General features: G+C 40.0%; 1 protein-coding gene and 1 long non-coding RNA gene across 3 annotated transcripts; both read left to right on the forward strand.

The window, feature by feature from the left end:
* Positions 1-57,656: 57,656 nt before the first annotated feature.
* Positions 57,657-157,364, forward strand: cdh8 (cadherin 8). Of its 2 annotated transcripts, none has more exons than XM_071489246.1 (12): positions 57,657-58,104; positions 60,128-60,641; positions 95,567-95,861; positions 124,461-124,580; positions 131,788-131,955; positions 132,223-132,410; positions 138,612-138,859; positions 146,788-146,924; positions 149,837-149,958; positions 150,695-150,812; positions 154,758-155,009; positions 155,190-157,364. In XM_071489246.1, exons 2-12 carry the CDS (start codon positions 60,384-60,386, stop codon positions 155,681-155,683), a joined length of 2,400 nt encoding a protein of 799 aa, XP_071345347.1. In that variant the 5' UTR covers positions 57,657-58,104; positions 60,128-60,383; the 3' UTR covers positions 155,684-157,364. The 2 variants fall into 2 exon arrangements, with proteins under 2 accessions (XP_071345347.1, XP_071345348.1); XM_071489247.1 differs by having other exon boundaries at positions 155,196-157,364.
* A 73,856-nt stretch (positions 157,365-231,220) lies between these two features.
* LOC139628457 (uncharacterized) lies at positions 231,221-239,836 on the forward strand. Its single transcript, XR_011692783.1, has 3 exons — positions 231,221-236,315; positions 236,528-236,697; positions 238,645-239,836. It is a non-coding gene; the product is annotated as an uncharacterized lncRNA (long non-coding RNA).
* The last annotated feature ends 48,522 nt before the right edge of the window (positions 239,837-288,358 follow it).

Here is a 288,358-nt window from a genome sequence, read left to right on the forward strand (position 1 = left end):
GAGACATCATGCAGTGACTGTACATTTATGGCTGAATATTGCAAAAGTTTACTGACTTATAACAAGTTCCTTAATTTTTTTAAATGTCCATAAAAAACTAGCATCCCATTGTGGCACTGAATTTAATATCATCCTCCTGTGCGTGGTTATCCTTAGTTGTTTGTAAATGCTCATATGTTTTGTGTCATATTAAGAACAGAATATAAATCGAACTTATAAACTGCTCATGTTACTGGATCAGTGAACTCTAAATATGCCCCTTTATTTTATTCTTTATATTAATTTTTCTTCTTCAGACTTTTATAGACTTCGTACTTTCCATAATTTAATGCACAGTCTATATATGTTTATTTTTATCTTGGAAAAAACAAACTGACAAGATAATATTTATGCTCAACAGTTACCTTCAATGAAAAAATAACTAATATTAGGATGAACTTAAAGAAAAGACACCAGGAAAGTCATTATTTTATACAATGTGGCTTCATACTTCATTGTTGTGTAGATTAATTGTAAATGGGTAAAACTGCCCTTTTTACCCATCAATCTGCACTCAGTAACTCATAATGACAAAAACCAGAACTGAAATCTCATTTACAAACAGGACTTTGTTGAAGCCCCTTTGGCACCAGTTACATCTTGAAGTCTTGATGGTTCAGTTTACTTTGCACATCTGAATTTGAGCAGTTTATCCCATTCTTCCTGGCAGACGATCTATGGGGCTTAAGTCTAGCCACTCAAGGACGATCAGAGACAGTGTTCTCTTGGCTCAATGCTTCAGGTCATTGTCGTGCTGAAAGGTGAACCATCGACCCAGACTCTGGAGCAGGTTTTCTGCAAGGGCCTCTCTGTGTTTGGCTTCAATCACACTTCCTTCATGTAAAAGAAAAAAAAAAAACACATGAAAACACAGAAAGCTCAACGTGCGCCACAGCACACCTGATCAACCCATTATAAAAAATATTGATACTATCTCTGGTAACACTTTGAGGTTTGAGCAAAACTCAGAAGCCATATAATGAAAGCCCACCGATGTCAATATTTTCTCATTCTACAAGTATTTCACAGTTCTTTCACTGAGAATATTCTAGGTTTGTCCTTCAAAAAAACATCTTCAAAACATGGTGAACACCTGTCCCCTCATTCTATTAGCAACAGGTTAGGACAAAGGTCCATGACATCATGGAGGACAGTACCCATGTCCTTTCCCCCCAGCTGCAGATGCTCCCTCCTGGGCACCTCGTATGACTCCCCAGCCTCTCAACCAATTGGCGCAGGGCATTGTTCATTACAGAAGCCTTCCACTTGGTGAACAAGGAACTGTTGGACAAACCTGTGCTCTACCTGGAGCTTTGCACATGAAATATTTACATGCCTATTATTAATAGCTCTTTTTGTTTTACTGGTACTTTTCCAGCTTCTTTCATGTTCAAATACTGTGACTGTATTTTCTGTGCATAATCTCTTCAGAAGGTGGATGCAGTCATTGTATATCCAGCTCTACACACTCTTTCACTTCCCATTGCTGATTAGTTAAATCTATTCCAAACTCTTCTTCTTATCTTTTCTATTAATTTTCTATTCATGTTTTACTTTGATTTTAAATGCCTACAAATACCATTTGCAAATGAAAGTGAAATAATTCAATGTATTAGAACATTTTCTACTGCATTATTGAATACTGTATACATAAAAAATATATTTACCCTTTGGTGTTTAGATTAACAGTGAATCACACAATATGATCTTTGTATTCTCATGGCTGTTACAAGAAACGATGGTTAGTTTGGTTTATTATCCCTCCAGAAATTCTCTTTGTGTCCGCGGTGACTGTCACATAAATACAATGACAACAGAGAAGAATTAAAGAGAAGATTCAATGTTGTTACTTGTAATGGAGCTTCAAGAGTTCTCATGTCGTGCAATATTAATTTACAACTTGAGCTGCACAAACATGCAGCACCTGAAAACACCAATGACAGTCGCTTCACTGAAGTTGATTTATAGTGCTACCTGCTCTGCTTGGTCACATACCATTCCCTGATAGCAGTACTGTGGGTCCCGTGGCAGGTAAATGGCACAGCTGAGATAATGTATGGATCAACACATACAGTGTATACTGTATGTTTCTACACATTTTTACAGTCTCTACTATTGCTTAAGGAAATGGCCCAGATATGAACAAGCAGCTGAGCAGCGTGTGTGTTTACATTTTGGGTGAAACTTAGTTAGCAGTCTGTACCTCAGCCTGCTCAGTCTTGCTACTGGATGTTTTGTTTGACATCTACATCTTTCTTTCTTTCAGTCCTTCTTTGTTTCTTTCTTTATTTTGGCGTTATGCTGGCAGACGATATTTCAAAATTATTGTGTATGTGTCTATTTAGGAGAATAACATATAAACATATAACATTGGATCTTTTTTTTCTCTGTTAAAGCTGACAGACTGATTTCATTTCAGGCTACAGTCTTTATCCTGGGTCTTGACTTGTGAAGCTGATTTTGTTCTCTCTTCTTTTTGGTTATTTGTGCAAATCTTTGCTGCTTTATGAATCTCTGTCTATTTCTTATTTAATTGAGATTTTTTTAAATTGCTAAATTGTGGAATTGAAAAAAAAAAGAAAAGAAAGAAAGACTTAAGGTTATGTTTTTTGTCATTATCTTGGTGGATCTGCTGCTTCCGACCTTGTTTATATTCCATGACCTGGTTTGATTATGGTTTCAGACATGCATCCTTTGTGGATTTGACTTTTTACTGACTAAAACTTTCATCTTACATTACAGAGGAGACGCCTCACTGGCACACCACGACTTCAAACTTAAAATCCGCTCAACCATTATGAATCTCTCCTGAGCCTGGGGCAATGAGATGACTTTGTATACTGAGACAAGGTAATTTGGCATTAACACAGTATGTAAATATGCTTTTAAAAAAAGAAAGAAATCTCAGGAAATATTACGTTAGAGTTGATTTAGCTGTGCATAATAACAGGGAGTAAAACTGAGCACATTAAAAGAGCAAACACACATTTCATCCCCTTTGATCCTGGAATCCACACAGAGAGGCGCTGATAGAATATGAGTAAGAGACACTAAGGCATTATCATGGAGATTATTACAGTCATCATGTTTATGCTAATGCACTTGTATATACTGTGTCGAGCCATGGTCTGCTACACACCCTGGGCAGGACAGGAGCCATTCATAATTGATACCCAGCGTTTACTGCAAGCCCAGGTGTGTTGCAGGAAATAACCACTGACCCAATTACAGTTTGCATCCAGCATGCTTTGGTTAATTTGAGTAAAAGCCATAATTGCTCTTGGTTTTATAATTCATGAACAAGGGCGTGCAGCACTGGCAGAGCACCAGCATCTATTACTCAACCACCCATGAGTGCATCTACACAGACAAATAGTAAACGTCCGTGTGTGTGTGTGTGTGTGTTTGCATGCACTCACACACATGCATACACACACATAAAGACTGGATGCACTTGGGCTAAATGGTTGCAGATGTTAATATTATGTGTGAGAAAGATTATGAACTTGAACTCTGTTGAGTTGCCACTGGGAGACTCTAATGTGTTTTGACTGTTGTTGTTTTTTTTCCTACAGGTGCTGCTACCATCAGAAAAGATTAGCAGCTGGTGAGGAGTCAACATGCCGATTGTTAACAGCATTGCCCATAAAGAGGAACTGCACTACTTGCTCGAGGCTGTCTGTGTTCCTAGGATGACACAGATCAAACTCACAATATTTACTGGGAAGTATTTGCTCCTCCTTCTCCGCACTTTTCTTATTCGTTCACTAATGTCGCCTACTTCACATTTCTGGGTCAATTTTGTGGTTTGATGTTTCTCTTATTGTAATATTGACAATTTTACTTCCCATTCAAATATTTTTTAAAGTGATAGTTTGGGTTATCTGACATGGGCTTGTGTGAGGTACTTATCTGTAGTCAGTGCAGTAGATCCGGATAGGTGAGCTTCCAGTTTGGAGAAGTAGCCGGGAGCACCGGCACAGGAGCTGAGTGATGAGCTGCTGTGGATGGGGCCAGCTGCACAAACATGTTTCAGCCACTTTTTAAAAATGCCCAACCAAAAAAGGCCAGTATCTGGTGAAATGTACACTATATTTTCAATATTTTCACTGCTGTTAAACAGCCCTTTCCTTTGGCACTACTTTTTCTCAACTGTTGAAGTACTGTATTCCTACGCACAATAAGTATTAATGCCACAGATCCGCTGTTTGCTAATCTTCACTTTTGTGAAGATTTCAAAGATGGTGCATGTTTGAATTCAGTATTCATTCAGCATTCAGTAAGGCAGGGGACTCTATATGGTTGGTGATGCAGACTGAATGTGAAGCGCTGTCATTTTCTGATTCAGAAAGATCCTAAAGCTGTGTTGTAGCCAATTCCCCTCATGGTGGTAAGTAGCTGTCCACGTCCGTGTGGATGGGCTTACAGTTCATACATCTGCACAACTGGGCAGCGCGGGTTCTTTCTTGGACACCAGCCTGGCCTCTGGCTTCCACAGAAGTTTCCCATCTCTCTGTTTCATCCTCTTGTCTCCACACTGAACGGTGTTTTGTCATCACTGTGACAATCAGTTATATTTATTTATCATCTCTTCCACAAACCACTCAAACAGCTGATCTTTGGCACAATACAGTGCGTGCTAATAAGATACAGTAGATCAGCGGTTCATAAACTGTGGTTCCAAAAGAAAGGGCTGCTTAAAAGCGAAATGAAGCGCTGGAAATATTCAAAATATAGCATGGACCTCAACTGATAGTGGCCTTTTTCACTGGGCATTTTTTAAAAGTGGCTAAAACCCATTTTTGCAGATGGCCCTGCCCACAGCAGCACATTGCTCAGCTCCTCAGCTGGTACTCCCTGCTGCCTCTTCAAACTGGGATGGCACCAATCTGAATCTACTGCAGGTAATACATCAACTATAGATAAGTACATCACACGTCAAATAACCCAAACTATCATTTTAAGTAAAGCTTCAATTGCCTTTAAAAGCAGAACATGTAGTGATAATCTCTATAGTAGTTCTCAACCTGGAGTAAATCTGAGGGTTCACAAAAAGAGATCAAAAGGATAAGTAAGAATCCAAAGATTTGTTGCATAATTAAGCTTATTTTTCATTTTTTTGTGAAATACTGGGAGCTTCCCCTCCTTCTGGGCCTCAACAGTTCTTGAAATTGAATAACCCAACCCAGAAAAAGGCTAAACTGATCACCAGTCATGTCTACACTGAGGTCATGACCCGTGATAAGGGGTCACAAGTAGACATTGCATCCTCTTAGAGGGTCAAAATCCCCAAAAAAATTGACAAGCACTGCTTTAGAATATTAATGCAAAGGTCAGCTTTAAGTGTCAAGAACCAACAAGCATAAATGTCTTTCAAAAGCCACCAATGTTCAACAGTTATGCAAAAACAGAAAAATAGTCGTTTTTCCAGCAGTCTCAGAAAACAGAATAAAAAAAAAAAGACTACAACCCACAGCTGGAAACAAATGGTAAATGGACTGCACTTATATAGCACTTTTCTACTCTTACCGAACACTCAAAGCGCTTTAGAACAGAAGCCATATTCACCCATTCACACAGCACGTTTTCTTTACACGTGTAGTGGCTGTGTACCGTACACACACACACACACACAGATGACACATTGGGAGCAATTCAGGGTTCAGTATCTTGCCAAGGACCCTTCGAAAAGTGGACTGTAAGAGCTGGGAATTGAACCGCTGACTTTCAGATTAGTGGCAACACGCTCTACAGCCTGAGCCACAGTACACAATACAATAGTATAACGTGTAGATGCTCTGGTGCAAAGGAGAAACTGACTGCACTAAAATCGCTAGCTTATAATTTTATTTTCAAGATCATGTTCCAAATTAATTTTAGAATAATTGTGATATATTGGTATAAACACACACACTCATTCATTATTATAACTACAAATTCAGAGCGAGCAGAATTTCGACACAGTCATTTTCATTTATTGTTGAAATCCATTTATTCTCTGTGAAAGATCCCGAAAGTAACTTTTTTTTGTCAGACTAACCTGATGTGTTGAATGGTTTGTTCCAAAGAACCATCTGGGCAGGTGATTGGATGAATCACTGTCTATCACAGCTCTGATATAACTGACGCTATAGCAGCATCTTCACTGACCTCTTTAGGAGCCACCGGTCTGAACCACTGTGGGTCATCCACAGACCAATAGCTTAGAGCGTGGGTAGAAGGTGATAAGTCCAGCTGCCTTGCAAGGTTAGTTGGAGACAGTCTTCACAAGAAAGCATCAATTAGAGCAACACTTAGCCATTGATGTTAATGTACTGGTATGCTTCTTTGTGTGTTACTGTCAGCAGTGTTCTCATGCACATGTACAATACAAAACCTATGCCCCCTTTACCATCGCCCCACTAGTGTTCAAACACTCAACACTGTATCTTTAACGGTGTAATTAAAATAACTTTTGAACAGTTGCAAGGCAGTGAGAAATTACATAGTCCTGACTCCATGTGTTGCTGAAGAGGGCAACTACAAAAATATTTTATTTTTTTTATTTTAAGGAATCTTTATTTTAAAATTGTATCTTTCTTGAATCTGTTGGTACCACAGCTGTGCAGTGTGATGATCCAGGTTTGGACCTGAAATCAGGTGCTGTACATCAAAAATGGAGTGTGACCTTGTTTTTCACTGAATGTGTATCAAATTGTTAGAAATTAGCAAAAAATAAAATAAAATAAAATAAAATAAAAGCAAAAAAGGCATTAGATTTGAATTAACAGCCCAAAACAGAAGTTGGGTGAAATGTATTCATAATCCTTCCTTGGGATCTAAGCTTGCTATTTAAGTGTATTTTAAATAATACACCCAACTCATGGGGCTTAAATAATGTAAAACTATATTTTTGTCTTTTCCCAATGGCCAAAGGAATCCCGCAATTAACTGAACATATCAGTAGCTGAATATTTGGTTTGTAGTATTTCCCTTTGTCTTCTGTCTGACCTGTAAGTTTGCAGTTCTCTGTAACCTACAGGTTTGTATGGTTCATATCAGACAGTATCTGCAGCCCTTGCAAACTGTGACTTTGCAGGGCTATTTGGACAGAATGGGCAATCACTGCTCACATGGTCTGAGCTTGGCCGGGGGCTGATTATATACTGTGTATCACAGTAAAAGACCATGCAGACGAAAATGATGAGGACAATAGTGAAGGGGGGGGGGGGGGGGGGGGGGGGGGGGGGTGATGTAGAGGAAATGTATAAAGGATTTTAAAGACTCATTTGTCTGGCTCCTTAATGAGAGGAAGCGGAACAAAGACCCTGCCTAATATTCCGAGGGGTCTAATTAAAATTAGGTGTGATCCGATGGAGGAAGGAGCCACAGAGGTGATTTTAGTCACAGCCCAAAAGAGACCAGCTAATTAGGGAGAGTGATGGCCTTTACTTGGAAACCACTGGAGAGTCGCAGGGCACACACATTGTCCACGTCCCTCTGGCCTGGCATGTAGATTGCTGCCATACTCTTTGCTACAACCAGGGCAGAGAAAAGAGGACACTACAGGGGAATGAGACAAGAACACTGGGCAACAACAGGGTCGGTGGGGAGCTGTGGACTGTGATTGGACAACAGAGCAAAGATGACTTCCATCCCTGCCATTTCTCATTTTCACACACAACCAGCTGCTCTATTTCTGTTCTCCTTGCTCATGTTTTTCCAAGTCTTCTTTTCAAACAGCAGGATGGAGGCAGACTTCAACTCGAGCTCGAAAATGCTGTATGAAGAAGTCCAAGATTTCACCCTCCCACCCGTCGTATCAAGAGAAAATAACACTGGTGCCTGAAATAAATGAATTAGATTCATCCTCGCCAAATTTTGCCATAATTTCATTTCAGTGCCTGATCGGGATCCCTTCCAAGCTGTTTGAGCCATGTCACTCTCATTGATGAAGAAACATCAATAGCTATTTGTCAATGTGAGCATTATGTATATGAGCCATCGGCTTCTCTTTGATTTTTCCCAACAGCTTGTACATGTTCATCTTACCTTTGACATTGAGGGAATGCCGTCTTGTTGTTCTTTATGACACTGTGATAGCACTCGCCCTAATCTTAATTGATGGCACCATGGCTCATCTGCTAAAAGCAGCCTATATTTATCTGCTCGGACTATATATGCGCACTAATAGCAATTGCTTTCTGCCGCCTGTCCTTGGGAAGCTGCCAGGAAGACTGTGAGAGGGCAAGAAGTATCATCCTAATGTCTCACCGCCATAGCACACTAAATCATTCTGTTCATAATAAAGACACATAAAAAGATCATGCAGGTACGAGCTCACATTCACACACACACACACACACACACACACACAGTCAACCTTGTAATTGTGTGTGGCAGCATGTTTAATTTGAAACAGAGGAGGTTTAAACATGTATCATTCCGTCAGGAATCAGAGTGAGATGCTGTGAATGACAGAGAGACCTTGGCTTGATCCGAACCCAAAGCATCTGTCTGCTTGCAGAGACACTTCCACCTAATATGATCAATTACTTTTCACACCACAGGCATGGAATTGTCAAATGAAATGGTTGAAACATTCATGTGTCTGGAAATAGACTCCAGATATATTTACAGGAGGTGTGTGTTGGCAAGCTAATTAATAAAAGGACAAAGTCCAACCTGGTTTGTGTCCATCACCAAGGATATAAAAGAACAAATACATTTCCAAACACAGATACAAGTTTAAAATGCCAGAAGTGTAACGCTATGAATAACTGTAAAACACTCACATATTTTGATGATCAATATGAGTTGATTCACATTAGAGCGACTTCCTTAGTTTGTAAGTGAAATGGCTGTAAATTATCACACTGAAGAAGAACTTTCAGGTGATGCAGAAAGACAGTTGTCTCAAAAGGAGGCAACACCAGTGATCTGTTGATTCACCATCAACCATATAGGATGTTTTTTTCAACCCTCTGATATGAACCATAAGAGTGTCTCTTGAAATAGTGTCCCCTTGGCAGCAAGCGTATTGGACATTGGTTGTCATGGTTACAATAATAAACACATAGTCTGTGCCGAGAAGCAGCTTACCTGCCTATGTCGCAATGGTTACTACAATAAAGGTCAGGATTTGGTTAGGTTTGGGAAAAGATGGTGATTTGGGTTGAACTAAGTACTTCCTCAACATTAGATGATCTTTGTTGTCATGGTTACAATAATAACAAAGTGGTTAACTTTGTCCAACGGTCATGGATAATAGAAACAACATAAACTGCTACATGGGAATCGAACACTGCTCTGCTGTGTCATATTCCTGTGTTCTGTTGACCCATCCATCCAACACAACCTCCTCCTGACGTGGAGTTTGTCGCTCTATAAACTACGTCACCACACACAGCAACAAAACATAACTATGGGCCATAATAACCTGTTGCACAAACAACCTATGGCTAGTACAGTCTTTTCACCGAAGACAGAAGTAGCTACCTAAGCACCAGCTGTACATCTGTAGTAAAGTCCAACTAGGTCCTGGGCTTTGCTTAAACCAGCACGTGAGTCATCACACATTGTATGTGTAATGCCAACAAAGAAAGAAATATTTTTATGAAAGTATTGGATCGGAACCTTAAAAACATGATCTTATTCATGTTGAATTCTTGCAGATTGATCAATATCAGAGTTGTAGTTGCCTAATCTAAACCACTCCAGAGTCCAAAGGGCTGAAAACACTTTTTCAGACTTTGAGAGATATATAGATTAAAACAAAACTATATGAACTGCCAGATCAATGTTTTTAATTATTATTATTCCTGTAGTTGCAAAATTGTGGTTGTAAGAATTTCCATTCCATGTCCATTATGGACCTGATTCTTATGGAGAATTCTCCACAAGACTTTGTTGACAGGCTTTTACCATCACCGTGAATTTCCCTGAGAATATTTCATGTCATTTGTAAATTGTCACTTCAAACCTACAGGAGTCCAGTCTTTGTTTAACGGCTCACTGTACTGTGTTACACTCTAAACCCACTCATGTGGGACCTGATGTGCCCAGTGGCTGGGATCTGACAGGCTGCGGATGCCACAGCAGGTTTACAGAGACCTCCAATGAGAAATTGATCTGACAACTATTCAAGGGTAAATCATTTCCCCAAGTTAATTACATTGGAAGGAAAAAAAAAATTACCATGGCGGAAACACTGAGGTATCAGTGCAGAGTGAGTGAACAGTACAACAGATCTATTTACTGTCTTACAGTTGTATTTGTCTGGCAGCATTGTCTGTGTCAGGACACACTTGAAAAACAGAGTTTAATCTCAGTAATGTTTTTACCTAGTTAAATAAGGATATAATAATACTAAAATTATTAAAACTCAAAAAATATGATTGTGGTGTTTGATTTCATTTGTGTTTTTGTATTTACGAAGGCACTGCTTCTGACTGATAGCCAAAACTAAACAACATAAACATCCTTTTTTTCCCCCTCCATGCTTTACACCATGTAACATCTTTGCCTTTTAGCCAGCCAATTTACACATCGTCTCTGATTAGATTTGTGCATTTTAATAAAACCATGGGTGAACTCCAATCTCCTCTAAGTGACTTTAATCTGCTCAGATTAGTCGATTTGTGCCACGCGTGAGTATAATGCAGTGAGAAGGGATGCATTTTTATGGATAAGTAGTCAATAAAATCAGCATGTTACTGCCATAGTGCTCCTTGGCTGGGATCCAACCTGTTAATACCATTACAACAATACTGGTAACAGGCCTGTTGGCTTTGCAAATTGAGCCACCATAGGCTCGCTGGGATCTGATTGGATTTCCCCCAGTCCTGCGGCTGGGAACATGTGTTTCTGTGATCCCCAGAGCAGCTGTCAGTTTTCTGACGGCGATGTTTCTCTCCACCGGGGGAAGGAAAGAACTGAGAGCGAGAGAGAGAGAGAGAGGAAGAAGGAGAGGGGAGGGGGAGAAAGACAGAGACGGGGAGAAGCACCCGTGGCTATTTACAAAACATTCATTGTTTTATCTGCGCGAGGCAGTCAGAGGCCTTCCCAGTCCTCTCCTCCTCTCATTAATCAGTGACAAAGCCTTATTTAAGTGCTTGTTGTCCTGACCTATTCATGACTGACGCTGGCATTTAAGAAATACCAGCGAAGAAGCGGCACGGTATCAGCGTCATGGGTGCGACAGGAGGGTCCACGCGTAGCATTTTAGTTGGAAGTGGAGCCGTTAATATGTTTCTCCTCAGAAGAAGCTGTCAGTGTGGCAGCAGACCCCATCTCGCACTCATCTGTCAACGGGTGAAGGGAGTTCACTCTGGGTTGATGAGCTCGATGGGTGATCACCTTTTGTAATGAGAACGACTGAGAGATAGCAAGGAGAGCAAAGCAGAGACAGAGAGACAGGGCGAATCACCTGTTTGGAGAGATAAAAGAAGGAACAGATGAGCTTAAAGAGAGGCTGAATGAGAGATGCAGAGAGGAGAATGAGACATCTGTTCACCAAAGCAAGCAGGACGGGGAATCGGTGAGGAAGAGGAGTGAAGGAGCAGAGGCTGCTGCTACAGAGAGGATGACATATGATGGTGATGATGACGATAATAATTATTTTGGTGATGATGTCGATGAGGTCGATACTCCTCCAGGCCAGCGGAGACCCGTGATGCATTTTAGTTGACAAAAGTCAACCTCTCACAACTTCCCCTCCTGACTCCTGTACGGCTGCACATCAGTCAGTGTGGCCTCATCATTAACACATTCTCTGTCAAGGCTTTATCACAGGTCAAGTTCAATGGTGCTCCTGGCAAATAAAAGCTCTTCATAACTCAGCAGCTTTATAAGCATGACTGGGTGACTGACAGTGGCATAAGCGATGAAGCGACAGCACAGATGGATGGGAAGAAGAGCAGCGACGAGTGCAGAGGAAGACTAATAGGCAGGTAGAGCACATGAGAGATCACAGAAATTCAAAAGAAAAAAAAAATCCAACCTGAAAAATATATATTTTATGTGATTACAATTGCTGGACATGGATGCATTTCATCGGTTGTCTACAAGTCCACAGCACAGGGGCCCTTCACTGAGAGCTTGTCAAAAACACATGTCTGTGGAAAGTATTGGAGGATGAGGAAAACGAATAACAAATAAATCACCTGCAACTTTTTACATCAATACTGACTTATTTTCTTGTGCTACACATTTAGCTATTTTTGTTTACAAGTTGGACAAACTTCTCCTTTATTAAAAAAAAAAAAAAAAGAGATGAACTCAAATAAATTAGATGTCAGTATAAAAGCCAACAGTGGAGTCAACAAATTTAAAAAAAAAAAAAAAAAAAACTTGGGTTGAAGGATATAGGTACAGTGCATGCATTATTATTTTTCTATGAACTGAATTTGTATGTCACCTTACAGTGTACACAAGGAAATGTAAAATGTAAATCAAGTGTAATTAAAATTTCCATCCCACTGTCATTAAATAATAATTACATCAGTCTCTAATTCTAGTGAAGTTTCCCTCTTTTGCCTGTTTTGTTCTGGTTGTTGGAGAAGAAAAAAGACAGAACTGTATGGAATAGAGATTTGGCTTTTATTTAAAGGGTCTATGACTACATGTATGTGACGGGGGTTGATTGTAATTATAAATCCACAGAGTGATCGCCCGACTCTGCAGTTCCTTTTTTTTTTAGGAACTTTGAGCTCATTGTTTTGGTTTTCAGGCCCACAATGACAGTGTATTGGTCCATTCTCACTGCTCTCACAGTGTCATTTTCATCACAGCAGGTGGCTGTAGCTCAATGATAAATCTCTAAATAACCCACTGTACACCAGCTGCTCATGCAGCTCCAAAGAGCAGACAAAGTTAGTGAACATAGTGGAGCATTTAGTAGCTAAAGATCCACTTATTTTCCTGATGAGTTGGTGGAGACCAAAACGGAGCTAAAAGGAGAGTGATTATTGGATTTACAGTAAGCATGTTTGCCATATTATATGTTGTTGTTTTTCATTGTTTTTCAATCTATGTGGTAAAATAAATAAATAAATAAATTCATAAATCAGTTAAATCAGTTACTGGTCGTAAAAAAGAAAATGTTACAAAAAATTGTTAGACCCTGAAGATGTGGAGTTTTCTACTGAGCAGAAAAGACAAAATGTTTTGACAATACCAATGTTCTCATTTCAATACAAATTTACTTAGCCTACAGTCTAATCATTAGATAAAATATTAAATGTATTCATGAAATATTCTGGAGTGTAGATCTACACAAATACTCTTTTGGGTTGGATTTGCTTTAAGTTTGGGTATCCGCTACAACACTTCAGCTTAACATTTAAACCCTTCATGGTTTTACTTTAACAACAATTCATTTGTTAGTATCAAGTCAGTCAGTGAAGTTTCAGTGAAGATTTTACCAATGTGACAGTGTGTGTACTATATCAGAGTGGTGACATAGTGTTGAACTGTTGGTTTCTTCCTCACAACATTCATTCATTCAATTAAATTAACAATTACATTACAATCACCGTCCCTATTCAGAGAAACAGAATAACTGCATTAGATACTATGAACAAGGTTTTGATCCAATCATAGACTTTTGTTAATTTTCCCTTTTAAAAATGACATTGAGATTTTCTATGAGCTAAGTCTTGGATAATTATACAATTTCATATATTGCTTACATTGGAAAATTCATTTTCTTTTTTCAGTATTTGTAATGAACATATTTATCAGCTTATGTAAATTTTAATCATTAGATATGGAATATATAATTGAAAAAGTGCTGTGTATCATCCAAAAATCTATTTATTACAAAGCACTGAAACAAGCAGATGTTGTTGAGTTCTGATAAAGACTACTTTTAAATTAACTATATTGTAGAGGTGTAGATGAAGTCCAATAATTTTCATTTTCTATTAAATATATTTCCAGTGAGTGTAGTGTTAAAATTTTCACAATGCTATAAAACTATTTAGAGCCACAATTATTTGTTAACTTACTAGTAGAGATGATGTTTGAAGTTAAAGTTCTTGTGACTGAATCACAGGGCTTCAAGTGGTTTGATGTTTTCCTGCTTTAGGTCCCAGTTCATCAAACTTAACAAAGCCTTCTGCGTTTTTAGGCTTCTCTGGCAAGTCAAACTTCAGAGATCACACAAAATATCAGGCAGTTTTCTAGTGAAGTCCTCAGAACAGTTCAGGGTCATACATTATAATGACTGAATGGAGCTCCAATGAATGGGATTCATACTAATAGCTACAGCGTCTCTTATAGCACAACCATGGAACGTTTCATTGTGTTTGTGCGCTTTAAATGTGTTTTTCATCGGTTTTATAAATTCCTTTTTAGTCAAATTACACTCAAATTCCACAGACTTTCACTATTCACAGTTGAACTTTTGACGGGTTCTCTAACTCTGCTATAGATGAAAATGATGAAAGTGGTCAGAAAGAAAGAAAAAAAATTACCATATAACCACTGTATCCTCAACTAGAACATTACTGGTGTAATGAACCTTAGCTGCCCCCCCTCTGACCAACCCCACCCCACCCATCCTACCCTAAACCCCCACTATTTCTCTCCTGAACCAATAATCCTGCCCCCTCCCTGTTGGGTCCACTCCCTCACTTTTTTCCCACGGATCGCTACATCCCATATGTTGGTATTTGGAAACTCTGCTTGTCATCTAAGACCTATCAGAGCAAGGCAAGTCTTCCTGCCAGAAGTGAATATTAAAAGGTGTAGGGGAGACGGGGGGTGGTGGGGTTGGAGCAGTGAGTGAGAGGGGAGAGCAGAAACAGTGCAATCAGAATGACAGGGGTTGGAAAGAGAGAGAGATAGAAAAAAAGAGAGGGAGAGAGCAAGGGCCTGGTAATGTCAAGCAGGGCCGACTCTCCCCATTCAAAGGGGGATTTTCACATTATGATTCTGCCACAGAGTATTGCATACTTCAAAGACCTTATTACAGCGGCCTATTAGCATTCATGCTGCCATTCACATCGCAAGTCCAACACCTGCATGGGAAACAGGGGCAGGATTTGCGGCGAAGAAGACTAGCTGGGGATCACAACGCTAGGGCAGATGACTTGGGGAAGAGGATACTTTCAGAGTGAGGAGTCATAGGACGTGAATTCTAATTAAAAGCAGGGTCTGAATACTACAGAGATGATGCAGGAGGAGGTTACAAATTCATAAGCACCTCTCTCATTTATGTTTGCTTTAGCTTGACGGCTGTTTATCTGTCCTTCCTGAAACTGTGCATTTTTTTTAATGTCAACAACCGTCCAGTTCCCCCCCCCCCCCCAAAAAAAAAAAAAAAAAAAAGAAAGACATAAAGAAAAACAGCAAGTATTCTAGTCTGTCTCAAGTACAAATTACCTCCTGTCCTCTTTTCAAAATATGGGGTCGTCTGTAACAGCAGCTAATTACAAGCCATAGTTACATTTTATTTGGATGAGATCAAAGGAAGCAGTCCGGTGATGCAGCATAAAGTCTGCATTAGGAGGAGGAGGTTGGAGGGGATAGATGGGTTCACAAGACAAAAGCACCATGACATGAGACTGCTGTCCCATTTCCCATTTGAAATAGTGCCCACATTCATTGTGATGTCAGCCAGTGCAATAGAATAGCTAATTCATGTTTTCAATATGGATGCACCAAGCCAATGGACCGCTATGGGCCCTGATACTGACCTTACTGAACAAACTGTGCATCAGCCAGACATGATTGATTATATTACTAATAGTGTTTTCTAATCTGTTCACTGACTGCTAGGTGCTAATTTTGAGATGCTAAGCCATTTCTCTTATGGATTACTTCTTGCATGTGTTTCAAAGTAAAAGCATTTCGATCATCATGGTCACAATGATTAAAAAAAAGGCTGTGAGTGTACAGTGTAGCTGACTGTCATCAACATGGTAACAATATTAACCACAAGGTTAGGTTCATGGAACATGGTTAGGTTTAGGCACAAAAGCTGCTTGTTTAGGTTTAAATTTAATTTGAATAAGTACTTCCTTAAGTTTGTTGTCATGGTTACAATAATAAACACATGGTTAAGGTTGTGGAAAAGTCCTGGGCTTTACATGTGTCTCCCAAATCAAAATCCTGCTTTGTTGACCCATCCTCATTCTCAATGCAGACTTTGTTGCCCTTTATACATCTAACTTCCGTCTTTGCTCCCATCATGATTACTTTGGGCACAAGAAAATAAATAAATAAACACTATAGAGGAGTGATGTAGATGCTTGTAGTTTAGCACATTTGTTGAAGAAATACAACCAAAATGACGGCTTCACACAGGTGCACAGGTTCGATGAAGAGCTGCAGGAGAGTATGGACCTGAAGGACCTCAGCTCAACACAGAAGACAGAAAGTTCAGCATCAGCTCTGATCACCATTAACCAACATCTCAGTGCTGTTAGCAGTTATCAGGAACAGTGTTAACTTATGAAAATGATCTCAATGATTGTTCAGCAGCGAGTGCTGTACAGATTTTAAAGGCTAGGATACCAATACTGGACTGTTATTGGGTGTTGGCATATAGCCTGATATTAGGTATCAGAATTGAAATTGGTAGTGGTATTGATATTGTTATTAACATTGGCTACTTGTTATGTGTTATTTTATCACTTTTTTGTTGGATTTGATCTTTTCATGGGATTTTTTGACAATATTATCAATGCAGAATAATACCAAGTGTACAGCTAATGTATGGGAAGTGATATAATTTCATTTTTCGTCCATGAAATGCTTTAATGGAGGATACACCTCTGCAAAAAGGTTGTAGAATGACACTGAAACTGGCTGGCAGGGTGGATGGGGTGTTGGTTTCTTGACTTGATAATAATAAATTAATTATTATTATTATTATTATTAAGTACTGCTATCATTTTGTTGTTATTATTAATAGCATTACTACAACTATACATATCACTTTTATTATTATCATTATAACCGACAGTGCTTTAAAACAAACAAACCCCCAAACATGCCTAATGTAAAGCAAGGTCACCTTATAAGTCAATATGAATAATTTCCACAGTCACTTGAGTGGAGTCTTTGTTATGCTTCTTAGTGCAACACTGTCTGCTACTTCTCTCACATTGAGTTGTATACATACAATTGTATTATGTCTGTTTTCCTCCAGCCCTAGGATCTAGTTTATTCACTTAAGCGTGCTCAAGCTGCCGATGAAGGGCTTTTGATGCAACTGCTCTCTCTTGCTACACCCCACAAGCTGTTTGCTATGGTTCATTAGCTTTCTGTTGAGTTGACTGCTAACACTTGATATTGTTGCAGGCTGTTCATTCCACACACTTCCAAGTGCTGCCCACTAGCATGAGCACAATTGCTGGAAAGAAAGTGCCTGTCATTGTAATGGGACAAGTGTTGTGTTCACAAAGTGCCAACGGCGCCAACAGTTCATCATGCGGACTGCGAAAAAGTGGTATGCCATTAAGAATGTTTTTTTTATTTGGCTGATTGACAATTGTGGTTTAAGGTGCTCAAAAAGTGTAAGCCAGATGCTTTTCAGGAAGAGCTCCTGAAACAGTATAAAAAAACAAGTACTTCATTTGATAGCTGCAGGAAACATGTTTGTAGGACCCAATATGTGTGAAAGAACGAACTGACTGTATAATAACACATATAAAGCAATCCCATGCAACACTTGCTGAGCAGCAGCCACCATACCATACCATACCACGTGGTATTTAAAGTTATTATAATTCTATATTTTCTTGAAAGAATCAATTTGTGAAGATGCTCTTAGGCAGAAGTTTAATTCCACCTTGGGGGGGAACTCTATGCCACAAGAGGAGTAACCTGGCTGCTTTCTCTGTGCCAGTCAGCAAGGGATTCTGCTCCTCTCTCGTTATAATCACAGGTAGAGCCTCCCTCTGCCGGGAGGGGCCTCTTGGTCTCGGTCTCCTTGTAGACACTGTTCCAGCCAACTTTAACGCCTGTGTATAAAATGTTTATAGAGGAAACCCTTATTACTTTACAAAACCACGAATAAACAAAAGCTCTCCCTGCCCACCTCTGTTCTCTCTCTCTCTCTCTCTACTTTTCCTAATGACACCATTATGTTAACATTTCCATAAGCACTTCATTCCTTTCCTAATAAAAACGATTTCCTCAAATTGGCTTTGACATCATTGGAGGTTCACTGGAGTTTTGGTGCGCTGGATAAGGTCGTATGCTAACGACACAATGCTCCACAGCACGCAGATTATTTACAGTATTGGGAGAGAAGCAACACCATTAGCTTATCTAAAGCTAATAAAGCTAAAACTTAATTAGAGCTACAAAATCTTCCACTTTGAGAGAAGAACTAAAGATATGTCAACAACCTCGTGGCAGAATGGCTGCAAAACTACTGTGGCTAGCCTAACAAAATAAAATCCAATTGATTCAGCTAACCAAAAAAGGACACATCATTTTTTTAAATTTTCTTTTTTGCAACCACTTTCACTTTACTGAGCTGCTATACGAATGTGATGCAAATGGAGAAAGTCTTGAAATAATGAATGAATAATGAACCCTGCCAAGATAGGATAACATGAGGTTTTCTCTTCTTCCTATCCTTTCAACGTTGGGTGAATGCAGCAGTGTGTAACTCTCAAAAACTAAAAAGGAAAACAAATGTGGTTTTTAATAAGATTAGATGGTGTTTTTACTTCTTTGCCTATTCTAATGTGTTAGCATGTCAATGGTATATATGGTAACACAGAGACCAAAGACTGCTAATTTAAATTATTTACACAGCTTTGGTTAGCAACTATAAGCAACTATTACACACTGGCTGTGTGTGACTGAGTTAGACTGTAGCATGAAAATCCTTGGTAATAAATGTATTAGTAATAATAATAATAATAATAGTAATACTATCAGAAGCATTTTCTTGCTTAAATGAGAAAGTAAAATAGTCATAAAAGGGTAAGTTCATCCAAATCACAAATACAAACAAAAAAAGACAACATATATTTTCTTTTACTACTGGTGCTTTCTAACTGTGCAGATAGTTCTGATTCATGTAATAAGGTTTTAATATATCCATTTTGGAAAGTCATGGGATTGCTGCAGTATAATGGGCGGAATTTTGTCTGTGCTGCTCAAAACAGTGAAAAAATTCATTTTCTATCCAAAAACGATGTCCTGGATTTATGTCCAAGCACATGAAACCAGAACTATACACAGAATAATCCACACATCTCGCTGGGACTATAGTGACTATTTCTTTAGTTAAAAAGTATTTCAAGTGAAAACTGTCGAGTGCCAGGTCTTTATACTGAGTGACCATGGACATTATCTTTGGAGGGACACATGACTGTTGAGTTTTTCAAATGGCATCTTTCAAAGATTTGAGCGTCACAAATAAAACTGCTTTCACTTCTGTTCTATTAGGGAAACAGCAGAAATTTCACAAGTGGATAAATATGTTAAAACTTGCTGCATTAAAGCAAAACTATCAAACCAAAGCTCCATTGCTACACACCATAGAGGCTGGGGGCTTCTGGTGGAACAGCTTTTACGGTTAAACAACCACACTACAACACATCACCTTGTGAACTGTGATCAGGCAGCAGCAGCACATGGACGTCAGCAGGCACCAGGAACAGATATCTGACCTGGCACCAGACGTGCACACACACAGGGAGGACAGCTGGACGGATCAATATGGCTGCCGGGAATGAGAAGAACTGGGCTTTTAATACAGATTGTGCTTCTAAATGGATGTGAACGTCTGCTCAAATACCGCCCAGTTTTAGCTCCATCTTAGCTGGAGTCAGAGCCAAGACTTTTCCATAATTATAATATTAAATCCTTAACACTGTGCTGCCCCTCGGGTGCATGAATATTTGAGGTAAAACTGACAAAATTAGCTCTATTTACTAATATAATTCGAAATTTAATGAACAAACTTGCCTAAAGGCAAAATTAAGATCACTTGGTCACCCTTTGAAACATATTAAACACCTACAATCTAATTTAGGTGGGCTATCTGTCTCTACATTTAACAAGAGTTGAGTATCACTGTATCCTCATTATTCTCTGTGATCAGTCTCTGTGTAGACGTATGAGCACACGCCTCAACATGAGAAATGACAAACCACGATCAAAGTAGAATGAAAGGAGAGAGAGAAGAATAAAACAACCTGCAAAGTTAAGACAGGATGTATTGCAAACGTTTTAATGAGTCTACTCTTAATTAGTGCCACAGGAAATCGATGGTTACCCCAAATGCTTGTCATTAACAAACGAGCAGACAGCTAACCCGTGGGACCTGTGCTGAATAACTGTTTCTCTGTCATGTGCTGCATCTGAGGACCAGGAGGAATGTGAAATTGTGTGTAAGAGTGTGCCTACATTTGTGTGTTCAGCATCCTGCTGAGCAGAGCAGAGCATTGACATTTGTAATGGCTGTAGGTAAGAAGAGAGTAGATAATGTACCCGAGACTAAGAAGGCAAAGATCTAAAATACGGTGTATTTTACCTCAACTGATCAGTTCTGTTTCAAATGCCAAATTTATTTTTGTCTCCATACAAAAACCCTTCCTATTATAATTTATCCCGAAATGAAGAAACAAGGGATCCTTTTTTTTCAGGCTATGTCAAATTAAAGCTCACCTAAAAGTCCAGTGAAGTTTCCTGTTGAAGTAGGGAAAAAATATATTAAAAAGTATTCTTGTCTTATTGGAGTAGACTTACTCTGAAGAAGGGACAGATGGAGCCTTTATTGTTGCAGTTTGAAGTAGTCACTTTTCAACATTAGGAGCAGGTGGAGCTGTATTTCTATCTTACTGTCTGTAGTTGAATATCTTCTTCATAACGTCTCCACTTCTGTTTTAGGTGTCCAGTCGGATTATAACATTACCTAGATCCTTGAAATCATTATGTGATGTTTAAAGAGCTATTTGTAAGTTTTGCTAGGGCTACATAGCTAGCATTAGCATTAGCAGCTGTTTACTTACCATTATACAAGAAACTTTGCAAGTCAAGCATCACACTTCATTCCTTTACTCACCAGCAGCTGTCTCCTTGGTGGAAAGCAACACCAGTGTTGACTCTTGTCTCTATCATGTATTTTCTTCTACTGAAGTTAGCATGCTAACCGGCTAGCCCCAGCCTGTCTCATCACTTCCAGAGACTCGCTGCAGCCTCCAGTCTACCCTGAAGACGTACCACTGCTCAGAGGCCGCATCATAACCTCTTGTCTTGTAAATGCAACGATGTCCGAAGCTCTTGTCGGGCATCAATCACCACCAACCTGCTCATGGCAAGAGGCCATGTTGGTGGCAGAGGAAACTTAAAAATAGCTTATTTTAATATTCATACACGGCACGGTTAGGTCTTCTCCTATGTTTACTTCAGCTGTGTCTAAGCAGGTTTTCAATATGTAAAATATTTACACTAGAAAAGTGACGAAGTGAAGTGTAGTCAAACCAGACAGAGTGCATACGAAGTACGACTGTGTGCTTATGACATCATCAGCCTAATTAACGCATCTCAGCAATCAGATTAATTATCTGTTCTTGATGCTGGTTTCAAAGTAAAACTAAAATAAGCTGAAGACTGCAACAGTGCTCCTGTCCTTGCTTTGACACTACCTATGAGTGGTTCTCCTGGTTTATTGTATTCCCTCATTGCAGTCACCTCCTAGAATTTGGGATACATGACTAAATACTTACACAACCTGTGATGTACAACAGTTACAAGAGAGTGTCATGGAGTCTTGAGAATGTGAAAAGCATCTTAACTTTTTTTTATTTTTTATTTTCAGGATATTAAAAGCAGCAAAAAAAAAAAAAAAAAAAAAAAAAGCATCATGTTATAGGAGCGCTTTGAAGATTAAAGTCGTCTCATTCGACATTACAGTAGGTACTTCCATGCTCAGAGACAGCATAATTTATTTTCATCGGGATCTGTCAGTGTCAGTTGCAGGCGGAATATGGCCTCTGTTTGTGATGGCTTTGACTCGCCGAGCGCTTGATTGGAACGCACAAGTTTTAAAAGAGGGACAAGCCCTCTGACTTTGATGGATTTCTGGGCAATATTAGTCAGCGAGCATGTATCCCCCTAAGCTGTGGTGGAACTGATCGAGGTTGACCAAATAATCTGCCAATTCCCTCGCAAGAAATGCAGAGACGACAAAAAAAGGTCTAAGTCTCTCAAGCCCTCATCCCTGAGAGCTGGATCAGCAGTTGTGTCAAAAACTCCCGTTAAGAGCACAAGATTTCAACTTTAGAGGAGGTGGTGAGAGGACTTGCAATTTCATGGTTTCACTTTTAATTCATGTTTAATCACACAATTGTTTACAGGATCAAAGAGTGAGTGCTGATGGAGTGTGACAATATTGTTAGAAAAAAAAAAATCTTGAGCAAATGTCTCAGCGTTGGTTTTGTTATGCAGCCTGAAATTAACTGTCACATCATTTGCTTAAATTTCTCATTTATTACTCAGGTAATGAGCCAATACCTGGGAACATTTTAATGTTTGTTTGTTAGTAAGTCGTGTCAATGGCTGGCCTTGAAACTCCCAGAGCTCTGTCATTCATCTCACTTCATAAAGCTTCAGGCTTCCGAGCACCATAAGAGCTGGAATAGATTGTGTTTTTTTTTTTTTCTTTCCAAGCGATATAGTCAATATGGTTTATGAAGTTGAGGTCTCCCTAGGTCACATAAGAGCAGGACATGAAAGCTGAGCACTCGGCCTCCACTTCACAAACAAGCTGTCCCTACTTCAAACGGGTGGCAAAGCTGCCCCAAATTTCTTCTCTTTTCATTTCCAATAGCCAACACTGCTAATGGCCGGCGGCGCTCTCCATCTCCCCTCTCCACCTGGCAATAGGAGTGAGCTCACAGCCACGGCCAAAGGTAGTCTGAACCGTGACAGCACATGGCACAGCATCAAGCTTTTTCATCATTCACATAGAGATTAGCTTCATCATTCTGATTTTTAGACAATTTTGACTGAAATACTGTAAGTCTTTTTATAGAGTCTGATTAGTTTATAATTATTTTCCTTTTTTTCTAGCCATTTAAAAATTGGTTTCCTCCAGTGCCATGCTGCTGGCCAACATTTACAGTAAACAAGGTCCATTTGCAACAAACGTGGTTCACAAATTGTCTTCAGTAGCAGAGGGTCAAGACAAAAATAGGGAGAAAAAATAAACTGCTAATTATGCCTTGAAATAATTATTGCAATTCAAAATTGATCAACTAGAGTGTTTTCACTGTAAATGGTATTTTTAAACTCTGGATTTTTGCACTATAATTTACTTCTATGATATGAATTTTTATTTTTAAGGGTGTAAAAACATGAGGAAAAATATGATTTCTCTAGAACAATTATTTCATAAAAACAAGCAATGCATGTGTTACAAAAGACATAATTGAACAGACAGTGTACATATGGACCCTTGTTTATGATGCCAGCAGGATTATATTTCATAGTTCACACAAGAACTGCTTGTAGGCTACCTTTAGGTTTCTCACTAGGGTTGCCACTTGTCCTGTATAACACAGGATTGTCCCATATTTAAGATAAAATGCTGCATTCCAAAAGTTTTCTGTGTGATGTACCAATGGCTCTCCTGGTAGAGTGCAAGCCTTAAAGTCCTGTATTCTCTGACCGAAGGCCCTTTGCTGCATAACATCTGCTTTCCTCTCTAATACTAATAGTAAAACAATAGTACAATGCTTTTTATGTTACCATTGATATTTTTGGGTCATAAGCACATTAAAGAGAGTGTATCGACAGTTTGTAATCATAAAACAAATGTTAGCAAAAGTTGGCATTAAGCAGCTGCAGAGTCCCTCATTTAGCTAAATAAACAAACAAAATGTACGCACAGTGCATACAGGAAGACGGGTGCCCGTTCCACTGTTTATCATTATATATTTCATGAGCCTCAGTCTTTATTACCTGGTTTCTCATCCTGTGCGGTGTCTCAGGAAGCTGTTGCATAAAGTCATGACAAAAGATGGGCATCACATTTCCTACAAGCTGCAATTATGCTTCTGTGGAGATGAACAAAGTTGGTGCAAACTTATGCAGAGTGGTGTGTTATGGGTAAATGGCAAAATCTTGCAGAGGTGCAAAAAAACCCAAAAACACAACTGTCAAAATTGACAAAACATGTAGTGCAAACACACTAACCAGCAAACTGCTTGGTTGATCCAATGTCCTGTTGGGAAGTTTTCTTTTCTGCCAGGGTCACGGTGGATGTTCCAGCACAGTACACTGACACAACTGATCCTCGAGCAGAGCGCTGTAAACTAAATCCCCCTCCAAGACACTTTATATTGTTGCCCCTTTTGTCAGTGTCTCTGTTGTTTACACTGTCACTGTTGCTGTCACAATTGATTTCCGTTTTATGATTTATTCTACATTATCTTTACAACATGATGCTGCTTTCAAGTGGATACATATCTTATAGCTCTAATACATGCACATATAAAACACACACGCACACAAGATTATGTCTGAAGGACATCTTAAAATATTTATAAATAGGATGGTGTGAGATTCGAAAAGGATGATGCTCAACTATACATTACCGTGTGTATTTTATATATTTTCCACCATAGCTCTACAGCTTCCTGCCTCACTCCTCTGCACCGTGCTGGTGTCCATATGTATGTGCATGCATGTACAGTATATACGTATGCAAACACAGTGTACGCATCGCTCTCTGCTCATTTGCTAGAGGAGTACACAGACACGTATAGGCATACTTGTCTGTCTGCCACCCCAATCATCTCCACTGGCCCACACCAGCCTACTTCCCCACTTCAGCCAGTGTGTCAGGCCCCCTCCCTCCACCCTCATTGTGCCGCCAATTTGACTGGAACAGCAAGTGCAGGCCGGGCAGCCTTCCAGGAGCCTTTTGAAAGCGGCTAAATATTCATCTTCATTAGGGGTATCACCACCCCCGCTTTGTCCAGAGCTGGGTCCTTTTAACAAGGAGCAAGTGATTCAAATTGGGTGTGTGTGTGTGTGTGTGTGTGGGGGGGGGGGGGTTTGGTGGGATGTGAAGACCAGTTTTTTCCTTCTTATTCTTATTCTATTTTTTTGGTCCTGAGGCAGCGTGGGCACTCTGCCCTTGTCAACATATTTTTAGTACTTCCCTGGTCCTGTTGTTGTTTTGACACTGTAGGAAGACCCGGGCTGCAAATAGGTTTGGAGCTGGTGCCATTGATTTGTCACTGCCTGTTGAACACCAACAACAGGGCAGAACACTCAAATGTAAAGAGCTGACAAATCCATTTCACAATAGATATAAATTGTAATTCCATGTTATTGTTACTAAATTGAAATTCCACACATTTAAAGTCTGCTTCAGATGAATTGTAGATGGGTATCATTGTTGTTTGGAATATACCAGAAAAAAAAAAAAATGTCTTGATTTGTCAGTTTGCTGTTGTTGGTTTGCTTCATAGCTTGGAGGGGGTTCTCACTTCAGACAGACATGGAAATCTGTGTCAAAAGGCCAAAACACTATTTGAATAGTTTTGCAGCTGATGCAATCAGATGATATTCCATTCTGTTATATCTGGTGGATGATAACATACTGAATACCTGAACTGACAGATACAAAAAAGCTCTATATTTTTCAGTTCCTACAGTGACAAATACCTCAGGTAACCCTGTTGTAAAATATAGCTGCAAACAGACAGTATGTTGGTTTGCCTCAGGATATAGATATTTTTTTCTGCCTTAATGGAATGAAGTATCTATAGGATGTGAAAACTTGAGAACATGTTGCATTGCTGGTCACACCACAAGCAGGTATGGGCACTTTCACAAAGGCTGTTTTGCTATTGACAGTGGATGGGAAACACCTGTTGTGACATCACCGATTGGGTTGAAATGAAGCATTAGCACATTAGTTGATATTGTAACTTGACAGTTTGCTAAATTGCATAGGCTTAGAAACCACGACTAGGCACAGCAGGCCTGTCAAGTATTGGATGTTGCAGCATGGTGAGGTAGACCTGATAGTCAACTGAGTCCAGGCCGGATCCAACTTGGAGATCTCATATGCTCCTGAGTTTTTCAGAGATGGACAGATTTGAAACAGATAACAATAATGGATCCAGACCAAATCTGGCCCAGACCCTACCTGCATCTGCTCACGAAGCAGCTAATCCGAACCGGTTCCGATTTGCACCCATTCCCATTCATGAAGCAGTTCATCTAGCCTGGATCTGATTTGGACCTGTTCATGAAGTGTCTCATTTGCCTCATTGCACTGAAGCTTTAGGGTTGTCCCTCACTTGTAAGTCACTCTGGATAAAAATGTCTGCCAAGTGAATAAATGTACTTCGGGTGGGGGCAGCATTCACGTAGCGGCATCTCACAAAAGAGACACAAGAAGAAGGTACTCCATATGTATGTGTAAAGAGAAAGAGGCACCAAAACATTATTACAAGATATTCAGCAACACACACAAACACACACACACTCTCTCTGTCTCTCATTAACAACCCCCTCCCCAAAAGTCTGAGTGAGGATTTTGCCCTTGTGTATTACTGGAAAAATGAAATATGACCATAAATTGTATCAGAAATGTTTTTTCTTTTTAATTTATGGAAAATCTTAGGGATTCTAACTTGAAGAACACGGTCAAAGAGATGCAGATACCCTGCATACATAAGTACTTTTTCCTAACGTGAAATAACAGTAAGCCGATCTTCTTGGGTAGGGATGCTGACAGTGGCACGCCTCCTGGAGCTTACCCTATGAGCTGCCAGGTTGAACCACCGTAGGCTTTAGGATGTCATCATCACGACTTGACTTGACATGACTCTTTCCCTTAGCAATGTCATGAACCCCATTACAACTACCAGTTTTTATGTTTTAAAAGGATACACATAACCACTAGCCTATAAACTGAAAGTCTTCTTTCTGCCATTTAAAGGAGAAAGAAGTTCAACATTTTGGGAAATATGCTTATTTTGGATTGGATTAGTGGAGGTTTAATATTTTAAAGAAACACCTAAGATGTGAAACCAAGATTTCAGAGGTTTTAAAAGTGAACATAATAATAAATAATTTAATGTAAAATAAAATTGTAATGAGATGAAAACAAAACAAACCATAAAAACGCACCACACTCTGCTCCAGTTGACAGTTGGTGAGATCTTCAAGCCAGTCCTCAAAATCCTCAACTTCCTCCACTGATCCCAATGGGAACTGTGCAAGTTCAGGCATTTCCATGTGCTGGACAGTTGGGTTCAGGACAGGCTGTAGACATGTAGACCTGGCTTGTATGAGGGGTTTCCTCTCCTGCTGGGAGACCCTAACCCTCCCGCTCATATGTTTCATTTGGACACAGTGAGGTGGCGGAGGAGGGGCAACAGCGCTGCCACTTGGCACATGACAATAGCATGGTGGGATAATAGGAGCTGGTGGTTGCAGTTATGGTTTGGCTGGACCCTCAAAAAGGACTATGGAGGTGGGTTGGAAAAATAACCACACTCAACTGTCAACGTGATGTCATTTGGTTTGCAGACAACATTACTGATAATACCAGAAATGTTTTCACTGGAAAAGAAGTCAAGTTGTAAACTAGTGTAATCTTTTGAGAACACTGTGGCAATCCTGTGGTAATTGTGTTAAGAATATTCTGCATTTCCATCGTCTGGAGACTGTGTCTGTAACTTTATGTTGGTTTATGCCATAGACTGAATGTAAAAATTGATGTAGACTCCGGTTCTGAAAAGTGAAGCCAATGCTGAAGTGCCTCAAACCTTCATTCTATCTAATGACCATCAGGGGCGACTCCACTGGTTGTACAAAGAAGTCAGATTGTATTGAAGTCTAAGGGAAATTGTCTCTACTTCTCACTTGATTTATTACCTCAGTGAACGGTTTCCTAATGAGTTTATGGTCTCAGTCTCTAGTTTCAAGTCTTCTTCATTACAACATGAAGTTCATTCTTTAAATTGTGGTCCCATTTAGAGGAAAATAGACAATAAAGCAGGGTATGAATTAGGGTGGGGCTACCATGTGATTGACAGACTCCACCACACACTGCAAAACTACTAAGTAACTGCAAAAGAATGTATGTTACTATGCATTACAAGAAATAATCATAACCTAGTTAGATTTTTTTTTGTCCGAGGAGTATAATAAACTCAAATTCTGCAAACCTAAGTAAACAATAGGTCAAGTGTTCCTTATTTTATTTTGTCAACAAATCCGAGAAAGACCACAATAACGTGTTAGGCTGGCTGTTAATGCTTTCTGACTCCTCAACTACCTTTTCACTAAATTGCAGCTGTGTCTGCCTGTGTGTTTGTTCACAGGTTTATCGCACCAATAAGACTTGATGACACTGTTGTGACACTTAAGGTCAAAATGTTAATGTAGAAATAAAGAAAAATATACATATATGCTAATTTCAGTATCGGCTTTCTCTTTGGATGATTTCTGTCCTCGTCAGACTGTACATCTGATTTGACTTCAACTGTGTTGTGTCTGGAAATACTGATCTAAAAATAAAATATGTGTCAAATGTCACTTCAATTAAAAAAAAAAAAAAAACAGTACAAAAAAAGAACGGAAGTGTAGTCAATAGAACAGAACAAGGTTGATGTTTTTTTTCAAATATAACAATGCAAATATACTTTAATATTTGCTTATAATAGTCATTTCTTGTTAAAGATTTTTTTGACAGTTAGTATACCAACATCATACGTTTTCCAGTCTGTCCAGACTCCATTTTTTTCTGCCCCGTCTACTCTTTCGTCATGTCTGTAATTTGGCCCATAAGCAACACCTTAAACAGTTTTGCTAATTAATTGGAACATCCTTAATCAAGAGGGAAAGAAACAAACACCATCAATCTCAGAAAAATAACTTTCTGTTCTAAAACAATTAAGTGATTAGTGAAATATCTTCTGCAGCCAACATTATTAATCAATAACTGTCGTGAAAGAAAATGTGGTCCAATTAATCTGATTAGTCTCAGGCATACTGTGATGATCAAGCTCCACTTATATAAAACTATTATACTCATTTCTACTCTCTGACAAAAGCGGCGTTTTAAATTTCTTTCCTGACATATCAACATGCTGACGAGGTTTGTTCGGCACTTGAATCAACGCTTGATAAATTGATAAATAAGAGCCAATTTCTTACATTAGGTAAACTGCATAACATTCAATGACTGAACAGCAATCACAAGCAACTTACACAAAGTACTTACAGCATATTTTTATCCAGTTCCACACAGATTACAGTGTTTGAGGTGATGCAGTCAGTGGCAGTTTTTTTCATAGTCTCTGACTTTCATGAGGCACAAAATGGAACCATTTCAATTTGAACTGCTAATGTTAAAACGCTAGAGCTACAACTAATACTGCCATCAACACTGCCACCATCACGCTCACATTTCTGAATGAGCTCTGAAACTTTAACACACTCTACTACAAGTGATGTTTGTGAAATTAGTCCGAGTTATAGTCAGAATTGAATGAGTGAGTAAAGGACAAAGACTCGTGGTCTCCGTCATTCCCTTCTACAACGTTATTTATGCAATAAATGTGATTTCCACTGACAAACACTTTATCCTCGGTTGAACTTCAACAGTCCAATTGTCACAGGCCATCTCATCAGACTGTGCTCTCCCTGAGTGTCCACCTACAACTGATACTGAAGTGTTGCTTCTTAAAAGAGGTACCATTTACAAAAGGGTCAATAATTCTCATCTCTAACAATCGAGGGATAATTTGGGTGGGGGGAGTCTGTCTCTGACAAGCCCTCTCAGTTCGTGCAGAAAATACGTCAAAGCAACCATGTCATTATCCTTAATCTGCCAGATGGACCAAAGAGTGCCGGCTACACAATACACTATTTGTTCATGGCCATTTTTTTTTCACCGAGGTGACTAACAGAAGACCTAAGTAAGGTGTGAGCATACTCTGGCTAAACTCTCGTCCAGTGTCTGAAATCACCCACTACTACCTATGTAATCCACTACATAGGGAGTTCACCATTTTCTAGTGCTTTCTGAATGTATAGTTAGAATTATTATAACCTATATAGTGGACTCATAGCATCCCACAATGCATCATGAAAAGTAGTGCACAACCAATGGCCACTAACCAAGCTATATATACCATCATGCATTGTGCTTGTGCTAGAAAAAAAGAAAAACACAGGCAAGGACAGAGAAAAAGACCTGAGCAGTGTCTGAAAGTGTTTTTTGATTTTGCTCATGAGCTCACTATATGTACTCCTCTATAAACAACCCCAGTGGGCAGGAAGTCGTAAATTAGCAAGTGATTATGGAAATGATATCAGGAAAGAGTAGCCTGAAATTGCTGAACATATTTCTGTGAAGAAAGGTTCCGGGCATGAACAGGTCCTGTGTACAGCAGAGACTGATTAATTCAGTGGCCCTCTCTGACCTGGGCTTTCAGACAAACTCCACAGGAATATAGCAACCTATTTCTAACAGTTTCGCTGAGATTATTACAGCTGTGTCTGCAGGTACTCGGGAATTCATCAGAATCCTGAGCCAGATGTGTAGCATTCGCCTAACAAACCAAAAGCATATGATCTAGAGGGAATTGTGAAACTGTGTCAATCAACATGAAATGGATGTGGCCCCTCATGGTGATGATTCTCATCAACCATGTTTTCAAATGATTCATCTGTTCTTACAGCATCGTGTCTACATGGGTATATCATGCATCTGTTAATGTGTCTTTAATGTAAAACTTGGCATTCGTTTCAGCTGTGACAATCCAATCTTGCTTTCCTTCATCACACTCTGTCGGCGAAGCATCAAACTCTTTCACCGTTTCTCGCATTCCAAATCAGACGAAAGGCCCTCCTCTGCTTTCATGCAGTTTGACGCGAAGAGAAAATAATGACAGTAACCTAGCGTGCTTTTCCACTGGGAGCGCATCAAGACTTGGATTATCTTCAGCTGTGAGAAAAACCAAGCGCTTCCTCAAAACCGGCCAGAAGCAGGTCAACGTGAGGCGCCTGTGGTGAAACACCAGCACGCTGTGCCGCAGACTCATTAAGAAGTATTACAGGAAAAGGGTGCACCTTTGCTGCCCGAAACGTCTCCTGTGTGTTCGTCAAACCCTTTAAAATGTAGCATTTACAATACACCTGAGCCGTTGAATTATTTAAGCAGTCAAACAATGTGTGTTGTTACTGAGCTATAAGGGAAAAAGAGTTGTATGTGTAGGAGCAGAGTGGGTGTCTTCAGAGTATGGTAGATCTCAGGGCATGTCACGGACTCGACGGCAAAGCAAACAGCTTCATGAACTGAGCTGAGCTTCATGCAACCTTCCCAGAGTCTGGGGCTATTTCTTGGTTGTTGCAGAGTGTGTATAAATTTTATTCCTCTGTCAGAACGAATGGAGAACTTCTCTAAAACACAAGGCTTCAGACTGAGACATTTTCTGCCAATTACATCATTTATTTCTCTCAGTTCTGAGTCTGAAAGGGATTTGCCATTTTTTATTTTTTTTGGTGCTATTCCCTGATGCCTGTCAGATTGTGCCTTGTGTCTCTGTCTAAGCCCTTCCAACAGAGCACTGAAATATACATTATAGCTTTGTTTAGGATTTGTTTTACCTCCCTCGCAATTAGGCACATGATGTGTCTCATCACGGTGTTTTATTGATACATCAGCCAGGCTTGATTCTGCACAACCGCGGCTGAATCTGCGTCACAATAAGAGGTGGAAAAAAAAAAAAAAAAGATTTAAACAGACTTGCAGCTAATGATGTAGGTTATATATACATAGCTTTGTTTATATAATATAGGAAACTTTTTTCTTGCAAGCCTTATGGGAGTAACTGCTTGCAAATGCATAAATCATGAGATGCAAAGGAATATAAAGCAGGTTAGAATGGCTTCAGGTTGTCAAACCATACTTCTCTGTTGTCTTAACACTTGAAATAATTTCCTTGAAGTCAAAGTATTTACCTGAAAGATTCTGGGACCTTTGGCAATAGTGGAATATTTATGCCTTTTGCAATTACTTGGCAAAATAGATCAGCATTTGTTGTGCCCAATTTTCTTCCAACTAAGACTTTGCCTCCTCAAAGGGAATTTTCTACTCCTCGGTGCACAGCCTTTTTCTATAAAAGTATGATAGAAATTGTCTGTGACAACCGCCACTCAAACTGAGCGGCCCATAACGACAAGAGAGCCAAGAACAGGCTTAATACTATTTATAAATCTCTGAAATGGCAGGGTTTGCAGGAAAGTGCGGAGGAATAAGGGATGGAGGGTAGGAGGTGGTATGTGGTTTTTTTTCCCACCCCAAAGCTTCTTATGACCTTCGTGTTTCTCCAGTCTAAACATAGCTCCACTCCAAATACAATGGAGCCTTCCAAGCCAGTGCATCCCCTAAACAAGCATGCATTTTAATCGCTCTCACCCTGCACTGCTGCTCTTTGTGTTTAATGGGAATAATCTTGTGTTTTGTGATTAAAGCGTCTATTTCAGCCCTCCATCGTTCATAATTTTGATATTGTGTTCACATTTTTACGCAAGCATGAAAGTTTTCTCCGTTTCTGCAGAGTATGTTCATTAATTTTACAAATGATATATTTCCTAATCCCAAAAATAGTTTTATCCTGCTCACCATAATTTCAACTCTTGACTCTAAGACTCCTTACTTTTCCAAGAGCACAGCAAGTGTTCAGTCCTACAACATCCAGTTCTAAGAAGTCCCAACGGATTAGCCAGATTATTGAATCACGGCTTTAGATAATACCATCAGTTACAGTTTACTTCTGAGAACAGATGCAAAAAGGGGGCAATATGGCAATGTTGTGAATGTGCTAATGATAGCAGCAGACTTTTCCTCCAAATAAGCAGATGCGGTGAAGTTTGAACAGCTGTCAAACGTGATGAGCGTGACACAAGCGCCTGCAGTGGAAACTGTGGGACTTTTTGTATGATATAGCGGCCTACACACCAGCTCAACATGCCAGATGACAAATCACGCTATCTGGGAAACACCTGGCACTTCTCTTTGAGAGGAGATTCAGGGTGCAGAGGAATTATTATTTCATCAAATGCACCACACACAGGTGAAGAAAGTAGAATAATTCAAAGATTATTAAACATGATGATGACAAAGAAATCAAACATGCAGCTTTGTGTCAGTATATATGTTGTGTAGACTAGAAAATGCTGTAACATTTACGATCACAAGACTATTTTGTATGATGCATTGGTTGTTTCCGACACCCTCAAATGCGACTAATTTGATCCTCATGTCATTGGCTGTAATCTTTCCAGATGTGTCATGACAGCACCGTCTCATGTAAGGGTCAATTCCCTCAAATCAAAAACAACATAATTTATCACCTACCATTTGTGGTGTCTACCCATGCAAATAATTTTGGTTTTGTGTGCTGATGTTTTGTCTCTGAGATTTATGCCCCTGCTGAAAAACAATGGAGGTGACTGGAGTTTTGTTTGTGGTGCTCAAAGCATCAGAAAATTACATTTGAAAGACTCAGGTGTGTCCCTCCCAAAACTGTGTTGCAGTTACTCAGGGTGATCCACAAAGGACGCAGTTGACAGTTTGAGTTGGAACTACTTTTTCCTGAGCTTTTCAGACTATTTTCATATGCAACCATTTTCCAGTAGAGCTTTATCTTTACTGGCAACATGGAGTACATACAATATATGAAGGACATTTTACATACTCTTTATGGATAATGTATACCAAATACTAGTTTTTATAGTGTTCTGTTTTTGCAGTTGGCTGATAAGAGAATGAACAAACTAGAAAGAATTTTATACTAACAGGAAATGATACAATATGAGTAAAATGTCAAACTCTGACTTTGGAAAAGCTACTGCCAATTAAACTTCAAAAAGAAAGATAAAATGTCTTTTATAAAACATTTATACTGTTTTTGGTTTGTTTTCCAAGACCTTTCTGAAGTTACAATCCAAACTTCTGAGAAGTTTGTGTAGCGCACTAACAATAGGGAAATGTCAACAGCACATCTATCAGCTACATCAGTTTTGCTTTATAAGGACTTTTTCCAATTCTGGATTTGGGCTCTTTTCCAGTATGAACTACATAACTACAGAATATACTCAAAACCTGGTCAGAACTAGAAGAACACCCAGAGAGCACAGACCTCCGCCAAGGCCAATGTCAAACAACATAGACCAGACTTCATAGAAAGAAAATATAATTCATAGTAAATGTTCTGGATCTGCCCCGACATTCGATGAGTTCTTCCCTGGCCTATTTCCTATCGCTTTACCAAGTTCGATGCAAATTGGCTGAGTATTTTTTCTGCAATCCTGCTGACAGAAAACAGACAACGGTGAAAACATAACCTCCCTGGTGGAGATAATCAGTGTGGAACTGGGACACAGTCAGCTGATTAATCATATAGTTGACTCAAAATAACAATCAACTATTTTAAAAATCCCGAAATCGGTAATGCTTAATTTTACCCCAATATTTAGCATTTATAAGCTGTGTTAAAACACTCAATAACAGATTCATAATACACAGAAACTATAAAGACATTTGTTAGATGTTTACTCAAGTATTTGTTAAATTGTGCTCTTAAGCATTTGTAGGCTATCTGATACATGAGCTGTTAATGTGTGGTTGATAATATAACACAGCTGTAATAATATAAAATATGTCTTTTATTTATGAATATATGGAGTATTTCTATATGTACAATAGTTTAAGTAGTTTAAGATCAAGAAATAACCTTCAAGCTCAAAATATCTCCAGGAGAAACCTGCCTGTGAATCATTTGTACATGCACATGAGCAGTAAACCACTGAAGTGATGTACTGCTTATTAATCATAAATAGGTGGGATAAAGTGCTATAATTATTCATTTCAACTGTTACAACATTTTCAACGGTGCAGCCAGAAAAAGTAACTGGCGGTTGATGCCTTGGACTCATTGTATAGCATTTTACAGAGAAAACAACAACAATAAAGTAAACATGGATTATGAAAATGTTATTATAATATTATTGTTGGCAGCCCTACACAGTATTTGTGTAATGGATGTGGTATAAATAAGAGCTCATGTATGCTGTCCATACGATATATTTGATTTCATATTCAGCTCCATTATATTTATATACACAACTGATGGAACTAAAGCATGTTTAGGAACCCGTGTGTTAAAGCTTTCACAGTCGATCTGTGGGACGACGGCATCTCCCTCACCTCACATTCCCCGCTTGACAAGCTGCCACCGCTGCCTCCACTGCTGTGCTGTGTTACAATTACAAGATTAATGGACAGGGTGGATTTTGGTTCACAGGAATTAATTGTGTCTCATTTTACTCCCATGCCCCGACAGATGAAACAATCAGGGCAGTAAACCTGGTGGTGATTCTTGTCAACAGGAGTGCAGATGTAAATTAATAGATGCTCAACAGGCCATAACTTCCCAGAACAGCCAGGGCCGGTTCAGGATATAGTGTATGTGCACAAAGCCAAGTGGACATTAGAGCACTAAAACATTGTTTTGTTGGTTTTCTCCTTCACTTGGTAAGATCATGTGTACAGCACATCCATCAGCTAAATGTCTGCACACATACTGCTACCTCTGCTCAACAACTCCTTCATTTCAGTGACAGCATTCATTGGTGAAGCTTAAAGGGGCTATTTGTTTTCTCTGCCACCAAAGGTGGTCTCTTGCTGGGAGCGGGTGTTGGTGATTTTTGCTTGACAAGAGCTTTGGCCATTGTTGCGTTTACAAGACAAGAGGATATAATACGCCCTCTGAGCAGCATTATGTCCACAGGGTGGATTGGAGGCTATGGTAAGTTGCTATCAGAAAGTGACAAGATGGTTTGAAGCTAGCTGGTAAGTGTGCTACATTCAGTAGAAGTAAAGACGTGATGGAGACGAGTGTCTCTTGTTAGCGTTGTTTTTCACCGCTGGACACAGCTCTTGGTGAGTAAAGGCATGAAGTTTGATTCTGAACTCACTCCAGACAATGTCGCAATAGCAGAACTTACAAATAGCTCCAATAAAACTTAATTCAAAATTATAGTGTAGTAACTGGGACTTGATGTCTTGCATCAACCTGTTTCAGTCCACAGAAGAGTAGCAGACTAGAGCATCATAACATAGTTACACTGTAAATAATACCATAGACAGATAATGGAAAATTTGATATGCTATTGATAACATTCTTTCCTTGACAACGTACTGATAACCAATCGCATCACAGATAAAAAGCTATTTCTAACCAATACCAAAACAACAGCCCTGTCAGAACAGACAGCTCACTTCCTGACACAGACACAGGGTTGGTTTCACAAGCCGAGAACACTGCATGATATTGTTTCGCCCAAAGTGTAAAGAGCTCTTGTGGATAAATGAGGTAATAAGACAATCCCAAACAGACAAGGCTACTTAAAACTGCTATAGGGTAATCAGTATTTTCTTATAGTAATTACTGGATTAAATGAAATGTGTAAATAAAATGACTGTAGTGAGAAAGTCAGTGATTTGCTGGTGGACATAGCAGAGCATTTAGCAGCAAAAGCTGTATTATTTTCCCCAGGAGTCGGTGGGGACAGAACTAAAAGGGCAGGGGTGCCAGTCAGAGTCACATCTGACATGTAATAGTAAAATCATACAAAACAATAAAGCAAACGGCAAATAGCAATCAAATACTCAACACAAATAAAGCAGCACTGCAAAAGTAAGCGTGTGTTTGTGTGGTCCAACGTTTCTAAAGTTCACTTCACTCAGTAAAAAGTCTGTTTCGGTTTTCCCCACACCCCAAGATCAGTTCAGTTACATCCAGTTTCCCTATTGGAAATCGAGTCAACTCATGAATCCGCTCCGGGTCTTACCACCGATCCCCACGACACCAATTAACCGGGAAACTCAAATGAAGATGACGTCGCCTGTACTCGCACTTGAAGAAAGTCATTATTAACGATATATTCACCGGGTACGTTACCGTGGCTCAGGCTGTAGGCTCGGCTGTAGCTCCGCCACGACCGGGAACTCACCCACTGGTCTCCTGAAGCACACTCCTCAGAAACGTGTCTCATCCACAGGGCTGCAGTGAGGCGGGCTTTGCAACGCGGTCGGACGCGAAGGTAAAGCGGGAGAGCCTCTGTTCGGTGACCGAGACAGACGTATGGATCTCCTGCAGGAGGGAATCGCAGTGCGCGGGGGGGATTGTGATTGGATTGTTGCAAAACTGGGTGTTAACTAAACATGAATGAACTCTGGACAGGTGGGAGGTGACGTCATTAAGGTCGCTACAAAGTGAATGTTGGACTTCCATCCATCAGGTGGATACCAGGGGTGGAGAGAGTCCTGGAAAATTGTAGCCAAGTACAAGTAACTTTATGTTACTTGAAAGAAGTTTTACTAAAGTACAAGTACAATTACTTGTGTAAAAATGTACTCAGATACAAGTGCAAACTGCATCAGTTCAAATGTTCTCTGAGTAAACATTACTGCATTACATTTTTAATAGGGGGAAGAGGAGGGTGGTGATAAGAATAACAGGATAAAACTCTGAGGACCATCTTTGGGTGACCAGTCTTGTACGCACTGGTATTTCATTGCATATACAGAAGTCATTCACAGGTGAAAACCGCACTGAAAACAATCAGTAAATTCCAGCCAGGCACTTTGCAGCCTTTGCATACCACTGATAATTACACATGTACACTCAGTAGGCAGTTTATCAGGAACACCTATAGCTAAAACCAAAGTAGTGTCATGCACTTTTAATGTTATTAATTGTTGATTCAACTGTGATGATTTTAGAGAATGCAGTTTGTGGTGCTGTTGAGCTGCATTACATAATACTGAAAAGTGTTTCTGTTATTTAGCCTAAATAGTAGAAACATCGAGACATAAATCAAACAGCTGCAGCTTCTTTTAGAATTAACAGCAGAATAAAGCAGAAGAAGAAGCGGAGATGTTTGAACAACATCAACTCCACATCGGCTGCAGCTGACAAACGCAGCTGAAACACTATGTTGCAAGGCATTGCAGTAGTTGTTGATGCTGTACAGTGTTTCACAAAATCCTCTATAATCTGCTCCAAATCCACCTTTTCTGCCAGTTTTCATTGCAAAATATAATAATATTGAAACACTGAGCTGATGATCTGCAGTCACAACAGGGATCATCAGAAACAGCAGGAAGGTGGAGCACATCTCACTGACGGTGGAAGTGAACGTAGAAGTCACCGCTGAAGGGTCCACCGTCAGTATTTTATCATATAGCATTAGCCAGACCCAGTATGCAACTGTTGGTCATGCAGCATGGCAAGTGTGTTTGATTTGAGACTCTAGCTGTGGTCGCTGGGTGGTGCATCACATCAGCAGCTTCTCTGCTGCAGCTGCTGATTTGACTCTTTTCATTTGTTGCGCTCTCACACAGTAAATCAGAACTTCATCGTGTGACCTTTGTTTTTACTCAGTAACCATTTTGACTTTAAATGTAGCAAAGTAAAACACTTGGCTTGAGAAATACTTCAGTACAAGTAAAGTTCCAGATTTTCAAAAATACTCCAAAAAGTACAGAGAAAACTGTTACAGTAACAAGAGTAAACATAATTTGTATCTTCTCCCCTGGTGGGTACAAACATGGCTCCAAGTGAATGTGAATGTTGCTCTATGCCTGCTGGATGTGTAAATAAGTAACTAAGTAAGTATAGTTTATCTGTATAGCATCTTTCACAGATACAAAATCATAAAGTGCTTTTCATTAATGAAAAATACACAATTAAAAACAACAGCAGCTCTGAACACAGAACAGGAAATAAGCCAATAAAAGGCAATAAATAAAATGAAACAGCTATTCAGGCAAGCTAACCAAAAGCCTGACAGAATAAAAACGTTTTCAGTTGCTTCATAAAAATGTCACAGGAGTCTTGGGCTCACAACGACAAGGGCAGAGCATTCCATAAATTAGGCACAACAACTTGAAAAGCACGGTCACCTCAGGTTTTATTGTGGGTTTGAGGGACAGCCAGTAATTTTTGCTCAGCAGACCTAAGAGCCTGATTGGCTGTATATGTGAGGAGGTCAGCAATATCCTGTGGTGTTTGACCATGCAAGGCTCTAAAGGTTAGCACCAGTATTTTAAAATGGATGCGGAATTTAATTGGAAGCCAGCGCAGCGAGGATAAAATTGGCATGATACGTGATCTCTTGTTATTTCTAGTTAAAAGACAAGCAGCTGCATTTCCATTGGAACAAAAAACAAAAAAAACAAAAACATGAGAGCATAAGCTGGTCATATAATTATCAAGAGACAGATGGGTCAAAGACAACACCTAAATTTCAAAGGTTATGTTGAACACAAACACTTAACAACCACATATCCTGCTTGATGTTTGGAATTAAATTTGTTGGCTGTTGTTTGCCAACGAGTCAGCCATATCATTTTAAAAGGTGTTGGTATGTCAGTGCTGTGTTGTTTCCACTGCTCCCAAGTGACCAAATATATTAGTTTAATGCAGGTTTAAGACTCTGACATGAAACAGATTGGGGGTGAAACATTGTCTTAACTCTACTTAAAATGTGTGCCAACAGAGTTTATCTACTGAAGAGTTTCCATCCAATGAAGCACACAGTGCTAGTGCACCACCAGCAAAGACCCATCCTCTGGAGCAACATCTGTTATGTGTGTTGTTGCTTTTTTTTAATGGCAAAAGACAAGATGGATTCACATTGTCAAAAATGTAAGCTAATTATGATACTAATTCCCTGGCCACAAGCATGTAACACGTTTACAACTCACTAATATGATGACTTACCACTCATATAGTTCTTGGTCATTTTACAGGTCCTGAATCAACTACTGCAGGATTTTAACAGAAATACTGAGATTGTCACGTGTATTATCAGCTGTTTACTTACCAATGTAGAAGACAGGTTGCAAGTGGAGCATCAAACTTCATTCCTTTACTCGCAAAGAGCTGTCACTAATGGAGGAAAGCCACCTTCTTGTTTTTCTTCTATTTGTATCACTTCTTTTCTTCTGCTGAAGTCTGCATGCTAACCAGCCCTCTAGGACCATCTCGTCACTTTCCGATACCGAGTCAGTGAGGCATCCAATCTAACCTCTTGTGTTGTGACCACAACAGTGGCCTCAAGCTGCTAAGTAAACATGTGTTAATGCTAACACTGGCTTACAAATAGTTCCTCTAACAATCATACAATGTAAGTAATGACCACATATAATTTTTCTTTTTTCAATATAGCACACACTATTTTTGCCTGGACCATAACAAGAGGGACAACCTTATAATCTGGAATGTTCCTGACTGACTGACTGATCACATTTCCATGATTGGTCAGCTCAATGCCACATTAGAGTTGGAGTTTCTGGTGCAAACAGGTTCTATTAGGGGGGTGTTTACAACCTGCAGTGTTGCCTACTTAGCACATTGTCTACAGATTTAGAGACTATTTTCAAACAAGACTAGATATAAACCTGGTACATGATTGGACCATGTATGGATGCCAATTTAGTCTCCTCACCTCTTGTTACGGGCAGTCCACGACCTGCTTGGGAAATGTGGTGAAACGGAGGAACACTTTGAATACACTAAGTCTCGCCTCCATTATGGCAAATAAACTACCGTATTTTCCGCACTATAGGGCGCACTGGAGTATAAGGCGCACTGTCAATGAATGGTCTATTTTCGAACTTTTTTCATATATAGAGCGCACCGGACTATAAGGCGCATTAAGCGAAACAAAACTGTCAGATAAGTCAGTCGAACTTTATTAAACGCGTTCACAATAACTCTCAACATTGTTCAAACGTTAATGAGCGTATTCACAATAACTCCCAACCTTGTTCAGTTGTAACACGTAAAAAAAACACAGTCTGATACCGCTAAATCAAACGTTAGCGTATTCACAATAACTCTCGAAATTGTTCAGTTATAACACGTAAAATACAACACAATACACTCACTTTTTCAGCTCATTCCTCATATGTATTACTCCGCGACGCTCCTGACTACGATAGCCGTAATGCTGCAAGCGGTGAGGCTTTGTAGTTTACCAAAGTCGTACTAAAACATTTTGACAGAGCGCCGTGAGCACCGTGTACCACACAAAATCGCTTCGAGGTCAGTAAACTCAACCAGAATTTATCCATATATAAGGCGCTCCGGATTATAAGGCGCACTGTCGTTTTTTGAGAAAATTATAGGCTTTTAAGTGCGCCTTATAGTCCGGAAAATACGGTACTTTCAATACATTTATCATTATTACTGAAGGAATAACTAAACTAAGTATTTGGTGCTACTCTAACTACGCTGACTGTAGAGCTGTGAATCAGATACAACAGTGGATGGAATAGGAGGCAGCTGCTGGAACTTCATAACAACCACAACCGAAAGAGAGGCCCTGCAGCCGGGGTGGCTCGCTTCGCTGCACCCACCGGTGCTTAGCGGTGACTGGTGTTTTCTGTGTGTGGCGGATGCACACTCATGGTGACAGAATTGAAGTCATCATACTTAGGGCTGCCACCCATCTCGTATAATCCGGGGTCATCCCGTATTTGAAAATAAAATGCTGCATCCCGCATTGAATCAATATTGGACACAATTTGTCCCGTACTTTTTACATGTCATTTCATTTATAAACAATATCCTCAAAGTGCTGTGAATATTGTAATGTCTAGTAAAACCAAACTAGCCGGAGCCTACAAGTGAATTGGAGTTTATAAATGAGCAGTAGACTGACAAGCTCTGTGTGCTGTGAGAAAATCCACATCACAGGATGTTGGTGTCAGTGGTTGCCTTCTACAGGAACAGAGACAGCGTTTGGTGGCTCACCTGGTAGAGCGCATGTAAGACAGGCTTAGTCTGTACCCCAGTGGCCTGGTGTTCGAGTGCAATTTGTGGCCTTTTGCTGCATGTCATCCCCTCTCTCCCTGACTTTCCTGTGTCTCTCTCACTGTGGCTATCAGAATAAAGAAAAAAGCTGTCAGATCCAGGGCTGAATGGGAGACAGAATATCGGTGAGTCAGCTCTGTCCCTGGCGACACGTACAGCTTTTTCAGTTGTCTGTGCAGGGATGTCTGATCTTAAACAGCAGCTGCAGGTGCTACCCATGTCCGTGCAGCTAAAGAGCAGACTACGCAGTGTGTCTTCACACCCCAGACTCCCTCCTGAGGTGGTCATAGTATAGCCTATTGTTTAACTGATTGTATATTGCCAACTGTAGCCTATGTTAAGATGTATTTAACCCTATATCATACAATAACCTGTATAGGTAACAAGGCAATACTCAGTTAATTAATCCTGCTAATATTCCATCCATTCAATTAGATTTGGGGCTGAAGGTTAAGACATTTATTTATTTTATAATTCATAAAAATGATTGATAAACTACCCTATCAATATGACAATGCACAATTTAAAACAGCTACATAAATACTTGTATCAGTCTGTCCTGTATAATTCATGAAGCCTACACTAACAGCTGCAGAGTTCACCCATGTATGTCAAACACACTGTTAAGCACAGCCTAAGATATAACAGGGCTGGTTGTGCACAGAAACTTAACCAACATCCTATATTTCTTTGCATAGAAGGTGGCATCAATCATACTGTAGTAAACTTCACTGTGCTCAATTTTATTTACTTGTTTCTGGGATGAAGTTGCTGATTCCCCTGAGATGAAGAGATACCACACAAAATTTGAGCCTCTATGGACAGCAAAGCTGACACTAAAATAAATAAAAATACCAATGTATTTGGAGGAAAAGCTTCCTGGTTTAATGTTTGAATCAGATATTCAGTGCTGCTGTGGAATTTGACCCAACAGTGTACGGAGAAGGAAGCAGCGCCAGCTTCATGACAGCTGCAGCCGAGAGACAGACCCTGCAGCTGGGGTGGCCCGCTCCGTAGCAACCAGTCATATCAGCTGGATGTCAGTGTGGCAGATACTCACCAATGGAAACACAACTGAAGTTGCCACACGGCAACAAACTTTACTGTGCTCACTTTCTTTACTACACCTCCTTGTCACCGACAGCCAGAGCCAGAGGCGTATTGTTTTTGGGTTGACCGTCCGTCTGTACATACGTCCCATTGTCATGGATGTGATCTCAGTAACACCTTGACAGAATTTCTTCATATTTGGCACAAACATTCACTAGGACTCAAAGATGAACTGACTAGATTTTGGTGGTCAAAGGTCAAAGGTTGCTGTAACCTCACAACACATTTTTAGCCATAACTCAAGACTTAACACAGCAAGTATGACAACATTTTGCACACATGGTTAATATTTTATATGACTCTGGATAAACAGGGATGTAATCAGAAACTGGTCTGAGTGGCGGAGGCATACAACCGCGAGGTGGTATGTCCTGTTATTTATTTACTTTTAGGATGAAGTTGATGAATGGGCACAACAGTGAGTTTTGGGCCTCGTGTAGACAGATGAAAATGTTTTTCTACATCTCTAAAACAAACAGAAAAAAATTAAATAAATAAAACAGCAGGACTAACTGGACAGATCAACAACCTTATTTGTAAAATAACTGAATATAGTCACAGATATGACATTACTCTTGAAAATGTATGTGTAATGTTTCCAAGATATTTTGAGTTTACAGGTTACATATTTTGAGTTTTATGTGTTCGTGGAAAGTGGTTTATAATTACAGATTACACCTTTACTCATGGATTGTCCATCTGTTCACACAAACAATATTGAGACAAATCTACCCCCTTAAATAACATAACTTCTCCTTACAAAAATTACATGGTCTTAGGAGAAATACAATGTATTGTAGAGCTTGGTAATGTTCAGTTACACAGTAACTTCAATTAAAACCTAAAAAGCTGAAAATTCTGAATATCAAAGGGACTTTGTAATATTTATTTTCATTTTCCATTGCTTGCATGTCCCCGTCACAAACACGCTGTAGTTCAGTCTATTGTGCTCTTACTGTTGTACATTTAAATGCTAATGAGTTCGTACTTACTCTTTTCAGACAATATGGACTGACTCAAACTGGACCAAAGTTTTTCTTCTCTATTCAAAACATGAACTTTAAAAGCAGTCCTTTCATTTCCAGACTCCAGTTTGTACTGTGTCGGAACCAGCAAGATAATAAAAACCTGACTTGTTTTTGAAGTTATGTACAAGTTTGTACTTAAATCTTCGTCCAAGGAAATTCTGTCAGTTTTCTTAGCTCTAAAAACACAACTTACCTGATTGTATTTATTTTAGTTTTATTTTTGTAAATATAATGCTTTGGCTACAATTATATTCATATGTGATAAGTTGTCAGTTCTTGTATCTTCCTGGCAGGTTTTTAATTGGTGCATCTGCTTCTGATTTAGAGTAATATGCAGAGTTGATGTCACAGTTTGGTGCTTGTGCCATCAACAATTAGAAGAGGTACAGTGGTGTGCTACAGTTCAACTGTATATTTGTATCTGTCACTAAAGGAAAGTATTACAAATGATTTAATTGGACTAACAGTCACAGATATCAGTAAAAAAAACAAACATAAATATATCCTGCACAGTCTACTCCAAGTCTTTGTGCTTCAGAAACATCACTGACTGAGAATAGTTGTGGTACAGGTGCACCAGTCTTCCTCATAATTCTCTATTTATGACCAAATCAGCTGCAGCAGGTAACCCTAACCAGATTTTTGCCAGGTGACTGTGGACATTAGGTTGTCTATTAAAAACACAACACAAGATTATTGAGTCAAGATGATGAGTCTCCATGATTCATTCCCACATTTTCTGCATAAATACTAGAGAAATGCTTGACTTGCAAATGACCTTGAAAATAGAGGATAGCATTATAATGCTACAAAGAAGATTGCACAACATAACTAAAAAAGTGTATAATCTTTAAAAAATGTGTATGAGAACAAAGAAAAGGAATATTAACTGTAGTATAAAGCAACATTCACTTGGCTGTTTAAAGCTCTTACTGTACCTACCTCGGGGTCTGGGTGAAAAGGACACCAGTACTTTGTTATTCACCGTCCTCCTGTGCAGGTGCCAGGAGCCAACCCTGCCTCCTAATATGATTTTTCTATTAAACTATACACACGCTTCTGTGTGTCCTTAACATTGTATTTTCTCTGTCCTTTATTTTGTAGCTCTTGTCACCCCCTGCCCTCTGTTAGGCTATGCTTTCTTGCTTTCGGTCTGGACCGCTCGGCTGAGGAAGGATGAGCCGCTGAAGTGGCGTTTGGTATAACTTTATTCCATTCCTTCCAGCGAAGACAGTTGCAGGACTTTCAACACTTTTATGCAGCTATCCTTGAGCTTATCTTTTTACTGGCTACCTGCGGCATGTAGTTTTATTGTGGCTGTAATAGCATGTAGTACTGTCTTACTTACAGACGCAATAGGGAGATCTACTTCCCATATTCACTCAATGACTGCATCACACACACACACACAGGTTACCCACAAGGCCCAGCCCTTTAAGGGAAAAGCTGGACGGGTAACATTTTCCTCTCCTTTTCTCTCCCTGTCCTCATTCTGCAGGTAGTTCCTTGTATTTGCTGGCTGGATTATGTTCAGAGGCAACAATTTCTGAATTACATGAAGCACTATATTCATTAATGGCAGCTGCATCACCCGGAGGTGGCTGCAGTGGATAGTGGATGTATCAAGCGTACAACTGTCACAGCAGAGACTAGGGGTCCCCACCCAGAGCCCTGTCTGTTGTTAGGTTTAGATGACAAAAGCACCTTGGTTAAGGTTGGGGAAAGATCATGGTTCGGTTGCGTCTGAAGTCACACTGAACTTTTTCTGTATTAACCCAGACCACAGTCTCTCCTTAACCAAGTGCTGTGAGAGCCTAAACACAACCATAAAAAAGTTTAATAATGCTGTAGCAACTATAAGTGGATGTTGTACTGCAACGTATTTTGCTACTTGCCAGAGACATAAATTAATGACTTGTCCTCATTATGTTAATGGAAAATGTAATCAGGTAATTATGTTTCATGCAAAACCCATTTGCTGTTGCAGTGTAGTTTTTCAGAGACGGGGTTGCAGCAGTGGGGTGGTGGAAGGTGTTTTGGTTGGAGCTGCAGCTATGGTGCAGCTGTTTGGTCTCAAATTAGGGTCAAAAAGATTGTAAAGTGATGTTTGCAAATAATTTTTTGACAGTGCAGACTCCTCTGGGATCCAGATAGGTTTGATTAGATTTGATGATGCTGTAGAAAATACTGGTTTTCTGGTACTGCTTTTCTGTGCTGTGTATGTAAGCACAGGACATTGCTTTGTGATTGGACTGTCTGAGTTTTACACAGTTTCCTGCTTTGCTTCTATGCATAGATGTCCACCTCTTTTTTCACATTGTCTTTGTGTGGAAAAAAAATCTCTGAACAAATTACAGCAGTGATGAGGCTACAGTCTCTATGGTTTCCTTTAACAAATACAAATGTTTTCCGCACATGCACATTTTTTTTTTTTTACAAATACAAATCTCTACAAATGTACAAACTTGAATTTATCATGCTGATTTTCTTTACAGGTTTATGAAGGCTTGGTTACAACTACAAACTACAAGCTCAAAATCTTTTTGACCCTAGTTTGAGGCTGGCGTTGGTGGATGCAATTGATAATAACATTGATTAACTTTGGTAAACTTGACTTAGTTTCCTTAATAATTAGTTTTCTCTACTAATGTCATATTATACTTTGGCAGCTCTAAATACAAATACATTTTTAACCCTAATGAACACAGTTGTCTCCGGAATCAAGCTGAAATGGTTGGTGCAGACTCATAGGTTTCTGACTGCCCGCTGTGGTGTCCTCGTGGTTTTCAGGCTTACAGCAGCAATGCAGCTCTTGGTAAATTTGCAGTGATCTGCATAACTCACTCCAGTGATCTGTACACACTGGTACAATACAACTGGACATCACAATGAGTGACAAAAACTTGTTGTAAATGAACAAAAGCCAGGGCAAAGAGATATAATGCCGGTCAATGGCAACTTGTCTGGTTAAATGGTCACTAGCATTGGAAATAAAATCACTGCTTGTCTTCCATCAACACATCATCGCCAGCGGAAGCTCCCATCGAAAGTATACTTAAAAAGAGTGGCCTAAGACAACCTGGCAGGCACTGCATGTGATGCATTCTGGTTGTTGTAGGATTTTCTGTTTCACAGTAATACAGAAATACATAACCTTTTTTTTTTCATTTTTCTCTGGCTAGAAGACACTAATTATAAAAATATTATAAAGGTCAGCTGGATTTAAGAAATGACCCATTTTCCAGCAATGAAATCCTCCTTTAATTTATATCAGAATATTAATTGATACCAACTGAAATAAAACGTCATTGTGATGAAGATGGTAGTCCTATCCCTCAGCCGGAGTAGAAAAGAAGAAGGAGAAGAAAAGAGGATATGTAGGTAGATAGGTATGGACCTTGATATATATCAAATATTAAAATGTATTTCCAGGCAAGAAAATAATGAATTTAAATCTGAAGAGACATTTACACTGGCCTTGATTTTACCTCCATGAAGGATGTTGTACACCCTTTCAGTCAGCATGGAGTCTTAACACAATCCCTCCTCAAACAGAGAATCTCCTAACCTGGTCAGCTACTGGGCTCTGCAGTGTTGGGGAATGTCAAGGATCCTTTGAGCCATTTTGAGTTTCCAGTGATGGATATTGGCAAACAGCTTGCCTCTGTGAGTAAGGATAACCTTCCATTTGATCAATCTTGCACCCGTCTCTAAGACTATACCCTCCAATAAATCAATAGCCTAGATGTGTTTGTCCTGGTGCTTTCCATTCTCCTCAAGCCCTTTCCATACGCTCCCGTCCTGAAGTACCTTTCTTTCCTTTTGCTACTCTCAACACGTCGCCTTTGATATCCATGTCCCTTTGTTCTTCTTTTACATCTTATTTTTTCAGCTTATTTGTTAGACATGATCTAAAAGCTGTTGCAAATTGCATCGTCTGCTAATTTGTCATGATATGGTATTTCACAGTATTTCCCAGTGTTTGTCATCAAACAGTACTTCACACTTGGCTGTCTGTTTTGGTTAATTTTATAGAGAACAAAGGAAACACTCTGTATGCTGCAGCAAGGGAGAAGCCTTTTTGGATTGTGAAAGCTACAAGATATGGAAAACCAAACACAGAGGGAATTTGATTGAGAGTCAGGACAAGTGGCAATTTATCATCAAACAATGAAGTAAGGCACTGAGAATATCAGGACTTAGGGCGTTGGCGTTAATATTTTTTCCATCAGGATTATTCCAGCCTGGAGAAGAAAACATTTTTATTTTTAATTTCATGTTAGAACAGCCAGAGTCATTATTTTGTATTACTCATAGGAACAAGTCTGTAGATGCCACAATTAAATTTCCTGAACAAAACACTTTTGGTATAGCTGTGCAATCCCAGCAGGATTTCTGGTCGCCTTCTTTCTCTCCTAAGATTTAGTGGAAGGGGGTATTTTCTAATGACTTCAAATAATCTCAAAGAGCGTCAGCCCCATATACCAATTATTAATTAGAAACTGAAAAGCCCTCTGAGATCTTGTCTTAGTACAAGAAAAGAAGAATTAGGTAGTCCTGTAGTTGCAAAGCTGCAAGCCATTTCTAGTCCATCTTCAAATGTAGGGTATACCGCCAAGTATACACAAGAGATGTATAGATACATGAATCAAAACATCATAACTCAGATCATATAGTGTATTAATACACACAGTGGCACTAATCTGCTGTTCAACTGCCTGCCTCTGCATCAATGTGCACTTCAAAGTCTTACATGTCTGTTTAAAAATGGAAGGTGGAGGCACTCGATGTTGAGTATTAATGAATAAAAAAATGTAGCTCAACAAGAGGGACCCAATTTGAAACAGCAATAAATAATTATCATAATAAATCATTTATTACTTAAGAGTAAGAATGTAAAGCAATTTACTTCTATTAATCTTTTTTTTTTTTTTTTTTTATTGTTTTGATGTTTTAAAGGATTATAATCACTGTTGCTGATCAATTGCACCAATCACCAGAAAAAATTCCTTGTATGTGAAAACATACTTGGCAATAAAACTGATTCTGATTCTGATTCTGATTCTGATTCTAATGTAACTTTAAAAAATCAGCCTTCCCCATCTTCCTTGGTTTCCTAAAACACCCTGTGGACAGATTTCTTAGTAAAAGATCTGGAAGCTGAAATTCACTGTAAAGCACCATAAAGTGCTTCTCTGTACATTAATCTCCATGAGCGACCTCTTTGATTCATCTAATTTGATACAGTGGTATTATACAAAATATGAATTATAGATGCTTTGCGTTTACAGTTTATTCGTGTTGTTGATGCACAGACTCTGAGTTCCTAATTACACTTAAATCTTTCAGAATAACACAGCAGCCATCCTCATGAGGTCCTCCTGTGGTCCATCAGAGCTATCAAAACATTTTAAATTTAAACTCTTAACACAATTACATCTGGTTAATCAATAAAGAGGAATGATAATGGAAATGTTTGGTTTAACTGCTTATGTATACATACGCATAATCGTTGTACAGGATTATTATTATGATCACAGAGGCATTTTCATACTGTATGACTAAATTAATGCAACTGTTCTAATTACTTAAAGGACCTATTTGTAAGTTTGGCTAATGCTACATAGTGAACATTAGCATTAACAGCTGTTTACTTACCAGTCTCAAAGAAACGCTCAGTATCAAACTTCATTCCTTTACTCACCAAGAGCTGTCTCCAGGGCTGGGAAGCAATATATAACTACACATGTTCAACTGAAATATATGCTAATGTTGTTGGTGTCTCATTACACAGGTATCTGTCCTAATGCACAAACAACAGTGGTTCAGTAATTCCTAGTTGTTTATCGGTAATAACTTGGTTCAGAATATATACAGTTGATATCTCTAACACCGAATAAACAATTTAAGTATCAATAATTTTGTTTTTTATTACCTAGAAGCAAGGTTTTAAATTTGTGTAACATTTTTTTTTACATGTCTTCCAAATGTGCCCCTCTTCTTTGAGTGGGACTCCCCTTCTGACCCCGCTTTAAAAAATACATACAATTATAATTTCTTTTACCTCTTATCAGCAAGAAAATTCATGAGACCCTTCCCTCTGTCTGACGACAATTGGCAGACCTCATCTCTCATCCTCGTTAACCAAGTGGCTAGTCTTCTTAATGAGCACTATTAAAGGTAAAGTGTCATTACTGTAGCACTCTGTCTATTCATTACAAACATCAATGTCCATTGAGGTCTGTCTTCATCTAATCATAGAACTCTTCTGTGAGCACTTGTCCTCATCAATAACCTCCCTCTCACATTACACTGGATTAATGTCAAATTTCTTCCTTTTTGCCACATTCATTTTTGCTATTGTATCCCTCTGCTCATAAAGCATCACAACTGTCACTGACATAGATGGACAGAAAGCCTTCACTTAAAGTTCTCATGTAACTTTCTTTTGAGTGTGAGTTTTGAAAAAAGGACTGCTTTAAAAACTCACTGCACTTCACTAAAATCCACTCACCTGTAATCAAATCAATGTATACTAATGGGTTGATCAATTTCAACCTACTGTCTTGATATCTACTTCAGAACTTGAAATCTTGAGTTGGTTACTTGTGGCTTGTAATTCTGAGTTGAATGAACATACATAACCAAACATTCACTGTCAGATGTCTGGGAATCTGAGAGCACAAATGGGGAAATTATACGTAGGGGTAACCATATCAGAAGATTGTTGTCCAGTGAAGATAAAAAGTAATTATCAAAGTAATAATTACTGTATTTAACTTTCTTGGTGTCCTGAGTGTCCTCTGTGGGTTTGGTCACTTTGCATCACCTTTTAAAGTTCTCCCATCCGACCTGTCTCAAACAAGCACACAATAATTTTCAAACAAAGGCAGTTGCAACCAGAATAACACATCCCATCCATTAGCCTCTCTTACATTAGGTCAGTTTCTTGCTATGCTAGAGGCTCTAATGATGGGACTCTCAGGCACTCTGCTGGACTTTGCTCCAGACTGAAACATCTCAACTATTGGGTGGGTTTTGTACAGACTTTCATGTCAGGTATTCCCCTGATTTTTACTTCACCTCCACCATCAGGTCAACATTTTACTTTTTACTGTCCAATACTGTCAAAGCTAATGACGTTCCCGTCAATCTCATCGTTACTTTGTGTTCAGTAGTTAATATTAGCGCTAAACTAAGATGGTGAAAATGGCAAAGATTATACCATTAAACATTAGCAGAGTTCCACTGGCACCGACACATCCGTGACTGTCACTGCAATGTGCTACGGGGTCTAGCACATTACATTACATCTCTCTTGGTCCTCGTCCCACACAATATCCTTTTTGTAAAAATAATCTTGAGCAGCACAAGATTTCCTGTTGTTTTCCTGTGATATTTCATATGGTATAGTTCAGATACAGTATTTGTCTGTGCTGATTTGTCATGGTATGGTATGGTTTGGGCAGGGTTCAGCAGCCATACATAGACTGAAGTATTAGCTGTCAAGATGTGATTTACAGGCACCACCCAAGAAGAAATACATTGTTCTGCCTGTGTTTACAGCTGAGTAAACTCTAGCTATTATTTTTTTAGCTGAATATTTTACAATGTTAGAGTTGGAGTTGCAAAGACATCTTGAGTAAATTGTTTATTTGATAGAAATAAAGATGTTTTTCGTGCTCAAAGTAAAATTCCAAATCTAAGTCCTGACCCGCCAACACTACAGACAAATTTAAGAAGATCTTTAGTTTCCAACAGCTGTTTTCTGTTCTCAGCTAAGAAACAAATATTATTTGAATATTGTTCATTAATTAATGCTTCAGATATCCTAATTCAACATCTGCTCATCCACTGCGTCATATTAAGTTCACTACTGGTTGAGTCAATTGGCATTTTTAACACAGCAGATGTATTTTTAATATTTCTGGTTGGACGGGGTAATTTAATTCATTTGTGTCAGTCACTAGAGATGTACATTAAACCTTCCCTTAAACCTTCATTAAACCTTCCCACCTTATATATATATATATATATATATATATATATATATATATATATATATATAATGTGTGTGTGTGTGTGTGTGTGTGTAATAATCATTTCTGTTGCTCTAGATCCTTGTCGCTGCAGCTCTTCAACCTTGGATACTTATTTGTCCCTCCATTCCCTCAGCATCTTATTACATGCATCCCCTAATGAAGCAGGAATGGAATTACTGTTTGTTATATCAGCAGGGGTCTGAGGACTGTCCTGCATAATTGGGAAGTAAGTGGAATAGATATGTGAATGTGAATAAATAAGCCAAATGTAATTAATGAGGACCAATGATTCGACCGGTGATAATTAAATCTGCTGTGTTTTTCAATTTGCATGATTAAGATGTTAGTTAACGTTATGTTGTACCCACACGTTACAGGTTGTTCATTCTCAAAATGTCAACATATCAGAATTCTCAACACTGCACTTAATTATCTTCAGGAGCTTTAAAACTATCAGCTAAATCAATTAACTTTAATCTGCAACCAATTAAAGTGTGACTTTTAGGAATGCTAATGCACCACATGCTGTACTTATATCTTGGCCTGCTCAAACACAGACGTCAACCCAAAATTTCTCAGCGACTTCAAGTGGGGGATTGCTTGTGCACTTTGCATAATGTCTGAACAGGAAGTGTTTAAGCAGGAGGGATGTTTTTTTTAAATGTTTTCCTCATACTCAACTCGAATTAAGTTTGATTTTATGCTGCGTTTTATGATTCAAAAGAGGTCAGGAGTGATTTGCATATTTTGACATTTTAAACAATTCACAGCAGCTCAAAAAAAAAAAAGGATTTTAAAAACCTGCCTGAAATCACGGCGGTTTTGAAGGCCGAATGGAAGGAACCAGTCTGGGTGCTCAATTGTGCTGTTAATATTATACTGTCAAATGGAGAGGACAGCACTTGACAATGAAGAACAATGAGTATTTCCAAGCCTTTCATGTCCACCAGCCACAGGCATATTGAGTAGAGCACTTTTACCGATATGCTATTTTAGTGTTTTATTGACCAAGACAGGGGGATGAGGTGAAGAGAGGGAAGAATAGGAAGAGGAGGAGTACAATCATTTTGGACACAGAGCTCTTCCCACCTCCCACGCCCCCTTAACACCTAAATGCATTGTAACTCACTGATATGGTGACTGTAACCTCACTTTGCCCTAATGATGGTGGTCGTAGCCCAAACATTAGTGAGACACGTTTGATACTGGAGGCAAACTACACTAGTTTCAATCTCTGGATCACCTGGGAAATCCGGGGAGCAGTGGTCCCAACAGTCTCACTTCCTTTTAAAGCTGCAGTGTGAGATTTTTTTTTCTCTCAGCAATGAAATGGCACCAGATGGGTTAGATAAATTACACAGTTTCATTCTGGGTGTAAACACTGACAACACCTCCACTGTTTGGAAGTTGTTTGGCTTCAAAAACAACCCATGACTGTTACAAAAGACTCCTTTTCTCATTTCTATGGCTTAAGGACTGATTAAGTTAAGGCAATTTAAAAATACTTTGGTAGACAAAAAAAACCAAAAAAGAAAACAGTGTAGACATTTGGTAGGCGATGGCTATGGACACACCCATATTTGGCCTTGTGGCACTAAAACAATGTCATGAAACTTCCATCTTTGCTTCTGAGAGAATGATTAAGTAAAACTGTATATGTTTGAGATGTAACAATTAGTTGATTAATAGTCTATCCAATAATTAATAGAAGATGAATCAGCAACAAATATGATAACCAATAATCTTTTCATGCATTTCTCTAGAAAAAATGCCTTGACTTCTTTACCTTAGCTTTTCAAATGTGATGATTTGCTGCCTTTGCCTGTATTATACAGTATGATTTTCTTTGGTTACTCTTTCATGACAATCTGGACAATCCAATTAACTAAGAACTAACTGGCAAATGAATTGACAATGAACATAATTGTTAGTTACAGCCATGATTTATATGGCACTTTTCTAAACAATTGTTATAAAGGGTTAACAAGGGTTAAAGGGCTTCAGAGTTACAAGAACAATGAAAGTGTTTGAATACATATTTTAGTGGAGCTGTGTGGGATCATGAGCACACTGATATACAGTGGATCCAAATGTGCTTCTAAATAATGAGAAGGATTATGAATTCTAATCTAAATTTGAAGCCAGTGTAACAAAGGCAGCACTCAGGTGATAAGGGATGGTAAGATGCTATATGACACAGCGGTAAAGACAGGAAAAGTTAGTAGGAGTAGTTGTTAGTCATTACTTTGAATTAACTGTAGATGTGCTACGACTCTCTTTGCCTAAACACAAATATAGTGCATTACAATAGTCAAGACATAAAGACCTGAGACTAGATTGGGATGAGCTGGTGGATAGATAAGAAGGGGCCTTACTTGGCAATGTTTCTCAGCTGAAAATAATATCTGACTTATGTTTCTCAGCTGGGTGTGGGGTTGCTGAAAACATTCATTAGTTGCACAACCACAAGAGGTCGGTTGTCAGGAAAATGTAAACATGCTGTCATTTTTCACATTGGGGGCATCTTTTCAGACAGTTAAATATCTCGCAGCGTATATTCTGGATGAGCTTGGCCAGTCATGAGCCAATTGTAACTGTCAAGATGAGGCTAGTAGTTGCACAGCAGGGGGGGCTCAAAAGCAATGACAGCAATGAAGGACAAGCAAAGCACACTAAAGGAGGAGCATCAAGCTAAAAACATGGTTTATGGTTGCTGCTTATCAGAGCCTCAAGCTGGATGCTGTTTCAAGGTAGACTGCTCATCAAGATGAGTGATGCGTGTTGACTCAGAAACTTGGCTGAATTAGGCTGCAGGGGCGGCGGTGGTGGTGGTGGGGTTATTTGTGTCTTTGAGGGTGGTTACACCTGATTTAACAGGCTCGTCTCCTTGCTCCTGAGAATATCCTGGTGTGAATATCCGTGAGTGTGGGCAAGCTTGTGCCTTCAATGATTGGTCAGCCAACAAATGACATACAAGCAAGGGCGTAGATTTGCATATGGACGGCGGGGACATGTCCCTACCTACCCCCTAATATTTTGATCGTCTCCAAGATGACCAATTTAGTCCTGCTAGCATTTGATTGGCGTTATGTACCAATATCGCACTTACTGCCAGACATGGAGGAGGTGAGAGCAGATGAGTGTGCTGACAAACGTAAGTTATCAGTGTGTCAGTCCAGACCTCAAGCATGGGCGAAAAATATAGTATTTCAGATGACTCCCTGTCCTCTGTTGCCTGAAATACACACCACATGTAACTGAATGTAGTCCATGCCAACACATTTTGTACTTTTTGTCTGTTTATTAACGATGTCATGCCACTGAAAAAGGAACATCAGGAGCTTTTTCACCACCAACAGGTAGTAAACTAACTATCCAACAGCCACATGGATTCAGAATGAAAACCTGCTACCTACCTATCTTCACCAGCCTCACATCATAAGATTGTTAATACCGATGCAGCACAGTTTTCAATGTGAAATCAAGGGAAATAGGGGAACTACAGCACTGATAGGCCTACTGAATATAACAGTCTTGATGTTGGATGCAAAAATATTGGATGCATCTTTTGCATTAATAAGTAATTTCCTATAGTTTACTTTCTTTTAGTTATTGATCTGATACTGTGTGTAGTTTTTATTTAAAGGTAAGTACAGATCTTATGTTAATAAACCATTCGGCTGACAGCATTAAAAAGTCCTCTTTATTTTGGAGGGGTGGCACCCTTGCATACAAGAAAATTCAAATCAAGCAACAAAATCTCCACATAGTAACAGTCCCTGTGGTGGTGACTTGTTGTGTGGAACCTCAGATGTGGAAGTCTGCGGCACACACCGCAACAGCACTGTGATTAATACCACTGACAAAGCAGTAACTAATGATCGATTGAGGATGCTTGGGTTCTAAAGACCATTTCCCCTTCACTTACTTTGCCTTTTTCAAAGCCATCTGATATTTTGATCACCGGCGGGGGCCATGTCAGTGGAATTAATCACTAATTTAAAGCTGGAACCTTCTCATTTGCACAAAACTCTACACACAGGTGGAGATTTTGAAAGATTTGATAGTTTCAGATTCTCCTGATGTCAATGAAGCTTTCATCCTACCTTTTAAAGAGAGCGCCATGAATAACAGTGATGATGACATTTTTTTAATAACAATATATATTGTTGAATTAAGCATGAATTAGGGCTTGTGCTTTGAAGTTTGACACTTTCAATGTGTTGTGTGTCAGACAGAGCGAGAGGAAGATTAGACTGCATCTAAAAAAATAATTACACCATGCCAACCCCTTCAGTTACTGTCATGTGCTCTGTGGCTGTTTATTTACTATAACGTAAAGTGATTTTAAATGAACGCTCCCCCCCAGCGGTTCTTTTTTTATACGTTTAACTGTATCCACACACATCCCGTACACTCAGAATGTCCATCAATGAAATCTTCATTCATATCGAGCAAGAGAAACACAGCTCAACATTTACAGGCTGATGTATTATGCAGCAGAAGCTTTTAAAAAAGATGATTGGAGAATTCCCATCTGAAACGCAGCTGCAACATCAAAGCGTGAGTGGGAGGAAAATTAAATGGTACAGAAATAAATAATGGTGGACTTGATGTCTTTGCTAATTGGGATCTCTGGCACTCGGGTCAAAGGCCTCCACCAGGCAAAGCCTAAGAGGAGCAGGTCTGTTGTGTTAAGGTGGTAAGGTGCAATAACATGTTGTGCTCTCAGACAAATTCTTTCACTCTTCCACTGAGACTTATTATCACTGAATATGCACGCTGTGTGCACTTCAGCACAAGGTTGAGCCGGTGGGAGTGTGACGTCATCGTTGGGGGCAGCAGAGAAACGCTGAGGCAGTGCTTAATGCTCAAATGAGTTTCGTGAAGAGATTCTCACAGCCGAGGAAGAGCCGTGTGTGTCAGACGGTACACTGACCATCCTCTCCCGATGCACTCATAAAGGCTGCACCCCCCCAAAGGCCTGCCTGGCTGCTGCCAAGTAGCCTCACAAACACTAGAGGGCTCTCTCCATGGACAGCAGCATGGGCTCCCTCTCTGCTGTCACTCACACACTCTACTGCACTCACACAAACACTCACATTCAGCCCTGCTATGATGAGCATGACCTTTTCACTGCCTGTCTTAATAAGACCTGTATAACACTTTCCCTGCTTCTTGTATTTTAATAGTCTGTGCTTTAGAGTTGTTTTTTTTATGAACATAACCCCCCCCCCCCCCGTAAATTCATGTGTCAAGAATACAAATCAACTAAAGAACTCTGAACAGGCAGTGGAAGAGCTAGGACCCAAAGGAAGCCTGACCGGATAGAATAGTTCTTTACTTTCCATTGTGCCAGAGGGGCCACAGTGTGTGCGTCCATCTGTTCGTCGCTTAACCCTATCAAATGACAGTGTAAACGAGCAGCCCCGGCTCCGTTGCGCGGCCTCTCATCCCGCTAATAACCGAGAGAAGTGAGGGCGAACTCACGCGTCGCCGCCTCAGCAAAGAGAAGAGAAGAGTTAGGACGCGGGGGAAAACGTACACATGGTGAGAGGACTTCACTTGAACGCACCTATGTGATATCCACGGCCACGGCAATGTGACACGATAACCTCTGCGCGTCCGTGCCGGTGCGGAGCGACGCGCGTTCATTTGCGCGCCTGTTGACCCGTCTCCTCATCAACCCAATGAGCGCCGTGGAGGGGAGGCTCTCTCCGCCGCCGTGCATCGCTCCTCCATCTCCTCCTCACTTTTCCAGTCGGCCAGCAAGCCTGTCGGAGCTCCTAACTAACAACCCCAACACTGTCACTCCGCCTTGACAAACTGCAGGAAGGATTTCTCGCCTCTCGCCTCTCCGCATTTCTGCCCATTTTCCCGCCGCCTCGAACGAAACGCGTTGGACTTTTTTTTTTTTTTTTTTTTTTTTTGCGTATTTTGAAGGGGGGAAAAAAACATACAAACGATGAAATGATGCAGCAACGGAGAGGGATGCAAGTCTCACTAGTAAGTATAGCCCGCCACCATCATATATAAACCTAACAGGTATTACTGTTGTACATTGGTGTTTTGTGGAGGGGTTTAACAGGACTTCCCTTTAATCCATCGCGGGGCTAAAGTACATTTTTTCCCCCCGGCACATTTGCATGAGCGAGATGACGGGGAGGGACACAGCAAGTCTACAGAAAGATCTGCAACTTAGGCTACCTTCTTTATTCCCATTTCACTTGCCTCAGTCGCGCACAAATACTGCCTACCTATGATTTATTTCCCCTGAATTGGACTGCTTGCGCGCTCCACATCCACATTTGACGCACCAAGATGGACTGATGGGGAACATTAGTCTCCTCAACGGGTAAAAACTTCAGAGAGAGAGAGGGAGAATTTGGGTAGTCGGGGTATGTGCTGCAGACTATTGCAGAGGTGTAAAATGTAAGTAGCATGCCTCAAACTTCATTGATTCATCCGCGGTTATGTTTTTTTCTCATCGGGTGACTGGAAACTGAGAAACGAATCGCCCCCAGTCTGTGGACTCCTACCTTGGACAGCTCCTCCGCTGCCGGCGCTCGGTTTTCTGCAGAGCCGTCTGGACCGGCTGCTTCTCTGGCGGGGAGCTGTCCAAACCCCGTGGTGCTGAAACCGCTTGCTTCGTCACGCACCCCAGTGACTTGATAATGGACTAGAAAAGGGGGGGAATATAATATTTTCTTGTAAGTCATTTCTAGGAAAATTCTATATGGGGTGTAAATTTATATTTTCACAGGTTTATATTCTCTTTTCTTTTTTTTTTTTTAATTAACCTGGTCCTTTTAGGTCGGTGCCTGTAGTTGGAGAATGTCACAGTAACTCGGATCTCTCCACACTTTATGGTGTTGCAGTTGCCTTCAGGTGGAATACATTACAGCTTATTGTCCTTGGAATTGCACTGCCGGAACCATGTATTACTCCACACCGCCTATGACCACAGTGACATACTGCGTGTAGTAAAAGTTATCACAACTAACACTGACACTGTGCTGAAAGCAAGCCACTCGGTGCTGTGATAGCATGTCCACCTGCATCAGTTTTAGCTGAGGACAACTCAAAGCCAACCCTTTGTGTCTGTGCTTTTTTTGTTTTTTTTGTTTTTTTGCCTGTGGTTTTGCATTCTGGTGAACAATGCAACATCAGTTTTACACTGAAACGACCGAGCTGGTGAGATGGATGTTAAAGCTTAAACTGCTTTTGATTAAAGGGCAACATTTACATTTGGCTGCATCCTTTCGATCTTATGTCACAGGAGTGTTACTCTGTTGTATCTCATGTGGTTATTATTGTTTGACCAGTGTTGAAAAAAAAGTTTATGCCCATGCTTATCAGTAATATTACACACGTGATTTAATGATTTAAACATGCCTCTAAATACCCTCACAATGATCTCATCAGGACCACTATGATGACAGTGAGCTGCAGCGCTGTTGACATTGTGGAGCTCACCTGCAACCAGCCTCTTTTTAATACTGACCCTACTGCACGCATGTATGCACAGATGTCTAAGGAATTTGATTGCAGCAAAAAAAGAATATTTCATTAATCATAAGGAACATGTAATTTGCTGACAATCTTTCCAGGATAATCCCGAAACAACAGATTAGAGCATTTCAATCTGATGTGGTGGGCTCAATAACCTCAGAATACAGACGTAACTGTTTTGTTGTGCAATTGTAGCAGGGTAATACAAAAACAAGATTGGTATAAAGGCTCATGGCTGCCACAGACAGATCATTTGTGATGATGAAGCGACATCTTGATTTCATGTCCTAAAATGAGAATTTCCTTCCTGTTTTTTTTTCTTTCTTTCTTTTTTTTTCTTTAAATCCCCCTTTTACATTTTTTCCCTCCCCCTGTCATTCTGGCTGTCTTATCTGATTTGTTCAAATGTTTATTTGACTCTCCTTTCTTATTCCTACCTCCCTCTATCTCCCCAACCTCCTGACAACTCCTCACAAGACAAAAAGACATCTAACAAACTGTGATTGCTCTCTTACAGGTCTTCCCCTCGGAATAACACCAAATGGATGCTGTGCTGAGCGCCTCAGCCCCTCACCAACTGCTATGGAGGCATACCATGCAAGTGACCTTTATCACACCATGAATGCAAGCTCTGCCGTTCAAAGAGGACACAAGTAACCTTTTCTTGTTATCTGAGGAGCTGCTGTTCTAAAGAAAGTAGGGGGAGACGAGACACGGCGAGAGAAGAGTCTCGTAAAACAAGCAAACAAACAAACAAAACACACAAGGACAGGATGCCAAAGCGGTCCGAGGAGATGCTCATGGATCTGTGGATGTCCTTGCTGCTGGTGTGGATTACTTGTGTTCCCTGCGTGTCTATGTCTCCTATCATAGGCCAGTCCAAAAGTACACAAACTGGTGGGTCCGCAGCAGTGGCAAGCGGTCTTGGCGAAGGACAAAGATTACTGAGCCGCGCCAAGAGAGGATGGGTTTGGAATCAAATGTTTGTGCTGGAGGAATTTTCTGGACCCGATCCAATTCTAGTTGGCAGGGTGAGTGTGCTGTGATTGTCAGCATTATATTAAGCTCGCTTATCGTGTGGAAACATTAATTCGGCCATTTGAATGCTCCCTCCATTTTTTTTTCATCCCATGGGCAGTGGGAGGGTTTTGGTTGTCAAGGGGAAGCAGAGATATGGGGACAAGAGAGAGGGAGGAGGGGAGGGTGGGGTGTGTGTGTGTGTTTGTGTGTGTGTGTGTGTGTGTGTGTGTGTGGTGTTGGGGGTGTCTGAAAATGCTTTTGGAAATAATTAAACTCTCATCAAATAATGGTGGCAACATTTTTTAGCTGCTTCGGATGTCCTTGAAAACTAAGACACTGTGTAGCAGTCACACAGATTATTATGGTAGTTTTTACTAGTTACTCTCTCCACAAAAAACACAGATGAATGTTTTCCATTTTTTTTCTTCTTCTATTGTTCTGCACACCCATCACCCGCAAAGGCATGATTTACAAATTGTGGGCTATTTTAGTTATGGGTAGTTTTATCCATCGCAGCTCTGTAATGAACAGAACTGTGGGCTAATCCTGCGGCTAAGGGCCACCTGCTCCCTGGCCTGTGTGGAAGTGTCAGGCAGGTTTCAGGGAAGGGGAAGGCTGCTGGCCAGCCTGGCCAAAGCAGCTTGTTCACAGCTCATTGCTGGGAACTCACCTGGGGAGAGTCAGGCTGGCAATCATGTCCACCTCCCTCCCCCAGAATATCACCCAGCCACTCTGGCATGGGCGGGAGTGCCAACCATCAAGCATAATATTTGATCTTGTTCAGTAATAGCTTTTGCAAACAGTGTTTTGCTGTCTAATATTTGATAATTGGTGGGTATGCCTTTCTTGTTTATGACATTTTGCCACTGTGATACACTGAAATATTTTTCCAACCCTTCAGACATGGTATCTGACAGCAGTAAAGCAATAAAAAGCTGGTCACACAAGAAAAATAAGTAACTTGTGATCCAAGTAAATACTTTTAATTTCACTTCCTCTTTGTCCTCTCTGTTTTTTTTTTCACTCTGTCTTTCTCGAGCATTGTCATATGGCTGCATCAATTAAACATTTGCCACCATGTGGGATTTCCACCTGTGTTTTCTGAATACCATACGAACACAAAAATGCTGTTAAGTGATGCATTAATTTTTCAGGCGAGTCAATTAGGCAGCCTCCGCTGGATTTGACAATGGCTGCTCATCAGGATGCTGAAACAAACAAATGCTCACCGGGGCCACAGTGACCATCGGTGAGCTTGGAATTTGAAGGTTAGATTGCAGCTGTGAGATACTGAGCATCAAATATTTGACAGATCACTTGGCAAACTGTCATATATTTATAGATAATTCACCTGAAAATGTTTCTTAATAAAAAGACCAAAATGGAAACAGACGGAACATGCTGATAACAGAGTTTCGGTTCGTAATTCCAAGCTCACATTCACTATGCTATGTGCCTCCAGCCTGAGTGTAAAATGTTCTGCAGATTCAAGCAGTTCCCAGTCATGAAGGATGCTTTCTCTCAAGGTCTCAGCTAATGTTTTGCAACAAACTTGACTCTAGGATAGGTTACTCATAGGTGTAAGCGTCTTCCTGTTGAAGGACAGCGCAGGGATTGGGCGCGAGGTAGGGGGGGCAGCTCTGGGGCGAAGAAGAACGTGGCTTGCCTTTTTGCGAGGCGATGATGATGGGTTGCGTTCACTGCAAGGTTAAGTGCTCATGAGTATGCCTGGCAGAGCTAAGATAAGTCCTATGTTAAACCAAGATGGCACTGTATTGGTTTAAGAGTATAAATCTCTCCACCCTCTCAGTACCTCTGTCTCCTTTTCTTCCCCTTTCTCTGTGTTTCTCACACTTAATTAAAGAATGAATCAAATGGGTGGGAGGTGTGATTCAAATGGGTCATACAGCTCTGTGTGTATTTTGTACAATTTCATCCACTGTGTGTGGGGCTGCCTGTGTCTGTGGTTGTGGGCTGATTGTCAAGGAAGTCCAGGCCAGGATTGGACTCTTTCCATCCCATAGTGTTTTTTTTTATTGCTGATGCACTCTGAGGTTTAATTATACACGCATCCCCAATCTTCGTCAGTCAGCGGGCTCCCCTCAACTATCCCAACACTGGGACTGAGAGTGAGAGATCGTGTTTGTGAGAGGGATGGGGAGGGATTGTGCCATCGATTTTTAACAGTGTGTCATTCTCTGTGTTCTTTCTCAACAGCGACTATTAGCATAAATGCAGGGTGGAGGAGGGTGAGGGTAGACAGAGGACTGGAAGAGTGAGAAGGACGGCCACACGGTGTGACAGCACCCTTCCCTTTTTTGCTGCTCTTCTTCAGCGCATCGTTTCGTGACATTGTGATTCACCGAGCACCGCGTTCGTCAGCCCCCATCAGTCCCATTGGCGTCAGGGAGGCAGACATGCAGTACCTGTTAAAGTGAAGCAGGGGAGACAGCTGTGAAAGCTTGTTGCTCGGCTGTAGCTTAAAACGAACAGTGTTGGAAGGGATTTCAGGATTACTCATCATGAGCCGGGGATGGTTTAGAAATAACCCGTCATTAAGAATAGAAATAGGCAAATGGAGTGTGAAGGTAGATAGGCTCGAACATATCGCTCACATGGACCGATCCAGGGGACACACGTTTGCTCATTGTTGACGGCGAGTGGGAGATAGCACTTGAGCGAGTAAAGACTCTCATGTAGACCACTGGAAGGCAAGGGGAGGGTAATTTTAGGTAAAGCCGCTCTTGATTTACCACTGCACAACCATAATGGAAAAGTGTAGCCAGGGTTTTAAAATAAAATGAGAGGTAGTATACAACATGGATGTAATCTTGTTGAAGATCTTTCCTCGTTTTGGCATGAGGCCTGTCTGAACCTTCTGCAATGTCAGGCATGTTTCTCCAAAAGTTTGCCCCTTCAATTAAAGCGATTTCAATTATTCACACATAAAAAACAGGCAACTCATTTGCATCAGGCCATTAAAGGCAAAACAACAAACAGCAAACAGTGGACAAATTGCTGTGTTTGCACCAAAGCAAAAGCAGAATGTGTTTTCTTTGTAGTGTGAGGCAGATTGATGGCAGTTAGTGCCGGAATATCTCACAGCCTCGGATGTAACTTTTCAAGAATTCTTTACTTTCCTGGCCATCATTTAGCATGTGGTGTGTGATGATTAATAATGATGGATTCAAGTCCGGGAATTGTAGTGCAGATGAGGCAAATTGACTGATCCGTCATCCCATTGTCCAACACTTTTATCCACCACGGCATTGTATGTGTGTTTCCACAAAGAGAATTGATAATCAATCATTAATATTCATCCATTCAGGCTGAACTGCAAGATTGCAAGGACTGACAGCGATGCAGAAAGAAAAAAAGGCTTTGATTATTGATTCAGCAAAGACAATGGATATGTCCGTAGGAACAAAAAAAAAAACTGCTTTGTCTTTCTTCATGTATGTGTTGGGGGAAGGAAGCACAAGCTTCCTCCCTCCAAACAAGTTGTTTGACAGGATTCCCAACAAGAAAGGCCATAGTAGTATCAGATTGGTGGTGAAATCTATGTCTGCAGGGTGTTTTTCTACAAGCAGAAGTGATTTTCTGTAATATAAGTGATGTTCCCCCCCAAAAAAACTGAAGACCCTTTTCGAGTACTGACTTGTCTGAAATGGTTCAGTCCTTCTTTCCTGCTTTCCCCTATAGAGGTACATTCAAGTGAAACTAGTAAGACGTCACAACTTAGATTCGGAAAAAGCAGTTGCCCCAAGTATGTATGTATTTATTTACTGAATGGTGTATCTGTTTTTTCTTCTTCGTGTGTGTATGTGTATGTGTGTGTGTGTGTGTATGCGTGTGTGTGTGTGTGTGTGTGTGTGTGTGTGTGTGTGTTTACAACCGCGATCTGGACCTGAATAAACCATCTGTATCTGGGATAGTTTTCCGAATTCAATCCAGACCTTTTTGTTGCTTTTGTTGCTTCCTGCACTTTGGACTGCTAGTACAAGATGTGGGACATCAGTCTATAAATACTGATGCAAGCCTCTTCTGCTCGGCTGGATTGCCTTTCTCTGTCTCTGTCCCCCACCTCCACCTCCACCTCTCCCCCTCTCTCTCTCTCCCTCTCTCTCTGTGATGGGGTGATTATGGAGAGAGTGACTCTTGAGCCCAAGTAAGCTTGCCTCCAGGGCTGATAGGGTGTGGTACAATGACATTGTTAAAATTTCTCCAAGTGTTTAGCTTTGGCGATGTGAGGCAGCGAGGCACAGCTAAGGCGAGATTTAGTCCTGAATGCATCTGCCAGAGCAGCCTGAGACACCCTGGTCCTGCCAGGGGCCCTACTGTTGCTGGTTTACAATAGATCAAAGGTTGATCCCCCTTCTTGACTGAGTCGTGCCAACGTAGCCTCTGATTAGCGAGGATCCCCCAACTTAATCTGCATACACTCAGATTGGCTCCAGTAATTGAGCGGATGTAAGACTCAGCCTTTGACTGATGGATGAGGAGTGGGAGTTAATGAGAATATTAGCCGAATTATTGCCAGTGATTGATAGCCATTATGACACAAAAATTATAAGCATTGGCTCGGATATAATAAATTCCCCAATATAGCCCAAATTAGGCACAGGTTCCAGAGCTGTAGCGAGAGGGTTGAATCAAGAAGCTGTCATTAAATCCAGGGGAGGAAAACCCATCAATGTTTGCTGGACTTAATTTTATTCCATTTGGTTTCTCACACCCACAGCAGCTCCTGGAATGCAGCGCTGTGATCTCTCTTCAAGCAGCACCACAAAGATCCATATTGAGCTGCAGACTAGCAGCAGCTCCTCTGTCTCTCAGCCCTTAGATCTCCATTTCTTCCTCTTGTGTAATTTAGAAAAAAAGAAAAAGAAAAGAAAACATGCTAACATCCTTCTGTCCTCAGCTTCTTCCTACCGTCCCTGTCCTGTTACTGCACTCCTCTCTTTCCCCAAGGCTCACCTGTACAGTATATCACTAATGCGTGGAGGGCCATTATATCAATGGGCCATGGTCACAGTCTTCCTCTTCCTTTCCAATCTCTTCCTCTGTCTCTCCCTCCTGGTCTGTAATAAAACACTGGGCCCAGCAGTGGCTCTGATAGAGCTGTGGGATCGCATTAGTGTTGCCCTCGAAGAGCTTGACAGGTTGTCTATGGCTTTGTGTTGTCGTCCTGGTTCCCATTAACAAGCTGCGTATGTCTATGTCCGTGTGTGTGTGTCATGCACTGGTCCATTCAGGAGTGTTATAGACAAGAATGAGATGAGCAGACACAGCCTTGGATGGAGCATATTTAGACATGAGGGTTGTGTGTGTAACAGTAAATACAGTGTGTCCAGGAAGCTTTATAGCTGCTGTATCTTTGCAAACATTTGCAGGGGTGTCAGCATGGTCATATTTGTGAAATATTTCTCACTAAAGTGCTTGATATGTGTTTTAAGCTGAAATTGCTGCCTGAAATCTGTGGTATTTCAAATTTACAGGTGACCTCATCTTCACTGGCATTATTACTTCTCTAGCAAACGTATTGGCACTGCTTTTTATCTTAAATGTTATTGCCAAGGAATTTTGTTTTTACCAGCCTGTCAGTGATTATTTAATAGAGGTACTGTTGTGTATAGTGACAGTTTGCAATTGGCAGATGTGTCATTTTTTTTTTTAAAAGCACTCATTCTGTTTCCCTCTTTATTTTTTTCTAAACACACCCACGTGTATATCAATGGAGCATAGACAACTCACAACGTCCTGTCTTTCCCTCTCACATGTACCTCGAGAAACCGCTGTGCATTAAATCACATGCTGTATTTTCATAAGGGAGATGAAATCATGTTTCAGTTCAGTGTTCAGTATATCATGAGGAGGCACATGACGCTTCTTGTCCGTGATCTCACAGAAGCTCTCTTGTGTACATGCATCAGCTGCAATAATAATTTAACAGGAAGGCACATCCATTCACACGACTTCGGAGACCCCCAGCAAAATAACAAGCTTGCCGTTATCGCTCGCATCTGTGGCTCAGAATCATTAAATCCATGCTGTACAGTGAGCAGCTCATGTGGGGGCCACTTCCCTGAGCTTCTGCATCAGTGCTAATTCATGGCAAATGGCCCTTTTGTGGTTTCACCTTGAACCACGTCACCACGATTAGGTCTCTCCCATGTCAGTGTTTGTCAGTCAATGGTGTCAAACTCTTGAAGTGGAAATCCTAAAAGCCCCCGCCTCTCATTAAGTCGAACTCCCCTCCAACACCAGCCCACCGCTTTTTAACTGCTCTCCCTCTCCTCTCATCTCCTCTGCCTCCCTCACTCTCCCTGGCTCACCGGGCTTGGCCTGGGCTGGCTGTGCGGAGGTGGAGCGCTTAGCAGGCTAAATCATCTGGCACTCTGCCTTGAACTTTGCTCTAACTAATTTATAGGAATTAAAGCGATTCACCTCAAATGCTTGGCTTGGGCGCAGCTTTGGCTAAATTAGTCTAGTTCCTTTTTCAAAATGAGGGAATTTTCTTTGTTTGGATTATATCTTTTTCAGGGCGTCAAGAGATGCATTTGCAATTTAACAAACTTAAACCTCTTGGCTTCTCTGTTGTGCTGACATTTAAGTGATGTTTATTTCTCTGACAAAACATCGGCTCGTGTATAATCATATTTTAAACAGACAGCGATAGACAACTAAATGAAGTCAACATTAAAGAGCCTGATGTTGGACATTCTGCTTACTTGTGAATCTGGACTGTGTTTTCCAGCCAGAACACTGGCCAAGCATCAGTAGCAGTAAATGAGGTTACAATTATTCAAATCTGATTATTCAAATCAAAAGATTATGATTATCTGAAACCTGCTAATTGGCCCTTGCCTCTGACATAGTGGTTGTGGGCACAAGCCACGGCAGCAGCAGTGGTAGCAGCTAAAGATTCCTGCTCCCTGTGCCAGTGTGCTCTTGTGGGCTTGATGTTTGGCTCAACTCCCCAGGCAGCTCCTCTCCTATGGATAGAGCCCAGCGTATGTGAAATGCTGCAGGCGGCTGCAGGCGGCTTATCCCTGCGCCTCTGCTCCCATACACGTCCCATCAGCCAAACTGGGACTGCCGGAGTAATCTTGTTAAGAATGGATGTTGTTATTGTGCGGCTGGATGTGCATTTGGCTTCATGGTTAGCTGAGAGCACACGTGGGCTGGAGCGGGAGAGACAATGGGGAGGGAGTTTTGGATCCGGGGCGGGGGGGCGTTGGGGAGGTGGAGGGAGTGAGTGCCTATTTCTGGCACTTAAAAGATGACAGTCCTCAATCCTCTTTCTCTGCCTCCTTACTTTGCCTTCTCACTCCTTCCCTCCATCCTCCCCACCTTTTGTCGCCCATCTCATACAACATAATAACAACAAAGCGGCCTCAGTAAGCAATGGATGTGACATTTACTTGAAGATCGTGTCTTCACCTATAACTGGTATTAAAGATAATGATTATCATCACTGCCGGGTGGAAGGCAGAGGGTTGCTCACCTCAATCACTGAGTTGACAATAATAAAAAAAACAAAACACACACACACACACACACACACACACACACACACACGAGAAGAATCAATGGCTCCATCCAATGCTGCCTCTGCTCTCTCAATGCTACCACTCCTAACTCTGGTATCTGGGTGCCAACAGACTGTGGCTTTGACCTTTCTCACAAATGAATTATTTCGGTTTAATGATCCCTTCTGCAGGAAGAACAAAAAGATAGCTGAAATAATAGCCAAGGGAGGAGAGGGATGTAAAAAGGGCAGCACCCACAATCACCCCATTCCTTTTTCTCCAGCCTTACTTGCACTCAACCTGTACTCAAACACACCTGTATGCCTCTAATAATGCTAATAAACCTTGTGTTGGCGTCTCCAAGGTGCATGTGATACATCTAGCCTGAGCTTTATAAATGATCTGACTTCAAGCAAAAGAATTCCCTGGATGTAACAAGCAGGTGGCGATGATGGAAACACGCACACCTCTTTGTGTATGTGAAAGTGACACTTACTTCTTTACTCCACCAATGTTTGATTAATTCTTCTTTTTTTTTCTCCCTGTCGGATCAGAAAAGAGGGTGGGATGTGGAGGGGAAGGATGGGTAGATGCATGAAAAATTCAAAACGTTATAATATAAAATCCAGATGAATCATGAATGCTTAATGGGAATCAGGGCAGAGCATGCAGGATGTTGAAATTGTTCTCAAAGAATCCTGGTGTATGCGCGTTGTCTGCCAGTGCCGCGTGCACAATGAGGGACATGGCATGTTACGTCGCCGCTCTCAGCTGCTCTCTCTTCTCTCGATGGCAACGAAATGAGGTGCTCAGGGAGACTGAATGGAGGACGCCAGAAACATGTGAAAAGCTTTTAGGGGCTAGAGGCCGTCTGTTATCGAAGTCTGGCTAATTGCCTTTATCCTAGCCCCAACTGCTTGTTGTTCTGCTTGTGGATTGGACATGCACCAGTGGTCTATCTGATGAAATATTAACAAATCTTTGCTAACACCCAGTCTTCTTTATTGTGTTTTAATGAAATGCAGAGTTTCAAGGAAAACTTCTGCTATTATGAATAATAGAAGATCCAATTAGTGGAACATCATCACAGATGAGTTTGATGAAAGGCTGGACTGGTGTAATGTCGGAGGAGTGTGAACATTTAGTTATCAAAGTGTTTGAATGTAGCAGCGTTGTGTAGGTTGATTGCTTTTAAGACTTGGTGATGATGTTCAGAAGATTAAACCCTGTGCAGTACTTTTATTAAAAATTACAAAGATCTGCGCTTGAGTAGAACCGGAATTCAAAATTAACTTTTTACTTTTATTGTAAGGATATACATACTACGATGATACTCAAGCCGTTTTTTGCATTTTCTTTTCTTTGTCTTTCATTTCAGGATAAAACTTTATACGCAAATAGCACCTAAGCACTAAGGCAGCAGTTGACTGATATTTGAGAGCCAGCATTGCTAAGAGACTTGACTCTACTTAGCGGAGAACATCTTACAAGATATGTTCTCCCCTTCATCAAATGAACACACAGCATTTGTTATGTGCTATTAAGAATTTATAAAGCTGTCTGCACCTTTACAACATTAAACACTTGAAAAGACCCTTGGTATGCTGAGGTGTGTAGTCCACTCAGACAGTGGAAGTCTGCTTTGCTAATGTTAACATGGATTCCCTCCAGATGTGCTGAGTCACTGGTACAAATGAAATTAAATCATTAACACTCACAGTCAGATCCAGCACTAACGTAAAGGGCACCGTCACTGCAGAAGAATAAAACTATTTGCTATTTGCAAGTTTTGCTATTGCTGCGTAGCTAACGTTAGCGTTAATAGCTGTTTACTCAACAGTCTAACATCAAACATTGTGAGTTCAGCATCAAACTTAGTTCTTTTACTCACCAAGAGCTGTCTCCAGGGGTGGAAAACAACACCAGTGTTTACTCTTGTCTCTACCATGTCTTTTCTTCTACTGAAGTTAGCATGCTAACCAGCTAGGCACGACCCGTCACATCACTTTCAGTTAGTGGCTCACTGTAGCTTCCAGTCTGCCCCAGCGACGTAGCACTGCTCGGAGGGTGTATTATGACCTCTTATCTTGTAAACACTTCGATGGCCGAAGCTCTTGTCAGCGACAATCACCGCCACCTGCTCCTAGCAAGAAACCATGTTCAAAAACGTAGAAATAGCCCCTTCAAGCCTTAAAGTTTTCTTTTTGTTTATAACTTTTGCTCAATGTCTAAAACAAACATTGAAAATAAGCTTATTTCTTGACAAAAATAAATTTAAATATTATAAAGGTTTTAAATAATTATATATAGGAATGCATGTGACCATCCATTTCATCTATGCTATCCTGCTCAGGGTCACAGGGGGCTTGGAGTCTGTCCCAGTATGCATTGGACAAGAGGCAGGGTACACCCTCACAGGCTGCCAATCTATCACAGGGCTAACACACGCACAGACCGACACATTCACACTCACATTCACACCTACAGGCAATTTAGAGTTTCCAGTTCACCTAACTTGCATGTCTGTGGGCAGAAACTGGAGCCGACTCAGTGAGATCATGCAAAACCCCCCACAGCACCATTAGAAATGCTATTTTTGGTTATTTCTTTGACAATATTACAAAAGCTGCTAAATATGAGTTCAAATAGCATTAAAATCTGGATTTGTTAGTCAGTTTTAAGGGGACACAATTAAGAAAATCCAAAAATAAAACATTTTCAACAATATTATCCTTGAGGAAATTCTCTTTAAATACTCAGTGAAAACAAGAGCGCAAAGATACTTTCAAAAAAAACAAAAACACAAAAACAAGGAGCTGGGTCTTGGAGGGAAACCCCCATGGAGTCTCATGAGATGACTCTCCACGCCTCTAAGAAGAGGAACTCTGCCAAATGGCACAGTGCCCCTTTATGTTAGTTTCTGTGCTTTATCTGCATCATGACGCCTGCGTTGCTGCTGTTAGCTCATGAAGACGAGGAGCAGCTGTGGTGAGGCAGCAATATTTTAATGGCTCCACAGATCTTTGAATGGTTTGTCGTCGAGGGGAAACGACCTGGGCCAACCCCAAAACCATTGTAGCCTCCATCTGGATAGAAGCAGTCACACAGGTCCTCATTTTCCTCCATCTCAATCTGTGCAGCACTCCCAGTGTTTACAGAAGCCGGCGCCCGCTTGAATCACCACTTGCCAAGATGAGGCATGTTTATCAGCGTCTCTCTCCACACACAGTAACACGCCGGCACATAAACACAGATGCACACGCAAACACAAACACACGTCGTCTATGTGTCTCATTGAGTGGCCAGATAAGAAAACATGACATTATCTGTTTAGTGTGTCTGTGTACCTGTGCATGCACATACACATGTGTGTTTCTTCTAGTGCATGCGTGTGCACATTGTGTGTGTGTGTGTGTGTGTGTGTGCAGTCAAAATGCTAATGTCATATCTGTCTTGATGACCTTTTCGTCTTTGTTGATGCCCGGTGTTCTTATAAATACCATGCTGATATCCTGGGATGTGTAATTACCGCACCAAAGCAACACGCTACCTCTTTATTAGTTTTCTGACAATGGCTTTCCTCGTCACTGCTGAGTGCTGTGTGTGTGTGTGTGTGTGTGTGTGTGTGTGTGCAAGTGTGTGTGTGCAAGTGTGTGTGACGCTCTTCTGTTGTCCTGTTTACACAGCTGAATTCTAGTCCTCATGCTGCTGCTCACACACACACATCTGATAAAGACAATGGACTGAGTGTGTGATGTTGCTTCTATTTATATATGAGTGTAGCTCAACAGTAAGTTATAATAACCATAATATCCCATTTCTCATCCACATATTCATCCACAGGAGCTTCTTAGAAATGATCTGCAGGGATTTATAAATGGATCATATCGAGTCCAACACATTGATGAAATTAGGATGGAGGGACTTAACTGAGCTGATACCTGAGAGCGCCGTATTACTTCAACAAATACCACATCAGATCGAGGCAGAATTCAGATCAGATGTCTTGAGCAGGATTTCTGCACACAATATGTGTGTGCTAACATTTACAATGCAAAAATAGGAGCGGGATTCCTGCCTTTGTTGCATCACTGGTGCAGAGGGAGAATGCATGTCAAAAAGGTCTCTGTGCATACGTAATTGGATTGTGCTCTGCACAGGCTCGGCGTTTGTCGATAAGGATCACACTCCCCAGGTTCGACTCTGGGGATTAGGGCAGAGGCCGTTTGATCTCGATGGTTTTGCATAAAAATCACAAGTCTCCTGAATCCTGCAGCAAAGGAGTTAGCTGAGTTAGCTAATTGGGAGGTGCTGCTAAACGCATGGACTTACACTGTAGCTTCATGTAGTGTCCTCAAGATGCCTTTGACAATGCCACAATTACAGTAAAGTCAGAGTGCTTTGTTAATGATGCTTTCAGAGTGGAGGAGAATTGAGGGGTGGGGGGGTTGTTGAGTCATGGAGCAATTGATGCTCTGTAACCACACTTTCAATACAGCAAAAACACACACACATGCAATATACAGTGTGCATGTGAGCGCAAATAGCAACTTATCCCAATCATGGCAGACAATCAGACAAGAAACTAAATGTATCCATCATCAAATAGGAGCCGTGGTTGGACTCAGCATATGAAAGTGTATCCTGAAACACTCTGGAGCTGCATTCAGGGTCCCCTGCGTCCACATCGGATCCACATGCGCCTAAGCAGCCAACACAGCAAAAGCAGAAAGGGGTGTGCCAGTTACGGAACATAATTGCCACTAATGACCATTAGGAGTTTGGTTTTCATCCTCCAGGGGCTGAGAAAAGGCCTTTCGTCTTATCAGTTGATTAGAGGCAAATAGACGGGGCCGGATCCTGCATATTAAGTAAACAGGGGGCTAAAATGGTGTTACTCTATCAGGGGAAAGCCTAATGGAGTGGCGGGCAGCTCATCCTCTGCTAATGCCCAAACTGCAACAAATGGACAACTGCTCACAAACCTCCACTCCACTTGTCAAATATTGGTAGCATATTTTTTTTTCTTCCACCAGCTGGAAAACAAAAACAACAAAAAGATTGTTGCATCAGTCCGGGCCTTCAGTCTATTTTCAGGAGCAGGACAATAATAAGTGTCTTTGCTACAGAGCAGCACAAAGGTCTACAGAATTTCGCTGTAGACCTTTGTGCTGCTCTGTGGTAAAGACTCTTGTTCTCTTCCAGCAGCAGCGCTGGTATCCAACTGTCAACGATGGCAGCAAAGTTGTTTTTTTCCTCTCCGTGGATTCATTTGCATTATGCAAATGAACAATTGATATGGATCTTCTCCCCTCCGATGAACATTTTGCACAGCAATTTGCCAAGCAAGTAATTACTTATTGACAGAATGATATTACACAGGAAATGGCTGCATAAAATGGCAAACTCATCTCATTGAAATGGTGGCAAAAAAATAATATGAATAACAATAATAAAATTAGAAATCATCTGTTAAATGGACATGAGTTATGGGGGCTCGCAGTCATCACGGCTGTTCTCACTGCACTCTCTTTACCACCACCTGTGGTTGCACTCTGGGCTCGTGGCTTTGCATTTTAATTAATTCCAAACATTATTAAGGATCCAAATTCACTGTCTCACTCCACTGCACTATGCAATGTAGTTGAGCTGCAGGAATATCAGCAATTATCCATATTGTGATGGAATATTTATGCTGTGTTTCTGTAACCTGCATGTCACATTGTGTCCTGACTAGTGATAAAAGTTTTTTTTTTTCTCTTACTCTTTTTTCCTTTAATGTGGTGAAACTGAAGAGTTGGAAAATGTTGAAAGCAAATGAATTTCTCAAATAGTTTCTTTAAATTTACATAAACTGGCAAATGATGCTCTTACATTATACTTGAAACTGACTTTTCAACATATTTTCAGCTGGACACCGTGTTTTAGTTACAGTACACCAGTTTGTTTTAACACAAGATTCACTCTGTTGAATTATGAATCAGAGGCTGGATTGAAAAACTGTAAATGCTTTTTTTTTCCTCTTTTTGGCCAGTTTTCAGCACAGTACTGTTTAAACTCCAAGGTAACATCAAAGCAACCAAAAACAAGCAGCACTTCAACACTTTGACCTCTAGTAACCTTGAGAAAGAAGGAAAAAAAAGTCAATGAACCAATTAATATCACTCAAGCAGGATATGTGGACAGTGGCAGGAAGATTGGACTTCTTTTTAAATAACTGGTTTGTGATGATTTATCTCATGGTTATATGTCCTTTTGTCTGTTTCCACCTTAATTGCAGAAAGAAATTATTTCCCAGCTCGTTGATGCTGGTGTGTTTGCGTCAGCGCCATTCCAGTTCTAATATCAAGCGTCCCGAGAGATTGGCACCTGGAGGAAAGCAGAGAAGGGAAAAGACGAAAAAAAAAGAGCCAGTGTGCAGCTGCATTTTCTTTCCCAGTAATCGAATCCCTCAAAAGGGGTCCATTTTTCTTCATCTCCCCAGGTCCACAGGACCTTTAAACAGAGCAAGGCACCAAAAGAAGGCGCCATAGAACACAATTATAATTCCAATATAGTCTTGTAAAGAAAATGTAAACAGATAGCCAGGCTGCAAAGCTGCCCCCATTTTCCCAGAAGACTGGTAATAAAGTAGAAAAGATGTAATACTGGAAGAGGCTTTTTACCCCCTGTCCTTTTCTCACTCCAGAAATTGAAAAGTGTGGCTGTCTGCAGTGACACTGGCAGAAGGAGGGAGGCTCTGAGATTTATGAGAGATTTAAAGAGGGAGACAGAGGAGGGGTAGATTTTTTTTTTTTTTTTTTTTTAACCAGAGGCATTAATGCTGTTTTCCAAATGAACTCTAATACATGAGTATTGATAAGAATAAATGGTGCTGGCAGAGCCGCTCTTTCCAGTACAGTAACTGTGTATGTTTTGCCACAGGCTTAATTTCAGAGCCCTCCACAGTCTGAAGGGGGTGGGGGTGGGGGTAGGGGTAGCGGTGGCGGGGTGGCACAAACATGCCACCGTCCCCTCTGGAAATCTAAAGAAGAGCAAATTGGTGGCAAATTTTGATCTCTGAAACAGTGCTGCTCTCATGTGTTGGCAAATCTTGAATTGTTTTAGCGAGACGTTTTCATCCCTATCCATAGTTTTCTGGTCTCTTGAATATTCCATTTGTTGTGTGCTGTCATGGGGGTAGCTTTTTTTTATGCTCAATTTTGTTTCTTCTCCTGTTTATTCTGCAATCATTGGAATGCATGAGAAAACAGCAGTGGGCTGCTTATGATAATTTCCTGCCAGTTGTTGCAACTGTCCCAATAATTACTGGTGGTGGAAGCTCAAGGGTGTTGGACTGGATGTCTTTTTTGTTGCATTCATTTACAGCCATCACCGTTCTTCAAATCATCTTTCGTTTATATTTCATAAACTATTGTAACAGCCATGTGGGGTCAACAAAGGTGAGTTTGTAAAACAAGCTGCAAGTTTAGACAGTGTTTTATGAAAATAACTGTAGACAAAAAAGGCTTGCAGTAAAGACCTTGACTGAGTCAAGCCTGCAACTTTTGGCTCTGACATTGTGATTCAGAGTTTCCAGTCATGAATTAAAACATGACTATAAAAAAAAAAAAAAAAAAAAAAAGTAGTGCAAGATGTGATGGAAACGCATTGTGTAACCCACAAATCAGACATCTGTATTCTGTTGGCATATTGGCTTTTTTTGCTGCCATTAAAAGCACTGAAACAACCTCCAACTGCCCTCTTGACCGAGGTGGAGCACAGTGACGAGTTAAAGGTCCCATATTCTGTAATGGTAGATGTTCATGTCTTTCTGAATATAAAGCAGGTCTAGGTTCTATATTAATACTGTGAAAGTATCAAAGCCTCAGTCCACAGAGAAATGCACACAGCCTGTATTCAGAAACTAAGCCTTAAAACCAGCCGTCAGGACTTCTTGAACTTTGTGATGTCACAACAAGGCAGTCACTGCTCTCAGCCATGCCCCAAGCCCCGCCCACCTGGACCTGCCAAGACCCACCTCGCAAGATTTGGCTTCTCTGAGAGTTTACCTGAAATCTGCTATATTTTTTATTAGATCACTCAGCCAATCAGAAGAGAGGCTCAGAGTCTCTCTTCTGATTGGCTGACTGACCTGTTGTTATTAGAACTCCAGAGAGAAGCCTGAAACTACATTGAGGTTTGGTAATTAAAACCACAAATATGGATATCTTTTTATGGATATCAAAATTTCAAATGAAACACAGGGAAAGTGTCAAATATTGGATTTTTAAGCACAAAAGCTTATAATGCAATGGTGACAAGTGGTGTCTGCTGTTAAGCCACATGGGCCCCGACGTAAGATCTAGTGCCTTTACTATTACAGTGTGAATCCAGTCTGGTGGAATTACTCACTCAGCCCGGGATAGAGGCTCCTGGATGATTCTGAGTTGCTGCACAGTGTCCCGCCAAGTGTAAATCACAGAAAGAAAGAGAAACTCATGGAGGTTTGTACTCGTGAGTGAGTGCCTGTATGAATATGAGCGTGTGTGTGTGTGCACGCGCGTGTGTATGTGTGTGTGTGTGTGTGTGTGTGTGTGAGAATCTCAGGCCAAGAAGCAGTAAGGCCCAGCAGGCCAGGAAGGCGTGGAGGAGGGAGGGAGGGGTGTGACAGTTTAGTGTGAGAAGGGGAAATGGCATGGTGCTGCTGAAGCTAGTCATCCGTCTGCTGTGACACCCAGCGTGCATGGAAGATGTCCCCGGGACTCGGCAAGGCAGAGAGGAAGTGTGGTCGTGCAGAGGAGTGGGCGGCGGAGTGAGAGTGCCATCCTCTCTCTAAGTGTGACTCTGTCTATGGTCCCTCGTCTGTCTTTCTGTCACACACAGACTTTGTGTCTTTGCTTCGCACTCGCTGTTACTCTCTAAATGTCCGGTAGCATAAAACATTTTTTTTAACGTGTTGTAACACCTTAACTTTTGTGATAGTTGTCCGAACCTACTAAAAAGAGACTAAAGACTGAAAACTCCACACAATGATTGTGTCTTGTGTGTATTTACATGCACAGGTACAAATCTGCCACCACCACTGTTTGGATACTGCGACAAACCCAGTTTGCAGAACACATACATTTTTGTCTCGTCTAGTCCAAAACTGCAAGTGTGATTTCTGCCTACCAAGGACTCACAACACTGTCGACCGTTACACTGCATTACATTAAGAGAGGTACAAGGTTTGGAGCATAAACCAGCACAGGTCTGCATAAATGTAAACAAACACAACAGCACTTCTAATGTCATAGATGTTGAAGACAGTGTGTTACTGCTGTGTGAGTCCTAGGGAAGCAGAAAACTGAAAAAAAAAAACTGTTCTGTGAAGGCCGACCCATCTATTGACAAGGTTGGGTGAAAGACTTTTTTTCAGATGATACTGTTCAACTTGTTTTGACAGAAGGAAAAAAAAAGAGAGAGAGAAAGAGAGAGATGATATATAACACAATTATAACACAATGCCCATACGTTCACCGGCTGTAAGCGCGCAGCAAATATGTACAGTGTATATACAGTGTGGACAGGGCAGAGTGCACTTGTGTCAGGGATATACGATCATGTTACTATGACATTTGAGCCATAGTACTGCCAAATAATATTCTCACAGTGTAAAACAAAGCAAGCAAATTGATTTGTCTTTTCTTATTTATTTATTTATTTTTTAATACTGTTGAAATTTTGCAACCAGCTCCAGCATCATGCTTTAGTTGGTGCTGGCACATCCTGGTCACAGTGTGGATGCAATCCTAACCCTAATGTCTGCCTGAATTTACAAGAAGCTTCCTTTTTTCATTTGATTTCCAGAGGTAAAAAGAAAATGACTGACATCCTTTTACTTTAACAACAGTAGCAGTGGTGTAAAAATACTCACTTCCATATTCAAAATGAGCCTCATGCAGACTAATAAGTGATTGTATAGAAGTACTGGCAGCGTTATGAACTCATACTAATAATATGAACTTAATTTCTCAAGTCAAGTTTAATAAATGCGGTGGAATAAAAAGTGTGTAAATATAAAGAGGCATAATTTGAAAATTCTCAAGTAGAACAAACACTTCATATGCTTAAATAATTCTTGAGTGAATGTGGGCAGACATGTGTGCAAGTTCAGTGAGTGATGCTGTTTCTGTCAGTGTGTGTATGAATGATCACCTGGCTTCTCTCTTACAGTATTTGATTACCCCCCCACTCCCCCCCCCCTCCCAGTTGCTGGGATCTTAATGGCTCTTGGTTGCCAAGTGTGGTCGTGAGCCTCCAGTGCAGAGACGAGGCCTAGACCTGCACCGTGTGAGTGACAGCATCAAAGCACGTCTGCATACTGAGGGGAATTCTCCCGGCTTTCTGATTTCAACACAACCAAAATGGAAGCACACGCTGTGATGATATCCTCCTCCTTGTCTCTCTCTCTCCTTTTCTTCTTTCTTCCCATAAACAACACGAGCACGTCTTCCCGTTCACCTGTTATGTATGTGTACATTATTTCCCAACCCTTAGGTGGCCCGCAGGAGGAGGGGAGGGAGAATTAAAAAGAGAGAGAAAGACCTGAGGGATGAAGATGTAGAAAAGACACCAGGGGAGACGCTGCTGAGAGGAAGACAGAGAGAGTGGGGAGAGACTGAGAGAGCTGTATTTTCACACTATTACTGTTTTTAGAGCATTTTAGCACCTTCAGTATATGTAAAAAAAAAAAAATAAATAAATGATGCTGCTGCATCAAAACATCTTTCTGGAATATGACAGCGTGACCCGCGGCAATAGCAGCTGACCCTCCCAATTATAAACACAACTCTATGATGATTTCCTATGCTTACAGACATTATGGCAGCTTGTCTTCACTCAGTGGCAATAAACTGTTTCACTGCTATAAATATTTAAAAATCATCAAAAACGTTTTTTTTTTTTTTCTTGGAAGGGTAGGAAGCAAAAAACCTATCCAACAGGATAAAATGTATTTGTCAGGTTTAGACTTTCTATCTTCATTCGTCTCCCTCCCATTAGCGGATTGGCTACTCAAGTGCTGTTTCCTGTCAAGGGAACTGCAAAAACTCTGCAAGAGCCAGAATGATGGAAATTACTTTTCTGGCTTCTCTGTGTGGCTCTTGTACGAGACCAGGAGTGTATTTCAAATGTAATTGAGTTTGGTGCGTTCACAAAGGCAAAATGATGTGTTTGTGAGCAAAACTGATGCACGTTATTTTGCTTTTACTTTTAACCTTCCAGTATTTACCTGGAACCAGTCGGCAATAACGTGAGTGTTTTTTTGTTGTTTTTTTTTTTGTATACACTTTGTTTTATATCAGTGACTCCAAAGCTGCTCTGTTTGCCTTTGATGTTATTAAAGGAAAAGACCTCAGGTTGCAGGACATATACTGGCACTTGCTCACAGCATCATACATAACAACCACCTCTGGGAATTCAATTTCTTTTACTGCCAGCCTAACGACGACGACGACCTCACAGAGTTAAACTTTTGTTCGTCACAGGCTCTTAGACATTATTCCCGAGGCTGTGACGTCCTTTGTTTTTTCTTCCATCCGTGCCGACGGTGCAGGTCAATAGGTTTGGCCACCCGGTTTCTGTGTATGTAAGCATTTTTGCCAGCATCTGGAGCGACTAAATGGATATTGGAAGCTGTTGCTGGAGCCGAAAGAATGTTGGACAATGGTTGAGATTGATGAGTATTTGGGCGCTTTCCCTGTGACCCCGCCGCATCTGGCAGGAACAAAGTCAGGCAGGTGTGACAGCCAGCATCCATCTACTACTCAGCTGTAATAGGGAGGGGGCATTTGTAGGGGGACACGTGCACGAACACACACACACACACACACACACACACACAATACACACACACACACAAGCACGTAGCACGAAAACATACACACACTACAGCCTGTTTTTTTCCAGACATTTTAGCAAGCAAGGGTGCACACACAGATCTGTCACACACACACACAAACAAGCCAGCAAACGAGGCAAGTGTGCACACATTCATTCAGGCACACACACACACACACACACAGAGTAGCTGCCTTCCTGGCAAGCTTGACTGTGTGTCTTTCCAGGAAGGAGTCGTTTTGCGATGCTGACTTCCTTCAGATGTCTGCGAGCTCTCATGTCTCATTATGGGAGACAAATGGCATGTCGTACCAACGCCGTGTCCTGACTTGTTAGCTCTGGACATGACAACCATCGCAACACAGTTTCACTTAACTGCGTCCTCCTCTGTTGGTTGGAGATGTGGAAGACCCAGAGAGCCCACACTGCGAGTTTACATGTGATCATGAAAATATGAGGCTGATCCTTGATCCTGGGATTCAGTTAGATAGAGGCCTCTGAGCATAAGCTAAGTTTCTTTTTTTTTGTTTTTTCTACAGAAAACTGTTTACTAATTAATATTTTAAATGTTTGCTGACAATCAAGGTGAATCGATTTCATTTGCACAGAGAAGTTGCATTAAAACAAACACAGCAGCATCTCCAGACAGAAAAAGTGCCCTTCTTACTATTTAATCCACAGAACAACCTTTCAGCAGTTTGGTAGAACGTTATTATTATTATTATTATTATTATTATTATCATGATTATTTTGTCAAATGTAATTGCGTTCATTACAGTGTTCATCACAAACAACATTTCATTCATATCATTCATAGAAAAGCAAATCAAAGCAGCAGCGTGTCCATGGAGGAATGTAGATATGAGGAAACATCTCATTTATCTATCTCATGTTTTTATTAAGGTTTGGAGATTTAACAATCAATACATATCCATCCAGAGCTGTGCTGCTCGTCTTAATCAGCTCAACAGACAAACACACACAGCAGCTATAACACAGCTAAACACACTTAACCCTGGTCAGGAGGGTTCACAGTGCCTCTGAGTGTTTAGTTTTCTCAACACATCCTCATACCAGTCGTTCCAAGTTGCATCTTTAGATCCAACATTGCAGGGATGCATGTATAATAATAATTCCTATTAGTTTTGCATTACATTACAAGCTAAGCTGTTAATAGAGACAGAAGGGGCAGTGACTCTGGATCATATCCAGCCATAGTAACTGCTACATCTTTCACTTTTCTCCAACATGTCTGGATCCAGAACATACGCTCACGTCAAAATTACTGAATCATGTTCAACATATTCAACTACATTTTAGCCCACTGATCACAAGGTTGGTGGTTTGATCCTTGACTCCTCCAGATGACACTCCAAAGTGTCCTTGGGCAAGATACTGAACCCTAAACTGCCCCTGATGTGTCATTGATGTATGAATGTGTGTGTGAAAGAGTGAATGTGACTTCCACTGTTAAGTCGATAGGACTAGAAAAGTGTTATATAAGTGCACTCCATGTACCTTTAATCACAACACACGTGCACTATTCCATTCAACACCTCGTTTTAGGGGGCTGATGCTGCTTCGTGGTTTGGGGGCATCCCAGAGGTTCTTTGGGTTCAAGTGGACAGAATTACTAGATTTTATCTCAAGAAGGAAAGTAGCTTCTGTTGAAGTGGACAGACACAAAATGGGACTAGGATCAATAAATAATGCAATAAAGTGACTACATGTAATTTCCAAACTCAGAAAGCCTCTGTATATATATATATATATATATATATATATATATATATATATATATATATATATATATATACACACACACACACACACACACATATATATATATATATATATATATATATATATATATATATATATATATATATACATACATATATATATACATATATATATATATGTATAGGCCTCTGGACACACACACAGGGAGGGGTGAGAGGGAGATAAAAAAAATTTTTATATTACTTGTAATATTTGGATGAACAAACACTTTGCGTCAGTGCTGGTGATCATAAGATCATTTTATGGTGTAGTTGGTGTTTCTGAAGGTTTTTAACAAGATATGAATGAAAAACTACTGACACTGGTTTTTCTGTGTGTGTGTGTGTGTGTGTGTGTGTGTGTGGTCAAAATATAAGCTTAAAATAGCAAATTCAAGGCTGCATAAAAATCAACGCATTTCAGCTTTGACTCATGTTATACACACATGTAAACATGCCAGCTGGCCTGCACAAATGCATGCACTCCAGTTCCAAACCATGCTGGAAATAGCTCAGTCAGACCTATGTGCTGCTGTGTAAGCAGGATGGTGACATTTAAGGAGCAGGGTCTGAGCGCAGTCATGCAGGTTCTCTTTGCAGTAAAAGCATCTCTCAGCCGGGTGGTCTACGCCACCATTGTTAGAGTGCCTTACTGTGTCAAGCCCCGGGCTACTGGCTCCATCCTTCCCCCACCCCACCCCTACATACTCATCATCACCTCCACCATCACCACCACCACTATCACTGCCACCGCTCCAACCCCTGGAAAATGGAAAATCCCCCATGAGCCTCTTCTCTGATGTAAATCACAGGTAGGGGATATGTGAGCCCAGCTGATGCACCGGCACTGTGCCGTGAAATCTCTGTTGACATTACCGATGGGCGATTCCAGAAAAAGACACAGAGTGGGAGAAGAGGAAGAGAGTGATAAAGAGGGGACAGCAGCAAAAGAGAGAGAGATGTGAGGAGACGTGAGCATTTCAGGGAGTCACTTTTGACTTTTTTTTTTACTTTTTGACTCACTGTCTTATCTTTGTCTCCAGGTTGATGGACTGAACTCAGTGGGTTGCATGCTTTCATGCCCAGTCTCTCATTGAGATTCGGCATTTTTAATGATTTTTTTTCTCCCCCTGCTTTTATAGGCTGACACAGAGAAACTACCTGTTTTTATAGCTCTTAAAAAAAAGCCCCTTTAATTCAGCCGCTGGATCTTACAGCTCTAATACCCCCTAGGCCTAACCTGTTTTCTTACTTTTCTTTAGGTAACCTTTTAACAGACAAGGATTGATTTTTTTCCCAGCTCTGGTAGCTTTGTTATGTGATAGCAAGAAGTAGAGAGATGAGGATATAACTTGAGAATGAAGTGACGGTAACAAGGGAATGAGGGAAATGGGTGAGAGGCAATTTCCATGCCCAAAGCACTAAAGGGAAGAGTAAATGACTTTTACTTTATTGTATGAAAATGTTTAGTTGTACTTCATCTGAAGTGTGGTGTTCCATTAGGGCTTTGGTATCATTTATCTTCCTGCTCCTTGGTATTGTGCGATTGGAGTGGTGCAACGGGCGGTAAAGGTTGGCCACCTTTTAGCCAAAGGGTATGATTATGTAAGTGAGAGCGGCCTCAGATATTTGTCCAATGTGGCAGAGGCGGGCTGGGGGATTTTGTCTCTGAGCGACGTGGTAATGCACTAGATGGTTGTCAGCGTGGGGCAAGGGAAGGGATAAAAGGAACATGTCATCGCCTAAGACAACAGAGATGACTCTCTGTCCTCTCCCTGGTCTACTTTTTCTCTGCTCCTTGTTCCTTTGTTCCCCCTCCCTCCCTCACCTCTCCCACCCTCACCCTCCATCTCCAGGTCTGTGTTCCAGACAGTGTGAAACACGTATAGTGGCATCATGACACACAGAGGGAGTGCTTGTGCTTGTAGCAGCCATCCACTCCAAGGTGATCTGACATCTTAAAGCGATGCTTTGCGCAATTGCACATTCACTCAGACAAGCATGTTGACGTTGCTGCCTAGCCAACGGACCCCTCCTGTCCCCCCTTACCAGTCTGAAGCTGGCTGCCAAGTGCTTCCGCGAAGAGGATGGCTTAATTGTTTCTGCCACAGCCATGCCTCTTCTTCATTTTTCTCTCTTTCCTTCCTAATCCCAGGGACGGGAAAATGGAGCTGTTATTTGCATGTCTAATGATACTCCATATCACAGGCCTCTCAAAGGAGAAGGCACAGATGATTATTAATATAGCCAATGAAGCCCTCATTTATACTGCCTTTTGTTCTTAGGCCTGAGCAAATACTGCTTTCCAATACCTGCCTATTAAAAGCTGCATCCCCATAGAGGGAGACGTTGGCTCTGAATGTGGAAAAACTACGGCAGATACATGCAAAGCCTTTTGTTTGTGTCTCTCTTTGTTAGTTTGGATGCTGGCAGAGGCTGCTGATGTACAAAAAAGATACTTAGTCAAAATAATGTTGCTGGGATATTGATCCCACTGCAGATGAGATCAGCGCTCTTATTCTTAGATGTTTTACACATACAGGTCATGATTCTTTTTTTTTTTTTTAAGCAGCAATTGGTCTCGCTCCATAAGCTGCTCATGAATCTGATGTTCTGACTTATCACATGCATTTATCAAACATAATAATAATATATATTAGTATTATTATAATAGCGCTAGAGCCTGCAGTTCTCAGAAAGGACCCAACAGTAAAGACTCCGTATAAGACAAACAGAAGAGCTTAGCCAAAGCCGTCAGAGCCCATTACTCAAGACCCTGTAGAGAAAACTTACTATATACCTGCAGAATTTTCAACAGCAACAATGCATGCCTTTCCAGCAGTGGCAGTTGACACTGAAACTGGCTAATTTGCAAGGCTTCTCAGGTTGAGAACAATGACTCTGACAGCTTGAACAGGCACTGTAGAGCACATCTGCATTTTTCTGCAGGAATAAGCCCCAAATAATGGCTCCAACACTGCATGTCTTCCAATTATGGAAATTTGTGCTCGTCTACATATGGGATATATGAAACACCTCCTGAAACACACTGATTGGAGCACAAAGAGAATCAGACTTGATTTTAGTCCATGTGCAGCATTTTTTAATGATTGTTATTTAAGTTTATTTTAAATTTATCATAGATTCACAGTAGGTACATACTGTACTCTTACATATGGTGCAGTGTGTATATAATTTAAAATGAAATGTGTTCTCACACTTTGCCAAAATCCTGTCCAAAGGTGCAAAATAACTAAATACATTTATACAAGTACTCTACTTAAGAATAGTTTTGCCATTTCATGCATTAGATTGAAACTTAATACAAAACCAATGATCAGCTTATACAAGACAATTCCTATCAGCACACATTGTAGTAAAAATGAAATACCTTTTTTTTTTTTTTATATTTTCAATGGGGCCATCCTGAGTACTATTACATGTGATACTTAATATTTTGCTGATAATGCACAGTGCGCATGAAATGCAGGAGAGTATTGTCATTCTTTGTTTTTTTATTTTTATTTTTTATTTTTTTGCTGGAAGGATTGTGCGAAATGTTTTGGGGTGATATGGGAGACTGAACCTTATGCTTCACTTTGTAAAAGTGCAAGGTCCTCCACAGGGGGATTAATATTTTACTCTTTACTTTAAAAAAAACAAAAAACTACAATACAATGCTCACGACAACACTATCCCCAAACATGTCAATAATAATAATGATAATAATAATAGGATATGAAAGTGTTTGTACATTTGTACAACTTGTTTAATTGTTTACCCCAATTCAAACCTTAATGTCTTAATGGATCTTTTCATATGAACCCCTCATGCAGAGACAGAATTGATGTCCTCTGAGTAGTTTTTTCCAGCAATGCTGCTTTCAAGTACTGTAGTAATCATTTTCTCCACTAGCTGAGACTCTCCTGTTCTGCTTTACTTTGCCTAACATAAGCTCCAACAGCTCGACCATGAAACCCGCCCGTCAGCATGTGCTGCTGGTGACATTTAACAAGATCACAGGATCACGTATGTGACAGATGAGTTTGTGATACTTAACCACGTCAACACTTGTTCAGGCAGTTGTTAAACTAAAAAAAAAAAAAAAAATGAAAAAAATGAAAGAAAAAGGGTGGGAGAAAGGGAGGGGAGGGGGAGAGGGGTGGTGATAAAATGGTGAAATATGAATTACAAACCCGAGCAGCACCATCTGGACCGAGAAAACCCACATCATAGTGGAGAGCCGGCACACTGAATTAGACTTGCTACGGGATCCATCTGCACCTCGTGAAATCAATCTCATTCCTTGATTTGATTAGGTCAGCCACACAGAACAAAGAGAAAACTGTTGTGCTCCTTGATTAAGCTTGTTTTGTTTTGCGCCCCCTCCACACCCACCCACCTTCGGCATGCTGCGTATGCCGATGAGTTTCGGGGCCCACAGGTAGGGTAATGACAGTAGTCGAGGTTAATACTAAAAAATCTCCCTCTATTTAACACGCAGCATGTGCGCCACAGCCCCTGAAGCTGAGCTCATTTACACTTTTCCACGGCTGTCTCCTTATTGTTCAGAGCATTTCTTTTTTTTTCTTTGTTTTGTTTGTTTTGCTCAAATCACAGGTTTTTCTAGCAAAATGCTTAATTGTGGCTGCAGAGCTCTTCAGAAAAATACATGCAGAGCTGCCATGAATTGGACACATGTTCTACCAGAAGTCTTAATTTTTATTTAATTATATTTTTTTCATTTGTTTTTTTGGAGTTGCATCAGGCACACACCAGTGAACGAGCTGAAGACCTTATGCTGTCTTGTTCTAGCAACAGCATACAATAGGTCACTCTTGAAGTGGGAGCCGGTGTAGCCGACAGCCTGGATGTATTATGCTGAATTGTTTTATTTCCCATTCTTTCTCCGCAGTGACATTGTACCCCCCTATGATTAAAATTGCATCCTCCCATGCATCCGCACTTGCAAACAAAAGGCTTTTCATGGGTGGCTAAATCTAATTGTGCCCTCTTGTACTAAAGGTAGCTGCTTTGCCTTATACTCCAGACGCAATAAATGCGCCGGTGGCTGTGAATACAACACATGTGCCATTGCTCAAAGTGCAGGGACGGACACAGCACACATTAGCCCTGATTGACCTTGGTACAAATAGCACACAAATCCAGTACAAATGGTCTTGTTCTTTTGTTTCTCTCATTAATTTATGATTGTCCAAGAGGAAAATGAAACAGAATGAAAGCAGAAGGCAAAAGCATTGCCGATAATTCAATCCGCTGGAAAAAAAAAAAGAAAGAAAAAAAAATGCTGTGTAGAGAAGGTACAACACTGTTGGTCTCTGTGCTGATTGTAATTACTGCACCTATTCTGAGTGGAGCTAGTTCAATTACAAACCATCACCTTTGCTTGTATGTGGGTCATGACACCATCTCTTTCAGAGTGTCTGCAGTGGCAATAAATGAGCAGGAAAACATGGGAGGCACTCTTTCCCCCTTTTGGCCTCCATGAATACTGTGTCTGACCTCTCAGGAGAGCAATATCGATTATTGTTCTTTTGTAACAGATACCCACAAATCTCCATGGATTTAAGTCCTTTGTGGTCAGTGGAAGAGAACAACAATGGATAAGAATTTTATTCTAACTGAGTAATGAGAAGAATATGCTTTTGTTCACAAGAGGAGTCAGAATTTATGAATTTTACAACAATGTAAAAGTCCCATATTTTACACTTTTCTGGTGTTGTATTTGAAGTGTTGATATCCAAAAGAAGATATATTTGTGGCTTTAAGAACCAAAACCCGTCTCAGTGTAGTTTTACATCTCCTCTTTCAGGCTTCTCTCTGGAGCTCTAGCAACAACAGGTCAGTGAGCCAATCAGAATAGAGGCTCTGAGCCTCTATTCTGATTGGCTAACTGTTTTCTGAGTGATCTAATAAGAACATAGCAGATTTCAGGTAAACACACAGAAAAACCAAATACCTATATACTAATAGGTTGGATGTTGGGTCAAGGTGGGCGGGGCTTGGGGCATAGCTGGGAGCGGTGAGTGCATTGCTGTGACATCACAAAGTTACAGAAGTCCTAACGGCTCGTTGTAAGGCTCAGTTTCTGAATACAGGCTGTGTGCATTTCTCTGTGGACTGAGGCTTTGATACTTTCACAGTATTAATATATCACCTGGACCTGCTTTATAATCAAAAAAAGACATGGAAATTGCACTTTATGTAGTATGGGACCTTAAAGCATTTACTTTCACCTTTAAATTTAACACCTTTGAATTTGAACACAATATTTCTGAATGAAACTTTTCCAATGTTCCAGCACCACGGATGTTCACTAGATGGTTTCCTCCAATAAAAAGTCTGTTTTGGTTCACACCAGAAGGGAACTTTTCTGTCTAATTTGATAAAACGCTACGTGCCATGAGACAGACTGGAGGGAGAATGTTCCCAAGAATAGCTAAGTGTATCATATATCATGCATCGCACCATCTGTTCCGTACATTCAAAATGTTATTGCAATATTTAGAATTACAGATTATTCATGTAGGTGTAATTAACAGAGTCGAAATCCAACAAATGGGAGGAAACTACAATTAATTTCCAGACATGTTTGAGCAGAATCTGTCTAGAGTAACTATTTAGGCTACAGTTGCCTTAGGGTGTACAGATGGAAAAAAGAAAAAATGGTAGCTCTAATTTTACCAGTTCGGGCAATAAATTACCCCTTGTTGATCCTTCATTGCAGTGTGGGGCTCTCTTTAAATGACTTCTTTAGATTCGTTCTGTGAGACTGGCTCACATTGACCATATGAGAAGAACTGGGCCATAAAAACCGACTGAACTGAATAGAAAAAGGTCAACATCTGGCTGTTACAAAAGGTGCTATGTAAACTAGTCCACGCAGCACATGGCCTTGGGGTTCCCATACATTTTACATAACAACATTCAGTCTGCTGCATATTTAATGGTTAACATGACATTTCCCCCCACAATGATTGCCTGGTCTGGTCGTGCAACCTCAGTTAAACAGGCCTGTCATCTCCACCACATCAGGATTGCACTAAACATGACATTTAGAGTCAACATAGTGATGCATTATACAGCATGTTTTCATGCTGCTCTGTGTCTTTGCCAGTTTACATCACTTAATAGATCAAATGTCATCAGATGTTGTATAGTCTATTATTATCAATAACAATGGTGGAGAAGAAATACATACTCAAGTTATGTACATAAGCGGAAATTAATAGGCACTTGTACTTTTATATTGTTTTACACTTGTACACACTACAGGGGGAAAACTGCACTCTTTACTCCACACTACATTCAAGATTAGCAAGCTACAACAGGATCAGCTACAACAGTACAATGCTGGTTACACTCTGTTGCATCAGTATTAACAATCTAATAATGTCATAAATAATAACATGTCAGTCACAGTGGCCACTTTTCTGCAGCACAAGTACTTTTATTTTTGATAGTTATGTACATTTTGCTGATAACACTTACTTAAGCACAATTTTGAAGGCAGCTCTTGTAATGGTACATTTTTACGCCGTAGCACTGATACTTTGAATAAAGTATAGAATCTTTGTCGCACTTCTTAGTACACATATCTGTATGTAACTGTATTTTCTCTGATTAGACTTAGAAAAAGAAGTAATCTCTGACCCAGGCCAATGTACTGTTTGCAGCAGACTGCCACTGTCTGTTCTAGCAGACAGAGCTGACAAGCTACATCATAGTGACAACTTCTACTCCCTCTCACTTCAGTCTCCCTCTCCTTCTCTAGTCCTACTGGTACACATAGGAGGAGCAAGGAGGAGCAAATGTCCTATCTACCATTGGCCCTGACAAGCAGCGAAATCATTATTTCTCTCTGTAGGGCTACACTTAAGCATGCGTAACCTGGGCCTGATTGGGGAATCTCTACACTATTCCTCATTAGAACACAGTGATTGTTCAAGTGATTGCCATAAGCTTCAGCAGGGACTGATGTATTTCCTCCTACGCTGACAGGATAAGCAGTCCCATGCAGCTCCTGATTGGAAGTTGTGGTTGGTAAATGGAGGTGTGTATGTGTGTATGTGTATGTGTGCTGGGGCATGCACAACAGTACTGGCACGAAGCTGAGGAGTACTGCAAAGTACTGCCATGGGATAATTTTTTCAGTCAGCCAAGGCTTTCTTCATCATCCCGAACTGCAGCTTGGATATATATATATATATACACAGCAACAACGGTGAGAGTCAAAATAACTTTCCTAGCCTGTGTACACACACGCTGCATTCACTGATGGCATTATAGCTCCTGTATGATAGATTCTGTTTACATTCATACAATAATGCAATCACTGTTTACAGTCGTGACAAGCACTGTATAATGAAACCATACATGATGACTGTTGTACATTTCAGTATTATTCAAGGTGTCACTGTATTACCACTATTATGAGTCAAATTCAAAATAAACACAGGCAGGGAAATGATGTGTGTGTTTAAACAACCTTGACTCTGTGCTCAGAATACTGTATTGGCATTTTGTGACTCCACTCGGCATTGTAGCCGATAATCATCATGACTACAGTATTCATGTAGCCATAATCTGCTCATTTTCTGATTGTTGTTGGTGATGTTTTAGTTGCCCAGGCAGATTAGTAAATGACATGGACCTGTGAGAGACTTTTTTTCCCCCTCAGTTATTGCAAAGGCTTTCTAAGACGTAGGTGACCAGGGCATTTAGTCAAGACATCAGTGTTACAGCAAGCTCACCTCAACTTTCAGAGGATGCAGAGTTCAAGTGGCAGATTCTAGCAAAGTGACGATCGAATATGTGACTTTTCTTCTTGAAACGAAAGCACACAATGTGCCTTTTTTTTTTTTTTTTTTTTTTTTAAGTGGAGCATTTATTCATCCACCTACAATTTTTATTTACCTGTCAGCCTGAATGCACCATGGCTTGTGCTACCCAGACACCTGTATAATTTGGTAAACTAATAAAAGTTAAATGTTACAACTGTCCACAAGAGGAGGAATCAATGCCCTAAACTAGAAAATGTGCTCAGTAGAGCGCAGACATTCACTAAGGCCAATGTCAAACAACTTACACCAGACTTCAGAGGGAAAAATTCAAATTGATAGTAAATGATCCAGATCTGTCCCAAACTTTAATGGGTTCTTCCCTGGCCCATGTCCCATCCCTTCACTGAGTTCATTGCAAATCAGTTCAGGACTTTTTGCGTAATCCTACTGAGGGACAAACAAACAAACCAACCAACCAACAGACATGGGTGAAAGCATAACCTCCTGGGCGGAGGTAAAAATTCAAGGCACAGTGAGAGAGTCCTTTGTGCAGTTTGTGTTTGTCACTGTCAGATTCAGGAAGCACTTCATCCCTCTTTGTTGATCCTTTCAGTTAAATGTTACAATTTCAAGATTGAGTCTAGTAATGCAGTGTCACTTATTGGGGCTTCATTAACATCCATTTTGTTTTCTAAACCAATCTACCTATCAAACAACTGAAGAATGATTTTATCTTATGACAAATAAAGCGTGTTCTGGGTCTCTCAGAATTGTCCATTAATGCTCCTAAATGTCAGATCCCCTCTTTTAAGTGAGGCTTGATGGATGTTGTTTTTTCACAATGTGCAGATGAGGATCTACTATTAAGGATTTTTACATTCACAATTGTTTTGCATTTTTTGCTCAACTCCAGGTGAAATTTTACCTCCCTGTTACTCACTTTTTTAGGTATCTGCAAATTAGAATTTTTTTTCGGACTGTCTATACCTCACTTTTTGATGCCCCAACTTCTCCAACCTTATAACTAGAATCTGTACCTTCAAACATTTAATCTCACAATGTATTGGCCCATGTTCTCGGGCAACCCCTTCTCTCCACATTCGAGGCATGGATTAATGATACGAATGAGCTATAGGCGAAAGGGTTAGATGGGATCGAAGCATGTGTTATCAATGCTAGAGTTATGATTAGGGTTCACCTAATTCAGTTTAAAGTCATCAATCAGCCCCACTTTTCCAAGACCAAACTGAATATTATTTCTCCTTCTGTCTCTGCTACCTGTGATAAGTGTAAGTCAAGTGATGGGACCCTATGTCACCTCTTCTGGTCATGTCCCAAGCTCAGTTGGGACATGTTTTTGGGATGACATTTTTCATTTGTACAGTGAAATGTACAGCAGACAGTTAATCCCTGATTGTCTCTAGGTAATTCGGTATACTCTGTCCAGTGCCCACCCAAAGTTTTTTAAAGATGTGGAGACCCTTTAATGAACATGCTAGGAAGGAGGGGCATCAAGCTGAGAACTAATATTGGGCTGTACTGTACTGTGAGCTCTGATCCACCAGCATTTTGGCTTTTTGGCCTGTACCTTGGGCCCTCCTCATTCTCACTTGATATTGGTTCCATGGACTGTTTCTGACTCTCAATCTACTTGTGGACATTTCAATCACTGTGCATTTTATCTATGATGTGTATATATATAAATGTTGCAATTTCACCATGTTACACCCTAACTTTGTATAGATTAATCGTTCGATCCTCACTGGGTGTCTGCTGTTGGCAACCTTGATTTTAAATTGCACTACAGTGGAATATCTCCAACCGCGGTGTATGGATTAAAGGTAGAAACCCCAAATCACTTTCTTCAGTTGAGTTCAAAGATTCATAATCACTGACTGTGCATTTTGTTCTCTTTTTCTTCATAAGCTTAGCAGTAGCATCACTGTTTAAATGCACTTCAGGACATACAACAGTAAGTTGTTCAGCAGGGATTTCAGGTCAGTAGTACTGTACGTTTCTAGACCAAGCTGTCATATTCAGTTCAGTACAAAACTAGCCATAACTGGCACTGCACATAAGGTTAAGAGCTCAGCAGTGTACTATTTATAACCGTGTTACTACAGTGATACTATGATTGTTTCTGTGGCATTCGCTGTCTTGTAACAGACTTTGAACGATGACGCAACAAACTGTGAAACACAGCTGAGCTGACAACAGCACTCTTAGTCTCCAGTAAGGGGAGCTCCACTTCTCAAAGCTACTTGTTCATCAGTTATTGTCAATGTTGACTCAGTATAGTCCATTTAAATTTGATAATAAAGATTAGTTCATACTGTACATGTACTGAACACTGTGGCCATCAGGAGTGGTAACATTACCAGTTTATAAAGCACTACATGGTCTGATCTTTTTTTTTTATTTTCTATGCTGCCATAGGATCTGGGAGCAGCTGAAATGTTCATATTATATGTAAATTTACCTCCTTCTTTAGCTTTTCATTATTTATATTATTAACTATTCTCTATTATTGTACTCTTGTTTTAAATTCTGTTATTGTCTTTTATCGATTTTATTTTGTATTGTATTTCATCTGTTTTATTGGTTTTGTCAGTTCACTTTTATTTTTCACTTTTATTTCTGCCTTTTGTCTGCTTTAGTCTTGTTTTACTGTTTATATTCATACTGTGTTAATGTTAAGTTGTTGGTCGCCTGCACAACCAGTCTGAGAGGTTCTATCAAGATTAAGTTTGACTAATTGATTGATTAACAGATGGCAAAACAGACACCCTACCTGGTCATGGTGCAACCAAATTAATATATTCAAATAGTAGTAAATAATATAGTCACTGTAGATAGTCTCAACTCAAGGTGACACTAGCTGAAGTCCATTTCATTTTAAAAAGTGCACTCTCAATCAGTTGTTTTTATATGTTTGTGCAACTTAATCAACATAAATGTGCTTGACTTTGGAAACAGTACGTGACCAAACATTCTCAACTGAAGGTCCACTTACTTGCCTGTTCTGGAGCTTTTGATTGTATTTCAAAGTCCTCATCTGTATATTTAGTTTGCTCAGTTGCCAAGGAATTGTACGTTTCTGAAACACCCCATGGTAAACGTAAAAGTTGAACTTGTCAGTTTACTCTAAAATTGAAAAAAAGATCCAGACTGAACATATTCAGGCATATTTTGACATATTTTAAGACCATGCCATTAAAGGCTGACCTCACTTATCAAGTATTAGTGCCAAGTGGAAAAGTGGAATGTCAGTGCCAAGCACACCAGGATTAAATCATTGCCACCTTTCTAAAAATTACTTTACTTTATTAATTTTACTGCATGATATATGGCACAAACTAAAACCAACATGCAAGCTAAAATAGTTAAGTTGCCACCCTGTGAGAGAAACAGAGACATGCAGTCATACATGGTGAGCTGTAGGCATAGCGCTGCACACAAGTCTCACATAGGATTAAAAAAAAAAACAAAAAAAAAACTCAATGACAGACCATCATTAATTTGAGCTCATTTAAAGAGTTTCTCAGTGTGCAGGATGTTGTGAGGCATTTGTGTTAATGAGCTACATCATTCATGTGAAATGATGGCACAATTAGGAAAACAAAAGTGCAAGGTGTGACAATTTAAGTGAATGTGCTTTGTCAGTGTCTGCAAACAACACCTCAGAGACAGTATATGCATAAAAGCCAGCTTATAGAGGCATTGCGGGGGGTTTAGAGGTCGGGATTTTCACCGACAGATTTTTACCTTGCTAGTCTGCACCCCAACCGTGTTCCCACAGGAATCTCTGCTGAAACACTGTGGCAGGAAATGAAATTAAAGCTGCTGAATACAGATGTTTTGACGAGTGCCTGTGTGCTCAGTTGTGTGCACGTGTGTGTTTTTGAGAGGAATGCACATTAACAAAAATACAAACTGAACTGCAGAGGGCTACCACTTGTGTCACAGCTATGCTGAACATTGTTGGAGCTGTAAACGTTCTACTCGGTGTCTCTCCCCTCCCCTTCTGAAAGTGACTCACCTTAAGGATCAAGAGGCTTATACGTGAGGTGACTTACAGTAAGAGGAGCACTCTCTCTGTGTATGTAAAGAAAGTTCTCTGCCTCCCTGATATCAAAGCCCTTGTGTTTCTCTTTTTCTCTGACCTGTTTCTTTCTGCACCGTTGTATCTCCTTCCCTTCCAATTTACCTTTTTTTTTTTTTTTTACTTGAAACAGCAGAAGCTTTTGCCCGCTCTTCTGTCCACAGATGTTTCAACGGCCTTATGTAGCATTGTCAGACTCATTAGTTATACTCAGTCCATGTGGCGGTTGGGAGCCAGCCACTCAGCCTCGCATGTAATGCAGCTTTAGTGAACTAATGAAACTATAATTACAAAAATAATGAGGAACATGCTGTTTTGTCCAGTAACTTTGGGGCTAGTTATTTGTGAGCATGAATCATCGTGTGCAGAGTTTCCTCTTTAATTTTTTATGAATTCTGATACTTTTCTGTACTTGCAGTGTTATGGAATGCACAGGCAGACTACTTCACTGCTTCTTCTGTGCATTTCAGACTGGAGGGAGCAATATCCCCCACAATGTGTGTTTGTATGATGTATTTGCGATGTATAACGAGGAACAATGTAGGCTAAGGTCCATTTCCTGTGCTACTTATGAAGTTATTGTCCCCAGCGGGCCTCATTTAGCAAAGTGTAGGCTACGCTGAGCCACGTTTAGTATCCCTGCTACACTAGTTGCCGCAAAGCACAACAGCACAAACAACACAGTGATACTGCACACTTATCTGCATTTACATGGCAGGAACTTGTAGAATGTGCTGAGCTTATCAACTTGCATTCATTAAACCCCTCCGTCTCTGTTTACAAAGTGGAATCAAACTGTGGACTCTGCTGAAACTTTTAAAATGTGTTTTTTTTCTCTTTGCCTTTTGATTGCAGCTACACACAGACTTGGATGTGGGCAGCAAGAACATCAAGTATGTCCTAGCGGGTGAGGGGGCAGGCACCATCTTTGCCATTAACGAGTTAACAGGTGACATCCACGCCATGAAGAGGCTGGACCGCGAGGAGAAGGCCGAGTACACGCTAACAGCCCAGGTCATTAATGCCGATACGGACGAGCCCTTGGAGCCACCATCCGAGTTCATCATCAAAGTCCAGGACATAAATGACAATCCACCACAGTTCATTGAAGGCCCGTACCGAGCCTCTGTTCCAGAGATGTCTGCTGTTGGTGAGTCACAATGGGCCGGCTTAATTTCTGGTCTGTGCTGCATACCGCCGCCTAATCAGTGTGTGAGATTTCTAAGACAGCTGATATCTAATGGGCTATTGCATAAAAATAATGAGTGAATAAGAGCAAGAGGAAATGAGTATGCCTGTTTACAAGCCTGCCTGCAACGAGTATCTCTGCATATGAAAATACAAGAATGATAAATCAAATCAAATCACTAGAACTTCACCCATAGCTCAGAGCTGGCGTCAGTGTCAACACACACCAAACAAGGCGGCCTAATGCTAATGTTACATCCTCTACAAACAGCCCACTCACAAAGAAGTCCAACTAACAATATGCAAAGCATGTGCCAAACAATTTTATGTTGTAAATTAAAAATACTCACAGCACTAGAAAAGCGGGGAATGCTAAACTGAAACTCTTTCACACACAATCTGAGCTCTATAGAACGTCAAAAGTCACCATTAGTGTGTTTCAGACATGCTACAGTAACACCAGGATATGTAGATACATCACTTGTCCCTCTGGCAAGAATAAAAAATGCTGTATTTCACTTTGTACAGGTCAAGGGCTATGCTATCTTTTAATGTGGATCATTTGGGGATGTGTGGAATTTTTATTGCTTCCTTTACCATTTTCTTGTGAGCAGTCAGTTAAGTGATGTGATCACTCCGATCAAATATTTATGGAAAGATTAGAAGACTCAGACTGTAATATTTCATAAATGACAAAAACTGTAGACAAGGGACTAGCTGTAGGAACCACTGTGTACTACCCTGATATGTATTAAAGACATTTAGAATTGGGCGTTTAACTTTTTTTTTTTTTTTTTCCCTCACAGCTAAGCAAACCTCACCACCGAAAAATCTGTACATGGATAGTTTTTAATTCTAGTCTCAAGCATTTTACTATAATTATAAACAAAACAGAAGAAGCCAAACAAAAGCACATAAAGGGTTTTGCATTTACACTTGCAAATTGTTAGCACCATACTGTCACTTGGTTTGATAGCACTGACCGATGCTAATTGCCACAAGCTACCCATTCTACAAGACCCCACAAACTGGTACACAAACCACTGCAAGCGCTTTCCGTTTCACTGTATGCTAATGTATTCATATATTCACACTCTTATTGCATCCATGCATTCAAACGACCGCTGCGTGATCATCACATCACTCAAATGTATAGCTCATCTAGGACGGGCAGAGAGGCCTGTATGTGGATCAGTACACTGTGTGTGTGTGTGTGTGTGTACATGTTTCTTTTTTCTTCAGGGGAGCCTTGCCACTGACCCCAGAGCAGCAGGAGTCTTGTAGAAAATGTTTCCATCGGTAGCAGGAAGGAGATCAGAGTGTGTCTTTATGCCGTTTTGACATTGGTAGAGTTCAGCAGGGCTGCTGAGGTCTGTTGTTGGGCGGTATGCACTTGTTATTGTGTTTTCTCATCGAGCTTCCTCTTGTTACCTGTCATGAAGCTGACATAACACGCCAGGGCAGATGGTGTTAGGTATGTAATGGGATCTGTTTCGTAAATCCCATCTGTAGGTTGCAGCCTCTGATTCAGTTCTTTGAGATAACGTTGATTTCAGTTTTAGATACTCGTGATCATTGCAGCTGATTCCTATTAGCTGCTACTGCTGTGGAGTGAAGCAAAACGGAACAAAACATCATGCAAAAGTATCCGTGTAAACATAGAATAACAGTGAACTCTTGCTGTCTGAACTCTGTTACTTGATCCCTGCTGCTCATTGTTTCGGATCTCAGTTGAAATGTACTGTAGCTCTCCGAGGGTTTTTGTCAGTGCAGTACAGGGACAGCCAATAGTGATGGGGTAGAGAGGAAAGTGGTAGTTGACAGCACTCTGTGATTTGCCAGTGGGAATAATGCATAAGAAATAAGCGTCTCTTTGTTGACTGTTGTTCCCTTTTGTCACTACTGATTAATTAAACATTCACGAATGCTCAGTTGTTTGCTTGAAAGGCTTTTCTTTCAGCAACTAGTTTTCCTCTTGTTAAGTTTTCATGTGCTGCGGTGTTATAGGGAACAATTGGAGGCTCTGGACAAACCAACAATAAGTCATTCATCTCTCTCGCCTCATATTCATAAATCACCTCCTCAGTGGTGTTTCGTCTTTATCGCACTGAAATGAGAATTTGTGCAGGACTCAGTGGATTACTGGAAGTATGCTGAGCAGTGGATAACTAATAAAGTCCACAGGAAAGGGAGCCTAAAATAAACGGATGTTGTTGAAGTTGACTGCATACAACCAAATCTCTGCAACAATGAGAAACTGGGAAGCATTAAAATGTAATTATGGCACATGCTAAGAGATTGGTATTGAGTTCAGACAGTGCTGAGTGTGCTCATGTATTTCTCCTCAGCATGAAACCACCTGCATCAAATAATCAAAAAATCTAATCCAGACCATAACAGGCTGGCTCACCTGACAATGTTATCCACTTACAGAGCTTGTCAGTTCCACTCCAGACTTCATCAATGTCTTACCAGCTCCCCACTTAACAAGAGCGTATCTGCACGGTATCAACAAATATCAACACCCACCTTTTATCTGTCAAGGACTACGGCAAGATAGGAAAACCCCTCCGCATCGAATGTCACCATCCCCCATAGGAAACGGTCCCCACAGCCGGATGAGATATGTGACATGGGCCACTGAGGTCGCCATGTTTCCTGTGTGCGGAGGAGCATAGAGGTTAATGGGAAATGAAGGAGAAAGACCTTTTGTTCTTCCTTTAAAAGGGCCAGTCGGATAAGACTTGTGGCTTTCTGTGACTTTTCTCTGACTTTCATTTTCCTGAATGGCTGAGGATGGAGGTGACTACCATTTAATTGTTTGGTGGACTGTCTCTGAAAGTACAGTGCAACAATGAGAGGAAGTGGAGAGCAATGGCAGTGGCTGTGCTGGAGGAGAGAAGGACAGTCAGAGAAGAGTTTGATCTCCTTAGTGATCCAGTATAAGTCTGTTGTCACTAGAAATTTTGTGACTGCTTTGTTTGAATTGATGTTGCTATGTGGTGCAGTAGTTGAGGGGAAAAAAAATCATAGACCGTACATAAAGATGGATGTAGCTTTCATCAGCCATAGGTTTCTGCGACTTAGTTGCATGCTTGTTTGTGGCATGCAAGTTTGTGGCAAGCCTATGCTCCTGTTAGCATCATTAGCACAGTTGGGCGTCTATCTCGAAGGCTAACCCAAGGCTAATTCATTTGCTGGCTAATTAGCTAGTTAACAAGCTAAGCTAACAGGCTGGGTTGGGTGAGTGCAAACACCAGTACCTGCTAATTAGGGCTAAAGTATTAAAAATAATACAAGAATTCCACTTACCTGAAAGAACAGGAGCACAGATTCCTCACACTCTGTTAGTTAATTAACCGCACACATTCTTTGTCTGATATTTGCATGAAAATACCATTAAATTATACATAGCTTTGAGCCTTTATAAAATTTTAATTGGTGCGTTATATAAAAATTCACCCTCCGTACAGTTGTCACAGATTTTCTACCAGGCCGGAAACGTGTTTTTTTTCTGCTGTAAAGTCAGATTTGATAACATGGGAGTCTATGGAGATTGACTCACTTTTGTATAGAGCTTCAAGTGGCCATTTGAGGAATTGCAGCTATTGGTACATCCATGTATTGGCTTTATTTCTGAGGTTGCTGCTAGAAAAAAATGTGCATCTCCAAAATGTCAACCCTTATAGAGCATAGAAATATTAAAATATGTTTTGAATCTGCATTTATTGATTGTTTGCTATTTTCATGAGGCAGTGGAACAATGTCACAACATTAAGATTATGAAGCATGTTGAATGTGTTAGCAACCAGTGTTGTATTTATAAATTCAGCAGATGCAGAGCATTTCATTCGTTTTAAGTCAAATCTCACCTGTTTTTATGATCTATTTTAGACTCTGCGCATCATTACCTATAAAACTGCTAAATGCTCTGCGTTTTCTCACTAGCTAGCAGCTAACATTGTATGTCTGCCATTTTGGGAGAAAAAAAAAAACCAAACAAACAAACAAAAAAAAAAAAAAACAGGAAACAAGGTTGTGGGTTAGAAACCCAAAGCTTAGTTAAAAAACCAAGAAAGACCTCAGAGACACTGCAACCGGCTCTTTATAATATCATTTACAGACACCCAACTTTACCCATGAGCAGTGGCAAGGAAATACTTCCATTTAACAGGAAGAAACAGCTAATTCGATAATGTAATGGGCTATATCAAGTGGAAACTAGCTCGTCAGATAGCTGTGTTTAGCCTTTGCTAAAACTAAAGCCAAGTTTAGCAACCTGTTTTCTGTAAATGAAAAAAAATATATGACGTGACATTTTGGTTACTCAGTTTGTTATTCTGCATAATTAAATAATGCAACAGCTAAACTACTGCCAATGGTAGGTAATTTTTTGTAGCCTCTGTGATTTGGTGTGATTACCCTACCAATAAATTACATACTTTAATCAATGAAAATAATATAGTCTATTATATTAATTTCAAAATAAATATTAATAGTACCACTGAAGCCAAAATAATTTGATTCCCATGAGGTATAGACTGTAAATAATAATCAAAGTGAAGTTCTTTCTCTTAAACAGAGAAGCCTGTGAATATTCTCATTTGTCCAGGTCATAGTATCTCAAAGGAGTTTTAAATCGAAAGCAACTGGACTTGGTTATTTGTCTAGAAAGACGTTTCACCTCTCATCCAAGAGGCTTCATCAGTTCCTTCTCGCACCAGTCCCAGCCTGGTCAGGAAGTCTGGAAGTCAGAGCTGATTTTTTTTCTGTATTAAACTAGGCCACAGTCTTTAGCTGACCTTAACTAACCAAATGCCTAAAGAACATAAAAAGTTTAATTATGCTTTGGTTGTTATGACTGGATGATTTTAGTGATGTATTCAGTAATAATGATTCACAAATTGTAAAATGTAGGTAATTAACAATATCTCCTCTTTATGTTAATAAAAAATATAAGTCAGGCATCATTACTTTCCCTCCAAAATGTATGTGCTATTGCAAATGACTAGTATGTAAATGTAATTCCTAGGAGACAGGGTGGGGAACCACAGAGTTAGCTTCATCACTATGAGAAACCCTTTCCACACTCCATCTGATCCATGGTAGGTAGTATTTCTTCTAGATTATTTAATTGATTTCTTTTACATGTTTTACAAATCCAGAGGTTGTGTAATTTCTTCTCATTTTAATCTTCAGGTAATTAATGTGATCTGTCTTTTAATTGAAGGATAAAAATTCTAATCATTATCAATCTGTTTAATAAAATGAATATTTGATATACTCTACCTCTCCACAGATCTCCTATGTCCTCAGTTTTAATAAGTATATTCATTAGATAATTATGTTTCACTGTCACTTCAATTAAAAGTCAGTTTGTTACTTATTTGTGCAAGCCCCGCCACGACTAGAATTAAAATTCATTTCCATGGATTGCGCAGATCTCACAGGATTAGTAGATCCTGTTTTCCTGTTAATGGGGTCTTCGACTTTAAGGCCAGTACAAGCTGACAAATCCCCCCCCTGTATGTCTGTCGACCATATGCTGGAATTATGAGGCTCTGCTACCCTTCTGCAGCTAACAAGGGGGTTGTGATGTAGTTGGAAATTACAAAGTCCTGAAGTGACGCTTCAGGTAATTAGGAGGAGGTGACGAGACCCTCCTCCCTGCACAAAGCGGGGTGCAAATGACAATAATTGCTACACTGCGAAACAAACTTGCTGAACATTGTTTTGCCGGATTGGAACTCGTGTGAGAGACGCCCCAGGAGTGTTGGGCTGTGAGTGCGCTTCATTATCAGGGCGATTAATAAACGGGCACGGAGACAGATGGCCCATCTCCTCTTCGCATGGACCGTGCTCTCAGAGACCCCCACCAAAATGAATACCTGTACGGAAGCGCGGCTCCTCGCCAAAATGTGTCAAGATCTGCTAAATTGGAGCACAGACATAAAACTGAAGTGACATTAATAGATTACCTGGAGTTGATTTGCATTTTCAGAGTTATTATGGGTGTGGGTAACAGGACTAACAGGCACAGCCGTCGATGTAGGGCCTTAATGATGTTTCTGATTATGCTCTCATCACCACCGGCAGCTGGGAAAATATGTAAAGGCTTGTCATCACAGATTTGGAGGATAAATGAGCAGACTTGATCAAGGGGAGACGTATGAAAATGAGCAAGATGCAGACCTTTATCAGAGCCGATCGTCTCATGCTTCCAACATTGCAGCAGTAGAAAACTCACTGTGATCAAGGATGATTTAATACCCACACAGTTTTGTAAGTGATACACTGATACTTAATCCTGCATGAAGGATAACATTATTAAATATTGCTATTTGTTTCATCAAAGCACCTTAATACCTTAATACTACCATCTACTATCTATCTATCTATCTATCTATCTATCTATCTATGTCTGACTCATATTACTCTTCACTTACTTTTCTACACATTGCCATCTTTCAGATCGATGAAGGGAAAGCTGAGCTATTTTAAGAGCATTTCATGCTCTACTTGGGCCAGATGTTCTATAAAAATCCCCTTCCTAGATATACCTCAAAAATATTATTGTACTATGCTGATCTTGCAGTAAGTCTTGAACATATCTTGGCCTTGCAAAATCTGAGTCTGAATGCATTAAATGCAGTTTAATTTGTATAAACCCTAGCAGTATTTCAGGGTCACAGCAACCCACATAAGTGAAAGAAGCACATTTATAGTGCATCTTTTATCTGGCATTTCTCTGTTGAGCTTTCAGCAGAGAGCTAAGAGCGAGAGTGTCTGGTGTTTGTGTCTCTCTCTTCTCTGATCCTAGACTCTGGTCTGCAGCTTGGCAGATGGACCGAGTGGCAGGGGGCCCTTGGCCCTTTAACATAGTGGGCAGCTGGGCCAGAGCTGGGCCAGTGCTGGGCTGGGGCACATCTGACGAGCGGTATCCTGGGCTGGGCAGGGACGCGGCAAACCGGCACTGTGGTGATGGTGGTGGGCGGCTCACAGGCTGAGCTGGGGTGAGAGGAGGTCAGAGCAGTGAACCTGGCCAAGGCTCTGACTCTCTCAGGCCTGTCTAACTGCCAGGCAGCATGCGTGCCAGCCTGCCCTTTTCTGTGGCCATGCTAAATGGGGATAGGACAGGCCTCCGAGGCAGAAAGGATTTAACTGACATGCAGGAGTTTCTCTGTAAATAACCTGCTACTCCTATCTATCTCACCTCATTTGGCAACAGCATCTGCACTTGTGTATCTGAGTGTGTGTGTGCGTTCGTGTGTATGTGGCTGTATTTGTAAGGCTTGCTTTTATTCACCGCTCTTTGTGTCTGTGATACTTGTCACCTGTCAATAACCCAGTGACTCCCTTTTCTTTTTCTTTGTGTATATCCATTCTTCTTCACTGCTCTTGCCTGTAGCTGCACCCAGCAGCTGATAGTCACTGCTAATTCAGCATCTCTTTGTTTCACACTTTCAGCCATTACATAGACAAAAAAGTCAGGTATCCCCTTAAAACATATGTTGTTCAGAAAGGAAAAACAAAAGTAAACCACACACACACACACACACACACACACACACACACGTCTCTGCTGTTCAATATCACATACAAATGTGTATTAGTAATTCATCAAGTGTTATTTATTATACAATGCACCTCTGCATTATGTATGGAAGATCATCAGTCATTTGTCCAGATACAGTAATATAAGCCCTTTAGAGCCTCCTGGGGCATTGTTTCTCTTCTACAGGATGCAGAACGATGTACATGCACACGCACACAGATCACACACGCACAAATGCATATGAGTGCACATGTGTACTAAAAAACATACCTTCTCCGTGTTAGCATAAAGCCAGCGTGCGGTTGTAAAGACGCTGTTGTTCAGGTGTAATTTGTCCCCGCTTCCTTGTGTAGCCCGCAGAGACGCACTCTCTTTGTAACTCACTCCCTCCCTCCCTCCCTCTCTCTCTTCCTCTCTCTCTCTCTCTCTCTCCTTCTCTCTTTGTACACACTTTTTTCCTCTTTCTCTGTACTTCTCCCTCCCTCCCTCGCTCTCCCTCTCTTTTGCTCACCATCGCTCTCTTTTGCTAAGCTAATGCTCTCTCTCACTCTTCCCTTGAGGGAGAACAAAAAGTAGCTGGCTTCTAGGTAATGAAGCCCTTCAATGTGATCTGCATAAGATTGCCTCCTTCGCTGGCCTGGCTGCCTTGCCCCAATGAATAGCAAAAGACTCTCAATGAGACTAAGGACAAAAAAGCAGCCTTTTTCTGTAGCCAGTGTCGTTTCTCAAACAAAGTCGCCCTTTTTTTTTCCTTTTTTTTTTTTTTTTTTGCTGCGCCCATGAAGTTGAAAGAGAAGAAAAATGAAAAGGGGGGAGGTAAATAACAAACAAAGTTCATGAAAGCGAAGGTAAATGAGGGAGTGTGTGTGCTTGTGTGTTAGAGCATGTGTGCAAGCTTTTTTTGCAGTGATGAGGAGGATGCGAATAACCGAGGCTGTCAGAGATGCCACCCTCTGTGCTGCTGCGCTGAGAGGATGTGATTAAATTGATTTCATGTAACAGGGTCAACAGTGGTACAATGGGATGTGAAGGAAGCAAAGGTTGAAAATGAATTTTTTTTGGCTTTATGCAATTTTTTTTATATTAATGTCTGCTGTGTTACAATTAACACAAGAAAGGACATTTCGTCAAAAACACATAATCCTTCATATCCCAGGTTACTGTCCTCATTAATTAAGTGTTTGTAATGAAGGTTTTTACAGCCTTGAAACACATGTAAGTCTCATCTTGTGGTGTCATGCTGTCACTCGCTACTAATCACTGCATCAAGGTCAGTTAATCAGTTTGAGAGTGAAAACAAGGACAGTGCATCCTCACTTCAGCAGTGCTGCAGGGGAGGAGAGGAGCTGATCCGGTGTCAGTGTCGCCTTAAGACACTGCAGTGTCCTCAGATGGCCACTGGTGGGCAGAGAGCTAACTGTGAGTGAGTGAGTGAGTGAGTGAATATGTGACCACCTTCTGAAATCAAGTGTAAAGAGTCTTGTGGTGGGACTGCCTCTCAGTGTCTCCGGATGTAGGAGAAAGCTTTATTTTAATTTAATGTAATTGATTTATCAATTAACAGAACATTAATTAGCAACTAATATTATACCATGTTTTTTGTCATTCTTCAAGCAAAAACACCATTGTAAACATTCCCACCTCATTTGTAAAGAAGCTACTTTTATTTTATTTTATTTTATTTTTTGTCCAACCTACAGTCCAAAGCCCAATTTAAAGACGCCACTTTGTTCTTTCATGAACTATAATGGGCATTTTTCAAACTTTTATGAGCTTTTATTGACCAATTGATTCAGTGATTAATGGATTATTTGAGAGAATAAACAGCAGATTAAACAATTATTCAAATTAACGTAAGTCGTAGCCCTAATTTTAACCATCACTGGTTTAATAGTGGGTCGGAGTGGGTGGTAAAGCCTTTGTTATCTGTTGGCTTTGAATCTGAATCTGCACACCTCTGATCATCCACTGATGGCAGTTTTAGAGACAGCTTGTGCACAATGAAAGAATAATTTCACACAGCCTATTATGATCTGTGTGTTTCATTTGAAAAGACCACCGCAGTGATGTAGTGTTGCACTTTCATAAAAATGGGGACTTGTAAGTGAAAAAAAAGAAAATCAATGCAGGGTAGACTGAGATATCTCCATTTTTAGTCCTTGATTTGGTTCAGCTCCAACAGATAAAAATAGTCTCTTGTTACACGTGGTTGGCTGGTTAATGCCTGTGTCTGTTGAACCTCACACTCACTCATTGTCTCAGGCTTCACAAAACTCCTATAGAGCCACAAAGACTTCATACCACTGTTTTCTCTGGTTTGTAGTGCACACCATGACTTAACATGTTTGGTGGAGCACCCCCCCCCCCCCTTCAACAGTAATTCGGTGCAGACCTACTGGTAATGATGGGGCTATTCAGTTGTGCTTTTGATTAGTTAATGATTTGAGTAGCCTTCATTTGTCACCCCTAACGTGAGCCAGCTGTCAGAAACCACATTCTGTGTGTGTGCACTGACCAGTGCATGCAACTGTAAGTTGACACAAAGCAGAACAAACTGAGGGGCTGTTGTGACCAAGACATGATGGAACATTTTTTGTTCTATATCTTTAATGGATTTTACATATTTTATGGAACTATTTTGGTTGTGTAGTATAGATATAGCTTTTTGCAGTCAACAGCAAAAATATCAGCAACACAGATGTGGTACACTAGCACTGATGTGCAGCAGCTGGCCTCCAGTCCATGACCCTCTGACCCCCGGCACACAAGTACCAAACAGTGCAGCACAGCCTTGAATATGTTATTGTACAAGTCACCACAGATATAGTCTTTGTGCCCCATTGCTTTCTGTATGTCTGTATGTATGAAAAGCAAATGGATTATATACATGAAATTCTGTGCTCCAAAATGAAATGAACACATTTTTACTACAAAAACATTGCTATAACTGTGATGATGGTGTCATTCTTTGACATTCAGACAAAATAAGTGGAAGTATTTATGTGACTGAGGAGCGGAGTTAGCTCAAAAGGTGTGTAGTTGACAGCAAAAGGATTCAGTCCATTGTGACTTCAACTGTGCCTGAGATCTGGGACGTTTGCTGCGATGCCGGCTGCATTCATTAAGCTAAGTACATATGTAGCAGCTACTACACTTGAAGTTAAATTTCCACTTGTTGAAAACTGGGGCACAACCTTCTATGAAAGTAAAATAGACAAACTGAATGAATCAGTCTTGTAATCAGAAGCAGTAAAATTTCTGAACAGGGATCTCTGTCTCTACTTCAGAGGAATGCACACGACCGGAGTTGGTGATCAGTGAGGATTTATTTGAAGCTAAATGTATGTAAGCTACTGAATAAACAAGGAATTAATAAAAAAAAAAAAAAAATCATGACAAAGAGGCCAGAATCAAACAGATGAATTAAGTTGATCTCCAAATGACAAAATGAACTGACCACTTAGTTTGGTAATAGTGAAATGAGGAACTGGTTCAGTGTTATGCTAGGGAAACAATCTACTTCGGTAGGATATAAGATCTCAAAGCACAGATGGCAGAAGTAAAGTTTTGCCTACTTTTGCAGCATTGTCTTGATGCTAAACCCCTACAGTTGGACCCAAAAACTCAGTGGTTGCTGAGCAATGAGGGTCAGATGAGGGGGCTGCTTAGCTGATCTGACGACCTCACTCCAGGGTTGACAGAGGTTGTTGGGCTGTCCAGGTCATTGCTGGCTCTTTGGTCCATGGTTCTTGTTGTCAGAGAGCACTCTGATATGTTCACTTTCCTTAACTAGATTCATTGAATAGCCTTGAAAGTAATTTTGTTGGATTACTTCGGTAGGCAAGTCTTACCAAAGCACAAATATATATAAAAAACTTTGGCTCATTCAGTTTGGTATTGAGTTACAAACTGAGCTACTGAAAGACGTAATAAAGAATGAAAAATGACAGAAAAGGTAGAATGAGACTGGAGAGCAGGATTGGTAAACAGTTACAAGAAAATCCTGACGATGAAAACTGAAGAAAAGCCACAAAGTAAGTCAAGAGAGGAGTTTAAAAAAAAAAAATCAAGACGCCCCATCATATCTTTCGTAGCAATGGTGCTACCATCTTGCAGTAACCTGATACATCATGGGGGTTAGTTGGCTTCAGACTAAAGCCTGAAGTTGCTCCATCTGTTTTCAATTTCACCACCTATAATGTGTGCTCTACTGACCGCCCAACATACTCTGACAACAGTGGTACAGAGGCATCAGTCTCCTGCAGGGAAAGGGCACTAAAACGTGCCAGCCTGGTAGGGAAGTGACAGCATTCAGCAACCCACACAAGTTGGCAGACACTAAGACATCATCTATGCCCATACCAAAACATAATCATTTTTTGGTATGGGCATATAATTCCTTTAAAATCATTATTCACCAACATCTGAGTCAACAAAGACTCTCTCTCATTAAACACATCTTTCACTTCAAATAGCAGCACTTTTTATACTTGGTATAAAATATAGCCGCCAAAATGACTGTTAGAAATTAAAAATGAACCACAGTCATTATAAACACCTGGAGTCGAAAGTATTTACCTAAAATTCCCGTCTTTTTCAATTTGTGGATTTTTTTTTTTAGCCAGCTTCTCCTTCACACAGCCTGACTGCTGAAAAGCACTTTTAGAACTGGATCACACTGCATGTCCCTCAGGTCAGTTCAGAACTTCAGAACTTTTATATTGCTGCAGATTCATGAACTTACAATGTGCTTTAAATATTGATCACCCGAAAACATTGGGACAATTTAGAAATATGCATATAAATCTTCCAAATTTCTTTCTGCTCTTGGCATCAGAAATGAGGATCGCCCCTCAATGTATCTCTGAGAAAATGAATAAAGGTTGATGATGATGAAGCCCTCATACATATCTAGTGGCAAATTCAAAAAATATTGTAACCATCAGGAACCAATATAAGGCACAATAATTTACTTTGGGAACAACATCTTACTTTTTTAAACCCCGAGCACTCATCATCATACTAGTAACTATGATATATTACAGCACCTGGTAAAAACAGAAAAATCTAATGCAGAATAGAAACTAGAGATTAATTAAAAAATACTGGATAGGTGGAGTACTCTTTATTCCAAAGGGAAATTAGTGTTACAGCAGCCACTTGACATAAATCAAATACAAAAATAATGAGGTGGATAAAAGAAACCAATACAATTAAAGGTTTAATTATCTACAACTATAGACTTACTTTCACACTGAAAAAAAAACAAACTACTATAAATAAAAATAGAACACACACTGGAGATATCACAATTACTACAATATACTATCTGCTGAGTATACACTGTTCAGTGATGTTAATATGCTAAATACACTGATGCAGGTCAGGTGGATATTGCTGCAGGAAGGTGCACGATTGCACATGGATGCAGTAGTGGAGTGGTAATCTGGCAGACCGGGCACTTTCCCGCTTCACCAACGTGCTTTTTGTGCCGGTACATTCTTTTTTATTTGTCTGACCGGCCCATAAAACTCGTAGATCGGAGGCCAATTGGGCTCAGGCTGGCTCAGTCACATATTTAAACACCTCCCCCTTGGTCTCTGTGCCAGCATTATGCATTCTTCAAAGAAAAATCAGCACAGGCCCACATCCACTTAAATCAGCAGCCGAAAATTTTAAAACTGGGCCGGGCTGCATGTGATTGTATGTGGTGAGCCAGTCTGGACCAAAATGCCAGGGCCAATTTTTTGTCCCAGTCTGGCCCCACATGGATGTCGAAGTTTGTGTTCAACCTGGTTCAGAAATACTTCACTGTCTTCATTGGCCAACAGAACCAATCCCGTCACATAGGCACTGATGTCACTCCAAACAGTGGCTTGCTAGCTAGGTAGAAATTACGCAAATAAATATGCTATATCTGTGATATTAACAACTTTTTAAAATTATGTTTTAGGCAAGGTGGGTTTTCAAGCACAATTCATGTTTCATCACTACTGATGCCAAAACGTCCATGTCTGGCTGACGTTAATTCTGACACTTGGCGATCCTGAGAGCTCCTGGAGAGGTCTGTTCAGACCTAACGTGTTATCTCTTTGTGGAATTCAACAGATGGAAAGGTGTCCTCACTACACAGGCCACATCTTGCTGCAGATAGCTCTGGTGTAGCTCGGCTGAAAGAGTCATTTTCTTACTCAGTCAGTCATACACTTACTCATTAACTGCCTATCTGCCCCCTGTTCTACAGATGACACGCTGAGCTGAGATCGCTCGCTGCACTTTCTCTCTGCAACACCGCTGAACTGTACAACGTGTTCTTGTTTACAATGTTAGGCAGAGGACATTTTTAGAGAGGTTGTTGTTGATGTTCCTTCATTTATTTATGTATACACAACACAGCTTTATAATTTTAGAGCTTTAATTATTAACTTTGGGAGGAATTCACTGCCGGTGATCAAGACAGAAAATATTTTATGGAAAGTCTGTCGGTGATTCCTCAAATATGACACTTGAAAAGTTCTATTTCCATGGTTTGTGGAAGTAATCTAACTTTTTCTGTGTGTGAGTCTGTCTTCGTGTGTGTGTGTGTGTCCTTATCAGCTGTGTTACATATCAGCCAGAAGTGACAAGGGATGGTTTTGAAGTCATGCTGGTGAGTGGGAGGTCCGCTCTGCATCATCGCTATAGCAGGCAAAATGAGGAGGGCTCCAGTTCGCACCTCCGACTTGGCAAATGCTTACTCATATCTGCTAAGATGCCAGGATGCTTTCTCATACGCATTCTTCAGCATGCAGCCGTGGCTCACCTATTAATTATTCAAGAGGAGAGTTGTGGATATTTAATGTTGTTGCAGGGCCTTTTTTGATACACTTCTCCTTCTCTGCATTCATCCTTCTTTGCTCCTATGCGTTTTTTTTTTTTTTTTTTTTCTCCTGCTGTATCTTGTATTGTGCAGAATGTCATTCCCACTTACTCTTACTTTTTTTCCAAAAAAAAAAAAAAAGGCAAGAACTTTTTCCCTGTGGCTCTGCAGCCAAAAGTCAACGAGAATGTGGGTATGTGTTTTGGAGGCAGTGCACCCTTGTCATGCTTCAGGTGGTTTTAGAGTGTCAAGCAGCACGAACAGGATCTCCTGTGCTCTCATCCCTCTACGTCTACATTATTAATTGTCTTAGGTACCAACCATAGTTATTTGCACCCTGCAGCCACCTGGCACTCAGTACTTAAAATTAAAAGCTGCGATTGCAACCCATTGAAAGAGATAATAGCACTTCTTAAAATTGCATGTGGCTCCCACAAAGGGCTGTGTAGACTTAATTTAACAGTAAGAGAAACAAGAAAAAAATGACATGAAGAGGAAAAAAATGGACTTAGCAATATCTTTATTTGATGTTTTTTTTGTATGTGGTGTGTATGTGTGTGTATGTGTGAGTGTGTGTGAGTACAGCTTCAAGTGGCTACAGACAAGATTCATGTGGCGTTCTGTAGCTGGTAGCAGAGGGGATTGGTCAATGCAACATAAATGGGGGTGGAACACATTCATCAAGGTGGCAGAGATTTGAGACTAGAGAGGCCATCCAATCACCTGCAGAGAATAAAGGAGAGAGGCATAAAAGTCCGTACAGCAAGGTCATTTGAAAAAGAAGCTGATAAGACGAAAGGATCAAATCTCCAGCAAGGGCGAGGCCCTCCTCTTGATGTCTGTCCCCATTAACTAAAGCCCCTCGCCTGGCTTTTACAGTTGTTGCCATGCCTCAGCTGCATGCCTCAGCGATACAATGAAGAGCAAGTTAACAACAAAAAGAAGAAAAACAGAGAAAGAAAGAAGAGCTGTCTGCCATGCTTTTATTTTATCATAGACATTTTTGGCCTTGCTTGTAGTGAAATTTTTAACGTTTTCTTTTTTTTATCATTTCATGTTCAGGTCTTACTTTAAATGTTCTATTTGTGTCGAATTTTATTGTGGACCAGTACTTAATTCAGGTGTGGTTACTCTGTGCTTCACCCTCCTGTCTTGCTGTCAGGCAGGCGGCTGATTTGTGGCATCGCACACACTTCTTCTGCTCTGGCTGTTTGTGTATTGGAGCACTGGTAGCTGTACTGCTCTCAACGCTGCTGTATGGATTTAGTCAGTTTGTGGTTTTACCACAGTCACAGTCTGATGTCTACACACACACACACACACACACATGCACACACACAAAGCCACACGCACACACACAAACAGTCAATCCTACAGCAGGTTTACTATGTCACACTGGGGGCTGCTGTGTAATTGGGTGAATCTGCTCTCCAGCACACTACAGAGATAGCCCTTTAAAATTTCACTTCACTTCTGGTGTAAACAAACCTTGGGATTACCAGGGGTGTAAATCCACATTCTACTATTTCTGTCGCTCTCCTCTTCTGTCATTTATTGTTCCCCCTTTTTTTTGTTGGCCACCTGCTTTGAGTTTAGAGGTGTGTTGGGTGTTTGGACTCTGTCTGTCTTCCTGTGCTTTAGGACCATTTTCATGTTAACAAGAGTAAGGACTCTCTCCATCACAGATGTAGGTGTGAGTGTGTGTGTGTTGGCGTGCGTCTGTAGGTGTGTATTTTAGCATGTCTGTCGTGCGGACACTTTATGTGGCTGCATGCAGCTTTCTGTCTGTGTGTTCTCTGTGATGGATTGCTTGTCAGACAGCAGCATAGCACCGCTCTCACCGGCTGACGGAGACATTAAGTCACCAGTCACGTAGACATACTACGTTTCAGCATTCCCCTGGGAAAACGCTTTAACCCTTCTCCCTCCAGGACGGCTGTCAGATGACAGAGTATATTAGTTAGACGGTGCTCGCTGCTAAATCCCACAATGCGACTGGATTCAGTGGAGTTCAGTGTCTTAATGCGGTTGCGTGGGAGGTGAAGGACCCCTGTCACATGTTGCTTTGAGATGGGCCAATTGCTGGAGTTATGGGCCACAGGCTGGGTGCCACCACTGTCATGGAGATGCTTGGGGCTTTATTTTACTTCTGCAAGCTGCAAGAACAGAAAATATAGAACTGACTGAGAACATCTTCGTGCACTGCAGCAGTCTGGGGGAGTCGATGCTGAGGGAGTGACCACATCGCTTCCCTCCAACTCTGTCCTTTGTTTTTAATGAAACATCATCCTTAGTGCTGCTGTTGCTGCTGCCCCCAGAATATGAAAATTACAAACTCTGAAAGAATGTGAATGTTCACACTTACACCTAAAGTTAATGGACATTTTCTTTAAACCCTTGAGTATTAACTAAACACTGACTCTACGTGGCAGCAACTGTGGATAGTTATAGTCTATGAAGAGATGTTTATCAACGAGTTTTTTTCTTTTTTTTAAATTAGTGTATGATAATGTATCTAATTCCTACCATACACTAGAAGACTTTGAAAAGACTAAAGTCTGACACTCTAAATCTAAACACAATTTGTCATAAGAGTTTTTAGTTATTATTATTATTATATGAGATAATAACTCTATAATTGTCATGATTGACCCCTGAAATGACTGTTTGGATATTGTATTTATGATTTCCTGTTTTATTTTGAAACTATTTTCCTTATGTCCAATTACTCTTGCCTCCCTTATGTATTTAATGCCTCACACCAAACAACTCACTCTGTCCAACTATCAACTTGGTTTGCTGCTTCCTGTTTGGTTCTGGAGAAGTCAACAGTGTTCACATCATTGAACGTCACTATTTGCAAGAGCCAAGACTAAAAATGAAGAATAATATTAAATGTGTCTGATTTTATCGGAACGTTAAGATGAAAAACACTGACTTAAGAAAGCTCAGATGATCACCTTACACCAAACGATCGAGATGATGGGAGCATGCTGCAACTCTAGCAAAACTTTCATGATTTTATTCCTACATTGGAAATTTGTCTGTGACAGTGAAATCTCTTGAGAGGCTGTTTGGGGTGAGGCCAGCACAACATTAATAGATTCCTTTGGTATAAATTTAGTCATTTTCTCATGACTTAGTATTAGTTTTAGTCAATTTTAGCCACATACTCAGGTCATTTTCCTCAAATCTGATTGTTCTATGATTGTTTCTTTACTTTATTGTGATACAGCATTTAAGTTTTGTTGTTTGTTTGTTTTTCTCGATAATATGTAATTTTCAAGTCTAAATAAACAATAATCAAAGTTCTGGAGAAAAAAAAAATCCTTGGTTATAACACTGCAGATCTCAGCTCCGCTGCTTCATCAGGTCTGTGTGGGTGGAGTGTGACCAGATTTGACAGACAGTGGCCTGGTAACATAAGCAAACATCGTCTGTTGAAAAAATTCTTAGTGTTTTTGCATAGAAACACGACATCACCTTTTTATAGTTGAGCCTCATTCACTTCAAACCAGTGATAAGAAAACAGACAAGAATTCAGAAATCTCTCATCTCATGTGAACCAAAGCCTTGGCAGATTATTTTGTGTTCATCTATGACTCCATTGTGTTTCATAGGAAGCTGATTGAGAAAATGGGCCTTTATAAAAAATAAACACAAACTTTGATCAACATTGTTATTTGAAAATTGATTGAATTAACTCACTGTGGAAAAAAAAGTCAATTATTTGGTTTTGTGTTCTTCCCCATCTTATACTGGCAAGGCTTCTTCCATGTCTGCACAGTGCTGTCTGTTTCTTTCTTTTTGTCTGGGCATCAAGGGGAGTTTGCTGAGATATCATTTGTTCTGTCTCTCCTACTGATCTGGCCTAATGGTTGGCAGGAGGATTTGATTCTGAGGACATTTGCTGCTAACTGGCTGTGAGAACTTGATAGACCAGCAGGGAAACTGTGCAGTTTGTGGTTAAGTAAGAATCCTCAAACAGGGACTTTAAGTGGGCAGGACATGATACTATTCAGATTTCCTTCTTGTTATATATTTTTGTTTATATGGAGCATTTTGTTATCTTGTCTAGTTGTGTCACGCCTCTCTTAATAATTTTGTCAGATTCATTTAAAGGTCCCTTATTGTATAAACTGAGATTTCCATGTGTTTTTTGATTATAAAGCAGGTCTAGGTTCTATATTAATACTGTGAAAGTATCAAAGCCGTAGTCCAGCCTCTCTTCTGATCGGCTCACTGACCTGTTGGTATTGGAGCTCCTGAGAGAGGAGATGTAAAACTACACTGAGATAGGTTTTGGTTCTTAAAATCTAAAATAAATCTTCTTCTGGATATCAACACTTCAAATAAAACACAGAACATGTGTAAAATATAGGACCTATGATATAGATATTGTTCTATTTTTTACTTTTTTCCTCATAAAGGATGAAAAATGCAACTGTAGCAAAACACATATGATTACTGAATCCACTCCCTAATAATAACATCACATTGTTCATTTTGTTATATGCTTCCTCTCGTTTCTTGACATGACCATAATCCTGTCCTGCTTCCTATAATACTGCCTGTGGCTGTGCTAACACACCAACACACACAGAACTATAGAAACACAGACACTCACTCACACACACACACACACACACACACACACACAGACACACACACACACACTGGGGGTTGGCCTCTGAGCAGCTCAGCTGGAACTGTATTGGGCTACAAGCCTTGTTAAGGGCATTTTGGCAACAGTGTATACATAAGTAATTCATTTCTGGTATTAAGTAATAACTTTGATCTCCGGTTGGTTTCCACTCTCAGGAGCTAGTGCTGATGTAGTAAATATTAACCGCAAGTTCATTTCCCACCACAGTTTTGCATTATGCTGAAACTTGTTTTTTTCTTTTTCCTTTTTTTTTTTTTTTTTTTTTTTTTTATTGGGGAAGCATAATTCACATTAAACACCCCTGCCCCTGTGGCAGAGTTCTCAAATTAAGCAACATTTTGTTCATTTACCCATGATAAAGTTGTTCATTAGAAAATATACTTTGCCTTATTCTTTGTTATTACCTTGCCATTGTAAATGCCTCGGGAGCAATTAAACATGTGAAGTGCCCAATTTTCCGTCCTCGACTTCCAATCCTGAACTCTATCTGCATGTTGCACACATTTCCTATGAACTAATTAAAGTGAATCAATGACACAACCCTTTAAAATGGCGGCATATGTCACGGCCATCAGTGGGGAACAAAGGACCCTCTTAATTATTTTGTTCCTGCCGTTCCTGTAAACGCCTTGTCAAGGCAGCAGACTCAGTAGCCAACTCCTTGAAAAAGGATGTCATGCACACACACACACACACACACACACACACACACACACAGACAAGCACACAAACACAGGCGCACATGCTGTCCCTTGTTTCTCTGTGACGGCTCCCTCTCTGTCTTGTGAAAGACTAGTAATTGTACTACAACAATGACAATGTAAGTGCTTAAGTGTGACGGTCCCCTTGCTCTTCAAAAGCGCAGCATCCCTTATCCATCATTGACTCTGGGGAGCAATTTCTTGGATGCTGACAACCATATCTTATCTTTAAGATACATTTTTTTTCCTTTTGGAAGCTCTCCTCTGGCCCATGTTGGCCAAGTCTAATTTTGAAAAGTGTGTTACGTCCTGATATAAACACGTACAGTATATCCTGATCTTTTCAGCCTCCGCAGGGGGTTCCTCCTCACTCATTTGCCCTGTTCCTCAGCTGCATCCTGCGGCCCTGCTGAAACTATCAGTTTAGCATGAGTGTGCATTAGTCCTGTTATAAAGACTGATGGACCAAGGGAGACCATGTTTTTCCCTGCATTGCAATCATTTACCGTGCCTCCCTGCAATCTGAAATACTTACATCCTCCTGATATAAATACAAAACATCATGGGACAGTAGAGCCTCCACTTTTACTCACAGCCCGGGCTGTGGAACGTATGAGTGTTTGGTGGAAATGGTGACAAATGAAGGGGTGGGAGGTTTGAGAGTACTCTGGCAAATGACAAAAAGTTTGCACATGCCAGTTGTTTATGAGCATGCTTATTTGTTTAAGGGTTTCCCTTAATGCCCATCTGCAGTGTTGCCATAAATGCCCATCTGCAGCCCAGGAATCTAAAACTGGCTTTGAAAATCAACTGGCGGTCCTCCAAGTATGTCATCTTCTCCTCTGAGAGAATAGATGAATGAGGATGGATGGATGGATGGATGGATGGATGAAAGGATGTCTCGCCACGCTTGTTTTCTCCACCTCGTTACAACCGTTTCTGTGTTATCAAGAGCTTTGGCCTGCCGCACTACAGCAGCACTGCACTTTGTATTTGACAACACTCTGCCTCACAGTGCTAATCACCTCTTAATTCTTGCATTATTCCCCATCCGTGCACATGCATTTCAATCAAATAGGTGCCACTGTCCAAAAATAAAGCTGGTGGCACTGCCTGCAGAGATGCGCTGTCAGTCTCCCTGTCTGATCATGAGCTATTATCCTCTCTGCCCACAGACAGGAGAGAGAGCTACACCAGTGTCTATGTGATCATGATCAATACATAATCACTTTCCTGTCACCGCAATGGCGCTATCAGGGGACAGTCCAGCCCCACAGACCAGCCATTTCAGAAAAAGGGTTTGGCACGCCAGCTTTCTGACCTAGAAAGTGGGAGGGGGGGGGGTGAACTGAGGCTAAGTGAAGGCTGGACTCATTTAAACAGTCATTGCCATGAGATGCATTATTACATTTGCACTATGCTTGGGTTCATTACATTAGTTTGCAATGTGCTGTTGTAAGAAAAGCGATAGCAATGAGACCAGATGAAAACTATTTACTGCCCAAAAAAAAAAAACAAAAAAAAAAAACACAGACTAATAGTAAATGACAGGAGAGCAGGAGTTAACATAATTTATTACATGGCTTCATTGAACAATTGTCTAATTGCCCAATGAATGCATTCTGAGGTTTGTAATTTCTGTATAATAGACGGCTTTTTCACATTTAATCATGTCACTCCACAATCAAGAAGTCTAATTGTTGATAGTAATCAAATTATCGCTGACAGCAAGTGAGGGAAAAAAATAAAGTAATTAACTGTGAAGATTTTTCCAACACAATGTCAAAAATGTACCTGAGTGCAAACATTATAATGCTAGTGAGAGGCTCAGCAGGCTTTCTGCGTTTCAAAGAGTGTGCCTAAGACAGATATAAAAATGCTGGATGCAGGGCCAACACAGCGTCACATAATTGTGTGAAATAGACATTTAGAAAACCATGATAGACTATGCGAGTCAAATGATATGTAAACAATACAATGACACAGATATGACACAGATATGACATTATAATTGGATGTTTTTTAGCACTTACATGCTGAACGAGTACACAGAGATGCTTGTTTGGTGTCAAGCTATTTTTTGTTTTGTAAATGTCAGCCTACATAAACTGTAACATGACCTTTTATGAACAAATGAGGGGGTTGGGGGTGGGGGGTTGATTGATACATTGATGCATTGTTAAAATGAAACTTTTAAGTTTATGAAATAGCTCTCCTTATAAATGGTCAATTTTTAGTTTGTAACTTCATACTGGGTGTTTTCTCTCTAAACATCAGAACACTATTGTGGCATATTGGTTGAATATGATATAATTTATATAATTATATACATGTCTAATTTCGCTAGCTTCTAAATGCTCTATTGTTCACAATAGAGCATTTAATAGGGCAGGTGATGTTAACAGTTTCCAGTTGAAAATAGTGATTGTATAGGTGGCTCTGACCCATTAATAATAACATTAATTAGAAGCACTTTCACTACAATAATATCCTGTAAATAGCTGCTATCTTGTTAGACAGCTGTGTACCTAGCAGGCTAATTTAGCAAAACATCCAACCTTGACATGTTCCAGGTACTAGCTGCTAGCTTGTAGCAGCTAGATTGTGTGCAACTTTGTTTACACCAAGTTTACGCTTGTAGCCAACAAGCTGACATTTTACAACAGCAAATTTCATTATTTATTTATTTCTTTATTAAATGATCAAAAACAGCCACGTCTGTTCAGTTCTTCTGAGTCAACAGCATTTTTACTTTTTTAGCTGCTCGCACCTGCTGTTGACTAATAGCTGTAGTGTGTTGTGTGTTCATTTTTTTTTCTTCAAAGAAAACTTTGTAACATCTAATATCTGCTTTATGCATATACAGTAGAAATAAACTGTCCACAATTCTGTGCTGTTAGGCCCACTTCTGCCCCTCTGCCCCTCTCTCACTGTGTTTCTCCCTCTCTCTTTCAACCCCTGCAGTGTAAAGCCAGTCAGACATAAACAGTATTGTTTTACCCGGGTAGGGCTCACAGCAGGGCACTGTTAGCCCCACGCCTCATGCAGCCCACAGCTCTCCCCATGCCTCAGTGATATCCCTTCTCTATGGCTCAGTGCCTGCATACATATGAATGCCCCCTGTCTTCTACCCTTCACGCCTCTGAGCTGGTCCGAGCTGAGCAGAGCTGGGATGTTACACAGCTACCACGCTTGTTGGACGTAGGGATATTGTCAAGAATCTAGCATTCCAGCAATAGTAAAAGAACTGTAATGACACATTCTTTTGAGTGATTATAGGTATGATGGTATTTGAGCTGAGAGTGCTTCCCTGTGGTGTGTTTGCTGAGTTGTACTAAGGATGAATTCTAAGCAAAAAAAAAAAAAAAAAAAAAAAGTAGCTCATGTTCTTGTTAGATCAACTGGAAAATAAAACCTGTGTGCCTACAAATATTATAATTAATACTTGGTAATAATTTTGTGCAATGTGGATTTTTGCACTTTGCAGAGTATCTCATAAAGTAGATTTTTGCAGAGTAATTTTTCTACAGTAGTATGATGTTTTATTTCATCCAGTTTTTTTTGTTGTTTTTTTTTAACGCACTTAATTGTGGAGGAGCTCATGGTTATTGTTTGTGGTTACTCAACAAGAAAACAAAGTATTCCTCAGTTTCCTTCCATCATCCAGCGGCCACTAGTTGGGGTAAATGAGCATCTCACATTTTAATATTTTGGACACTCAATCATGCTCATTCATTTCCTGAAATCTTGCTGTTTTAATGGTGGAGATACTCCTGGCTAGTCCAAAAACCTCTTATTTGTAGATAAAGCTGTATTTTTTTTAATTAATTAATGACCTTCCACTGTTTGATTATCCTTGCAATGCTTCTATGGAAATAAGCAGGTCATAGAAATAAGTTTCAATGTCCTTCCACTGCCATTGTGTGTCACATCGTGTTGCATCCCCCAATTTATCCCCTCCCTGGTTCAAGGGAGATTCCTATTGATTTCCTATCACTGAGCCTGCTTACAGAGTAAATAGGAAGTGTGTGCCCTATTATTCATGTCGGCTGATAAAATAGAAGGCTAGACCCCCATGTCTTTATTCTGGGGGCCATTCAGGAACAACAGGCCCTTCGACCAAAAAAAAAAAAAAAAACAACAGCTGTAAAGTTGATGTAAATACCTCATATACAGTAATAGCACCTCTGAAAATGATGCATGCTTAAATCATTGGCATGGTATTAAATCCTGTGAACTTGAGGATGTGATTAATGAGATTACACTCAGTGTGGGAAAACAACCGTGAATGCAGGCTTTATTTTCATACATGCTTTAATGTGTGTCATCCTGTGAGTTACTGCCCAAACTAACAGAAGGAGATTTGCTTTCCCAAGAGAAGGTTATATGCAGTCTCTCAGTGTCTGGGCATCTGCTAGGCAGCAGGAGAAGCCTGAGACAAATCCATTTAGACCAGAAATAGTATGATTGCAGGTACTTCCACATCTCTAACAGGTTTGACCAAGAATGGTGTGTCCAGTAAGTAACATTTTTCAGGTTGTAAAGCTGCCAAACCAATAGAGCGCACGGGACTTCATGCATTCTATGTTTACATTTTCCATTGTAGGCTTTTTACATAGCTAATTCCTCCCCGCACATCTTTTGTTTTTAGCAAGCATTCAGCTTTTTCATCCCCGGAAGTTTAAAGGTGTTGTGTTGCTATTATTGTAATTGCTACAATGCTACAGGCTTCAAATAAAAGCCAGAGACAATGTCCCTCCTACAATTGAGTTTCTGTGCCCATTGCCTGGCCTACAGCTGCATCCATCTCTGCAGTGTCCCCGGAATTTCTGTGCATTATCAAGGGGAAGGATGAACTAATCTGCAGTGATTTGAAATAGGACCAAAACACTGGCTTTCCTAATCCTTCATTTTTTTATCAGGGGTGGTGAGGAGCATTTTACCCCTGTGGGAGGGAAAGAAAGAGGGAGCTATTTCATGCTTCACCAGTTCCACTGTTTTTATGAAGATTTTTTCCTACCCTCTACTACCCCCGCTTCAATCCATAGTGTAACTGAATTTATAAAGCCTGTTTGCAATAGTCAGACACCTTTTAGAAGTACGAAGGTACTTTTCATAATTAGGGATGTGTAGATGGCTGCCTTCTCCCTCTGTAGTGGTAGTAATTTAACTTTAAGGCAGATAAGGCTCTGTATCTCTGGGAAAAAAAAGGTGCAATTTCCTTAGCTGTCTTTCATTTTATTCATTTGACAATTGGCAAACACCTATGGCACGGAGGATATAATTTGCCTCCCAGTATTACTGCATGAGTGCACCAATTTGGATTATTGTGCACATCTGTGGAATATAATTCATCTAATTATGTTTCCTTACATTATGTCAACCAATTTGTTTCATATTTTATTTACTTATCTAACACATTTGGGGGGAATTTTCAAGTGCTGCCGAGGTTTTTAGGCGGCCTTGGTTCACCTCATATACTGTAAATGTGGTGTGTACATTTTCAACAAACACATGCGGCTCACAGTGAGTACAGCCAATGCAATAAGTGTGTTAGTACCTAATGTAAAATAACCACAATATCACAGTTCACAGTTTATTTCATGTAAACCGAGAGTAAGTGCTGTAAGCGGAGAAAATTCCAAGTGTATCAGCAGCTGACATCCAGTTATAATGTGCTGCTTTTGTTGAAACACAGCAGAAACACAGAAACAAAGAGAGCTCATTGATCTGCTGTGATCTAAACACTGCAAAAGGCATGGGGTATAACAAGCAGTAGGAAATTTACAAGGTAAGCTTTGGCAACACAACAGCATAGGTCATGATAAGACTATGAATTACTAGAACACCTCTGTCTCAGAGGACCACTTGAGGCTCTCTCACTGTGAAATAATTGGGTTGCAACAGTGAAACTCCTACTCCAGTTAGAGTGTAAAGGTGGCTTTTGCTTTGTTTTGCTGTTGCAGGACCACAGACACAGCAGTGACTATTAATCAATGGTGGACACGTGTAGCTGACGGCATAAAGAGGGAGATGAGTTCAGAAACAGTAGCATGTGGATCTGAAAAAAACATCTTTAGTGAACTGCTATTTATGAAAGGCCTTTTCTGTTTTGCAGGGGTGGAAATGTTCTTTTTTTCCTGTTTTGATATAATTTTCCCAGTTTGATTTAAACTCCCCATAAGTTAGATGTATATTATCCTGTGTTTTATTTGAAGTGTTGATATCCATTAGGAGATATATTTGTAGTATTAAGTACCATAAAACATCTCAATGTTGTTTTACATCTCCTCTCTCAGGCTTCTCTCTGGAGTTAAAGTAACAACGCGTCGGTGGCTGACTGTTTTCTGAGTGAATGAATAACAATATAGTAGATTTCAGAGAAACACTTGGTTGGATGGTGGGTCCAGGTGGTCCAGGCTTGGGGCATGGCTGAGGGCGGTGACTTATTTGTTGTGACATCACAATGTTACAGAAGTCCTGACGGCTTGTTTTAAGGCTCAGTGTCTGAATACAGGCTGTGTGCATTTCTCTGTGGACTGAGGCTTTGATACTTTCACAGTATTAATATAGAACCTAGACCTGCTTTATAATCAAAAAAGACATGGAAATGTACCTTTATACAACATGGGACCTTTAACTCGTCACTGTGCTCTATATCAGTCAGCAGGTCAGTTGGAGGTTGTTTCAGTGCTTGTAGAGGCAGCGAAAAAAGCCAATGTGCCAATCCATCACATATGGCACTACATTTTTTTTTTTTTTTTTTATTGTCTATTGACTATTTTTAATTCATGACTGGAACCTCTGAATTATAGTGTCAGAGCCAAAAGTCGCTAGCGCGACTTGGCACAGGTCATAACTACAGGCCTTTTTTGTCTACAGTGGACGGACTTAGGCGCTTGTGGCAGGACCTGCGCTGTCCGTGACAGAGGACATCTCCCTTTGTTGTCAGAACACCTCCAAACATCTTTCACAGAAACAATTTCCATACCATCTGTAGCTTCCTGCCAACATTGCTCTCTGTCAGCACGTGCTTCTTTTTTTCCCCTCTCCTTCTGGTACACACACTCCCTCACACTGAGACTGATGAGGAGCTAGGTCACTGTGATTTAAAATGGATACGTTTAATTGCGTTAATAGTCACTTTGTATTCAGGTTTTTTTTCCTGATACCTTATAATGGAGCTGTCAATGGTGGATTGAATTCTCACTAATCTATTTTGTGATTTGCCTTGAGCATTTGGCAGAGTTGGTATATTGATGAAGGTCCCTGCATACATTTCCTGCAAAACCTCAATAAAGAACTTAATTTCTGTTAGACTGAATATTGTTGCTGTGAGGGTAATGGCTGATTGCACTGGTGTTAAAAAATTAGTGATATTATATACATGTGCCAAATGTTAACCCTTTAAAGAAGGTGAAGTTTTTTCTTTGAGCGGCTTGATGTTTGCTTTAGAGCGATTATGCTCCAAGACATAAAGTACATTTGATTAGCTCATATCCATCAATATGTGTTTTCAGGGGCTGAAATACACCTGTTAGTGCGCATATTCAAAGTTTGCAAAGTCTTTAAAACCAACATTTGTAGATATGGTTACTTTTCCTGCTGTGTAATAATAAATATGTGACACATCCATCACTATCACATTGATTTGCACACTGGCTATCATATCCAGCAGCAGCAAACATCACAAGAGGCTAGATGACTAATCAGCACTGACATGACTGGTTTGCTCAGTTAGGCCAGACACCCATTATAACATGTTTCATCTGAAGGCATGTCATATTTTGCTGCAAGTAATTGACACTTTGATGCCAGAACGGTACACACACGACTGAAAGACAAATTAAGGGTATGTGGAGGCACTTTACCAGTTACAGTTTGTTTGTGGGTACACATGTTGGTTCAAATATCATGTTGTTTTTAGTTTGGATATATGAAGACTGAAAAATTATTATTATTTTTTTTTTGCAATGGTTAGGGACTGTACACAAATATTACAGCGATACGAGTGGAGAAAAGGGAAAGTGGTGCATTTTATTCTTTTGCTGAAGTGAGTGTTGTCTGAAATGTTTTGGAAGAACACGGAAGCATCTTTGAATATTTTCCCACAAATAAATTATATTTTATTTCAGCCTTTTTATTATTTATCACAGAGTTGCCACCTGTGCCCAGCTCATTTACTCACTGACAGCAGTAATAAATAATCAGTTAGTAGCTCTTGTTACAAAAATGGAGCGACTTCAGTGTTCAGGATGTGCAATTTGCCATAATTTCTAATGTGACATTTGGTGGATATTGTGAAATTTATTGTTGCATTTACATATTAAGTTTAAAATAGTACATCACTTTTACTTCTTTATGCTCTTCAAGTTTTTATTATTAAACAAGCTGCACCAATTCAACAATGTTTTATTAGTTTGAAATATTAGGAGGGAGGGTGCAAGTTTTTCTATATCAAGGGAGAGGTCCAATAAACAATCGTACAATTGTATCGTGCCTTGCTTTTTTGAATTTTAATACAGTCCCTTACGTAGGAAATTAAAAATATGCAGATTACACTTTCAGATTTCATATATACTGCTGATATATGAGAGCGGCGCAGTTAGCAGTGCATTGTAAGTATCAAGCAAATCTGACACAGATGAGACACATGAGACCTCTGAATGAATCAAACCCACACAGGATCAAATAGTCTGGTCCAAACTGCACTTCACAGCAATGTAGATGAATTCCTCTAGAGTTAACTCAGTTCATAACTCCGTCTCTCTGCCCCACAGGTACCCCAGTTACCCGGGTAACAGCTACAGATGCCGATGATCCAGTGTATGGGAACAGCGCTAAACTGGTCTACAGTATACTGGAGGGACAACCATATTTTTCCGTAGACCCTAATTCAGGTGAGCAGAGTAGTTGTCTTGTCGGTGTTTCCATCCCAAATTGAAGACAGAAGACATGGCTTGCTAAATGCAACACACCCAATAAAAGGGGGCACCATTATAATCTCCATGACTTTAAAAAATAGAGACACAAAAGGACGACACCTCTGTGGGGCAGGCTGACAACGGAGCTCTTTGTGCTGTTATTCATTGTTTGCCTGACAAAGCCTGAAGAAGATCTGTCTGAGATCGAACCGTTGCTTCATTAAATTTAATGGGAGCTATTAATACAGCGTGCAAATCCTTTGTCTGTTTCTAACCAATGGAGAGCATAATGTATGACAAAATGCAATGAATGAACGCCACGCCCATAATGGGACAAAAAGGAAAGAAATGGGCTTTACAGTGAGACAGTGATTACATCTTAGGATTATTTCAATAGTCCTTTTCTTCTAGACAGGACCGGGCACATTAGGCCAGAACCTTTCAGTATTTAAACATTGTCCTTTTTCATTACCTTCTTCAACTTAGATAAATGAGCTTATGAGGTCATCTCAGGTCAAGTAGTGGGCTATCAATGTTTGACCAAGTCTTTAGGTAAGAGCATCCAAATGACATTTATGAATAACTTTACCTTAGAAGGGTCAAACTTATTGTGCATAGATGCAAATTTGCAGTGTAAGGTCCCACCTCAACTGTGAACTGTGATTTTAAGCTTTCAAGTGTTCAGACTGTAGCCACTTGTAGGCAAGAAGTATGCAGTGGAAAATTATTGCAAGTTTTGCAAAGTTTTACGAAGATGAAATATTCTGACAATCTCTCACCTAATAGCTAACTCTATGTTATACTACCACAACCACATTACAGCAGTCAATGTAACAGTATTGGAATTGTTGATTGTCCAAATGTTTTCAAGCTTTCCTCTGCAACTTCAATGTAACAAGTTTTTCTAAAAAAAAAAAAAAAGGGAAAAAAAGTCCCTGTGCTTACAACATACAAAAATATTGTAACTTTGATAAAAATATTGAAACATGCTGCATCTCAAGAAAGTTTTCTTATCATTATTGACATGGGTTAGATTATAAAAAAAAAAAAAAAATATTGGCATGGGTTAGATTATGAAAAAAAAAAATATTGGCATGGGTTAGATTATGCTTTACATACCCAATGTGCAAAAAACTTTAGGCTTTCTTTTTTTATGGTTGTTCTTGAGCAAAAGTCTGGATTTGAATGGAAATATTAAAATATATGAATCTCTGCAACCCTGTCTCCTAGAAATGAAGCAACAGCAAATGTGTTTTGAAGGAAATGTAATGTTGTCTGGGTTAAGTTTTCTGATAAGAAAAGGAGGAAATGTTTTTAATTAACATATTTGAGGCTTGTAGCCTTCATCAGGCTCATCAATCTAATAATAAAGTTCCTCTCTCTTTAGACTTTTTCCCTTCTCCATACACCTTGGAAAAATGTGAAGTTGTGCCAGAAGCTGCTACTTCAGTTTTTAATAAACACATTTGAATAACATTGAATAACATGTTGAACCAATATGTTGAATCTGAACATATCAGGGAAATGTTCAAAGACAATGCATTTTTTTTTTTTTTACATAAAAAGTCTGTTAGACAACATCTTCATTTACATTTCATCAAAACCACGATCTTGTCCCAGTCTCCAGTGTGACAGTGGAACCACAGCCACCTCCTAGTGACTCTGTTGCTCATAATAAATGCAACGTGTCATTCATTCTAAAAATGATGTTGCCTCCAAACATAATCCAGACGACGATTATGTTGTCATCACACCTTAATTGGTGAAGCATAATTTCTAGGATGGATCTACAAGGAAATCAGTTTTGCTTTTGGGCTGAGAAGTCTGGGCCACTTGTTAAACTGTGACATCTAAACATCAACAAGACATCTACATCCTGATTACATGAATATACATGAACGTTCCCCTGCATATCGACAGAAACCCGTCCTCTGCTGGTGTTTAGACTGGAGGGTCATCCTACCTGCAGCATCTTTTAAAAGAGATTTAACCATCAAATTCATTATAATTCATTAGCATTCATTGTTCAGTTTCACTTTAGTTTATACTGATTTCTAACGTTACCTGAGTGTTGGACGTATATGTGTCTGTGCTGCTAATACTGTGGATTTCAATGAAACAAATGAAAAAAAAAAAAAAAAAACCTGAGGTGACAGGAGTGAGTGAGAGGGTGGCTTTTTAATATGCATGTACACTGCCTGCAGGTGCTACAAGTTGCAGAGGTTCCAGCAGGTGGAGATGCAACAGCTTCCCCACCTGCTGGCCCACCTGAGGATATCTCACTCTGTTGTGGTGCATTAGGCTTAAAATTCATATGTTTCCATAAAGGACAAAACAGGGATTTATAGTTAAAAAAGCACCTATCAGACCACAAGACCACATGGCAGCTATGTTAATGTGTGTTGTTAACCACTATGTATATGTTGATGCAGTTATGTAACCTCACTTAGCAAGCCCATAAGGGACAGCATTACCAAATGCACACTAAAAGAGAGCTGACTATGTTGGTTATAGCTTAAAAAAAAGTTGTGTAACAACAACAGGACTGCAGGTAACTCAGTCCATCTGTTTTCTGAGATGCTTGTGGATTATCGCTGCATGAGGCTGCTGTTCAGGCAGGCTCCCAGGCTTGCTCCCTTCTCCGCCTTCCCTCTGCAGCTGCACACGGTTGCAAAACACAAACACTGAGCACACTGAGGCAAAAGATGTCTATTAACTGGCTGCTCCACAGCTAAAGAGGAGTGTATAGCTTTAATTAAAATGTGAAATAATGCAGCCACATAGTAGGAAAAAAAATGTTTATGTGTTACATAAGAAAAAAAACACACTTACACAGCTGATATGCTGAGTAAAGTCTAGGAAATAAGACCCATGCAGTGTGTAAATTTAATAATGTAACATTTGATCTTATAGAGATCTTCGTCAGGCTTCGTCAGACGGCGGTTAATGACATCACAAATGAAAAGCAACATACACACACACACACACACACACACAATATCACCCATGGGTGATTGGAATCGACATAATAAAATCGGCCCTTATAATGAACCAGGATGGAGTTGAGTTAGTGCTGATACATGTGCAGCCTCTCCCAGCTGGAAGTGTGGGCTACACGTGTAGGTGGCTGAGGACAAAATGTGCCTCCATACACTGACACAAATACAATGGTTCCTCTATTATGTTTGTCCTGGTTTAACTAGGTCAGCTGACGGTTTGAATGGCACAGCCTATCTGATCGTGATGTATTCAATATCACCATGACTCAACAAAGGGCCGCATGGAATTCATTAGTAAAACTACACAATTATCAGATGATTCACATAAGTGGAGCTTTGCATCACCTAGTTGCTTGTTTCCATCAGCTGATTGGTCGTCCTAAATGCTAAATGGTCCAGCACTCATATACTGCTCTGTAACATCATTGAGTTATTAATTCAAAATAATAATAATAATAATAATAATAATAATTACTTCTTCCCTTCACAAGGCAAATTCTTCAGCAGCGTCATGATGCATAAAGTTATCTCCAAACAGATTCCAGATTGGATCTTTAATTGCTTTTTCAGCTGACTTTTTAACATGTGTCTGTAAGCAATATGATTAAATAATGGTGAAATGACATTAATAAGAAATGAGATGGAAATCGACGACTCGCAATTTGGAAAGCAGCACACACAATAAACAAGCCGAAAGAAAGGGAGTCTCAAAATTTATGTACATAATTAGGATGAATGCTTGGTTCAACACACAGGAATCAGGCTCGTCCTCAGCGCTATAGGCATCCCAACATCGCAGCCGGAACATGGCCATAGAAAACGCACTGAACGGACAGTTTAAGGATTAGCATTCACGCTTTGTGCAATTGAGGAGCACATGCAGATGGCTCATTCAAGTGAGCCAGATGTTTTAATGAATGTTAATGAAAAATAAAAGGTAAGAGGAAAACAACCATTAGAATGCATTTGACACTTATAACACCACATTGGAAATGAAAAGCATTCAATAAATAAATAAACATCACGCTGCCCCAATTCATCACTTGGTTAATGGTCGGTGAAGGAAAAAAAAAAAAAAAAGTTGAGGCAAATATCTATGGAAATGAGTGTTTGTCTATCCTCCCTTTTCAGTGATTAGGAATTAATTTGAATAATTAACGATGATCAACAGAGATGAGAGTGTTGCTTCTAGCAGGATAACTGAAGTATGTTTGAGTGTGTGTGTGTATGTATGTGTGTGTGTGTGTGTGTGTGTGTGTGTGGAAGAGAGACTATGAGTGACTTGTTTGTGTTGCTGTTTTTATTTATGGACTCATTTGGTTGTGTGAGTGAAAGGTAGGTCCACCTTATTGATGTCAGTCAAAGCTCACACTAAAACCAGACTCCTGATACTTTCTTTGTTTAGACTAGTGACATAATGCAATACATATAGTATGAATGCTGCTTATGCACACCAGGCATACACCCATATATATTTGTTTATTCCTATGAGCAGAGCACACCGAATAAGAGGGAGAGTTAAATTAAAGTCCTTCATCTAATTGAGCAAGTTAATGGTTTCAAATCTCAATGTTTTCTTGTTCTGATGCTGTGATTATGTTCACTCACTCGCTTGTCCTTCAGACTCTCTTCAAATTTCCCATCTATAATTATAAGTACGTATGAGAAAATGCACTATGTACCATACACAGTGTTGCAGTGAGTGAGTCAGTACAGTTTCTATTATGTAATTTATTTCCTCAAGTAGTGACCGGGACCTTTATTTACCTCAACTGCAGAGGGTAAAAGGTCTTTATTTCTAATTGCCTCTGTTATATAACTGCTTGTACTGGGATTTTAGAATGAAGCCTTCTTTTCATTCCCTCCTGTTTGCCATTTTACAGTTACTGCATTACGTGTTAATACAAAATCAACGCTTCCTGTAACTGTTTCAAATTAGCCTTTTAGCATTTCAGTTGGACAGAAAGCCTTTATTTCCTGACAAGGCTTTTATTGCTGCAGTGACGTGCTGCAGTGGGTGTATTGCCTCATTTCCAGTTGCTGGTGTTTTTGATTTTCTTACCCACCCACTGATGTGGCAGCTAAACAATGCTCCTAGATGCTGGTCCAAATCAGAAATGGACTTTCACTGTCAGCACTCGTGCTCCTGTGACAATAGCCTATTTATTTTCTATGTTGACAGCATATTGCACTGTTGCATTTTGATATTATTTTATATTCAACTGAATTTGTAAATAAGTGGTTTGGCATGCTTTGCCAAGTGGCGCTATCCATGGTGCTGAAAGGGTGATTCAGTTGTGAGATGCTAAATTAGTGTTTAGACTTTTGTTTTGCTGTGTTTGATGGCATCCCCATGTGTTAGCAGTGCAATGTATAAAATCCTGCAGATACAGGTCAGGAGCTTCAGTAAATGTTCACATCAAACATCAGAATGAGGAAAAAATGTGACTTTCACAGTGGCAGAATTGTTGGTGCCAGACGAGACAGAGTCTTTCTGAAACTGCTGATCTCCTGGGATTTTCACACACAATGGTCTCTAGGGTTTTTTTTACTCAGAATGGTGTGAAAAACCAAAAATATCCAGTGAGCAGAAGCTCTGTGGACAGAAACACCTTGTTGATGAGAGAGGTCAGAGGAGAACGGCCAGACAGGTTGGAGCTGACAGAAAGGCTACCGTAACTCAGATAACCACTCAGAATGCACAACACATCAAACCCTCAGGTGGATGCAATACAAGAGCAGACGACCACATCAGGTTCCACTCCTTTCAGCTAGGAAAGAGAAACCTGTGGCTGCAGTGGGCACAGGCTCAGCAACGCTGAACAGCTGAAGACTGGAAAAACACAGCCTGCTGAGGCACACATATGGAAACAAAACATGAGCAATGTCCATGTTAATTAGGTTTGAATGAGTTCAGAAGTTCATTTAGTAATTACTGTTATTATGATTATTCTATTTTTTTTATTATTATTATTGTGTTGTGTTGAGTGTGACCCCAAAGAGTTCAAATCAAAGCATCAAACTTGGGGGACAGAAATATGCTTCAAGAAATAGAATGTGAAAGTAAACTTATGGTCTTGGGTCTGGGAGTTGTCGTCTATGGCACCAGTATGACCAGCTGGTCCAAACTGATTTGTGGTACTGATCCCACAGTGACCAAAGGTGCCATTTTTTTCATCAAGAAAATTGCTTGTTCTGTGCAGATATAGTGATTTATAGAGCTATATGGAGACCAATGGTAATAGCAACATGTAATTCTTATGGTGGAGGAAAAATGCCCAAATGCCAGCGAAACAATGGGGAAAAAGAGGGTTGATGTTTTGATCATTTAAATTTTCGGAACATCAAGGTTATAGCTCCTTCCCCCAGTGCAGTGTTGTTGATGAGATAGTTATTTTCTTATATCCAACTCTTGTCCTTCACATTCTATAGTTGTTAGATCTGCAGTGTTGTATGTGACCTCCAAAAAGCAAGACTGACCCTGAAATTGTGCTACATCTCTGAGGAATATCTATCTCAAGAATAGAAAATGGAGGCACAGACAACATCCTAACTCCTCCCATGTTTTTCATCATAACCCAGTGTATTCTCATTGTCTGAGGCAGCTCAGGACCAAGGCAGGGTGTCATGCCAAAGCCTGGCTTTTATGAGGGGTTTTATATTCATTTGATGATCCTGCAGGCCTCTGTTTCCTGAGTGGATTATCCGTATATGCCGGTGCTGAGCCCTTTTTATATTCAGCGCTGTGGCAGAGTCAATAAGGTCCATTCTGCATACAATATTCAAGATTATACAAGACAGACAGCATAATTCACACTCAATCAGAATACAAATGACTGCAGACGGCGAAACAACGCATTTGAAAACAAACACAGCTGATTCTCAGAGCTGGAGCTGGCTCAGTCATGACCACCTTGCTATGCTCACAGAGACTTTATCAGAGAATAAACTTGCAGGGAATTCTTCTCCTCTACTTAGTATGGAGTCCTTGTTTTGTAAACTCATGGTCTGAAATAATGCATGTTATAACCTTGCGAGTAAGGTGAGCATGAAGGTTACTGTATGCCTTGTTTTTTTTTTTTCTTTTTGTGCATACTCTCATGAGCATCATTAAAATGATGTGCAGACTATATCAGTCATGTTTATAATTGCATTAATGTGTTATGAACTGTTTCCACTTCCAGCGACCATAAAAATTGCTCTCCATGGGATGGATCGTGAGATGAGAGAGGAGTACCTGGTGGTCATTCAGGCTAAGGACATGGGAGGACACATGGGGGGCTTGTCTGGAACAACAACAGTCACCGTCACACTCACAGACATCAACGACAATCCACCAAAGTTCTCTAAAAGTGAGTAACTTCATGACCTTAAACCTCACAATCGAATTACGAGGAGAAGCAAATTACTGCTGCTCTAAATGAGTATTTCTCTGATTGGTCATAATTGGGAAAAATAAATGTCATCTTCTAAATTTCATCAAACAGGCTCCTCGGAAGCTAATTCCTCTAACTGCTGCAATGTCTAATGATGATACAGTACTGTAATATGCTTCTGCAATTTTGTTTAATTTAATCAACATTTCTAGAAACCAAAGAGCTATGTCTCTTCCTCCACAGGTCTGTATGAGTTTGTAATACCTGAAGATCTACCATTAGGGAAAATGGGTGGCAAGGTGAAGGCAAATGACAGAGACATTGGTGAGAACGCCAAGTCGACTTACAGCATCATCGAGGGAGATGAACAAGGCATATTTGAGATTTTCACCGACTCGCAGACACAGGAAGGGATTCTCCGACTGAAAAAGGTAAGACCTAGAAATTCCACTGGAAACGGTTAAAGTCTCTTCTTCATGCTGTCTGTCTTCGTGAATCACCGCCTGACAGTCAAATACCAGGTTCGATGGTTTCAGGTTGCAGGAGCTACAAGCTGCATTTTCTAGGGTTAGCTAGAAAGGTAGCAGCTACATCAAGCTGCTGCAGCTAATGACTCAAAGACATGAGCAAACACCACAGAAAAAAAGTCATGTTTTACATGCTAAATGGCATGCTAACATGAGGCTGGACTGCTCTGCCTCTTCTGTACTGCCTCTGTGCCTTAGCATTTTAGAGAAGGCTTCACTCAAAAGTAAAGCATTAAATATTAAAACACTGGGGGCTGAGTAGCTTGGGAACTAAAGGAGCATTTGCTTTTCTGTGTATATTACTAAAACCTATTTTTGTCAATTCAAAAAATCTTTAAAAAATAATCTATAGTCACAACCAGATTCAAACATCACGTTCACATGTTGTTTGCTGGAAGTAAAGGATGAATTTTCTATCAGGTGTGGACGTTCAAACAAATGTGGCAAATATGTGAAAAAACAAGAGGTCTGAATTTCTTTTTTTTTCGTACAATATACTGTTATTTTCACATTACAGTCTTCTGAGCCGAAGCTGTCTTCGCTTATGGCAAATTGCTATGTATTGTAAATGTATCCAGCCCTCATTCCAACGCAGGTTAAATTGTGTTTTGCTGACACCCACATCACCATTGCCGTAAGAACAGATGGTCTGGACCTAAAGTTGCCTGTTGCTTTTTTTTTGCAATGTTAACACATCCACATGTGAGAGATGCAGTTCTTCGCCACAAAGCAACTTCATCAGAGCAGTTGCTGGGTAACTGCCTCACTCAAGGGTACACTGGCAGTATTTGTTCCAAGAAGAAAAGACAATACACGTTAAATTTGTTCATTGAGATATTCCCAGGTGCGTGGTCTCGAGGCGAACGAGCGACATTCCTGTCATAAAATCTGATTTTCTTTCACCTTGAGGCGAACACATTAGCACATAATGACAAGATGCATTGTGTTGTTGGTGAAGCATCGTATTGAATTAGCAGCATTGTATTCATCAGGTTATTTTAAAAGTATGGCAGACACTAAGACACATAAGTACACCAGGCTCTCAGACGTCTCTGCACAGTTTCACACATTGTGATGAGGTTCTATATCTGCAGCACAAACACAGTATGAATATTTATCTGGATAAAAGCTGTAGAAGTTTGAACCTGGACATCATTCCCTGCCTGTAGAAATTTACAGAAAGCAATCCCATCTTTTGCTCAAAGCTGAAATTTACATTTGAAAACCACAATGCATTTTAATAACAGTGTGACCTGCAAGCAAGTTTAGACAAAGCAGTGTCTCAAGGACATCTATGGAAAATCAAACTGAGATTTGAACACATGGTATCAAAGATACCAAAGCACATCCTATTTATATATGTATGTATTCTGTATTCTAAGTCTATGGAAGCTCTGCCTGGTAGAGCATGTTTGCATATATTGAATCATACGCATGATTGATGGATGGGCGTTCTCAAGTCTTGAGTCATGGTTGGTTCAGTGTCTGGAGAGAACAGCTATACATCACTCAAACACGGAATGCCATTGTGTTGTGATGTAAAATGACATTACCCCAAGGACATGTGGTGTGACTTTGTCAAAGTGTGAACAATGAACTGCGTGGGAGGTGGAATGTATAAAAGCTAAGGCAATCTAGTGAGACTACGATTCACTGCCGCTAAAGAAAACATCAGTGCTGGGGAACAAACTCCACACAAAGTCATAAAATCTCTAACTGTTGACAAAGCAAATGTCAAATGTGTTAGTCTTTTAGGCAACCTCCACTTCCATGTCCCGCAGAGAGCCTCGCTCTTCCCATGTCTGCTCGCCTTTCTCTCTGTGGCCCTGGGTTGGTTGCCTACATCGCTAAGGCGAGATAGATGATAATGTGTTGGGAGAGTAGCAAGGCATTTGCACACTTAGTGTTTTTTGCATCCCTCCACACAGCAGGGGCTCAAGTTTAGACGAGTTCAAAGAAGCAGTTGTTATGCCTTCACTCTTTTGTTCCATATCCTCACCAGTGTTATGCTGCAACCAGGGTGACAGAAGAAAAGATTCAGTGTGACTCTCTCTCCAACACACCCTGTCCATGTCAACAGCTGTTTGGGTCTATAAACTGCCATCTCATGCTAAATTCAAATTATTAAAGATCCTTTGCGGCAAGGTTAAAACATATTGATCTAACTGAGGCTGGAGAGGCACAAACCAGGGCAGAGATTCTTTGCTGTTTGGGTTTTAAGCTTTTTATCTGCCAGCCCCCAGGCCTGTCGAGGGATGTTAGTGGGATGCTGAGCTTTCACCCCTGCAGCCAACGCTGAACTTTGAAGTCTCTAAATGGCCTGTGTACATACTGATTTGATGCTAACGCTTGAGAGAGACCGAAGAATGACACAGCAGGGTTGTGGTGTGGGACACGAGGGCGAGGGGGTGTGAACTCAGGAGAAACAAGAATGTGTCTGTTGCTGAGTAGAAGTATGTTGTCTCTGTTTAGAAATGTATCTGCAGCTAAGCCATGTTGTTCACCAGCATCTTACACAAATGTAAACTGGCTATGCAGCCTTGGCTCCAAATTGCCAGGCTCATACTGTAGCTCTACTCGTTTCTTTTTACACTCACGAAACTCTTTAATAATCAACAGCAGTTGTACAACAGTAGCACTATGAATACTAATAAAAATCAAAGTGGCTCTCTCTCTGGATTACTCATTCAAAGCGCTCTATGCGTTTATTGAATTAATAATCTGAATGGGTCAAAATATGACTTGCATCCTGATTCCATGGCCAGGATAATGTACAGTATTTAAAAAGTGGCTCGCGTAGATGCTGTATTTGATTTTGTAAGTGATACTGAAAATAATTTTAATCAAACTCAACTCAGCTAATCAAAGAAGCTGTTTACTGCAATGTTTTTCTTAAACCATTTAAGTGGATTTGGTGTAATTAAATATGCCCCCCCACCCCCAAAACCATTCATTTAGCAGCTAAAGAGAACAAAACAGAGCTGAAAGCTAAGAGTGACTGTTGGATATTAATTCAGAGGCCACTAAAGCCACTGAACACTAGTTGTGTTGCACTGGTGTTGCTCCATGTCTGCTGGATTGCTTTGCTAAAAATATCATGATAGTATTTCAGTGTTGTGTTTACAGCCTGTTCTGCTAAGTGGCTAAAAAAAAACAACAACAAACAACAAAAGTGTAGCTTTAATATTCCAGCTTTGCAGCTATACATTTCCTTAGATGATGCAGCTTTGATTTTGATAATGAATCAGTTTAATTTTGTACAATTTCCAGTCCAGCCAGTGTTGATTTATATCAATAACACAACTGAATAGCAGATATTACAGTATTCTGACTACAGAATTTGAAAGAAAGAAATAAGAAAGAAAGAAAGAAAGAAAGAAAGACAGAAAGAAAGAAAGAAAGAAAGAAATTACATAACAGTAAACATTAGATGGCATCACCTCTGCTGGACATCAGCCAGCTAAATCAATGTTTGTACCAGTAAATGACTATCAAATAATAATTCATCTTAAAACTTAGGCCTTTCCCCCCTCTCCGCGTTTCCATATAATCGTTTTGACTATCCAGCCACAACATTACACAGGCTCTTACTCTCCACTACACTCTGAATTAATCCACGGGCTTGAGGTCCAGCCACACTCTGTATTTTCTCAGCACAGACGGCAAGATCAGAGCGAGAGAAAAGGAAGGAACGGAGGGCGAGTTGGATGTCAGGAGTGAGGAGGAGAGGGAGGAGGAGGAGAAGGGGAGGTTAATAATGAAAGTGTTCCAAATAGCTTCTCTGACTGTGGAGGAGTGGGGCTTGGAGAGGCTTCAGGGGCTTAGGTCTGTCTACTAGTGTCCTGATGCCAGGAGTGTAGGAGCGTGGAAGTTGAAGCCCTGGGTCGCCTCTCCCGTCCCCACGGCTGCTGCTACTGTCTCACAGCTGGACCAGACACCCCTCCACCCACCTTCCCCCTCTGCCCCGAGAGCTCTCAGCATTGGTCCTGTCTGACCTCAGGGACAGTTCCTCTTGCTCTCTCCCTCTTTTTCTTTAACTGAATACATTTCTCGTTTTGTTCATCTCCCTCCTCTTAGTCCTCGCCTTTTCCCCTAGCCAGCTCCTATCCCCTCAAGCGCAAAGGCCCGGTTTTGATTTCCCTATAAATCCTGGTTATGGAGCGTGGAAGTGACTTGATCCCATTATTCTAGTAGTGTGAGAGCGACCAGAGGTGATTCAGAATGAAATTGTGACAGTCTGGGGTGTCCTCTGAGATGCCAGAGGAGCAAAATTGTGGCTCTCCCCTTCCTCTTAATATTAATGAGGGGCCATCTTTAAAAGAAATACTGTATAACAACTGAAAACAGAGATTACACAGATATGTCAGTCACATAATGACATGTCCTGTACAAAGCACCTGTTTATTTATTTGATGTGAGCTGGGTATGATGGCAGTGTAATCTGCTGTCACAGAGAGCGTTAGCAGGGAGATTTCATGTCCCCTCGTACCCATAAAGGCTGGAAAATATTTTCAGGTTGTGCAACTCTGAAAATTACAATTATCCTGACTGACTGATTTAAATCAAAAATTATGATCAAATAATTTCTGCCACGGGTGGATACAATGACCACAGTCCTTCACAAACTCTGTCTCTTTAGATCAAAGCTCCCTGTGTGCTCCCTCATTTTCTAATTATAGCTTCTTTAAATTATTTTGATGGCTTGATTCTTTTCAGTAGAGAAATTACTCTAGTGAAAATACTTGGATCCCACAAATATTCTTATTTACAAATGAATGTACTTGTAAGTAGAGAAGCAATTTCTGCGACAGTGTCCAAAGTACTCATTGTGCAGAGTGGCCTCTTGAGATCGTTCTCTTGTTTCTAATCTTGTAGCTGGTTCAGGTGGAAGTAACTTTAACTGCTTTATGATCGGTAGTTTAAAAGGGTGCAGGGGTTTGAAAGACAGAGACTGTAGTTAAAAAAAGGAGAATCATTTAAATGAAAGCAGCAGAGACCGAGATCTCTGTCTACCTGTAGTCCCTAGTATGAGTCAGCCTCCAAATTCACTTGATACATTCCCTGTAATGAAACTTGATAGCGTCTTTCATTATATCCTTCCTGCCTGGTGAACGACACAGGCTTTCTTCTCTCTGGCTTTGTACCTTTCAAAGTCGAGGTAACCTCGGTGACAGGGTCAAAACTGGATGCGATGTGTAAAATCTGTGTCAAGTGCCCCCTTTAATCTATAATATTTCATGAGCTGATCATATGTTTTTTTTCTGTAGAATGTTGACTGATTTGAAAGGTACAGCTATCAGATAAAAGCTGTGGGTTAGAAGTGAGTTACTGAGTATAAAGCATTTTGAGATTGTACTTAATTGTTTTATTACTTTAAAAACAAAGCCCATTGGTCATTTGTGCAGCAGCTTATTATGACCCATAGTTACATTTTGTTGTTAGGCAACCTCTAGTGGTCATAGTAATTATTAAAGGAGGAAAAGGTAAAGTGCGGTGAAGTAGTTTATAAAGTGACAAAGTCCACGTCAGGAGGAGGCTGGGGTGGATGGACGGTTCGGCAAAACACAGGAATATGAACAGGAGAGCGGTGTTCGATTCCCATGTGAAAGTAGCAGTTTACTGTTTGTTGTTTCTATTATCCATGACCGTTTAACAAAGTTAACCAGGTTGTTATTATTGTAACCATGACAACAAAAAATGTTGTTGAGGAAGTACTTATTTTAACCCAAATCCATCTCCATCTTTTATAAAACCTAACCAAGTAGTTTTTTGCCTAAATCTAACCAAGCCATGACTGCAATTATAGCAACCATGGTGATGAAGGTAGGTACATCACAGTCTGCACATTTATTATTATAACCATGACAACCAAGGTCCAGTATGCCTGCCACTGTATGGGTGCTATTTCAGGAGACACTCCTATGGGTCATAACAAGGGGTTGAAAAGAACGACCTATATGGTTTTTCAGGACTTGTTGACCTAACTATATTACTTGCTTGTATATCAGTGGATTTTACTTGTGTGATTTGGATAGAAAAGCAGGATGACACTGAAAACAATGAAGCAGCAGATTTTGATCATTTCTCTCTTTGCCCCCCCTACAGCCTCTGGACTACGAGAGCAAGAGAGCCTTCACGCTAAAAGTCGAGGCCACCAACATCCGTTTGGAGCCCAGCAACAGTGGTCCCTTCAAAGACACAGCCACAGTCAAGATTGTGGTCGAAGACGCAGACGAACCTCCTGTTTTCTCCAAACCCATGTACTTACTGGAAGTGAATGAGAACGCCCCCATCAACACGGTCATAGGGACAGTCACCGCCAGGGATCCAGACTCTACTGGGAGCCAAGTCAGGTATGTGAATGAATACAGAACACAATTAGCAACTGAAAAAGAAAAAAAAAAATCTACTTTTCTATTTAACCATCTGCTATTGACTGACCTGAGTAATACAAATCTTGAGAAGGAAAAAGCTCTTTAATGCAACTTCAAGAAGTGATGGAGAGAGCAGGTTAACAAATGAGTCTTTTCAGCCTATAATGAGTTGTTTTAATAAAAGGGTCGACACTGAGGCACGCAATTAAATCTCTTCATGCCTGCCTGTGACCTTTGGAGACTGTGGTAGAGTCTTTTGCAGTGAAGAAGTGACTCAATGATCGCTCTCATTTCCACAGACGTACAAAAAAAAAAAAAAAAAAAAAAGTAGATTATGAGTTGAAGGCAGCACAACTTTTCTCTTTCAGTGTATTACCATCGCTGCTATATTCTCCTCTTGTGTGACTTATTCTTGGAAATACCACAAGGGCACCTTGAGGATAGGTTATACAGGCAATTTCTCTACCTCCATCTTGGCATTTCATTAATTCTCCAGCGACTTGCTGACCGCATTCCCGGGACAACACTCAACAGGTTGTGTGTAATTGCATGGCGAGCAGAGAGCAGGCTGGGTTTCATAGATTGGCTGAAGCTATAGAGCAGGGCTACGATTTCTCTCTCTCTCTTTTTTTTTTTTTTATTTTGCTTTCCTGGTGGCATCCTCATGTTTAGTGATGAGATTGCCAGGAGGAATTGAGCCCTGAGGTTGCACGATGTCTCTCCCCTGGTAAAAAGGAGAAGGATATTTCATGTATAATGACATCTTTTGCCTCTCTTAGTCCTTATTCCATGTCACAGTGCTCCAATGTTTGTCGATGCAAGACTGTGTTGGAGAGAAACCCGTGTGAGAAATGAAGTGTATTAAAGCCCAGTGTATCATTGAACTGAATCATCTCAAAATAGCACATTCTTCTGAATTATGTGCTGTATTAACAGCTAGTTACGTTTGCCTACTTTCTTGTTATTTGCCTCCATCAGTGCATCACTATTGAAAGAAAAAGTAACTGAATAATGAATGAGCGTGCATGCAGATGACAGCACCCTGCTGACACAGTCTCCTCACACATTTGCTGCCATGAAACTGTCCAGATATCAACATCCTGCCTTGGCACCTGTTAAATGTTTTGAGCATGATGCTGTGTGAATTGAGTCACAGGCTGCCATCTTACTGCAGCAGGCTATTTGCCTTTTCGCAGTTTCTCTCCATTGTGCTTTTTCTATTTTTCCGGAGATCATTGAGTTGTGCTCACTGTATTCATTATGCTTTTAATCACCAATTTTATGATTTTGCGGAGAAGTTGCTATTTTCAGAATGGATTGGTGCTCAAGGACTTTGTGTGACTCTCAGGCCAAAAAAATATAAACTGCAGTCAGAGACACAGAAAAGAGGCTTCTGAAAAATCTTCTCAAGAGCTGATAGGTTTTTTTTTTTTAATTGAACTCATTCTGAAAGTTTCAAATGTATTCTTCAAGAGAAAGAAGAAGGAGAAGAAGTAAGTGGCTGATAGAGCACTACATTAATCATCTGCCAACTCCTGTAAAACCACAGATCAACAGGGAAAATAAGTGCTCAAAGATTATACACACAACCAGACATTTACTTGCCAGTTTGCATTTTGTCACAACAAATTGCTTTATCTCTGTGATTTTCCTTGAAGTCCAAAACGTGTTTTTTTTTTTTTGTTTGTTTTTTTTTACCCCTGCTGCAAATCTTCAAGATGAGCATGATCTATCACAGATGTCAAGTGTTTTCTTTGTGGGGGGATGAGATGAAACAAACTATTGTCATGGAGGGCTTAATATGATGAATCACCCTCACCAAAGACCATTTGATTTTACTTCTAGCCAGGGTTTGTATTAGCCTGTAACTCTGATAAAATGATTGCAGTCTGGAAGATTTTAATCCTCCACATACACTAGCTGTAGCCTCAATTATTCCATACAAGAACAGAAATATGTTCTGAATAATGGAGAATCTGGACATAAGCTTCACCATCAATAAGACAAATATTTAGACATAGTTTGTTTGCCCTGCACACAGGGTTGCAGCTAACAATTATATGCATTATTAGTATTATTATTAATAATAATAATATATTCTAAGTTATTTTTTGTTATTATTTATGTCCATAAAAAATCAGAAAACTGTGAAACTGTCTCACAGTTACCTAGAGTCGAAGGTGGTGTCTGGTTTTGTCCGTCCAATGGTCTAAAACCCAAAGATATTCAAGTTGACGTGTGACATGAAACAGAGAAAAGCAGCAAATCTTCACAAAGGAAAAGCCACAACAATTTTTTTTTTTTTTTTTTAAATAACTGAAATGACTAATTATTTGCAAATTTTCACAACCATCTGTTAATCATCTAATTATTGCAGCTCTAAATGAAATGAATCGTCTTTTGGTCTTTGTTTAGGTGACATACTTCAACAGACCTGGACAAGAATACTGTGGTATACAAACTAAATTTTTCACCTCTTAAAGTGGTAATAAAAAAAAAAAAAAAGCTGTTATATAATTAGCCATCACTTTTTATATGTTTTTCAAGGTTTGTCAAGCAAACTGAAAAAAGCTGAAAAAAAAAGCATTTTTATGAGAATAAAAGTGAATGTATCATCTGCAACACATGCTGTGTGTTGTTCTTGTTTATTTTTTTATTTTAATTTATACTGCAATTGTCCTCCTCCCTCCCTTCTGTCTTTCTCCCTGTCCCTGAGCCCGTCATTCTTTAACTTCGTGTTTTGAAAAATGGAAAGAGAAGGGGCTCCAAGAACAATGGCCGTAGTTAGGGAAGGTGGATCTATAGTGGAGGAGTTGCAGCGCAGTAATGATAGCGTTACTGCCGGTGTTCACCTGATCACCATCTGAACGAGCTCTCAAGTCGACTGACTCTGATTAGAATTGCTCTCTGCCTCAACCCCATACCCTACCCCTCCGAGCCAGACCAGACCAAACCAGTCTGGGTCTAAACCACTCGGGGCGAGTGCTCTGGTGGGCTGCCATGTCCTCTGCACTCAGGAGACAAACAACCCCTTAGCTGTACTTAATGCATCCAACCAACAACATTTCAGGTGCACTCCATGAAATACTCCCCCAGTATTGCCTCTCTCTGGAGCCTGTGCTCTGTCGTTTTCTACCTGACTGATCACAAATAAAAAGCAATGTGACATCTGGCAGTCACTATAGCTGTCTGACACAAACTGCTGGATTTCATGCAATAGCTGGGACTGTATTTTTTTTCCAAAATATTGATACTGTGACAAGCATTGCCAGAATCTGCTGCTTTGGATTTTAAACATGTTTGGTTTGCATCTTAGTCTTTATTCTCTCTTCTTTTTATCTTCTTTTATTGTTACAGGGAACTGCAGGAATGTAATGGAATTCTGTAAAGCTTGTTTCTTTGTGCAGGCTTTCTTATGTTGCTATAGCACAGCTGACAGCTGACATGCTGCATATGGTAATACAAACAGTCATGTGAAGAAGATGGCTTTGAAATGAATGGAAATGTAAAGTCACCGTACTGATTTTTTTGTTTTTTTTTATATGTTGTTATTTCTACTTTACTTTTGGCCTCTCAAGGAAAATCACCCTCCTGTAAAAAGAGTCTGGGATCCAACCTGAATAAAAAGTAGTGTTAAAAAAACACAACTGGTCAGCATTCAGGGGACGGCAGAAATTAGTTCTACATCTGTGATGCTCCCAGTGGATTTACCGACCTAATAACAAGCAGGAATGTCACAGAGGCATTTTGTTCTCTGTGGGGAAAAAAAACAAAAAAAAAAAAACATTTTTTCTCGATCTTTTCACCTCTTCTCTCCCAAACGTGTACACACACTCAGTCACTCAGATGCACACATTCACACACATTCACACTCTAATAGAGATAAAACCCAGCGGCCACTGTCACACATACACAGGTGTGAAAAAGCAGAAACACAAATGTACACAGAAACCTTTCCAAGGCAGCTTAACCTTTACAGCTTGCTAACTAGAGCCTGAGCAATATACTGGCATGGTTGATATTGTGCAGTTTGTTTTAGTTTTAGTATTTTGTACTAATAATACTCTAATAAGTTACAAGTCACTACATAGTTTTGCCACCAGAGAGAGCTAATAGGTTTAATTTTCGACTCTGAAACCTCTCACTTGGATGGTTTCAATTTTTTAATAACAAAATAAATAACACAAATTAAAGTGACACTATATAACTTTTAAAGGAAGAAAAAATACATTCCTTCTCTTACAAATGAAAATTTAAATTCATAAGCTATAAAACTCACCATTCATCAATTGAATGGTCTCTCTTTGTGCGATATGCCCAAACATTTTATGGTGGCTAACTTTATACAGAAATTGCTGTGCAACTTATATTACTGAGTAAGTTTCCTGACTTAATAACTCTAATAACTTCTTTGACAGGATGCTACTGGTGCATGACATTTAGCATTTATTAATATCACTTGTGGCCACAGTGGTTGATGTTAACCAAAAGCAGTCAATTTAGAAGATTCGAGAGGAAGTTGTTCCACATATCCACTGATACATCAGTGTTTTGTTTTTTTTTAAACTATTATATATCAATATTGGCTTCAAAAATGGATGGCTCCAGTGCTAATGCAGCACAAGACATTTTTGTCTGACACAAATAGCTTACATTATAAAGGTTGGGGGACTCACAACAAATACAGTAATAGAAGAGGGAGGAGAGACTTTAGCCCCTTTTCCACTGGTTTAAAAAACCCACTGAGACCCTCTAACATCTGGCTTTTGTCGGCAGTGGAAAAGGGTATAACTGATATCCACAGCCAGATCAAATGACTGCAGTAGACATGGGTATTTATCAGCTCCTTCTCTGATTGGAATCGATGCAAACACAACACCCTTGTGACCATGCTAATTTTCATCCTTTTTCCATGCTGTGAGGTTTTCAGACCTCTCACCTGCACATCACAGTGCTGTTAAACCAAAAAACACTGCAGCCTCACAGTGTTCTGGGATGAAAGAGCTGCAGCCCTGAAATAAGTATCAAAAACACACAATCACCAATCGAAGCATCTAACAAGGAGGCTCCAACACTTAGAGGATTTCAAACACGGGGATGAGATGTGATGGAGCCGGCTAGCTGGCTAGCTCTTCCCCCCTGCATCTTTGTCTGTGTGTGTGTGTGTGTGTGTGTTTGTGTTCTGTAAGTGCATGTGGTGTATTGTGTGTCCACTCTGGCATACTTGAGGTTCGATGCTGGCAGATGTTGTGAATTGCAACTTTGTTGTTGTATCCAAGCTTGTTTTTCTCTACACTTTAATATTCAATTTACAACTATTTCATCATAATAATACAACTCACTGTTACAGATTAATGTAGCAGTGCAATAGTAGTTCAACTGTTATTGTACATTTATTTCATAAATGCTTTTCCATTTGCTGCCTAGTGTATGATTCGTCTTTAGTGGAGAAAATCATTTCACACTCATTATGTGGTGGAAAAGAAAATCACTGGGTAATGTATGAGCAACGATAGCCACCGTGGCTAAAGAGACAAAAGATTGACACAGACACTCAAACGGAGAAGATGTTCCTAGCCATACTGATGGATTGACAGGTGCTGTCTGTGACAAATGTAATGAAAAATCATCAGGAATCATAAATGAATGAAAAAATAAGTAACAATCTCACTGATTACAGCTCATGCTTATCTTTTTTTTTATGCACAGAGCAGCTTCTGTCACACTGATGCATCTTGGTTATCATATTATGTTTGGTTTATATTGAGGCTGAATGTTTCTGGACGTCCGTTGCATCAGTTGTAAGTGAGCTACTCTGCTGTGAAATACTTGGCACAAACATCCTCTAACGTGATGTTTGACTGTTGGGCTGAGGTCAGTTCAATGACGTTTCAAGGCTTTTGAAAAAGTACAGCAAAGCTAAAACGAGATGATACACTCACACACACACACACACACGCACACACAGGCATTTGCACACATCCTCCACATCACACTCGAGAAAACTGCGCACGTATTACGCTCAGATATCATTTTTTATTTGCTTTTAATTCTTTTCACATCACGTTGTCAGTTTGAGTGACAGGTGGCAGAACATTTCAGGGTCTGTCTCCTCGCTTCCACGTGAGGCTGTCAGCGTTTGACTGGGATCCACTCAGTCTGCAGGAGAGAGGCTGCTCCCAGGTGGTTTGCTGCTGTCTGCCTGTCTTGAAAGTGCTCTGCGTCTGCAGGGCAAGAGAGAAAGAGAGGGAGGGAGAGGGGGGACAGAGAGGGGGGGGGGGGGGGGGGGGGGGCAGAAGAGTCCTCATGGACCTCTCCCAGTCCGGCGTCTAGAGGATTTTACACCATTTCATCTCAAAAATGGAAATGTCACGGCTCGGTACATCTCCCCAACAATTGGAATCTGGGCCAGTGGTTTATTTATTTCATTTCTTACCATTCTTGTATAAGCAGCACTCTCCTTCATATAAATTGTTGTTGTTGTGACTTTGTCTTTGGCTTTTTCCGCTGCTCTTTCTCTCTCTTTTCCTCTTTTCTTCTGTCCTTCCTTCCTCACTCTATCTCTCCTTTCTCTCATATAAATACTGCAGGGTTCCTGCCAACAGGTCTGCACTGATAGGGATGAGCGGTTCCACTGCGAGATGGTATGAGACCCAGGGTTAGGAGGGAAGAGAGACAGGGTCAGCAGGGCGCCTGGTGGCTGAGGGATGCCTGTGTGGGGAAAAAAAAAAAAAAAAAACGGATAGAGGGATTGGATTAGGAAGAGCTTGAGACCCAGCTGGATGGAAAAGAGAAGAAAAAAACTTTCTGTTAGTGAGAAAGAAGGGGGAAGAGATTGTGTGGGGATGTGTGAGGGAGCCAGAGAGAGAGAGAGAGAGAGAGAGAGAGAGAGAGAGGAACAGGGACAGTTTGTCCTGGAGGTATGGAAACACTTGTGCAGTACACGGTGTAATTAGCTCACGTGAATCACTGTGGCCTTGTGTTTTGGGTGAGTAGGGTGTTTATGAGAGTCACACATAATGGCTAATGAAAAGTGTGAAACCAAAGATGACCCATAATGACAGATTCTTTTTTAGTCAGTTTTGTGTGGGCTCGTCCCAAGAATTGGCGCTGCGCGTGTTGCAACATGAAAGAGCGATTTCACAGCTTCAAATGGCATCGGAAAATTCTCTTTTATGTGCATTCCAATTTCATACCCGCTGCTGGAGTTTTTTTTTTTTTTCTGGAGAGTTTTATGTCTTGCCACTATGTTTTTTTAAGACTGTACAAGTCTCCAAAAAGTCAGTGTGTCACAGGAAAGGGTCACAGAGAAACAGTTTGTCAGACACTTCCTTTGAAACCAAGCTTGACTCACTTTGACACGAGCTGCTTTTCCGACAAGAACCTAAAAGTCACTCGTGGTTTAAAAAGAAAAAAAAAATCTTTTTTCCCTAAGGTCACAAATAACAGACCGGTCACTGGTTCATTTCCATTACATCCATTATCCCCCCTCTCACCCACCCCCACCCTCTGTTGTTTGAGCCCCTGTGTGACACAGTGCTGTCCTAACTCATTAATGCAAAGCCTCTGGGAGCCATTGAGTGTTGACAGAGCCCAAACAGGGTTAACAACACACCATCTCTTACCCTGACATAACATTTACTAATGGTCTTTTTTGCAAGGGGCGGGGGGGTCACCCATGATCGTGGGGGAAGGGGCTTCTTGGGCCTTATCAGGCCTTTGTGCTCACGTGAAGCTTGTAATTACTCCTCAGATGATAATTATTGATTTCCTGCTGTTTTTAATGTGCATTCATCTACAGGTTTCTCTTGATGGATAAGGTCCCGTTAGCCGCAACACCCAAAGGACCTGCTAAAGATGCTCTGGCAGCTTTGGCTCAGATTTCTGATGATCAGTTGTCCTTGCAGATACTTCATCGATCGGCACACGGACCTGGAGAGGCAGTTCAACATCAACGTGGACGATGGGAAGATCACGCTGGCAAAACCGCTGGACCGGGAGACGGACATGTGGCACAACATTACAGTAACCGCCACAGAAGTCAGTAAGTAACCTCTGCCTGGCTCTGCTCTCTCCTGCTGAGCACAGTCCTTCCTCATGAATTATTATGTCCCATTTTCAAAATCTGCATAACGTCAGACACTCAATGGCACACAAGTTGTGAAAAAAAGTCAGAACTGCAGGAGGTTCATGTGCGATATTGTCTTCCTCTGAGCAAATTCACAGTCACTCTCAGTCATAAGAAATCACTGACCTGCTGCACACAATCCTCTGTTTGTGCCATACTCTTGAAGTGATTAACAGGGATGGTTTACAAAGCGCCATACTTTCAAACAATTAGCATTTGAATCCATGGAGGCATTAAATACGTTAATTTGCTGAGTTTTGATTGAATTAAACAGCTCAGTAGTCAATTTGTGTGAATGCGAGAACATTAAGACGTATCAAATAAACAGTTTTAAAGACATGCTCCAGAGTGGATTGCTCCAGTGCCAGCATCCATTACAGATTAAAGAACATCTGCGAACCGCAAAACTCACTGACTACGTAGAAAATCTTGCCGGCAGAGCTACAAACAGCTCAGACCATATGTAAGGCTTTATTTGCATACAGATTGTTTCAGGGGGGCTGTATGTTGTGATAAAGCTTAATGTACCCCTTAAGGCTATTGGAACAGAAATTTACACAGCTTGTAACTTTTTTCCCCCCTGTCCTCTTCTGCTCTATCGCTCTTCGTCTGTCTCTCCGTCTCATCCTCTATCTGTCCCTTTCTTTCCTTAATCAAAGGAAACGCACATTAATTGTCAGAATAAATAAAAGCTCAAACACTGTCATAATGTTTTGGCCATGCAGTACAGACAAATCACGCCACCGTAGCAGCAGCCCCGTTGGAGGAATTGAGAGTGTCTCATTTGATAATCTGGTTGCCTTGTCAAGTCTCGCACCCATACATTTAAAGTGCATCTACATGCCTCTTGGCAAAATAACTGTGGCTGGAGATAGTGGCATCTCTGAGAACACCTAATAGGAATTTGCCAAAATAAATATGGCAGTTTTGCTATTCTTCACGGACAGGGAGGGGAAGGGAGTGTCTTCTCTGGCGTGAAGAGGAATAGATGTGTTCCCAGTTCTATCCCGATGCCATTTGCCACCCAAACGGAGACACATTCTGCCGCCTCGCACCAGTTGACATCTGACTAATCAGATTCTATTCCCTGTCTGCTGCTGGGGGAAAGTCACTTTTGCAGGAGGAGGGACTCTGTCTCCTGCTCTCCCTCTGCCCTAATCCATCTATGCTGTCTATCAGACTGTCAATTTCCTCTCTCCTCACTGCTTACCTCTTTTTCAACTCATCTACCGGTCCGATGGAGGCCTTGAACAACTGGGGCATCCATGTTGTTGTTTTTATTAAAAAGAAGACAAGAAAATAAATAACAATAAAAGATAAATATTACATACATCTGTGACATTTTCATGCAAATAAAATTAAATTTATTTCCTCCTCTATGGCAATTGTTCGGTTTCATGATACCAGCTAATATTAGACTCTAACATATTAAAGAAGAAGTAGCACAAATGCAATATTAAGTACATCTTTTTACATGGAGGATTTTTGCTGTTACATCTTCACGTGGTCTAGTCAAAGGGGAACCTCCAGGGCTGAAAAATGAAGCCAACACAGAAGTGTCAAAAACTACAGTTCCTCGAATGGCCACTTGAGGTTGGCTCCAAAACCAAGTTATTCTCTACAGATCCCCAGGTTATGTACAGATTTACAGCAGAAATAAACATGTTAACAACCTGATGCAAAAAAAATGGATGGTTTTTGGTCTCTGTAGCTAATTTACCCCTTCATGACAACTGTATGTGGGGTGAATTATTATAACTCACCCATTCCCTAATGTTAGCAAACTTTAGATAAATGGTGTCTAGCCGACATTAATGAGCAACCTCCCTTTGCTCATATCGTGGCTGTTTCTCTACCTTTGCTCGTGTTACTGCCCATCTTAGGTCTTTCATGCAGCTGGCTCAAGAGAATTTATGTGAATCAAGACAAATTACAGTCTTTTTGTAAATACCAAAATGGCCACTGTGTAACAAGAGTAATGCAGACTTACTTTAAAACCAGTTTTGTACCAAACAGTCGACATGGTCCAGATGAATATGATTTAAATAACTCCTTAAGAGTCTTCAATTGCTATTGGCCACAATAAGATGTGACCTCACTCCTCAGGGAATCTCAGGTTTATGTCTAAAAAATCAAGAAAATGCATTTGCTCTCATTCACAAGTTATCGTGCTTCTTGTAAAGTGGCTGAATGGTCCCTAATAAATTAATGAATCAGTAAAATAAAACTGAAAAACAAAAACACAGGCCAAAGCAACATGGCCTTCCCGGGGCCACATTAATAGATAATTGCTCTAAAAGTTGGCATTTGCACCACATATTAATAAATACAACAGTTTACATGGACTCTCGAAAGGGACTGTCAATTACCAGCGATGAATAATTCCAATCAAAATCTAATCTAATTAAACTGCCTTTTATTGTCTTTTTAGACTTCAGTTACCAGTGACTCATTAATATGCATGTTTTAACCCTCATGTTTTAAACATTACAGTGTACAGGGGATTTTCAAAAGCACTTTGAATGAGATTTTTCTTTTTTTTTTTCCTTTTCTGCCTAGAATCCTGTTTTGCATCACTGATACCAGCTGAAACGTAGATTGATGTGGCTTATCATCTGTCCTTCCATCAGCTCAGGAAATGAAGGGAGAAATAAAGATTGAAAATAAAGGAAATTAAAACTAGGTCACAGTATTTACTTGGGATTTCAGGTGTAACCTTGTTTTTTTTTCTTCCAGTTTTATCTTTTGCTCATTGCCTTTTTCATCTTTGTCTTTTCCTATCTATCTATCTATCTATCTATCTATCTATCTATCTATCTATCTATCAGGAAACCACAGTCAGATATCGAGGGCGATTGTGGCCATCAGAGTAATGGACATAAACGACAATGCCCCTGAGTTTGCCGCCGAATACCAGGCCTTTCTGTGTGAAAATGGAAAACCCGGACAGGTAAGGAAAGAGGCGGCTCATTCATCACACAAGCGATCTATCACTTTCTTTCTTTCTCTCTCGCTTTCTTTCTCCTTTCTTTCCTCCCCTCTAATGATTGGCCACAGTGAATTATAGCCTATTTATTTCACTGGGAAACTACGGAGGTGGGAGTGCGGTGCTTTTTTCCCTGCAACAGTTCTCCCGTGACACAGTGTCAGCGGAGCAAAGGGGAAATGAGAGCAGTCAGGATTGATCAGAGTGGATCATAATTCAAGACTGTCTTTCATGTCCTGCTCCAGATGGCACAATGCTTCCCCCAGCCAAAAATCCTGGACGAGTACTTAGCATTCTCCATCTCATCAATCGACCTCTTTCAGGGGACCTGTGTATGTACAATGGGGAGCTTTATTGAAAGAGGGAAGAAAAAAAAGGGAAGGGAAAAAAGGGAAACTGTCCTGCAGGGCCTGAATTCTAATTTCTAATCAATCATAAAGACGCACAGCACGATAAGACCTATGATGACAGATTAACAGATAGAGCCAGGAGCCTGAAAGTGTGCCAGACTAGACAGGACCTCATTGATAATAATCTCAAACTCCAGGAATGAATAGAGCATATATTTCATCAGGTGTGATCCAGCCAGTATTACACTGAGGCAATCTCAGGTGGCAAAAAACAGGGTAATAAATAGGCTGCCTCTAATGGCTTTGAGCCCTTGTCTGTATATCTTCTCATCTCTCTGTTTTCAACACAGGTGATCCAGACTGTAAGCGCAGTGGACAAAGACGACCCGATCCAGGGCCACTACTTTGACTACCGCCTGGTCCCGGAGATGCTCAACAACCCCAATTTCACCATCAAAAACAACCAAGGTGAGAGGCACAAAAAACATAGAGAAGTAACTCTTCATGTGGCAGAATGACTGAAGTTTCTGTGAATTTCTCCAATGGCTTTCCAGTCTAATCTCTAACCCGCGGCATGTTAGCCATTCTGGAGATGAAATCTGGTGGATCAGTGTAGCTCACAATTAGCAGATGTGAAATTGTCTGGACACCAGCTTCTTTTTACTCCCCAGTGCGTTTTGAGGGAAACTAAATGAATGGGATCCAAATGGCTTTTCCTGGTAGTCTTGCAGCTCAATGTAGGATGACTTCCTAGGAGCTGTTGCAGTGTGGCAGATGGTGCTAAATTTATTTGCTAAATACTCTTGATTGGTTTATTTGCCATCTTTCTCTTGTCTTTATTCAATTCCTCTTCTGCAGCAATCCCCTCCATCCCCGGCTCTGAACAGGCTGTCTTCATGATGACGTTGTGTAATGTTTTCAGCTCGGGGCAAAAAATCTTCATATGGTACTATCCTTCTGTTTCGACGTGGAGCCTGCAGGCTAATTTACTGCAGCCTCTCTCTGATGGAGTAAAGAGTCCATAAAAATCAGGTCATCAAATGGATTATCCATCTTTTGACAAAAATAAAAACCTTTTTACTTTTGAAACAGGTACATTAGCAGGCAGGAGGAGATGAGATGCCGGTGTAATAATCACAGGCAATGCAAAAATAGCCTTGGCTTAGTATAGCCATACCCCGTCTGACACATTAAGCAATAATTAGAGGGGAAAAAACATATTTTCCTGTCACATATGTGCAAAAGCCCTGTCAGAAAGTCAAAATTGAAAGGCTTTTTAACAGGCGCAGATTTGCTGCATAATACTGAGGCTTAAGTGTAGCTCAGCTTCAGAATACATGAAGGTTCCTGAACCCTGCCCCTTTGTTAAACAGAGATTTAATAATTTCTTAAGATGATGTGACAGATAAAACCCCCACTAGAAATGTTTCACTAGTATAGCACAGCAAAAAAGAGCCTGCATTTTGTCACACTCGGCCTGAAACCAAAGTAAATATGTGTTGTGGTCCCGCTGTAGCTATATATTACATACCGCACCAGCCACTTGTCTATAGTACTGCTAATTCCGAACAGAGGAAAGAAGCACATCTCACCACATCCCCCAGCACTTCAGTGGCTGAATCGGCAGCTGTGGGAGACACTTCATTGAAGAGCGTCAGGCTCCTGTGAGCCTCTGTGTGCTGCTTTTGTTTGCGATGATGAGAGTAATTGTAGGGATTGCACAGTGAAGAGGTTAGGGGTTGCCCACAGTGGGGAAAATGGCTAAGGTTCTGACCAGCTGTATACAAGATATTGAGCTCGCTGACAAGTCTGGGTTGAGGAGGCCGGGTAGCAGCAGAGCAGAGTATCCCATCCTCAGTAAGTGAGGCAACACACTGACCACAACGCCAAAAATAAACTTCGGCTGACAGAAACTGATTTTAGACTCAATGCTTAACTTTTGAAAAAAGAAAAAAAAAAAAAAAACACAATCTTCCATGTACAAAATGAAAAGTTGAGCTCACTACCAATAAATTGCATCCTTGCTCAGTTCAGTACACTCAAGAGTATTGCAACTGTAGTCTAACTTGGCCTGATATGAGCAGTACCTTGTGGTGACTACTGTTGGCAAACTTTTGACAGATATTTCTTTATAACTGACATTACTGAGTCAGTTCACTGACTGACTCTGTGACTCCTCTCTACTTATGCTAATGCTGCACCATGTTTTAGCCTTTAGCGTCATCCTGTAATTGTCACCTTTAGCCATAGTAGCTGCTGTTTAGTAAAAGCTAAATACACTCATTTCGAAGTCAAACTTAAATTAAGTTTTGTTTTTTTTTTCTCTTACAGTATTCATGTCTGTGAGAGAGAAATTAATGTTTTGCATTGCACACATTAACCAATCACCAGTCACTGATTCCAGTAGCCTGTGAGCAGGGGCAGACTTTGAACCAAAAGTCTGGGGCCAGACACAAGTTAGAGCTTGCTAATGTAACGTTGCAGGCTAACTGCCTAGTCAGCCATAGTACACTGAACAGCTCAAAAACCCGCCTGCACATGTCAACATCAGTCAGTTCAGATTTTAATTAGTGTAGTCCTTAGTCTGTAACACTGTCCTCATAACTTTTAACCAAATTTGCTGCTACAAGTGTGATTGTGTAGATGTCCCAAAACAATAAAGAGCTGTCAGTCAAACTGTACTGCAGTCCTCCCGATCAGAGGCTTGAAAGGCGAGGGGGGATTTCTGATGTATTTCCAAAAAAACCTTTATTGCCGTTCAGCAATACAGTAAATGAAATAATAATAAAAACAATAATTTATAAACAATTTTGATGATTTTTATGTTTTCATCTGCTTTTGAAGCTACTCTTTGAATATTTGTTATGGTATTAGCATTTATTCTTTTTCCATGTGTTGAAGTGCACATGAGCCCAATTATTCCATGTTTGTGTTTATTTTGTATGCATACACATGGAATACTTAACCATTTACCGCTTCATATTAAACTTGCACAATAAAGCTGCACATCTTTACATATCCATATAATCGGTAGGGTAAAGCAATCAGATGCACTTGTTCCTCCGCCGGTAGGAAAGAAGTGATATCATCTTAACAATAGTGAGTATTTCCGTCTAGACGAAATCAGACCTTCCAACATTACCTCTTTCTCTTCCTTCAATCCTTTGGTATTATGTTATTAAAAAGCATTTAAGTCTTGCTAGTTTGACATTCATGAATGCACTGTGTGTAGCTGCTCACGTAATCTTAAGAGACTTCAGAAGTTGCCAGACTGTTAGTGACACTTCTGCTGTCACTACTGTCATTTGGATCCTCCCACATGTTAAGTTATTAATAGCAAAAAAAAAAAAAGAGCCTTTGCCTTTCTTATGGTTGTGATTAATATTTCAATGTACACAAGGTTTAAATCAGATTAGATGAAACACAAGATATAAAATATAATAATAAAAAAAACATCTTTGTAACCCCAGTGCATTCAATCTGTTTGACACAGCTGTTTTCACTTTGAGTGGCAGGAAATGTTTAATTCTATTTTTACCATCAATACTTGCCAAGAAGATGGAAGTGACCTGTATACCAGGACAAGCCCTGATGGTTTACTATAGTAGATACTTGTACACTCGCTATGCACTGCAGAGTGATCCAAATGAAAGAGGACATGTCGGTGCTCACAAAGCAGAGCATACCACTTTGTGGCAGCAGTTGTAAGAAAATAAATCTGAGCATATGTTCACATCAATTACAGACTGTGCAAAGCAAATAATTCTATCATGAAGCATTGCATCTTTTTCATTAAGTTTGCTCTGTCAACGCAGATGTTTCAACATAGCTGTCTCTCTCTGTAGCGTATATCACCAGATCTACCCCCCACCCATCTTGTCAGTGCACCCTCAAGCTAGAAAGGCAAAGGTTAGACTATCAGAAATCTTGTACATTTTCCATAAGATCAGCAGGAGTATATTCTTATGGGAATGCGAGTGTTTGATAATGTGAGCAGGGTAAGGAGAGCCAGCTAATGAGCAGGCAGCTTCACAGAAGTGTCATCAAAGAGCAGCTGGCACCTTTCTGGGTCGACATGTGCCATGTTCTAAGCCAGTGTCGCCTGCCGCGGTCCCTTCACTTCTTCAGCTTTCAAAGGGCAAAGCAAACTGGGGCTCGCCTTCCTTCAGAATTCCCAAATTGGACTGTCAAGCAAAGGGAAGGTGGCTGAATCCCATCTACGGTGTTGGGATGAGAGAATGCTAAAAAGCCTAGTGACGATTGATGTGAAATTAGTTTACCCTCATGCTGCACTGATATTCACACAATTTAATAATAGAACTTCAATCTGTCACCACTATGAATAATAATGGATTTTTCACACATCCTCACACATACAAAAAAATCATCTCTGGTTTTACCTCTCTCTGACAGACAATTCAATCAGTGTTCTAGCCAAGCATGATACCTTCCGACGACAGAAACAGGAGATGTACTTCCTGCCAATCATCGTGACGGACAATGGGAACCCACCGATGAGCAGCACCAACACCCTGACTATCCGCGTCTGTGGCTGCAGCAAGGACGGCATCGTCCAGTCCTGCAACGTGGAGGCCTACGTCTTGCCCATTGGCCTCAGCATGGGAGCTCTCATTGCCATCCTGGCCTGCATTATCCTGCTGTTAGGTGAGGTGTTTTTTGTATCGCAATATTATTACCATGAAGTGGGTTAAGGGATATAGATGAAAACTTGCATAATTTGACCTTCACGGATGATATACTTGTTCCACTTGTCCACTTGTCAAAGCTTGACCTAGACTTCTTTCTTTCTTTCTTTCCCCCATGCTTTGTGTTTCTTTCTGACAGTAATAGTAGTACTATTTGTTACCCTGAGAAGACACAAGAATGAACCTCTGATTATCAAGGATGATGAGGATGTGAGAGAGAATATTATCCGTTATGATGACGAAGGAGGCGGTGAAGAGGACACGGAGGCATTCGACATCGCCACGCTGCAGAACCCAGACGGCATCAATGGTTACTTACCACGCAAGGACATCAAGCCAGACCTGCAGTTCATGCCCCGGGCAGGCCAGCACTCGGGCCCCAACGGCGTTGACGTGGACGAATTCATCAACGTACGGCTCCACGAGGCAGACAATGATCCCACAGCTCCGCCTTATGACTCCATACAGATCTATGGATACGAGGGCCGTGGATCCATTGCTGGGTCCCTCAGCTCGCTGGAGACGGCATCATCAGACTCGGACCAGAATTATGACTATCTCAGAGAGTGGGGCCCACGCTTCAGAAGACTTGGGGAGCTCTACTCTGTGGGCGAGAGCGACCGCGAGACCTGACCTTTGGTTTCTTAGGGAAAAAAAAAACTTTCAATTTCTTTTTTTTTTTTTTTTCTGTCCACATACTTGTGTGTTAAATGCTAGGGGTTTGCTGGCTTTTAAAAACAGGTGTTTAAAAAAAAACAAAAAACAGTTAATAACACGGGAGGCCACCTTTTTGTATTCTTCTTAGAGTGAGGTATAGCAGTCGTCATCCACTACGTCAAGCGCATTGTAATTGTTGAGCCAAACAATGTCTTTATTAGGAGATCTATGATTCTTGTGGAGTGTAACTTAGATTCCGTTGTGGAGTGTCTAGCAGTATTTTGGGTGTTAGTCATTTGCTGTGACTGCCAGTAGCAGATAAACCCTGGGTTTGCTGGTAGTTGCCCCATGAAAGGAAATAATGGATGTTGTTGGGTTCTCTGAAGCTTGAGTGTGGACACACATTCTCCATGCTCCACGGACAGCAAGCTGGACTACAGAAGCCGCAGAAGGACTCTTGTTTCATGTCTGCCAGCTGACCGGTGATCTGAAACAAAATGACGAAGAAAAAGCAATATATGGTCTACATTACAATGATGAATGTATGTATGATTTGAAAAAAAGCAAAAAGACAAACCAGTATTGGCTTTAAGGTGAATTTGTTATCATTTGATATGTTCTCTGGTGGCCACATTTATAAACTATCTAAAGCCCAGAAAGGCTTGCTTTATACAACTCTTTGTATTTACATGCTACAGGTGTGGGTCGCAAGTGTTACTAGCCTATAAAACACTGAAGTGAAGACAAAAAAGAGAAATGTAGAAACTCTGAGGCCTTCTTTTTACAGAAGCAACATTAAATACAATTGTAATCTACTGTTTTTTGACAAGAGACGTGTTGATTCTTCATTATTGTTCTATGAGTTTTTGTATATCTGTTCTTAAGTCATTTTTTCTGTGCTGACAATTTCAAGTGAGTGTGTTTAGATTATTTCACATTCAGCTGTTTTTTCAACCACTTGAACACTATTTCATAGCAACCAAATCTTATCATGAATTTACTGCAGTTGACGACATAGACTAGATGTAAGCAGGCAACAAGAGCTCTAAGTTACTATAACAACTACAGATGATCTAATTAACCGGGAACGCAGGAATGGGACCTTGTGACACATGCTAATTCTGTGTAAAATATGTCTCATAATATATTCTGGGGTACAGCCAGTGACCGTCTGAGCACAATAGTCCAATTGATACCTAAGTGTAGTACGTGACTCCCTCCAAACATCAAATCTCATTTAGGAAAGATTGCATTAGCCCAAGGAAAATGAAGACACAAATCCAGACCATGTGCATATTGTGCTTACACTGTATGATATCAATAAAAAAGACTTGTACTGTACATAGAGTTACTGCTAACGTCATTAGCTTTCAATGAGGTGGTAGGTTTTGTCTCTGCACGTTAGCTCTTGCACATAACGAGAATCTCAATGGCACTACAGCTGCGTGCATACTCAGTTTGTACTGATACAGTATTATGGCAGTTCTCGGTAGACTAAACAATATATATGGGATAGTCTTACATGCAGATCATATTTTCTACTGTGCTTTAATGCTTATAAATGTGTATGTTCAATTATTTACTCCCTGTACTGTAATCTAAGATACCCTGTATTGTTTCCTACTTTGTGAAATATATTTTTATAAATATTGCTGAATGGGTGTGGTTTTCTTACACAACTCAAAAGCACAGCTAGAGCATCAGTGCTGTTAAAGGGGCACTGGAGGGAGCTTTAGGAAACTACCCCAAATATGTCATAGTGATGTCATCAGGGTTATCTGAGTTTAGGCTTAGAGACTGCAAATTTATAACAGACAGTCTGTGTGTAGAGTTACAAAGACAGATGAGTTTACCAGGCATCAGTGGGTCTAACAAGAGATGCTGCTGGTTGCATTATGGTGCTTTTGGAGCTAAACCTATACTAGGGACAAAACTTAAGGCAACCTCGGCCTCTGCTGCTTTAATTTTAACAAAGTCCCCCAACTTTATAGAAATACAATACCACTGCGGATTGCCCTAAGAGTACCCCCTCTAAATAACTACTAGCGATGCAATATATTTCTTTTGATGGCTTTTTTCTTATGGCCTTTTTCAAATAAAGCTCCTGAAAAGCCTTGAAACAGCACAGAATAATACCCAACAACAGGGCCTGAGAGAAGGAAGCTAAACTGGACACATCCTCACAACAGCAGGACGGCTGTGCTGAATCTCTCAACACACTTCTGGCAGGCTTATGCGTCATAAAACAGTGTGATAAAGACAAAAGCAGCCCTGTAGCATTATATTTCTCAGACTGTTCTTCACTTAGTCACCTAGCACATTCTGGCTCCGCACGCCATGAATGCTGTGAAAGTCAGTTTTACTGTATTTCCTGATGCTGAGGAAAACAAAAATGGACTTTAGCCCACTTGACTCAACATTCTATTATTCTGGCTTTAGATTGAACCTGCAGCTCCAAAACAGAAACAAGATAGGAAAACGCATCAACAGGGATGAAAAAAAAAAAAAAAAAATCTAATTCTTATAATTTTCCCCTTCCAGCAGCTTTTCTTTGGCTTGAAAATGTCTCTGATGTTGAAGGCAACCTTTCATCCCTTAAAGTTTCTGTTTTGCTTGCTCAGAAAATATACTGTCTTAAGGATGTGCTTTATCAGTTTGACATTAGGAACATTACACTATGAAGTTGGGACAATTCAACTTTTAGAAGGATATAGCCGACAGTGCTTTTCAAATAACTTGTAGGACTGGTCTCTGTCGCGCTGATTGGAGCATTCGTCTTTTAAAATATGGTCACATTGAATCAGAGGGAATCAAAGATGACATCAACAAGCACTATAAATGTGACGTGTAGTCTCCTCTCTTTGTCTCTCCGCTGTATGTCTTATCAAAGAGAGAAATAAGGCTCGGAGACCATTGTTTTTTAATCCTGATTTGTTATTTGAATCTCACAGAAACTATGTACGCAGGGAGAAACAAATTTTGCACTAGAAAAGCTGTCAATATATTAATTAGTAAATGTAAATTTCGATGTTGTGTAGCCTCATGTCACTGTTATTCTATTTATCAGCAAAGATTAGATGTCATGCAGTTTCCCATTTTCCTGCCTTTTTTTCTGGAATTTCCTTTTTTTCATTCCTTTTTGAAGATTGTTTCATTTTTGTTAATCCTGAAAGATTAGACTTTTGTTTGACTTTATCTGATATTGAGGTTTCTCAAAAATAACAAAAGCTTTTGATCATATCAATTACCAACTGTGTCTCAGTGAACACAAAGGCTCAAATCACACTATCTACCCTGCCAACATATAGAGTAGTTGTACACACACACACACACACTGAAGACGGGGATGATATTCTTGAGAACAATATGGATATTAGTCACAAAGATTAAAGGAGCTGTTTATAAGTTTTTGTTATTACTACACAGCCAGCATTAGCTTTAACAGCTTGAGCCATCGTGGCATTTACAAGACAAGAGGTTATAATATGCCCTCTGAACAGCGCTTCTTCTTCAGGGCAGACTGGCAGCTACAGTGACTCGATATCAGACAGTGACGAGATACTCCAACCGGGCTGGGGCTTGCTGGTTAGCACGCCAAGTTCAGTAGAAGAAAAGAGGTGACAGAAATAGAAGAAAAACCAAAGTCAACATTGGCGTTGTTTTCAACAGCTGGAGACAGCTCTCGGTGAGTAAAGGAATGAAGTTTGACGCTGAACTCGCAATGTTTCTTCAACACTGGTAAGTAAACAGCTGTTAATGCTAATGTTCGATATGTAGCAATAGCAAAAAATTACAGTTAGCTCCTTTGATATCAGAAATCAGACATATCAGAAACCTTGCCATCAGATTCCACATTGTGACATGCATCTACCTTTTCCAAACTTGCTGAAATGGTGTTCGTATTTCAGATTTGCCCTCTGGGATTGGAAGTGATGTTAAAGCCGGAAGCTGCTATCTTTATTCACCTGATCCATTAGTCAGCCATGGAACACATTTTACCCACGATATCTCCCAGTAAATGATAGAACAAATTGTTTTCTGGAATATGTGACCTCGGCGGGTCAGCAGACTCATTTGTAGTCAATCTTCATGCTCCCCCACTGCTGTGTATGGCTGCAGGTCTGACAGAGGTTGCCTAACTAAACAGTAAATCAAATTATCTTCTCACTTTTGTCACGTAATGGAAGTGTCCCTCGGGTGACAACCTTGCACTTGTTGTACCCTGCTGATATGTGCCAGATTTTATAAGGCAGGCCTGTGGCTCTGGCTCGCGTGGTGTAGAAACAGTAATTACTGTTGCCTGGCAGAGATGCCCTCAATTACAAACAAACTTTGGTGCATACAAATTAAGAAAGCTGTTTCCTGTACTGGATTTTGAGATATAAATATCATGGGTTGACATGTTGCATCCAATATGTTTTTTTTTTCTTTTTTTCATATTTACCATTGTACTGTTTTAATAGCTGGATTAAACCCTTTAGGGGGGACTCTAACTGACCCCCTGCTCCTTAAACTCTGTATTCATACGTATGCAGACCCCTTCATGAGCCCATCAAGTACGCCACAGACTACACATGGCAGATTAATTGTATTTTGCCTAAAGGTGGAATTATACCTGGCCCCAGGTTTGCTATGCACCAATTAGTTTCTGGCAATGTCATTAAACACTAATTTCATTTTCTACAAGCAAGTACACAAGTTTAGTTAATAATGCCTAATTTGTATATATTCCCAGTTACATACCAGTCGTTGTACCCAGTACCACAGTTTTTAAATTCATTTCTCATTTTTGGGCCATAGTGAATTTAATTTGTGTTGCTAAAAGTACTGAAAAATAAAATTTGCAAAATTAGTCAATAGCAAGTCTGATCCAACAGTGTGGCAGTTACTCAGCATAATTCACCAACCTCCTTTTAAAAGTTTCATTGTCTACATTTGATAATGGTGTAATTCATTTTTCAATAGGGAAACCTTTTTTAAGTAAGGTAAGAACAAGTTTGAGCCTTTGGTCTCTAATAAGCATTGTACCGTTGTGTTTCTGAAAGGATCAGTGCCAGGCAGGTAGTCTAGCAACAGATAGTGGTTAAACCACATTCATATAACATTCTCAAGTGAAAATTACTTTCTTGAAAAGGAGAGAAATGCAGAATTAGATTCTGGCATTTAGGAAAAGAAAGGCAGTGTGGTTTAAGGCTGAATGCATAAAGAAAATTCATGAGGAACTGAAAGATGAGAAAATACTCAACAGAATGTGCTCAGTGTTCACTGTGTGAACACAAAAAGCAAAGAGTATAAACTGAAGTTATATAAAGCACAGAGAGCTGGTGAACAAGGGGAGTCAAAATCCAAAGTCGTAGTGGAAGATATTGAATGGTTGTGGTAAATGTGGTAAAGATTTGGTATTTCTTCTCAGTACTTTCAGTTTAAAGTATTTAAAGTACCATTTTTAGTATCTCAGTGGTGCAATTCTCAAAGCCTAAGAAAATAAAAATACAAACTGTCTACATGGTTAGACACCACCAATAAAGCATATATTGTGATTTGTGTTTACTGTCCCTTAAAGGCTTGTACCATTTTAGTTCTGATTGTGAATACATAATGCATACTCCCAAACTTTCTACTAATTAAATTTACACTAGCCAAGTGGAGAACAGTGAATCTGGGGTCTCTCGGACCCTTTTTGCTCAGATGGAAATCCAGCATTATTCATCCTCTTCTGCCCATGCAAAGGTTATTACTCACTCTGTTGTTTTGGGATTAGGTAATGACTATGTCTAATTATATATCTGTAATCTAATTCACAGCACTGTTCTGAAAGATTTTGTATTAATTAAAAGTAGTTCATTAGCTTGTACAAACATATATGTTATTAAAAAAAGAAGCCCTGTGAAATTTCTCTTAGACAAATAGTTCTCTTACCTTTCCTCTCAATAACAAAGTCCCAACAGAATTCACAAACAAACCCATTTCCTTATGATATGAATTTATTCCCTCATTATGATTGAACATATTCAGGCAGGATAACCTTAAGTGTAAATTTTTAATTAACTTCCATCAAACAGTGTTTACATGTCTAATTTAGTCCACTTTGATCTTCTGAGGTTGCTGTGAGAAATATTCCACAACACGACTACAAAAGAAAATTCTAAGTAAACAGTGTGATCAGGTGCAGCTATATGTAGTCATAAGCGGACTTGTCTAAACAAAAGATAATGAAAATCATCAAAGATTAAAGGCAGGCTGTCTCAAAGTTTGTTTCCGGACTGGACAGTGAATTTTGGGGCCCATTAAATGTTCTGTACGGAAAAAGAATCACCTCTAATGGTCTAACCAATCTTGTGTTTTCACCATTGGTCACTGAACCGCCAAACCACGTAAACACCATATGGTCCCAGCTGCTGGTCTAATTCATTCTGCTAGCAGTTTTCAAAGTTTCGTTGACATGAAGGACTATGTGGCCAAAGCTAATTCAGCAAACTTTGACATCCAGTTCAGCGAAAACTTTTATTCTTTCACTTTTGGCCTGTTCTCTTGATCTATGGTGATTAAAATGATCAAAAAGTCATGTTTTAGTAATGTAGAGGAGAAAACAAACCGGTGACACTAGAAAATTTGAAAAAGACAATAAAAAGACAGTGTATCTGCATCTGAATCTTTGTTTGTTTCAGCATCCTCAGCTGCTGAGCAGCTGGGAATGCAGGTGGGTGGAGGCCAGTAAGAACTTCACTGTCTTGGCATTATAGTGGGTGTAAATTTATTGTTCCACACCAGTTTTGGAAGCCAGAAATCTGTGCACAAGTCCAAGTAATTGTTAAATTATTGGTTTTGTATTACAACTCTGTTCTTCCCCTGGAGAAACAATGTGATCACTTTGTGCCAAAGGGAAGAGAAAATCAATCTTATTACACCTATAATTCAACACCTGTATGTGTTTGTATTGTGGTTAAGGCGAAGTAGAGGATAGCTGTTGTTTTGATTCATTGGTTGCGAACATGGTGGTCCGAATAGGACCATGGAGTGTATAATTGACCCCCTCTTGCAATTAGCATTAATTAGCACCTCTGTTGGTGAGTAGAACAGCTAGCAGAATTGCACCATAACCATCCTGCCGTTTCTGCCGTGCACCGCTGTCTCCGCTTCAGCCAAATAACAGCTGGAACCTAAATCAGTTCCTGAGCCGGCCAGTCCCTTCACAGCTGCTCATGAGATGAAGGAAGCTCCACCCTGCAGGACTACAGATCCAGTCTCATGAGCAGATGCATGGGACTGCGGTTGGATTATCTTTGTTTGACACCTACTCTGTTGGAAGTTATTAGAGCTGGTTAATTTACAGCAACACCGTGGCATCATGGGTTTTCATTTTCATTTTATTTTCAGAATAAACACCCAAAGTAGATGAGGCTTTATATTGAGGCTTTTTATCTTGTTCAGTGTTTTGGTTTTTCAGCCCCCAACTCTTCAGTTTTGGTTCACTTTCACTGCTTTCACAGCATGGTTCTCAGCCACTGCAGGCAGCTTTTTTCAGCCAAAAAAACCCCACTGTATGCTACTAGCCCAGCACAGAACAACAGACAGACAGCTAGCAAGTGGATCTGAATGAATGCCAGTGTTGCTCCGTATCTGCTCGATGTGTAAAGAGGCAACTGTATGCAGGCAAGTTTGCCATATCAACACAAAAGTTAATGTGATTCTGTTGTTCTTTTTTGCATTCTTCAGTTTGAAACATCTGGTGAAGGTAATTTTATCCATATACTATATTATTAATAGGCAACAGGTCCTCCAACATAAATGACCTCAGTCTCCAATACAACCCATTGGTCTGTATTAGGTGTAGGGGCCCTTTATCATCAGTTAAAGGGGCTGTTTTTAAGTTTTCTTGCCGGGATCAGGTGATTGTCGCTTGAAAAGAGCTTCGGCCATCATCGCATCTACAAGACTGAGCAGCGCTACTTCTTCAGGGCAGACTAGAGGCTGCAGTGAGTCACTATCAGAAAGTGACAAACTAGGCTGGGACTAGCTGGTTAGTGTGCTAACTTCAGTAGAAGAGGAGACGTGATAGAGACAAGGGTTTTCCACCACTGGAAACAGCTCCTGGTGAGTAAAGGAACGAAATTAAATGCTGAGGTGGTAACGTTTCTTCTGGTAACATGTCCTCTTTTATAAAATGACCCGTTAGGGTCAGAGACAGGACAGTCTCTTAATAGTGGTAGTAGTAGCTACCAAAACCTCATTTCTTGGTTTCACCTTTCTGTAACCTGCGTTACTGTACCTTAGGTGGTGGAGTGGGCCATCCATTAACTGTAGGATTGATGGTTAAGTGTCCATGTTCACTGCTGATGGAAGTGCTCTGACTGCCTTGAAACTACACATTAGGGACAAAGCAAAACATACTGGTTCATGATCTTGCTAAATTTTATGATTCCTCATGTAGTGTAAAGAAAAAAGTATGTGAATCTGCTTCATATGCTGCAGTTCTGTATTAAAGTGAGTCTGAGCTAGTGTCTCATATGTGAAATATTAAATACAAAGACAGAGTCACAAACTGTTTTAATTTTGCTTTAAAAAATGTCACATTCTGATGAATCTATAGTTAAAACCTTCAAAACTTTTGTTTTAGTAACTGAGCATGTCATTTACATGCCACCTCATATTGTAGGTAGAAAAGTAAGAAATAGATATATTCGTAGAAACATACACTTTTGCTACGCATTCCATGGTGTGTATAAGAAAGACAAGTTTAATTGATGTGCTTCTGTATTGCTGTATCACTGTTTAGTCAGTCTGTATTTAGTGCTTTTATAAGCATCAACAATATTTTGCTTTCAAAATTGTTATTTCTGTCACACATCTAACAAAGCTGAGATAAGGAGCCTTCAGTGTGATAATAGGCCTTAATTAGATGTTAAAATGACTTTCATGCCTGTGTTAGTCCTTGAACATGAGGGCTTTTTCAATTGGCATGGTAAACTCCTGGGTGCTAGTAGGTTGCTTATAGGAACAATATTGAGATTCCTGATAAAGTATCAGTTTTAAATTTGTGTTTTGTTGGTAACACTTCACAATAAAGTAAACGTTACCAAAGAGTGAGAATGGGTGACACTGTTCTTGAGGGGAGGCAAAAAAAAAACAAAAAAAAAAAAACAACTGTCAGTAATGGTAAGGTAATCGTGAAGTAATGATGTGTTCCCAGCGCAGCTCAGTATGATGCACCACTTTACTGGAGGGAACACAAAAAAGTAACTAATCTGTACATAATAAGGAAGCAATAATTACTTATTGGACATGTGCCATTTAGCAACTGATTCAGAGGTAATGAGGAACGATTCACTAAGCTGGTGGTCAGCATGTAGCTACATAGATATCCAGGAACTAATCACTAGACACTGGTTCATTAACATAGTGTGTAGCAGTCTGTTCCTCAGTAACATATCAATTTAGCCTATTTACAAACGAATGTATTCAACCCTGTACAACATGTCATTGTTATTTTAGCAGCTTACGTTAGAATAGACATAGTAAGAGGAACTTTAGTCAGGCCAAAATGACTTAGATCCACATTTTCACTTCAGATTTTGATGTTTGTAGTGTCTGTTTGTGCAGAGATCTTCACCAGAAAGCTATTTAGAAGTGTGTTTTGCTTTTAGTTTAACTTACTTATGTGACAGATGGGCGCAGTCTGCTATGTAGGACAGTCGCGCTTCCAGAATGAAAAAGTTTAGACAAATCAAAGAAAAGCAAATCAAAAAATTATGTGACACTATCTGAATTTACACAAAAGTAACAGAAACAATAAAAAGACAGTCTACAATGTACATGTGTACATCTAACCACAAGTCAGTATTCAAGAACGTAGCACACACAGGACCCTAATGGGTCTATTCTATTATATCTGTCTATTCTAGATTTTTAGCCACAGTGGCAGCTTGGATTGAAGGGGTGCACTGAAAGTTAAGATTTGTTGAACTTTGACCTAAGCTGCGCTGATCATGTGCTTACAGCCAATCTCTGTATTGACCACTGCTTGAACTGACGGATTGACAGCTTTATTTTAACAGTTCAAACTGTATGGTCTAAAACCCATGGCACCAGTGCATTCACTTTCGCTATTTTAACAGTGGAAAAAATGATCGCTGTGCCAGGCGCCTAGTTCCAGAGGGCAGTACTGTGTTTTGGGGAGTAGTATGTATTAAGCCAATCAGAGTGCCATCTCCCATTCCCTCGACGCAGAATTAGGTTCTGTTTGTGTCGAATTGATTACATATTGTGACTGACCAGTGAGCCTAGTACCAACACATGCACGCAGCGGTTCTGTGCATCCCGAGTGCATATCAATGCACTGCACACAGACCTACACAGGAGCAGTGGCACAAACCACAATGTTAGACATCTGTTATGTTATGTTATTAGAAGTGTTAATACATTTTCAGTTCAGTTTAAAGTCTATGTGATAAATGTGAAACATTTAGCAGGTAGTAAGAAAGAACACTTCTCTGCAGAGCTTCCTTGATGTCCAAGAGACACTCATGACACATGGTGATGTTGGGCAACACAATTATGCCACAAAGAACGCTCTGACCCTCTGAAGCTGTATTGTAATGTTCCACCTGACTGATCCAAACATCTGAAGCGCATACACTCGCAGTTTATGCACGTTGTGTACCCACCTATGTAGGCACATTTTACTATCTTGATAATGTGCCATTAAAATAACAGTGAAATTCTGCCTTACTGACTTCAGACCAGGTTTTTGTGGGTCAGTCGTGCAATCTCTTTCCACTGCCTCAAGATAGCAATGTACCAACAATGACCACACCTCATTTAAGGACCAACACAGCCATGGACGCTCAGGTGGGCGCAATTGTATTTGCTATTTAAACAAAATGGCTGGACGGGAATGTGATAACTGTCTCGGACTGAAACTAACAAAGACACATGAGTTGCACTTTGCACTGGGTTTAAGATAGAGCCTTGAGACTGTCCTGTCGAAATCAAGCCCACACATTGTATTTGCCAGCAGCTTATTCTGAATTATAGTACAACCCAGGTGATGTAGTATGAAGAGCAACAATGTCAACATTAGCAGGAAAATGGTTCAGCAAAATGCTGAACTTTGACACAGGAGACAGCTCAGCTGTTCGATTCCTGTTCTTTTTATTATTGTAACCATGACAACACAAGTCCTCTAACCTTTAAAAAGGTAAATACTGCACCAACTAAAGTAATACTCACAGACCAAGACCCTTGTTTGATGGATGTAATGTGAATATGACTTCAGTCTTGTTCCTTCATATTTTTACTCTTGACTAAACATTCCGCATAGATGTTACATTAAATAAAGACAGTGAACTATCATGGTAAATCTAGTCAGATCTTTTATTTGAACATATATACTAAATTGTAGAAAGTACTTTCACAGGATTTATGGAAATACTGATGTTCCCTGCCTTGTAATCCTGTTGGTTTAAACCTAATATTCTCCCGCCCCAAATGTATTATTCATCCCGTGAGGTGGTTTGATGTGGGAAATGAAAGAGTTGGCAGTCCTCTCTGTCCAAAACCTCAGGTAAAAAAAAAATAACTGACTGCAACTACCTCCAGCTGGGCTCTGTTATAAACGATCAATACCATTAAATTCACATCAAAATCAAAGTATCCAAATCAAAGTATTCTGCGCACATGTATGGAAAATAGATAAATTGATCGCCTCTCACTCTTTTAGTCTCTGCACTGTGCACATAAACACACACACACACACATTCATCCACTCAAATGACATTTTTTTTTAAGTAATTAATTTTGTAACATCTCAGCTTCGCACAATATGATCCACTGACGCTTACGGTTTCAAGGAGCACATCAACTCCAGGTTGTGAGCTCTCATAGAGATGCCGTCTCTCTTGCCATCACCTTTGATCGTGATATGCATATTTCATGACCAATGTAATGTCAATGAGTCCTAGACTAATCCACCTCAGAGCCAGGGGGAGCACACCCAATGATAAGGGTGAGTGAACTCAAACAGACTGAGATAAATATTGTATTTTACGAGAAGGAGAGTGAAAGACGCGGTGCGGCCGAGGGATGGGGAGCCACCAGGAGGTGAGATAGCGGGAAAGATAGCGGGAAAGAGAAGTATTTGCAGAGCAAGGGAACGAGGCAACATGGAGACAGAGAAACGGCTGGAGAAAAAAGAAAAAGGGAAGAGGTTATTGCAGGCCAAATGTTGCTGTCCAGACACAGAAAGCTGGTTGAGTATTCAGGTCAACAACGGCTCTATTGACTCATCTCGAATCCATGCATCATTAAAATCAATTCATGTCCTAAAACAACTGTGCATTGATGAAACAGATTGAAAGTTCAAAAAATTTGATTTAAATCTTTCATAAACGCTTCATGTTTTAATCATTGCAAATATGTTCTCACCCTGAGATCATTTATTTTCCAATATGGCCATCGGGGGACAGATCTAAACGCACCCCGGTGAGCTGGCAAATGGCTGATACCTACCACGCAACTGAGCAGCGGGGGAGCACAGGAACCGAGCCAGATAGACAACTCATTCACAGGAAGGCAGAACATATGAGGCCTGCTAATTTGCCAGACGTATAGGTTCCCTTTTTCTTCCTCCTCCTTTTCCTTCTCGCACTTTCTCTGTCTTTTCCTCCCACCCGTCTCGTTCCTCCCTCCTCTCTAATAGTAGGGGCTGTGGGGGGTGGGGGGCGTGGATGGGGGGGGTTATGAAGAAGAAAGAAAGAGAGAGTACTTCAGTTAGTCGTTGCCATTGAAATGCATTTGATTCTTGGAAGCTTTTGATGCAGATGATTTTTGCCTCTAACCGCCTTGTCCCAGCCCACCGCACAGGTTCTTTGGAAGTGATATGACACTGGATAAATGATTATGGGGTCCTCCATCCCCCCCAGCAGTGAAGGGAAGAGGTTATGTGTTAATACAGGAAGAGAGGTTGTATTTTATGTCCAATGATTAGCCTTCTTGGACCTAATTATGTCCCTGGGGATAAAGGCACTCCTCTCCTCCTCTTCGCTCTAAACCTTTTCTCCTCTCTCCTCTCTCTTTTCTGCTCCATTCCTCCTCCTCCTCCTGCTCTCTTCCTCTACTTTGCCACACACCCACCAGCCCCTTTCTTTCCCTCTCTCTCAGGTAATACACACTCTAGTTTCCATTTCAACATGAGCAGCGTGCACTCACAGACCCTTTTCCCCAAGTAACCCTAGTCAGCCTTAACCGTCTACAGTGGTGTGTGTGTGTGTGTGTGTGTGTGTTTGTGTGTGTGAGAGAGAGAGAGGAGTATAAGAGAGGCAGACAAACAGGAGAAAACGACATGAATATTGCTTATTTTTTGGGGAGCAACAGAGATGAAGGAAAGAAACAGAAGAAAGAGGGAATGAGAGACAGACAGAGAGAGAGAAATGATTTCCACTACACTGAAACGCTCCTCCCTTAACTGTGCATCAATCCCTGGCTATCTCTCAGCTGCAGATGGAGGTGAAGGGAACCCGATTCCACCTCGGTCTGAAATCTGAATAAAACATGCTCTTTGCTTTACAGTTCAAGGCTTCAATAAAGTCACACAGGCGCCTCTAAACTTCTAGAAGTGGGGCCCCTGTTCAACAGATGCCAATTTGGCATGTTGCTCATTGAGTATATAACACCTTTCACTTGATAAACTGTGACACATCCCCTTCTCCATTCATAGTTTCTGGAAGCTGAAGAGACTCTAACCCCAGTTTGCAGGTCAGGTTTTAAAGAAGCAGCTTGTTGTTCAGTGGCCCTGAGAGTATTTGCAGCACATGTGCTGTCAAATTGATAAGATGTTGTCTGAATTTGTTTGTGTTTTGTTTATTTGCATGTGTTGCAGTGCGTTGAGCTCTTATGGCCACCATATTATTGCTTTGAAAAAATAATGGGACTCATACCATGAGCAAAATACTGGATTTATGTTGATGCCATTTACACTTGTTTATTTTGGATACTAATTATTTACATAGCAAATACAAGAAAAAAGGGACTTGTGGAAATAATCTGGTATGAATTGACATGCTGCTGATGTGCAGCTAATGATACCTGCTTCTGTGGCCTGAGCGAGATAGTGCTTCATCTTTTAAAAGTCACATTCACATCTATTCTGCATTTCAACTGCCAGTCAGAGCATTCAGTGCCAACGCAGGAATCAGTATGACCATCACATGTGAATAGTAAAGGCAGAGGCAAGGTAAAGGCTCTAAATATTTAACTACAACACCAAAGTTCTCTGTTTTGCTATTAGATTGCTAAACTATTTGTAAAAAACTAAATGTTCTCATTTAATAATGAACATTTTATCTCCTACACTTAAACCTATGGTTTAGGTTTACCTTAAATGTATAGTATGTAACTTCTGCTGCTAGAGGTTTGTCAGTGAAAGCAATAAGAAGTACACATTATGAAGTACTGTGGGATCATGGGAGTTGCACATTTGACTAGACCTTTTTAACATAGGTCTAGTCATTTGTAGACATTATAATGTGTAAAAGTTATATATTATAACTTTAAAGGTGCAATCCTTAACGTTTTAATTGTATCAAACATAATTTGTGATACTATCTATATTGTGCATTTTTTTCAGCAATAATCATTGAGTGTCCCTTCATCCCATCCTGACAATGAAAACATGGATACCTGTGTTTGTATTTGCATGGATTTCCTGTTCCAGCTCGTCTTCAGGTCAAAATGAAGTGAACCTGTGTATGAGTGTGTTTCTGAGAAAAAGTCTCATCTCTAACTGGATGAATAGACAGTGAAACAGCAGTGGTTAGGACCCCTGTAATCAATGCATGCATCACTGCAACGTCATGAGTGTGTTGCTGGCTTAAGAATTAACTTTAACCATTCAATCAATGCTTTAGTTAAGTACAGCTTGGGTGTTATTATGAGTTTTAAAATTACATATGAATGAAGATCTGTCGACTGTATTAATTAGATATGTGAAACACTGGGGTTTGAGTGGGCTGGCCGTAGGAGCCCTTGAGCAAAATTATGAACGAGGTGATTACTGGATACTTACCTGGGTAGGTGCTGATTACCTGGCGTGCTCCTGCTGTGTTGCTGCTGTTCGTCAGGTTAGAGTGTGGAGAGCAACAGTTTTCCGACCATGCACAAGTTTAATCACATCAAATTCCTGTTTTGGATATAATTTTTTTCGGAAAGTTAATCAGAGGATATTATTTTATAAAATCCAGTTTGAGTCTTTGAAAATACTATGCATTCGTGTGAGTCAGTTACTCCTCCTAACCTCCAGTGATTAAAATGAATTTAATGGATTAGCCACTGCAGTGGATATTACAGAAAAAACAAAACAAAACAAACAAAAAGACAAATGGAAAAACTGCACAGGAAAACAGAAAGTGGTAACAAAAAAAAATAAAATAAAATTTAGAAATCAGCTATAATGTTGTGGGTGCAGACACAGCATCACTTATTACCTCACTCCACAGTTACATTCCTCCACTTCGCCAGAAAGACCAAAACATAAAGAATAAGAAGGTAGCCGACAAAAACACCACATGACAAGTGAGGAAATAAATAAGTTACATCTAAGGTATAAAGTATTAAAATACCAATTAACAAATGCATCAAGGTATTTTTTCTTTCCTTTTTGCTTATTTTAAAACTTTAATTAAGTTATTTAAAGAACATCTGTGTAAAACTAGTTGACAAAAGTGAAGTATTTTCCTCAGTCGACTTCTACATTTAGAAGCCAAACATGGACAAACTTTGGAATCTGTGTGGATTTCCTGTTTCAGTAGAAGCTCATATCAACTGTCTTTCATCAGCTTTCATTTACTCTTTTCAAAATGAAGTGAATCTGTGATTTTAGTGGGCAAAACATCTTAGTTTCTGCATTTTGAAAGAAATTCTCATCTCTAATGGGCTGAAGAGAAAGTGAAAGGGAAACGTGTAACACTCCCTGAACACCAAAAACATGGCATGAAGCTGTGTTAATTGCAGTTTGATTGCTTTTTTTTTTTTTTTTTTTTTAGCAGAAATCTGATGAATCCCATGATTTGTCCACAGCTGAGAAAAAAATCCAACAAATGCTGATTTCAGACTGAGCTACAAGGCCTATCACTGTGATCATTGCACAAGGGTAAGTGACACATAAGAAAGCACAAAGAGTTTTAGCTTCACATTTAAATTTTAATTGTGTTCATCTAGGTCTAAATGGCACAGTGTCTCTAAATGCAGCTCTGGGAGTGTGTGGAGGGTGGAAGTACTAACTGATTACTTAGATGACTGCAGAATGTGCCCTGAATCGGTGCACCAGGCGGCAGAGCAGAACTGAAGTGAGCGTCCACTAATTGGCTAAGTATGCAAAGTGCTTTTGTCTTTGCAATGTGCTTCTCTCTATACACATTGCTTTTCAGATCAGATGCCTTTTTTGCCACAGACAAAAGTGTGTATGTGTGTGCACAGGTCTACAATGATTTTATGCCAAGAACTATTATTAGAGTTGCCTCAGAGTGATGGTTTGGAGGAGGGTTTCTGATGAGCTGGCATCATTTCCACTGGTGACCAAGGAAACAATGCATTATTCTCACTTTCTTTCTTCTTTGACTTAAGGACTGTAAGAAAATTACAGATAGAGGGGCTACCCTCCCCAGAATTTCTCTAATACTTTCCTGACTTGGAAGAAAACTCCAACCACCCCCCTAGTATATCCAAATACAAGCTTATAGATACATATATATGCCACCGACTGTTTATCTCCATGAGTCAAATCACATTATTAAGTGCAGTGTATAGAAATATGTCAATCTGGATTTTCATTGGCCAGTTTTCTCGAAATCTGGTTAGAACTTGCACAACATTTCGATGGAAATCTAGTTTTTGTCAGTTGAATGACAATGTTTGCACAGGGTAAATCACACGTTGTGGAATTAGTTACCCATTTAGCCACAATATTATGTATTACCACTGTCAATAGTTGTGTTTTCATTGCAGTTTGGCACACAAATGAGTCTTATTTGTTTCTTCTTTCGTTTGATGTACTAATTAAAATTTATTAGAAGAATATTTTAGAAAATTGATAAAACACATTTACAAATGGTCTGTGTTTACATTGAGTGATGTTGAGTGTATGAGTTGGGTTTTCTCCTCTCACAATATCGTTTCAATTAAATATGTTGACAGATTTCCAGCAGTTTGCCTCTTGGCTGATGCTGGTTTTCTGGGTCATGATACAGGCAGGCATCACAATTTGGATGCAAAAAAAGTTTTCTATCGACATTTGAGTTTCTTTTTATGATCACGTTTCCATTACTTGTTCTTACGTTTGCAATTTCAAATTGCGCATTAACCAGGTTATTGGAAACTCATCTAATGAATGAGCAAAAAGGCTGTAGGCAGCCGCTCTCATTATGACTGAGCAGGTTCACCACCATGATACTCACTTCACCCATTACCAGAACAGGTAGCATTGTGCTGAACACGCAATATTATTTTGTAGTTTAGCTAAACATGTTACAATTGACATTTCCATACTTCTGCTATAACACAGAAGGAAGTGACGGAGACTGTTGGCTAGCATTAAGATCACTCTTTAGAGTTTAAGGTATGTGCAATCCCTACTTACTAAAACTGTGCACAGCTACTGTCTCTCAAAACTGACTGTTGTCCTCCAAATGTGGCAAAGAGCACCAGTGTGTTTGGATGTAAATACTGCGATGTACACATCATATCATATCATGATAGTCATGGTTGAAAGTACTGGCACTGATGAATTTCAAGTACATCATTCAGAATATATTTAGAAATAAATGCAAATGAGCCAATTTAATTTAACTGGATTATTTTAAAAACATCTCCACAGTGTAGAAGAGCAACAAAGGTTTTCATATAGTGAAATAAAAAATAGACATAAAATGTACACTGGACACAATTATTATTATTTTTGGCAACCTTCTGATAAATTTTAATTAGTTCATCAAACAAAATAAGAAATGAATAAGACTCATCTGTGCTTAATTTTCAGCATTCAGGTGATCTGAATTAACCAATGAAGGATGGTTTTACTGCATAAAAGGGTCTGCTTGTTTCCAGGTCTCAGAAATGCTTTTATCAATAAACATAACATTTGCAAAGGCTGCAGGGCCAAAGATCCTGAAATCCCTGATTCAACAGTTCGTCATGTTATCAAGAAGCTTCACAAGCTGTTAGAGGCTTCTAGGATGTGGTAGGCTAAGAAGAAACTCAATGAGAGAAATCTGTGTAGGTTGGTATGGATTCTGGGAAAACACACCACAGAAGACATCTGATGAGCTTCAGGCTGACCTGGAGCAATCTGGAACCATATGCTACACACTAAACCAAGTAGAGCTCCATGGGTGAAGGAGGACGCCACTACTGAAAGAGGGGCACAAAAAGGCAAAAACATTCATAGATAAGCCGCAGTGTGTCAGGGATAATGTTGTATGGATAGATGAATCCAAAGTAGAGCTCTTTGGGAATGCTGTGCATCAGTTTGTTTTTAGGCGACAAAATGAAGCCCACAAGGAAAAGTACACCATACCTACAGTAAAACATGGTGGAGAATCTATCATGTGTGTGTGTGTGTAATCTTTACGCTACCATCAAGCCCCTTTTCTGAGATGAGGGTAGCTCTGGCTCTGGAGGCTTTGAATATATCAAAAGAATGATGAAATCAGAAGATTACCAGTTCGAGGTGAAGGTCTTGGGTGTTTCAGCTGGAAAACAACCCAAATCACAAGCCCAGCAGCACAAAAGGAAATAATGGACAGTTTTAAACTGCCCAGCAATGAATGCTAACCTAAATCCAATTGAAAACCTCTGGAGAGAGCTGAAATCTGCCATTGCAAAAATGACTATTGCAAACTTAAAAGAGCTTGAATGTGTAACAGTGAAAGAGTGGTAGAAAGTACCTCGGGGAAAGTGCAAGAGCTTGCAAGGCTGTCAGGTGGTGACAAAGGTTCCCCAACCCAATGACGGGTGCCAATAATGGATTGTGTTTTGTGTTATTTCACTATTATGCAGGTTTAGTTTTTGTTCAGTGTCCTTGGACATTTTATCAAAAATAATCTTGGTTTATTTCTGAAGATATTCTGAACATGTACTTGGAATTCAGTTGTGGCAATACTTTTGAATATGACTGTATATATATTTATATATATTCCTTTCAGTAAATCTTGCAAGAAAAAGATTCAATAAAACCAGGGACAAGTACAATATAAAAACACTCCTCAAACAGTCCCTTCAGCAAAATCAAACAAAATCTATAACTCTCTCCTCTTTCTCTCCTAATAAGTTTTCAGTTCATGGAAACTTAAATCTAATTCAATGTTTACGTACAGAGAACGCTGGAGACACATTAACCCTGAATTATCCTTGTATGATCAATATGTCAAAGCTTTAATGATTAGTCTGTGCTAGTATATTAGCTTGATGCATTATAAATCCAATAACTTTGTCTGCCTGTGTGTGTTTGCCCCAACATAAATGATCGCGACAATAGAGATCAAGCAGAGTATTTAGTCTTCATTTTCCACAGCATTGTTAAAAAAACTGTGATTATTAATATTCCTCTGAAAGCATGAATGTCTTCATGCTCTCTCTCCCTCTCTCTGTCCTCCACTGCTGTCTCTAATTAAATGGGGTGAAACAGCCTTGTGTTTCACTTTTATGTGTTTCAGTTTTGTCAGCAAGTTTCCCCACAATGCACCCATCTGAATTTCAAATGATAAATGAAAATCCTCCTCTTAGTGGAGTAATTCCATTAAAGTTCTATATTATGGAAATAAAGACAAAACCTACAGTATGTAATTCAATTTTCTGCGTTTGGTTTCTCATAGGGACCACAGTGGATGAGACCATCTATCGAATTTACTAATATTTAAGTGCCTCGTCTTTCCTGAAAACCACATTAGTCTGTGCATAAATGAAACATTTGCATTGAGCCATTCCTCTAAAATGCATTTCCTTTTCACTTTACTTAGCCTGCATGAATTAGATATTTGGAATTTATTCCCACAATAACCAAATCGCTGTCTCTGCTCCACACCACCACATGTTCCCTCTCCCGAAAGTTAAATGGCTGATCAGATCTGATAAAGTCGAATTTTGGGAGTTTCAAACTAACAAACAACCTCTCAATCACTCAGAAGGCTGATAAAGCCCACAGTGCAAGTTTGAATAATGTAAGACATGAGGCCAGGGGTTATTTTCTTGCTCCTGGCATGTGTTTGGCTGCAGCTGTGGCAGCCTTAACAGGGATATGGATCCCGACCTGGAGAAATGTCTCAGCCTTGCTGTGGGATCATTATTCCAATGGACAAAGCCTCAGTTATAAATAGGGTCGTGAAGTTCTTGGGAGGCACACTCTTTGTTTTCAGACCATCCCTATTTGTCTTATTGATCTGATTTGTGTGACCACAGAGCTGCTGTTTGGAAGTACAAGTGAAAAGATGGTTAGTGCTGCTTTTTCATTCTCTGATTTGGAAAATTTTGTCTATTGTATACTTGTGTATGCATAATTTAAGAGACTGTCCTGTAAAAAAGAAGCAAATAGTGCTATAGTAGCCTATAGTAACCTGTGCAGGAGGTTATTATGACTCATAGTTACATTTTGTTGTCATAATAGTGGTGGATGGATGGGTCAACAAAACACAGGAATATGACACAGGAGAGCATTGTTCGATTCACAGTAGCAGTTTATGTTGTTTCTAACCACAATGTTATTATTGTAATCATGACAACAAAGATCAGCTACTGTTGAGGAAGTACTTATTTTAACCCAAATCAAAATATTTTCCTACACCTAACCAAGCCATGACCTTTATTATAGGAACCATGGCAACAAAGGTAGGTACGCCACTCTTGGTACAAACCATGTGTTTATTACTGTAACCATGACAAAACCAAAGTCCGGTACACCAGCCGCCTTAGGGGCGCTATTTCAGGAGAAATGAGTCATATCAAAGAGTTGAAAAAACAACCTGTATGGTTGTTCAGGTTGGAGGACTGGTTGTAATTTGACTAACACAGCGTTGAGCTGAACCAATCAATATTTTAACATGTTACAATCTCTAATGCATATTATAATATAAGTAATCTGGAAGGTGTTGCTTGTAGTTATGAATGCACATAGAATTGTCACCCAGCTCTGACACAGAAGTTTTAAATTTTTCTTAGCTCATTGTTTATCATTCTATGGCTCACAGATTTACTGTTTGGTTTAGTCTCACTGCGCCCATCAACACAGCAGGCAGCTACTTTTTGATGACAAATCTCTGATAAACCCACTGTACCCTTTTTGCACAGCATCAAGCAGAATGCAGACAAAGTTAGTGGCTCGCTGGTGAACACAGTGGATCATCAAAGAGCTAAATATGCACTGGAGTGCATGGACACCAACGCAGAGCTACAAGCAGAGGGATGCTTGGGATTTACATGATCAGAAACAGACTCTATATTAATGCTATTGCTGTTCCACGTCTGCAAAATGTGTAAATCATGAAATCGTGCTTATATTGTTTACAGTGCAAACTAATTTAAAGCAGTTTCACAAGTGCAGCTTTAGAGGATGAATGAGAGAGAGAAAGAAAAACTTGGTGGTATTTGTGAAAAATGAACTTATTCTAGCCTTCCCCCAGTGTGTATAAGAGTAGGTTAATTTCTGCTGCACTGCATGGTCTCAGTGCGGGCTGAAATCACAGATGTGCTCTACAGGGCTCCACATTGTTACACCAGCGTCAGCAACTTTCCGTACCACCTAGCATATGTGGAAACTCAGCCTGGAATGCATCCATGAGGAAGAGAGCAAAGGAAGCTTTGCTGACCCCAGACAAAATCAAATGGAGGGAGGTGAGGGATGAAGAGAGGGACGGAAATGGAGAATGCCATGCACACATGCACGTGCACTGTGTTAGTCCACGTGCATGTGTGTGTGTGTGTGTAGAGGGGGTGGAAGCTTTCATTTTCAGAGGATTAAAATGTGCCTATAAAACTTTAATGATTCCCTGTCTATTGACAAAACAACCAGGTTACTGTCTACTACTTATCCACTTTCCACATATTACACAGTCTCAGAGTTGCATTGCGTGCAGAAGTACACTTAAAGAGATTATATAACTATATAAACCTATCAGGCTTTATGGCACAATTAAAAGACAAAGTTTCTTTCCAACATTGTCTGTAAAAAATGATATGAATGAAAAAATGAATGACTGCTTGACATTATAAATAAATAAAAGCAGGATGATGGTTCTTGTATTCATTCTATGTAAATAATGATTAAAGAAAATTCTACAATTTAGCATTCAATCCTCAGCCTTTTCCATGTCCTAAATGTTTTCCTGGCTGTCTCCTAGACAGCTAAATGTACATGGAAGAGCTGACCTAAAAATGAAGAGTTCCTCAACAGGAGTTTTATCATCGCTGTCAAATGAAAACCAATCTCCAATTTTATGATTTAGCATTTTTCAGATAAACTTGACAACATAGTGATACTCTTTTGGGTTGACAAAATGCTACATTTTAAGCTACATAAACCACTTTAGAAAGAACTGCAGTAGCTGATGCAATGCATTGTCACAGAGACAAAAACAGTTTCTAGCTCATGAAAAGCTGACTTTATGGAGATAAACATGGTTTTCACAAAATGGCCAAGTTCTTTTCTCCGCTTTGGAGAAGCTAGCCAGCCTCTGTGTAGTGTTATATACAACTTAGTACAATGTAATTCATTGATATATCCATCACAAACAAAACATATGAAGACTCATATATTTAACTTCTTACCCTTGTGTAGTCATACACAACTTGAGAAGAACTTCAATTGACATCATTTCACTGTACACTCACCTTCATTGTTTTTAGGCTTGTACTCATTCATTAAAGATGTTGCACGCCCACGGTAAAGCCACACACATGTGATTTGATTTATTTTGTCTCTCAGGACCATGTGGGTGTGTACAGACTTGAGATTGACTGACATCTCCCAGACTGGATCCTGCGACCTCATGTCACTTCTGGCATAGCTCCGCCCACCTTCAAAGCGAGCAGTGGCACAAACATCCACAGCTGAAAACACTTGTGTGCTGAGGGCATCTTTATTTAGCCTGTTATCACTTTGGGAAACACACGCATTCACTTTGTTGCTGAGCATTAGTTGAGACGATTGATACCACTCTCATGCCTGTCTGTTCAATATGAAGCAGTTGGTTAGCTTAGCTTAGCATGCAGCTTAGCAAGAGTGGAAACTAATTGAAACAGCTATCCTGGGTTTGCCCACCAGCACCTGTAAAACTCACTAATTAATGGATTAAACAAACAAGTGTGTAGTTAGTGTGTTAATCGGTCAGCTTTAAAGAGGAAGATAATGACACAGCTTTGAGATTCCATACGATACAAAGAGACACCAACTTCAAATAAAACAGTTGTTTCCTATTGGCTAAAGGCTGACAGTGTATGGATTACATGCATCTAAATGTATTCATGATGCAACCTCATAGCATCGCATCATTTTCTGCTGATGGAGTTTGGTCATTTTATGACCAGTAGTGCTGGTGCAGCGCAGGCTTACAGTAGTCTGCAGTAGAGAGTCTGAACAGAGGGAATTTTGACTTGTTGATGATTCCCTTATATGCAGGTGTCCTCAAAAATCAGTTGGTTACAAAACAGCAATTCAAAATGTTGTTTGTGTGAATGTTCAGCACCCAAATGCTTTTTGTCTTTTTTCAAAAAATACAGTCAAAACACAGATATACCCTGTAGTCCTGCCACCTCAGTGTGGATGTGACCATTCTACACCAGCTTGTTTCTCGATTATGAAGGACCTGTTATCATTTCCACCTGTCAGAGTGAATGTAGCAGCGAGATCAAGCAGCTCCAGCTATTAGAGGCAAAGTAACAGCACAGAAACACCTGCAACTGCATCATTTGAGCCTATATTAGCATGGACATGCTCTGCCTACCACTGAAACCTTCCCTTCCCACTGTGATCAAATGTGGCTTTTAAGATTACTTTCTGCCCCGACACCTACCAACAACCCCCCCGTCTCCTTTAGCCACCCCTATACCCACCCCCCCTCGCATTAAAAGAGAAATATGTCTTACCAGTCACAACCTCGGATATTTGCCCTTAAGCAGCCAATCAGAGACATTTCATTTTCATTCCCATGACTGGACTCTGGGAAGGAAATTGTCTTGTGCCCTAATGATCCTGCGAAATGAACCAGTGCATTGAGGTTTGCCACAGATTGTGATAGAAATGAAAAGCTAGAAACTAATAAAACTGTACACAGATACAAAAGCGGGAGTTAATTTGTTTGTGTCTGTCCCTAACACTTCATGTGTCTCAGAGAGACTCTGCCCTCATGCTGAAGGAGCGTGTCTGCGTGTTTGTGTGTGTGTGTGTGTGTGTGTGTGCTGCTTTCTGTGTATATGAATGTGAGGGAGCAGTGGGGAGACTGGCTGACCTTTCAGGGGACCTCCCTCACTGAAGCTGTCCTGTAGTGGTATTTACATTACCATTTCAATACACTGCCAGGCCCGATTGGCAATAAAATATTCAGCTGACCTTTAAGGCAAAAAAGACTTAGTTAGAGACTGTCATTTCATTTAACCTTAAGACTGTACAGTGTAAGTGTGAGCTGTGTCTCTGTGTGCCCCTCATTACCGGCCACACTGACAGAGTGGTCTCTTTAACTGAGAGCAGGCCCGTGGCAAAGGTACTAACCTGCGGCTCCCACTGAGAGCCATTTATTCCATCCCTGCCTTTGAACATTTGGCTGCCGAGCTGAAGACTCAACCTTATGTCTTATTGTCATTCATCTCAACACTTCTCTTTTAAGTATGCATGAGATTTATATACATGTAGAGCACATGCAGCACTTGTATATACTCCATTGACCTTTAAAGAGTGTCGACTCACTTCACATGAAAGTGATTTAGTTAAACGCAACTCTTTGAGAGAATGAAATGCAGTGGCTGTTGGTTAAAACTCAACAGAGACGCCACATTCAAGGCATCGCATTCAGCTGTTTGATTGACACATGATCTTTTGGAAGCGCAGTGCTAAACAGCCAGGGCAATGATCAGTTTAACAAGAGAGAAACAGAGGCAAAAGCTGTAATGATGAAGATACAGACTAATGGTTTGGGTCTTTTTTGTCAATGGGACAGGATGACAAAGAGCAGAAAGACATAATAAAGTGAAGCCAATACTCGGTTTTGTTGTATGGTCGTCAGAGTCAAATACCCGAGATATTTCTTCAAGGCTCATGTAACAGATGGCAAAATAGTGAAATGCAAAAAGTGAGCATAAAAGAGTAAAGATGGAGTTACTGAAATTATATTTAGGCAAAACTCTAGTGGTGTTTTTGCACCATTCTGTTACTAAATAACTCCACACAAAAATACAGCGCTTACGAGGCCAGATGTGTTTACAGCTAAAGCTCAGGGTAGAGGAAGAGAGATCCATGCATCAGCACTCTTTTCATCAGACTTATAAAGCTGTGCATTGATCTTTTATACATCTCAATCACTGTGAAACAGAAATCTAGTGGAGGTAGATTTTCAGTCAAATCATGAAGAAACCTGTTCTTGTCCTTTAAATCAGTCGCCCCCACAAACTTTAGACCTGTTAAAAGTTTGGGTTTCCATTCAAATGTGGAGCATTTTCTAACCAAGCTTCCAGAGAAAGCAGCAAAACAAAATGCCAAATAATGTGTGTTCACCATCCACTACTCGTATGTGAATATTTGGAGTTGGGAACATCAAGATTAACAGTTGGAGGTGTTAATTCTCTAGTCGGGTGTCATTAAACCAGTGCAGAAGAAGGGGGGGTGGCAATGAGATGACTCAGTTAAAAGCTCAAATGGAGGAAAACCACTGAAATATGGCATCATGTTTTGTCTCGTGCTAAATTACAGTTATATGTCATCTGCTGTTGTCAAGTCCACCAACTTAAATTGCCATATAGTTCATTTCACCTAAAACCTCGGTTACATTTTGTTTTCCTTGATGGACCGACTTTCCTTCTCAATCAAGCGTAAACATTCTTTCTTTTTTGTGAGAATTGTTTGCATTTTTTAATACATCTAATCCCAGGATTTTGAATGTCACCAACCAAAAAGTGCAAAACCACACAAGGTACACTGAGTCTTAAAAGTTTTTTTTTTTTTCTTGGAAAACTAAATTCAATGTTTCAAGACTCTCAGACAGGCAGTCAAGTCTATATACATATAATATGTCTTCAATAGTGAAGGCAGTTCATGTCGGTTGGGCCACGGCTAAGACAAAACATACAAAACTATTGTGTAAATCCAAATGTAGCAAACTTTGTTCATTGTATGAAATTTTTAGTTGTGGCAAAAAGTCAGTCTTTATCTTTTGTATGGAGTATTTTTATTGTTTTTTTTTTTTTACATTTTGTATGTTTTTAACCCCCTTCTAATATTTGAATTTGGAAGTGGATTGCATTCAGTTAGTACTAAGGAGCCTCCCTCATCATTGTGCCCCTGCTGAAAAAGTCCCATCCATGGAGACATAGCGTTCAGTTTACCCTCAGAGTTGCATTGTGTAAATGGGTCCATGCATACAAACATATGCAGATGCAGAGGCCTCTAATCTGAACTTGCATTCTTTGGTACACAGAGGCACATGCTAATGTGTGCACACCACAAACACACAACATATGCATAAATAAATGCACATATAAACGTGGAGCTAACAGACGAAGAAACACACACACACACGCACACACACACGGTGAGAGAGAGAACCCATCTGCTTGGAACAAACAAAATGGATGCATGCCCTTTGGGAGTCCTGGCAAATGAATACTGTTGACAGAACAATTAGCATCTTAGAGACAGGATAACCTTTACTCAATACATCATCTTTATTATTCTCGACCTTCATTCTCACTCCATTTTATAGTAGCCCTGCGTTCTTCTGTGTGTGTGTGTGTTTATGAAAGTGTGTTTGTGCGTGTGTGTATGTGTGTCTGAACATTTTATACATTTATTTTTTTCTTCCAGGGCTGTGTGTATGAGGGTAAAGAACAGTATGGAGCTGGGACCCTGAGGAACATGTGAAGTGTTTAATGTGGTGAAACAGGTGCAGCGAGACAGAAAGGGCAGCCCAGCCAGAGCTAGCAGGTTAGTCACACTCTGACCCTCACATCACAGAGCTGGCAGCGCTGTGGGCGGAGATGTACAAATTGTTCTTTCCTTCTGCTTTTCCCCTCCCATTCTCTCACTCTGTCTCTCCTCTACTCTCCCTCCATCACTCATTCACACACACACAAACACACAGACACACACACACAAACAAACACAGAAATTGCTTAACACCTTCACCCAGAATCATTGTTCACTCACACTAATACATTCGCTGATGATATCCTCTTTTTCTGATGTGGCTCTTCGATCACAGGGAGTATTTTCATCGGTGTTGTTGGGGGAAGATTTGGAGGATTTAACTTAACAGCTTTACAAGTTCATTTCTTCCACAAAGGAAACCTTACAAAGGAAGATTTTAGCTCAGTGATCACCTTGGACCCTAAATATGGTGAACGGATTGTCCCCAACATCTTCACTGTGTCTCCTGTAGATTTCATCTGCTGCACAGTACAGTGTAGAGTCCTTGTAAAACATGGGGATATCAGCTCTAACAGTGAAGTCTAATCCTACAAAGCTACTTTACTAGTGCAGAAAAACAAACAAACAAACAAACAAAAATACATGTCATTTCAATGGCAGATGATCTGTTTTGCTGGCGCTTTGTGACAGCTAGTTTTCTTAGCAGACAAAGAGAAGCCAGAGTTTTGCCTTTGCTGATGCACTGTTTTTTTTCTACTCCGCATAAAATAAAAACTGCTTCCAGCTTTAGATTTCTACCTTGGATGTTTCTCCATGTGCTTAATACTGTGTATTTAAAATCATTATTTAATATACTGTGTACACGGCAGAACTGAGACAGAGCGACAGTTTGGAGCTAGACTTGAGTAAAGTGAACCAAAACAAACATCCACAACAAAAATTGTCGAGACAGATCATATTTCACTACATCCTCAGTTTGAATCTTTGAATCTAGATCTACCTACTCCATGTCTACTACAGGGTATATATATATATATATATATATATATATATATATATATACAGACACACATATTTCAATCAGGAGAGACTTTATTATATTGCCATGTGCAAAACAAGAGAAGAAACAGTCTGATGACCTGACACTAGACTGGAGGTTGATGGTGTGAAGGAGGGTTACAACAATACACACTGAAATGACAGCTGACAGCAGAAAAGGGGAGAACAGCAATTTAAAGTTTGACAGCAATAATGTGATTGGCTGGTTGAGATCATGGTGAAATCAGATTGGTTACCAAAAATATAAAGAGACATAAAGAAAGTCTTCCTGATTGAACTTATGCTTAGCTTTATATATACACAGAAAGTTCCCATAGTCACACTTTCCTATTCACTATATATATATATATATATATATATATATATATATATAATTACAATTAATGTCTAGTGAAAAGTCAACAAGACTGATAGACAAAAGACCCACAAGTCCCAACATCTAGTATCACAGTATTAGTGTGTGTGCTTGTGTGTGTACATAAATCTATTTAATCACATGATATGTGGTGAGCATTATATAAAACCAAAATTCTCCATTATCTCATGGGTGGTGGCACCTTACAGAGGGTTATCTCATGTCAGAGGGGTTACAGCAAAGGGGAGCTGTAAAATCCTACTGCACTACCACTGAAAACACCCAGGACAGTTTACAGGCTGACCTCCTGGTTTAAGTTTCACCTTCTGCACTAACTGTAGGTGTGCGCTTTCCCGTGCAATGAGGGATTGTTGTCCACACATCTGCTGTCTTTCACTTTCACCTCCAAATGAAGCTGTGTAGATAAACCGATGTCCTGTTCACATGACGGTCCAAAATCTCTCATAGGTGTTCAAATATATTTACAGTACATCTGTTGACATGATGGCCACAGTGTATCATTCACATCATGTTCATACTCACCCTAATGATTCATTGACCTTCAGTACTCTGAAAGGTACGGTTTTAACTTTATTTTATCAGCTGTCTCTACATAGTTGCAGTTCATACACTGTAGATTCTAGTCCACCCAGGGTCCCTTATTACCATATACTTTCATACAGATGGGTCTTTTTGGCTGCCCAGTAGCCTCAGAGCCGGCGGTATTAGCATCTGTGGCACCTCTGATGTACCTTTTTAAAATGAACTTCTTTGAAATAGATTTTCAAAAGCAACGCCACTGTGTGCAGCATTAGGGAGGTTGTAGCTGAATAATTGTATTGCATCAGAGCATCCCTGTGAAAAAGAATATGCTATAAAGGCAAGCATGTTAGAAAGTGCACAAAATGATTCAATGGATGGCTCCATCGGGGAGTTATTCCACATTATTCACAGTTTGATTAGTTTTTCCTTTTATTCAGACTGATCAATCAAGTGAATTGTGTATTCACCACACTACATGGGGGTTCCCTGAGGAAATTGGGCCTATAATCACTGTTTATTGCACTGCATTAATCTAGGAAGTGTAGCCGTGTTATTTCAATTTTTGAAATTTTGTTTTTGTTGGGGGGAGAGATACATAGCTCCCGACGAAGTACTTATTGAGCTGTCTTCCTGTTGGAGCTGTACAGCGCCATTTTTCCTTTGGTGTCGCTTTTCTGATGCTACTTTTTTGTTTATTTATCCTTTATGTTTTTGTCCTAACAAGAATGGCTTTAGGGAATGGAAATAGACATGTCTTAAAAGCACTCTCTCAACCTTTGGTCACCATTTCATTGGCAGGAAAAGTCAGAGAGACTGGTAATGTGAACGATTCTTCAAAGCATATTGATTTTATCCTACACTCCAGGCAACTGTTTGATTTACTTATGAAGGCCATAGCACCATGTACCATTTATGCAGCATTTAACTACTTTATTGGAGCCAGTGATTTCCATTTCCTCATGTTAAACCACCCACAGGATGACTTCAGCATATGAGGGTTGGAAACCGGCTGCCAGTTACACTCAAGATGTTGAATTGGCTATGAAAGCTGAAAGGCATTGTTAAAATCATGAAGAAAAAAAAAACACTCCCCCAGAAGGTTGATGCGATGAGTGCTCTCGCCACCTCGTATAAAAAAATGGAGCTTGTGAAAATACTTGGACTGGTTGAAGTTCAAGGCAGTTTGATTGCAGCTGGCAACGTCTCAGGGCAGAGCACACTGATCCAGACTCAGAAATGTGACTAACTCTCAAAATGGATTGGAAACCAGGAGAGGCTGGCATGTAAATGGCTTGACTTGTGATGCATACGGGGGACTGCAAGCTCCTCTGAACTCCATGCCCGACCTCTGATGAGATTTAAACGCAGTGCATCCAACCTGTTTATCATCTACAACTTATCATTGATATAAAAATGTACTCTGAGGGGATTTGTGGCTTGTTTCGATCAGAGCTCTCCTTCAGCCTGTTGATAGAGTGGTATATCACTGCCAATAGAGAACTACTTACCCCATATCTCCTTCTGAGCTGCCTCCACACAGAAATCTGGAGCCACCCAGACATGAAATGTCATAAACTCATTTGTGATATTTCTCTCTCTTAAACTGAACATGCAATAAAATACTAAGTAAATATGACCAGGATAAATCCAGGCCCTGTAAAGCTGTCCTTTTTTGTGTATTTAATTTCACACATATTTGCACAGGGAAATTACATTTTACTTATCTTATATAGTCGCGAGCCACAGGTAAATACTATATTCCTGGATTTTCCCTTGGATATTGAAACATGAACATGACCCAGGACATTTTCTTGCTCCTATCCTTTTCACAGGTCCACTGCTCACACAGACAGAAACAGTATTTTAGAAAAAGGAAAAAGAAAATCTCTCTGTATCACATTCATGTGCAACTTATTTGCACTACCAGAATACATTTTAGGAGAAATGTTGTGGGTTTTTTTTCAACCTGTACCTGTGTTCATCCTGACGCTGCTAACGTTTTTATGATATTCAAATATCTCAGAATGTATAAACAAAATGATAAAATCCTTGTTTTGTCATTGCCTTTCAAAATTATGAGTGTTTTCTGTTCTAGATGACACAGCTTTTCAGTGCCTTCCAAAATGGGTGCAGACTGTCACAAAAATACTTGGTTAAAGTTTGGATAAGAACACAGTCACTGGTTAACAGAGGCTGATGTCGGCTGCTGGTAGTCAACATCGATGGGATGCTCCAGAAAAGGGTTTTGTTTTTACAATGTTACACCACTTACAGTCATTAACCACAACAAATCCTTGCTGGGAAAACTTTTACTGTCTTTGGCTGAGGTGTTAGGCAGTCTGATGGCAGTGGGAACAAAGGATCTCCTGAACTGCTCAGTTCGAATAATAACAACACATCTCTATTATAATATAATAGTACAATATAATAATAATAATCATATGTTCTTTTAGCATTTCAAGGGAAGTAAAGGCTGTAATATGTAATAATTGCATAAGTTCTTAATTTTTAAAGTCAGTATCATTCCAACCAATTTCCATAGACATTTATTGATATGGTTCCACTTTGGAAGATTGTGTAACCATCTGGAAGAGATGGATGCATTTACGCCTTTGTAACATCTGGTTAAAATGCATCTCAAACCATCTGCTAAGGTGATTAGAACAGGGAGATTTCAGGTGGTAACACACATACACACTCACCTTTCTGATTTAGGTAGCTAAGAGTAAATACTGATTGATTTATCGATTGATCTTTCTCTAACCCTAAGTGTTTCAGTAGTCTGTTGTAAACTTTATAACACATGGGGTGAAATCAAAGCCCTTTGCCCACCCAGGCCTCCTCCCTGTGATGTTTGTGTATCAAAACACTTTACTGGATGCCAAAAGTTGCATATGAACATATTTTGTTGGTGCTTGGTGTTTTATTTCATTTGAAACTTTTAAAAACTTTCTTTTGTTGTTGTTCTCATAGGTTTGACAATTGTCTTTCAAAATGGCAGGATTTTCTTTAGTCAATCTTCACACTTCTCGAATGTGATTGTCCAGCCTGTTGTTCCTGATGGCACGGTCACTGGTCGGAGGAGAATTTCCCTCTTGCTTGTCCAGTGTGAGCTTTGTGAGGCCTGACACTAATAACACCAGACTAGTTATTTGAGGGCTCAGTTCTGAAATTGCTTCTAGATGACAAGGCATTTATAGGTGAGAGAACAGTGCAGAGCCGTGTCAACACCTTTGTCATGGCGTAGCAGCCCGTCATAAACACGAGCAGACTGCACGGCACGCGCACCGAATACCGTCCACCATATGTAGGACCTGCGTCTAACAACAGATGCTGGTCGACAGCAGAGCATATGCACAACAACTACTGCATTAATGATGTTTAATAATTGCTGTAGTGGCAAGCACAGTTGAATTGCGGTGATCATCAGTGTGAATCAGCAGCACAAATAAAAATCCATGCATAAAAGATTTACCTCACTCACTCATGGGTAGGGATTAATTCTGCTCATAAAACCTACCCACTGAGGCTTAGGAATACTCTCCTAATGTAACTTAGTGTCGGCCTGAAACCACTGACATGTGACTTGTACTGTGGAGTTACGCTATGCAGATTTATGTCGCTACGTTTTACAAATAAAGTAGTGAGTAGGTGTGATTTTAGCGCCTCCTGAATTTATTTGTCATCAGTTAAATAAGTATAGATTTTTTTTTCCAATCACCATTTAGTATGTTGTTGAGATTATAAAAAAAAAAAGGTCAGTACTGACAGAGGCACGTAAAATGGGAAATCAATATATACCATGTGTTATGTTTTTGTAATGTACTTGACTGAATTGCTGTCAACCACATACAGTAATTATGCTCATGCAGGATGTTATTATGATAATAGATATTATTGTCAGGAATGTGATGCCACAGCTTCATCTGAAGAGAAATAAATAAATGCAGGTTATTCAAGATGAGGATCTGTGATCACATTGTGTTTGTGCTGGACAAAGCACTGCAAATAAAACCTTGCTCTCAGTGAAGCTTCCCTGTCTAGATAAAGATATCAGCTGAGCTATTTTTCACAACCTGAAACCCAGAAGTTGTTCTTACAAATTGCGTATTAGTGATCTGCAGAGCTTTGTGAGTTATCTTTTAATTATGATCAAGAAAGACATTGTTTAAAGCAGAAAAATCATTGGTTAGATATTGATGATATAATATTCGAAACTCAGGATTCACTTACTTCCTGAGCTTTTGACTGTAATCCATGGCCTTCTTCAGCAAATTAAACTTGTTTAGGAGTCATGTTGTAAACACAATATGAAGCTTCTGTTACAGTGGCTGTATATGAGGGAGGTGTTAACCACAAACACTAAGGTCATGTCCTCAGGTACGTATGATCTATGCATGATCACATACATATTACACAGCATTGATTCTAATGTATGCAGATATTACATAAAAATTTAGGTTATTTTCCCAGAATTACATGTGTAGGAAAATAAAATTTGAAGGAAATATTATTGAACATTTCATTTTTTATATAGTTTTGTTGTTGGGTTTGGTTCTTTTGGGGGGAATTGAACTCATGACCTCAGCATTTTTAAAAAATCATAGCTAAAGCCTTTAGTTTGAATACTTAATCATAAATCCATTAGAAAACAAGTGTTAGCGACTGAGTAATCAGGAAAAACAGAAACTGCTTCACATTGTAATGCAATCTATTGCAAGGGCTTGCTGTAATGAACGCTATGTTTTGTGATTTAAAATTCTCTGTCAACATACGGCACATACCTCACACTGCAGCACTGCCAACAAGCTAAATGGCAAACGCCAAAACCTCAGAGGGACTGAGAGACAACAGGAGCAGCAGTGTGATTTCTGACAAAGCAATCACCATTTGTAACAAGCTGCTGATGCTGGTGTTCCGGTTGCTCCTCGGCCAAATCAAAAATGCAACGATCGCTTAGCCGAGGCACACATGTTGCATCCTGTAAGAAGTCTTTTCTGCTAGTGATCTCAGTGTGCAGGAGGGGAGAGAACAGAGGAGCACTGGAAAAAAAGCCACAGGAGGTCCCACCCTTCCCTGCCAAGAATGTTATGAACTTGTCTGGGAGATGGAGATGCAGGTCCCAGCGCTAATACAATATTTATTATTCTCGTTGTACCAGCTGTAGACACAAACAATGTATAATGGATCAAATATCTTTGCTAAACAGCGCTCTCATAACCTTCACCTTGAGGGCTCGCACTGTCTGTTCCCTTTCAAGCACTTCCTTAATTACATGTGCGTGTCGTCAGGCAGCAGGTTGGGGATCAAACTGGTCAAAGGTCTCGGTTATCACTTTGCTCTGTGAATGTGTGTTTGTGTGTGTGTGTGTGTGTGTGTGTGTGTGTGCGTGCGTGTGTGCGAGCACATCCGACACCATGCACATCTCCTCTTCCAAACCCACTTTTGCCTGAAGTAAGCGCGCATCTTCAAAGGCATGGAGAACTTGTTTTGAACTACAAGCAGGTTTGCTTTCTCCCATCCTTTGTTCTACTAATCATCCCATGGGCACGCACCGTCCATAACAAAGGATGGAACAACAAGCCGTTATCTTGTGAGAAAACAGGAAAGTAGATATCCCCATTGTGCATAATTTAGCGCTGCTCCCATTTCTATTCACCAGTCATCAGAGGGAATCAGGCTGTTCACTGTGAACAAGGGAGAGAGGGAGACAGGAGGGGTTTTGGAGGGCGGGCAGGGGTGCAGAACATTGCATTTTTTTGTAAATCTTTATTGTTTCGCATGATAGATAAGCCAATTTTGGTGATATGTTCACTTTGCCAAAGCCTCAAGCTTTGTGTCATCATCAGTTACTAGAAACTGAAACTGCTGGGCTGAAGTCAGGATGCTGCAAGATTTAATGGGGCAAGTACGGAACACATCAAGTGATTTCATACTGTAGAGGCAGATTTTACCTTGGGAAACCCATGCAGATTCATTAAGCATGTCGTGGTGTTTTTAGGAGGCTGGTGTGCTTCAGATAAGGTTGTTCTAACATTTTCACTTTGTGTATGTGTGTGTAAGTTTGTGTGTGTGTGTGTGTGTGTGTGTGTGTGTGTGTGTGTGTGTGTGTGTGTGTGTGAGGGAGGGAGGGAGAGAAAGAGATTAAGAAGGAGAAAAGGAATCAGTACCAGTGCAATTGAAAGGGATTGAGTCAGACTTGGCTTACCTATGGCAGATCACCGCACATTGACTTACTGGGAGGGTAAAGCAGCAACGCTCAGCCACTAAACCAGACACCACCTGCCTAACACACACACACACACACACACACACACACCATCACCACCACCACCACCACGAACTAATTCCCTGAGCTTTGCCGAGGATCCTGAGTTGGGCAAGACAGTACTGAGATGTAGAAGGAAAAAGTTTAAAGAGAAGACACAGTTCACAGTCTTACGCAATAATATAGTGTACAGCACAGATACACCTGCATGTGGTACACACTTGCATGTTCATGCAGACTTATAAATGGCCTATACTCTACCTCAGAACAGCCCATCAGCGTGTATACCTGAGCCTGAGTCAACGTTAAATTAACCCTCCTTTTTGTTAGGGTGAAATTTGACCTGTTTTCAAATTTCATCACATCCTCAACAATGACCTCATTAATACAAAAAAGTACATTTTGATCATATTTCCTTTTTTAATATCAATCAAAGAAAAAGTTACTGTACTGTATCTGTCAATTTGACCTGGAAGTAATTATGACTTCTTTATTCAGAGAATTACACAGTAAATGTTACATCATGAATAACAAAAATTACAGCAGTACAATTATAATACTAATACCATCCTATAACAATAGTATAATAACATTATGCAATAATATTTAAACTATATTTCAAGCCAAGAATTAATTTGTTTGTAGAGTGGCACACAGCAAATGTGATCCCACAAACACCCCACCATTCTCTCTGTCACTCACAGCCACAAAACCACAGACATTCACACACAAACACATACACATGCTGTCCCTTGGTGATGTAGCAGTCTATAGGGTGGGACTTTCACCATTTATTTCTCACATCTCACATAACATCTGGACACACACATGCACACACTTCATTCTGTTTAGAACAGTCACAAAACAATTGTAGTACACAGTAGTAGTACACATACAATGTGCCTTTAACCTTTTTATATCACAGCCTATAGAAAAGGTCATTATTGACATGACCACCATGGAAGTGAGACCAGTGTTGGGAATAGTTGGAGTGTGTAGATACTGTATGTTGATACTTGCTGGGGTACACAAGTCCAACACTGTGGCCATCTCTAGTGCATGGGATGCCAAAACAGGCCAGGCTACTTCCATAGCATGAAATATGCAGATATATATACAGCAGTGTTTTTTGCACAGGAAGGCATGTGGTCAGTTTTGACCCTAACCCATAACATAACAGCTGTAATGACAACTGCTCATTTTAACATACAAGAAAATACAAACAAGTTCTTTTGTTTGTTTGTTTATCATATATTTGCCTGTTCACCTTAAGCAATAAAATAGATCAGTTTTGCCTATTTTAAACTTAAAACTATTGGTACAAAGAAAGCTAAATAATGTCTAAGATACATAAAATATTGAAGTAAGTTTATATATATTACGGTTATGGGTGAATAATAGGTTTCTTAGCAGATAAAACATTTTACTGGATGATAATTAGTTTATTCCAGTGCTCGTTAATTAATTCAGACACGGGTCAAATTTGACCGAAACACTAAAGGGGTAAACCCTTTTCTAACACATTAAGAGCATAAAACAAGAGGGGAATGATTCTTTTTTTAAAAAAATGCTTTTTTAATAATCTATTGCTGAAAGAATGCCTAATTTTATTTTATTTTTATTTATTTACTCCTTTTTTCTTGAACCAAAATCTTATTCAACATCAACATCAGGAGGTTGGAGGAGGTGCTTATACAATTACACTTGTTCCAACTTGTGTTTTTGACGTATCTGTTCCAAACATTATGAGATAATTTGTCTTCATTGTTAATAATACATTTCCTGATACATTAACATCTACCACTCCACTCATATAACCCATAAATTAACAACTATAACTGTAGCATTTCTCAAACTAACATTGGAGCTTAAGCTTAGATAAAATAAAATTAACATGTTATTGTTACTTTTAAAAATATTTTTATTTTCATCCATCCATCCATTAGCTATACCGCCTATCCTTTTGGGGGGTTGTGGGGGCCCTCGCCCAGCTGACTCTGGGTGAGGGTGGGGTACACACTGGACACGTCTATTCATTTATTTATTTGTTTGTTTATTTATTTTGTTAAATGAAGGCAGGAGTAAATTACATGTATTTTGTTGTTAATGTGTGTGACTGTCTCGGTCTCAGTTTTGAGAAATTGTATCCTCACCTTACTTTAAATGTCATTGGTGTTTGTTTGTGATGGCAGCAGATTCATTCTTTGTTCCACCTCCTTGATTGAATTCAAAATAAGAAATGATAAAATACAAATCTTTTTGTTTTTCTTTGTCCACACACCTGTAACACCGTGGCTTCTGTTGCGATAAATAACAGCAATTTGAAGTTGGAAATGTCCCTCTCATGGTATTTATTGTACGCTCTGAGTTTGAGGCGGTCAACTCAGAAGCAGCAGGGAAACAAAGTGTGCAGCTCAGACTTGCCTTTGCTGGAATATCAATTTGATACCTCACTTTCAATTGAACTCTCAATGTCAAGGCACTGCCGTTTTGGGTTGTAAATAGTGACAGGATTCTAATAAACAATCTGCCACGCTTCACCCCGTGTTAATAACCAACTTTCATCTGGTGTCAATCTTAATACAAAACTCCAATTATCCAAGTCTTTACTGGAGTGGAAAGAATTGGCTTCTCCATCCTCGCTGGATAAGTAGAACAGCAGCAATCTACATTCACAAGGAGTTGAAATCATTTGACTGCTCTCGACTTGCTCCACTGAAACAGTCTTCTTTGCTCTCACAGAAGTCCTCCACATGTCTACAGTGTTTTGATATGTTTTACATTACTGTTAAATTGTTGTCATAAAGTCTTTAGTCTGACCTGCTTAAGCCTGTTTTCTAAAATGTTTGTTTTTGGAGACTCAAAGAGTAAAACTAGTTCTGGACAGTGTTAAGCACAAATCCATCTACTTCCCTCATCTATGGAAGATGGTGTCTCTTTGCCTCGGGAACGATCAGTTGGTGCTTGTCAAATTCACTTTGGCAGATCGACTGTTAGGCTCCGGGAAGATTTGCGTGTGCTCCTTTTCTTTCTTTAGTCTTTCTTTAGTCATGTCTACCTGGAGTTGGAGAGCACAACACTGCAGAAATCTGATTATATTTAAATGTGATGGTGCATTTCAAAATTACAGAAATCACAAAAATATACACTAAGCTTGTTCTGATCTTGATGGGCCTTAATGCAAAAAACTCAACAATAAAATGCATACAAAAGAGCATAGTAATAAACCTGCAATAAAGATCATGACTATCTTTTAAAGTTGTTTCAATTTGAGTTTAAAATGATACATCATATGTTCACCAGGCTGCTATGGATGAGTTTTATACTAGCACATTTAATGAAATGATCAAAACATACTTAATTTAATTGTTTAAAGTTTCCCTCCAGATATAAAATTCTCTTTGAATAATGAGAGTTAAAGATATATCTTAAAATTACATCTAGCCCTTCTCCTTCACTGAAAGATCACAATCTATGAATATGTAAATATTCATTTTTAAAAGTTTGACTTCTCAACACAAGCTCGACAAAACTTCACTAAGAAGTTGATTCTAAGTGTTCGTGCACTGGAAGCTTCAGGTTTCCAGATCAAATTTGTGGAGTTACAAATTGGACCATCACTGGTTTCCAAACTCATTGTTACATCATAAACTCATTCTCCAAACACAGTGAGATTAAGATGAGCACAGAGAAGCTTCAGCAGGTGAATGTAAAACAGCCTTCCAGTGTCAAACTCTGCATATGCATCCTTCTGCACAGTGAAGCTCAAACATCCTCAAGAGTAACAACATGTTTCTGACTTGTGGCAGCAGCGAAATCATATCAGATTTCTTTTCAAATTTTTATTTTATAAATTATATGTAATCAAAATAACCAAGTAACCAAGAGGTTACCCAGTAAGATCACAGAATGTGTATGATTATTAGCAGTGTAAAAACAATCTCTGATGAGTCTAAATGTATGAGTGGGTGTCTGCCACCTTGCTCACCATTTTAACATGTGTATAGCAAATTGTAGGTGGGAGGGAAATTAATTAGGCCATTAATCTTTAAATCTAACTCATTAGTTTCTGACGAAGGCTGTGCCCTGTAAAGGAGCAAAAAGGAAAAAAAAAACCAAAACAAAACAAACTGACAGTTTTCTTAACCCTTTTCTTAACCCTAAACCACAGGGATCACCGGTGACACCGCGGCGCATGTGTATTTCAAATTACCGTAGCTAGTTTGAATTAGATTTTTGCAATCTCAGAAATGTTCAATCTGCACAAGAATTTATGAAAAGAAAGTTGAAGAAAATTAAATTCCGTTTTTGTCCTTTTCTTCTTATAACACACAGTTTTAGGTATTGAATTACATAAGAATGGTAAATACTTGACAAATTTTGAAAGTTCTACTTCTCCTGGAAAAATGGTGTAAATTATTTACACATAGGGCATTTTTTGACACAATTATTGATAAGAATAGACAAAAAAGACCAGGCGTTTTAATAAATATATCTATTATTATGGTGCTAAAAGGATTAATGTTAGGAAAACTGAGAGAATGGTTCAGTGAGTACAAAATAACCTTGAAAGCTTTAGAAAAGTCTGCATATGCAATATATTACAGGGAAATGTTCTTTCTTGATTGATCTGAAACCCTCAGCTGGTTTTTAAGGACATGAGTAGTAGTGAAAGTGAGTACAGTATGTAATGAATAATGATTTCCCTCTAAAGGGAGACCATTATTACCAATAAGAAGCGAGAGTGCTCCATTCATGATGATTTCATACAGCCATTGCCACATTTCCGGCTGCAGCTGTATTAATGAAATTAATGCAATGAATGCAGCTTTTGTTTTGGTACATTTGGCACATTGAAAATTTATCAAATAAGGTTCCTCCATAAAGTGATACAAAATTATTTTTTGTGCCACTGTATTTTTTATTATTTATTTAATAATTATGTAATTATGTCAGTCATCAAGATGTTGATACCAAGTGGCAACCCACCATGACATCACCCAACCATACTGGGATGTAAAGGTGGAGCTGAGGAGTGGTGAGGGGTGGATCTGACCTATATCCTGGTCCAGGTCACGGTGTGGTACAGTCTGTCAATCACATGGTAGCCCTGCCCTAATGCATACCATATTTTATCCTTTATTTTCCTCTAAATGGAACCATAATTTAAAAAATGAAAATCATGTTGTATTGAATAAGACTTAAAACTAGTGATTGAGACCTGTTACGTCCCCAAGTGGTCCAGGGGAGTGCGGAGTAACAATGTTAAATAAAACCGGGGAGAAGGAATAACTGGGAAACAATAATCAGGTCAAATAAGCCAATTTATTATAAATTAAATACGTTAAACAAAAGAACCTTTACGGCCACACAAAGCGAGCTCCGGAAAACGGGCGAAGCCGGTAAAACCTGGAAAAGGAAACAGGAAGAAGCGACAAACAGGAAATAGTAAGTAGAAACCGAGAACACCCTCCCAGCCACAGGGAGTAACACGTAGTATCTGGTGCACACACAAAAATTGGCCCACTGGCCAATGATGAACAATGATCGCAGAGCCGTTACCACTCGCTAGCTCTCACACACAGCCTCACGCTGCCATCTGGCCCACTGGCCCCTGACTAGGCCTCCTCCATGCTCCTTATACTCCAGGCTCTGATTGCCAAATCAGGTACAGCTGTGCTGGTTCACCTGCTGGAGAAAAGGGGAGGGGCCAAAGACACACACACACTACTCCGCCACGTAACAGACCATAAACTCATTAGGAAAATATTACTGAGGTAATAAATCAAGTGAGAAGTAGAGACAATTTCCCATAGACTTCAATACAATCTGACTTTTTTCGCAACCAGTGGAGTCGCCCCTGATGGTCATTAGATAGAATACAGGTGTAAGGCACTTCAGCATTGGCTTCACTTTTCAGGCCCTGAGTCTATGTCAATTTTTATATACATTGGTTGATACTGATAAATGTTGAAGGTCATGGATCTAAAATACAGTCTATAAGCTTAAAATACTGATGTGATATGGGAGAAATTTCAGGAGCTTCTTCCCTCACAAACTATTTTTGACAAGTGTGAGCAGTGGTCTGCAGAGGACGCGCAAACCGACAGCAGCCAAGTTTACTTTAGGCCTGACAATAAGTTACTGACTGAATTAGCATTAATCAGTGACAGCTGGTGTGACTCTTGTACCACCAGTGACACTCAGCGTCTCAAGGCTTCTGCCGGGTCTCGAGCTCCATCCAAACAGTGGCTACCAAGGATTACGATGAGCATACAAGCCTGATTGAGCTTCAGTGCCACAAGAGGCTCGCCAGCCATTGGTATGATGGGGGGCAAAGGGTTTTCTCCATTTAAAAAGACATAATGTGAAGAGCCCTGAGAATGAAATAACCCCTGAGACAGATCCTTGTTCCGCTGTAATAAAAAAAAAATCTGTGAATGGAGAAGTGTTTTGTTTTGCACATACAAACATCCTTTTCGTCAGAAAATAATGAAAAGTAATAAATGGTTGAAAAACATGAAACATGAAAAGGTCATGCATGTTTTTGTTTCTGGGAGAAACAGTGTCCAAATAAAAAGTTTATTTCTGTTCTTTTTTGTTGATGTGTGACTTTGCAAATTGTTGAAAAAAAAACAGAGGGAAAATAAAGAAACCTCCTCCCTTGGCCCAAGTGAAGGAGTGTAATGCTTTGGGCTGTTTTCTGGCTTCCTCCCGCTGCCATTGCCATGGCGCAGCTGCCACCTGAGATATTGCCACACATGACATTTATCCAGGGGAGGGCACTGACAGATGCTTCAAAGCAGCTTTGTGGCACGGCCAGGAAAAGGCCCCTCGTCACATTAGATAAGGCAGGGGACTATCATATTAACCTGCGTGCGGCGCTGCCATGTTGAAAAGCACATAGGACCAGCCAGTGCACGGCTGCCTTGCTTGCAGCAAGGTGCCTCGTGGCACACGGTGCCCTGGCAGGGAGGAGAAGGAATAAACAGCTTGACAAAATGCTCAATGCCTCACACATTCATGTGTTTATACGGACGGGTTTGCTGTTATTGTCCCACTAAGGTGTGTGCTACAGGCTGTCAGGCTGCAGTCACTAAGGTGTGGATCAAGTGTATAGGCTTGAAGATGCATTTTCTCCTTGCTGTGATTACAGTGTATACAGTACATCTGCCTCCCTTTCCTTTGTCATTAGGTTAGCTTCTGTTCTGTTTGAAAAAAATAAAAAAGCTCTACCTCCTCAGCCACAGTCGCCTAAATCCAAGGTTGTGCCGTTGAGTGTACTGTTGAGTTTTCTTTTGGCTCATCCTAAAGGAACAAAGGCAAATAAAACAGTGTAACAGTGATAATGGAGGCTTTGATACTGTCTATAAATCAGTTAGCAGACTGTGTACCTGCTCACAAAAGAACATGGCTCATTGAAATTAATTGGCGTGTCCCAGCAACATAGGTGGTACTGCCTATTTATTAAATAGTGCACTATAATCACTGCTTGCTATTTAGCTATATATTACCCTCAAAAACTAACTCCCACAGTGAAATTGCCCATGTAGAATACTTTCTTTCAAGACACCGGCAACACAGTGTGTCACCTTTCATGAGAAAATTACAGCCACACACCTGTCAGTAATGACTTAAAACGAGGATGGTGCACGAGTGTCCAGAATCTCAATTTACTGTTGACTGTAGAGTCAAATATTGAGTGACTGCTTGGGAGCAGTGAATGAACAAAGGAGTGATTTTGGACGCAGATCTGGTGACTGAGTGCCTGCAGGTCGTGCAGAGTGGCTTCCATTGGCTGTGGCAATTTTCATTTGTGACACAATGGGCACAAAGAGAAAAGCTTGATTACTCCTCATTCAGCAGAGCAGGGTTGAATTGGATGGTACAGTATGCAGTTGTTTAAAAGCTCCCATGGTCCAGATGCTTTGCAGTTGGTCAGTGGTGTAAATGTTAAAGTTGAACTCTTTGCAAAAGCACTGCAGAAACTCATCCACTGATTACAGTGATTCCACTGAAATGAACTTTTATCTTATAAATGCTGACGTGACCAGATGGTGAGTTGTGATGTCATCCATCACGCTGAACAGAAAGTTACATAGACCTGAAAAGTATTACAACACACAAGACTGATTCTTTCATTGAGTAGGTTTCAGAGTCCTGACACGTAACGTATCCAGCGATTAATAACAGAAAAGCCAGGACAGTCAGACAACCAGATCAGGTCAAAACCTAGTGCATGGCTGGACAGTGTTTGGTTAATGTGTGAAATTGAGGACATAGTTGAAACTTAACCACTGTAAATATCATCATGTCCTATTTATATTCTGTCTAGTGTCAGGTGGGTTCAGCCTTTTATCTGTTTGCTTCTCTCCTGCTCTCTGTGCTCACATATACAACCTTTTAATACAGCATAAGTCAGAATAAAGCTGTTCTCATTTACACGTTTTCCTCTTTCTGTGGTCAGACAATGGAACAGAAATAGTGACTGAAACGTGGCTCCATTTCTGCTTCTGCTAAAATCATTATTTTATAACCACAGTGTCTTCTGACAAAATCACCAAACACATGAATTAAGACAAAGACTGTGTTAAAATGTCAGCTACTTACTTGTAAAATGATCACTCAGATAGAAACAACAGAACATCTTTCTTATTTTGTCTCTCAGTGGACAGCCTCTGTGTGGGACCCAGTTCCAGTCATTTTCAACTACTGGTTTTTTTTTTTCTCTCAAATAGTCATCAGGCCTTTATTCTCCCTCGGTTTCACATGTATAATTGGTCATAGCAGTGTTTTAGTTTGAAGCCTCGTTTTCAGTCACTTAACACAAACTCAATACTTCCTGTAATCGTTTCAAATTAAAAGCCCTCTAGCATTTCAGTGGGCAGAAACCCTTTATTTCTTAACTGGGCTTTTATTGCTGTGCTGCAGTAAGCGTGTTGTCTCATCTCCAGTTGCTGGCGTTTCTGTTGTTAACATGCTATTCAGATCACCATACATAGTTCAGCCCTGTACCAGGTTTATATCTAGTCTTGTTTGAAAACCATCCTAATAGACCCTGTTTGTGCCAGATTGCTGGTCCTGCTGTTGCAGTACAGCCAAAAAAAAAAGGCATACTGAAATGTGTACAGCAAAAATATGTTTTCTCTTTATTGAACTCTTGTTATTTGTGACTAAATTTTCTTTGAGGTTGGTTGTGTGGTTTGGAAGCATCAGGCTTAACTGTACAAAACCACAGTAAAAGCTCTTACTCCCTCTCTTACTCATACACAAACATAAGCATTACTACTAGCTGTATGTGGTGTAATGGTAAGCCAAGTCTAGTTCACACACTACTCTTACTGCCAGAAACTATGTGACAGTTTAAATCAGCAGACAAGACAGAGTGTGTGTGTGTGTGTCCACTCAGACTGGCTGCTTGTCTGGCAGTGGAGGTTTGAGTGGTGTGGGGGGGTAGCTGGAGATGCGTCAAAATAAAACTAATCAATCTTGTCTTTATTTCCTGGCGTTGCCTCTATCTGCCCCACAGTCATTCTCCAACCAAGCGGCACAGAGGAGCCAACAACTATCCAGCAATGCCGCAAACTGCTCCCCGGGCACAATGCACCAGGCGAGTGTTAGGTGCTGATCAAGAGGCAAAGTCAGGGCTCATCACAAGTTTCCCTTCAGTGTTTACCAACAGCCCCACCTGACCTTTACAGGCAACTGTCTCTATTGATCACATGAATATGGCCTGTCGCACTGTTAAAACCCTGTTTTTTTGGGGGGGTGTTCGGCATGCCAGCTTGTATCTTCCTCCCAGACTGAGCTCTGCCCGTGTGTGCAGGAGGCTGGTGGGGCGACTCGAGCCAAAGGTCAGAATGACATTACTGCTGTGTCAAAAAGTTCAACAGCAAAGGTGTGTCGAGCAGAATCCAAAAACTTTCAAGCACTGCTGTTGTATATTCTTCCTAAACAGTTTCTTTTCAGGTTAGAGTCATGTTTTTTTTAAAATTTATAATTATCATAATTACAAGACCTACCTCAGTTACCTGAGCAATCAGATTTTTTTTTCTTCTTTGCGCCTCCACAGCCAACTTTTCACTGGCATAAAATAAACACCACTGACAGTCAGTAATCTGTATTGTAACAGTATCATGTGTAACCCAGCTGTTCAAATTGGGTTAAAATAAAAAATGAGTTATGAATAAAATGGATGAAAAAGAAAATGGAAAACTGACTCAGTTTTAAGTTAATGCTTATATTTTCCTAATTAGACTACAAAGTTGTGATAAGCCTCTTGGATTATTTTATTTTTATGTCCCACCCCCTGATGAAATTGAAAGGCAGTCGTATATTTTTTTCCAGATTGAGACTGTGCTAGAGAGAGAGGGTAGAAGAGTTGATAGAAGAGGATAGAGAGAGAATTACTATAGTAAAATAAATAGGGGCTATTTGTAAGTTTTCTCAGAACGTGTTTTGGGAGCGAGTGGTGGTAATTGTCGCTTGACAAGAGCTTTGCCCAACGTGGTGTTTACAAGACAAAGAGGTTATTATACGACCTCTGAGCAGTGCTATGTCTTCAGAGCATCACTTACAAAGTGATGAGACGGGCTTGGGCTAGCTGGTTAGCATGCTAATTTCAGTAGAAGAAAAGATGTGATAGAAACAAGAGTTAACATTGGTGTTGCTTTCCACCACTGGAGACTGCTGGTGAGTAAAGGAATGAAGTTTGATGCTGAAGTCACAACGTTTCTTCTGGACTGGTAAGTAAACAGCTGTTAATGTTGTTAATAGCAGTAGCTAAATTTACAAATAGCTTCTTGAAATTGATATAGCTATGTAACATGTTTATACATTATCTCTGCATCATGGTTGCTCAAAAAATTAAAAACTTTGAGAAATTGTATAAATGTGGAGAACTCCTTTTAAAATCTAGTAGCCTAATTGTAAAGCAATCTGCATGGCTGTGTTTACTTCTTTTCTGTAGGGTTATGGTGGATTACATATGGCTTACCCATTAAAAATATACGTTGACAAAGGTGAGTGCATGTTTGAAACATATCAGTTTATATTAAATGCATTTCATTCTACCTGGTCATCAATGGAAAATATAATTTACGGTAAATGCTCTGAGCTTTGAATATGTCTTTTCTGACCTGAAAACAGGATACACACACACACACAGACATGAATACCTTATCAACCTGTAAATAGCTGCAGACAGTACAAACAAGACCTTGTTTTGTCTGTTTGTTTGAAACACAGTGCTGTGCAATATTGGTCATTCAGGTCTGCCAAAAAGGAGAGTCAAGACGTCTTATACATATTTATCACCAAAACACTCCTTTTTCTGCATCCTTCTCTCCTGTCTCAAAGTGTTTTTCTTTCAGCCACACAGCCCCGGATTGTTATGCATAGAATGACACGACCTGCAGGCGTTGCTCAGATTCTTATCGTCATGCTCTCATCTGATGGGAACGCATGCTCTGACAAAGGCTAGTCCTCCTAGATGCTGCTCATATCTGCTTTTTAACAATTCCATCAGTGCTGGATAAGCCAGCTGGCAATAAAGACGAAATGGCAATACATAGAGGAATCTGGGCAGCATCTGTTCACAAGAATGACCGATAGCGTACTGCTGCTCGAATCATCAAAAAATGGTTGAAAAAATGATGAGGGAGAGATAAAACAGGCCATCCTATCATAGGTCCAGGTAGGGAAATGTTGGCAGGATGGCTTTGGAGATCAAAAAACATGGATTGTTTTTTTTTTCTTCCTTCTCTGATTTATATTATTTTATATTTAGATTAACACATCATCCTGTAATTTCAAAATTAAAGCAGCTCCAGTTGCTGTTGTATATGAACAGGTTTTTAAAATGGTTGAGTCATTGGTTGACTTGCTTTATATACAGCTTTAAACAGAGTGATGGGAGCCACAATATAAAAATTAAAAAATATTAGAGTAAAGCCAAGTCCAGAAGCCAGAGGAGAAAGGTGACATAATAGAGCAACATTTAAATTTACATTTGCTATATTGGGATACTTAAGTTAGCTAAAGTAATTAGCCTATAGCTGACATTCCAAGCTCAGGCCTCAACCAATCAAGATAAGCTAGTTAAGCTGCTGCAGCTGTTTACTTTCCAGTCAGGTTTGATGTGTTGTTCGTTCAGAGATGCTCTTCTGCAAACCTTGGTTGTAATGAGTGCTTATTTGAGTTACTGTTGCCTTTCTATGAGCTCGAAGCAGTCTGGCCATTCTCCTCTGACCTCTGGCATCAACAAGGCATTTCTGCCCAGAGAAGTGCTGCTCACTGGATGTTTTCTCTTTTTCGGACCATTCTCTGTAAACCCTCGAGATGGTAGTGCAGGAAAATCCCAGTAGATCAGCACTTTCTGAAATACGTAGAGTGGCCCTGATGTTCGGTTTGAATTTCAGTAGGTCATCTTGACTATGTCTACATGTCTAAATGTATTGAGTTACTGCCATTGGATTGGCTGATTAAATATTTACGTTAATGAGCAGTTGAACGGGTGTACCTTAAAAAGTGGCCGGTGAGTGTATAATATGTCCTCTGAACAGCACTACTTCTTTAGGGCAGCCACGACGCTACAGTGACTCGGTATTGGAAAGTGGGGAGACATGCTGGTGGGGTTGGAGCTAGTTGGTTAGCTTGCTAAAGAGAAAAGAAGAACAGAATAGACAGAAACTAAAGCAAAATAAGAGGCTGCTTTCCACGGGTGGAAGCAGTTTGATGCTGAACTCACAACGTTTTTTCTAGACTGGTAAGTAAACAGTTGTTGAGGGTAGCGCTGCCTGTGTAGCAATAGCAAGCAGCAAAATAAAAAATACTTTATTGATGTTTAGGGAAATTCAAATTGTCCAGTAGCTTATTAATGTATTTAGTAAAGATTTGAGTTTGTGTCCGAACTAAATAGTCTGATGGCAGTGGGAACGATCTGAACTGCTCAATCCTGCAGTGCAGCAGGATGAGACATTGGCTGCTGCTGTAGCTGCTTCTCTGGCCAGCAAGGATGTTGTGGATAGGGTGGTTGGTATTGTCCAAGATGGCCTGTGTTCTACAGCATATGCATCTCTCCATAACAGTCCTGAGTGAGTCCAGACTCATGCCTTTTTAACTAGCGTGTTAGGTTTCTAACAAATGTATGCTCTTTCAGCTCTTTCTTGGTTTCCATCAACTCTTGGGGAAAAGAACTGGCTTTTTAGCAACTAAAGGCTCCGCTATGTGCAAAAGCCACGGTCACTAACTGTGGTTGTTTGGCTTTTGGTACAGTGGATGTATCATACTGTTCATTGCTGAAAGCAGTCACCTGCTGTGGAAACAATGCCGAAGAGAGCAGTGAGAGAGAACCTAAGCATTGACTTTGCAGGCCATAAAACACTGAGCTGAAGCAAGCTGAGAGGGACTGCATAGTAGGGTGATCTCTGTGAATCTATGAGTTTCAAATTACATGTAGTTATTTGGTCAATTGTGAATACAACACATGGATTAGAGCATATTTAATGCCTTTTTTGGTATTGTTTAATTTCTTCTCCCCACAATATTTTCTCCTTGACACGAACAACATGATTAAGATGTTTATGGTTTTATTTAGCCAGCTCAGTAAAATATCATGCTTTGTAGGGTTGAGATCATAAGCCATCACTTCTGATACCACAGGTAATTTGTGTATATGTGTATACGTCAATCAAACCCACTCAACCCACAGTTGCCTAGACTCAACATATTAATAATTCACACATTGTTTGGAATTTTTCATCCCCAAATAACCTCACAGTATAACTTACTGTCTTTTTACTAGACATTGTCCCAAACCACAGTTTTTCTCCAGTCAAACACTGAAAATATTTTTTACGTTTTCTGGTTTTATTGATTTTAATTAAAGAAACTTCTCTAAAGAAACAGTTTTAGATGTTACCACTGAAGCCAGGCTCTGAGCCAAAAGCTCCTCGACCTGTTGATACAGCTCCCCCACGTGAGGCAGTGCAGATGTGTTTAAGTGTGTTTTTTCTTATTTGTTATCATATGTATATGCAGGCCTTTGAGTGGGCTAGCGGTGTATTATGGGTTGTCCAGCTGCTGTCCGGCAGTGAGGAGTAACACAGAGCTTTTGACTCCTCCAGTGGCAAACTGATAGCGTCTGGCTCCTCAATGCCCGACACACACGAGCCGCATCCTGAGTGACAGGCCGCTCCCTGCAGAGCTCGGGAGGGTAATTGGCATTCAGGATCATCTGGATGATAGGGAGGGTGGCGAATTCCATGAGACGCTGCTCCCCGCCTTTTATCCCGTGCCACAAAGTTCCCAAAGACCCGTACCCCATTTGCACAGAGAGAGGGAGAGATTGAGAGAGTGTGAGAGACAACACACACACACACACACACACACACAGAGGGAGAGAGAGAGAGAGAGAGAGAGAGACTACTTTGCATGCAGTGAGTTGGCAGTAGCATCCCTGAGGGAAACATTGTCGGTGAGGGGGAAACAGCTTTCTATGCATGAGGAGAAATCTCCTTCAGGTTTGTGTTGCAGCAACCCCTCCACCACCACCCCCATCATCCTCCCCACCCTCCCTTCACAGAGCCCCCACCCCCCCGCCCACCCATGTCTGTAGGGATTTATGACCTGTCACCTCAGCAGCTCGTGGGGATGGGGGGGTGGAGAGGAGAGAGGAGGGGAAGTTAATGGTGGTGACGGTATAAGGGGAGGGCTCTTCACGTCACTCTGGTGAGCACGATGTATCAATCTGTCCGGGGATTTTGTCCATTCAACCATATCGCAGCGAGAAGAATTAACAAGAGAGAGAGGTGGGGGGGGGGGGGGGGGGGGGGGGGGGGTGGGTTGAGCGGGAGACAAGGTTATTGTGATACCTACCACACCTAAGCTGTCTCCCAAAACGAATCTTTCATTTCACACTCAGAAACCAACAACGAACTGACAGGAACACTCAGCCCCCATCAACGTATCATTTGCTTTGCTGTCAAGTGGCATGTGGTATTTAAAAAAGAAAAAAAAAAGAGAGAGAGAGAGAGAAAGGAAAGATAACAGAAGTGGCAATCACATAAAATGACATGATGCAGTTTTGTTTAGAGAGGAGCTCAAAGTGACATGTGCCTACAGTGAGCTGTGCCGTATATTTCTCTGTGGACATTTGATGGAGGGCATTAGCCTGTAGATTTCTGCCAGCTCCCATAAATTACTCGGCTCTACCTGTGCCCCTGAGGTAGATCATTAGTGTGCTTGATAGGTATAATAACGTAGCCCGGTGCATTGCCATTCCGAGGCCGTATAGTCATGACTAAAGAGCTCTCTGTGCAAAGAGAATTGAATTATCCCCTCTGTCATACAGTTACCGTGAATTTAATGCATACTGAGTCGAGAATCAATAATTTGTCAAAAGCTGCTGATGCATTATTGTCAACTCTGCCAAAATGAAATTATATGGAGTTATTGAACATGGGAGACACAACAGACTCTACTGAAGATTGCAAATCTGCCTTTCAAAAAATATCATTAAATCGCACCAAACATATCAGGATTTAATCCTTATAAATTCCTTAGGATTTACTCCAAAGAAACCATTTTATCTGTAATCTGCAGCCTGACTGTGCAGAAAAGTCCAATAACAGCGTGCTGGCCCCTGGTAGAAACCCATGATAAAATATGATAATGATAAAAACTTATAAACTTAAAAACAGTATAAGAGAGCTTTGACTGAGGCCTTGCGTTTCATAGTGGTGTGACACAGTGGGATGTGCTGCAGGCAGAAAGACCAGCAACTGGCCCCTACACTTCCCATAATGCAACTAACTCGAAGGTTTTTAATTACTCTTTCTCTTCCCACAAACTCCATACCCCCGGGTTTTAACGCAGGCTTTCTGGCGTACATTTGTAGTATCAAAGTGTGTGCAAGCTTGATGCCATTTCCAGGGTTATTTATTCACACTTTTCAGAAGGCTCCTCCCAAGCCACAGCAACAACTACACAACTGTTTTTAGAGAAGATTCCTAAGTGGTTTATTTAACCAACTTCAATCCTGTGAACACAAAAATAACAAGCGTTAATGTAAAATTTGTTATTGATAATGCCCATTATCTTTCATCTAGTAATTCTAAAGCCTTGTATAATACTCCTGTTCTATTGCAGTTTAGAACACTTCAGCTAGGATTAGATTTGTTAGACACCAAAAAAGGGAAACACCATAATAGATAGCAGTTACTCACACAGACACAAGAGGGGTTAGCCTATATTTGACAAATAATGGCATTAATAAAGACTATCTTAATAAATACTGTATCTGTGTGCAAGTACATTACACTGTGTTATGGACCTGTTTATACAAAGCTTAGAAATCCTGAATAAGGGGTGATGGATGATAAAATACAGGGTGATGGGATGTCCTGTCATAGAGTGTATGATATTTTTTTCTCATAATATCAGTTTAATATTAAAGGGGCTGTCAGACTGTGCCTCCTGTCCAGTGGCTCTCCAGATAACGGTGAAGAGATTTGTCTGACAGTTGTCTGTCACAGCTTCTGCTGCACTTATCAAACCTGAACAGAGCAAGTGAAATGTGAATAACTCACACACATTTGGATCAACCAGTAAATGGGGGACTCATTTTAAGTCACACGTTTGTCTCTGTGAAAATGTGCAATTTAGAGACCAAAGCAAAAATCACATTGGGTCTTTGGTCATTTTGTCTGTCACAGTGGCTTTTCATCTTTTATATTAAAAACTTTGTCTTTTTTTTATTATATTTTGTTGAAAAGAGACTCAGCAATTGGGAAAGTCCTCAGCTAAGTGTGGAGACAGTAATTTACAGTTTTGCATTTTTGCATTTGTCTCCTCAAAATTTTAAAATGAAATTCTCAAGATTTCAAAATGAACACAACCACAGAATAAGACTAAGCATCTGAGGGCTTAATATCAAATAGAGAGTAAGGGACTCAAAGTTTTCCTTCAACCCTAATGTAGGAAAGTAAATTATTGGGTAAAATGCTGAGTTTAGATAAGAGCGACAACAGATGAGGAGAGCTGGAGAGTGGATTTTCTTATAAGGCAAGGAGGGGAGAAAGACGAGATGTGAGAGAGGGAAATATGATTCAAGTAGAGGTGAAGAGAACGTGATGAATCCTCAGCTCTACTCCAGAAAAGCAGGCATTACCTCCACTGTCCTGATCAGGGTGGGAAGGTCATTCCAGGAGGGAGAGGAGTTTGAAAGTGGAGCAGTGACCAGATAGCCGCAGGGAAGGAAGGAGGTAAGCAGGTGTGGAGGGCTGTGGCCACCCCCCACCCCTCTCTGCCTGGAGGCAGAGAGAGGTGGGGGGTGGGGTGGGTCCTTCAGCAGCCCTCCTGCACCAGCAGCAGCACCTCATATTCAATATGAGCTGCCGGAGGTAGCAAGCAGAGAGAAAGTGCAGAAGGGGGCTGACATAAGAGAATTTTGTGAGGTTGAAGAAAACGTGGGCTGAAGTATTGTGAACAAGCTAAAGGGATGAGAGGACCTTAGCCAAAACAAATTTCTCATTCAGAAGCCCCTACAATAGGTTTCCTTTCAGCTCAGGCTCATGCAATTTTGTGAAACACAGCTTTCATGAGACAGGGTTGCTTTGTAGTTGTGAAACGCTACAATGCCATTTTTTGGACAAGAATCAAGGATTATGTTCCCACACCTTGAATTATATCACGAGGCAATTATGTTACGCTTCAGATTAGACAACCACAACAACATGTCCTTACCCAAAACAAAAGCATGGGCTGATTTAGTGTTAGGTTGTACCATTTGCTTATTGGAGCACCCTTTATACAGAGTTCATCATTTGGATTTATTGGTGTTAATAAATAAATGATTAATGCTTTATTAATGCTGTAATGCCATTTATTATGAATTTAACAAAAGCAACTGCAGGTTGGATTAGTGTAAGAATAATCTTACATTAATGACTTAAAAACATTTCACATTGCAGGTGACCTGTAAACCATAACTGAGGGGTTAATACAATGGTTCCCAACCTGGGGGATGGGACCCTTTGGGTCACAAATGAAATGTAAGAGGTTGCAAGCACAAGAGAAAATAAGAGGAAGAACTTCTTACTTTTGAGAACTATTACAATAAAACAAGATGAGAAATTAACTGAAGTCATTCGAATTATAAAACTTGTGGCAAAAGGTTGAGAGCACACCGTGCTCTGCTTTAAAGGGTCACGAGGCAAAAACGGTGGGAGCTTCTGTCTTAATAGAAAGTAAGAAACCTGTGACCCTTTTTAGTGACTTTATTAACATTTTTAATTGCAGGTGACTTGCAAAATTTTGGTCATATGCTAATACAGCAGATTTAGAAACTGACTTTTCTCAAATTGTGCAGTCTGCAGTACTGGACAGGTTCAGGTCTGAAGGCAAAAAACTATTCAAATGAAACAGTCTGAGAAAATAACTGCTATTTTGTTAAACTGCTCACAGTTCAGACATATGCAGCCTTTGATGAGGGGTCGAAAGTAGACAGTGCTTTATTTTAAAAGGTCAAAAACCAAAACCAGTGGGCAACATGGGCTTCATAGATTAAATATTTTCTCAAATAATTTTTAATACCAGGTTTAACTTTTGCTGATAACTTAATGATGGTTAAAAAATTCTAAAAGGCCACGAGATTATTAAGACTGAAAAAGGGAAAAAAAGCAAACTCAAACCAATGTTTACCAATTTGAAGATCAAGAAAGATAAGAATGGAAATTACAAAAAAAGAAAATATTAAATCAAAAATGATGTTGATTGTATTTTAATGTTTGTCATTTTCATTGTGTTGTAAAAATGAAAAACCCCAGCACACTGTGTCACTCCAATGTAAATGTAAATTTCACTCCACTGTAAAAAAGATAAATTATTAATCATTAGTTTCCATGATTTTTTAAGATTATTTAAATTCCTGTCTTGTCTCTGTGTCACTCCTCCCACCCTCATCTTGATACAGAACCTAGATCTAGCCAGAGACACCCATAACTGAGAGCAAACTATTGACAGTTGACTTTGCCAGACTGGCTTAATGTCGCTCACCGGCTGACCTCTTCCACCCTGCAAAGCAATCTCTGTGTTTGTCTAAGGAAAGGCCATGAATATCTCTCGCCTGCTATAAGTAGAACGCCATCGACACAGGACTGAGCGAGGAGACATCTTCCGCTCCAGTGGCCGGTGTGGACAGAATGATGGAAGCCACTAAGAGAAGCGATCCTCTTTTCTCTGGCCTCAGTGTCTGGCTGGCAGCCAGTCAATCGCCTGTGACTTTGTAATATACAATTGGATTCCCCTTGCTTGCCATAACATCCTTTTGCAGATTAGACTCTGGATGACCTGCCAAGGAGGTAGGTTCGAACATATTGACACCTATGCATATGCAACAGCTCCCTCTCAGCAGGGCTTGCCGGAGCAGAGACAGAGTGCGGTCATGGGGGTGCTGCTGCAGGGTCCATTGATGGAGAAGGACATGCAGCGTGCTCTTCTTTTCAGTGCCAACTCACTTGAGAAAACCTCTCTCATGCATTCCCCTCAGAGATAATGCATGCATCTTTTGTAGAGTGCACCTGAGCACACAGCCTTGTTGTGAGCACACACAGACGCAGGATGTCCAGCAGCGCAACGGAGATGGATTTTTCATGGTTTTACTAAACAATGCTCTATATACACGACAGTAAGACCAGAGATCCTTCAAGTTAGAGAAGCACTGCACAGCAACAAGGCCTCCTACTGACTGACAGGGCTGTCCAGGTTTCCTCTGTGAAAATATTCCAAACATTGAAGGGTCTTTTTGCATCTCTGTGTGACACTGAAAAGCTGTGCAATGTCTTATTTTTCAGCAGATGATCTCCTCTGAATTGTCTCTGGTTATTGTCACACGAAGGCTCAGAATACCTCAGCGTGCTCAGCTATCAGCTCCTCTGCTTTCTCACCTCCTTCATTTTAACACACGCTCCACTCTGTGTGCATAGCAGAGAGATTCATAAAAGTAGTGGTGTGTTATGCTAATTTTATGTTTGTGTTAACCTCTAAATTATAGTCTAGAAGCAGTTAATTTAAAATACAGATTTGGCCATGAAGAAGGATCTAATTTTGGAGGCTGGATGTCCCCGCCTCCTTTTCTTGTGACTTATTGTTGTAACTGCTTCTGACTCTGTTTAGCTATTTTTATTCCCACATTTTTTTTTTTTCTTTTATCCAATTTCCTCTCAGACACAAAAGGCATCTTTGTAAAAGAAAAGAAAGACGAATGACAAGTCCTGGATAGCTTGAAAAGTGTGTCAGCGTGTGTCATTTGGAAACATCATCTGAATATTGAGCAGGCGGACTGCGTTTGATGAGCAACCCAAAAAAAAAACTGTCACATCCTACATTTAATTGAATAACAAGGTCGATCAGAAGTGCTTTTACAATGTGTAACTGCCTAAAGAATTTATTGTCCCACTAAATGACATGACATTTTAACGCTGTAATTTTTCCTACTGTGAAAAAGACCCAAATGTTGAAAAGTGAGAGCCGAAAATGCCTGATCAGGGTGACCGTGTGAGGCAGAGGTCCAGTGTTGACACGGGGGCCTTGTGGGACTGACCTCAGTGGAGGAAGTGACACAGAGCTGGAGCAGAGAAAGAATGGTCCAGGTGTGACCTCTGACCTCTCGGGGAAGTTATAACTAGAACACTGAGCTCAGTAGTGACACTTAATCTTAATTTAAACCCAGGTTGTCTCAGCCTCTATGGCCCTGACACTGACTCTTGTATGAAGGTGGCATAGCTTTTTTGTTACTTTACAGAAACTCCTCCAGGTAACAACAGAAACAAGGTTACTGGGCTCAGTAGCAGGATGTGAAAGAAACAGCTGAGCTAAAATCTGGAAGTACTATGTGTTATTATGGATGAAATGCTTGACAGTGATTGGCCTTATTAAATATGTATCACTGCTCTTGTCATGGGAGGACTCTAACTTTCGTTTTTTCCTTTAGTTTTTCTCTCATATTTTCATTTATTCAGTGTTGCATCTTTGCGTTCTGCTTGAAAAACATCTTTAACCTCATGGTGTGGTCTGTGTTATGATCCCTGGAACAAAGAAAGAAAAGAGGTTGAAACAAAAACATGAACACCGAATTTTTACCTTTACTCAACTTGGAAACTGAGGGTAACAGGGGCGTGGTTTTGAGAGGATGGGCACAGTTAGTGAAGCAAAGTGGAAATCCTCCATAGGCCAGACTGTCTCATTTTGGATGTGGGAGACAGCTATAGGATAGCCAGATAAACAGTAGCTAACTAAGCTACTTGGCTATCTTAACAATATAGCCACACAGTCTGAGCAGAGCAATAACTTATATAGTTCCTTTAAAACAAGTCAGACTGAACCTTTCTGTAATTTCAGTAATATCAAACAAAAGTTTTTACATATTAGCCAGTTTTTTTTTTTTTTCTTTGTATTAATGATTTAATTTTGAAATTAATAGTTCACCACTTCACAAAATTCACTTTATTAGTGAGATAAGAAAAGATCAATATCACTGTCAGGTCTCCATGGTAAAATATGAAGCTACAGCCAACAACCAGCTGGCTTAGCTCAGGTTGAAGACAGGAATGGGGGAAACAAGCCTGGGTTTGGGTAACTAAATCTCAACTTGGAAATTGAAGGGAATTGAATACAAATAAGAAATATCACTTTGGTCTAACTTTAAAATTGAAAATCTCAGACTAGATGAATTATTAAATACTTTTAGACTAGACTTAAATTACTGAGTCTACAGTCATTGAACAACAGCATTGTACTTTTTTTTGCAGTGTATCTTCTGATCCCATTATCCATAAATGGACATGGCTCAGGTGTTAAAGTGGGTCTGAATTTGTTCGTAGGGTTGGTGGTTTGATCCCTTGCTCCTCTCGTCCACATGTCAAAGTGCCTCGGGCAAATCACTGAATTCCAATTTGCTCCTGATGAGCAGGCCTTACACGTATGTGAATGGATGAGTGACAGACATTGTGAGGCTAAGAGAGATAAGTGGCACCTATTTACCAGCTAGATATAATGAACATGTCAAAGAAAATCAGTACCATCACCACTAAGCTTTACAGTACAAAGGTAGCATTTTGCAGTCTGATAGATTGTATTACTTTAACCCATGTGTAACGCTTCTTCAAACACATATGTAGTAATCACAGTTATCCAGCAGATTGAGTACTATGAAGGAAACTTAAAACTCTTGAGGAGCTTAAAACACCATTATTTTGCCAGATTTCACTTAGTGATTCTCCATCCATGTTCATGAAAAAAACAAGGTTATACTGATAAATTACTGATAAATTACACGGTGCATGCCATGAGTATCAGCACTGACCCTGAATAATCAAAAGTGCCAGTTTTCTTTTTTGATGTAATTTAGAGTTTAGTTTCTTCCCAAAAACTCATACATGGCACTTATTATTGTCGTAATGGTTTCAAATTACTGTCCCCAGCTAAAACTAGCCCATGCAAATAGTGATAATGTGGAAAACAAGATGGCAGAAAAAATGATTGCCTACTTTATTTGTGTCCTTCCTGTAGGGACTTGTTTTTCTCTGTTTTTCCTGTTGTTTTCATTATTTTTCTCACAGATTGGGAAATTGTGGAAACTGCTAACAATAAATGTAAATGCATTAAACTCTTAAAGCTTTTATAACAATAGCATGCAGCTATTTAGTGCTTTGATTTTACAAAAGCCGTGAATTAATTCCTCCTCCTCTGTGATCCTTCCCTCCTCTGTGTCAGAGGATTTCTCTGGTGTTTGTCATCAGACAAATGCCTGAGCTATATCCTTGGAGAAATAACTTCATTCGATTCAATTTCCTTTAATTAGTCACAAACATAATTCTGCTATTTTCTAACATCTTGGATGACGAGGTGAAAAAAAAAAAAAAGGATAGAAACTGCCAAAGATTAAGTGAAAATTCTTCGCAGTTTTGAAGCCAAACTCACCAGAGTAAAGGAATCATATTTTATGTTCGGTCTCTATATCATAGTTGCTGCATGTAAATTATCAAGAGATTTATGTGCATACAAGATATGAGTTGATGACATATTAATCAGTGGATGCTTCCAGGTATAGTCTATTTTGATATGAATAAATATGCGAAAAACAGCTTGCAATGCAATGAGGAACAGAACATTTAACACTGTTGTTCCCTGCCAACACTAAAACAGAGGAAAATCCCAGGCTGATTAAAATCAAATGAAAACAAGGAAGACATTGCCCAAAGCTGACTAGATGTTAAATCACAACGTTCTCTCAATTTATTTGATTCTTGCTGCAAACCTACTCAGCTGGAAAATAAAAACAAAATGTTGAATTGTGGCTCATCCCGGATGCAAATGAGATGCACGCAATTAAAACCTTACAGTGACTTAGTGATGTTTTGTTGTAGCTGTCACTGTAATTTTTCTCTGCGTTTTCTTACAGTAAATTCCACATGCATTTCTGCCTAACAAACAAATGTCGAAGCAGTGTTTTTGTAACAATATTTATAGCCTATAGCCGTGACAAATCATTTCATTTGGACACTCTGGATTTGCTAAAAGCCAAACAACACTCAGTCAACAATCAGTCTTTGGAGTTAAATTTGTGCCTCAACCCTGTGATGCGAAATTTTGAGCACAGAAAAATATTTTTTGCAAGCACATAAATTATGTTCTGTAAATAAATTATCAGCCAAAGATTAATTTCATTTTTTTCCTCAGGAAATTTATTTGCATGTTTTCTATTATCCACACAACCACACATTAATCACATCTCTCACTCTCATTTGCTGTCTCTCAACATCCTTGCTCTGTATATGTGCTGCTTGATAATGAGTGTGTGTTTCTCAGTCAAAATTCCAGCCAATCAGAAAATAGTAATTGGTAATTTATGTCTTTGTAATTTTTGTCTCCAATCCAGTGGCTGTTAAGATTATTGGTTACTGGGACATTCTGTTTGTAGTCCGAACTTTACTATCTCGCAAGCTAGCTAACTGGATGTATACATTGCGTTCCAATTCAGGGGCCACATCCTTAAGAGGCTGAATTTGAAGACCAACTGTGTCACAACAGTGTGACTAGGCTTTTCCTGGGCAACTTCAATGGGTGGATCCTTCATGGCCCAATCTATCCCAAGACGGGATGCGCGCCGGTAATGCAAATAGTATGGCAGCAAACAATGCCGAAAGGGAGCTCAACGATTACACTTTTAAATGTAAGTATTGGGTTTCAGAACTGTTAAAAAATAAGGGCTTTAAAACCTCAAGTTTTTGTAAAAAAAAAACAAACAAAAAAAAAAAAAACTTACATGTTTACTACACGACAGGGCTGGTGATGGAAAGTGGAAAACCTCCGTGTGGACGGTCTCATTTTGGTTTGGCCTTCAGTCTTTTCCTTACAGCCAGCTAGCTTAGGTCAGCTAGAAGGCTGTAACATGGGAAACAGCAAGCCTGGGTCTGGGAAACAAAATCTGCCTACAAACAGCTCACTAATTAACCATTAACTCAGCTGGTTGCCAAGCTGTGTAGTCATGTAATGTAGTCTTGCAAAAAATCTTTTTTCTGTGCTTAAGCCATGAATTCCCAGTTATTTTTGAATTAACTGTATAAATGAATGATGATCAAACTATTGACCTTTTTTAGGCTAGCACTTTTGTCAATGTGCTGCCTTGTGTCCTCTGGCAGGTACAAACACACCCCATAAAAAGAAAAAAAAATGAACGAGATGCACCTCTGATGCTGTACTTAAAATGAAATACACTCCCGTTGTTCATGAGTGCATAAAATTTTATTGTCCAACTGATCCTCGAGACACAGTGGGAGCTCTGCTTGACTTGCTGCATCTTGACTGGGCCAGTGGGCAATGACTGATATCCGCCCAGCCCCTCCCGTCCAATTTGACCACAGCCAAGCCACTGCATTGGCTCCTCACACTACAAACAGCCCACCGTCAGCCCAGGCCAAATGGGTCTAATTCTAGGTGACACATTTAGCGCATGATTTAGCTTGCAGACCTACAGCTGTGTCCCCAACACTCAAGACAAGACCACTGGGGCGTCTCATGAGCATAATTAACCCCTTCATTATGGAAATAAGCAAAAACATTTTGAATAATTGTGGCAAGCTGGATTGGCGGGCTGAATTAAAGCAGATGTGACGGTATGCTTGGCTGACTTTGGACTGTCCATGCCACCAGAGTCAAAGCCAAAAATGAGATGTAATGGTTCAAGGGGGAGGAAACTGCTTCATACATTCAGGAAATAGCTCCAACCAAGGTCCCTCTACTTTGCTCATCACTCTCTATTCACCATTCAATTGCAAGTTTGAAAAAGAAATAAAATGATACTGTCAGAGTGAGGCAGAATCTTTCACCCCTTTAGCAAAAGGTACAGCCATTTTAAGGGATGTGCTGTAAAGAAGACACCCCAGAAAAATAGAAAATGTGGTCTCAGTTGATAAGGAAATTATTTTGAAAAGAGGACATTATGTAGACCCTGATGCTACCTTGCAAAACTGACTACTGGTGTAGCTAGGATTTTATGCAGCAGACAGAGGCAAATAACAGGTGAGGAATTCAACTGCCAGTGCTTCAAAGTGTAATGTTCAAGAGGCACTTCTATAGATGTGTGATATTGAATGTCAGATTCAGTGTAAAGGCTACAGACTGTCTCTTTCACTCAGATGTAAAGCAGCTAGATCACAGCTTGCCAGTGGTAGAACTTGTGAATGTCATGAGTATGAAATCAGTGGAATGTAAAACATCACACTGTTTCTCACAGTTGAAGATGGGCTATTTGTTTGATACTGAAAGGGAAAGTCCAACATTTTGGGAAAATTGCTTATTTGCTTTCTGACGTATCCACCAAAAAACTCCATGAAATAGTTACAGCATGAAATTTCCAGTAAAATCCCTACTTTTGTACAGACGCTCAGGGTCCCCAGGGGATACACTGACTTTTCCTCTAGCAGCTCCATGAGGCTGATATTTGTGGATGAGGATGAACTGTGATTACCGTGGGGACCCCCTGACTTTTCATCTAGTTTCATAATGCAAAACATTTAAATTTTAGTTCATTTTTTTAGTTTATGACCAAAAACCAAATATATGAAACTAATGACCATTGCAAATACTAACATGCTAACAAGCTAAACAAAGATGTTGAAGATGGTAAACATCATTAGCATGTTAGCACTGTCATTTTGATCATCTTAGCAGGCTGACGTTTGCATTTAGCATAAAGCAAGACTCTTAATCTTGTTACGTTATTGTTACTGTACATTCGTGTATGGACTGTTGCTGTACAGAATAAATAAATAAGATATAACATGTTAAATGTGTAAAAAATTAAACATGCTAGCTTATTATCTACTGTACAGACATGAGGGTTGTTTAACACACAGCTTTTTTTTCTATATGATAGGATACTGTGATACAACTTCAGAAGGTATTGTGTTTCCTAACTAAGTAACTAGTATAATATTTTACTAATATAATGTTTAGTCACTTCTTCTCAAAATTTCATCTTCAATGAAATATAATTTTGTCATTGGTCTCAAACTCAAAACTGAGCAGCTGCACTTTAAAATGAAAGCTCAGGGCTAGCTGTGCAGTCATCAGGAGAACTGCTCTTAATGCTATGCTATTTGCCTGGAAGCAAGCATCGTCATACATTTTAATAATTTACGTTTTCAGTGTGTACACAATACATTAGAACTGGTATTTCAAGAATATAAAGTTATGTGCTCAATTAATAGACAAAAATAAGCCTGTATCTATTAGGTACTGTAAATCCTGGCTCTACTGGGCCTTTTTGGTCTTATAGTGTTCTGGGTTTCCACACAGAAAGCCTTGAGGACACAAGAGGTTCTCAACACTCTAGCTTAAAGCATAATGTGAATTTGAGGATATTTCTGTCTTTTTTTTTTTTTTTTTGAAACTACACATTAATCTTTCTTCAGCATTTCACCAATTGCATAATATAGACAAACTGCAACATAAACTTCAAAAGGTTGTGGTGACACAGAAAATGAATGAGTAAATTTCAAAATGCCTTTTCTCACTTAAACGCCTAATTCTAGCCCAGGCTCCAGATCAGTGGGTTGAATCATTAATGCTGCAGTCACTCATGCATTTCTTACCTAGTATTTCTTACCCTTAAAAACAAAAAAAATTGACTATCTGATGACAATGCCACAGTAAAAGTGTCAAACTAATATTTTACCCTTGAGCTCATTTACAGTACCTTCCACTTCTTCCCTCTGAAGAAATCAAGTCATTTGTTAACCTCTGATCCTGCATGTTGTTCATTTATTATGCAAATGGTGAACAAATGATGGATTTATCATACTGAGCACAGTGTCAGTGACATTTATGAATGGGAAGACACAGCTGGGTAGTAGCCCTTCAGCATATGCACGTGTGTGTGTTGTGTATGACATGAGTGTATTAAATAGGGGGTGTGTGTGTGTGTGTTTGTTGAGGTTGTTGGAATTCAATAAGGCAGATGGGCCTTTTTAGAGTATTATCTTTATTGCCAAAGAAAGGTCCAATCTGTTTCTCCCTTTTGCCAACAATACACATCAATATGTACAGCACATTTCCATTTTACTTGCATTTTCCCATTGACTTGCCCCGTTTTTGTTTTTTCTTTGCCTTTTGCCTCCATTGGTTACAGCTGCTGATGAAAACACAATGCACCTCAACCCCTTTCACAGCCAGAAAATGAAACTGAGAAACACAACAGGGGTGTATTGCTGGTTTCAAGAGAGAGGAGAAAAGCGTGAACCTATGGTGCAAGGCTTTTACTGCAGGGATTACTCTGTTCGGCTTGACAGCGAAAGCGAGTCGCGGAGCAGACAGCCTGGGCCTCAGTGGAGAGAGGAGAGAACAGAGATGATCCACCTGTACCGTGACTCTCTGAGGGCTGGCTAAGTCAGAGCCGTGTGGATCCTAAATGACACGAGCACCTCAGCTTTAAATACCACTAAGCATATTCCTCCTGTTCAGCCTGGTAGAGAGGATTCACACCTGCAAAGCTGTGAGCATAAAATATTACAATGAGAGCAGGGATGACATTTAAGGAGAATTTCTACTTCACTGATAGGGATAATGCAGGGCTGAAGTCAAGTTTTAGTACCATATGTAGTTGTCATATGATGACGGCTCCTGCAGCATCAACAGATGGATGTGCTTTAGGGAGGGATAAGTAAACAAAAATAAACAGGAGAGGTGTGCAGAGGAGGAAAATATGTGAATAAAGCAACATTTGCTGACATCTACAATGTAGACAGACTTCCACAATATTTCTCCTGGTACACTTCAATGCTTTCTGAGGGGAAAAATCTAACTCACATTGTAGATGGATGGCAAAAAAAAGGTTTTTCTCTAATCCCTTCATCAATTTTCTATGCTTGTTTATCCTGTGCAGGCTTGTAGAGACATACGTATATCATCAGTGGTAAATGTCAGGTTTGGTGGTCAATCCATCACGATCTAAGACCAAGGGGTTTCAACATTTTGGACCACTGTTCTGTCATACTGTAAAAGAGACAGAGACGTCACTTGCATAAGCACTACATGTATTTTGTTTGAATAAGCCACAGCCACGTTTCCACATCTGTGAATCTTTGCCCACATCTTAGGCCTCTAGCCATACTAGTGGCATGGCTCTAGGGATGGCACTGTCAGCCAGTCGGTTATTCCATCAGTGTGGTATAGACTGAAATATCGCAGCAACATGTGATGGATTGGTCTGAAATTTGGCACAAGTATCCACAGTGCCAAGATGTTGAATCTTAATGACTGTGGTGATTCTTGGCTCTTCCTCTAGCACGTCCATGACGTTGACATTTGCAGTTTCAAGTGAAATGTCCCAATAACAACTGGCACATCATCAGGTAAACATTGTAATTTGCCCAATACTTCATTACTGGGCTAATACCACATACCTCAAAACTAATCACATTACCAGCAGCCTAAACTATGATGGACATTATACCTGCTATAAATGAGCATGTTAATGAGCATTGTCATTTTGAGTATGTTTCCACGCTGATGTTAGCATTTAGCTCAAAGCAATGGGCCATCTAAGCACAACCTCTCAGGATGGATAAATTTCATTGGTGTTTGGTTGGGGAAAAATAACTGTGCATCCATTTTCTGTTGGTTAGGGAAAGGCATTCTGGGAAATGTCGGAAATCAGTAAGAGAAGTAGGAGAAGACTCAGGTGGCAGGAAAGTGGACACATCAAGAAATTAGATTAAGTAATTAAGTAAAGTAAGTAAGTAGTAAGAAAGTAAACATCGCAATTTATTGCAAAGTATCTCCTGCACAGAGCATAACAGCACGGGGAGATTTGATTAATGTTTCTTTATACAGAGGTCACATGTGTCTTGTTGAAATGGATGTGAATTTACACCCTGTAATCACAACTGAAACAGAAAACACAGGGTATGACCATATCATTTGATGTCCCCCCCTGATTTTAGTGGAAAAAAAACATGTTCAAAACAGCTGTGTATGTGTGTGCATGTGTGTGTGTGTGTGTGTGTGTGTGTGTGTGTGTGTGTGTGTGTGTGCGTGCATGTGCGAAATGTATTACCATTCTGGCACATAGTATTAGCATGTGGTGCACATGTGTATTTGTGCATGTTTGTAAATAAACACAGCCATGTACGTGTGTGTGGTGTGTGTGTGTGTGTGTGTGTGTGTGTGTGTTTGTGTGTTGCACAGCTGAAATGTTCCCAGGCAGAAAATGAGTTATGAATATGCATTAACACATTGTACTGCATATCATCATCAGGACTCTCTGCCAGTGACTCAGGCCAAATAAAGCCTGTGACTGACCCTGGGACAAGCTGGTGCTAAGGTCAAGTCACATCACATTTATTTTTAGAGCACGATGTTCGTCTCAGAGCGCTTTGCAGAGCAACAAAGGGAGGAGCAGATACAACTAGTGACATTCTGCAAAACAAATGTGTGAGCCTGCTCTGCTTTAAGAAACAAAGTAGGTTAGAGTTCTGATGAAGCACTCACGTTTTGAGTAATAATAACATAATATAAACTGAGGTATTACAGCTGTAATGCCTACAATCCTCAGAACCAGCATGATTACACAGTTTCTTATACTGTATGTGTATAAAAGAATCACTATATCGCTAACACCTTTAACAAATACTGTATATGACACAGCTGAAAATACCTGCCAGCCCAAGGAAAGACTTGTGGGTCTGTGCATTTTATCACAGAAATAAGTTCAAATCTGAAGAATGGTTTATCTCACACTTCAATCAGAGAAAGAAAATGAAGAAGTTATGGCTTGTTGAATACTGTGGCCATGAAACGAGGTTTAAATCAGAGCGTTCCAACAGACTTCTGTGGCAGTCATGCATTTAGAATACAGGCACCACAAAAAAATGGCGAGCCTTGAAAATGCCTCACAGTCACTTAGTGCTGGATATTTAGTTCATGCAGTTATAAAATGTCAATTATGTTAGTAGATTATAATGGATAATGAGAAAATAGTATTTGTGCAGAAGCAGCCATGATTACCCAAGCAATAAAATCCTGACTATTAAATTGATACTCAAATATTTTTGTGTTGCTGTATGCTTCAGAGACTTTGTATGAGTATGTCAATCAGAATACAGACACCAAAAAGTACACAAATAGATGAAAAAGTTAATTAACACTTTATTTTAATGCCATGATTTAATATTGTATCTAAATGCTAATAAATGTTTATTTATTGCTATTTTATGTACAATGTGTAACACATTAGTTGTTGTAGCTGTAGTTAAGAAACCTATATCTCCAAAAGGTCCATTTAGGAGTTGTTGAATTTTCAGTCAAGTAAGTCAAAATAATGTATTATTAATATTTAAAAGCTTAAAGGTACAAGGTTGATTTTTGACATCAGAAACCACAATACCACAAAATTAAATCATCACAAGACCACAAGAGTAGTTAAGTAGTTGAAATGAGAAAGACCATGTGATTCAATTGAAAGGTCCAGAAAAGCTACTAAATGGACCTTGTGATAAAACATGGCATGAATTTCCAACATCTACAATTTCATTCTAATGAAAATCATGTGATGTGATAGAAATCAGGTCTAAAAAATGTTTAAAAGGACCTTGTGAGGAAACAGTTTTTTCAGCTGCTGTTTCCAAGCTGCAGTAGGAACTTTGAACCTCACAATAATGAAGTCGTAAGCAAACATAAGCATATCTTTGTTCGCAGTTCACCTATGAAACACAATTGGTATAACTGAAAACACAATAAAATACTGTAGAAATTGTGTTTAATATATTATACTATACTATTCATACTCTATACTGCTTATAAATAGGAAACAAGGGGAGTTAAATTTCACTTTAAATTTAAGGCTCAATGAACTGAACAAATAACCAAAAGAAAAGAAACAATTATCATAAAAGAAGCTAAGTCTGGTTAGGCAATTGGATATTTTGATTATTTTTATGCACACACACACACACACACACACACACACACACACAAACACAAATACACATAACCCTCCACACATTTGCACCCAAGCACATTTATTTTTCCCTCAGAGGAGCTGTAGGGAAATTCATTTAAGTTACATTCTCAAGAAACAAAGAAACAGACAAGTTAACAAGTAAACAATAAAGGAGAAAAAAGAAGTGTAACATTTCCTTGTATGCTGTTGACAGCAGGTTTAGGGGGTATAAATACAAGAGGGCACTGCTACCTGCTACTGCCTCTAATAAATACAACTGTTTGTCTCCCTTTTATGCAATTAACAGATGTTTTGATCTGGGTGTTTTTGCTTTCATCCGCCGTCAATAATGAGACGCAAACTCCTGATACACTCTCCATCTCTGAGCTCCAGAGACCACTTCTGACAGAGAAAAACAGAAACATCACACCAATCACACACACGGAGCCAGAGTCAGAAAGTGACAGAGAGAGAGGGAAAAAATAAATAGATAATATGGAGATGATAGGGCACCTCAGCAGGGGGTAAAACCTCGGTTCTATATAAAACAAGGCAACTCTGTCATCTCTCCTCTGTAGTGCGCTGCTGTAGATGATATTATTAATGCACAAAAACATGGCACCCTGTTGGTGTCAGTGCTATAATGTGTTCAATATGGATTTGAGTGCATCATGTGAACATACAGTGTAATGATTGTGGTTAGTCTCACTGTCACACTGAAGGTTGGAGGGCTGAAAGCAGGATGCTCTCTAAATGGATATATATATATATATATATATATATATATATATATATATATATATATATATATATATATATATATATATATATATATATATTTGTTTGTTTGGTTATTCCCACACTAAAAAGCACATTTGAACATAACAGGTGATATTTAATGTGATCAATAAACATATAGGCACATCTGATTTTCAAATCATACATTTAGACAATGTATGTGAAATATCTGAATATCACATGTGAAATGTACACCACATTCACTGTAGTACATTCAGGACAGGAGTATTTTTTGGACATTTTACATATGATCATACATTTCAAATATGTAAGACGTGAATATCTGAAAATCACACATGAAATGTAAGACATATATGAAGCATGAAACACATTTCATATGTCATAATTTAACTTAGGCATATGGTGCATCATCAGATGTAAAATGGGAATTTTATTTTATTTATCTACTTATTCTAATCTACATATATTGATTACATACACATATATTAGTAAATCTGGAAGATATATTTACACATGTATTACATATAAGCACAGGCTTTTGGACATTCAACATATGATTCTATATGAGATTCAGTTTGTGAAATATTTGAAAAACACATGGAATTATCGCACAGTTGAAAAAATAAAAAATAAAACACTTCACATGTGATTTTGGACATTTAACAAAGGATTATACAGTGTATGTCAAAATTACACTTTCTGAGAGATGTGAAATATCCAAAAATTACAGGGGAAAAACACAATTTCATGCACATTTTAAATACATTTTACATTTGTTGAATTCATGTCCTTGCACAATAGGCGAGATATGTAAAGTCAAATATGTAATATAATGTCACATATATTACATTTCACATGTGAAAAAACTCTTCTGTTGGAATATGCTTTATATGTTGAATGTAAGACATTGCATCTGAATGCAACAATTTCTTATATAAATGGGATACAGAGTTTCACATGGAATAAATCCTTCTCAATTCTAAATTCACGATACAGGCAGATGTGATTTTTAGACATTTCACATTTATGTTTGCTATTTATTATCATTTTCTTCTTCATATGCCTTTAACTAAGCCAAAATAGGCTCATATAGAAATTATTTAAACTCTAAAAATACATATACACTGTAAGTTATGAAAATGAAACACTATGGTGTTCAGAAACACTGTGTTCAATTTACAACTTAATTATAGATAGCAACTAGCTATTTGATAATGAAGGATCTTACAGTCGCGTAATACTCCACATCAATAAAAAAAATTTTTAGATAACCTTCCTCCACATGAAAAGCACTAGCAGCAGTGTAATTACTTACCTAGCATATGAGCAAAAGTGCTCGGCATTGTCAAGGATATTTTTCTCACTGATGACACCAATGAGGAAAAACGAGCCATTTCAGATGTATGGAGTCATTCACTGCCATTATCAGACATTTTCCATTTGAAATATCATGTTTACACAAATGCAAAGGCTTCATCCATCAAACTTTAACAAGCAGAAAATAACACAAAGGAGAGAACAATAAATCAGCATCGTATTAATATGTGTGGTGCTTATTCACCAGTGGGAGAACCCCAATTATCCAAAGCTTGCAAGAAACCCCACTCATGGTCCCGTCTATTAAAATGGTCACAGCGTGGCACCATCTGCTTGAGCGTTTTCAAAAAGATCTTTTATTACTTATTTTTCTTTTTAATTAAATTGCATGTGTTTCTGAGCTGTGCTGCAGGAAACCCTGCACCCTGACCTCTCTCTCTCACACACACACCATGTGAGAGTAATACATCCCAGCTACCTAATTTCCATTGGCTCATAAAAGTTTATGAATGTCATTGTAGTTCATTGTAGTCCACTCAAATGGTCTTAAATTATTTTAAGTCATTTTCTCCAGTTACTTGCGCCATGCAGAAATGAAATTCTGCTGGTCACAGCAAATCGCAGGTGTGGCACTGCACCCTGAGTTCAACTTGGTCGAACTTTTACATAATAGAAACAAGAGGGAAGGAAACTGAGAACAAAGTATTTGTTACGGTAGAAAAACAGTCTTATGCTGCAAAGGAACCTGGAGTGATCTGCTGTAATCATGTATCTTATCATATCTATTAACCATTAAATGCATCGGTGTCATGGCAAATATTTTTCTAAATGTTCCATAGGGTTAGTGGAGACAGCTAAAGTAACAAAGATTGCTTTATTAAAACAATTTTTGTTTTGTTTTTTTTGGTTTTTTTACCAATTTAGTACCAGTTTATTAAGTACAACTAACCAAAACTAGTGTATTTTAACACAGCAGCACTCCCATAAATCCTGTATGATCATTTTGGTGGTTGTAGTTTGAACTGTATACAGAGCAGTGTTTCTGTTGTTTAGCCTACCTTAACTGATATAAATGAGGTGGACAAAATGTCAGTCTAACACAATATAGATTTATTCCGTGACTGTATTAGCATTATTTTCAGCTGGGTGTAGCCCGTCTCTCCACATAGGCTACTGTAAGTGTTGCTGCAGACACATCCTTTTCAGTTACTATCATCTAAACCCTTCAATGTTGAATAAAATGCTGCTCTGATACATCAAATTATTGCAAACACTTCTTCATGCCAGCTGATTATATGCAACCTGCATATAATATGAAATAAAATAAAGGTGACACTCTTAAGACCCTATTACAAAAAGGGGGATTGAATAATCAAACTAAAACTAAAAAATATACATATGCTAGGTATTAGTATTTTAATATGTATTGCATAATGATCTCTCTTTTTTTAACCCACCACACCAGGGCTCGATTTGACTTGAAAATGTTAGATAATAGCAGTTGTAATGAACCAAAATCATCTGATGTATATGAACAACAAACAGCATTCATGTGGCATTTTCATACATCCCCCTGTACTGTAAACTTTGTATCATGTTGTTTACTGATTCTGCACTGCCCACATAATGAAATTCAAGAATAATGGATGATCGATCCCGGCCCAGCATATTCAAAGGAGAGGAAGAAAACCATTGAGAGACTGATGAGTTCACACATTTTCAATGGAGATCTTAACATCTTGAATTTCAGAGCCAGTTTTGCCAGCAGACTGGATCCAGTATCATTGTGTTCTATTTGGAACCCAGTTAAAAGCTGTTTGAGATCTCTTTGTAAAAAGAGCCAATTGATTGAAACGGGATGACACTTGGGTGCTGGATGTAAATTTGTCTCCACAAGGTTAAAGTCTCTGCTGATCTGAGGGACAAAGCGAGTTGATGTCCTGGTGTAAAAACAAAGCACAGAAGAACCACATGTTAACATGAATGTTTTCTGTATGAAGCTTTTATCATCCCAAACACCAAAGTCGAAACCGTTCAATATGTTAAAGGTGCCATATTTTTCCCTCAACCTCAGCCCGGATGCTGCCATGATGGATGATGCATGATGCATCATGTCCTGACATCTCTCATAGAAACAGTTAATAAATGTGACTAAACCCTGCTGCAACATGTTTGCTGTGCATCTAAATAGGCAGCAACTGTTTGCCTCACTAACATGTCTTACTTACAGCTTTTCTCTCACCATCCTGAGTAAATAACATGTACAGAGCATGCAGTTCATTGCAGAGTATCTTTCGTGTTGTTTCCATGACAGTTGTAATCATTAATGCATATCCACCTCCTGCCTTTTAACATTGATGTGTGGAAGGCATTGTGAACGGTGGCTGCCGCGACGCAGAGGCTGCCCAGTGTGCTAACAGCTGAGGCAAAATGAAGGTGACTGGTAATGGTTATTGTTTTGTCCCTCTCTGCCATTTAATCTCCTTTCAGAGAGCTTCATTAGGCGCTGGAAGAGCAAACGACTTGTAGATAAAAGTTGATCTGTAAGCCAGGGACACACAGGACAAGCCAATCTTCATTCACATGCTGGCCCACATGGCATTAGCACTGGTCCAATTTTCTGTCACATGAGTACTATGTAACAGATCAGAGGGGATTGGAGAGGCAGGATAGGAAATTCATCAGTACATAGCATATTGTTACAGAATGTGGTGTTGAAAATACATTAAAAAAACACATTTGTACAGAAACAAAACAAAAAGTCTAGCGGGCTCTTCAACATGATGATCAGTGGAGAGTGCGAATGCAATCCCCCACTACCAGAAATGATGCAGATGAGATTCCCACATTTGGGGAATGAGCCTCACCCTACGTGAAACACCACCTTGATCAGGGTGTCTCCCCTGTCGAGCTAGCAGCTCTGTGAGGTTTTAGTTAAACAGAGGACAGCTTTAAGCTAAATGCTAATATCATCGTGCTAACAAACTCACAATGACAATGCTAAAACGCTGATGTTTGGCAGGTATTATGTTTACCATCTTAGTTGAGCATGGTAACATTCTAAAAAACTGCTAAACAAAGTACTGAGAGCTGAGATTGGTGGGACTGTCATTAGCTTTGCCAGTAATACTACAGGACAAAGTGAAAATCTGAACCCATGGTGCTGCCAGAGGAGAAGTCAGAGGCTGGCTAAAGTCATTCATCATTACCCCTGAATATCTGTAGCAAATGTAACAGCAGTCCATCCAATAGTTATAAAATATTTAATTCCAAACAACAAATTTCATCCTCATGGTGGAGCCAGACATTTTCCTCTTTAGGATTCATCCTGTGGGGAACACAAATTTGTACCAGATTTTATATCAATCTATCCTAAAGTTCTGGAGACATTTGTCTTCAAACAACAAATTTCACTCTCATAGTTATATGAAGAATATGGAGATGACCTAAATAGAGGACAAGTTAGAGGATCTCCAATGTAATAAGTTTTGACCCCCTAGGGACCACGAATATCTGCAGAAAATTTCATAGCAGTCCCTCTGATAGATGTCAAGAGATTTCACTCTGAACCACAATGTTATAGGAAAAGAATAATTGTGGGGATCACGGAAGTCAGTATGAATTATTCTCTGGTGACCAGGAATGTCAAATTTCTTTGCCAGTCCATCTAGTTGATGTTGAGATGTTTTACAGGACAAGTGAAAACTTTGACCTGCCGATTGTGCTACAATAAAAGTGCAGGAAACACATTAGGATTCATTATCTGGGGACCGTGAATGCCTGTGAAAAAATTCCATGTCAATTAATACAATAGCTGTTGAGATGCTTCCGTCTGGACCAAAGTGATGGACTAATCCACAGATCAACATTGCCATCCGTAGAGCCATGGCACTAGCATTGCTACAAACAAGCTATAAATTAATACAGTCCACATTGCCAAGACTCGAGATTCAAACCAAAAACTGGAAGAGAAGCCAAGTTGGCTACTTTAAATCCAATCTCTGCTTGTATCTAAGCCAGGAATGGCACTCTGAATATAAATGAAACATGCCAATCTTCCCATCCCTATTTTAAATCCACCATCCGCAGTGATAGAAGGAAAGCAGAAAGTACTTTGGCTGTGATTTGTTTCATGTGCGGCACCAGGGAAGTGTGGAAATGTTCAGTTGTTATTAGGAAGGACATAGAGGAGGAGGAGCTGGAGGAAGAAGAGGTGGAGATGGCTACGGCTGCGGCTGAGGGAGTGGTGTGAGCATATCAGACTGAGCAGATTGTGTGGTCTGAGTGGCTATTAAAAGTGACAGGATGGAGGCCTTGGAGTTGGTGAGCCGCCTGATTACACCTCTCCTCCCCAGTCCCCCTATTGACTGTGGTTAGGATGTAGCTTTCCATTTCCTGCCGAAATAAATTAAAAGTCAGAAGTAATTTGCCTGATGGGGGGATGCAGGTGTTTTCTCTATCTTTTTTTTTTTTTGTGCTTCAAAGTTTCTGAATAAAAATTCTCCTAGCCTGGAAATCAATTGAACCTTTGGCTCTTTGATAAGGAAAGGGCTTATTTTCAGCCTGTGACAGTTTTGTGGCAGGGAAGCAAAAAAGGTAGGGATTTGATTAAAGGGGAGATAGTGAGAGATTGAGGTCTTGTTCTTGCCATAGGAAAGATCAAGGCACGTAATCATGTCTGCTACAATGCTGGCTCTACCGCCATGTTCCTGCTCCCTCATTGTCTCTCTCTCTCTCACACACACACACACACATATACACACACTTGATTTCTTTTTTATCGCACACACACACACACACCCACACACACAACAACACATACATGCTGACATTTCCTCATGTGCACTTTGTAGTGACATCTGATAAGTAAGGAATGAAAGAGGGGAAATGCTTTATTTTCCTGCTCAGTACTGTTCTGTCCAAAATCCCAGCTGAATGTGCTGAGATCCTCGTCTGCTGCGTCTTCTTTTCTCTGAGATTCCGTCTACCTGTCAGGGAAGTTGCGGACACGCAGCACCTTCACAGCCTCTGCAGCAGTTTCCTGTTGCTGTTCAAAAAAAAAAAAAATCTGATTTTATAACCCTCCAAAGCGCACCGTCACCTACACAGCGAGAGTTTCGGTGGTTTTGGATCGAGGCCTTGAGAGCACCAGAGTAAGGGTAGGGTGTGAAAACTCCCAAAACTGTTACACTAGTGAACTGCAAAGCTTTCAACAGCGTGCTGTGACAGTGATGGCTGTATGTGGGTAGACTACTGCCATCGGGATAAATATTGCATGATGCGACACTGGGGTAAACAGTGACAAAAAATATTGTGGGATGAGTGCTGTGAAAGTGTATCAAAAGAAAACTGGAATTGTTGTGAAGCATTTCCAAAGAAGTGAGCGTAATTCCTCAACAGATGAGACAATCACGATGCTAAAAACAGGCCGTCCCTGTGAGGGAGTCCTTGTGGCATTTTGTCCCACCCTTTTACAAATGCCTGTCCGCAAAGACTCCACTGCTAAACTCTGGCGCTTGTTGCTTGTGTTCGTGTTGCTGTCGAGAGCACATTGAGCCCCTTGAACATCAAATAGGCTTTCATGTTTCTTTTATTTTAAATGGCAATGTTTGTACAACACCAGGAATCTGAAGCCGTCTCCTGCTCACGGCTCAGGGGGAGCTTCCATATCACTGAACCTCCCCTGCCTCCCCTCCCCAGGCTGCTCCGGGACACCAAACCCCTCATCCTGAGAGCTCGAAAGGGAACGCGTGGAGGCGTCTGGTGTGGGCGGAGGAGAGAGAGAGGGAGCGACGCAGAGAGACGGAGAGGGTCGAGGCGTGCAGGTTCCCTCTCGCTCTTTGAGTGGCACAGATGGAATTCACATTAGGTGCAGTGTGATCAAAAAGCAGATGACTCAGTGTCGGGCCGCGTTTAGACGCTTGGCTTTACAACTTCAAATAGCGCACAGCCACAGATCACACCAGCCTCCCTTGCACTCCCACATCTTCCCCCTTCAGAGGCACACACACTCATACACAAACACAGACAAAGACACACACTCACAGCTCTCTCTGGTGAGCCCATCTGGGAGCGAGGAGAGGCCTCGCTTGAAGTGCTTCCCAGGCGAGGTGACTACATAAATAGATGGAGGAAGGAGAAGGGGGGGGGGGGTCTTCAGAAAATAGAAGAGAGAACGTGTTTGGGCACTTTCACCTTCGTTAATTTTAGATGTTGTTTATTCCTCTCCTTTAAGCTTTCCCAGAAGAGAGCTTATTGCCTCAGTACATATTTCCATTTTTCACCAGTGGCTGAGCTGCTGAGGGATAATTTCATCTGACTGTGATTCTGGATCCAGTGATCTGAGTTTGTTCACTTGGAAAACAGCAAAAAGGCTCTCTGTGCTTAGACACTCGCATACAAACCAGCTTGTGTTTAACAAACACAAGGACATTCATATACTTTGCAAGGGGAAAAAAGAAAAAAGAAGACGAAGAAAAGATCGCATACCGAAATTTGGAGAAACAGGCACAAACATTAAAATGCAGATCACAAAAATATATGTGAACTAGAATTACCACCTCGTATGCCTCGACGACTCAGCCTAGTTTCACATTAAACCCCTCACAATTGCTGTGTTAAGTCTTGTGTAGTAGTAATGTTTTGTGAGGTCACACTTACCTTGACCTTTGACCATTGACCACCAAAATCTAATCAGTTTGTCTTTGAATCCAAGTGAATGAAGAAATTCCTTCAAGGGGTAAAAGAGATACCACAGTATATTCAAAAGGCCAAAAGCACAATTTGTGAGGTCACTGTGACCTTGACCTCTGACCGCCAAAGTCTAATCAGTTCGTCCTTGAGTCCAAGTGAATATTTGTGCCAACTGTCAAGGGATTCCCTTGAGGAATTCTCAAGATATTGCATTCAAAAGGCCAAAACCATGTTTTGTGAGGTCACCGTGACCTTGACCTTTGACCACCAAAATCTAAAGAGTTCACCCTTGAGTCCAAATGAATGTTTATGCCAAATCCACCTCTGGCTGTCTCTCAGTGCGGAGGAATAACAAGTACATACATATATTTTTCTAACAATAAAACTGAAAATAAATGTGACATCCTAAGATGTTTTTTTGTAGTAAACAATTTTTTAAACAACATGGCGTACACCAAATAGAAACAGAGATAGGTCAAAATGTAAAATGCAATGACTAAAGTCTAAACAGACTGAAAGTAGGTGATATTCTACATTTACTGTTGTAAACAGACCAAAACCAACAATGAACTGATCCTATGATAAATAGAGCCAAAGCTGGATATAGTTTTATTCCTTTATTAAAAACACATCAGTGAGCCTCAGTGTTGTCCTCTGTGACATCTGCCTTTATCACCATGAACACACATACTGGAGTTGATTTTACTCAATCCCACCATCCAGGTGTCATCAGTCCTCACCAGCACATCAAATGCATGTTCATCTGCATGGTTTTAGAAAATCAGTCACGCTTTTAAAAGATAAACTTTAAATTTATTTAAATTTACATATTTAAACATCTACTTCTACAGTATCGGAGTCAGTTGCTTGGAGCTGATTGCCACAGAAAGAATGGGGAAGTCAGGAGGTACTCATGCATTGTTGGTTTGGGCCTTTTCATGACAGTAAGAAAAATAAAGAATAATGGCAGTCCTATAAAGATTGTTTAAAGAAGCTGCCAAATACACAGTAAATACTCAAAGGATGACTTTTGATCCACGATAACAAACATCAGCCAGTAATTTTGCTGTGAAACAAAGACAGTTGAGTAAATTGTTGAGACAGTTGAGGTGTGGATGATGTTTTGGTGTCATGGTGAAAAGAAAGAAAAAAAAGATACTGGAAAGTCTGGAAAGTGAGTCTTCCCTCACAGTTGAAAAAATGTTACCTTGATGAATTGGACCAAGTTTGTTAGAGAATAAAGGAAAATCTTCTTTCTGATTGTGTTTCATGGGTGAAGCTGATGTACTCTCACTTTTTTTACTCTCATTTGAACAAATTTCACAACTCTAGAGCGAGACAGACGAGGAAGGAGGACAGAGAGGAAGGTGAGACAGACAGGGAGGAGAAAGAGGGAGCAGTGTGCCAGAGGGAGTCTATCTCCTCTTCAGCAGGAGCTGTCAGCCGCTGCCGTCAGAGTGGCTATAAACAAAAAGTGTTTTCTCCCTTAACAAGCTCAACAGGACCTTCAGTGGGGAGACGACACAGAAATGCTTACTCTCCAGGGGTGACAGCCACTGTCTGCCATCAATCAGTCAGACTCACTGCGCTACCCGCAGACGATGCCTCAACAAGGGCACGGCTCAGATTCATCACAGAGGGGAAAAAAAACTAAACAACAGGCATGATGAAATATACACATCAGCACTGCAAGTCATTTAATTTTAATGCGCGATGTGATGGGATAGATTATGAAGGAAAAAAAAGAAAATTGCAACGGTAACATCAAAAAACTGTATCGCAGAAATACATGGCATTAGAATTACAGACGTCAACGTGAGCGACCCACTGTCTGCGAGCATGCGCCGGGGCTCGCTCCCATACTGTATGCGTGCACCTACACACAGACTCACTTAAATATTATACCCTTTGAAGCACTGTCAGTGTTTTTGAAACTATGCTCTCTGTCACAGAAATCATTTGAAACACTTCTTTCAGAGTGTCACAGCCCTGTTTGGGCTTTGATCAAAGCCAACAATGTCAATTTTGGGAGGAACTGCTGTGTAGTAATGCATGATGAAACTGTCAGAAAGTTGTTTCAGCTCCCTCCCCTGTGCATCTTAAAATAATCATTTGGTTGCTGCCTCCACATATGTCACCATTTCTTATTTTTATTTTTCATTTTTTTTGCAAGGATTTCCTTGATGGTTTACAGACATTAGCTGACAGGGAACAAAATGGTTTACATTTGTATGATAAAACATCCTATATTACAGCAGGTAATTTACATGTGTAACTGATGTTTGCTTCCTCTGATAAATGCTTGATCTGATGATTGTCAAAATGCCTTTCCGCACACCCGCACTAAACCCGACTAAGCATGCTGGTGACAAGACTACGTGCTATATGGTACATTTACAGCCACTGGAGAAACTGCTACAAGCCTGCATGAGCAGGAGGAAGGCCCAATTAAACTCACTTGTGTGGTTTGTATATAATACTATAAAACAGGCAGAGAGTAGATTTGAATCTGTTGTTGTGATACATTTATCTCTAATGTGGGTAATGCAGTTTGTAGTCGGTGAGCAATGTTGACACTTTTTCTAAAGGAGCTCAGGCTTTCTCACAAATTGAGCAAACACGTTTAACTATTCTGCAGAGCACTTCGTCATCTTTATCTCACAAAAGCCACACAGTCACGCTGCCTGTTGCCAGATATTAGATGCCCATTCAAAAATCCACAGTTCATTAAAAACAAATCAGACACTTCTGTAGTGTTGAGCATAGTCAAACAAAAACAAACATTGGTTTTTACCTTTGCTTCATAAATGGTGAGTTTCCATTTTTCATAGTGTAAAACTCTTACAGTAATCTACACCCACCAGTTGTTGTGGTGTTTTTGTCCTGTTTCTTTTCCCTTCAAGTGCCACATTATTAGAGTGAGTGTCCTTCACACTCGGGGCCAGATGAACCCAGTCTCTTACAAATTATGTTTCACTGCAACTATTCTTCTTCCTTAGAGCCAGCTAAGATGACAGAAAATTGGTCCCACAATTGCACATCTCTTTTTAAAGCGTCTTTAATCTGACGTTTAGGAGGTTTTGTCTGTTTCAGTTTGGTAGTTTCATTCCCTATTAAAGTATTTATATTATTAAGATGTCCTTAAGCACTGAATGAATTATAAAGTTAACAGCACTGTTTTTAATCTCTACTTTAATACATCTTCTGTTATCCAAGACAACCTCAGTGACCATTAAACAAGACTAAAAGTCTACAGCTATGATAGGTGCTTTGTGAGACTGTATTTAAAACAGTGGCGCATTGAACTAAAAGCTAACATCAGCATGCTCGCAATGACAATGCGAGCATGCTTAGTTTAAAGGGTCTATTTGTAAGTTTTCTCTTTAAGTTTCTTGCCAGGAGCAGTTGGTGGTGACTGTCACTTTACAAGAGCTTTGGCCGTTGTTGCATTTACAAGACAAGAGGTTATAATACAGTGTCTAAAGTGTCTGAGTCTAAAATACTTCAGGGTAGATTGGAGGCTACACAGAGTCACTACCTGTGACGTAAACAGTAGAAGAAAAGACGTGATAGAGACACGAATCAACACTGGCGTTGCTTTCCACTGCTGGAGACAGCTCCTGGTGAATAAAGGTATGAAGATGCGGAAGTCGCAACACTTCTAGACCAGTATGTAAGCAGTTGCCGAGGCTAACCTTAGCCATGTAGCAGTATGTCCTTTAAGGAGGTATAATGGTACAATGTTGACCATCCTACAACTGTAGTTCAACATGCAGGTATTGCAGATATTTGCTCTGGAGCAATGACCAAAGATTTGCCAGTTCATCCTCTCTGCTAAATGTCTGCAGTCATAATGGATCCTCAAAGTAATAATGATACATCATGCAACCATGGATGTCTGTACAAAATGTTATGCCAATCCATCCAACATTGCCATGCATACACTGCTAGCATGGCTAAAAATGAGTCTTTCACTTGTATTTGAAGAACTCTGTCAACTGGGAAAAAAAAGGAACTATATCATTTGAGCCTACTACTGTTATTGTCCTTGAATAGTTATTAAAATGCAAGGTCTCTGCAATGCATTCTTATAGTTAAAGATGGAGGTAAAACTTTAGTGCTTTGTCTTCTTCTTTCATGCGGTATCTTGTCCTTTCTTGTTTATCACCAGTCATTTCAAATCAAGCCAGTAGTTTTGCACAGCAGCAGTTTTGTTCTCAGTTTTTCTTATGTCACCTTGCTGTTTTGCAGTGTGACGTCTATGTAGGTGACCGCCCCCAAAGACAGAGCATTAGAGGGAAGAAATGTTCTAGGAGCCTTTTATAATAAAAATAAGAGTGAGTGAGAGAGAGAGAGAAAGAGAATGAGAGAGAGGGAAAGAGAAAGAGAGAGACATGAGAGAAAGGGCTAAACCACGCTGTGAATCCACTCTGATTTATCTGTGAATGGCCTTGGTACAGTGAAAAACAAAAAGAAAAAAAAAATACACCTTAGATTTGGCATCACACCAGTCAAATCCTATCATAATCAAAATATCTCTGCGTTCAGGAAAACACACACCTGCAAACCTCAATGTAGAAAGGAAAAGGGATTACTGGAAATGAACAGAGCTTCTAATTTGCATTGGCAAACTAATAGTTTGTGCTTAATGTCTGGCCAAGCAGGCAGTAAAGACACCAAAGCAGTTTATAACTTTGCTGATCAAAATAAGGCGACCCAAAAGCCCACTCACTTACTAAATCTAGATTTTCCTGTCTAGTTTTACACAGCACAGCCTCTTGTGGGTATCATGTTGTGACTAAATCTGTGAAGTATCTTGTGCTTGTTCAGTGTGTGCCGTCAGTATCTCTTAGGTCTTGTCAAGTGTAGAGGATTACAACAGAAGGTTTGGATGACAGCAAGTCTGGCTGCAATGCATCTCGACTAGTGTGAGGAAAGCTCCTGAAGGCTGGTCAGACATTTCTCTTCCCTGCCCTACAGTAGCCTGACTTTGCAGTTAAGGTGAGATTGTATAACTTTTGAGACAAGAAATAACACATTGTTTCTCTTACAAATGAAAAGCAGAGTTGACAGGTAATAAAATGTCTAAAACCAATTTAATTTACCAAGTTTTGTGCGGTATAACTAGAAGCTTATGGTGTCTAATGTTGGCTAATGTTAGCTAGCTTTAAATATTGCTGTTATAAAGCAATATACGCTGTGTCCCAATTCAGTGGCTGCATCCATCGGAGGCTGCATTTGAAGACCGATTGTGTCACAGAGGGGCATCTAGGCTGTCCTGTAACGAAGGCTCCTTCAAATGCAGAAATATGGTCTTCTCTTCCTGGGCAACAAAGGATCCGACAGGTGGACCCTTCATGGGACACAGCTACAGCTTGCTGACGTAATGACTCTTCTCCACTTGTGCTACTGTTACAGTAGATTAGCATTTAGCTAAATGCTAAATAATAAATAATAATTGTCACTTGTAGCCACAGTAGCTGCTGCTCAGCAATAGTAACATTATGACACTTAAGAGTTTAGTTTCCATATAATAATTATAAAAATAAAAATAATAATGAATGTGGGCTGTCTTGATGTTGACTGTTTCTATACTCAGGGGTGCACATAACTGGTACGCAAGTACGCATATGCGTCGAGAATGAGAAATGCGTAACATCACGTGTCTCGTTATGGCGCAAAAAAGCTGCTTAATGTCTTTTGTTTTTTCTACATGGCTTCGTCGGGCTTAATGTAGACAAGATCTCTGATGTCGGTAACCGTCAGGTACGCAAAGGCGCCGTAACGAGACACGTTATGTTACGCATTTCTCATTTACGCTGTGCATACGTACTTGCGTACCGGTTATGTGCACCCCTGTCTATACTAATATTTTATTTCTTTCTATATAAAGAATGAAATAAAAGGCAGAATTAAAGGATGATGTGTGTGTGTCAGCAGCATTATCAAGTAATGACTCCCTCACATCTTGCTTGGCAGAGGACTGTCTGTCTGAGTCTATAGATGCGATAGCTGAACGTGCCCTGCATTAGATTCCTATGAGCTTCTGTACATGGAAAATAATCCTTGGAGCAGCTGACGAGGCAGTATATCTAAACACAGGACAGCGCCATGAGCCAACATAATTTAACAACACATTAATCTCTTCACTATTGCAGTCAATAGCATATTAAGCGGGCTACAAAAGCAAAATTAACGAGAAGTAATGCAACACTAGTTGTTCAAAGAGCTCCAGTGAAATTCTGAGCAGTCAGCAGGACTGGTCGTGCCAACTCATTTCTCAGCTGTGTCTTGGTTGCTCTCTAACAGGGACATGCCCTTGGGTGAAGAGGTGCTCAAATTCCAGAGATGTCATCTACAAATGACATTTTTCAAATGGCCATGGTAGTTATTTTCAGCCTTTTAAATGCAGTCCCCATTGTGATGCTAACAGGAGAGAAAGAAGACAAGCCTGAGTCCCAAGTCTTTAAGCAAGGACTAGGTGTGTGGCAGTGTCCACGGCAGCTCAATGAGACTCTCTGCAGATTTATAAAATAAAATTATAAGTGATGTTATAATATCTCTTTACTGTCATCATCCTTAAGATATCAGTTCTTAATAATAAGGGTGTCTTAATAATACAAGTCCCATACTTGTGTTCAAAATCACATTTTATTGATCACTAGAGGCACAAAAACTCTATCACCTTCCTGATTACATCATTTTGTGACATGCACACAAATTATGTTTAATATGTGCATTCACCAGGTGTTGTCTATAAACTTCTGTCAAATATGTGCATGTGTCATTACCTGTGCACACATATGAATCCAGTGTGGTGGATTCCACTACTGACAATTCAAGCTACTATACTGAGTTGTAACAAACGTAAATACATGTAATTGTCATGATCTGCCCCATAGATGGACCGTGTTTGGATCCATGCTTATTATGTCCTGTTTTACTTTGAAATATTAAAGTTGTTGTGTTCAAGGTTTATTTTACTTCCTTTACTAGCTGTCCACTAAAGTCCAGACAAGTCAGGTCCTGATGCATTCTCAATAAAATGGGCGGATATTTTTTCTGTTCTTGGCTAGATGGAGACTTTGAACTGGAACAGTGCCTGGGCTGTGACTGATGACGGACAGAGAAGAGAAACAGTCTGCCCCGCCCCAATTAGTTGCACCTGCATCTCCTTGCATGCTCCCTTTACATACATATAAGCCTCTGTATTCACCTCATTGTTATTCTGTTAGCCCTGTTTTGTTCCTTGTTTGGACTTTGTTACTGCCAGTCCAGTTGAAGGCTTTAACTTTATTTGTTCTTCTTTGCTTTGTTCTTTGTGTTTTAGTTCCTGTGTTTCCTGGAGTCAGTGTCCTGGTTTTTGTTGTTTCTTTGGATCCCTGCCCTTTTGGACTTCCCCCCACCGACCTGCTGGCCTGTCTGCTTTTGGATCCTCCATCCCATTTTCCTGGAAACCCTAACAGTAAGGGCTTCAGGGAAATAAATGTCAGCCACAAATGGCATAGAAAAGTAGGTTTGATGAGGATTATAATTTAAATGCACACTGGAGTAACTGACATACAGTACTTTAAAAAAAAGCTTGGGGTCAGTATTTGCATTTCTGTATGTGTATCTGTCTTTAGCAGGTAAGACCCTGAACTACAAAAAAAAAAAAAGAAAGAAATACCTGTGCTATATTTATACTTTTATTAACATTAGACGGTTATTTATCTTTGAAAAAATGTTTCTTGCTGTTGCTTTTGTTGAACACCAAATTTAATAATCATGCAGATATAATATTCAACTACAACACAAGGGGAAAATGGTCTCTCAGATATTATGATTGAAATACACAACACATTAACTGAACTAAAGTCCACGGTGATAAAACATTGCAGGGCCTCAGTTTTGTTCTCAGTAGACAGCTTGTGATTTCCACCTTCAAAAGAGAGGTTTTTATGCACTGTTAGAGTGTAGCTTGTAATACATGCCATAATATTTAGTACAAGATCAAGCTTTTTGCCTCAGATTGAATGAAAGCATCACTGGCTGATATCATGACTACAGCAAAAATGGAAGCTTTAAACTGTTCTGTGCTGCAGAAATAACAGACTTTCAATTTTATTTACATCAAAAATGTGTTTGACACAGCAACACGTTCAGTGTTCAGAGGCTCATGAGTGGTACATATATCTGTTAACTCTTCTCTCCTGAATCACTACTTATTGTGTCCCTGAGCAAACAACTTAAAGCACACCCTCGCATTCTCTCACAGTGTTCTATGTCATTACTCTGTGTTCACTGTTTTCTCTAGGAGTGCTTTTTTTTTTTTCATGTATGTGTTGTAATCAGTATCCTGTCAGGAAGAAAAGAGAGTTACAACCTTTCAACACAAACTCTCTAACAACTGCCTTTTGGTTCGTGGAGTCAAGATTTCTCCCTGGTTGACGGTTGAAATTTAGTACTAAATGTTGATTCTATGAACATAAACTTCAAACAGATACACAAATACTAACCTACTGATGATGTGACACACAGCACAGCAGATATCCTATTTTGTCTCTTGTTGTCCCCAACCAGTCTTCCAACCTGAACAACAATATAGGTCGTTTTTTTCAACCCTCTGATACAAGCCACAGTCTCTCCTGAAATAGCGCCCCTACGGCACCAGGCATTCTGGACTATGGTTGTCATGGTTACAATAATAAACACATGGACTGCACTGAGTGCGACGTACCTACAAATACGGCTCTCCTGTGTCATATTCCTGTGTTTTCTTGACCCATCTATCCACCCCATCATCCTCCTGACGTGGACTTTGTTGCTCTATAAACTATGGCAGACACTTTTTTCTTTGCTCCTGTGATAATCACCACAGCCACTAGATGTCGTCTGACAACAAAACGTAACTATGGGTCATAATAAGCTGCTACACAAACGATCTATGGGCTCGTAGTCCTGTTGCCCCCCTCACCTCTTACAAGGGTTCCTATCTCTGTTTTATATCTATGTTCGTCCTATGGTATGCACTGTATGTTTAACTAGCAACAAACCAAACTGCTCATTAGCAGCCAACTTTGGAAATAGCTGTTTGCCAGTACTCTGACAGTCCAGCATGACTAAACCTTTTATCTTCTCAGCCATATAAATGAAAGCTATACAACCTTAGACAATGTTACAAACTCAACTGAGTGAAGCTTTAAGCAGTGCAGGTAGAGACTCGCTGAATCAAGTTTTTTTCCTTGGGGCTTACCATAGCTGTATGTGCTTGCTGATGAGACCATTCAGTACTACAAACCTGTGCAAACTCATACACTCGCCTTGACTCCTGCTGATACCAGTCTCGTACAGACTTGCTGCTCTCGACACTTCCTGTACACGGTGAGCAGCAGCCCATACACCGACTGTTTTGGAACTGTGGGGCTCGCTGAACTCATTCACATATCAGTCAGACGTTAGTCTAATTTTAGTCTTTTATTTTGTTAGCCTGTGGATATTACTCCTGATTCCTGCTGCCAATGACTTCAGAAAAATTGCTGCTGTTATACAGTGTGCCTGTTACTGTTTTGCATTTTTATTTAAATTTAGTCTCAAGGTTATTCTAGAAAATATATACGAGTTGGTTATTTATTTATTTATTTATTTCACCTATTAACTGCAAAAATACACATGTAGCATTTCATAAGTTACCAGCTTATGTCGCCGACAGCGTAATGTTTTGGAAGGATACTGAAGCATATGTTTTACTTAGGCTGCAGTCAAAGAGTCACAATTATCTCCTTTCCTAACGGCCTCTCCTTGACCTCCATGGTAAACATCATAAGGTCATGGAAAGATGTGACAGAGAATTCATAAAGACTAAGGAAAAGACAACTTTCTAACCACCTAGCCTAACCACAAAAAGAAAACAAACTGGATAGAAATGTTGAAATAATATAACATGAAAGAAATTGTTGAGCCATTGAAATAATAATTCAACAAAAAATACTGAATAAGGGGCAAAAATAAATCATATTCAGAGGAGGTAGGATATGCATAGTTTTGACCTCTTTGTATCTTTGTTAAATAGAGAAAATGTATTTTTTAATGCATTGGTTTAAACATCTCATAATTCTTCATGTGTTCATCACTTCAAAAACATTGTTAAAGTTACTAACTTCAATGATTTTTTTCACCTAAGATAAGTTGTGAGTCCTGTTTTGTCGACATATGAAAGAAATCATGAAGGCATGTGTCTATATATCTATGAATGTGTGTGTGTGTTTGTGTGTGTGTGTGTGGGGGGGGGGGGTTCTTTTTCTCTTCATTAGAAGGAATCTACATAATGTGCCCAACAGCAAACATGCATCAGAACAAGCCCGCAGTGCAAACATTGTCTTTACATTGAGGATAGAATAAACCACTAGAATAATGCATGCTAACTGTGATATATACCCCAATTAAGCATTCTAGAAATTTACATAACAGAAAAAAAAACAACTTCAATTAGCACATGAGCAATGGCTGCTGGCATTTGATTGCAGGAGGGGAAATACACAGGACAATAAACATAATTTACTAGATGTTTAATTTTGTGTTTGGAAAATTGAATCCACCGGCAGTGAAAAATACGCTGCATGTTTGTGGGGAGAAGCGTTGAGTCGTTGTGATAGATTGGAGGAAACTAATCTGTGTCTGTTTGCGCTGCACAAGCAACATAACTCAACCTTTAACTCTTGGATGGCAAAAAACCAACAGAAGCGAAGTACGTGGCTGCAGCAGGAGGAGGCGCACTGGAAGGATTCTTGTGTGTAATGTTGTTGCCGTTTCAACCTAATCAAGTCTACCTCAGTCATATGCAGATCCCCATGGAAATATAGAGATTCATCATCTTTTATACTCCACGGTTCACCGTCCCTGAGTACGAGGAAATAATTTCAATTTCTTCTCTTGATGAGCTTCTACTCATGGGCAATTATCTCAACACAATAGATGGTACCTTGGTGAACAATTCTGCTGCTGCTGTCCGCACTATGAGAGAGGCAGACAGAGGGAGAAAGAGGGGAAGGAAGACAGCTTATGAACCTCCCACCACCATCACAGCCACAGAGTGCAGGGCGAGAGAGCACCGGCTCTGACTAATTTGTGCTCTGCAAAACATGACAGCATGTGAATTGTAATGACAACACATAAACTTTATTGGGTTAGATAATTTCTGATGACCAGACAGTAATGATGATAAGTAAAAGACAGAAGGAAAGACAATTCAATAAACATCACAGAAGCCACAGCTCATGTCACCCAAAACATCCCCAGCATGTTTGGCTTTTCTCTAGTTGACAGAACAAATGCATTTTATAAACACACACTGTGTAATTGCTATGCCCCTGGTTTGAGTCTGACCGGTGACCACTGTTGCATGTCCTGCCTCCTCTCTCCTCTCTCATTCCCTGTCACCTTTGTTGACCGCAATCAACAATAAAGACAACATTTGTAGAAATTTCTAGATGTTTAACCTTGCCAGTACAACAAGCTTCAAACACAACACTGACATATCACCTCTTGGGAACATGTTAGAAAACAGTTCCCTATATACACATTCAGCAGCTGGAAATGAGGTTGATCAGATGCTCAGACTGAACCAAAACAGCAGCTTTGCAGGTTATTAGCTAAAGGACACTGAACCCTTGAGTTGCGGACTCATGAGTGACCTCTTTCTCATTACACATAGATATTTGATCCATTATACATATAAAAATATTGTCTAGTGCAAGTTTATATGTTATTTACAGAATCTTGTATGTTGTCTTCTGAATATATGCTTTACATATGTGTATATACATAGATTTTTGCTGTGTTTCATGGCCCTGAAACAGGAACTTATATAACCAACCTGCCAGAGTTTGCATAACTTTGCAGCTAGTCAGACCTTGTTGAGTTATTGAAAGCCCAGTCCAGGTTAGGCACAAAGCTTCAAAGCTGCTTATTTTTTGGTAGACTTCAATTTCCATGTGCTGTCCACTGGCTGTCAAAGTTAGACATTTAGAATTTAGATTTATCTCAGTTTTATTTCTACATACCACCACCAGTGAGTGAGCAGTGATACATTTGTAGCAGGCTAGAATATGAAATGACATGTGAGGTGACCTGGAATCTGAGCTTACACATTCAAATGAGTCAACCATCCTTCAACAAATCAAGAATTTATGATTTACAAGCATGACTACAGGTGCTCTTAAGACTGCCCCGCCACAGTGACATTATTTCTGGTACATTTCAACTGAAATCAGCCCAATTTCATCTTAGAAATGTTCAATGAAGTGATAGACCTTCATCTATGGAGTGGGTTTAACTCTGTGTTGTGCTTGAGTGGTGGACATACTTCCTGTCTGTCTTTCAGTGCTTTATTGCAAGGCATCAAAAGCATAACTTGCCTGCAGTGTTAAAGAAACAAAGCATCTTTGTATCTCTTCTGCATATGCCTCATACTAAAAGAGAGAGTGAATGCATCTATATTGAATTCCCTGTTACAACATAGAACATTCTCATAAGACCAAATTAACACATAAGAGTTAATGAGTACCTTTCAAAATAACAGTCTCCAAGCTTTTTTTTAATGTCTTACTCTATATCTCCATTTTAAAGCCACTCTATGAAATTTCTACATTTTCATTAAACTCAGTGATGGTGTCAAAAATGCATGATGCTGGATCATCCCAGCAACCTGAGATGAATGAGCAAAAAGCAAGACTTCACCAACGTTTACCAACACTTAGATTTTACCTTAAAAGTAGACATTGTTGATTACACACATCTTGTCAGGTGCATGAAATTAATAGTTTTCTTTGTAGCACAGTTAGATATGATGCAAAGGTATTTGCAGTAGGTAGATCTTTTGCAGCACAGCTCACACAGAAGTGACGAGAGTCAAAAGAACATCTAAGTCCTTTGGTGCTAATCAACATCCCTGTCAGCCCCCCACAGATATATTATGGTAATTTTATGCTGTATGGGGCATTGGAAATCTTACTAATTACCTCTTGTTAAGGGGGGCCGCATAGTACTTAAAGACTATACGGCAGCTGTGCAACATTTCAGTGTTGAGTGTATTTTTGACTGACCTACTCCACTACAGCTGTCTGCAGATCTCATAGTTCACATTACAAGCTCCAAAGCCTCAGAGCGGAAGTATTACTTTATACTCCTTAGATTTTCAGGACTCCATGACTGTCTCACATGTCTGGTCTCCAGGTGCGATTCTATACAAGTAGCACTTTTGATTTACAGGGCCATTACCAAGCGATCCGGAGACACTGGTTTGGTGTCAAAAGAGCATATCATTATTCTGTTGTATGACAAAGCAGTTTGCCAAAGGGGACTGTAATTACATCGTTGTCTGCTTTTCAGTTGACTCCCGGCAAGGGAATTATTGGTAATCATCCATGTAATGCGGTGCCACTCAGTTTTTGACAGCTGAGTGAAACCACAGCGCTGTGGTTTTGTCTTTTAGATGTAAAATCAGAGCTAAAAACCCCATCTGTTCCACAGGCACAACATGCTGTTTCTTGTGTGTGTCTTCTCACCAGCATCCATAGTGCAGGAAGACAAAAGGCCCTCAGTAAACACATGGAAATTTCTACTGTAAAAGCCAAGAGATGTTGTCAAAAAATTCATAATAAAGAAAATAGATAAATTGTAAAAAAAAAAAAAAAAAAAAATGCAGACTATTTTCTTGGAAGTGTGCCACTATGCCTCATCAAACACACATACTTCAACACACAAAACAACAATAACGTCCAACCCCAAAAGGACATCATTATTATTTAAAGCGTCCATCTCTGCTCTTAAACCCCTTCACCTTCCTCGTGCTGGAGATGCCCTGTCCGCATGAGTGGCTTGCTGTCTTTGTGGTGCCATTTAATAAGCATTCTTTAATCTCAAGGGACGAGGCCTTCTACTGACTCTTGCAGTGCTAGACAGGAACGCTGTGACACCAAAAAACCGGATCTCTTATCTGTCGCCTTCTCTGCCTGCAATTGTCAGCAAAAAAAAAAAAAAAAAAGAGAGAGAGAGAGAGAAACAAATAAATAAATAAAATAAAAAAGAAAAACAAACTCCACTGAAGCTTCCGTCTCCAAAACCGGTGGTGCTGTCAGCTCCTATTTAGAATCTGTGTTTATTCCCTGCTCAGGCTTTTCATTTATTTAACAGAAAAATACGTGTTGGGGTGGTGACTTGCAGGAAGACATGTCAAGACACATTGTGAAACCAGCAGTGTCAGGGCAGTTAACACTTCAGTAGACAGCGCTGTTGGTAAGAGTGCTCACACAGTGATTGTGTTGTGTGTCAATGTCAACAACAAGCACCTTGGCAACACCGAGCTCTTTTTTAAGCCTTAGAGTCCATATCTTGGATGTATTTGAAATCCATACTAGCAGCTGTGTTGTGTCATTAAAGAAGTGGCATCAGTTTCACAGTGCAACCAAAGTCAACTAATAACATGAACAGCTCCATTCCAAGCAATCCAGCTCCAACCTCACATCTTATTTCTCAGTACCAGAGGCAGATAGGGAGGAAAAAAAAGAGAGAGAGAAGAAGAGGGCATTTTGGCAGTGCATTGTTTGACTTTCAGCAGATCCAGCCTTCAGCAGAGGAGAGAGTGAGTCAGATTAATAAATAAGAATGCATAAAGGGTGAGCAGTGCTTGCGGGTCTCCCTTGGATATTGCTGAGGAGTCTGCACACCTGCCCAGACTGTCAAGCACCAGTAGGCTTTAGTGATTTGGTTTAAGGTAAATTTAGCACAGGCCACTGGGGATTTTTACATCCAATTCTCTTTTTTCATAATATAATAGACGTTGGAGTGGAGGGGAAAGTCAAAGAAATCATCTACAGGTGGTCAGTTGGGTCCTCAGTCACTGGCTTTGTCAAATTAAATAGTTAGGATTCAGAAGTTGCTCACCTCCACATGGCGTAACTAAAAGAAGTCATTTTGATGCATTAAAGGAGGCTTCTACAAAGTGAGACAGGTGGCTAATACCAATTATATTGGTGAATGCTATGGGTCTAGGGGAAAATATGTGGCAGACCAAACTTGCATTACACAAACCTTTGGTGTAAGTCAGTTATGGGTGATTCTACAAAGCCCAAGATTACATTTGTGGAGATTAGGGAAAGAAAGTGGCGCTGGTCTCCTGCAGAAATTGTCATGTGCAGCATTGTCCAATAAAAAAACAAAACACCTGTTTTGTTGATACTTCATTTACAATGTATTACTTTGATACTCTTTTACATTGTAGTCAAATAAATCAAGACTCACCTCAGTGATGAGTACTAAGTAGTCAATCTTTTTAAAGTGAAATCCATCCAACGTGTGATAAGGGAACACAAAGACACTGTGGTTTGAGCTGTTGTGACTTGTGATGATGTGAACATTCACAGTTTGCTGGAAGGCTTTCCAAACTCATCAATTTAGGCAGCTGCCAGTGAATAGAAGATTTAATATCCCAGACACAGAGGCTCAGTTCACACTGCAGGCCTCGACTCAATGCTTATATCTGATGCTTTTGAATGACTCTTCATATCGTATTATAGAATGTGACTTTGGGTTTTTGACTGACTTGAGGCATATCCTCAACTGTGAAGCCACTGAAATTGTGTTTAAAGCCCCTGAAGATTTGGTTTCAAATATTGAAACTTTCTTTAACAAAAAATCCACATTACTAAATAGACAACAATCAAAGTCCAGAAAAAAAACATCTACAGTTGAAATTTACAGCCAAAAGCTCAGGTAATCTGCTTTATCAGGGCCATGTGTGTGGTAAGATCAGTTGGATCAGTTTTGATTGAAACATCCCAACATCTGAAATCACTTTTTGATTCCAATGCTGCCAAACTGTGATTGGCCCATGTAAGCACCGCCCACTCACTTCAAACCAGTGGGAAAAACAAAGAGCAAAGCACAAGAAGTACGTCTATTATCATCAGTGTTAACGCTGGTTTAGTTAAACAAAATTACGGCATCATCTGTAAGTCATTATTAACTTTACTTTACTGGACCATTTTCACATTTTTTTTCCATAGCATTGATTGCTTCAGATTAAAATCTACTCATTTCCCTGAATGTGATTGACCAGTACAGCCCGGGGGCCAATAAATAGCCTGCTCCTAACGTGACTCATTCATAGCATGTTATCATAATAATGACATGAATATCCTGGAAAATAAAAATAAATAAATAGTTTTATAGTAAAGCAATTGACAGTACACAGTTGTAATAATAAAAAAAAAGATATACATGCAATTTTCAGGTCAAAAATGCCCAAAAATATGATTTAGGTTTAGGTTTAGGTCTTACAGATTCAATGAAATGGGCAGTTGAACAGAGCATCCCAGCCTCATGCTGCACCTGTGGGTTTAACTTAAAGGTCTATCTTATAAAATCATCCAATTTCTTGGACAATTCTGTCTTTCTGCCTGTGCTATCAGGTTAAACTTTCTTTTTCTCCATAACTGGTGGCCCATTGGTTTACACTTATGATTGATCACTCACTGTCCAGTGTCCTGGCCTAACCTGATTTTTTCAGAATAGAGTGCATCACTTTAAAATGGTGCTGATACAATTTCATGGGATCTTGAAGTTTACTCGTGACAAAAAAATAAATAAATAATAAATTTAAAAAAATGCTCCATCAGTGTGACTTGTCATGGGTGTCAATGTTGACACCCATACGTACTCTTGCCACCAGTAGCTAATCTCATATAATTAATGAGTAAATGTAAATGTAAAATAGTTAGCACATCTGTGTTATGTATACTTTTCATCATAACTTTTAAAGAGGAAGTTTATTCAGTGCACATATCAATCTGTCTGTATGCTGTAGAGATGACCAATGTAAGGCTGATGTGGCCCCTAGAGGGAGAGAGAGAGAGAGAGAGAGAGAGAGGGAGAGGTGCTGGCTGTGGGCAGCTGGAGGCACGTACACTCGTTAGCCCTGCTCGCTCTCCCTTTCAAATGGGGCCTTAATGATTTATAGATGTTTGCTTTAAAAAGTCATTGGCATTAATCCCATGGCTCATTAACCATTTAATTAAAATTAAATTCTGTGTTAGGACTAAAACAGATTGAGAGTATTTCCTCCTGGTGGGAGGCTGTTGAATCACCTCATTTTCGGAAACGCTCCATGTGAGGGGGATATGTACCAACACACAGCTGACATGTAGGAACAACCGCGAGCAAAGTCTAAAGCAGGACTGACTGCACAGATTGATCACAGCTCAGACTCAGGTTACCACTGAGAACACATTTAGAGTCTTTATATTTTGCCTCGGTATGCCTGACATGATTTCATATAGCTTATTGATCTGGAAAAAGTAACTAAATGAGTGTTGTCTGTTTATTCTCATCAGCAGCAGCGTTAAGCGCAAATGAGCTTCAAGTGGACAGCAGGTGAGTCATGACCTGGATATAGAGTACTGTCTTTTTCACCTGCTGGGAATTAGTTGTATAAACATGAGTGTGAACTGTGACACTGCACGTATCAGCATACTGGCTCATATTTTCATTCTCTAGCTGAATGCCAGAATTTCTAATTCCAAGAAAATCTCCCTGTGTGGTTTTCCATTATCAACTACAAAACAGCACTATGCAAGACCCTCATGTAACAGTATATCTGCCTCGTTTCCTGAGTCACTAAGATTTTAGATTTGCCCAAAATAAATTCTGCTGACAGGGTGGTCATTAGTGGAAATATTCTGAGCACGTATAAGGTAACTAATTTAACAGGAATAAAATGCACTGAGCTAAAGCATCTCTATGGTCTTTTCTCTGCGAAGAGCAAGAGTATGCAGTGCACTTATACGTTTTTTATAAACATTTTGGAAAATGCGCTTGTTCATTTTACCTCCTCCAGTTGGATTAAAAGACTGATGCCACTCTAACGTCAGTACGAAGCTATGCCATCATGTGATTTTAGTTTATATTAACATAAAGAATGCTAACAAACAGCTAGCCTGTCTAAAGGTCGAAAAATCTGCCAACCAGCACCTCTGAATTAACACCTTATATGTTCTATCAGTCCGTGCCAAATAGCCATATTTCCAACTCCAACGTCAATATTAGCAGAGACTCCAGGAAGATATTCTGCCCAGTTAAGGGGACTCTTTGTAAGTTTTCTCTGCCACCAAATGTGCTTTTTTGCAAGAGGTGGGTGGTGGTGGTGATGATTGTCACCTGACAAGAGCTTCCATTGTGGCATTTACAAGACAAGAGGTTATAATACGCCCTCTGAGCAGACAGATTGGAGGCTGTAGTGAGTCACTATCAGAAAAAAGCAACGTTAGCATGCTAACTTCAGTACAAGAAAAGACATGATAGAGACTAGAGTTAACATTGCTGTAGTTTTCCACTGCTGGAGAAAGATCTTGGCGAGTAAAGGAATGAAGTTTGATGTTGAACTCATAACATTTTCCTCTAGACTGTAAACAGAAGTAAACAGCTGCTAATGCTAACATTGGCTATGTAGCAATAGCAAAACTTCCAAATAGCTCTTTTAAGGAATAGTTGAGCATGCAAATCCCTGTAAAACAGCAAACTGTCATTTTCACACCTTGGTTTTTGTATGGATTAAAAAGAAAACATATAAAGTGTTAATTATTGAGGTTTAGTGATGCTGGTAGGTGGATTTTGTTTGTAGCTGTTTCTCCTTGTTGCCTTTTTTTAATGTTAAGCTGTAGCTGTTCGCTACCACTTACCGTACAGACACAAGAGTGGTATTAAACCTTCTCATCTTAAATAGTCTGTTTCCCTGAAACTACATCCTCCAAGCCTTAACAACAACAATGATATATTGCAAGCAACAATCTTCTGCTAGTCCGTGTTACTGATGTGTCTATTTTGTCACGTAAAACATTTGGCTGAGGCTGTATGGTGATTAAAATCAACAAGCGTTTATCTCTGAAAATGTGTATAAATACGCTGTTTCCCTGTTTTCAGTATTTTGTGGAAAAAAAGTTATAATTTGGCCTCAGAGAATGTTTGCTTGAGAACAAAACCCTATCATTATCTCTGACTCTTGTCTTTCAGTATTTCCTGCAACCAACAGTAACAGCAACAAGTCATATTAGAGAGCTTTACTGCAATGGTGATACAGTGTAATTAAGAGGTAACACTCCATCACTGGCCCTGGAATCTGTGTAGTGCCTTAAATTGCTTTCTAAATAGGTCTATGTTACCCAATATGTGGTTTTCTCTGCGTGTTTCAACAAAGTGAAATGAACTTGGTGGGAGGATGGAAGTAAAAAAGCAAAGATTGATTGCTGTGCTCATTGGAGTAATTCAACCCCAGTCATTTTCCTCTGCAGGTTTTTATAGCATTTAAAATAGCAACACGGTAATGGGCCACACACACATGCACAAACACAAAGATGTGTGCACGCAGAAGCACACATTCACAAGCACTTTGCAGGACAACATGTGGTCTCAAAGTGCTGGGAAATGAAAGAGGGTGGAAGGGATTAATTCACTACTCCAGAAATACTCCTTAGAAAGTGTATTTGTTTGCCACCTATGTAAGCTGAGATACGACGGTCCATTTTGGTTATCTGATCATCTCCTCCACATATCTACTCATTTAGAAGTCAGACATTTTCCAGGCAAAGCGTGTTCGGTATGTTGCATGTATGGTATACACTGAGCTTTTTACTGCCTGAGCAGTTAAGCCTGTAACTCTTATCACTGGTAACCACTTGAGATATTGTCCAAAGCACAGGCCGATTTACAGGCTTACTCATTCAAACTATGAAGCAAGTCAAACACAGTGAAACGTGCAGAGGCTATAGCAGAATTGCTCACTTTCCTATATTCTTTTGGTCATTTGTTTTAAGTGTATTGTGTGAAGGTTGCTCTAAATAAATTTCTCAGTGTTACGTCCGGGTAAAGACTGTCATTAAAAGTGTGAAATGGCTTCAGCACTGTAAAGCCATGAGGACTGTTTTTTGTGCTGTAAACTGCTGTGAAATTATTTATTTTCTTTAATATCTATAAAAAATTTAAAAGGGCACTCCAGCCATTTAGTATTGCACTTCCGTAAAGCTTGGAAACTTACAAGAGATGGATGCATAGACTGGATGACACTGGCTTGACTTGACTCGACTATGCTCGTCTTTTTTGATTTTCCAAAGTGAAAAAGTTGTTGGTAGTACCTGGTACCTGACCCCCTTTTTTATCACCTTTGCCAAGGTCCCATTTGAGTTGAGATGATATCAAAAGGTGCAAACACTGCAGACTACTGATTGGTCAGAGAGAATTGTCACTACTGTGTCATCATTGTGCTAGATGGGACATTCTGAGCAACCATTTTTGAACAGCCACATGACCATACACCAATCATTGTAGCCTTTACTTTTCTTTTTTTCCCCTCGCCTCCACACCGACAAGGCATTATGCATCCATACATACCCCTCCGTCCCATTCTTGTGACCTTGATATCTCTAACACTTTGACTGACCTTCAAATTGGCACAAACATTCATGAGGACTATGATGAACTAATTAGATTTTGGGACAAAGGTCAAATTCAAGGTTGTGGTGATCTCACGTTCTTGTGTATCCAGTATACCTGGAAAGCCCAGAGGGAATTTATTTCTTCTGGCACAAACATTGACTTGGATGTTCAAGGACGAACTGATTATAATTTGGTAGTCAAAGGTCAAAGGTCACTATGACCGCACAAAACATGTGCACCATAACTCACAAATTCATATACTAATTATGACATAATTTAACTCAAATGTCCATAAGGATAAAATTAAGTGATAACATTTTATATCCAAATAGTCAAAGGTCAAGTTCACTGTGACATCATAATGTTCTGCAAAAATACCTTTAGCAATTATTCAATGCTTTAACTCAGGACGGTGGGTTGTGACCATATTTCATGCAACTTGGCTGGTTGGTGGCGCCATACAACCACAAGGTTATTCTAGTTTTATAGGCCCTGGGCTCTTCTTTGAGCAAAAATCAAAACACAAAAGGAGAAAAACATTTTTTTATGTTTTAAATCTACATAGATGAAGAGCTTGTCTCCAACTTCACCTCACTACAGCCATCACCCTGAGGTGCAACCAACCATTAACTTAGAACAACAAACAACATTAGCTTCCCGGCTGAAGTCTCCTATTTCATATTTTTACTGTAACATACAGACATGTACAAACCGCTGATGTCAGTTTCAAGGCTAGCTAGCTAATTATCTAGTCAGCACACCAAACAGCTGAAAAATTTACCAGTGAATTTTAATTTGGTCCATTTAGATGCTGTTGTGGCACTTACTTACTCTTCAGCACCACTGCTAACAAAACATTGTCTGCCCTTAGCTTGTAACCTACAGTCCCCACATTCCCCTGCCTGGACTCAGCCTGCCAGCTGCTGTCATTGAAACACAGACACTGATGTGCCCCTTCCTCAAAGACCTTTTTTTTCTCATCAATAAAACCTATGAACAAAAAACATTAAGAATTTTCTGTTACTCTTCACAACAAAATGGGATGACTAATTATAATTTCAGTTGGAAGGATGGATCTCCCAGATGATGTAAAACACATTGTCTTACATCTGGTGTTCACTACAATCAGAATTCCGCTGGCCTTCATTTTATTGGGGAGGAAGCAGAAAAGCCAGATAAATATCTTAAAACCTGGACAAACAAAAACACACACACATACACAGACACACACACATCTGCATGGTTAGGTTCCACCAAATAATGATTTGTGAAACAACCTTTTATTACAGTCAAATTACAGAAGAAAAACACCTGATTTCCTCACTCTTCACCACGCACCGTTACAGCTCAAGATATGCACCCCTATTATCATTCCTCATTAGACCAATCATGTGCTATTTGTTAGTTGTAAATATTTGCCTGTATTTGATGTGGAGGTAAATCCTCTGAATAATGTAGATGAAAGACATTAGCATAAAGGAATGACGGGAATGAAAGGAATGAAGTAGCTGCAGGTTACTGCTGTTAATGCAGGTATGGGTGTATGGATGTTGATGTATGCAAACATGAGTCAGAGTGTAAACTCTTGAAAATGGCTGCCTCACCTTGTTGTTTGGGCAGATAAAAACAGAGCTGCCGGTGGGTTATGACTTTTCCCACTAATGTCTTTGCTAAAGTCTGGCTAGTGGCCAGCAGGACGAGGCAAACTAGCAGACGGCACCACATCAATATCCCAACTAGCCACCAGAGCCCAACTCAAACGATAGGGGACTTTAAAGGTGGCAGCTGGTGAGTTGATGTGGGGCTTCCCACGTTGTGCTGAGGGGCTTTAGATTCATTTAAATGATAGAGATTACTTTTAAGCGGTACACACATTAATTGATGTTGAGAGCTGGGAGATATGGACGCCAGAGGATATAGTCTAGCAGAGGTGAACATGAATGGGTTCATCTGGTCTCTTTGTTTTCTGGGACTATACAGATGCATATTATGTCCAATCTCACACACAAAGAAACATCTCGCAGACTATCTGTCAAAAGGAAGTAGAGGTAGAAACGTAGGTCTTGCTCTGGTAATGTGTTATTTATTCAAAGAGGGGATATTTTAATGCTAAGCAAAGAGAGCTGGCCGCAGGATTCATATTTAGTGTACAGACACAAGAGTGGTATTAAAATCTTTTCATCTGACTCTCAGCAAGAAAGCGAATAGGTGTATTTCCCTGTTTGTTAAACCATACCTTAACAAACCCCACTGTCTGCCTCTTGCAAGCCTCATTGTAATTCTTCCCCAGCTTGGTTTCTATCTTCCGTCACTTAGTGGCCAAAGAGGTGCTTCTAGTTCCCCGAGGAGCCTGCTGGCTCACGGTCAGAGGCCCTTTGAGCTGCCAAGTCAACTGAGGCCGCCGGTTCCCCCACTGTGTGTTCCTGCATGGAGGCTGCTGGGATTCTGGCGCAGGCCCATTGATTTACTGCCTTTGGCTAGGACACTCTCCAAGGAGCCCCCATTCTGGCTTGGATATCATTTATTTGGGACACATTTGGCAATGCTGGCATCTTGGCCCTCTTTGAAATTCATCGTCCAGAGACAAAATAAATGAACGGTATCAAAGACGTGTCAACCATGATGCTTTTTTCATGAAGGATGGGAGGAAGGGATGGCACACTAAAGCAATTGTGTCCCACTCAGCACAGCACCCTGTTCAAAACAGACAAAGCACCAAAGCACAACAAAGCTTGACATGAATAAGACCGTTTCAGCCATGAATGCATGTGGAACGCGCGTGTCAAAATCATCCGACAGAGTCACGTCTGACTTTTCATAATTTCTCAAACCACTGCTGAACAAGTATTTTTATTTTGCGTTTGATCAGACAGATTTCAAAAGCATCACAGTCTGTCAAAAGTAAGTGGCAGGACGTGGCTGTGCGACAGTGCAATGTTTGTTACTTCACACTTTGCCTACTGGGCACTGAGCGACAGCCCAGGCATTCAGAGACGTCTTTCTGTTCCACTGTTTTCTAGGTGAAATTTCTGTGTTGATACTTATAGACAGGGGAAAAGTGTGAAAGCTGTAGTTGAGTGGCAGCATTTTGTTTTGCATTTGTCTCCAAACAGATGCATAGCTGTCATTCAAGGTCCCATTGAAGATTGCTATCAAATGTAATCGCTTCAAAGCTTATTCCCATGGATGCCCGCTTACAGATACAGCTTTTTCAGGTGTCTGTCAAAAGGATGTTGCAGAGGGGCATGCAGCAAAAGCTTCAAATATATGAATTTAAATATAGAATGGGCACAGACATTGTGATTCACATCAGGCACTCCTAAAGCAACACAGCACATTTCAGGTTTCAGTGTATTTTCAGCCGTATTGCTTCCATCATTAAAGACTTGTTTTGCTTTAGTGAGTAGAGAGTAGAATGGACAATTTATTTGCTTGATTTCAGTCAGATTTAAAAAAAAAAAAATTAAATGTTGATATTTAAAAAAACCCAATTGTGAACTACATCACACAAAACATCAATGATCAGTGTTTTGCAGCAAATCAAAGCAGCATAAAAGCGACAATTGTTTACCCACACCCACCTTGATCAAGCAACTGTGCTCTCTTTTTTTTTTCCAACTCTCATCAGAGCTGCTTTGCTGTGCGGTTTAAATTTTGTTCAGCAAATTGTCTCTGCAAAATCAATTAAATGTGACCCCAGTGTTCGCCTTTGTAATATTTGGAATCAATCAGCTCATGGCTTTGTATGGATTTGCAATAGTACACCCTTCAGTCCTCTTAAGAGCAATCACAGCCTTTCGATCACATTCTGCCGTCACCTCGGGCTACAAAACATGTCGGCTCAGAGATGCTGCCATTTAAAAAACTATCACATTGGTCTTTCATTGAAGTGTTGCAGGAAAAGAAAATTGTTTTAAGAGCACGGACAGCATATGAAAACATGTTGACACAAGTGTGAGATGTGAAATACCTGATAACTGAGGAAAAAGACATGAAATGAAAGATTTCTTTTTCTTTCCCTCACTGTATGACAGCACAGCACAGTGCACTAAGTGGAAGTGGAGGTAATCACCTTGCTACTCTTCAAATTAATTTCCTCAGCTGGCATTATGACTGTTATTATTTTTTAATGAAACAGCCAGGTTAGACATGCTGAAGATGAGAATTTAAACTGGCAGTGATTATCTATACAACTGAACTGAGCTGTAATGTACTGATACCAGAACTTCTCAGTTAAGTGGGTGAATATGCTGCAAATAACCAGATAGTGTACGTTCTGTATAGATTGAGCAGGGTGTGGTATGTTCTGTATGCATCTGTATCTGTATGTCTCCTGCTGTGGCAGAATTAATATTGATCCTCCGTTTTAGAAATATTTATGTCTCATTCCTGCTCGGATCAAACACAATTTGTTTAAGAAACATAAAAACACTACATTTTGACCTTATCAAAGTATACACTGCTTGAAAGCACGAAGCCTCATGATCATAGCTGTGTTAACCCTTTCAATATCACTGCTACTGTTGGTTATTAACTAAAACTAACGTATAACAAATACTAGATGTGAAAAACTATTTTCCTTAACTGAAATACAAACTAAACTAACTGAAAGCCTATTGCATGTTTACAAAACATGCAACAACAAAGAAACAAAAAATAAATAAACTAAACTAGCAAACCTGCTTTAAAAACTAGTTAAAACCAAACAGAATTTCAAAACAAAAAGTCAAAACAAAATAAAAATCAAAACTAATGAAAACTCCCAAACTATTATAACCTTGCTAGTAGTTTTTATTTAATAAAGGAAATGCCCCAAAAATTACTTTAAAAAAGCTGCAATATACAAGTTTGGAAATCAATCTAGCTCTAGCATGAGAGTTGCAAGCAAACTACTGCACTTCCCCCACCCCTCCCTCTCCCAGCCTCCGCACCACCCACCCTTTCACCTACATCATGTTCGCTGTCTCAGCCAACGCAGGAATCAGGAGCTTGTTAGCCTGAGATTCAGCAATAGTGACATTTTCTAGCAGCTAATACTATAACTGGAAGCCCTGGTGTGGGAGGAGTAGCAGACCAGAAGGACGACCATGTATTGATTAATACCTGTGAGCTCCCATCCCTGATTTTGGCCTCCTCTGATTGGTTAGAAGGACAGCGCTCGCTCATCTGTGCACTGCTGCCAGGCAGTTCAATGACAGCACCTCTCCACAATAAGACATGTTTTGGAGCATATCTCAGTGCAGAAATGGCAGGAAAAAGTTACACATTGTAGCTTTAAAATAATTATGACCTTTTGATTTAAAAATCAAAAACTCATGACAGTCAATCAACCATTTTATTTTAGATGTCTCATTTTCAAATTTGTAAAAACACTTGTAAAGAGCTCAAACACATCACTGACATAGCAAGGACATGAAAAGAGTCTTGCTTTTAGGTTAGAGGCTTGATTTGGGGGTCACACTTAATGTTAGCTTAGAATACCAGGTCCTCTCAGACAGCATGTGTGACAGTGGGGCGGTGGGCTTGCATATGTATGAGTGGACAGGGAAGATCCTGGGGGTTGACAATAGCAAACAAGTCATTTCCACCTAACGGATACTCTTCCCCTCCAGAGGACACAGGCAGCTGTGGCACAAACTGAGGCGTTCATGCCAAGACATTGCAGGCACTAGTCAAAGATGACATGTTGATGCTTCACACCACATATCATAGTCACATAATGTGTCCCTGCAGGGGACAGTTACCCTGCAACCCTTGAGTTAGCTGCTCCGGAGGCCGCAGTGGAAATAACGCCGGACACTGAGGCGTGTGTGTGTGTGTTTGTGTGTGTGTTTACTCACTGCTATATGCTGCTGTTGATTTAGGGTGAAAACTTACAAAAAAAGCTGAGGTCCATGGTTTACCCATCAGCTCCCGATGGATTTTATTAAATGAGAAAGTTGACAGGTTGAAAAAAGAAAATGCTTGTTGTGTGTGTGGTGAGAGTACAGCTTCAACCCACACATATATGTCCCCATATCAAGAGTGGTGCTGCCATATATGTCACTTATATTATTATCACATATGTTCATTATCTGGATATATGAAGATCCAAGTTTATAACATATATGAAATACCCATAGTAAAATTTGTGTATATTAAAAATATGTATAAGATGCATTTTTATTTGGTACAACATGTTACAACCATATCTTTTAACGATATATAGCTACTTAATTTATAAATGCAAGTTTATTAAAACAACATACATATACAAGTTCATTTCAGATATTATTTCATATATAATCTTTATGTGCTTGTATTTTATGTGTACATATTTGTAATACTGACTATATGTACACTTATTACATATTTGTGTATGGGAAGACTGCTGGTGTGATACCTTTGTGCACATAGACAGGCTATAAAGTAACAGTGATTGTGTCGCCACACACACACACACACACAGACACACACACACACACACACACACATTTATGTATTTTGATTTTCTTACTTTTGCACCTTTAGACAGAACCAGACTAATGTTATCTGTTTCCACCTGCTTCCAGTCTTTTGTGCTAAGCAAAGCTAACCAGCTTCTGACTGTAGCTTCACATTTACCGTACAGAAATCAGAGTGGTATTGACCTTAAGACTGTCCTTCTGTAAAAAGAAAAAAAAAAAGAGCCCATTGGTCGTTTGTGCAGCAGGTTATTATGACCTATAGTTACGTTTTGTTTCTAGGCAACATCTAGTGGCCATAGTAATTATGACAAGAGCAAAAGGAAAAGTACAGGAATATGACACAGGAGAACGGTGTTAGATTCCCCTGTGAAAGTAGCTATTTATGTTGTTTCTATTATACATGACCATTCAGCAAAGTTAACCACATGGTTATTATTGTAACTATGACAACAAAGAGTATCTAATGTTCAGAAACTTTTAACCAAATTTTAACCCAAACCATGATGTTTTCCTATACAAAGTAGTTTTTGTGTCTGAACCTAACCAAGCCATGATCGTTTATTATTGTAACCATGGCAATCAAGGTCCAGCATGCCTGTCACTGTGTGGGCACGTTTTCCGGAGACACTGCTATGGGTGGTATCACAGGGTTGAAATAAATGAGCTATATGGTTGATCAGGTTGGAAGACTCGTCATCTTTTCATCTAATTCAAGGCAACAAAGCAAATTAATATATTCCACAAAATATGAAACTGTTCTTTCAGATATTAATCTATCTAATTTAGTTTTCTGGTAACACAGGGCTCTACTGTAGCTATATGTCCATCAAAAATCACAAAACATAACACTGCAAAAACAGATGATGAACCAGAGGGAGGTCAAACATAAATTAGATTGTGAGAAACATTAAACTCATTCAAAAAAACAAACAGCAATCTTAGAAGGCAAAACTGTGTCTGCCCACAGAAGTTGGTCCAGTTCTTGGCAACTTGAGCGCTGAACTTCGCCTCGATCTCAGGTGTTCAGTGCCAAATGGATTCCTGCCTGGTTTGAGGTCAGATATGATGCCTTATTAGCTCATGAAAGAGCAGGACAGAGTGCCAGACCATTGTTCTCCATACTGAGATGAAAGGCTAGCTGGCTAATGAACATCTGCCAGCCAGCATAAGGACCCCAACAGACACACAAAACCTTGAATTGACCATTCTTGGGAGCAGCTGCTCTGATCAGAAAGATTTTGATGTAAATTTAGACTGAGGGTCCGCCATGGAGCAGCTGTAATACCCAAGGACCAAGATTAGGGGGATGGCATGCCGTGCTCCTCTTATGTGTCTGAAGTGCCAAAGTTCATCAGCCTAACCTCTATTAGGCTGCAGAGCAGGGTTCACTTATCCTGTTCGCTGAAGTCAAGATAATAAAATAAGGATGAGGTAGATTTCAAAGATACATGCACTGTCACCAGGATATGAGAAATTCTATCTGATTTCACCTGTGGCTCCTTTGAATTCAGGCAATTTCTAAAGGATCATCTGAGACTTGTTTTTGTCTTGGAGCCATATTTTTCAAACAAAGGGAACAGAGCCATGTGAATTAAATTAAAATTGGATGTATGTGTGCAGAATATCACATGTGGCTGTTTGTTAGACAACATACATGAACAGTCTGAAAAAATATGGAGGAAATATTGGAGCAAAACAACTGAGCACCTGTGACACCTGTTTGTAGTTGTTGAAAATAGTCACACATGTGTATCAGTAAATTTGCGGTCACACAGAAAAATGCTTTAGGGACTGCAAACCTGTAGATCCCCCCCCCCCAACCCACCCCACCCCCTCCCCCACAAACACAGCAAAACAGTTACACCTTCTCAAATTCTGCATTTCAGGTGCACAAATCCTACAAATTACACACTCAGAAAATTGCAAAGGTGCAAAATAAACATTTACACATTGATACGCACATCTGTATCACATGATGTGAAGTCACATACAACATTTGTACATTTGCAGGTCAGTGTGTTAGTGACTTTTGTTTGCACTACAGTGAGAGCGTTCATCACACTAACTACAGCTCCTTGAAACTTCGGCTATGAGTCTCAGAGGACAAGTTGTTCTCACAAGTCCTCACTTTTGCAACACGTATCATGTAGTGAAATGTGGAGCACAAGTTATTTGTGATTTCTGTCATGACCACCTCAGTAGGAGAGGCTGCATTGGCCGCTGGATCGTATGTCAATGTCATGTTTCCGCCATATTGGACCAGGCAACTTGTCATAACAGGTCATTGCATGAATTCACATAGTGATTTGAAGCTGTGTAAATCAACTACATTTACTGTTGCAGAAATGTCCACCTTAAATACAGAACTACACAAGGTGCAACTGTTGTGTTATATTTGTAGGGGAGAAAAAAAAATCTATAAGTTTGCAAATCCTGAATTTTTCTCTGTGATACACATGTGACTATTTTTCAAATTCCACTCTCACAGGTATTCAGTTGTTATGCTCCAATAATACCTTCATATGTTTATTGGTACATACACATTTTATACCCAACAATTGTACCCACATGTTGAAGTGTCCTCTGACATTAAAAGTGAACCCTGAATTGCCTCTGGTAACATCAGTACATGTGTGTGTGTGAAAGGTAGAAGTGCTCTGTGTGTGGATGTAAGCGCTGTATGACTGTGTGTGTGTGTGTGTGTGTGAATGGGTGAATGTGGCTTACATTGTAAAGCTCTTTCAGTGGCCGATAAGACTAGAAAAGCGCTATGTAAGCAGTCCATTTTACTAAACCCTGATTGGTGCAGGTAAGTATGTGACATCAGGTTTTCTAAAATGAGCCCCTTCTGTTTAAAACCAGTGAGAAGGGCAACTCTAACTGTAGCAGAAATGTCTGTGTTCATGTAGGAGTGTACTGGTCAGAGTACGAAGCTGAGAAAAGTTTCCAGGGCCTTTAAGCATTTTTTCCTCCTTGCTTCTGACAGAAATGATATTGCTTATCAACAAGACCTGAAAAAAGCCTTTCTGTCATGTTAAGTACAACTGGTTAGGGACATCATTAAGTTTCCTCCACATGACTATGAAGTCATTTACATAATGCAATAACTCTAAACCCTAAAGTGCAATTACATTGTTCATACCACCATACACTAGGAAATGATTCCCCTAACTACAGTGTCAGAACGCATCACCAAACATATCAGATCAGGATCTGGATGCGGCAAAGGCTACAGTGCAGTGTTAATTAGGTTACTGATACTTTCCACTGCACAATTACTCTGTCAGAGTGGCTCATCTTTCATTTCTCCGGTCACCTCCTTCCCTCTTTAAGGCGTATTCCAGGAAATTTCTTCTGCTCAACACCCTTCTGACAGTGAGAAGGTAATAAGGAGGGTAAAAAAAATTTGTGACAACACCTCTGACCTTGTTTCTTTTTGAGGAAAGAATATGCACTGTGTTTCAACATTCATCTGGACATAGAAGAATAAATTGAGATACTTGAGCAGATGCAGGCTTTCGGGGAAGCTCTTAGAAGCTGGTATAAACAGTGCTAGGCAGTATCAGAGCTTCTTGGACATATGCAAATAGAGGCTTACCCCTGGAGATAGAGAAGGACTTTGAGGTAATTGTTTAGAGATCCTCCGCTCACTATTGAAGGGGGCTGATGCATTTTGGGAGAAACCTGAGGGATTAAAGAGACCCCAGGCGGGTGACACAGACTGAACCATCCTGGCCTGAAGTGAAAAAACAGTCAAATCACGGTGGTGCAGTCGCTGAGTGTGTGTACTCGTGAACGTGCAGATGTGGATGTGAGCATATGTGCGCATACATGTAAGTGTATCCCCGTGAGGGCGTGCATGAGGCAGGGGGTAATTGGTATTAGCAGTGAGGAAGTCTGCCTCAGACACTGAGGTTATCACCTGCACTCTGAGCTAATCTCTCTGCATCTCAGGAGCAGCTCTCTCCCACCTTGGCAAAGCACCACAGACCAGAGCCGGATACTAGTCCATTAACTAAGGCTAGCTCTGGCAAACCAGAACTCACCTGTGGGAGAAACTCAGCCTGTTACATGAAAGTGAAGAATCATTTGCCTCACTACACAAATATATTATATTGCAGAACCATGTCCTTCTGTCGGACTATGATGGGGACATCACGGTCTAACATATATTATTTTCTTCTACAACTTCCTCATCCTTCAACCATCCAGCTCTAAATGCTGTGGTCTCCTCTTCATTCATTCATACCCCATTTCTTGTTAGCCTCGCTGTCTTGGACAGTCAGTTTTTGCTGCAATAGTCCCAAACTATCCCATAACACACCTCTCACACTGGCTCCTCAAAATCAAAGGTGGTGGTATGTGAAATGGTTTGTAACCATGTTATTGGTCTTCTGGTTAACTGGTCTCCTTAATGCAGGAATTTGCAAATATATATTCAAATGCAAAAGTTAAAAAAAACAAGGGGAAAAAAACCCAACAAGTTGTCTGTCTCACTGCAGTTGCTGGTTTCTTTACCCTGTGTGTGGAGCTCAGCTACAGGCCCATATGTTCCTATAGAGGACATGAATCTGTAAAACAGGGTAAGAAATATATAGTTTTGTATTAAAAAGGCTTGATATTTTCTTACAACAGGTGACTCTAGTTTTTAGCCAACGTTGCTCAAATACAAGTAAACAGTGAATTTGTTGTGGACTATTTCTAGTCACAGATTAATATACATTCAGTGCTCTAATGAATATTTAGTATTTAGGACAGTGTCTGAGGGATCAATTCAAAGAAAACTCCAGTGGCCATGATCACAGTGATGTATCCAACGTAACAGTGTGGCTCAGTGTGGTTTCTAATAGAATAAATTCAGTATAGGTTAAGGTTTTCTCTTTTTGTGGGGTTTGTAGGTAATTTGATAAAAAACAGCTAATATGTGGACCATCAGTGTTTTCTTGTTCAGGTTAAGCTGTTTACCTGCCTCTTTGATACCCTGTGATTAATGCTCCCTGTTGACATGACTAAACCAGCTGACAAAATATTCTCCATCCACAGATATAACCATACGCCTGTGAATATGAAAGGTTACACCCACCAGCATCCCACACACTCTGAGTGAGCAGGAGAGGGTTATATCTAATACATGGGACAGAATTTATGATCCCTGTAGTTATATACAGTGTTTTTTCCCTGCATCAAAAGTAGTAAGTCAAATTAAATTAAATTACATATGGGGAACATGAAAAGTTACAAAGGGTCCTTTAATATGGTTTCCGATCATTTAACAATGATCAGAAACAATATTAGATAGATGGTTCAGATCAGATACCGTATGTATCCAGATGCTTGGTTAATACACATACATTTACACAATGATTTTCCTCACAGTATAATGGCCCAGAAATGTACTGTGTGTCTGCTGCTGCACCAACATCTGAGAGCTTGAGCAGTGACACCTTGGCTGCCCTTTTGTCCACTCCTCAAGCAGGAAGAGTTTCTCACAAGAATTTGAGATGCTCCCTCACCTAGAATTTCTCAGTACAATGACAGACAGACTGTTGATCTCCTCTGTTTCTATTCAGTGACAGTCATCCAAATATGATATTTTTCAACAATGCTAGATGGGCACATGCCCTTTGATTGGTCAGTGAACGTGACACAATCACACATGTTAAAAAAGTAGTGAGATTCCACGAGAGGAGTTAGTTGAAATTGACCGGAGCTCGTGGCTCTTTGCTCCATGACCAGCATTGGCTTTGGCAACATGTTGGCATGAAAAATTCTTCTTTTGTTGTAGAAAAAGAGTTTGGAAAAAGTCAGGTGATGGTAGGTTACTTCACAAAAAACTAGATCTATTTTATTCTAACAGGGACAAAGGTGCACGATAACACCCAGCAGACGCTAGATCAACTTTTATGAACTTTTATGATGACTGTCTCTCTGTGTGTGTTTCTACACCATGTGTGCAGGTGTGTTGGCATCCATGTATGTGTGCATGTGTGTAGCCTACGCTCTGTGTCATAACAGCACTGTGGCTGTGTTGCAGGGAGCCTGGATGTGTGACAAGCCAGTCTCAGACCACAGGGGAGGAGAGGACGGCTGCTCAGAGCTCGAAATATTGAGCTCTGGTACAGGCGTATAAGCCGCTCGCCTTCAGCTCCTATAGTTATGACTCCTCTCTCAGCCCAAGGCAATTACAATGGATGAGAATCAGGAGCTCAGGAGCACAACAAGCTTCCTGCAAAATAAAACAACACAATAAAGAGTAATTTCCAATTCCACCTGCATGTATTGAAAACATATAAATGTATTCTCTCTGCAGTATCTGATTATTTAACACAATGTGTAGAGGAGGCAAGATGCTGGTAATAAGAATGTTCTGTGTTTTTTGCCATGCATGAGTGAGCAGGGCTAGGATAGCATTAACAGAGAGGAGGAGGAGGATGAAGGATGTGCTGCACCTGGAGCGGCAGAGCCGGAGCCAGAGGGCTACAGGAGCAGAATTGTGTTGCAGTGTAACAGTAGAAGGAACCACCGCTCTGCTGCCCAGCTTCACTCACCTGCTTTGATCACCAACTGGAGTGTCATTCATCACCTACAGCTCTGCTGAGGGCTGACGATGGTGTGTGCATGCCCTGTGCATGCAAGAGAGAGGGAGTGCAGGGTGCTGTCTCTGAATACCTGTATTGTCTCTCTGTTTCATTTCAACTTTATTTTCCTGTAGTCCACACTGAATGTGAGAGGAGGGGGAAAAAGGCCAGAAAGAGTGAGACAGGCACACAGAGACAGACACACAGACAGACAGTGGAAGATTTAATTTGAGGAGGTTTTCATTTGGGGAAGACTGAAAATCTAATTTTGCCACCAAATCAATATTCTGAACCCTTGACCAATTATCATACGACATTGACAAACATGAATCCCTTCCCTTTTATTTGATTTCTTAGAAAATATTATCATAGAAAACACATTCAGGAATTATGAATTCCTTTCAGTTGACTTGAGAGCAGTGAATCGCACAATGGAGGATGTGGACTGTACGATTGAGGACGGCTGTCCATTTGCATTTCACTGCTGCCAATAATAGATTACTAAATTCTGTATAAACACTGCCAGTGACCTGCTAATTATGTTGCTTCAAGCGCTGATTCTAACTTCTGTGAGAGCCTCGTTGCTTTCGGTCGCGCCTTTGATATCAGAACTGAAATGAACTCAAGCTGCTGTTGTTACCGTTATGAAGTGCCCGCAGAAGTTCAAATCTCTGCAGTAACCAGAAACCTGAAGACAACAAAGTGAAGTTATTTTTGGTCTGGAACATAAAAAAAAGTTACTTCATAGGAGATTAGAAATGCAGCTAATTTGCATGGCTGCATGTTCACTGCAGCCTTTTGACCAGATCAATGAAAATAACACTGGCATTTCATGACAGATGCCAAATCTGTAATATGAATTCATAACAGCTAAATGTGTTTCGTATTGTAAACACTGTATGTGATCATACAAGGCTCTCACTGTGGCTCTGAGCGTGCAAACGTGCACGCTAGTTCAGCTGTGAGACCAGGTAAAATCTCACTAGCAAGGTGGGAGCTTTCAGTTCTGCAAGAAGGCCCTGGTGGGAAGAAGCTGCATCTTCCATGTCCAGGTCTCTACAATCTGAGATGCTCCCTCACCCAAACATTGATCTTTCATACAGTATTTGATAAGTGGATACTCTCCTCAGGCTAGTTAGTACTGTAAGCTTAGCTCCACAAAAACCAAATATGCTGCAATCCATACACACCCACACAATGGGTGTATTTAAAAATGTATGGCAACACAGCAGAACTCAAAAGCAAACGATAACAGATTTTTTCTGTGAGGATCTTTCAGCGACCAGCATATCATTAATTTAAGAGCGAACTATTGTAACCCTTGTGTATCTTTAACCTTTAGCAGGGAATTGATGTTGCCCAAAAATCGTACTCAGACATCATAAATCATACATGTCTGATTTAGCATGATTTAAATGTAGCTACATTTAGTTAAATTTTGAAATAATTGCATTATACTTCCCATTTTATGGTAATTTATACAATTGAGAAAGATTTTAATGGTATAGTACTTATTACTGACAGATGTATGACCCGTACATCCATCCATCCATTCTCTGCAGTATGAAGGGCCAGGTCACAGTGGGTGGAGGCCTCATTCAGGTGCTCCTGAGGGATCCAGAGCTCAGTAAATTACGTGATAAACTTATCAAATACAACACATTGTTCAGACCAGTTGTTCCAACCATTTGACCTGTGACCTCATCACTTTCCAGGTGTCTGAAAACAGATTTGTGTTGCAAAATGTTGTCTTTTCTCCCATTAATCCCCTCACAACTCATCAGATTTATCTTGTGGCAGAACCTGCGAGCAGCTACACTCTGATGTGTCACGCTCCAAGCATCCAACGATCTGCTGTGATCTCCACTGTGAATAAGATGGTGTGTACGGTAGTACAGCACATAAATCAAGTCGAGTACCTCAACACCTCTGTTAACATAATTAACTTCAAACTTAAATTCTTCTCAAAAATATAATGGAAAGGTGGCTGCTTTTGAACTGCACTGGAGACATACTGCTATTAGATGTTTGAGAAAGAAAAATGATTATAAAATGATTGCACAGTAACGTAACATGTTCTGAAAACATGTGACATGACTGCCTCGTAGTGACAGCTAGAGCCTGTAAACAGAGTGACAGCTGAATAACGCCATCCTCCGATTCAAAAAGTTACACTGTTACATTATACTATTTAATTATACAGTTATACTGTTAATGTAATTACAATTACTTAACATAGTTACATTATTGTTGTAAATCCACTGTGCATTCCTCTGACACTTCCTCTGTGACTACAGCAGCTGAATAAAAAAATTGTCCCCAGTAATTAAATTAACGAGGGAGCTTTTCTGTTTTGTTTTTACCGAGTATCCAGACTCTGCTGAGCTGCTTTGAAACGAAGGCAAGTTCCATGCCAATAGATTTTGAAACACAAACACATGCAATGTCACATTATAGCAACGAGAGGAGAAGATCAGTAGTTCTCACACAACAGTGTTAGAGCGGCAGTGGAGACGAAGAGATTGGAGAAAAATGCCATACCCTCAGGTACATTGTTGCTTTGTTGCTTATTAAACTTGCATTGTTTGAAGTGTTTAGCTGCTCAGCTTGTTGACACAGAGGTGCCGCGCGATGCACATGAGGCAAACAACTTCTACTGCCAACCAGAAGCTGAAAAGCCTATACTGGCGCAGTAATGAGCCCGGAGAAAATGTAAAGCAGGGGAAGATGAAACAGACTGTGTGATCCATCAGCTGTTCAACCTCGTGGATTTCTAACAGCTCCTCTGAGCCACACTACAAAAAAAAAACTGATTGACGAGTGGCGCAGGGTGGACGGGGGCAGAACGGTGGCTGAGAGAAGACAAGGCGTATCTGGTGGGGGAGAGCTCGGGGATTTTCACAAAAGCACACGTCTGAAATATTCAATTTAGCACTGATCAACAGTTGCCTTTTCCAAGCTCAGATTGAATTATCCTACATGGCAACGCCATTATGTTGGGGATTATTACATGCACTCCAGGAGATTTGGTTTATTCATCTTGCCTATTGTTGATGATGACTGAAGCACTCCCTAGAGAGCAGCCCAGAGAATTGATTTCTGACAATCTATGATTCACCTCCTCGAGTCCCCCCACTCTTCTCTGACACTCCTGCAAATCAACTTAAAGGCAGAGCCTGACAGCTCCTCACATCACACTCCGTATAAACAACCATTATTTTTTCAGAAAGCTCTTTTTGTCTTGTATCAGGGCTTCAAAGCCAGCACGTCCCTGGTAAGACGAGCCACGGTTTAGAAGGCACACAGTGGGACTCTGAAGATGGGGAGACGTACATGATGTGGAAGAAGGGATGAGGCAAGAGAGGCAGGTAACTTTCTCTAAAGCTAGATTAGTCAGAGCTTTCATACTGTTCAGCCTCCCTCCCTGGTGACGGCGTCATGTGTTAAAGCAGGGGAGCGACCTCGAACATGGATCTGTCAAGGTCACACAGTCTGTTTGGGTGAAGTAAGTATGAATCACAGAAATACAGAGAGTGATGTACAGTTGCTTTCACTTTACTGTCATAAACACCTGTTGCCTGGTCTCCAGCAGGTTAAAGGAATAGTTTGACATTTGGGGTAATAGACTTGTTTGCTTTGTTGACAAAAGTTAAGGCATGAAGACTGATACCATTGACATATCCAGAGTGAGGAGACAATGAGCTTAACTCAGCATAAAGACTGGAAGCAGGGGAAACAGTCTAAAGGTTAAGACAAAACTAAGAGTCCTTTCTAGCGGCTGTTGATGCTTATGCTTTCAGCTATATGTGAAGTCAGCATGCTAACATGCTCAGAACTAACATGAGGTCCAGCCGAGGCTGAGCAACGTGAACAAGCAAATAGATCATTTGTTCCAACCCTGTGGAGTGTCTCCTGAAAGCAGCAGGCACACCACACCTTAGTTCTCATGGTTAAAGCTAGAATTACCACCTTATGGTTGTATGCCTCCCTGTTTATCCAGAGATAAATTTGAAGACGTTCCTTCAAGGAAGGACAGACGACAACCCGCCGCCGGCGCATTGACGTAATAATAAACATGCAGAGTGTGCTGATGGTGGCATACCGGACCTTCGTTGCCTAGGTTAGGGTTAGGGTAAGGCACAAACTTTTTGGTTAGATTTAGGAAAAGATCATGATTTGGGTTAAAACAAGGATTTCCTTCAGATTAGAAGGATTGTCATAGTTACAATAATAACAATGTGACTAAGGTTGTCGAACAGTCATGGATAAATGAAACAACATAAACTACTAGTTTCACACCTGTCTCCTGTGTAAAATTCCTGTCGCTCTTTATACTACAACACCAGATAATTTCTACGTCCACTACATGTTGCCCAACAATAAAAGGTAACTATAGGTCATAGTAACCTGCCACACAGACGACCTATGGGCTCGTCCTCTACAGGAGGACAGTCTCACCAGTGTCAGTAAGCTCCAGCTTCTGAAACGAATGTCTGTACAAAATTTCCATCTATTAAGATATTTTGATCGGGGACCAACACACCCACACTGCCCTCCCTGCTGCAAACATGGCTAAAAATCAGCCTCCCAGCACCTCCAAAGCTCACTAATTAACTTTTCCTTTGTTTAATCCATACAAACCCTGTGGTGTATCTGAAATATCACATGTTGATTTAAACGTGCTGGCTGTTTACCCCTTGCTAAGCTAGGTTAACATCTGCCGGCTATACAGCTTCATATTGAATAAACAGATTTGAGAAAGGTATCAATCTCCACATCTATCTCTCGGCAAAAAAAGTGAATAAGCGTATTTCTCAACTACACACAGTGTTTAAGAACAAAGTCTGAGATCCTAATCTGAGCTGTGTTTTTCTTACTGTAAATGTGTGTGATAAACAGGCTTTGCCTCCAAGCTGATGCACTTAATCAATCACAAATTGAATTTGCGATGGTGCGGATTCTTATTTAACGGTGTGGGGGCGATTCGACTGTGTCACAAGACATTCTGATGGATAAATGGCATAAGAATGAGCCCCCCTCCAGTCAGCGCCTCTATGTTTCTGACATGGCCATTCCACGTCACACTGCTTGAAAAATGAGCTCCGTAGAGGCATGCAGTCCTGCTATGAGATTGCACTTCATAAAGGGGAACAGCACACAGGGGTGAAATTCCACTGTAGGGTTATGGATTTTCCAGTACATAACTGATAGATTGCACTAATATAACCTCAATAAAGAGTTTGAGAACAACTTTATGGATGTTTTCCCTCTTTTGTCATCTCATTTTTCTCTCCTTTGATGTGTGCTCCACGTGATTTGTCTATTTTTTCTCTCTTACTTTGGCTGTCACTCACGGGGCGCGGCGTCACACACTCCCAACACATTAGTCATGGGATATGAGCCATGGAGTGTTTTTTTTTTTATCCAAAGTTTCACAACTAGAACCTCAAGCAGCTCGTTTTGTTTGTTTTTGCTTCAAGCAGTAGCAACAGCAAGATGTTTTCGGAGACTGTGAAGTGTACATTGCACATAAATTCCTAAACAGCACCACTTGGCACAAAAGAGAAGACGGGCACAGCTTTTGCGTTGAATCATCACTCCGCACCGTGTCTACAGCTCAGGATCTGCTACACCTCTCTGTAATTACTGCACATAACAGTGAGCACAGCATGATTTGTTGATAATGGGGTTAAATTCATCCTATAGATGCATTTCCTAGCACAAATGCTATAACCTTAAGTATGCATTTATTTTAATGTAACATTTACAACAGCTCTTTCAATTATTAAACGGGTACTCAAGCATAGGATTCAACATTTTTAAGCCTTATGGCATGAACATGAGTCTTTGCTGAGAGAGGGAAAAGGAAATACAAGTATGTGTTGAGTTTATGCTGCGTACCTGAACCACAATTAAGACCCAGGTTTCAAATAAATGCAATACCATACTTATTTAGTATAAAATGTGTAATACTGTTATAAAGTAATGTTGGAAAGCAACTATTTCCTCAAATTGTTTTACTTGAGTATTTCAGTTGTGTGTTACGCTATAAATCTGAACGACGTATTTAAAAACTAAACAAGACTGAAAATGTATATAAATAACGATGATAGGGGCCATTCTGTTGCATAATGAGTACTTTTAGTTTTGATACTTGAATTACATTTTCTTGGTAGTACTTACTCACTTTGATAGCTCGTTCTGTTGTATATTTTTTTTACATTGTCACATTGCTGCTTTTGACTGTAATGCTGTGACGCTGTCTGATTCACATACAAGTTGTAAGAGCGTTATAGCAATAAGCACTAATAGATCGTCATCTCAGTTCTGTGAGATAGTTTTTGTATTATTGTTTCTCCACTTAGAAAAATAACATGTTTGCATTTTCCTACACTTTCTTTTTGAAGTTATTTGTTGGCCATGTTGGCTTTATTACGACAGGGACAGAGAGACAGGGAAGTTAGGGATGAGAGAGAGGGGATGACATGCAGCAAAGGGCCCGAGTGGGATCCAAACTCAGCCACTGTGTAAGGACTGAGCCCAAATAGGTGAGCCATCAGGGCGCCCCTTTCTAACACCTTCTTTTGAGGTCATGTAGTCTTTCCCATGGATCCACCATGGTGGGTCTTATGTTCATAGTGTACTCATCACAGTTATATCACTAGCATACAAGATGCTTTATATTTGGTATACTGCCCCACTGGTCTGTTCTGGTTAGAGGCTAAACTGCATCTTGTTGTATCTAATCTAATGTGGTTTTACAGTGTTACACCACAACAGTGAGTCTGAGTCTGAGCAAAGACTGAAGCAGACCTGAGCTGTAGATGGCAGATCAACAGTGACAGGGTCATTTACAGTTGTATGTGCTATTGTACATGCCGCTGACAACCAACCTGTTTCTTCATTTAGGACTTGGTGAGCATCCACAAAGTAGTTTCTAATGTAGAATCTCTTCAAGCCATTTTTTTAAAAATACAACAAGTTCACCCAAAAGTTTATTTAATTAGAGAATTTGAGAAGTGTCTGACTGAGGCAGGACTACTGTGTGTCTCATTTCAAATACAGTAAATGTGATTAAAGATTAATTAATGGGAAGATTAAAGACCAAGTCTAGCTGTGATGGCTTGGCAGGAGGTAATAAAAACATTCATTATATACATATAAAATAAAAAGCTTATACTCAACATTTCAGTCTGGAAACCTAAGGGAAATTGAATCTTGTCTCTAAATCTTTTGAAATGAGCCAGCATCTGTGGTCTGCACATCTGAGGTCCTGCTTGTTCAGTCACCATGCGATACCTGCTGAGCCCATCTCCAAGTTCCCTGACGGCTCGCTCCTAACACTCGCTTCCAGTCCGAGGCACTGCTGTGCCCTTTCTCAACCCGGTCAGCTGGACCTCGCCCCCCACAGCAGCCTGTTAGTGCACCAATAGTCTCCCTGCTTTCTCTCTATCACTGTCCCTCCCTGCCACCTGAGGGAACGATTCAATCACCTATGACCCAATCCATCTTTTAATGATGTTCGGACACTCCAAGGCCCACCTGCTCCCTGTAAAAGGCTCTTCTCACAGTTTGTATTCTCTCCTTGGCACATCTACACTATAGCTGGTCCTGCAGGGTGTGTGTGTGTGTGTGTGTGTGTGTGTGTGTGTGGTAGACCAGATGCATGTGTGTGAACAATCCCTGCAGCTTCTCCCCATATTCCTTCTCTTCTGAGCCCTTGACCAGTTTTTGGTTTGTTTATGAGTGCATGTTGGGAGAGGCGAGCGATGTGCCAGGAAAAACATATGGCACTGCTGGGATACAGACACCTGCTGCTGGACCGGTGAGAGCGCCTTCAGAATCATTAGGAATTAAAGGAACTTAATGACTTCAGAAACAATGCAAGTTCATTTCCTGGGTGGTTCCCTGGGAATGGGGGCATGGGGGGGGGGGTGACAACAACTAATTCAACATTCACTAAACCCCTCCCACAGTGTTTGTCCAATCATAACTTAGCAAGTCTACTTAAGCATGGCAGGCACGTGAAGGTTTGGATTCAGTGTTGCCAACTTAGTGATTTTCTTGCCAGATCTGGAGACTTTTCCTTTCGGTAACTCTTTGTTTTGTTTTGTTTTGATTTTTGGGTTTTTTTTTTTTTTTTTGTTAGTTTTTTTTTTTTTTTAAAGAAATGTCCTGTGACCAATCCAGTGATGTTTCTGGGCGGACCTTCACTCCTTTCTCTTGAGAGGAGTCATGAGCATTTCTCAGTAAATGTGCATACGGCTGAGCCTCTCTGGGCTGACTGTGACAGAGTGAGGGAGCAACGTTGAACCAATCAGAAGCATGAATGAGCTGTAAATGTGCATATCTAATGACCAATCACTGATTCCTATTGTTTGTCTGGGTGACTACTTGTCCTTTGTTTTTGTTCCAAATGATTTAACAATTTTTTTTTTTTTTTTCCACAAGAGTGTGTTCACTCTAGTTTTTGGATCTCTATTCATACTTCACTCCCTCACTCTATACAACAGCTTTCATAAAACCTTTTTGAAATTAAATTTAGATGAATATTGATGTGATGTAAGTAATGATAAATCTAGTTGTTTCATTTTACTTGTATGTATTTACATAATATGACATTAATGCATTCGTTTGTAACGACCCTCATGTGTATAGGAGGCAATATTCTTCTTTTAAAGGGTAGTGTCCTTTTTCTTTTTCTGATAATTTTGGCCAAGAAAACAAGACAGTCCACTATATCCCATTTATTACTTTAACATACTATTGATCACCATAAAAATCAATTACACGTGCAGGTCGGACAAGAATGATGAAAATTTTCTCAAACTCAGAGCACAGCAGTACTGATTGTCTTTATTTAGGTAACAAAGGGTACTGATGTACTGTAGCTGTGTAGTGCTCAGGTAAAAGAAAAGAAAATTCAGCTACACACTAATACATTTTAGTTTTTATAGGTCACATATTTTATAAAGGTAGATTTCCATTTCTTTTTGATTATAAATCCGGTCAAGGTTCTATATTAATACTGTGTCACTACATCGAGATGGTTGGTGTACGTGAATGATCAAGTGATATACATTTTCACTCACATTACTTTGCCTCGTCATTACCAGGCCAGTCAGGATGACTGCAAATGACTGGGCTCTTTTGCTTTATCATCTGGTCTAAGTGCTTTAGCTGCTTACAAATCCATCTTCAAACATCAGTAGGTGTTGTAATACAATGGCCATTCAGCTTGCTATGGCCTGTGAAAAAAATGCTAACAAGAAGTAAAGAAGAGGACAGCATTATCATCCAATCATATGGACAGAATAGCTCTGCACATCTGTAGTTAGAGGTCCATGTGTGCATGATGGTCAGCTAATCATAGGCAGGTCGTGATGAGATGCACTGATGCATGTAGCTCCCGCATGTTATTGTCGCTGCAGCTGCTGTTGTCTGCTGTGATCTACGAGAAAGTAGTTTGTGTCAGGACATGTTGCCATAGAAATAACCTTGGGCAGGATGACAAAGTGTCACAGCTTCCTGTTTACAAAGCAGGAAGCTGGTGGAGTCACCACTCACAATATTGAATCATTTCAAGCTAACACAAAGTCTAATATGCAATTGTACACGTTGTATTTGTGCAGGTAGCCAACACCGTGAAGACGTGGGTTCCAGTCCCTGTAGCACTGGCTCCAGCTTTCATCAAACACAACTGTCAGTGTTTGTGTGGGAAGTCAGTGAGGGATCAGCTGTCGGTGCCATACTAGTGGTCCGTATGATTTGTTCAGGCACATGCCCTATTGGTGAAAGCTTTTGCAGGCAGTTCAAAAGGTAATGATAACGTGTAGAAAAAGAAGCACACCATCTCATGGGGTAAAGGGAACTGGATATTCTAAACTGACAAGAAAACATGAAAATGTCATCAAGTGTTCTTTTAACATTCATTTGCCTCAGACCTGTATCTGCACCTTGTTATTAACTATTAATTATGTAGCTTTGATGGATCTGTAACATAAAACTGGCGGCTAGCACTGCCAAATTTGAAAAATAATACACCAGCAACAGCCATGTATTTGTTTTAACCTACACAAGCAATGTGAGGCTGGTTGGACAGTTTCTCAGTTCACCACATAGAGACTGAAATATCACAACTCTTTGCCATGACACTGCAGACATCCACGTTCCCGAGAGGATGAACTCTTCTGACATTTGTGATCCTCCTGCTTCTCCACTGGTGTCATCATGGGGATGATATTTGCGCTTTGAAATTAAATATCTCAACAACTGGGAGATAAGTTGGATGGATTGTAATAACATTTGGAGCACAGATACATTTACAGTCCCCGCAGAATGAGTTGTAATCTTTTTGGTGATGACTTCATTCTCCATACAGTGCCATTATTAGGTCAAAATTTTCATTTGTCTAATATTTAACATTTATCTCCACATATCAAAAATTAATGGAATTCCCTTCAGCCTCAGCTGCACTTTGCATTTAATTGTAATTAGCAAATGGTTGCTAGCATGCTAAACTAAGTAAAAATGAACATGGTCACTGGCATTGCTCTAGAAACGTAGTCTTGTGTGGTGTGTGTTTCTGCATTGTCTGTAGAGATTTGTTGATGCCATCTGCATGTAATAGGAATTTCTTTTTTAATTTCATGTTCCTTCAAATATTTTGCATAGGAAATACAATGTACAACTGCATGTGCGTTTAAAAATAACCTTCCTCTTTTCTAAAGCAAAACTTTGATGGACAGAACCATTTGCCTTATCCCTTATTTTCTGAATTGGATTTTTAATGACATTTTGCTAAAGCAATGAAGCTTCAAGTGATTATCTGTTTTCAAGAAATCTTTAAACAGCAATCTGTAGCTATACAGATTGATGCTAAGACAAAATTAGAATCAGGAAAGTCACTGATCCAGGTCTGCTTGTAGATTGCTGTTGTTTCCTCCGTTGCATGTTGTTTTTTTCTGCATGTGAGCATCATGTTTATGGATGTTTCACATACGGGTGCAGCAGACAGATGTGTCTGCTGACTTCACACCTAACAGAAGTGGGTGAGGTTTGGGAGCAAATCAGTAATTGTCCCGGTAAGGCTTCACCAGTGGCATATCCCACTTGTTACAGTTGCTCCAGTTGTCCAAACCTGCTTAACAATGCAAAGCACGGGACAGTTAGTGTTCCCGTGTTAGGAGTTGTGTTGCAGAGATTTCCATTAAGCAAACACTATGAGTGCGTGCAGACACAGAGAGAGATGAGGTAGGGTGTTGTGAAACAGAAGAGGAGTGAGTATTTTGATCAAACATGGTCAGGTGTTAATTAAATAAAGGTCAGCCACTCAAGTTTTGTTTACTGAAACAAGTTGTCTCCTAAAGCGCTGTACAGGAGCCTGCCCTTGTGTTGTTACACTGAATAACACCTTTAAAGGAATAGTTCAACAATTTGGGAAATTTGCTAATTTGCCATCTTTCAACAAATTAGAGTTTTATTTCTGCTTTTCTTTTACAAAGTACAAAGTATAAAAGTAGATCTACACCATAATTTAATAGAGGTTCATAGACGTACAATACATACATTAGAAGTAGATGCTCAAAATACAATCAAATAAGATAAAAACAGTAAAATAAACATATAAGACACATATAGAACATAGTAGAACTGGAAAAAGAAAACTTTAACAATAATAAAAAGATTTTAGTTTTAAGAAGTTATTTCAAAGAGCACATAGGGGTGCAGTGGTCAGGACTGGTGCCTCACAACAAGAAGGCCCTGGGTTTGAACCTGCCTGCTTGCCAGCTGACTGGGATTACACCCCCCAGTGCTAAACATAAAGAGGAAATGAATAGCAGTTGCTGCTGTACTAACACTGTATAATATAGGTAGGAACACTAGTGTTTATGTAAAGAGAGATTTCTTTACACACTCACATTTGCAAAACAGTAGCCCTCGTACACATAGCAATTATGTGTTATGTAATGAATTAGTGTAGTGAAGTAGTGAAGTGGATCATTAAAATAAATGAATAAAATTATAAATAACACACAAATAAACGTAAAAGCTTTTGCCTCATTTCACTATCCATTATTTTAATGAAGGAATAAAAGTGGTGAATATCGTACCAGTTGCCATCATTGAACCTATAAATAGTTAACAGAAATGTACTTGGTGATCAGCTATTTCCCGTGTTGTAGATGAAGTCCAGGAGCTGATGGAGCACTGGCTCTCCGATGAAGTGCTCTCTTTGTGAGTGTATCGAACTGATTCTTGATTAACAATTGTAATCAATCACAGGCCTTTACCCCCTCGAGCCCACTCACAGTAGGACCCAATCTAGACGCCTGTGAATATTTTTAAGCACATTCACCACATGCTACCCGCTATCACAAAACCTGGGTACTTAGCACCAATCACATGAAGGGTCATGAATGCCAAATACTGACAATCAGCAAACTGACCCAGACTGAACCCAGTGAATAAGTGGGCTGAACGTGCTCTGAATCTTTCCCAGCAGGCTCTTCATTTTTCTCTGAAATGTGTCCTTAGGTTTCTTAAACTTTTTTCCACTCTTTATGACAATAGCACATTGTGCATATGCTTGTTCCTACGCTTAATTGAAGCTAATTGATGGTTACACCTTGTGCAATAATAAAACACAAGTGTGGCTGCGTGACTTTGTGAACATTTATCTGTAAAAAAAATCCCGACATCAAAACTGAGACATCAACAAATGCTCAGGCTCACAACACGACTTAGGTGAAAAAAACACCCATCTGTAGGTCAGGCGGAATTGAAGGGGTCACAATACCAATAACTGACTTGATGTGTCTCATTCAAATCATAAGCAAGGATTTGCAGCTTCAAAGCTGATGTGACAGGTGGTACTTTTGGGTTCGCAATAAATCAAAAGGCAAACAGCACGGTAAGCTAATTATTCCTGGGGTTTTACGGATTGTATGCTCAGAGCTGCAGACCTACATACAGTCTTTCTGCATGCTCAAATATTTGCTTAGCGATCATGTTTGTTTGGATGTGTGGCCATTGATTTGCTGTGCAAACAAGTTCCATGAGCAACACCAAAATAGCACGTTCCACTTCACTGGCTGATTCACATTAAAGGAGGGGCTTGAGGAAGAAGAAGTGTTGACAGAAAATAACACCATATCTCAAAAGCCTAACAATGGTTATAGGGCTGAGGTAATGTTCAGCACTGTTGCATTCCGCAAAGGGTCTCCCTGGGCACACACAGAGGAGGGGTTACATTTAATGGCACAACTAATTATTAATATGGTAATGTGTAGAGTTCAGTGCCAGAGAGGTAGCTGTATTCATGGCCACATTTACCCTTTAGGGGGCCCTGGGGCAAAAATGAGCCAGGAGGCCCTGTTGGACACCTTCAAGTGCCCATCAAATACAATACACGCAGACTGCTCATGGCAGCTTGATTCTATTTTTGCCTAAAACAAACCATTACTTTCATGGTTGGAATTCCACCCGGCCCCATGTTTGCTGTGTGTCAATTAGTTTCTGGTAATGTAATTAAACACTAACTTATTTAGGGATATGCACCATGCAGTAACTTTAAATAGAACCTTTGTTTAGTTAGTAAGTAAACACCATGGCAATTACGAGAAGGCCTCTAATGATGCAGGACCAGCCTCAAGGTCCTTATCAATTATGCTGATATTGTGCTGCACTTGTGCATATTCTCAAACAAAACATTGCAGTTTTTTAAATCAAAATCTATCTGACCCATAGTGAATGATCTGGGCTCAGTTGTCTGTTTTGACTAGTCAGTAATCTATTCTTAGTTGACTGGAATAGTTAGATAAAACATTCTGTCTCCCATACTGATTAATAGTTTTTTTTTCCATCCTTAGGCCTTAATTTGTGATTTTTATTTATTTGGTTACTCAACCCTGAGCAATTGTCCCTCCACCATCTTCACTGTCTAATCTGGATGCAAATGCAACCTATTTGACCATAACTGTGGACAAATGTGGGAAAATTTGTAGCTGAGGCCTGCTGACTTCCACAACAGCCGCCATGCATACAAATTATGTTCTGGAAGAAGTCTCTGTCCCACAATCCTTCTCTCTCTCTCTCTGTGTGTGTGCCTCTGTCTCTCACTCCTCCCTTCCTGTCCTCATAGTAGCTGTCGCATTGCTCCTTACATTGCGCTCACATTTTTCTGAGGCTTCACCAGGAGGGAAAGGTTGAAAATCACATTAACAGTAGCTGAATGGCTGGAACAAAAGGAAGGGGGGGGGGGCATATTTTTTCATTTATTTTATAGCTTAATAAGAATGGGTTTCAAGGTCTTGCCAACATCATCTTCATAGGCATGCTTATATAGGCAATGCACTATATGCCCTTGACAGTAACCAGGGATACACTACCGTAGATTGTGTAACAGAACATTATATGATGACAAGTGAAAGAATCCACATACAGGTTACATGAATGTTAAAAAGTGCTAACATGCATATGCTATGCACACATGGCAGTACAAAACCTCTATGCTGCTAATGAAATATAAGATTTCAAATGGCAGTCTTGAAGAAATTGTACCTTTAGGCGAGATAATAAAATGTTATCTGCTAATAGAGTGCCTGTTCAGCACTACCTGTTCATTTGTTATTAATAGGTCCATAGGAATTGACCGTTAGCGAACTACCTCCCCCAGACAGCGATTGTCCAGTCACAGCTCAGCAATTAGCAAACATACATAGGCATGGCCGGCCTGTCAAAGTTGGATTTCTTCACTTTTTTAAGTGCTGTGCATGGTTCTGAAGTGAGAGCGATACTCTGCATCTGAGGATGGTGTCTTTTTTTAGACCAAAACCCAAAGCAAAAATGTAAGGAATGGATTAGCAGTGCATATTAACATATGCTGCAATCATTAGCATGCCCTGCTAACTAGCTTACTACCTATGGTAATAAATCAAACTCCCCATAACTTCAAGGGCAAGGAGCCTTTCATTAGCTACAGGTTCACATTTTGTGGGGTTATGTTTAAAAAAAAAACCAAACATTCGCAATAGTAGGCCACACACACCGCATGGTGTTTCCACACTGTGTGAAAGGTGTTGCTGGATGCTACCACTGTATATCTGTGTGAAGGGTAACCACAGCTCTGTCCTGACTCTTGAGGAACCCCGCTAAATGTACCTAGGATAAACAAATAATACAAATTGGTTAGTCCTCATTGCAAATACCTTTTACTGTTTAAATATTAAAGTGAATCATGATTAGTGTCACAGTTAACTGCATATGTGGCAGGACAGAACAGAAACTGTGTAGCAACAGTAAGGCAGGTTAACAATGAGTAAACCTGTTGTAAATCACACAGTGTACTTTGCAGGGTTCAAATACTGTACACCCATTCATGGGAATATGTTTGAACATCTAATAGAAATGTGCAAAAATACAAATATAGCCTCTGATACGCGGAAATACTCTTTAATTTCATTTATTATAAATAAATAAATCCGAGATACACATCAGTTGGAGCAAATATAGACAATAATCCCCTGATGTTCAACATTCATTGAAGACTGCCTTTACAGCTCACCTTCATGTAGTCCTCAGAGCTAAAAAGATGTGAAACCATTTGACATTCCCCCTCTTCAGTGAACAAACACTTGTTTGATGGGAGGGATCAAGTGCGCCCTGTGGGTAGAATCATCTCTTCAGCATCCCTATGAGATCTGAATGTTTGGCTTATGGCAGAAGCACCAGGAATGCACAGTTTCACTGTTCAAAAGCATTTTTGACTTTGACTGTTTTGCTTTTGCACATGTTAGGCTCCTTCTTGGCATGTGTGTCCAGATATGTCCCTGGAGTGAATTATCGCACCTCACTTGTCTTAAGATGTGATGTGTGAAAATAAGTCAAGGCCAGCTAATTGATTTAGTTCCTGTCCCTTGGGATTTTTTTAATCCAATTATTGGAGTGCACGTAATGATTTTAATTTCATTTCTGAGATGGAAAGTAAATATTATACTTTGTTTTCCAGTTAGAGAGCGACTGATGATGGAAAATAGACTTGGCAGTAACACTAAGCTACAGTGGTGTTTGGTTCTCACAATATCATCAGACAGAGTAATTCTACCAATACAGGTATTTCATAAAATCTGCTGAGCAGATTCTTACCACATATGTCCAGTAATTCCATGTTTTATTTTGTTTTTTTCCAGCAGCTCAGAGTCGGGACTCAGGTGGTACAGAGAGGTGCAATTCAACAAGACAATTACTGCAAAAACCTGACCAAGGCTCTGTGGGCCTGTAAATGAATTTTCACTATTATTTCACTTCTGGCAAGAATTTTTAATAACTGCTACCCTGGCTTTTTTCTCATCAAATAGATTAGTTAAATGTCATGCAAAATGTAAATTAATTAATAAACACAAGCTCTAGATATCATGCTCCTTGTATAATGCGGCTTTGCAGCGTTTAATGAGGTGTCCCATACAAATAGGAGACTCTTGCTGATTTCTTGTTTGGCACTCTGAGCAGAGGAGGCATGTGATTGGCACAGTTTAATCTTTACAGAGAAGCAAGGTTGCAGAGGAATGAGCAACAAAGTTATAATGGAATTACAGGCACAAATATTTCAAAGTCTGAGGCAAATATCTGATAATCTCAGAGTGTTTACACTGGGCCCAGACAATTTTCTAATATTAATGAAGTTTACAATTATAAATGCCACATGGACTGTGGATTAAAGAGTTGAATAAGTTCCATGACAAGTGCTTATACAGTTTCACACGTACATGATTGATTCCTGATTGGAAGCAGGTGAGGGAGAGGAAGACGGAGGGCAGGGGAGCAGGACCAGACTAACCTGCCAGGGAGTCAACATGGCAAAAATACTCCCACTTCCACCTACTCCCTGTGCATTGTGTACAGACTATGTTGGAAACCAAGCTTGGCGGTGAACACAATCCAGAAGCCGAACACATTTGAGACGTTCTTTCTACAATGGAAATCAAATATTGCTCAGAGAGTTCATTCCAACAATGTTTCAGAAGTTCCCAAAAATGTGTTGCACTTGCAGGTTGCTTTGCTTTCACCTTCTGTCCAGTTCATCCCAAACCAGTTCCCAAACCAGTCTGGAGACTGTGCTGCTCTTCCATCATGTGAAGACACCATCTGGTTCTTTTCCTCTAATGTTTTGGCTCATTATCTTGCTGTAGGAGTTCTTACTTGCCTTTTTCTCTGATAGCAATGCAGAACTACATCCTGCAGTAAAGTATTGTCCTAATAATGCATCAGAGGGTGTAGTTCTAGCAGTATCAGTAGTAATATTTACAAGATTTTCAACTTAATTCTAAAGTGGTAAGCCTTAATGGTTCATACTCTGAGTTCCTATCCCGACCAGAGATACAGCTTTGCATTCAGGAAGTATCACCATGGTAGCAGCCTTTAAAGTCAGCCACTGTTTGGGTGCAGTAAAGTTCAGTATTCCACTTTCAACACTATCAATAAAGCCAAAAGTTCACAGTGCACAGAGACAGAAACCAAAAGCAAGAGTTTTACTCAAATCTATACATGAAAAAGAGGGACTCGGAGAAACACTGACATAGACAAATCACTCCTGCTGCAACACATTCAGAGACATGGAAATCTAAAATGGCACCGGGGAGGTTGTCCTTCTCTTCCCCGACATAGACTGTTTAATATAAAAACGGTGCCACTCTAATGTACTGTTATTGTTTAGAGCTCTTTCAAATGCAGCAGTGACTGCACTATAATTAGAGTGTAAAGCTTGTAGATCTGAACAATGTGAGTGATGCTTTCAGGAGTTCTTTTGTTGCTCTTCATCTCCCTTAACTTTACCCCATCTATCAGAGCTTAAGAATTAATCAATGTATTTATAATGGCCTTCAAGCCCTGTGGCATCTCTCAAGGCTATGCAACCAAATAGGATGCAAAGCTGTGATCCTCAAAGAATTTCTATCACAGGAATAATGCGGTCCCAGGGCACCGCTGCAAACGCTTGCCCCGAGCATTAGGCACAGATAATTTAAACACATAAGCAGGTTCTTAGCGCACCTTAATCAATGCCAACGGTGTCTTTTAGTTGGGAGGGAGGGGAAGGCAATAAAGAGATAACACTGGTATAACCTGAGGACTTGCTGCAGAAGAAATATGGAGCGCTGAAGCCCTCTGGGTAATGAGAAACAAAACTCCTGACAAAGACTTCTCCTCCTGGAGTTTCTGCACCACAGCAAAGTCACATAATGAGCAAGATCACACCACATACATTCGATGAATTCTTATGAGTACAGAAAAAGGTTACCTGAGTGCTATTTGACACAAAAATAAACAGCACAATAAAGTTAACATGAGCGTTCACCAAATCAGAGTGCAGCACATGATGTTTGAAAATAGCTATTTTGGAGCAGACATGTCAGCACAAATACCGGCAATCCTCTCCAAATCCCATTGTGCTGCAATGTTTTATGATATTGTCACAAATAAAAGGCATAAAAAAGCAAACAAAGCAGACAAGTGAATTTTCATATTGCGGTGTATAATAAAATAATCCAACATGGGGGGAAAAAAAGGGAAATTCTTCAACAGAGCACTTCCTGCTGTAACTAGGCATCCACATCAACAGCTCCTTCCCCCATCTCCCATGAAACTGATATATGAAACCATTTCCCCAAAACCAAACATGCCCGAAAACATTATTAGTGCCATTTCCTCTTCCATATTAAGGCGAGAAGTGCTGAAGGCAGATCGGACAGAGCCTTTCCCGGTGATGAAGTGCCTTCCTCTTTAGGTCTCTCTCACATCACAGAGGAAATGTGTGAGATTTATCAGCGTTGGCCCTCTCAGGAGCTCTCTTTGTAGCGGAGCAGCTCTCCAAGGTTGCTGCTGTGCTGCTCTTTCTCAGGGAGCAGGTGTACTTTTGCCACATAGGGGCTTTGAATTATACCTTTGATAGCATTGTCAAAAACACAAAATGAGAGATAGATAACTGGAAAACAGAAGACGTGTTTGTGTGTGTGTGTGTGTGTGCGCATGCAGATAAAAATCACAACAAATGAGGAGTTGATATACACCCATGACTCCATCTGTGTAGCTTGTTTTCAAAATGACCTAATTTACAGGCTTTTTAGTATGGTTCATATATTATAAATGTTTGACCTTTTTGGGGTTTGTATTTGTTATGCTGTCCTTGCATGTACGAGACCAAATTGGACACCACTTTCTGCACCTTAATGATAACCGTGAGGTCACAGGCTTTACCCACTGCAAGTAATTAGGCTAGCGGGAAATTATATAGGCGCTTGTGTGTGTGTGTTTGTGTGTGTTTGTGTGTGTTTGTGTGCGTGTGTGTATAGGACAACAGACGTCCTTCATTTGAGCTGCAGATTCTTTGCATTTGCTACATGGATGTCGTAGCAGCCACTTAATCTTGAAAATGTGGCTTTTTCAGTCAAGGTAGAAGAAACAGTTAACAGATAAGGCAGGTTTGTTTCACAAGTGATTATTGTGACTCACCATCTCGTCTTCAGTTATTGTGCTTCAGCGCCTAAACTCTACTCCAGTGCCAAGGTGTAGTTTTTGCAGTTTGAGCAGGAGTCTGCAGTTTGCTGCGTAGCTAACTAACAAACATGTTGTTACATCAATGATTAGCAGGTTAGTTTGTTGACTAATTGTATGATAATCATTATAGTGGTTCATCCAGCTGTCCATTTTCTGAATTACCTGTTTAGACCTGGACATCTCTGGTCTGTCACAGGGCTAATGCTAACAAACAGACAGAGAAACACAATCAGGCCAAAGGCAGTTTAGTTTCAACTTCACTTACCTAGACTGCCTGTGGAAATTGGAAACTGGGCCACCTGGAATCCCACTGAAATATGTGTATATTTTATAATTCTGTGAGGCTGTACTTATAGGTACGGTATAGAAGTCTTTGCTATCTCTACATAGCCAGCCTTAGCACTAACATTGTGTACTTACCAGTCTAGAAGAAACGTTGTAGGTTCAGCATCAAACGTCATTCCTTTATTCACCAAGAGCAGCAGTGTAAAGCACTGCCAATTTTTATTATTATTATTGTTTTTATATTTCTATTGCTTGTTTTCTTCCATTGAACATGCTAACCAGCTAACCCTGGCCCATCCCATCTGTAGTACTCACTGCAATAGCTTCCAGTCTGCCCTCAGTTCAGTTTAAGAGTAAGTAAACAAACTGCAAACGCTAATGTTGCCGATGTAGCGCTCAGTTCAGTTTAAGAGGATGAAAAAGTAATGTTGATCCGAGTGTGCATTCCAACCTCTCGTCTTGTCACCACCATCACCACCAGCCACTCAAACCATGTTTGGTGGCAGAGAAAACTTACATATAGCACCTTAGTGAAACATTTTTTTACAATATTAATTGTATTGTAGTATGTTAGCATCTTAACATTTGCTTATGAGAACTAAAAGCAAAACCAAAGTGTTGGATAAATAAATATTCAATGATGCAAGAGGACATGCAACCAGCAAAGTGATTACAATTCATCCTGCAGGGAGAATGTCTGTACCATTTTTTAATGGCAATCCATACAATAGTTGTTGAGATATTTCACTTAAAACCACAGATGTCAGGGAAGATTTAAAGCTATTAGGATTCATCCTCTGGACACCATACATTTCATGTCTTCATTTCAATCCATCCAGTTTCTGTGGAGATTATTTTTCAGTCTACTGCAGGAAACATGCTCTGACCTGTTAACACAGTGAAGAACAAGTCTCAGTCTCATCAAATGTTTAAGTTACAAACAGTACAGAATGAAGTGTTAGGGTATGGTTATGTAGCTGGTTGTTCACAACTGTTTTCAGTAGTAAGAGCCTCAAGCGGAGGAGCCTCAATGCTCTGTAATGAGGCCTCCACAGGCTCTCAGTTCATGTTCTTAAAAGCACATCGAACATGTGCACCAGCTATATATTTAACTTTACAACTTATGTAAAGCATTCTGAGGTGTTGTTAGCACTAATTAAAAATAAGTGGACTGAATCATCAGCACATCTCTCTGGCAGGTTTGATAAACATTACAGTGCTCATTAATAATGCCTGTACCTAATGTAAATTTTGTTGACAGCCTACAACTACCAGTGTAACAGTATCAGTCAAGCAAGCAATCGAGAAATTCAACAGCTGAGGGACCACACACAGTCAGGAGTGACTCGGAGAGCTCCATAATGCAGACAAGTGAAGCCAGATGAAGCCATCCCTCATTGAGAGCGTGTCCCAGGATTACATCCCCCCTTGCTGGGAAGCATTTAATTTCTCCTTTCGGCACTGTGACACTTCAGTCTTTTCCCTGTAATTACACATTATTAATGTTATGTAATTTGGCAAGACAGAACCTTGGATGCAGAGACACAGTTATTGACATTAGCTGGCCATGTTTCTTTCCTATGGTTTCAATGAAAAGTCTGTGCCTAATTGTGGTCCGATTAGGGTTTTTATCTCCAAGGCTGCGTGTGGTACTGCTGACAGCCAGGGATCTCAGTGTTTTCATCATGTTAGACTATACTAGAGCTTGTAATCTTTGTAAATACATCATTTACTCACTGGCTGTTGTAAAGTAGATTTATAAATGTCCTCTGTTAATTTATAATATCACAAATGAACAATACTCAACACATTTTCTGCGCAGTGGAGGTGTAATGCCTGTGTAGACTTCAGAAACTTTCTTACTCAGTTTTATCGTCTTATCCTTTCAGGTAAGAAAACTGAAAAGTACTCACCAGTGCAATAAATAGCGAAGTGAAAGATGACATTCTAAGATGTCATTTCTACCAGTAATGGCTTGGAAGCTCTGACGTCTTACCTCTCTATTGTAAGGTAATTGAGGTATTATTACATTGTGAAATTGGGTCAGTTTTATCCTGGGAGGAAATAGGCAACAAGATAGCAGACCTTTCTCTCACAGAGATTGCCATCAAAAGCACATATAGAGGTTTCAAGAGGTGATCGATACTCAGAATCAGAAGTAGTGACTAAGGGTTATCACCTCCGAGATTATTTCAAAAACCCAGTGGTTTCTTGTAATATATCATTTTGTCATTTACAATGCTTTTGTATTTTAGTGTTATGCATTGGCACTTTTGGCAGTTTTTTTAGACAGAAGTCACATTTTTGTGCCAAGACAATTTTCAGACAAGAGTTTAAAAAAACGCTATGGGCTATTTTATATTTTTGAAACCATGGAAGACCATGCTTTGAACAACAGTTAATGCAAATACTAGCAGTGTAGCAATAGAAAAACTTAACAATGCTCCTTTAAAGTCATAGGATGTGACCATTTATAACAAATGATTATACAGTAAGATTTCATAGAAAAGGCTCTGCTTTGTGGAAAAAGTGCTTCTCCCTCACTAAATATGTCAAGGTTAGATATTTAGTCAAAAGTCCTACACAGCACAAGCATGAGCCATCGGATAATTATACAAGTTTTTAAAAGACTCCCAGTCAAGGTTGTGTGAAAGAGAACACAATAAAGAACAATAGTTTATCTCGTGCTTTTTCAGTTTTGACACCTGTCATAATTGCACATGTACACAGTTGGAGGGATCATTGTATTTCAGGTGGGTTTACGTTTGGTTCTATCTCTAAGTAAAGTGCTTCCACTGTTGGCTTGTTTACAACCTTTCATCTGAATACTTGTGTTTTCATTGCAGTTCCTTGTGTTGTTCTTATGTTTTCAGATCTCCACAATTTCTTCTTTAATGACAGTGTTCTCATTATGAACAGAAAAGATGGACAAAACTATATAAATCATACCCTAGTTGATATGAACCTGAATGATCTTTTTAACTGCAGTGACCTCATTCAGTATTTTGGACAGTCTACACTTTACATTGGCTCTGTCCTGCTTTGGCTGTGGCATGGCTCACTGGCAATAGTTTTAAATACACACTGAAGGTTACACAGTGAAATCTAAGGCTGCTATGCAATCCTCTACAAAATATTACTATTGTGATATGAGTTTTAATGCCCTCATTTACATCATGTTAACTCACTAATATGATGGCTTACAGCTGCATTAACACTGAACACTGAACATGCTGTCATTCACTCGCTGGCTGTGCCTGGACTATATAAGTCCAGTGTGTGAAAGCAAGCTCCATCGTTTACTGACGGCTTCCGAGCAAGACTGAAGAGCAAGCTGCTTCTGAGACAAAGAGCATCCAAGGATAACTCAGTTCTTAGGGTTGCACCTGCACAAAAATAAATATGCTTATTGCTGCCAAAACATGTCTTTGAGCAGCTATTGCAAAAAAAGATAAGGTGTCAAAATAAGACACCGAGCGTTATACAATTGAGTGAAAGAACAAACAAACAAACTAAACAAACAAACAGACACTTCGATATGTCAAAGGTTATCCGTATATCTTTTTAAAGCAGCGGTGAACCATCTTTTCCAAGCCCTTGTGGACCAGGAAACAACACATCATCTAACCCCTGAGAGCATCTAAACATGTATGTGCACTGCAAGGCCAGGGTGGCATGAAATCAGCCACTCTATGTGTAAATGGACTGTTGGATTCACAGG

The sequence above is a fragment of the Trachinotus anak genome, unplaced genomic scaffold (assembly GCF_046630095.1).
Source record: "Trachinotus anak isolate AG129_WGS33_773 ecotype Australia unplaced genomic scaffold, CSIRO_AGI_Tana_v1 ptg000011l, whole genome shotgun sequence".
NCBI classification, from domain to species: Eukaryota; Metazoa; Chordata; class Actinopteri; order Carangiformes; family Carangidae; genus Trachinotus; species Trachinotus anak.

Bases quoted from the DNA above. Each gene is read 5' to 3' on its own strand.
- cdh8 (XM_071489246.1), top strand. From the start codon at position 60,384: ATGCCAAAGCGGTCCGAGGAGATGCTCATGGATCTGTGGATGTCCTTG. The intron at 60,642-95,566 runs GTGAGTGTGCTG...TTTTGATTGCAG, and splicing joins ATCCAATTCTAGTTGGCAGG to CTACACACAGACTTGGATGT. The intron at 95,862-124,460 runs GTGAGTCACAAT...TCTGCCCCACAG, and splicing joins TCCAGAGATGTCTGCTGTTG to GTACCCCAGTTACCCGGGTA.